The sequence below is a fragment of the Typopeltis vanoorti genome, chromosome 23 (genome assembly GCF_054136105.1).
Source record: "Typopeltis vanoorti isolate ZY-2024b chromosome 23, IOZ_Tvanoo_1.0, whole genome shotgun sequence".
Classification (NCBI taxonomy): domain Eukaryota; kingdom Metazoa; phylum Arthropoda; class Arachnida; order Uropygi; family Thelyphonidae; genus Typopeltis; species Typopeltis vanoorti.
In genome coordinates this window covers 74,659,678-74,948,035 of record NC_143571.1, presented here as the reverse complement: position 1 = coordinate 74,948,035, position 288,358 = coordinate 74,659,678, and the positions used below count along the sequence as shown (strand labels likewise).

The window sequence follows — 288,358 nt, the reverse complement described above, 5'->3', positions numbered from 1 at the left end:
TAGCTGAACTTAACAGGTCTGAAACCTCTGTTTTGGAAGTATGATGTGATTTCATCTATTGCAATTGTTTCGGTTATCCCCCCCCCCCTTCTGAGCATAACTTTAAGGTTCTTCTCGCTGTTGAGTGCAAATATGTAGCAGGGTCGGTTGCTGTTGTAATTTGTTAGTTTTTTTGTAATCGGTGGAAGTTTTGGGTTGGATGCGAATTCCTTCTTCTGTGATGGTGGCTTTCGTAAATGTTATTTCTAATGTTCGGAGTGAAATGACAACAGATGTCCAGTGATTTTTATTTCTTAGGATGATGGGAGTATTCTTTCTTTTGAGTTTGTATCATTATCAGTCAGTCTTCATTTCCAATGGTTTTGGTGTGTCTCTGGTAATGGAGATTTTCCTTTTTGTTATTATTTTTTTAATTTTTGACTATTTGGAATTCCTCCTGTGCGTCAGAAGTGTCCGATATAAGGTGGGCATTGGTTTGGAATTTTGCACAATCCTCAGGATTTGGTGATTGGTTTGAGCCCTGTTGTATGTTGTTTAATGCTATCACGTTCTCGTGGTTTCGGCTTCCAGACTGTCTTTTGTGACGCTTGTGGGAGGAAATGTCTCGTACAGTTTTATTTTTCCTGGCCAGTTATTATTAAGTACTTCCCCTAATCTGATGAACTCCCGATATACGTCTTCGAATTTCTTTTCATCTATTAGTTTTTCCATGTCTATATGTCTTTCAGTGTTGTTATTTGTTGAGATTAGAAAAGTTTTTCTTACCTGCGTTTGTCGTAGCTGCACTTATAATACGATTCACAATTTAATCGTGCAAAAACGATCGCTATAAACTATCACACAATTACGATAATAACCGCTTCACTACTTCATAAAATCAGTCACACTGTAATCACAATTATCATCAATAATGACTTTAATATGTGCCACACGAACTCAAAAATCAATATATCATGATTCGTTATTGCTACAAAGGCCTCCGTAGAACGTAGAACGTTGCTGACTTGATGGGTGAAGCATAAATGCTTTTCATATTCCCCTTTGTTTGAGGGGGAGTTCTTTGAGTGGAGAGTTATTGAGCGTTAAGCTCGCCCTGAAAGGGTAGTGAGATTAGTTGTGTTCAGCTGAGCATAGAATTGACTTGGCTCTTTTGTATTTGTAGAATTCTGTTTCATTGTAGTCTGAAGCTTGCTTGATCAGCGGGTTTGGATGATTGTCTTGGTGAAGAACTTTTTCTGCTAGGTCATGGAGGAGGGATGCGATGTCGGGAATGTTGACTTCTCTGTGAATCTGGGCGTTTCTGATAAACCATGGGGCATCTAGAATCATTCTCAGGCACTTATTCTGTATCCTCTACGGTTTTTGAATATTTGTATTCGAGGTGTGGCTCCACGCAGGAAATGCATAGGTGATGACTGCACATATTACAGTCTTGTATATGAGCAATTTGTTCCAGGTATCCAGTTTACTTCTTCTGTTGATCATGGGATAGATCTGAGCGATTGTTTTAGATGTCTTCAAGCTTATGTGTTTTATATGATTGATGAATTTGAGTTTTTGTGAAGCATGACACCAAGGTATTTGGTGTCATGCTTCACTCTGCCATGGGATCTTGACACCTAGCAGGTGTATGTCTTCCTTGATCTGAAACTTCTTTTAGTGAACAGGATGGCTGAACTCTTCAGTGGGTTTGCTTGGATCCTCCAGTCCATCAGCCATTTCTCCAATGTATGAATATTTTGGAGTCTTGTGATAGCTAGTTTAGAACTGAGAGATCTGGATAATAAAGCAGTATCAACCGCATATAATGCTGTGATTGTTGAACTTGTATTTTGAGGAATATCAGCTATGTAGACAGAAAACAGCAGGGGAGCTAGAAGAGAACCCTGAGGTACACCCGCCAGGATCTTGCGTCTGGTTGATACGGTTTCATTTATTTTTACTTGCATGAATCTGTCTTTAAGGTAACTATCTATGATTTTTATTAAATTAGTTGGCATGCTAAATTTGATGAGTTTGTAGAGACCCTGATGCCACACCTTATCAAAAGCCTTCGCAGCGTATATAAAGACCTCAGCAGTGTGGAGGTTCCAGTTAAAACCTGTGGTGATAAATTCAACCAGTCGGTGTATCTGATGTGTGGTGCTATGTTTTTTTCTGCATCTGAACTGCTCATTAGGGATAATACCTAGGTTATCTGTTGATTGAAGTCTTGTAAGGATGACTTTTTCCGCAACCTTACCCAGGCTGGACAGTAGACTGATAAGTCTGTAGCTTTCGGGGAGTTGAGGGTTTCTCCCATCTTTTTGATTAGTGTGATGTCAGCCGTTTTCCATGTTAAGGGAAAATATTTGAATCCGAGGAAATCATCGATTATATTGACTAGATGCACAATGGCTTTTCTGGGGAGTAGTTTGATTGTTCTGTTTGTGATTCCGTTTGGACCTGGAGCCTTGTTATTCAAATGGGATATGATATTCATAAGTTCTGCTGGAGTGGTGGGTGTGATGGGTTCTGCGTTCTTCCCTTGTTGTGTTATGATCTGCTTGACTCTGCGGTGAATCTTGTAGATTAGATTGATGTCTAGATTCTCGTAAGAGGGGTTACATTGAGTTTCCAAATTGTCCCAGAGCTTCTGCTTTTTCCTGGTCAGTGTGAGCTACTTCTTTCTTGGTCTGAATTTGGGGTATGTTTTGCCTTTTAGTGTGGAGGGTTCTCGGGAATTTCCAGATGGAGTTATCCTCTGGATTCAGATTGTTCAGTTTGGTTTCCCATTTTTGATTTCGATGTTTTTGTAGAGCTTCCCGGACTTTTCTGGTTAAGTTATGCAGAGTTAATTTATCTTGTGGGGCTTTTGTGTTATGGTACCTCTTTCTGGCTCTGTTTTTCAGTCTGATCAGGTCCATAATTTCCCTCAGAGATCCAACCACTGGAGTGATACGCTGTGGTTTGTGTAACTGAAGTTAGTGCTGTTTTAATTTGGTTATTTAGATTGTTGACGGCTATATCTATCTGCTCCTTGTTATGGGATAATGGGTGCTTTGCCAATGTGTTCTGAGAGAGTTTTGGAGAGCTTTTCCCAAGATATAAAGGAGTGAGGAGGAGAGAATTGTTGTTGTGTGCCGAGCTTGAGCAGAATGGGGTTGTGATCTGATGATAATTCGTTTAGCGTTTCCAGTTGGTATCGGTATCTGATGTTTCTGAGAACTGCGATGTCCAGTAAGTCTGAGCTTCCATTTGGACTGTGATGAGTGGACTCTGTGGGTCCGATTATAACAACAGAATTTTGCTTTGAGTAATAGTTTACGGTGCAGCCTTTGTCATTGATTGTGGAGCTATACTAAGCTGTATGCTTGGCGTTAAAATCTCCAGCCATGATGGTGGAGTCTTTGGAGCCGAGAATGGAGTCCAAGTCCGATACCAGTAATGGATTGCTGGGTGGGTTGTATACAGCATACATTTAATACTGCCAGCATTGTGTGTATGGACTTCAATGCTTGTTATCTCTAGGTTGTTGGTTTGCGGCTTGATTAGGACATTGTGGCTTATGTGGTTTTTAATGAATATGGCTGTGCCACCTCCACTGGTAGTGAGTCTATCCGTTTTGTACATTGCATAGTTCCGTAATTTAGGGCTATTGGAGTGTATCTGTGAGTGAACGCTTGTAGTTCAAGAATTGTGTTGCTCAGTCAATTTGCATTCCATGCAGTTATGGTGAAGGAGCTAGGCTTACATTTACTATTGTTCATGATTTAGGGTGGATGGAATGAAATGTCAGAATGGAATGGGCACCTTGAAGGAATTTCTTTGTGGAGGATGTTGTAAGATTTGTTTTGCTAAATTCCTGAAGAATGATAGCTAGTGAGGAAGTTAGAACTGATGTAAGATAGGAGCTTGTAAATTCATTGGAGAAAGTATTCTTGGATCGTGCAGCCTCAGCATAGGTTTTGGTCCTGGTTTCAGGTTGATTTCCTTTCTGAGTTGTCAATGTAGAGATTATTTGAGCTGGATGGTGATCTGCACAGTTGCCCGGAGTGTCACTGCTGGGTGATGGATGAGCAGTTTTGGGAGATCCACGGTTCTTTGGGTGTGCTATGCATCCTTTATAGTTAGCGGGGTGAGGACCTCCGCAGTTTGCGCACTTAGTTGGCATAGATCTTGACTTGGCGCAAATGATGATCTGGTGGCCTTTGCCACATTTTAAGCACCTGAAGTTGGCCCGGCATAGCTTTTAGGCATGACCAAACCGCTGACATCTGTGGCACTGTCCTGTTCCTGCTGTCACCATCTTTCTTAGAGGTTCCATAGTTATTCTAAGGTCGCAGACAGCAGTCAGTTCATATATTGTCTTCTGGGTATTATAAATCTCCACAAGTATTAAAGGCATTGGTCTTTTGTCAGACCTGAGCATCCTGGTCACTTTGATTGGGGTCAGGATCTGGTTGCTTAGATCTTCTGAGATTTCTTCTGGGGTGATTCCTTCTGTGACACCACGTATTACCACCTTTAGGGTATTTTCGCTTGGTAAGGCGAATGTACTACGGTAAAGAAGATTTTGGTTGTCCAATAGCCTTGTCATCTGCCTGTAGTCAGTGACGGTAGCTGGCTGGATTTTAACTCCCTCATCTGAGTTTTTTTCCCAGGAGTATGTGATGTTTTGCTCCCTGAGGAAATGACAGAAATCCATTTCTTCTGGTCCCATAGAATAACTGGGGGGGGGCCTTCTCCGAGTTTTTCGGAGCGTCATGTGTGGGTGAGTCATTTTCCATAAGATCGTCTGCTGTTCTTCTCCGTTTGTTTGAATGCTCTTCTTGTGAGTTGTTATGACAGGGGGTTTTAGATGGGATAGTTATGAATTCCCCTTGGGATTCTTCATCCTCTCCTTCTGGATCATTTGTTTGGGCGTACGGGTTTAAATAACCCGGCCAGTCAGACTCAAACTTTGCCATGATAAGCTTTAACACTTCTAATGCCTCCTCCTTGTTTAGAGGAACTGAATCGTAGGCTCACTGCCCTACTTTGTTGAAGAGTTTTTTCGCAACTCTTAAATAACTCCAGGAGACTCCGAATCGTATGGGAAGCATCAAGGAACAGATTAAGAGTTGCGAAAAATCTCTTCAACAAAGTATGGCAGCGAGCCTACGACTCAGTTGCTTTTAATAATTAAATCAACAATGGCGATTCCAACGGCGGTTAGGCCTAGCGAATCGCCCTCGTTGAAAATACAGTCCACTTACCTGTGTTGCTGTTCTAATATACAGGGCGTTTCAAAAAGAATGACCCGATTTCAAATGATTATATTTAATAATGAAAATGTGGTACAGTGACAAAATAAATTACCAAGTATGAAGTAAGGCCTAAAGTTTCTCTCACCAGAATTACAAATGGTACAAGTCGCATTCGTTTGTGGTTGCAGAGATATACAATTTTCAAATCGGGACATTCTTTTTGAAACACCTTGTATAATCCACAATTTAAAAACTTCAACCGCGTCTCTGCTAGTTAATCTAGCAGTTACATTGCAAAACCAGAGTTTCACATATTTTATTAACACGGAACTCACAAGTATTAAAAGCAGAAATCTTAACAACTCATACAATAAATACATAACCAGAAGGTCATGTACAAAGGCCTCCTTATAGTCCTTACAAGGACTGGCTTAAAGGGGCGAAGCAAGAATGCTTTTCATCTTCCCCGTTATCTGTAGAGGACAGTGTAGGGAGAAGGTGTTATTGAGCTATTAAAGCTCTGATCATGGCAGGAGAGTAACAGCAATAGCCGAGCCTCAGTTAGAACTTCATTGGCAACAGCATTGCCATCTATTACCCTCCAAGGGTATTGGGTTTGTGAAAAAAGCTTTTTCTACAAAGGCCTCCAATTTGTGTAGTGTATTATAAAGTTATATTAATAATACTAAATAGGTGTGTTTCCAAAACTCATTAGAAAATTAAATAATTTATTTTTTACATAAACTTTTGAAGAAGTTTTATTTATTATATTAATTTGCTTTCACATTCTATATGCATAATCCTTTTTTAATGGAATTCAAAGCAACTCCTGACAAAGGGGGCTCAATGCTATGATGAAAGGGCAGAGGTTGGTGAGCGAAGCGAACAGGAATAAAATAAAATAAAGTTGAATTACGAGGCCAACGTATCTTCCGTTCTATAGCCAGCTGTTTTGCGGGATGAAAAACCCTGCCTAGTCGTAAGGAAATCACACAGAATACTCGCAAAAAAAAAAAAAAAAAAAAAAAAAAGACAGATAATCGCGATAAATAAAGTAAGAAATTCTTTTCTAAAATTTCATGTTTGACGTTTTTGTGGTCACATATGGAAGCAACGTTTCTGTATTTGCGAAATGTCGCTCACTTTCATGAATAATGAGGCATAAAGAACGTATAAACAAAGTTATTAAGCTTACCCAACAATTAAGGAGAGGAGAATGGACGGTTATTTGACTTAATGATTTCGTAAACCTTTGCAAGGCAGTACTGACGTGATGACGTCATATCATTAGCAAATTTTATTTTTTATGATTATTATTACTTCTTAAATTCATTTCTCTTTTATAACCGACCTTCTTTTGACAAGATCTCTTTTACCCACTATTTAGCGTCGATTACCCTCACATTGCTCAATTTCCTAGTAAAACTTCCCATTTGCCTGAGTTCGCTCATAGTTCTTGGAATGTTTCATAGCTCGGAACATTAATTAACGCCTATCAGATATTTTTAAAACAGGTTTTTGTATAATTATTGTTACTACAAAAACTCCTTCAGTTAAACACGAACTGTTATCTCTTTAATTATGCTATAACTAGGCTTGTGTAATATTACACTATTGGTTGTTAAATGTACTGATTTTTTTTAAATTTAATTTTTACTTAATCTTCTTCAACTAGATTCTCAGTAAAAAAAAAAGGTTAACGATAAAAAGTTACGATATATGTTGCACATTCTTTTTAATGTACACAATACTGTATTTCATATTTTATGTAACTTTAAGGTAAAATGTATATAAATTACATACAACCGGGCTTATGAACTTTAGTATAATTAAAAGCTGATATTCTATTTGGTGTATCTTTTGGAACCTATCAAATTTGTTATATAATTAATTATTTTTCTTTTAATTAAGAATAATTCAAAAACATTTTTTAAATGAACTTATTTTAATTTTAATTTAATTACTTATAAATTTTAGATAACTGTTTTATCTTAATAAAATATTTTGTGTTTAATTTTTTTATTTAATCATCAACTAGATTTTGCCTTGAAGAAAAAAAAAACTGGTAATGGTAAAAAGCTATGATATCTGTTACACTGCTTTTATATAGCATATTACTGTTTTTCATATTTAAGATTAGGTAAATTCCATATATTTTATGGAAAAGACTGGTGCTGTGAAATTAAGCCTAATTAAAAGACGATACTCCACTTGTTTCTTTCAGAATATATTAAATTCGGAATTTAGTAAATTGATTATGTTTTAATTAATAATTGTATTTGATGAAACCATTTTAATTTTTGACTTAGATTTTTAAGCAATTTTTGTTATAATTAACTAAAACAAAGGCAAATGCACACCGTAACGAAGCAAATATACCATCTCATTTTCTTTTAGATTACGAAGATATGTCAGCTACTGCCCTCTAGTAGACAAATACAAATGATTTGGAGAATTCAAATATTTGAGAATATATGAAATTGAACGTTATGAATTATGGCAGCAAGTATCCTCAATTTTTATACCAATCTAAAATGTTTCTTTATCTGAATAACACATGGAAATTAGCGCCAAAACTTTTTGCCACACTTTAATATCAATTTCTTTTTATAACATATATTAGTTTTGTTATAATATCATAGTAGAATATTGTAGTAGTCATGCAAATATTGTGAGAAGTAGATCAAACTGAAATGATTAACAATTAAAAAGAAAAACGATCTATTCATAAAAATAAATCAAGGTAACGTTATATATTTATTTATTAGGTATATGTTGTACACTTTCTTCCCTTCGCAATAAATAAATAATAAATAAATAAATCCTAGTGGACATAGACGAATTATTTTCCATACCGTTGCTTTTATCGAAAATATTTTATATAATTAAGCTTCCCAATGTAGCTGTTCTCTTATTCAAGGCGATAGGTTGGCATTTATCTATGAACGGAAAATAAATTGGATACTCGAGCTATTTGAGCTATAATTATGCACAGTTAAACGACCCTTTCCCCACTGCACTCATTACTATGACAGTGATTGAGCGCCAAATGACATTTCTACGCAAATTAAAGATTAATTAAGAGATAGTTTGCCGCAACCTCTTTACAAGAAAGTTGCTAATTGCATCCATTTTGCTTTCTTTATGTAATGAAGTCCGTTTTATAACTCCTCATTCTAAAGTAACAGATGATTTTATGCAAGGAAATAAGATATTTATTACATGCTTGAATCTGTCACGAAAATATAGCGTCAGTTTGAATTTGATTCTGAAGCGATTTGGAAGGATGTTTTTGTTGTTGACATTTTTATCGAAGAATTAATTTCTTTGTATTTATGGTATTGAATGCTGATTGATGAGCCTCCGTAGCTCAGTCAGTATAGAAGAAGCCCTTTGGTCGGAAAAACCTGGGTTCGATTCACGTAAGCGACATGAGGAACCTCTATCTGGATTCTTTCGATTAAAGGTGATTTAACCGGTCTCATATGGAAGGGGAGGGTTTTCTCCCGGTCACTTGGGTTTTTCATCCCTCAACACTGGCAAACCTGTCCCGTGAACACACACGACTGCAGTCATAAAAAATATACGGGCAAGGAAGGAAACGGGAAACCACCTTGCTGATGATCATCTCCCTAGTATGGTAGCATATAGTCACGGTGGACAAACTGCGGCTCGCGAGCCGCATGTGGCTCTTCTTGAGTTTTATTGCGGCTCAACTAACAAATAAAAATATTTATAATTTTTCTTAATTTTCTAGCAGACATGGTGCAATCACCTAATAAAGTTTTTCTGAATGATGATAATAATTAAAAAAAGTCGAGGCAAAGCCAAAAAAAAGGGAAAAACATCGATGTTTTTCTCTAAAAATCATCGATGTTTGTTTGCCATCCCTAATAAGCTGTATTTTGTCGCACGATTGGTCAATGTTTTTGAGTGGCCTGATGAAATTTGCTGTTCATATGCTGTTCAGCAATGTAGTTATATTTATATTTACCTTGTCAGAAAATTTAAAAAGATACATTACCGAAATTCGTACTTCTTATACTAATAAAAAGGTAATAATTTAAATTCCAAATGATTTAAATATTAATATTTTATTTTTAAAATTTTATTATAGAATATTTTGCAGCATGACTCTTGAAAATAAACAGAAGCGGAAGTATATGGACGAACATAGAAATTTTATGGAAGAATGGGAAGAAGACTATGCTTTTATTGAGAAAAATGGTAAATCTTTTTGTTTCGTTTGTAGTTCAACAGTGAGCAATTTCAAAGTAGGGAATTTAAAACGTCATTATGAAAAATCGCATCGCGAGTTTTCGTTTCAATATCCAGAAAAATTTGAAATACGAATTAAAAAGCTTAAATCGCTGAAATCTTCAGTTAATAACCAAATTAACTTCATGGCAAAATCTACTGAAGAATCTAAAACTGTAATAGAGGCTAGTTTTAAAATATCATGGAACATCGCACGTGCAAAACGACCTTATACGAAAGGGGAATTTATTAAGCAAAACATTCTTGAGTCACTGGACCCTAATAATTCAAAACTTTTAAAGGTAATTGACAACATTCCTACCTCACGACATACAATTGAACGTCGAATTTCAGAAATAAACGTGGATTTATTATCAAAATTAGAAAACGACATAAAAGGTCGTGTAGCATTTAGTTTGGCGCTTGACGAATCAACTGACATTACAGACCAACCACGATTAGTAACTTTTATTCGTTTCGTTCTTGAGGACGGAGTGACGCGAGAAAAATTATTAGATTTAATAGCATTAAAAGATAGTACTCGTGGCGTTGACATTAAGGAAGCTTTTGATGTTGGCCTTAAAAATGTTCCAAAAAGTAAATTAGTAAGTGAGGCTACTGATGGAGCAGCAGCAATGGTTGGTAAGAATGTAGGATTAATTGGACTTTTAAAAAAAGATGAAAGCATTCCCGATTTCATTCCAATTTATTGTGTTTTGCATCGAGAGCATCTTGTTGCAAAACACTTTAATTTTGAACATGTGTTCACACCGCTCATAAAAATCGTAAATTTCATTCGGACCAATGCAAAAAAACCACCGTCAGTTTCGAGATTTTATTGATGAACTTGATTTGAATGAACAAATAAATGATTTATCGTTGTACTGCATAGTGAGATGGTTATCTACGTACGATGTATTGAACAAATTTGTAGCTTTATTTGAACCTATTATCGAATTCTTAGATATAAAAAAGCAATCATATCCGCAATTAAAAAACAATGAATGGATCCAGGAATTAATGTTTTTTATCGATATAATGGAACATTTACAAAATTTCAATGTGTTGACGCAAGGCAAGGACAAGAATATTTCAGAATTGAGTCAGAGCATTTTTAGTTTTTTAAAAAAATTACAACTTTTTCAAAAAAATATAAATGAAAAGACATTCAATTACTTTCCACCTTTGAAAAAAGCGACTTCAGGATGTGATATTCTTCCTACAACCATCAGTAACTATCGAGCAAAATTAAACAACCTGTTGGACGATTTTGAAGAACGATTTGTAGACTTACAAGAATTAAAACCATCTATCGCATTTCTATTAAATCCATTTGAAGTTGATGTAATTAAGAACGGTTTCCCACTTTTAAAAAGCTTACTTCCTGGAACGGTATCAGGAGAAATGGAGTTAATAGAAATGCAAGAAAACAATGGTTTTAAAATGTTACATAAATCAGTAAATTCATTCAATGAACTTTGGAAATGTGTACCTACCTTAATTACAGCCATTTAAAAAATGGCATATCGTTTATTGTCAATTTTTGGATAGACGTATGATGTTGAATCACTGTACTCAACGATGAAATTTGTAAAATTCAAGTATCGTTCTCAATTAACAAACCAACATTTGAAAGAATTAATAAGAAGTTCAATTACTAATTACAAACCAAATTATCAAAAATCAGTGGCTAACTTAGAATTCCATAAACCTTCTACCAGTAAAGAGTAAATAAAAAAATGAAATACATCTAAAAAAATATGTAATAATAAATATAATGTTTCAAAAACTTTTTTTTTCCTTATTCCTTATAAATGATATTGTATTTATCATTTATAAGTACGTATATGACTGACATAGACCTTTGGGATGTGGCTCTTAACAATTTCTGGTAGGTAACTAGGGCTCTTGCTGCAAAAACTCTTGCCACCCGTCACATATAGCTACCCCCATCAGCCGTATGGCTGAGGGAATAGGATAGGGATGTTGATTAAAATTCCCAACTAGTAAAAGGTTAATTTTGAATTTTGTCATGTGACTTCATAACTGACTTTGCGAATTCAATATTCAATTTTGTGAGTTCGATAAACCAAAAACCTTAGTTGATTTAGCTGTAATTAAAAACACCTCAAAACAATTCTATGGTTGGAAAGATTCAAGTTTTAATCTCATCTAGGACCTGAGAAAGAGTTATTACAGTTTTTCAAATGACGAATAGCTAGACAATCTTGGAGATGGCAAGGGCTTCTAACTAGAAAAACTAGCCTGAAGAATGTACATAGTTGTCAGACAAAATATACTTTCCTAAACAACTACAGCCATTTGCACATTGTGAGGAACGTGCAAGGAAGATTATCTAAACTTATTAGGCTAAATAGTTGTAACTTAAAAATGATAATGACAAGAAATATTCCAGAAGAAACAATTAAAGTTCCAGAAAATAACACAACAACACATAGTGTAGGCAATTGGTTAGAGAAGAAAGAAATCTGCTAATGTATTTCTTGATGGATTGGCAGTTGTATTCTTCGGAGAGGATATGAGGAAAGGATGTTCCAAAGAAAAGAGATGAATGGAATGAAGGAAGATGATTCGATTAGTCCTAAGCTAAATTGTATTATATGGATATTGAGAACAGCCATCCGCATTCGCACATGATTAGAGAAAAGCAGAAGTATGGTAGTTCAACAGAATGGGTGCCAATGGAATAAATAAGAAGATATAATGCAGCGTCTATGGGAAAGCGATTGGAGAGAGAGAGAGAGAGAAGAGGAAGTCATCTATTAAGCAGATACTCCTATTTAGGATGCAATCACTAATTTTAAAGGAGGATTTGGATGTACTGTCCCAAATTAAAAAATATTCTAAGCTTGGGGGGATTTGAGATTTATAAAGTGTTTAGAAATTGAGTAGAAGAGAAGTAAGGTTTTAAACAGGCTGAAGAGATTATGGATGTCAGGATAGAGTAGGTATGAAAGTCAGACCATGAAGAGAAAACGTATACTGATTGACAATCGGAATATTTTCAAAATTGAGGGAGAATGATGTATAATGCTTCTTCTTCTGAGAAATAAGTGCATCTTGTAGCAATGAAACTCACTAGATTATTACCCCCCCCATTTATCTAAGAGGAGATCGATGCATTGGTTATAGAAGTTGGAATCATTGAAGTCGGAATCATTTGAGCACCACAAAATTGTGTGGGTGAAGTATACTGTCATCAGAAAAACTATGATTAGGATTTGATGTTGGCGAGAGAAGTTCATTAATGTATAGCAGGAACAGCGTGGATAAAAACACTGAACCCTAGGGTGCGCTATCATTGATGAGAAGAAACATCCACCGTGACACTCAACGAACTACCACAAAGGAACCTGGCAATCTAGTCGCAGACTATACGAGAGTACCTTAGTAAGGCCTCGATTCCGGATACGATAAAATGCCTGTATCAAGAGCAACACTTTTTCCAAACTTTTCCATGGTTTGTATCCAAAGGTGATTTTAAGGATAGCTAGAAAATCTAGTGTGGAGCGAGAGAATATTGGTAATCTCTGATTGATTAGCGTCTCTCCAAGTAGAGAAGATGTTTTAATGTCCAACATCTTCTCTACTTGGAGAGACGCTCCAGAATTAATACCATTTTCCATTGCCTTTAAATACCATTTTGCATTAAAGGCAATGCAAAATGATATTAATTCTGGAGTTCCAGCTGTACCAGATTTTAGTATAACTGGAAGGAGATGCTAACAATTACTCAGGTGACTTATTAGTCTCATGACTGCTGAGTACGAGTATTTTCCTGATGTCCTTTTAGTGAAAGGTCAGGGGAAGTATGATGTTGAAGTTTGTGGTATATTAGGAGATTTACGTTGGTATTCTAAAGAAGACTTGAAGGAAAAGACTGATGTCAAGAGGTCTGAATAATTTTTAGGTGATGTTACATTAGACATGAGGATGTGAGAGAGGTAGAAACGTGGAGGGACAGAAGTTGCGCTAAACAATATTGGCGAGGGACCAGATTGTTCACTGTCATTTCATCAGGAGGAAAGGTTTTTCCCTTTCTTTCTTTCTTATTTGGTTCCTCAGAAGTCTACTTTGAATTTGTTGATATTTCTTTTGACGATTGGTATGGCTGTGGTGTGATCTCAGTGAAACGTTTGAGCTATTGACTTGGGCCATTAAGCTCAAGTACGCTGAAATCTGAGTCCAAGATTTGGTCCTTCGACAGGGAGTGAGAAATAAAAGTTCTCATTCTAGCGTGAATCATTTCAGTTATGTGGTCAGAGCAAGTGCTTGTGTCAGGCCACGGAATCAATAATCAGACCACGGAATAGAGAAAGAAATCCCGAAGGTCATTCCAAATAGCACCATTGTAGTGCCACAGGATAAGAGGCTGAGATTGGTTGGAAGAAGAATGATCTTTAAAAAAAAAAAGAAATACAGAAGTTATGGAGTATTTCAGGGTTTTTTTTTGGGGGGGGGCTTCTCCCCAGGGGGGAAAGTCCCCAAAAAAAAAGTAAAAGGAAAAAACACTAGAAAATTTTCTAAAAATCTTTTCCTAATTAAAATTCATTTTTTAATTTATGTCGTGTCGTGTCTTCTATTTCTATACTACTTATGAATTAGCAGTCACATAAGTGGGAATGCCTTATAGCTCTCGGGAATCACGGCCGCTGTGAACACAAAGCGAACGAAATATTGCTCGGGCAGACCAAGCGCTACTTCGTTTGCCAGAGCCGGGCCAGAGGAGATCACAGGTATCATGTATTGGCGATCACTGCAGATGCTCAGTCATAGGTCGTATGCAATATGCAGTGTGTAATCTCAAACCCCCAAAGATTAAATCCTGAGTGCGCCACTTGATGTTTGTTAGTATTGAGTACTTGATCCTTAAATAATAATTGCATAGTGAATATTTGCATAATATTATTAAAGTTGAATTCACAAAATCCTCAAATGTTTAACACAATTACAATATCTCAATTTTTTGTGAATTTTTGTTGTTTTATTTATTTGTTTATTATTGTTTTATTTCAAACCAATCTGGAGTATACTTTTACGTAACACTTCGCAATCCGAACGAATACCGTAATATTTATTAATAATACAGCGTCCACCACGTCTTCAAAGAGAATTTATTAATAATACTGATTTCTTTGTAAATCATGCCGTATATAATTTCAAAGTATTTCAGTAAAAAGGTTATGGCCTCGTTTTGCAAAATATGTTCAGATTTGTGTCTTATAGAAAGAGTTAAAAGAAAATTTCGTCATCAAGTGTATATTAAAAAAAAAAAAAAAAAAGTGGCAGTCAAGCTTGACGAGATCGGTAAAAAATAAGACTTTCACAGTTATATGTGACCTACAAGCGACTTGCCTTTTGCGCCTTTATTTATTCAGCCATTTAAATGTCATTTGTTGGGAAAGATGACAAAAATGATATTACTGTAAACATTAAGAAAACTATACTTAATATTCCTTACTTGATATGTTCCAGTTTATTAAGGATTAATAAAATAATAATTATTAAACGAATAACATGCATACCAATTTATGTTATTTTAAGAACAGCAAAGAATTAATCTATTTGCAATCCACGCATAAAGTGTGCATGGTATATAACTAAGCTATTTACAAATAAGTTCCTCTTGCAAATTAGCTTGTTTAACTTTCATGAGTTGTTTCTTAAAGAAATGCTAACGACAAATTAATTTTTGCTCAGGCAGTTTTATTATTATAGGTCAAAGTAATGAACCATACGGAGACTCGCGAAAAACATATGTTAACCGCAAACCTTCTGTTGCTAGGCTAATTTTCGCCATAACGACAGCCGAGAAATTCAAAGATCTGTTTGTTAAATAAATTTGGTGTCATATTACCTTGCCTAATATTGTTTAATTTAGTACACCAAATTGCACTATTGCATATATTATTATTTTGCATATATATTGCATGCTATTGCCGCATATTTACAAATATGCTGCAGTGCAATTGTGAAATTTTGTAAAGCCCAGAATATGAGCCAACCACAATTTACAAGTTCTACATTCTTAATTTATTCTAAGCGTAATTTGACTGTATCAAGTCAGAACTTTTATAAGTTGCATTGCTAAGAACGTAATTCAGAACATATGCTATCCAATTCATTAACTCTCGAAAAAAAAATTGTACCTGTTTTTAACTAAATTCAGTTGTTTTATACAAAAACATTGACTGTTAATTTTCATAAAAATAAAGTTTCTATTTTAAGATTAATTTCTTTCTTATTCCGATATGTCTGTTAGAAATCTGGTTATATAGTAAATCATGATTATGTATTCTAATAAGATTACGCAGTCTAATATGTTTATAGTCTAATTACATAAAAAGTAACCTTTAAGTGGTCTAACTATTTTCTACACTTTAGATTCTTTAATTGGGAAAATATTAAAGAAACCAAACGATCATAAATATCTCACGCTTACAATAATAGATGGCGCTATATACGAAACCTGCAGTTTGCGCTTCACAGAGTAACATTTATTCCTATCTCAATATTTTAATATTACAAGAATGGTGAACAGATAATTTCATAAAAGTTGTGCAGTTGTGAAATACCGTTATCATATTTGTTCTCATGATTTTGTAACGGTGAGTATTTGCACATAATAATGTTTGTGCATGTACATAAAAAATAAAATATTTACATATATTTATCAATATTAAATTATAAAGTGTACACAATTTTTAAAATCATTTTTTAGGAGAATTTCAAATTAAATCTGAAGACAAACTAGAAACTCATAAAACAATTAAAATTATATTAAGATAATTCTTGAAATAATTTAAAATAATATAATTGAAATAAATAAATATTAGGAATAATATTAAAAATAATAACGTTATTTAAAATACCGCTATTATTTAAAATATTTTCTTTCAAATAATAAAGTATTTGAAGATGCTATTAATTGTGTACTAATATTTTTAAATACTATTACAAGTTGTTGAACTTGATTTTTTTTTTTTTTTTTTTTAATTTTGGAAATTAAAATTTAGAAAGAACCGAGGACTGGATGGGTGGATACAAGTATTTCTGAGCTACTGTTTTAATGTTTCCAACTTCCTTCGTCATTATTATTATTATTATTATTATTATTATTATTATTATTATTATTATTATTATTATTATTATTATTATTATTATTATTATTATTAACTTTTGGTCATCTAAGAAATTTTTAGTCAACTTTGATTCAAAAAATCTCAAATTTCAAAAATTTCAAGAAATTCAAAAAACTAATTTTCTTAAGGAGCTTTTAGGAGGGACACCAGAAAAAATAACTGTAATCGGAATATAATTGTAATATCGCTTGGTTTCACTTCAGTAGTACCGTAGTTCATCAGGAACGCCCAGATCCACCGGGACATAAATATCCCCTACATCTCTCCACTGCTACGCTCCCTAGCAGAAAAATTCTTTATGAAGACATCTACGCATCCAAACCAACTAATACAGCAAGCCGGAAACTATGACGGTAATGACCACTGGAAACATAAAAGACCGAAAGCCATCCTCACACTGAACGACGAATAACCACTTCTGCCCACTCAGGACGAGCTAAAATAGCTCACAAATCTCTCCCATCACTGCTCCCGAAACAGACAACAGGGAATATGAAAAGAGTGAAGCTTCACCCTCTGCACCATATATGTCCTGCGTACTTCACTTCAGTAGTAAGGCTAGTTGGATAACTTCGCATCGTGATTTGAAAATGCTTAAAATGATAAGGATGGTGATCCACGATCTGGATGCCAGACAACATTAAACTGCGATTTGGAGCGTTTGGTCAAAACAACAAACGCTTAAGTGATAAAATAATAACAGAGGAGCTCTCATGAAAAGCACGTGTATACCAAATAGCAATAGAGAGAGAGAATGAAGATTGTGTGATCAAAACTATATATCAGATGGCACTATTGCAGTAGCACAAAGCTCTTCCGTCACTTGTAAAGTAGAATTTGCCGAGCTTATTTGACGCTAAGTCTAGCTTGCTGTGTTAATTTGATCGGCGAATAAAATCACTCCCCAGATTCACTGTCCTGGTCTGGTTTTTTCCTTTTTTTAAAATTCAGAAAACCAGCTCAATGATATCCAACTTCACACGGCCACCGTTTTAAACATGAATTTCATTCCCTTCCAAAAGCTATCAAATTTGCTGCACAGGTATGGGATGTAACAATCGTATGAAACAATTGTAATCATTGGTTGTAATCATTCTTGTGAACTGCTCAATTAACAATTGTGAATTCATCTAGTGAAGTCACAATATCAGCAAGGTATATATATACAGAACTTGTATATATTTTTCCAGACCACATTGCTGGCTTCATTCCAAAGATATAACAAGTTGTTTGATTAATACCATTAACATTGAGAGAGAGAGAGAGAGAGAGAGAGAGAGAGAGAGAGAGAGAGAGAGAGAGAGAGAGATTCGCAGTTTATAGGCAGGAAGACCATGTAGCTATTGAATCCTGAAATCTTAAAATTTTCAGTAAATATAACTTAGACTTCTAAACCATCTAACTTTCTTAAAAAGATGCAGAAAGTTAGATGGTTTAGAAGTGTAGTATTTAACACGTTGTAAGATTAACTGAGTTCATTCCTATTTTATTTATTTATTTCTTATTAATATTATTAAAAATAATATCTGTGAAGTAAGTTTTGAAGTAAATGCAGACATTTAGTAGCCACGACCAGTAACAATCAGGAACTAAATACAGACCTTTTGGTTGCTATGGAAACGTTACACCACATTACATCCGTCTCTGTCAACAAGACAACTGTAGACCTTTAAAGATTTTGACTTTGTGAAGTCATATTATTCTAGAAAATGTCACATGTTCCAAATTCCTTTCCTAAAATTGATGCATTCAAGGAAAACAGTTTCCATGACGACTTCGGCGTTGTCAGGTTTTAAAAAAAGAAAATACCAGACAGGAAAGAAAAAAAAATTCTTCAAGCCAAAATTTTTACCTGTTGAATTGCAACAAGAGAAATAAAAGCACAGCACCTTGAGATATAAGAAATGAAAATCGAAATTATAAATATTATTTAATAGAATAAAGATTCGGAGCTTTTCGGAGTAGTGCAGTGGCTGGGCCCCTCCGCCCTATTCCCAGTCATTCTCTCTCCAAAAGAGTCTCGACAGTGCAGTCGGTAGTGATGACTCCCTTGGGCTGGAAATACCTGGATTCGACTCGTGTATCGAATCCGAGAAGCTTTTAAATTTAAGAGGAGTTGGCCAATCTTTTGTGAGATAGAAAATTCCCTAAAAGTGCAAAGTAGACAAACTGGATAGACAGTACACCCACTTACCCACCCACCCACCTACACCCACACCCACACATGCAATATACATTGTATATACTTGCCTCATAGTTTAAGCAAACAACCAAACGAATCTCCATAAAAAGAAGTCCTAGTTATAACGATCCTTATGCTAGATACGACTAAGTCTTGACTTCATCAAGTCGCTAGATGGATCATTGGAATCTTAGAAAGAAAAACAAAATACAAACAAATAAACATCCTCTCTGGAGGAATGTGATTTCGTCTTTTTTTTTTTTTCTTTTGTAAGAATTCATCTGCGACTGTTGATCTTTATAGTAATGAATAAACTTAGTATTAGTTAATAATCATTTAAATACATTAAAAGCTAAACACTTGAGTTAAACGTTTAAGGTTAAGGGTATTAAATGGACATATATACTGTCCTTCTCTTAATGTCCTTCGTAAATTAATTCAAAGTGATGATTATGAATATTATAATAATTGCCATTTTATTATACTCTGTCATAATCGTTACATATTTTTTACAGATATTAAGAAGAATAATTGGTTATGAAAGGAATGAAGACTTGATAGTACATCAATTCAACTGAACCGAATACCGTTGTAACGAACGTAAACCGTTAGGAGGAATGGAGGACCGTGTTCATGATTTCCTGCATAGTATTCAGTGTAGCTGAAGAGTATGTTATCTATCAATAGCATATTGATCGCGGGAGAGGTGTTTGGAGGATGGGTTGGAGGTGCTATGCAAAATTTTTAGGTTGAGTTCAATACAACTGGATTCTACTGATGGGATGGGAACTCGAGTGTGGCAGATATCTGACCGTGAGGCGGTGGAGGAAATGGTACATTGTTTGTTTATGTTAGAGTTCTTCCTTAAGGGAAATTCCGTCTAAAAGTCCAGTCCCTTGGTCCTGCTCATTCGTTATGTTACTCTTAAAAAATAAGTAGATAAATATCGGCTTAAAAAAATGATATATCTACAAAGAGGAAATATTGAGAGTATGGAACCCAAGGGTTAACAGAACACTTCACGATATACTGAGCAAATTTCATCTGCTAGATATAATGGTATCCTTAATCACCTCCGCGACGCATATATGACATGCGTCGCGGAGACTTCTCAAGACCACTGGTGAACCATATTGTTCAAGGGCATGTCTCCTGAGAAAGATTAAGTGTCGGAAGACTGAAACGGCCTTTGGTTTAACAAGATCTATTATACTCTAGTCACATCAAAGATATAAGAAAACTTCCTACACTTTTTTACTCAGGGTTGAGTTATCCAGTCTAAGACAGTGGTAGAAGTTTTTACTCAGGCAAACTAAACTTGGGTGTCTTCCTTCTTGTCCCAAAATAAGCAAACCGATACGAGAATAACACATGCGATTGTTATACATTACACAACTGACACATTATGCTCAAGTACTAATTTAAACAATAAATAAATACAATTATTCCTTTACAATTTCGCTCTAGAAGCCTACAGAACATTATTGCAATGGATGAACCAAGAGTTATACATCTAGATGCTCTGTTCTCCAGCCGAAATACTTTTCTATGTCTCGTTTGAAATTTCTAATAATGAAGAATTCTAAATACAAGCAATATCCAAATTTGTTTTTGTTTTTATTCTAACTCCACCTTTCTGTGTTTAAACAGACGGGTTTAGTAATTTTCATTCTGTTTTCTAAAGTCAAATTCTTAGTCCCGCTTTAATATTTAATCCTCTTTACATTCGGTAATACTTTGCTTTTTGCAAAGTATAACGGTATTTATCAAAATCACAGCAGGTGATTGTAATTCCAAAGTTATTAGATATAATAACATTTACAAGTACATATGTTAATATTTTACATTATATATATTAATATTTAAAATTACGTTTTAACATTCAAAACTTCCAAAGTAAACAAAGAAAATTATGACGAAATCACATCTCCACATGACATCATGATACAAAGCAAAACTACTTTTAAAATTGCCGATTCAAAACACATTATTCTTCTGCGTTGATGTTTTGCCCAGTACTGAGATGACGAATGTTGAAATATAAATGTTGAAATATAGTCGGAAAGACTATACAGTTCATGTTTTCAATGATAATATCAACGAAAAATAAAAACAGAATTGCGAAACAAAATAAACTAACATGGAAGGATATCATATTTTAAAAGCAGACGACAGATCACAGATTGCGTGCCTTTTTGGAGTGCCATCTGTGTTAAATTTTATGTAAAATTTAACACAAAAATGTTTGGGCCGTACTACGCCGAAAAATACACACCTTTTTGACATTAAGATTAACGAAAAATAACATTCTTTTTTAATTTAAGGATGTTAATTTTTCAGTGTAGTACGAGCCCAATATTTATAGTAATACCAAGTCGAAAAGGCTTATTACCCACTTTGACAGAAGAATGAAGATATAAGCTTAATGAGATAAATGTAAGATTTTGAATTCTAGAATTCAGAGGTTTCAGAATTTCGAAAGGCCAATCAACCTTACGCTGATAGTGGACAATTAGTTTAAACGACGGATAAAGATTTGAAATTTAGTAGAGGACAAAGAGTTCTTGCAATATTCAAAAGGACATGGACAAGAAGAGAGGTTGTTTACATCTAGATTAATACGCATTAATCAGATGACAAGGATTGAATACAGTTTTGTAGAAGATTCAAAGAGAATGACAAAGGTAATTTTCGGAGTGCCGAATTCAAGGTTGTTACTGCCATAAGCTATAACTTTAAAGAGCTGCAGACCCTTATAATGATGCGAGGCCGTAAGGTGTAGATTACTTAGCTTATGCGTAAATCCGATTATGTATCGAATGTGGAATGTCAGTTACATGGATCAACCAAGGAGTATATTCTTCAGATATGATAACCAGGAGGAGAAGGAATAAAAGGATTGAGATATGGAAGGAGACAAGAAGGGAACAAAATCAAGAAGCCATCCATGAAAAGTAGTACAAGGTGTGTGGCGAATTAGAAGGGTGTTTTTTTTTTTTTTTTTTGTATGGCGAGTGAAGTGGGCGGTGAATGGAATACATTGCTTGATGAGATGGTGAATGCAAAGCTAGTGAGGATTCCAGAAGATATGTGTAATGTTTTCTACCAGTATACTTCTAATTGTGCAATATCGTTTTATCGCTCAATTTCTCAATAAGTAAAGAGATAAATAAATAAATAAACAAATAGACTTTTAATGATGTTGTGCATATCAATTATTTTAATTTGGAACTATATAATAATAATAAAAAAAAAACATTCGCTTTGATAAAGTCAGTACAACCGATAAGAGGTTAAAAACATAATTGACCTAAATTCTGTATACTTTTTTTTATCTTAACAGTCTATTAAGTTCTATAAAAATAAATTGTTTAGATATTTTCTTCCTTTATTCTACAAAATATATAAAATTAGAATCATTTTCCTAGTACGTAAAATCCTCTCCGACGTTTTTGATTGGTTGAAGAGATGGGAACAAGTATGTCAAGAAAAAAAAAAAAGGAGGCCCGTTTTTTGAACAGTTTACTCTAATGGTTTTCTATATTGACATGAAATATCTAATTCTGATTTTCTTTTTTAATCTAGTGTGCTAACCGGGCCTTGACCTGCCTCGATTTTTGGGTCGTACTTGTAGTATTGAGAACGGTAGGTAGAGATAAAATAGAAAACTAAAGCACAAACTATGGCCGAAGCCACTAAGGCTGTAAGGGGAAGTGTCTATACCATGGCTGTTAACTGCGTGTGCTCTATTGTCCGGTTTGAGGAATGAGAACTCCTCTCATCTCCAAATGAGACCTGCTAATTCGTCTTCAACTGAAAAATCCTTTATGAAAATTTTTCGCATTTCAGACTGGATTCGAAACCAGGTATATGGTATAGTTCGCCCACCGTTTGTAGGTCCCTGCTTCGCGTCTTTCCAAGAGTAGTCGATTCATTCTGAAGGGGAGAAAGAAATGAAGGACGTCCGAATTGGTCGCCAACACGCGAAATCACGTGCTTTATAGGTAAAATTTTCCAACTGTTATTACAAGCAACATAGTTAACTACAATAATCATAACAGAGAAGTTAATTTTCCGACCGGTAATAATAAACAACTCATCCCACAATACGGACTGATTACCCTATTATCGGAATGGATTCTCCTTTTTCTGAGATGCGCAGAAGTGTCGAAGGCTCTCTAATCAGTGGGCGAACTATAGTGTAAGCTCAACAGATGAAATTTAGCTGTGATCTAAAATAGGCAAGAGAAAGAGATATTTGCTTATTTATATTTATTTCCACCTTTGGACAATAAAAAAAAGCATTCGAGAAGTTACGTATTTTAGTAAAAACGAGTAAATCAATGGACGAATAATTGATTGAAATCTGTGATCAATGCGACCTGTAGATCACATAAAAAAGATCAATGTGATCTTTTTTTTTTTTTTTGTGAATCCTATCCACAAAAGGTTGTAAACCTAGAGCAGCACAGTATTAACACCGTAGGTGAGATAAGGATTAATTAATCAGGAAACCCTACACTAAGAGAGACGAAACATGGAAGACTTCCAAGTCACTTTAAACCTTGATTAAGCGGATGATGGTCACACACAAAGAAAGTGAAATTACACAGACGATTTTGACTGAAATCAATGAATAAGGATATCTTCAGAGATGTGGGAAAGAGGAGGAAAACTATTCAAAGTGTTCTAGCTTATTATTATTATTATTATTGTATTTGATGCGTCAAATTTGGCGAGTGATGTCCTGTTGAGGATTTTGATCATAGTGGATAACTGAACCTCGAATAAAGGATCAGTATTCAATAATATTGATCCCCTCACTTGTGTTCAGCAGGCCTAACTTGAACTTTAGTGATTCTTGCAGTAATCACCGACTCAACAGTACCATACGTGGGATTTTACGTAATCAATCTTGAGAAGATTTATGGTGAAGCATTTGCTTTGATAATTGCAAAGGATAACAAGAGGAAAGACTTCAAACTAATCAATTTAAATAATTCCTAAGAAATACCGTAAAATAGAAATGCATAAAAATAATCACTCTTCTTGAAGCAAAAGTTGGAAGGATTGAAGAGTGATAGCCACAGTGAAAAAAAAAAAAGAAGGTTCTCGACTTTTTACAAATATGAAATAATTGTATCATTATTACCTCTTAAAGTCTGCTAACTTCATTAGAAATTAGCTTTTTATTTGCTCTATAATAATAATTATTATTTTAGATTAAAAGCTGCCTTAAATTTAAAATATTCATGAAACCGCGAGCACATTAGCTATGCCCATTACTCACATTTTTATACGTAATAGTATTTGCCATCTTTTTTTAGCTTTAGCCTCTTAACGTATGCATATTTTTGTAATGCTCACTGACTTCATTCATCAAACTACAGCTTGCCAAAATACTACTTCATTTTTTAACCTTTTGAAGGTTAATAGGAACAGCTAGACAGAATGTTTAAGTCGGAATGTATAATCAACGTAACTAGATATTCTTGGAATGGAGTCATATAAAGAAAATTCGGGAACCATCCTTTCTTTCATCTATAAAACTGTGATGATTTAAACGATTCTTTGAGAGAAAAGAATTAGATTTTCTTTAATTTCTCCAAATTAGTAATTGGGAGAGTTATGTACAGAAGATAAGTAGTTTGTGTTAACACCAATAACAAACGGATCACTCAAAGTAAAAATATTCTACAATCCCTCCTATAAGGAAGTTCTTGCGTGTGAGGAGGGGCTGGAAGGGATTGAGAACAAGTCGTTAAGATTTAGCGACCCATAGCGGTAATGTGATTAATGACGTCACAGAGTATGCGAGGAGTGTCACGTAGTACAACATGCACCTGTGCGAATGTGCCCGAAGAACTCTGCCAAGAGAAAAGTGGAAAAAAAGTCAATCGCTACTTTGTTAATGCAACCCTACGAATTCTCGAAACTTTGGCTGTCCCATGGTAGATAATTATAGGTCTAGACAAGGAGTCGTTTTTTATTGGCTTACGTGCATGGCCACGTGTGATCCTGTTTGTGGTTTGTTAACCCTTCATTACCTGCAGACGCGAAATGGAAGGGTGCGATTGTAATCAAATCTTGGCACAAGAGGACAAGTTCCAGGAAAGCACGCTTGGTTTTCTTAGCTTTACCATTCTTCTGACAGCTGTTCTGTTACTAAGGGGATTATGATTCAGTATATTTCAACGAAAGTGTGACGTCACTGTAGTTATTTGACGCATTGATTGATGGTATACGAATGTGAAATCTATATTTCGTAACATAGACGCATTTTACCACCATAGTGAAAAGCGGTGCAGATATATCTTTCAACTGACATTTACCCTCACCCTCTGTCTTCAACTTGATAAGACAAGGGGATAAAAAAAAAGTCATTTGATACTCCGGAAAATATTCCCACTTGTGCTAGTTGCTCTGCTCTTTTGTGTTAATTGTAATTCTCCTTCCCATACTAGAGGGCGCTCAAGAAGTGAAGAGAGACACATGCGTGTTACTATTGGAAGTATTCACAACCGAATGTGAAATCAAAATTCATTCAGGTCAAAGAAATTTGCTGTTTTTTCCTTTCATTTTTAATCAAAGTGAAACCATGATCCTGGTTTATTTAAATTTCAGAAGAGTTCATTTTCATTTCTAAACTATATCTTAGAAACGAAAATTAATTATTTTATACTTGGTCGATTGGTAGAACCTCTGCTACTAATCGCTCACGCAAAAAGTTAAGCAAGTTTGAGCGCGGTTAGTAGTTGGAAAGGGTGAATCGTTCGATGCTGTTGGCACACTCTCCCTCGATGAGTCTTTGGCCTCCCTGGAGGTAGTACATAATAATAATAATAATATTCGTCATTTATCGCTGGTATTACAAAGCAAATTACTATGCCACCTGGTGCTAAATTAGTTTCGTATTGGAAATTAAATAGATTGTGCATATCAAAGTGTCATTATTGATGGTTCGCTTGATCTCTCCTGAAACTTAGGAAATCAACGCAAAATGATTTACTGAAAATTTTTATTTAAACAGCGAAAAATAAGCGTACTTTTTTGAAATATAACACAAAATAAAAATCTGGAATAAATGTAGAAAGTGAATGAAATGCTAAGTTCGATGTTTTTAACACGAATAAAAGAACAAATGTTAAAAACAACCTTAATGAATCTTTCAAAATGGCCACCACAAAATGTCGAATTCACTTCCTGAATTTTCTTTTCGATTTTCCGGTAACGGATGGTCCGACACCTCCTTTAGACCGGACAAAATTACGAGAGTGTACTTGAAATTCCCGCAACCACCCGACTAGTTCAGTGGACCGCCATAGATGGCACTGGTTGTGCGCTCGCTTGCTTTATTATTTACGTCTACACCTCATGGTGATCTCTTGATTTTGAGTGATTCTTATCTTATTTTGCTTAATTTAACTCTAGTTAGGGCTCTAAGCAATAATTTATATATATATATATATATATATATATATATAAATTAAATACTTTATTCGCATAGTCGAAATATAGCCAAAACAACCTATTAATAATAACAACAATTTTAATGGCTCAATTCAGATTTTACCAAAAAATCTAAGAATCGTCTGTCAGGTAATTCGTAAAATATGGACTGTTATACCTTTCATAGCAAATCATATGTGTTAAAATCGTAGATACATATTTTTTTTTTAATGGTTAGATATTTTCTTTGAAAAAACTGCAATTGTAATAATTGAGGCAATCTTGATTTGTTTAAGGCATAACTAACCACTTTCGATTGCCAGATCTTAATATTTTGAATTTTTTTCTGTTTATGTTCTTGACACTGGTTATTGCAAAATATGCCATCATCAGAAACATCCAGGAAGACAAAAAAAAAAAAAAATCATTGAGAGAGACCACACATCACCGCACCAGCATATCTTCTCTTCATTTAATTCACATGCCGGCATGGTTGGCCGAGTGGTTAGAATATCCGCTCTCCAGCTAAAAGTCTGCGGGTTCGAATCCCGCCATGGGCATGGATGTCTGTGATTGTCCTACTAACGGTTCTACCATATGCACTGCTGTAACTTGTGTCCTGGCGCAATATGACCTTTGATGTCTTTGTGCCATAAAAATCAATAACTAAACTAAATATCTAATTCACGCTAGATGCACTCACCATTCCAACAAGCAAGATGCTCCACTCAGTCATTCACCTCTCTATGAGGGAAAAAGCTGGCTATCACGAGGGTGAAGAAAGATACCCAGGCAATGAAAGCAAGCAATAAGCAATGACCAACTTTCATTGATGCCTCTTGCCTCTTTCCACCATCTATATAACGAACGATTTTGTCAATTAGTACCCGACAAAATACTTTTTGGAGTTCTTAGGACTTTTATCATATCATCCCTCCTGATCTTGTTTACCATTATATGAAGTCCAAATATTTTCAATCTATCTTCATACTCTACATTCGATAATCCCAATATCATATTTATAACTCTTCTTTTCATAATCTCCACAGCCTTTTCATTTCCTGGGAGCTCAGGAGGCGCTGAGCTACTAAGCGCAGATTTAGTCATTTTGCCTTTTGCCTCTTTGTTCTTACATACATGACATTGTTCGTATCTTCGGAATATTATTTTAAATTCTTGTTATGTGACCTTTGAGTTTTTACTTCTTATCCATTAACTCCGATTTCTAGTCTCATCAAGTTCTTTCAGCGCAATCTCACCAATATAACATTTCAATGACAATCTCAGACATCAGGATGCATTTTTCTACTTACTAACATTGAATTCAACCATCATAAAGAAAGGCAAAAAAAGTAAATGTCGTTTGAAAGATCTCTCAGAGAATTAAAGAAATTCATTTGAGAAATTACAGAGTGAGAAAAAAAAGTCAATTAAAAGATGTGGAAGAGAAGATACACCAATTATATAAACAATGTATCAGAAGAAGCACAGAAAGCGTTAGACCACATTGTAAAATTGTGTGAAGTGACAAAGAAATGTGCTCTGAAAGAAGAAGCAAGAAAATACAATAACGGATATAAATGGCACGCTGCTTACTGAACAGAATAAGACTGTTGAAAGAAAGTCCCCTGAAGAAAATAATATAACCGAAATAATAAAAATGCAATAATAGAGGTGACTCCTATAGCTAAGTATTTAAATATTATAAGAAGAACCAATATCTAAAAATAAAGGAAAGGAAAGATGTGGCTGATGGTAAATTACAAGTGATCTTTAATATGTACTTGAGGGTGAAGAAAGATATCCAGACAATGGAAAGAAGCAATGATATATTAAAGATCAGGGGCGACTCATGCATAGGCACTGCGGAACTGCAGCACCCCTAATTTTTCTCGATACATAAATATATTCATTAATTTATTTATATTTGCTTGTAATATTTAATTTTATCATCAACAATCCTATAATCCTAATTCTCTTATTTTGTATAAAAAATAAAATAAAAATCCATCTTGTAGCACTTAGGAGGGGGAAGGACGCTAGCAGCACTGTGTTTACCACAGTACCATATTGCTACGCGAGCAAGCATATGCACGTCATAGTGAGATGCGAGCTATTAGCGTAATGTGGCACTGTCCGTCGCGCAGTTCCATTGTTGTTTATATGCAGTTTGCGCCAGTAGAAGAGTGTTCGTAGTGCTTATCGTGTTTAATCCGTCTCTTTAAATATTTGGACATTACAATTAAAGGATTTAATTGTAATCTACAAAAATTGTAAATCCATTCCTTTAATTACAATTAAACGAATGGATTTTATTTTTAAGTAATTTTGAATTATACTAAACTATATAATTTTATGGATAATAAATAATATTTTTTCAGGTTTAACTTTGTTTTAAATTTTGACCATAATTCTGATATTTTATCCAAACATCTATACACTGTACTTATAGTGGGTATGTATATTCCGAAAGTTGCAGCACCCCCACAATTTCAGGCCATAAGCCGCCACTGTTAAAGATCAATCATCTCTTTATAGCCAAATAAAAATGAAACTTGAAAACTTTCGATATTTAACCAGACAATGTGAGAATATAACCTTCTGGGAGTTGCCTTATACTTGCACTTCTTAAAAGATACGAGCTCCGTTCCAGAAGCCTGTAAATTCACTTTTTAATTGTAAATTCACAATTTTAAATATATATATATATATATATATATATAATTTATTTATTGTCTTGTTTTTGTTTTTGTAAAATTTTGCTAGGATTAAAGTGAAATAGAAATAATTAAGGCATCAGTAAATTTGGTTTTAAAACAACTGGAAATACTGTGCATCATCACATTTTTGCTTAAAGGAATATCACTGGACAAAGTAAAGAATTTAAACCGTCATACATAAATTTTTCCATTGCTTTTGACAGTATTGATAGAGACACATTATAGATAATCATTAGAAGCCATGGAATTCATGGAATCTCGCAACTGCTGGGAGATCCAGATGATGCAGATGATATCGTTTTATATATAACATAGTTTTAATGTCATCAAAACATGTATACAAGCAGAATCAGAAACATTGTATAAGACATTTGAAGAATTTGAACTTTATAAATGGACTTTATAATAAATATATATAAATACTACTTTATAAATAGGAAAACAAATAAACAAACCGATTGCTATTAAATTGAACAATACAAATGACAGAAAGAAAAGAATATAAAGATCGAAACAGAGATTGATTAAAGCAAATATTCTTAACAGAATCTTAAAATATTCATGGATATTATCCAACTATCATAAAAAATCGATTTGAAAAGTTGTCTTTAACTAGGCTGACCATATTTCCTTGAGATAAAAACGGGACATTGGGATGACAAAAACGAGACGGGAGTTATGTATATTCTGTATGAATGAAAAAGTAAGACGATAAAAAATTTTTATTACATAAACATATTGAGCTTACCATTATTCTTCAGTGAGAGAACCCATACAAAAACTGCATTTCACAACGATCGTACCATGGATATTTCTCCGATGAAGTGATCTTGGAAGACAAAGAATAAACTCGACAATATTACAAAATTCTTGAACGTCTAGGCGTTTTTTGCTCATTTTAGAAAAAACCTGCACCCATCTATCAGATACAGGAATGTTTTCTTTATTCCATGTATCCAACTGCTGCTTCACAATTATAGATATTATGAGGGTCCACCGATCTAATAAATAATTTCTTTTGTTTCTGTGCGTGTGATGAGTTCCTCCTTCAGGCTGTCCTGTATTTCTTTCCATTCAGGTGTCTTCCTTAGTAGCACCCACTTGACTTCTCAGTGTTTCCTAAACTGCACTTCCACTTGTTGACATATTCTAGCTGATTTCATAGACATTCTCAACTACCTCAAAACAAAAAAAAAAATAGCCTCATTAATTTCAGCTGAAATCTATTAACATATTCAATTGTCTATTGACATCGGTAGTTAAAAACACTTCACTTTTTCTAAACTCTAAATTGTTTACAGGATTTTCAATTTCATGCTACTTCTGTAGCTGAAATATTCTTTTTCAATTAAGTTAATATATGTTTGGAACGTAGACACTTGAGCTCTTGCAAATCTCTTGACAACCACAATTTCAAACAGGGATCCTCAAACAATTTTCGCAACATAACAGGACATTTTTCTTGAGAAAGAAAATAAGAACGAAGCCCACCAAGCATGCTTAAAATTTTGTCAATGGATGGATCCAAGGACAAAAATCTTGTATTCCATGCTCTGACAATTTAGCGTAATTGTCTCCTGCAAAGTCACAAATATTTTTCAGTTCTTCAACTCTGATTGTGTGTATTGAAGTATTTGTATAATTTCACTGCAAAATGTTCAATATCAATTGGTAAACAGTGGACAGCACACTGGAGACAATTGTGTATAATGTGTGTCCCACGACCATTACTGATAATCTGACACTTCAGTCCATTTTTTTTTTGCCAAGTCTTTTTGCAACCACCAAAATCGGTGATCGTCTTTTCTGCACACAAACCAACAATTTTGTTTTCTAAGGCAAATTTATCACTTCCTGCCTTCAACATAGTACTGTAGGTCGAATGTTTCACCAGGTAAGGAAAAAAGTCTATAATTTTGTCTTGAACACCACAATTTGGCAAAAACTACCGCACGACGATTGGAAAAAGTTTGATGTCTTTTTTTTTTTTATTGTTTGATACATCTAAACTGACTGTAATGCTTTTTGTATGGTGATAAAGCGTTGGTAATTATTACTTCTGATTTGCTAAGTGCTGAAGAAAATTTTGGTTCATAAATTTTATTTATCAATGTCGACAAGCAATCATTTGCGCAAAAACTTTGGCCGTGACGCACAGTATGATAAGTAACAAGAGCTTCACTTGCTGCAATTTTATTGCTTTCACTACTACCATCACGTGTCACCATAAGGGACCTGATGTTTTTAAGAGTAGCCAGATTCTTTTTTAGCATCCTTATGTTTCTGGCTACGTAGATGTTGGTTGATGTCGCTTCTACTTCCATGAGCAACGGAAAAACTGGACATTGCAATGTTGGCATACCACTTTTGTTCCACCACTACACAGCTTGTCCAGTTTAAATTGGAATTCTTCCTGGAGATCGTCGTTAAAGCTTTAAAAATATGAAATTTAAACCACTGGCATTGAATAACAAAACCACCGGTTAGCACACAGGCAAAACAAAAACAAACGTTACAGCGGAACAGACGCCGAGACGCACGCAAGTGAACATGTATTTTTTTTTATTTTTTTTGAATAAATCACTGCAGATATCGATATTTAGTATCGAACAATGCAACTCCATAGTAATACAAATTACTGGTATCCATGATATTGATATACGATTATAGATTATGAATAATAATTTATGATTGACCAATATTAAAGTATATTTATAGTTTTTATTAAAAACGGGACAAAATTGACATTTTTATTAAAACGACGGGACGGCCAGGAAATATGAAAAGAAAACAGTACTGTCCCGTTCAAAATGGTCAGCCTATCTTTAACCCTAATTTAATTTTTTTTTTAATTTTTTTTAAAGACCTTTTTTGACTATAAGGTGTCTAATCCCATTTCGTATTAAATCAAATGGCAATTATGGTTAGATAAACTTGGCTTATATAAATCTGGCATATGCAGAAGGGAAGAATAATTCTACCTTTATACTCTGATATGTCTATCAGTGCATGTTCTCTGGCTGTTTTGTCTATTTAGCGAGAAAAATAACTCGGTGTCGGCTGAAAGGGCCTAGAAAATTTGGGCTTTTCCGACATCAAAGTTAAAAGGAAGTGTAGAGAAATAGTCCTAAAGGTAGATATCTCATGGGCATCTAAGGATTGAACGGTCAAGTTGAAGTCAATTAATGGCAATTTTCCTCTGTCTTTACTTAAGCCAAGTGAGAGTGTGTTTAATGATTCCTCTAGTTTATAGCAATGAGAGGGCCTTTAGACGATCATGCTTATTTTTGAATCGATGTAGAAATCTTCATGATAGCAAATAGCGATTGAAAACCTTTCGAATTATTTTCTGAAATCAGTGCTAGAAGAAAACATTGATCTGGTGAAATCAAGATCTCTGGAAAGTCGAGCAATTCAGATATAACTTATCAAATATCGGACATAATTCTAAGGCTAGAATATTATTTTTGCAACATATCCTAGTTCATAATATCAGGAACTAGATGTGTTCTTTCATCGACAAATTTCGTGTTCCGGTCAAATGGATAAAAACACCCAGATGTCCGAAAAAGGGCCAATGCACTCGGTTTAGTTCCCTTGTCATTCGATCGTGTGTTTACTGTTTCAGAACGTTTTCTGTGACCTTCGAACAAGGATGTGGTGATGTCTGGAAAAATTGCTCAGTTCTCTGTTACTAACTGACTCCAACAGTTGCAAAGTTCCCACGTGACCTCCGCAATCCCTATTGTGTCAATCAACTGACAAAGTGGGTTAGCTGCATGTATTATAGAAAAGTTCACGTTCGCCCTCGTTCAAAATTTTATATTTGTTTATTTTTTTGTTGAATTGAGATAACAGGATTTTTTCACCCCAAAATACCGGGATAGTCCTAATCGATTGAATAAGTTTTTCAGTGATGTTATACTAACGTACGAATTTAGATTTTCTGAATACATATGCAAAAAAAAAAAAAATAAATAAATAAATAATAATAATCAATGATTCAAAAGATATCGGTCATGTTGCCGCAAGTGCATCAAAGGTCACGACATATATATATATATATATATATATATATATATATATGTTAGGATAACCAAGTTATTTTATAAACTTGGTTATTTTAACTCCTAATCCCAATATTTTGTCCTCTTTCAGTACACCACCACAACTTTCATGAACCCATAACTTGCAAGTAATGCATTGAATCATATTTTCTAAACGTGCTTGTCGACAAAGGAAGCAGAACCACTCTTCTTCATTTACAGATATATTAATTGCTGGAGAGGTACTTGTTGATGGAGCGTTAAAATGAACTTTATCAGAACCCCGATGTTTTGAAAGTCTTTTGGAGCTTTCTTTAGATGTTGCAACTTCTTGCTCATAGAATCAATCTTTGCTAGTTTCTTTTGGTTCAGAGCTTCAACTAATTTTTTATGAGGGCTACTAGTGAACACGGTTGCTGGTTGAGCTGCTCGTCGGTTCTTACTAGTATTTGTTGGAATCGGTGATATTTCGGCAATAGGAACTTTTAAAGAAGAACTAGGTTGAACATTCTCTTTTGATTCATCCATCTCAGTAATTTCTACAGTGCCGGATTCAATTGCAATCTGAGGATCTGAGAAAAATGTACATGGAATGTCCTAAATCGTATCAGTACGATTTTAGAAACGCTATACTACGATTTAGAAAACTATGCATTTTGTTTAAAAAACTAACATAACCTTAACAAGAGTTAAATGGTTGTTATAAAACAAATATTGAAAAAATAATATAACACGTCTAGTATCAAAAAAACTCTAGTAACGTCCCACGAAATGTTATTATTAGATCAATATCATCTATATAAATAAAGTCAAAATTTACATTGAACTTACCTGATTTTTTTCGAACTTAATAACTCATGAAAATCACAATGTAACCTCTCAACTTTTTTCTTACAATACAGACTAGTCATTTAGTTTATGTGGCAGCCGCTAGATACCACTTATATTAATTGGTTTATGAAAAATACCTAAAGTACGATTTAGGCAACCGGTACGCATTAGGCGACTCTCCCCCTATAACAGACAACTGCCATTAATCATGTTAGTAATCCTAACAAGTATTATATCCAATCGTTCGTATCTTTGTTCTACAGTCATTTTTTTTTGTAGGATTAAAAACTAAATGTATTTCCCAGTGGAAACTCTACTTATCTCAGCTCATTCAACTAACTTGGGAATTGGTTCCAAAATCATCTAAAAAATATAATAGAAAAAGTTTCCCTAGTTTGTGACAATCAAAGTTACAAATCTTTTTTCTGCCCATATAGTGTCATAACAGTTACATGGCTAAAAAAAAAAACCTTCAATTTTCTTGACCAAAAAGCTCTAGAAAGACTTTTAATGGGATTATATTGATCAAGTGCATATAATAAACAACTATGTTATACCAACTAGTTTCACCAACTAAGGCTGTTGGCATCTTCAGGGTACATAACTGATGTAAGGCACTAAAAAGTAAAAAAACTGTTACAAAATATAATCAACCGAAACTGAAGATGCCAACAGCCTTAGTTGGCGAAACTAGTTGGTATAACATAGTTGTTTATTATATGCACTTGATCAATATAATCCCATTAAAAGTCTTTCCAGTTACATGGCTATTCGGGCACCTTCAAATATTATCATTATATTGAATTTTAATATAATGATACCCCGTTTACACGCCAAAAGAACAAGAGCTGATCTTCATAGTTAAGGTTTTACAATGTTGACGATACTCGCCAACTATATCATCCAACAGCACAAAGTAATTAATTATTCCATTTATCTGCATATAAACAACTAGGAAAAAATTCTTCATTTATTGACAATAGTTTAAGGACATCAATATTACTTTAGTTCCAAAAAACCAGTAACACAGGACAAGTCATCGATTAACTTCTGATAGCGCTCTCCTGAATCGATATTATCAGAGAATGCTGTTCATAGAATTCAAATGGTTGTATTTTTTGTTATTTTGTTCAGGAGAGCGCCATCAGAAGCTAATCAATGACTCGATCCATTTCATCCACCATCATAAAAATATTTAGTTTTTTTTATTTCCTTGGAAACCTGTCAGGACACTTTGTTCTAAGTTTCCAATTTTCCTTTTTAACATATAACTCGTAAAAACTTATAAAATTGTTCCCGAAGTACTTTTAGGATCATAATCTTTAATTCGCCCTACTTTACTTAAAGGAACATGTGATCAATAAGAGTTGAGACATATTTTTTGTCATCACGCCAGGTATTGCCCTAAGAAACTGCCCGCGATCCATGTAGTATAATTTATGTAGGTTAGTGGGATGTGATTCAAGCCAGACAGGGCACTAGACAGTTCCACTAGAACAAAGGATATTGTTTTAATCAATTTTTTCACTAAGCTTTTTGAGAATGCAGAACAGATATATTCTTACAATCCTTTTAGTTTTTGTTTTTTACTGGTATAAGTAGGACACGGTGTCCAAGCTACTAATATTCGTATAAATATCGGTCAGCGGTGGTGGTAATCTTAGGCTACGGTTGCATCACATTATTCAATATATATATATATATATTCTCGGCCTAACAATGAAAAAACGATTTTATAATTTCAAAATGATTTTTATTTTTCAACATAATCTCCCTTTCCAGCGATGCTCCAACGCCATTATCCCGTCCCTGTAGTAGTTCTCAGTAAGATCTGCAAAATATCCCTCTACAGCTGCAATCACCCCTTGATTCGAAGAAAAACGCTGATCAGCGAGGATGAGTTTTAGTTTTGGGAAGAAAACAGAAGTCAAAGGGAGCCAAATCTGGAGAATAGGTTGGATGATCCAACAATTCATAGTGCATATCCCTTAATTTTCCCATTGCCAAAACACCTTTGTGAGCAGGTGCATTGTCCTGGTGAAAGATGATTTTTATCTCCTGCAAACAGGGTCTTTTCTCACGAATTTTTTCGTCTAGTCTGGTTAAAAGATGGGAATAATATTCCCCGGTTACTGTATTACCGTTTTCAAGATACCAAAACACCGATGCCATGACCTTTCCTGCTGATAGAACCGACTTTGTCTTCTTTGGCTCTGAAAAACTGGCTTCTGTCCACTGTTTTAACTGATGTTTGGATCCTGGTGTGTAATGGTGAATCCAAGTCGCATCTATAGTAATAAATCGACGCAAAAAATCAGTTTTATTCTTGCTAAAACGCTTCAAGCTCTGTTCAGAGATTTTCGTGCAAGTGCGTTTTTGATCTTCTGTGAGCAAATGCGGCACCCATCTTGCGCAAAGCTTTTTCATTTGCAATTCTTCATGCAAAATATATCCTACACGTTCTTTTGAAATGTCTATAACCTCAGCAATTTCACGCACTTTGACTTGCCAGTCATCCAATACCATATCGTGCACTTGATCAATGATTTCTGGCGTTGTTACACTTCTTGGACGTCCTTCACGTGGATCATCTTCAAGGGTACGGCCACATTTAAATATATATATATATATATATATATATATATATATATATATAATTTCATTATGAAATCATTAAAATAATGATTTTATAAAGATAAATTACCAAAAATAATTCTATTTTTTTACAAGAAAATGTCTAGGCGTATGCACGCCCTCTGTTATCCATTGATGTAGATCTAATTATAAACATGCTTTTAGCGACACATGCACGCACGCGCGCGCGCACACACACACACACACACACACAGTGCGGTACCACTTTAACAAGATTACAAAGATGAAGCAAGCAATATTTATAGGCAACAAAACCTTCAGTTGTTACTATATTAGCCAAAAGAAACTGGTGAGATTCTTCCTTGCGAGTTTGTTATTATCTATCTCTTGTTTATATAAAACAGCCAAAACGGTTAAGGTTCTGGTCCAGCAGTGTGCTCTTGTCCTACATCGAATGTATCTTGACTTTCTCTTTGGCGGGAATGGTATAATCAGTAAAAGTGAAAGCATAGCGATGCCTAACGGGAGATAATGGCTTGACCCAAATTCTCAACATCTTTGCATCCAAGTTAGTAATTCCACTCAGGAGCTTACATCATCTCATTCAGAAAGTTAAGTAGATAGGACAGATATAATTTTTTTTAGTAAGTAATAAAGTAATATGAGTCTAATAATAACATTGTTAATTAAAATCTCATTCAGTATATATAGATGAATTTTAATTACTTCTGTAATATATACTTTTAGCGTATTTCATCAGATAATTGAAATAAAAAAATTCCTAATAGACTTTTTATGTTAAAAATAAATATTGTTGATTTCACTTAAAATTTAACCAACATTCAAAGAATAAAAATCAATCATTATTATTACCAATAAATCAGTTAATAAGATTCTTGTTAGGATTATATTTATGTTAATTCTTGGATTTAAGCACTGCAATTTGAATGAGTTACTTTGAATGAAGCAAGATAAATCTCTTATAAATAAACATTAATTTAAAAATGCCAAAGAGGTGCATAGATATTGAACGTGTTTATTATATATAGAAACAAACTCGTAAGATGGAATAGATATTTAAAATTTAAAAAAAAAAAAAACATAATAGTGTCAAAAATAGTACATGATTTAACTGGAATCAATAAGGAATTGAACTTTTTTTTTTTTTTTTTTTTTTCATCTAAGTGAAAATCGGCAAAAATTTGGCACCATAAAAATTACGGAAGCCTTCGCAAAATTGAATGCATATATTTGATTGTATTTGATTCGTAGGTAACTTATCAAATCTCGCTAGTAAAATTTTTCTGAAATTTGCAATTATTAGGAAAATTTATTAAGTGATTCAATTTTTGTTCCAATTGGACCATTTAGAGTGGCGCAAGGGGAAAAAAATGTCGAAATTACATACAAAAAAAAAGTGCTCTAGGTTCATTCGTGATAATAATTGGTGTTAAGAGACAAGAATTCTATTATGAAATAGACCTAGAATGAATGTTATTATGAAATGGACCTAAAATAAATGTTATTATGAAACGGACCTAGAATGAATGCTATTCATGAAATGGATCTGGAAAATGCTCTCATGAAATCGACCCATAATTCATGATTATCTATGACCATTTCCTTATTTCTTGTTAAATGTTGTGAACTTTTTTGTCCCTGAAGTATTTTTGCTCTTTCAGGTTGTTTTATTGTTTACAATATAGAAAATGAACTCTTAATACCGTTCTCTAGACCAGTGGTTCTTAACCTTTTAGTAGTCACAGCCCCCTAGTTTGTAGTAACATAATAATAATTAAACTTTTTTTAAATAGTGGTTTTACTTACTGATTATAATAACAAAAAAATCAGTTCACAAAAAAAAGTAAAAGTTCATTTCAGAAAACAGAAATGAACTTTTACTTAAATGCATTTTAATGAGACCTCTGTGGTTGATCACTCTCTACTACTTTCTCTATTCTTGCTTCAGTTGTATTACTCAAAATGCTATTCGCATGCAGGAATCTATTTGGAGTCGATTTCGTTGCTTCGTTTTAATATTTACCATTGTGGAAAATCCCTTTTCACACAAATATGTAGAAACAAAAGGTATCAAATTCTGAATGGCAATAGTAAACAGGTGCGGATATTCCGTGCGGATATGTATCCAAAATTCGATCAAACTTTTCTTCTTGAAAACGGAGATTAGACTTAAATCCTTTATCAATTCCAGTAGTGTGTCATCTTCCGTTGGTGATAAATTTATATTTTCACAGTTATTATATGGATCGACTCGCAGTGTTGCCAGCAGCAAAAGACTTGTGGCGCCTCCACACCAGAAACTACTGCATTAAACTACATAATTCGGATTACTAATACAAAACAATACAAGTTTGAAACAAAGTAAAATAAAGAACAAAAAAATAATTATTTTAAGAGGTTTCAAAAATTTAAACACTAGAAAGTTTCTATAACCCCCCCCCTCCGGGTTAAGGATCACTGCCTTAGACGACATTGAGAACAAAGTGAGGAATGGCAGTGTAGGATCTTTCGTTACTGACATAAAAAACTTGTTTTGTTCGGAGTAATCGAACTAATCCATATGTACTTTGTTACATGCATACGTAATTTATGTCTATATTGTAGACATTTTTAGAAATCTAGACTCGGAAAGAAATTAAAATTTTCTAAGGCAGAAAACGAGGGTAAAATTTCTCCTGAAATCCGCGTGTAAAAGCATTTTTCCAAGCACGTTTCGAAGCCTAGATATCTTTCCCAGGCACGTCTTGTGAAAGCAATCACCCACTGAGACGTAAACACTAACAACAAAGCTTTATAGAGTAACAAGTATTCATTTTAATTAAAGTTAAGTTGTCTGTCACCGATTTCCATCGCCAACAAATTCGAACCTCCTACTAGGAGGTTCTGACATGACGGATTTAATAAAAAGGTCGTAAATCCTGAGTTCTATTACACCCTTTTATTCACTGCGAGTTAAGGAGGATTACGAGCTAGAAGTAACATGCAAATTGTGAGAGATTGCTTTTTAGCGGGCAACGATCGCTCGCTAAAGGTCTTTTCGGATAACAATTTAATGTCGACGAGTTCTACTTTAGCATAGGCTATTAACAGCTAACTGATGCCTTTTAAAAATAACTAATTAATTTGTTTTAAGCTAAACTGAAGAACAAAATTTCATCTATGCTTACTACATAATACGTCTATACAGATTTCGGTGCTGGAAAGATCCATCTCCAATATCTCAAAGTTATGTTGAGTTGGGTTATTTGGAGTTCGTGGTCTTATAGTTTTAGTTGCTTGCGCAAATAAGACTATGAGACTAGTGTAGTGAATCTGATAGCTGATTCCCTCTGTTATGAGATCAAAAAATCGAGTTGCGAGAGGAAAAAAAAACAATCACCTTTCTGTGAGACCATGTGACTCATCATCAATTGAGAAGATCTTGTAAAGGTTCTCGCCCTACACGTAATTAGACTCCATTTCTTACAGACCAAAGGACATCTTATTAATTCAGAGATCTGATTGAAGAAAAGAAAGTGCACCTGTAGATTAACAAAAACGCACATTACGTTTTGTAATTTTCTGCGTAAAATGGAGTGAGTGCTTCATTTGCTTTTCAACCAGTCATTTGAAGATATTTTATCATTCATTTTTTTTAATTTCCGAATTGCTTATTAACTGGAGTTGGTCATAAACAATAAATAAATAAAACATTTTAGAATCTGTCATTTCTTGCTATGATTACAGGTCTCAAACCTGCGAAGTAAATGAACATACTGTATGTAATGCTTGTGACTTCATTCACAAGGGTCGAAGATTTTACAGAAGACGAGCATCCGGGTGATCTCACACGTGTTCAGTCAAATTGAAATCAGAGTAGTGAGTTGTCCAAGAGGAACGAGTAAGGTTTATAGAAAGTTCCCCAAGTCACTTTAGCAGTATTAATGCGTTTTGAACTTCAATATTATTGCTGGTTCATCATACACAGGAGAAAAAAAATTAATATTAACCAAGTGCGTTAAATGGTAACAGTATTCTTATCACTGTTTGTTTTATTGTTATTTTGACTTCCGTTTAAATTAGCTGCAGCTATAAAAACCATCGGTTTTATATCTGAAGCTTTTATTATTTTTTCTTTTCGACCATGATTACATCGAGAAAAAACCCTTGTATTCCTTGAATCCAGATGGGATTTCGAGTAACAACTGGTGCAACTACTCGAAAGTCTTGACTGCCCTGCACTTTTGTTTTGGATTTCTGAGAAATAGTTTCCATCTTGGAGAACCGTTCTAAAAATATACAAGTTTCAAAATGATTACAAAACACAGCTTCGGGTTCTCCCAAAAATTGTATAAATTTTTCGGTTTAAGAATCAATATTTTCTCTCTGTTGTGAACAGTCTATTTGGTTCTCTTACCTAACGAGGAGTAAAGATCCCTTCTTTATCTTTCAGAACATCTTCGAGTAGCTGGAGGAACAAGACTCCATAGGATGCCAAAGTGTTCCACAGGGAAGCTGACTGATGTAGACTGGACTCAGTGTATCCCTATTGTGAACGCGTTCCGCCCAACTCGTAAGTAAATCAGATTGTGATCGGTTATTGAGGATAACAAAGTGGTAAAGCTGTCTTCATTTCACAAGAATGATTTGCCAAACAATCTGCGTTCTCGTAGCATGGCTTATTATTATACAATTACTAGACAGATAACCTGGGAGCATGAAGAAACATATCTAGTGGGCCTTCGATTAAGTCCGACTATAAAGCAGTTAGTGCTTTTTTTTCCGACATCTCCACTCTGTCAGTCCAGTGTTGACACCTAGTTGGATGGATCTATTGAGTCATTCTGCTGTTGCTATATTTTAACCTAACATCAGTGTGGAATTCGTTAGGTCAGATGATATTTTGCCCTTTTTAAATGTTCAATGTTGAATTTCTGAGCCAAACTGTACCTATATCTACTATATCAGTAGCCCACCTATGAGAGAATCTTACGTATTGTGTATTCCAATATGTGGTTTTGTATACCCACTGCTGTATTGCTCTGCGATTTGAACGATCTCTTAAATTGCACGATTTTTGCAATCCTCTGTCGGCCATTCACATTAACCAAATGTTTCCTGCCACACGTACGAGTACAAAACGAAGTCGTTGACAGATTGTTAGGCCATTGTACGTACCGTTCAGAACTATCATGATCGAAAGCACCTCCCAGACCCTCATACACGCGCAAATGACATCTTCGTATCTTTATATAGTCTAGAATAGACACGATAATGATTATGATGGGACCGTCGAAAAACGAAAATTAGCGTTGTATAATTTAAGATCAAATCCTTCCATGAAAGAATCTCCATAGCGCAATGGATAATCACCATCCCCTTTGTTTGGAAGACCTGGGTTCGAATCCCTTCTAGAATGCCCAGAACCTTTATAATGCCTTTTCAAAGAAAGCTGAGTTAAATGGTCTCATACGAAGGTGGCATGGTTCTTTCTCCCGGAAAATGGCATTTTTTATCTTGCAAGATAGACCAACTCAACATTTAACAGACATAATACACTATCCTCATAGTCTTAATAAAGCAGTTAAGATAAATCCAAACAACAACAAGAACAATAAAAATCTCTACAAAACAATGAAATTATTTTCTTCGTTTTCTCAGAAACTCCTAGAATTTATCCTTACCAGAAGCACATTCCACTTCTATAAATGAACGTCTGAAAACTGTGTACATCACCTTAAAGGTAAAAGAGGACAATTTAAAGAGAATTCACCCGATAGGAATGTTCCCTCCAGAGGCGAGGCGATAGAACTGGTTATTACTTCAAGATACATATCAAGTGGTCAGTGCCTTTAGGTTGCATAATAAACTAGTGTAATAGTTATGCTAAACTGCAAAACCAATTTTAAAAAGTAGTTTAATGAAAGATTGACGAGACATTAACAAATAATTATCCATTTTCAAGGCATTAGGACTGGTACAGACAGTAAACAAAATAATCAACTTTATTTTATGGAGATGTAGAACTCCATTTTCGTTTGTTGAATAATTGTTTATAACCCAGTGCTGCGTCCACAATGTACAGCATGTTGCAATGCCCTGAACTAACGATCGCTGATTTCATAACAGTTTGCTCTCTTGACCCTTCATCAACCTGAACCAGTAAGAAGACATTACACCCTTCGTTGGTGGAATGCGTTATCAACGAAGAATGACGTGAATCGATATTTTGTTGTCACTGGAATGTATTTAGAATTCACAGCACGCGATGGATGATGAAGAGTGGGTCATGGTCAGCATGATAGTGAAAAACATCTTTACACTGTAGGGACACTGGTTAAGAAATGAGCGTTATATATATGTCGCTTACTTTATGTCTTATACGATTGGCAATATATACGGAATGATAGGGTTTACTGTTCGTACAACCAGCAAAATAATTGGAGCCATGTATACTTGGTCTCATTATTAGCCCTAATCTGTACTTCATACCGAAGTCAGCTGTTATGAAATTATATTTAAATGGTGTAACAGTCTTAAGAATCTGATTCGTAGCTAGAGCAGGGATGATATCTGTAGCTTTCTAAGAAATATTTGAAAGTTTCAGAATAGTACATTTTGAACTGTATAAATTTGCTGGAAAAAATTTCATCAAAGATTATTAAAATTTTTAAATAAAATATATACAAATGGACAAATACCGATAGAATAGAATACAAGTATAGTAATACTTACATTTAAAAAAGGAGATAAAACAAAACCTGCTAACTACAGAGGTATTAATTTATTCAATACATGCTACAAAATATACAATAGAATACTTAATGGAAAACTAAAAATATACAGCGAAAAAATATTATTAGAATGTCAAAATGGATTTAGAAAAGGACGCTCTACAATTGATGCAACTTTTTGTTTAAAACTATTTACAGAAAAAAAAGGAAAAAAAAATATAATTTAATTTAGAAACTCATCTTTTGTTTATAGATTACGAAAAAGCATTTGACAAAGTCAAAAGATATATACTGTTTGATATTATTACAAAGAATAAATATGCCTAATATTTTACTACATGCAATATTGAATATATATAAAGATAATGAAATAAAAATAAATGAAAAGTTATCTGAGAAACAATCTATAAACCAAAGAGTAAGACATGGATGTCCTCTGTCTCCAACACTTTTCAATATTTACATTAATGAAATATTAATAAAGTGGAACACCTTAAACAATCAAGGTACAGAAATTTTCCGGAATAACAAAATAAATACGCTTTTATTTGCAGATGATCAGGTAATAATATCAGATTAAGAAGACAATATACAAAGAGCAATAAATAATTTAAACGTTATAGTAGAATTACGTTATAGTAGAAACGTTAATTTATGGAATGAAAATTTCCATAGATAAAACTAAAAATGACATTTTGTGGACAAACTCCAGTTAGAAGCAAAATAGTTATTAATGATAAAATAATAGAACAGATAAATACTTTCAGTTATCTTGGATGTGAAATATCATATGAAGGAGAAAAAGACAAAATTAAAGACTTCAAAATTTTTACAGATTATAGGCCCGATAAATAGAACACTCAACCCAAATATAGTACAAAAAGAAACACGCTTGAAAATATACAATACTTTACCATTGCCGACATTTTATGGCAGCGAAATTTGCACAATAAACAAACAAGATAAAGAATGAAAACAAGTGAAATGAGATTTATGAGAAGAACTGCAAAATATACATTATTAGATAAAAAAAAGGAACGAAGACATTTTAAAAGAACTAAACACAAAATCAATAGAAGAAAAACTAAACAATTATAAACAAAAATGGATTGAACATGTAAACCGAATGACTAAATTTAACACCCGTGAACCACAGTAGTAGGTTTTTTATTACGTAAATATTTCGTCCTAGGTATCTCAGAACATCAGTACAGTAAGGCAATATTAGGAATGACAAAGGAAAGGGCTCGTACGTACAAAGGAATCCAAATTGCGTGCAGTGGCGCGCTGCGGCCTGAACATAAATTAAATTAAATCGAACTAAATTACTTAAATTAAATTAAAATTAATTACAGTTAAGTTATTATTGTACACAATTTTGTATGACAATTTCCCATACTTTAGGGATGGCAAGAACATCATTGCGGTTTAGATTTGGTCTGTGGAGTAGGGCTTCGGCACTTTCTTTATATAAACGTTCATATTTATATGAAGATCTGTGTAATGATAAAATAATAGAAGTTTCGTCTTTTTCCAATGGATCTTGTGGTCTACTCCACAGACCAAATCTAAACCGCAATGATGTTCTTCAATATTTTCAATATATTCAATATATATATTGAATATATTGAACTTGTGTTAAATTTAGTCATGAATTCTCCACAGGTTTCTCTATATAATCATGTAAACCGAATGGTCAACACCCGACATCCTAAACAAATATAAGCCAATTGGAAAGAGAAAACAGGGTAGACCTAAAAAAAAAAAGGATATTGGATGGATAATGAGACCGGAACCGACCAATATGGTCTATATCCGTAATTAACGTATGATGATGATGATGATGATGATGATTATGATACATTTTGAACATTGTGGTAATGGGTAGTTCACAGTTAGGTAAGCAGAAACTCTGGTTCTAATGAATAAAAGGTTTTCCATGATCTTTCAGACCTGATACGCACTGATGGCACACCAAGTTATGAAAAATCATCTATAATCTAAAATACAATAAAAACAAAAGTTTTTCTTGCGGGTTCCTCAATAGGTAAATCGGACTATTATTTGATCTATCCACAAATAAATTTTTGAAATAAACCGCTGAAACTACGATCACCATGTGTATAGAAAAATAAAGACTGTAGGACTAGATTTGAACAATAAATTTTTACCCTCTTATTTTCTTTTCATCCTCAGTGGATTATAATATGCATGAATTACACAAATTTTGTTTATTTCTTGAACACGAGATGGAGCAATAAGCAAGTGTGAATATAATCGTCAGTTACTATTCGATGTAGTAATATTAATATTATTAAATAATGGTATATAGTAATTGTAAAATAGATTCGAAATGATCCAGGTTTATGACAGAAAAAAAAGGTGATTTTTAGAGAATTTCAAGGGAATTAACAATCAAAAGTAGACTAAAAAATCGTTTTGGGTGTGGGTGTGTGGGTGTGATTTTTTTTGGTTTTTCCTCAGAAATATATGGCGCAGTATGACCTTTGCTGTTATTGTGCTAATAAACTATAAAACAACCTCAGAAATATAAAACCAGTTTCCAACACATTTGTTCTTGTTGTTATGATATGCCAGCTCACTTGAGTGAGTGAATGGCATTTTTTGCTCTCCAACCATTAAGTCAGCTTAGAACTTTATTAACGATATGGATGTTCATGTGATCTTTCATCCAGTGTGAGACCACAACCATCCTGATTTTTTTATGTAAACCTTTAGTACCGTAATATGCGAGTGTACTAAGGACTTTTCCCTATTCTTTTATTATTTATCTTCATTGTCCAGAAACCATGCTCTAGAGGCTCAAACATGGAACTTTTTTCAAGCGATGCTAAGCCTCAAAATTAGCGGTCTCATAACGTGCATGAAATTAATCTCCCCACAAACATCTATGCCCATTGCAGGATCGAACCCACAACTTATTGGTAAGACAACGGATACGCTAACCACTTTTTTACTGGAGCCTGAAATAACTTAAGTTTCGTATTGGACTCTAGAGCCAGGTTGCTCAACCATACAAGTTACAAATATAAAAATAGAATAAATAGTTAATAAATTATTAAATACTTAATAATAAATAAACTTTTTAGAATTGTACAATTCTAAAAACCACAAATTTTTTCTCTGTCGTTGTCAGCAAATTTTACATACAGATTCAGGTTCAAAATTGAAAAGAAAAATCAAGAGAAAGAGAGGTCATGTGCAGGTCACACGTTCCCGGCCTTATGTAAAATACCGCATAATTTCATCATCAATATAGGTCATTTTTGTACGAACATTTACTATTCTAAGAATTTAAGTAGGAAAAGGTTTACGTCAGCTAACCTAACTTTTACATACAATCCCCCATCGATATTCCGGTCACGTGTACACACTAACAATGTTTTTTCCTCCGCTGTTGCTAGGTGGTGATACTAAGTGGGCTGATCAACAAGGAAAGTAATAAGCACCTTCTCCAACTGACTCATGAGGTAGATTATAGCTACACACGTTCACAATAGCTGAAGGGATAAAAGAGGGAAAAGAAAAAAAAAAAAAGCACATGTGCCTGGCAGAGCCACTACAGCAACATCGAACAGGTGGCCCATCATGACGGGAACCGCTGTCAAAACAGACGACCGAAAGGTCACGGAAGAGAAGTCGTTAATTTTAAAGCATGCATGCATATCGGCGTATTTCCCTTTTTAGTAGCGGAGCGAACTAATCTATTGGTTTGACTGTCGGCAACTCAAACGTATAATAAAGTCGTCCCAAAGTAAATGGACTTCAAATAAGTCATAAAATCATGTTGTCTGTTTATTTATACGTCGACAATTTTCACGTGTTAGTATAAAGTAACTATTAATATGTTATTAGTTTAATTATTTTATAAATTGATTAATAACTTGCGATTCTTGATAGAGAGATTTTGTGGTATGTATTAAATGACACTGCATATCGAACATTTTAAAACATATTCTCGTTTTAAATTGAAACTAGCAGTAATCTCGAAGACTTTAAAAATGAAAAGATACAGTGAGATTAAATATTGCATTTTTATTGTAAGATTTTGCATCTCAAAAATTTTTTATATTAGTAATATAAATAAATTAATAATGAATAAATTTATAAAAAAATATAAATATAAATAAGTTTGTAATAAATATAAATATATATAATCAGTAATAATAGTAATAATAATAATATCAATGAGATTAGTATTTCCTACCTTTTTTCTCTGCACATATGTAATATTAATATAGCTGCCTGTAAATGAAGCATACAATCAGATTAGATTCATGAGTCACATAGGTATATCAGACTGTGTTAATTTATTCATGATTAATATTCTGGCATTTATTGTTTATATTATTATTGAAGGGTTAAGTTGTTAATTGAGTTAAGAGGGGAGTAGAGTCAGATTTTATCTTCATACTGTTTCATTGCTTGATATTCAGCATTCTCGATCTGTTATGCTAATATCGACAATGGGTGATTTGTCTTGGAACATCTTGGAACGAATGCTCCCAATTACTCTTCGCGCTAAAGAACAGTGATGGGCAATAGAAACTGTTCAGAAGTAGGAAGATGCATTTTTTAAAGGCTAAAAATACCAATGAAGAGGCTCTTTATTCAGCCGGTGATGTTGCATACCTTAATTCTAAATACAAAAAAAAAAAATGATTGGATTGGATGATATCAATGTACCATATAACTTTGGCCTTAAAGAGGGAAAAAAATCGGAGAGCAGTACTGGGAGGTATTACAGAATCGGTATCTACTGATCAGATCATCTTTACAAAGTCAAGAACTGAATCCCATAAAAGTCAGCATGTTTAGATCTGATACGCGTCTCATGCAGCTACTGCTCATGGAGATCAGTAAGCAATTGAGGGAAATTTAAAACTGTTTTCGACCTTGTGGTTAAACCTGAACCCCTTCTTAGGAAAGCATCGTCAGGGCAATGTCACCGCTGCTAAAAATTTCTCCATGCTCCAGAGCTTCTGCAAAACAGAGTTCCGTTGTTTTAAATGCAACAATCATCCGACTTCTACCTGAAAACAAAACCAAGAACGATACCTGCCAGATGTGCCAACCCCATTCCTACGAACTATAAGGATTGCAAGCAACATCCAACTAACCAGAAGGATAGCGCTGAAAGTGCTCTGAGCTGATTCAGTTAAAGACAACGCTTTAACTGAAATCGCAAACTCCGCAGTAGCAACCAAAGCTACAGTAGAGAACGAATCATATGCAGAATGTCGTTTTAAATGAAATGCTGATAGATTCAGCAATGCTACCTCTCTCAGGAATCTCCAAATATATTTGTGAAGCATACCGAATTTAACATCTCCCTGCTCAATAATAACCAAAGCTATCACAACTGCTAACTCCATGCAGATCGCATACTAGAATGCAGGGGGTGGGGCTCTCAACAGAATCCACGAACTGTAAGAATTTCCCAACCACTTATTTATCGACATACTCCTGATCACTGACTCTCATCCCTCTGACAACCCAAAGTTCAGGAATTACGCCTTATTTACGATAGATTTGATGGCAGAAGATGAGTAATGTTATGTATATTAAGCGAGACATGAATGAACTTTTGTGCCCTCCTACCAGAAACATAGTGATTACTGGAATGCAGACATTCTTAAAATCTATTCGGTTTATAATTGACCAAATAAAAGCGACCTGTAACATCGTATCTTGCTCTGTCACTGCATCACTAGCGACGAGTAACTGAGCAAGATACGATGTTACAGGTCGCTTTTATTTGGTCAATTATAAACCGAATAGATTTTAAGAATGTCTGCATTTGGTAATATAGATTTCCACTCCAGTAATCACTAGTAGCCAGCGATTTGAATGCTAATCATTCAGCCTGGATTAACAAATGTACGAGCAGTAACGTTAGAATGCTAAACGATTTTTCTGTCATTAGGAACACTGTGATCACAGGTCCACATGAATCTACGAAACTGTGGAAAATGACTGAATACCCAGAAGTCCTCGATCTACTAACATTCCGAAATATTGTGCATCGGTATCATTTGCAGGTGGTAGACGACCTTAGTGCAAACCACAACCCTGTATTATTCAATTTGGTCTCAGTCCGTGGAGACACTCTGATTGTTCATCTGCTATCAACTAGGGAAGCGCTCTACTGCCCTCCTCAATATCATTGGTCCCTTAACCGTCGACAGACTCGAAGATGGGAATAAGGGAAAAATGAAGTGGAAGTAATGAACTTGTGAAAAACAAATAATGTTAACTCTGGCGTCAGTTATTTCTACAACTGGGCCAACTAACTCCAATCAATTTGCAGAGGAAATAACATGAAAACAACAAAGGTAGATGTTGCTACCACAGAAACGCTTTCTGCTTCCTCCAGGATCATCTGACACTTAACAAGGTCACAAACTTAGTTAATTATACTCTCAAAGATTACCATAGCCAACAAATAGAAAGACCCTCTCAATCTTTGTAACTAGAAGATTTATTATAATTGCTATGGAAACGGTTCAGATTTCTGCACATGGACCGACGTCGCCTCTTACCAATTCATGGTGAGCGCCCCGCTCACCACTCAAGCCATTATACAGTGCATCAAGAGAGAAGCGCTGAACACATTGTCGTTGAACTGGAAACAACACACCGGTGCCACGTTTCTTGATGTAGCTCAAGGGTTTCATCAAACGGTCTTCTTTACAAGCTTATCGCAGCTGACTTCCCAATAAATCCAATTCAGATATTTTAGCTCTTGATGATCATGGAATGCGAATTCCAAATAGTTGGGAACATATCTTGATATAGTCTTAGTTTCGCGATCCACGTGAATTCTGTATGCTGTAAAGCAAGCAAGAAAGGCTATTGGCCAACCATATCCCCAACTCCATCGTCGCAGTTGTATGGGCCAAGAAAATAAACTATTTCTTTACAAATCTCTAATCAGACCAATCCTAACTTAAGGTCCTACAGCTCAGCGTTACACGGTATTCTCCAAAATAATAATAATAATAAAAAACTTGAGATCCTGAAGAACAAATGTCTGACCATGTAGTTCGAATGCCTGTGGTTGATCCGAACAATTCATCACGACCAAGATTGCAGACATCTGCACGTTTTTGCGTGTAGTTGTCCAGTTCTGTAAACGCTTCTATTCGCACTACTTCTAACTTCGTTAGGCAGCAGACTACCGTGAACATCACTTGTTGAAATACAAGAGTCCTCGGGCAGTACAATCAGATCAATGCCAATCTCAGTGCTGTATCCTCCCAATAAGCGTCAGGCGGTGCGCAACAAACATGCTTACATAATCCTGTCTTGTCAACTGATAAAGGGATTAAAAGCCACGCGCTTAGTTCCACCTCGCCATCGAAGTCATTAGCCTATTGACTATAAACTAGAAACTAGCGATGGACTTAAATATGAATTGTAATAGTGAATGAGCAAGTGTGTAACGTAATATATAAAATTGTTTATTTAAATAATAACAAACTGCCTGAGAAAATACTACATATTCTACACATGTAGGATATCGTCAATATCGTATACGTGCTTGCTGTTCATTGAGAAACACAAGACAGTTACGAACGAAAAATTAACGAATGGCATTATAATATCGTAGTTAACCTTAAACTTTGATGTAATAAATATTAAATAGCTCAGAAGCCAAGTATTATACAAATAGGAAGTTAGCTCAAATCCAGTTTAACATTAGTATAGTCTTTTCCCTTGCACGTGAAGCTCCCTAATGTGGTCTTCACGATGTTGTGAGTCTGAAATTAATTAAATATATGAAACTTATCACACCGCTGCCCCTCTGAAAATGGCCTAAAGGATCGCCTTCATAGACCGCGGGTGGGTAACCTCATATCATTTCATAATCTGGATTCAAAGTAATTATTTTGGTTTACGTTATTTAACTATGTTGTTGTGACGAATGACATTTTGAAAAGCTCCATCACGTTATATTATAACTTTGTTCATGTTGCTGTTCATTGTTCGAGTTGTGCATGTGTGTGCTTATGAATATGGTTATATCCTGGAAATAAGTAATGTTTTATTATTAATAATAATAATTCCTATAATGAAACACGATCTTGTTGTGGTTATCGTTGTCGAGGACTTGTGTGCTCGAAGGATGCTAAGGACAATGCTGAAGGTAGCGTAGCTACTAGCACGCAAGCAAGACTAAATGTGGCTCAATCCCATCACAAGATAGAGAAAATAGTGAACACACCAAACCAATCATCCGTACGGGTTTGGTCATCGCTATGATCATCAAAAGACCGCTTTGCTCTTCAAACAATAAAAATGAAAAACAAAAAGTGGACTTTGCTAGAAAATAAAATGGATGTCCACACTCATTAAGAATCGAATCCTGTATCGAGAGGCATACCAAAAAGTAAATACATGTAATTTGGAAACAGAAATTCTCTGATACCACAATAACAGAACAACAGCTAATAGACCAACAGAGATTTATTCTACGAAACAAAGTGTTCAGTTATGTTAGATTTGAAGAAATACAAACGCAGATTGCCACTGAAGTTCACCAAGAACTTGAAACATCTAAAAAGCCAACAGAAGAACCAACTGATGTATATGTTGTGAATACAGATAATCCAAAAAGCTTACCAACAAGAACTCTTAAAATGTTAGATAACCAGAAGTGAGAAGTACGAAATGTGGAGTCAAAGAAAGACAGTGATTACGGACATTGAAAAAAAGCCAAGACAATAGTTATTCAAAATATTAAACATCACGAACTTGGCAATACAAATATTTCCTCCACAAACAGTTGAGGACACAAATCAGCTGATGATTGTTTACATCTGCTCAACACAAGCTTCAAGTAAATGTAAAAAAAAAAAAAATACAAATATTTTTAAACAAGGAAGTCTTAAGAAGGAAAAACTCAAGAGCTGACGAGTAAAGTGATGCAACCTTGGAACAAAATCAAATGCCGAAGAATTAAAAGAATTTTTAAAACAGCAAGAACAAAAAATCACTCACCTTGAAAGTAGAACAAGTCAATGCAAAAAAATGTTCAGTTCAAGAATTCTTTAAATTTTACGAAATACTGATGGGACGGTCTTAGACAATAATGAACGCCAGACTCCTGAAAAAAAAAAAACTTGTGGGATAATCTAAAAGAACATAATAAACATGGCGACTAGACAAAATATATTCAAAAACTGGTTGAAAAAAATTCATCAGATGGAAGAGGTCATCACAACAACAACAACAATAGAAATAAAGTGCTCCAGGAAAAGATGACTTGCATGACTTTTGACTCAAATATACCTCATCAGCACTCACGCTCTACTAGATCAACAGTTTAGCAACTTATTGCAAGCAGGCTCGATTGAACAGTGGATGACCACCAAAAGGACATTTTTGATTTTGAAAGACAAAGAAAAAGAGATGTTCGAAGTAATTATCACCTGGTAACTGGCCTGCCAGCAACATTTAAGTTATTCACTCTTCACGTTCGATTAGTCAGCATTGATTGAATGCAGCATTACAAGATTGATTGTGGTATTGATTGATTACAAGAAGACATATGACTCCTTGTTGGGTACTTAGACAAGAAAAAGTCTAGAATTTTTGGAGTAAGTAAAAACACGATATTATTAGTAGCATTTATGACTACAGAAAACTTCAATTGAGTCAATGGAGACAATCTAGGTGAAAGGTATTTTGAGATAAATGTATCATAATCATTTATTTTCACCTCTGTTGTTCATCCTATAACTGATTCCACAAACATTAATTCTGAAGAAAACGAGCTGTAGATATGAAACATTAAAGTGTCCAAAATATTATCCTTTTATTATATTGCTCAATAATGCTTGTACAGTTCGAATCTACACTGAAGACATATGAATGGAATTTGAGTGATAAACGTGTAACACTATCTACAGTTCCAGGGGAAAAGATCAGATAGCAAAGGAATCAAATTTGCTGAAAAAAAGTTAGATAAAAGCTTGTCCCAAGACGTATCTTTCAAGTATCTTAGTAACATGCGGATTATATTCCTCATAGAAATCAAAACAGAAAAGAGGAGCTGTATATTTAGAAAAAGTTTAAAAAATGTTTTAAAGCGAAAGCTCAATGCAGAAACTGTAACAGCAATCAATACTTAGCCAACCATAATCAGATACACACCAGGAACAATCGACTAGATAGAAGTCAATTTAGATGCACCTGATTGTAAAACACGGAAATTAATTGCAATAAACCATGTACCGTATACATGCAGTGATGTAAATCGATGGTACTTATCCAGAAAAATTGGAGAACGTGGCATTTTACATGTCAAGCAAAGACTGGAAGCAGAAAAGAGAACTTTGAATGATTACAGTTTGAATGATTACAAAAGATGCGACGTGAAGCTCAGAAAATAGATCAGTGAATATGGCCATCAGAAAAAAGATCCGAAAGTTGGAAAAATAAATCACTTCGTGGTCAATATTTGAATGAAGTTGAAGGGAAAGTTGTCAGTCGCTTGACTTCAACAAAGCACCATCAAGAAAGAGAAGAGATACGGGATAAGTTCTTGCAGCAAGATTGTTGCTCCAAGAACTAATTAGAGTCTAATTAAACTCTAAAGAAAAACATGGTGGGATTGCAAACTGTATACATTGGAACCTTTAGGTAAATACAGTGCCGGATTACTAAACAGGCAGAGTAGGCACCGACCTAAGGGCACCAAGCCATTTAGGGGCCCCGCGACAATAAAGTTCATTCTCTATTTGGGTTCCTCGTTGAGTTCCCATCGAAGACAGACGCCGAAATTAAAAAAGCTGCCCAAAGATTTAGAGAGAATTATCCTGAGGACATCGAGTTGGAGTTTGCAGATGAAATGGCTCATTTCAAGTATTTCATATCACAGTTAGAAGATTTCAAAACGGATTAAACAGTGCCAGCATCGCGATCGTACAAACTCTTTTTTGAATATATGGTACAATCAATATGTTAAGAATTTATAGGTGTTTCATGATCATGAACGCTATTGGTGAACGAACATTTTCGAAGTTAAAACTGCTGAAAAATAGTCATCGATCTTCAATGACACAGTCTTGTAAAAGGTAGACTTCCAAGATATCTTGAAAGATTTCACCACAAAAAAATTGAAGAAAGTGAATGTTTAACGTTTTGTTTGTTTATTAAAATTAAAAATCCCTTACTTTTTGTTTAATAATATTGTGTAATATTGTTTATTAATATTTAATAATTATTGTTCAATAACATTAATAATTGTTAATGTTTGTTTTGTGTAATAAAACTGATTTTTTAAAACTGTTGGTTGGTAAAATTAAAAACGTATTAGGAGATAATTTGCGAGCCCCCCACCCCCATCCCCCCGAGATTTCGACTGCCTAGGGGCTTCCACAGGGTTTAATTTAAGTAAATATGGTTCTGTAACAAATATGAATGTGTTCCCAATGGGATTTTGCAATTTCGGAACCTCCCCTCCCCTCTGTAAACATACAGTGATAATGCAAATGAAAATGAAAATGCGAAGATCTTTTGAGACTAAAATTCAAACAGAACAGAAAATAACAAGACGTGCATAAAAAAAATTGATCACGTAGAAAGAGAGAGATCTGTTGATTGAAATGCAACGAATTTCACGCCATCTCAACTCCAGAAATGAATACTCTTAGTGATATTTCGTCTCTTCTTGATTCCCTGGCCTTTGGATAAGTGGATAAGATCCAATATGGATATTTTGTTATCCATGCGTTTTTCGTACTTTTTGACCATTAAATCTATTAATTGAATGAATAAATAATGGTAAGAAAGCTATGTTAATCAATTTTTACGAAAGAAATCCATAAAAATCGAATAACCAGTCATCAGAAATTTACTACAGATTTTAAAGTACAAATTAGGCTTAACCTTTTGGAAATATTGTTATAGAAAAAGAAGTGATAAATTTTTCGGTGGTTAATGCTAAAAGTTACAATATAATTTAAACATTGTCTGTAATTACTTAGTGATAATTAATCAAATGAAATAACATATTTGCTGAAATTTAATACGGAATATGTTAGTTTAATTTTCACGTATAAAGGAATCTGAAGCAACGTTTTAACTTTTATTTTTAATACGAATTGTGAAGAAAAGTAATAAACCTTGTTCTTGGTCATTATTCTATGGCTTTATTTTAAATCGATTACCGATGACTCATCAATGATTGAGTTATTTAGACTATAAAAAAGTTGGAAAACTGGATAGCACACACTTTCTCGTTTTTATTTAATTAATAAAAGTGATTTATAATTTTTCTTTAATTTTCATTAGTCTACAAGTCTGTTGCTCGCTAGTGTTCATTAATACCGGCTGATTGAACGTTGAACGATTTGTTTAATTTTTTTTTTCAATTCCTAAATTATCTGCTTACATTCTTATTTGAGTAGAAAAACTTATATATAGGTTGAGTGGTTGATTCATTTAATATTGTTCTTATTGTTTTGTCCACAGCATTTTCTTTAGTAATAAAAGTAGGAAAATATTTCATAGGCTGCTACATATCTCATAGATGAGGCTGTATTTTTTCTGGAAGCTTTTTTTTTAAAAAAATAATAAAATAATTACAAAAAACAAATCTGAAACTCAAAGTAACAAAAAATAATAAATTTTTATGGCGATAGATCTTCTGCTGTATTCTAACCAAATTATTATTATTATTATTATTATTATTATTATTATTATTATTATTAAGAGAGACCATCAGGGAGTCAGAGATCTCATCGAGGGAGGCCACATACTACACACACCAGATATCATACTTATTCTTGAATTGCACTCACAACATCTAATGGCAATCCATTCCAATCACGCACGACCCTCTGAGAGAAAAATCTACCTCACACCCTTCTTGGCTGCCTTCATTCTCAGCTTCCAAGAATGCCCTCTCGTCCTTTCCCCACCCTCCATAAATTGAAAAATTCCATCAATTGAAATCCTGTATGATCCTTTCAGAAGTTTGTAAGTCTCAATCATATCACCCCTCTTTCTCCTGTTTGCTAGTGTCTGCAGTCTACAAATTCTCAGTCTGTCTTTATAATCAGTATTCCACAATCCTGATATCATTTTTAACACTCTCCTTTGTACTCTCTCCAATATATCAGAATTACAACGGAAACCAAGAGACTAGACCTGCGCACAATAGTCCAAGTGAAGTCTTATCAAGGCCTTGTAAAGAGGCAAAATGACATCCTTATCTTTACATGCGAGTTCGTTTCAGCATTGCAATTATCTTTTGAGTCGTATTTGCAATCTTTGCCACATGACCCCTGAACTTCAACTTCCTATCTATTAATACGCCAAGATTCCTAGCCTCATCAGTTTCTTCTAGCCTAATCCCACCAATATAATAAGACATTGGATATCTAATCACGCCGAAGTGAATGAATTTACATTTACTAACATTGAACTGACATCCATTTTCCCATGCCCACAATTTAAGCCTATTCAAATCATTCTACAAGTACTGCATATCAGTAGAATTCCTGATTACCCTACCTATCGTTGCAGAGAAAAGAAGAAAAATAGCAGAAAAATTAAACTTCTCTGAAGCTTCATTTTTCTTCTTTCCTCTCCTATTTGAATAGCTTCTTCTGACAAACGTTTACCATCTTTATTTCTTTGTTGTTGCTTTACTTAGAGTCTTCTTTGCTGCTTCTATGACTACATATTTTGTTTCTTCCCATAGTTCTTCTAATTCTCTTCCTGTCTTCCCCAAACGTTTTAATTTCTTTCCGACTCCTACTTTAAATGATTCATTTATAGGATTTAAATAAAATCTCTTACTGTCATTTTGTTTCTTCTTATCCGTTATTTCCAATTTAACTTCAGCTATCAATAATTCATGATCTTTCCAGAGATCTGCTGCATCCTCTGCAGCAGGAAGTGTTTTTGCTGCTTGGCTAGCACTCCTCTACCTTCTTCTGGCAACAATATAATCCATGTGATTCCTGTATTCTCCATTAGGTGAAGTTCATGTGTATAATCTTCTATGTTGTTGAAAGCAAATGTTTGCAATAAAGCAACCGTTCTCAACACAAAACTCCAACATCCTTTCTCCTGCTTCATTCCTCAGTCCTAATCCAAATTTTCCACTGATGCCTCGTTCTTCTTTTTCACTCACGTTTGCATGTAATATCAAGAGAAAATCCGTTTTATCAATGTCGCAAGCTGATGAAAAATTCTTCTACCTCATCTTCACTTGAATCTGTAATGGGTGCATACACCTGTATGAGTATAACTAAAATGTATTTTCTGTATTCTCTTGTAGCTATGAATGCTACTCCATTTCTTAGACGTCTTTCATGTCCAGAGTCAGGGGCGCGCCGGCCATATGGGCAGTGTGTGCAACGCACACATTGCCCATATGGCCAGGATAGTAAAGGCGCCAAAGAGGAGGAAATACTTTAAAAAAAACGTTTTTTAATGTAATTTTTTATTAGAGGGGGGATAGGGGCGCCAACTAAAGTTTTGCACACAGGCGCTGAACACTACTGGCGCTCCTCTGTCCAGAGTAATGCATCATGAAATCATCGGTATCGAAGTGACCCATTCCTGTCCATCTCAGTTCACTGATTAATAACATCTTAACTCAAGTTCTTCTCATTTATTTCTTTACCAGGTCTTGATACATGCTTCTTACATTCCATGTTCCTATTTTATGTAGATCAGTAAAGCGGAGGCGTCGTCTTCTGAGATTCTTCATCTTCTTCTTCAACGTTTTGGTTCTGTCCACTACTGGACCAAGATCTCCCCCCTTATGATTTTCCATACCACTCGGTTTTCTGCTTCTCCCATCCATCTCACTCCTGCAATTTGTTCCACTTCATCCCTTCACCTTCTTCTCGGTCTCCCTCTTGGTCTTGCTCCATCCATTGGTCTCCACTCTGTTGTTTTTCTAGTCCATCTCCCGTCACTGCATCTGGCAATATGACCAGCCCATCTCCACTTAGCCTATTTAATGTATTTTACAATATCCATGACACCTGTTTGAGATCTTATCCAGGTATTTGTCTTCCTATCTCTTAATGTTATTTTTACCATACCTCTCTCCATGCGATGTTGTGCTGTTCTCAGTTTTTGTTTTTTGTTTAGGGCTTCTATTAAAGCCCATGTTTCTCCTCCGTATGTTAGGACAGGAAGTATGCACTGGTCGAAAGCTTTCCTTTTTAGACTCATAGGGATGTCACTTCTGAATATGTCTCTCATTTCGCCATAAGCCATCCATCCAAGGTGAATTTCTTCGTTCAATCTCTTTTCTTTGGCAATCCTCAAAGGATAACAATTGGCCCAAATATACATATGAACTAACTTCTGAGATTAACTCTATCTAATTAACTCATTACACGCTGATAATAAAATTAAGTTATTTTAGATGCCTTTTGCGAGCAGTCGTCATTTCCGTTTTTTGCTATAAAATTTTCTCGAGTCTAAAACATGTACTACTAAGATTTATCTTTTGAAATTTTATAATGCAATCAGGATTCGATGTCTTTATTTTGATATGACATAAAAAGCCTAGAAATAATAATACATGGTATTTAATTTCTACTTTATAATGTAATCTTAGCATAATGTAATCTTTATAATGTAATCTTCTCTTGCCTTTCTTATAAATCACTTATAAATTATTTTAATTAAGTGTTGAATTTACCACCATTTGGTCATTTTCTGTTGGTATATGAGAGAAATGCTTAGATGTAGATATCATGAACTTCAATTTTACACGGTTTTCAAAATAAAATTTATTTATTTCTAAAATTAAGGGGATAAAAATCCTTTGTTATTTTCCAGCCAGTATGCGAAACTTTAAGATCGAAAACTACGATCTAAGAGTTTCATGGCTTTTCATCTTAATTTATTTCTATGAAATAATAATGCAATTTATTTTTTAATTCAATTTTGAAAATTATATTTTAATTAATTATATATTTTTTTTAAAAAAATTTAAAACATGTCTTACACTTTTTAATATTCCATATCATATTATTACAATTACCTTATTTCAATAAGCATTTCTTATCAGGTGAATGGTTGAAAGACTGAAAAAGTCCTTTTTAGGACTTCCAGGGTAATTAATGGCAATGCTGTAGCCAACGAAGTTTTAACTGAGGCTCGGCTATTGCCGTTACCCAGCCATGACTAGAGCTTTTTAGCTCAATAACACCCCATCCACACAGATTTTCTTCATTCAGATGACGGGATAAAGAGTCAAGGACTCAGTCCATCGCCCAGTTCTTTTAAGAACATTTCTTATCAGCATTCTATTGAATCAGAATTCTATTGAAATTTCAGATCTCAAAAAAAAAAGTGGTACGCGGTAGCAAGTTTTGAATTAGACAGAAACAGTTTTGGATTTGCGATGTGATTTTAATGAGTGAGAAGTGAAAATTGGATGAACTTAAATGTGATTGCAACAAAGAAAATCCACAAGTGGGATTACGCGAAGGAAATATATATATATTTCTCAGGTAAGCATATTTTAATATTTTTAACCATAAACAGTTTAAGTCCTGACGACTTTGTCCAATCTCTGGATAAGAAGCTGGCGCTCGACCTCCTCAGAAAACTGTTGAAGAAATTTCAGGTAGAGTGGCCAGGGTTTCTAAACCTATATTCAACGACAGAGGACTCCACAGAAGGGGACAACTCAACACCAGGGGAAGAAGGGAAGATTAACCTGATAATCTCTGCTCCCACACCAAAAGACCATACAGAAACCCATGCTCAAAAAAAAAGCGTAAAACAGCGGAGACTCAGGTAAACGAGGGGATAAAAGAAGACGCGCCAACGCTGATTTTCCCGCACCCAACAACGAAAAAGTCCCGCCAATTGTACTATGGGGAAAAGAAAGATGGACGGCCCTCAGTCCCATTATGCAAAACCAACAAATTACCTATTCATGAGCAAAAAACGTACACGACGGAGTTAAAATTCAGCCTGCCACAGTGGCCGACTACAGACACCTCACAAAAACCATGGACAGGCATTAAATATCACACTTACTCGCTGAAGTCAGAAAAAACCTAAATGTTATACTCAGAGGAGTAACAGTAAACATCTGCACAGATGAAATAACCGAAGATCTCGGCCTCCACGATCTCCCACCTGCTAAGGTCAGCAGAATGCTGCGGGGCGACAAGAGCCCAATGCCCCTAGTGCTCGTAGAGATACCTAACACACATAAGAATATATACAACATAACAACGTTCTGTGGTCTGAAAATCACAACTGAACCATTAAGGAAAAGCGCCTCGTCAGGCCAGTGCCACAGATATCAGAAATACGGACACGCACAGAAACTCTGCAGAGCAGACTACAAATGCCTCAAATGTGGACAAAATCCATCCCACAACAACCTGCTCAAAACCAAGGACCTCACCAGCCAAATGCGCAAACTGCAGCCCACCCCCCCCACACACACGGCAAACTATAGAGGCTACAGTCATTACCCTAAGAACAAAACAGACAACAAAATGAAACAGATCTCTTCTCAACCCTGCCCACAGGCACCAGAGACGACGGTTCCCCAATTGCCTGACATCCAACAAAAGACAACAAAACACCAGCTTTCACAAATAGAAAACATCAATAGTCTGGAAAGTCACCAACGAAGCAAGACATACGCCGAAATAGTCCACTCATCCAAAGATATCCAACAGGACCAACCTCATCCAAACATGACAACAGTCATTACAGACTCATTGGCAAACATGCTTCAAGACTTCAGTAAGTCAAACCTTTCACCAAACTCCACAAAAAGATTCCTACAAGAAACTCAGGCCATCCTATCAATGCTTATTAATGAACAAAACTAGATTTAGTCCCAGACTCACTCCAGATCGTCGCTTGGAACGCCAATGGCCTACAAAACAAGACACTGAAGCTTCAAGAATTCTCTCACAGACACAATCCTGACATCATCCTAATCAACGAAACTCATCTAAGACCTGCCGACAAACCAAAACTGAGAGGTTACACACTGTATAGAAATGACCGACTGGACTACAGAGGTGGCGGTACAGCCATATTCATCAAAAACTATATGAGACACAATGGAATACCCAACCCTCCAACCTAGAGCTCACCGGCGTAGAAGTCCACACAAACTCATCTGGAAGACTTAAAATCTATGCCGCCTACAACTCCTCCACAAAGACCCTGCTATTTTCCGACTTGGATGCTGTCCTTGGCGTAAATGAATCTATCATCGTCGCTGGGGACTTAAACTCCAAACATCCCTCATAGAACAGCAGAACCACAAACAAAAATGGCCGTATCTTCTTCAGCTACCCAGAACTAAACAACGCCGTCGTAATAGGACCCACCGAACCACCCCACCACAGCCCAACTGGCACAGTCGACATTCTTGACATCGCTATCCTACACAACATCAAATACCAGTACAGCCTTCAAGCACTGAACGGATTTTCATCAGATCACAACCCAATCCTACTTTACTTAGGGAACAAAGACCAGCCACCTCCCCCCCCCCAATCCTCCATAGTTTGGGAGAAGCTTAGGAAAGTGCTACCAGAACATATCGGTCCAGTTCCCCACATAAAAGCCAATGAAGAAATAGACACGGCAATAAAGAACCTCACCAATCAAATCAATAAAGCCATAACAACAGCCACAGTAATTATGATTACTCACAAACAAAATCGTCTCCCGGAAGAAATCATGGACTTAATAAAAGAAAAAAACAGACAAAGGAGAAGATACCAAAACACACGTACACCCCAGGACAAAATAGTTCTCAACAGACTAAACAAATCTGTCCTAGAAGCTCTCCAGAACTACAGGAATCAACAATGGGAAAACAAGCTCACCTCCATCTCCACAACAGATCATTTCATATGGAAATTCCTAAACAACCACAGTAACAAGCGCAAATCCCGCCCTCTCTCCAAACAGAACGACACCTAGTGTACACAGATGCTGACAAAGCTGAAGCCATAGCAAAAAACCTAGAAAAGCAATGCATACAAGAACCTTAACATCAGCCATGTATACAAGATCCATCTTAAAGTCAGACTCGCACTAAATCGTCCTGATGAAAATGCAAGCCCTATTAAGCCTACCTCACCTACCGAAATAATCGGCATCATCAACCACCTCAAGAACAAAAATCCCCAGGTCCCGATGGCGTCACCAACAAAGTCATCAAGGCACTACCACGCAAAGCCATAGTACATCTGGCAAACATCATAAATTCCATCCTCAAATGGCAGCACTTCTCCCAGTCGTGGAAAACAGCCGACATCATCCCAATTCACAAGCCAGGCAAAGACCCACATCTTCCAGAAAATTACCGTCCGATCAGCCTACTATCCAACCTAGGGAAAATAGCAGAGAAAATCATCCTCATCAGACTCCAAGATCATGTCAACCAACTAAATATCATTCCACAAGAACAATTTGGCTTCCGTCAAAATCACAGCACCACCCAACAGATCCATAGATTGGTAGAATACGTCAACATGGGATTTAATTGGAATCAGCACACCAGAGCTGTCTTCCTAAACATCTCAAAGGCCTTCAATAAGATCTGGCACCAAGGTCTTCTCTAAAAACTTATCATCGCAAACCTTCCACTAAACATGATACACCTAATTAAGCCGTACCTCACAGACAAGAAGATGCAAGTGAAAATAAATGATGCAGTCTCAACCCAGCGAAAAGATCCTTGAGGAACTCCTGGCCGGAGTTCCTCAAGGATCACTGCTGGCCCCGATCCTGTTCAACATCTACATAGAAGACATTCCTCAAAATCCTCTCACATCCACCGCTCTTTATGCAGATGATACGGCTATACTAGCCAGTTCCCGCCAACCACATCTCGTAACCAAAAAACTACAAGACTCCATCCCGAATCTAGAAAAATGGTTTGCAGACTGGCGACTACAATTAAACCCCAGAAAAGCACAACGATACTCTTCAAAGAAGACGAGCATCCACCAAAGGAGACATCACCCTGTTCAACTGAAAAATTCCCTGGAAAATTGAAATCAAATACCTCGGAACACTCCTCAACAAACGATTATGCTTCAACAGTCACATCAAGAGCGCATGCACCAAAGTTTCCAAAGTCATCGCCCAACTGTACCCCTTGATCAACAGACATAGCAAACTAAACATAAGAAATAAAATTCTACTCTACAAGACAGTGATCTGTCCCACAATTATATACGCCTTTCCAGCCTGGAGCCATAATTCCAAGATAAATATCCTCAAGCTACAAAGACTACAGAATAAGTGCATACGGATGATCCTGGACGCGCCGCGGTTCGTCAGGTACACCCAGATCCACCAGGACATAAATATCCCCTACATCGCTCCACTATTACGTTCTCTAGCAGAAAAATTCTTTATGAAGATATCTGCGCATCCAAACCAACTAGTGCAGCAAGCCGGAAACTATGATGGTAATGACCACTGGAAATACAAAAGCCATCCTAATACCCAACGACGACATATAACCACTTCTGCCTCAGGGCGAGTTAAATAGCTCACAAACCTCTCCCATCACTGCTCCCCAAACAGATAACAGGGAATATAAAAAGCGTGAAGCTTCACCTTCTGCGCCATATACAGGGTGATTATAAAATAACGTCAAGTGTTGAAAAAAAATAGTACCAAAAGTCGCCAACAGGGCAAATGTTGGCGCTGTTTACCGAGTAAAATGCATTAATTTGCATTATCGCGTTTCTTGTGAGCGATCTTGTAATAAAAGGAAAGCCTGTGAGATTTCTTATCATTCGTAGACGAACTGCTTTTCGATGCCTCTTACCTTACGTGAGCGTGCTTTGTTAGTCAAACTCTATTATCAGTGGAACAATAATGCCAGTGCTTGTCTTCGTGATTTTCGTCATATGAAAAATTTACGAAAAGTACCGATTAGCGTAACAAACTTACGAAAACTGATTCGGCGATTTGAAACTACTGGAACTCTAGCAGTGCAGGTAGGCAGGGGACGCAAACCAATCAATCACCAAACAAGTTGAACCAGTTGCAACCTCTATTGTGGAACAGGAGATGACGAATGTGCAGGGAACCACCAGTGCAATATCCCGGCAAACGGATATCGCATTCACAACGGTGTGGAAAATCCTACATCAGATGTTGAAGTTTTACCCCTATAAAATCAGTCATGTTCATGAATTGCGCCCTGGTGATGCAACCACACGAATCGACTTATCTTTTAGATTCTTATCGCGCATGGAAGTGGATGATGCATGGCTGTGGCAGATTTTATGGAGTGACTAAGCGCACTTTTATTTGAACGGCGATATTAACACACGCAACTGTCGTATTTGGGCTGCAACTAATCCGCACATCTGTCTGCAGATGTGCGGATTAGTTATCCTATCCACTTGCCCAAAAGCACAGTGTGGTGCGGATTTACGGCATCTTTTATCATCGGTCCATACTTTTACGAGGAAAATCGCCATGGACCAGTGACCTGTTCCGTCAATGCTAATAGGTATGCCAATATGCTACAGAACTTTGTTGTTCCACTACTGCAGCAAAGATGATGTCTCGATTCGTCCATCTTCATGCAGGATGGTGCACACCCACATCGGACTTCAGGTACAGCGTGTTTTGCGACAACATTTCTCTGACAGAAGAATCATTAGTCGTGCATTTCCCACGCCATGGCCACCGAGATCGCCTGATCTCAATCCTTGTGACTTTTGGTTGTGGGGATTTCTTAAAAGCATTGTGTATCAAGGACATGTACCCGATATTCCAACTTTGAAAGATCGAATAACGTTACACGTGAGACAAATCAATTTCGATATGTTGCGAGCCACTGTGTAAAATGTCGTGCACGTATGCAGTTCCTGGAACATCAGAATGGTGGTCATATTGAACCTCATTTGTAATTAACAATAAACGTCATGAAATTGATGTGTGCTGTCTCTCATTTGCCATTTAGTCATTCATTAGCCACACCTACTAAAATTAATTTGGCAGCGCCAAAATTCCCCCTGGTGGCGACTTTTTGGTACTATTTTTTTTCGTTAAATCGAATCCCCACATCCACTGTACGTCTACCGAATATTGGTGTGTTTCGTCCAATACATTACTCGCTAGAGGGCTCTGAACACTTGACGTTATTTTATAATCACCCTGTATGTCCTGCGTCCTGCACTTTCCATGAAATCCATGAAAATAAAAGTAAAAAAATATATTTTCAGGGTTTTCATGCAGCTGAAACATCGTTTGAAATAATATTTATTATCGCTAGTTTAAATATAATATTTCAATGCATTGTTCAGGATTAGATATCTATTTATATTTATTTTGATATTGATTAATAATAACTTGAAATGATAAAAAAAAAATATTTGGAATGTAATCTTAAAAACAGCAGTCTTCTACTGCATTCTTATGTAACAACTATATCACGTTCTTGTCAGTTATAAATCATTTTAATATGTTTGCAAGGAACATACCTCATTGGGTTAGCATTGACAGGCAAGTTACTTCCTGGAATATCAAAACATGGTTGTGAAAATATCAGTCATATTTCGAAAACATCTATTAGAAGTTAGCTCACTCACGGTTTTTTTCTCATTTTGACATAATCTGACCTTCCCTTCACGTCCTTGAGATTGAACTGTTGGTAGTGATACAACCCAGTGCTCTGAAGGAAGTAAATAACTTCTGCAAAGCGAAATAAAATGCCAGCGAAGCATTTCTCAGTGCTAATTGAGAAACAACGGAAGTTTCAGTGGTGGAAGAAAAATGATATTTTTGTCATGTTTACACGTTCTTAGATCTCATGACGAAGTCTTATGAAAGTTTGCATTGCAATCTTTGACTATTACAAGGATATCACTGCATCATTGTATTTATGTAAAAGAAGCATTATACAGTATATTATAAAGCTTATTATTGTGAACAGAATGGTTCGACTATGTATTTAGATTTTTACCTGCAGTTATTAGTTGACTCAGTGTAGAATACAGCCATTAAAGTACCCTATCTTCTACTTTATTGATTTATTATTTGTATTTATTTATTTTTGAACTAAGGGCACTTGTAGACTCAATTAACAAATCAGTGTACCAATCCGATCAAATGGGCTTGGGAAAAATTAGGAAATACGTTTATTACTTGCATTAAAGTTAATTATTTGCTATACAATTTAAAATGAAAGGATATAATAATGGTTAAAAGATTTTGGCATATAATAAAAGATTAAGCAATATTAATAAGTTTTCAAACGCACACCTTTATTTTTTCATTTTAATTGAACTTTAAATAATGCTATAAAATAAAAAAAATAAAATAAATAAAATAAAATAAAATAAAATATGGAAAAAAAAATGACCCTTGGAGGGTAAAATGACCCTCCTGCCATGATCAGAGACTATTTCTGTATATATTACCTTATCCATACATTTTCTTTACAAATAACGGGGAATATGAAAAGCATTTTTGCTTCACCCATCTAGCCAAAAAAAAAAAGTATATTATATTACATTATAGCACAATAAAGTACGAATTTTATAGTACAACATAGCACAATAAAATATGTATTTTATATTATAGCGCAATAAAATATGGATTTTATAGTACAATTTTATCAAATCATATTTATTAATATGAATTTTATAGCAGTTACTCTGAAATTTATTTTGTACGTTGTGTGAAAATGCTATTTATTTATTTATTTATTTATTTTACTATTCCATAATTTACGCTGTGGTTTTCCGCTTCTTAAAATATCTTGTGATAATCACATCGGCTCATCAAATATTAATATAAAATGCTTTCTATTATACTGTATAACATTGGTGTGCTGTTTATTTTATTTAGTGTTTTTTTTTTTTTTTTTTTTTTGCCACTAGTGTAGAAAGAAAATAAAACTGAATATCTAGGCACTACCTTACTATAACTACCTTTACTTAAACAAAGCGACTGGGTATACAGTTTGAATTAATGACGAATGTTTTATTGAAATAAGATTATTTAGATCATTTCCCGATGATGTATATTTGGAGTTCTGAAGCATTCGAAATAATATACAGCAGGAAAGGGGAAATTTAACCGGCTATAAGCAAATAAGAAATTTTTAATACCTATAAAGGTAAATTTCTAAGCCTATTTGGAGATATTTTTATTATCACTGACTTAAAATCGAACGATTTTAAGCAAACAAAAGGTCTGTAAAGCGCATGTCTGAATTAGATTTCATTTTTCTCTGCAGATTTATTTGCATCTAAATTCTTACCTAAACAGAAATATGCAGCATAAACGAAAATAAATAATGTGGTTTAAATATTCAGTTAATTAAAAAGATTTTCTTATGAAAGAGAAAAACATAAAAAAAATATAAAAAGACGTAAAACTTATTTTTTTCTATTTATTATCAATGTATTAAATTCTTTCTAATAAATAACGGAGAATTTAAATAATATTTCTTTTTTTTTTATTCAAAAATTATAATTTTAATAAGACAGCTTTTTATTTTTTAAAATAAAACAAATAAATAATCTTATAAAAGCATTGTAAAATTGAGGAATAGAAAAAATTCCTTTTTAGGACTTCCGGGGTAACGAATGGCAATGTTGTAGCCAATGAAGTTTTAACTGAAGCTCGCTATTGCCGTTACCCAGCCATTACTAGAGCTTTTAGCTCAATAATACCCCATCCACACAGATAGTGTTCATTCAGATGACGGGATAAAGAGTCAAGGACTCAGTCCATCTTGAATATTCAATATTCAATTATTGGAGGCTTGATGGTTTATTGTACACAAGGAGATTATTTGACTGCATTACATTTGAGTAATCGCGAACTCAAGATACAATGGAAGATGAAGCCATATAAACAAGTAGGATTCACTCTTCCATTAATCACGCAGGGGGGAAAGCAACAAATCACCCATTCCAGCAGAACACAGTTGATATTGTTCAAGAAGAAAAAAGAGAACTGTGAAGACTAGGGAGGCGAATCGAGTATGAGAGAAGTACAGCAGAGAAGTACGGGAGCACACATAATAAGGTGTGCTCCCTTGCTGTTTAAAATTCATATTTTTATTCCCAATTCCATAAGTGGGAATAAAAATATGATTTTGAAAGTGACTTAAGTTATGGGCTTTTCTTTATAAAAGATAATGCCTTTCATTTCGAGACCTTCTGTGGCAATGTATACGCAAGCAGAATCTATTATAAAATATGACTTTCACTACCTTTAAGCTGAAGTATTTTACGTGTTATGTGGATTTTAAACAATTTTTATAGTTTTCGTCTTTATATTGCCGATTTTTATACAAAACTTGTTACAGCTGTTATCCAATTCAGTTAAAAAGTTCCTGCAGATTGTACTGGATCTATTTAAGAGTATAATATCATCTGTATAAAGTAAAGCAAGGAGCTCAATTGAATATTTCCGATTGAGATATAAGGTTCATGCCATTTGTTTTTCATTATTTAATCGACATAGGTGAGAATAACAGTGGTGATAATGTGCACCGTTGTCTCATGCCTGATTTAGCATCTAAATGAAAAACCCCTTTACCTCAATATGAGACCGATTAACCCACCTTCAACTGAAATACCGTGAAAAAGGTTCTTAGCATTCTAAACGGGATGCAAACGTAGATCTTACCATCCAAAGGACTTTTGGTCAAAACTGCCTGAGCTACGGAGGCGCTTTTATTGATGATTTTACAAAAGAGAAATGAACACATTTCAAAATACACCATTAATAGTTTATTCACATATTTTAACAGCAAACATAAATCGACCGGCCATTAACAATTAAGTAAAGAGACTCGCTTAGTATACTTGGCCTTGCACTAGCGAAGCATTAACCAACTTCAGAAAACACAGAAGAAATGATCTAGCATTGGCTAAGGATATTCTCAATGAATGGTAACTAAAATATACTATTAGCACTCAAAACGGATAATATATAGAATGCCAGGATAATTTTCATCTACTAATAAAATTCGTAACAAAATTAATGAATAGAATGTCTTTCGTATGTGAATTCCATACACGAAAGGATTATAACCTTTCCATACCCGATTCACATAATAACGAACAGAGTATGAATGAGCTAAGTATTATGTAAGCCAGAAACTCTATTCCAGACACCAAAAATGGAACTTTCAAACCCAAGAATTCAAACTCATTGAATTATTTGTTGCCTATTTATTTTGGCTAATGTTTCTCCAGTTGGTAGCAAATATGTCTTTCTTGAAGAGTACAAACCAACGATAAAGGATGCCCTGTTAGGAGTGTCTAATCTTAAGTACGACTGGCACTTAAGTATCCACTAAGACAATGCATCAACAGCAAATTGCTATTTGTCTTGAGCGACTACTAGAACCCAAGTTTGCCTTAATAAGTAAGTACTGATAATTCAGTATGTGTAACAGTGAAAAAATTATGCTGATCATAGCTCATTAATGACAATGATAGATATTTGTTTTTAAATATTTACTTATTATCTCATAGGGAGTAGCCAAGGCCATTTTTATTCCTGTCTAACTTTTGGAGATTGAGGAGACAATTCAATCTTCACCGGTAGCCAATCAGAGATAACGGGCCCAAGATTATCACTAATTATAAGCGGCATCCGATGAAGACACGACTGATGTGAGTCATCATATCGTGGCCCCTAACACAATATGTTTCTTGAGTTTACGAGACGAAAAATCCGAGTTTCCAGGGTAAAAAAACCCTCCTTGCCTGCACTACAAATCGACTAACTCTCCCGGTCGAAGAAAGGCATAGAAAAAGTTCCTCTTGTCGGCGACTACAATGGAACCTAGGTCTTTCTTCGGCCAAGCACAGAGGATGCAGACATCACTTCCACAAAACAATATAAACAAAATAACTCCATGATATAAAACTTTAAGTGCTGATTCATGCTTCCGTTTTGTTACAATAAGTAGAATTTACTCATGTAAATTACTACTACTAAAAATAATAGTAACAATAGTTTTTAATTATTTATTCTTCAAATTTCATACCTTATACATACTACTTATATATTTGCATACAAATTCATATGTTATATGCATAATGCTATATAAAAACCATTATCTTAATCATTATGCATACTATCGTATATGTTTTTTATACATATAATTTGAAAGAGACATTATTATTATTCAGCCAATTTACGTTTGTACAATTAACACACTGCAGTCTGTTCGAAGAGTTCAGTATCCAGAGCTAAGTGAATAATAGCAACGTTAATAATATAATAATGGTTATGAAGATTAGTTGATTAAGGCGTATCGATGCACACTAATCCTACAGACTTCGAAGACAGGGTTAGCTTTTATGAAGTGAGTGGGATTAGCATACACTATTTATGTCGTTTGCTTTTCATGGAGGTCATGTAGGCGTTGGATACTGTAGCTCTGTGATTTGTGAGGTGTATGTAGGTGTGATTTGCTGTACCGACTGTATTGATATCGTTTCCAGTTCGTGTTAGGGGGGTCTGTAATTGTCTGTGTGTTTTGAATGTTGTAACAGGTATGAGATGTAATTTCAATGATAAGCCGTCTGTTGGCGAAACAGCTAGTTGTAAAGAGTTGTGGTGGGTGGTGCTATGCAATAGTGTCTTTGTTATTATAATAGGTGTTGATGAATAAATCTTTAGTAACATTACGTAGTGTTTCAGTTAATGACGAGGATTTTGTGTATCACCATAAGGGATTTGGGTATTCGGTGGTTTGTATGAGGTGTCCAAAGCACTGTTGAAACAATTTTTGCGATGTAATTTTTCTAATTTCGTTAGATGCTGTTTGATGTGTTTGCATAGACTGTTATATTGTATCTAAGGAGTAATTGGCAAATATCGTGATATATGTTTTTTTTCTCACGCTGGATGGAATCATATTTTTTACTTGGAAGAGTTTTGCCGCAATGATGCGGGGTTTAGTATATAGGTACGAGGTAAGGGCGGGAAAGTTCTGATAAACACCTAGAACAGAAATGATATTAAAGCAACAACTAATAGAACCACAAGAAAGAACATATCTTCAAACTCATTAACCCCAATGTTTCACCCAATTGTAATGATTTGTTCTTTTTCATGGTTCTATCTCAATTCCTTCATTATCACAACTTTTCAGCACACTCTTGTAAAACCCTTAAACTCCCATGAAACATGGGGGTTAAAGGGTTTTAGGATATGTTATTTCTTTCTTTCTTGGGGTTATATCAGTTGTTTTAATATCATTTTTGTTTTAGGTGTTTAGCAGAACTTCTCAATTCCCACTCGCATATGTTTTGTCCATTTAAGGTGGCAGTCTATAAAGACCAAGATATTTAATATGTTACGGGTGTGATTTCGGGGAAGTGACAGGTGTTGTTGTTAATGCAGTGATATGTACGACAGTGTAGCGCGAGTGTTACAGGGCGCATGATTCTTGGATTCTGTATAATTAGCATCAGCGTTTTGGTGTGGTTCATTATAATTGAATTTTGGTGAATAGATAGATATAAATAATAATAATAATAATCTAATTTTATATTAATTATAATTTCGAACTCATGATTCATGGAATGAGAACGATTAGGATGTCAAAGTATTCCCCTTAAATTTTAAATGACTAAAAAGGTTATTTCAATATTTTATCATAACGGAAAATTCAAACGATATAATTTCGATCACAACCTAGTCTAAAAACTCCCCTGTTTCCTAATAAATAATCCAGCTTGTCTCAGTTTTATTTGTTCGTTTTTAATTCAAAGTTTCAATAAATCAAATCACGAAAATACCCTTATGAGTAAGCTAGCGATGTTGAACAAAAGTAGACTGCACTTTATTGTTGTTTTATTTCTACATCTCGGATTAAATCAAGTTCTTATACTCTCTTTCATTTGTTCTCACCTGCAACCATGAGAAATACGTACGCTAAGAGAATTTCTAAAATTATCCATCAGAGAAGTTGTAGTCTACTTTGAAGGTCGTGTACAAGTGAGAAAATGCCAAGTGAACCTAATTACATTCTATTTAGCTTTTTACCTCGTCACAGTCATGTTTTGCAGGTGGCACTAATGCAACCGATACACGTATTGCTCGAATCGGCATGAAATGGTGTCCTTGACAACGACACTGAATGCAGTGTAATTCCTGCTGACACTTTTTTGTGGTATTAATAAACATCTCCGTTATTATTCTACATGCAAACTGTTTACGTTACATAACAGATATTTGATACGTCGGGTTTTTGCTTGTTTTTCCTATGAGTATGCAAAACAGTGAAGGAATGTATGTACGACAGAGTTTTCGGTCGTTGCATCAGAAAGATTTATTTCTTAATTGAAATATAGCTTGTGGACTTTGAAGGTACAATCTAGCTGCTAACTTTTTTAAACAAGAAAAGACTGTACTATTTATTTGTGTTTATTATCTTATTTATTATTATATTATTTTTTTAACAGATAATAAACACATGTTTATTTTCTGTTAAAAAAACAAAAAATAAACAGAATATATGCATTATTCAATATAACATTATATTTGAGAAAGCCAGTATATCGTTAAGCTAATTTTTCTGTATATTTTTTATCTCTTTTCATAATCTCCCATTAACGCATTAGATCCAGTGACCACTGACCATAGAGTCATGAGATTCGGAATTGATAAATCGGAGTTTTTGTAGAACAAATCTACTAACCAAGAGTCTGTTAAATATTTCTAACAGAATCTCAGTCAGTGGTGAAAAAAACCATTTCAACTATCTGATCTCCATATTGACGATTCCTTCTATCATAGGACCATTTCTTGAAGCTGACCTGAGGAAGGCAGTTCGTCTCATAGGTGATCCATCTCCTACTGATTCGCTTCAATCTCCATCTCAAAGAGGTAGTGTTTCAGCTCTGTATCTATTCTACAGGTACTTCAATGGTCATTGTTCCAGTGAATTAGCAACCATTATTCCTCCACTTGCTGTTGCACCTGTTAATACCAGGGCACAGCTGCCCAAGATCCGTTTATTGTGTAACTGCAAGCAAACAGAACCTATTTTTATTCCATCTAACTCCATCTAATTCCATCTTGCTATACTTTGTTGCATCCGTATTAGTATCACTCTCCAAATTGTAGTAAGTGCTCGGACTTCTGTGAATGTTTATCAAGTTTGGTGTTCTGTAGTATAATTACGCAAACCGTGAGAGTTTCTTCTGTAGAAGATTTAATGTATATAACTTAAATTGGCTTCGCTTTTCCAAGTCCGGTGATCAGAGTGAAAGAGTTGCTTGGGATTGTTTTATAATTATGGCCAAAGAAACTACGTCTTGTAGAAAGGTCTACATTGGATTCTAACAGCTTTTTTTTTTTCAATCAAAGGTCATCGTGTCAATACCGACTGATATACGGAGGCTTTCAGTTGGGAGACCACCGAGGTAAGTAACGACTTAATATACACTTCCTACCTACCTACAGAATATATAATCCTTACCATCTTCCCAACATTCTGAAAACTTTCCTACCCAGTTCTTTTTTTTTTTTTTAAATATATTTTGGACGCCAACCTTCTAATTTAGACTATAACCTAGGCTGGAAAAGAGCCATTCTACAGCATGTCCTTCTTCCAACCACTCTGATTGGAAGAATGACATGCTGTAGAACTGATCTATGGCAAGGAAGAGTAGAAGTCTGAATGCTGTTTCCTCTCCTGTGTCTACTGAATAAATATTAATTATGCTCGCCGGAATGAACATGATTACAGTTTATTCTCAATTCAGTTCAAAATTCGAGGACTATCCAAGCCTTGTTTTTCAAGAAGTGTGTTAAGGCAGTCCAAACAAAAAAATCAACATATCAAAATTGTCTTGAAAACAAACTTCACGCTTGACACTCAGCCAGTGCAGCTTTTAGCATTTTCCAAAAAGCTATCAGCAAACTGCAATTCGACCTTAGAGGATCAATATCTAAAACACCTATCCAGAGGCGTAGCTAGGCCGGCACTTCGAACATTTTTGAACTTTTGCGGTTAATTCTAAAATACAGCCTCCAGAACTCATTTCTAATTATTGTAATACTACTGCGAATTTTCCTCATAATTGCTGTAAGTGTTGCTAGTTGTGAGAGGAGTTTTTCTAAATAAAATAGATTAAGAACTACCTACATTATTATGAAACAGACTTCGCCAATGTCATCGACGATTTTGCTAACAGAAAAGCAAGTAAAATGACATTTTAGAATGTTGAAATTAAAGTTTTACTTCAAAAATAAACATAGTGTTTTAATTTATGTCCCTATACGTCGTTTTGACTTTTTGTAGTATTTTTAGTGTGTATTAAGAGGGGCGGCAAAAGCTCTAGCTACACCACTGCACCTATCTCATTCACAAACAAATGGTAGTTCCTCACCAAGGTGATGAACACAACATGCTGTCACATCGTAATATTACACCAATACTTTTGATACCATATTCATGATGGCAACTCCTTCAGCTGGGCTTCAGAATTAAAATCTATCCCTTTTCAATCTATAATATTCATCCATAATTTACCAGGATTGCAGCTTAAATATTATAGATTCCATCCCTTTCTGCATAGAATCAAGACTATATTATTCCATCCACAAGAGGAAAAAAAATTCAGCCATCATCTTATCGTACTATCATAACTTTCTCGAAAATAACGGGAAAAAGTCATCATGAGTCAACCTCTTCATCACCAAGAGACTTACCAATTAATTGGTGATCAACAATATGGATTTAACCACTTTCAATTCACAGTGGATGTCCTGGCCAAAGTGCTCCATTTTTAGACATGAAAAGGTTTCGAGAAGCTGGTGGGGATGTCTTTGACATTTCCAGGTATTTGGTCAGATATATAGGTCTAATTATTGTTACTATCTTATTGTTTGCCATATATATTTACAGATGGATCGCCAGTTTTCTTTTCGGTTATATCATTTCTGAAAGATTTCTCTCTTCAGAATTTCCTACCAATGCCAAAGTGCAGCAGAACAATGGATTCCCCTCCCCTGCAAACCTTTCCTTCTATAATAAAGAACCTTCTTTCATTGATTTTATAGTTCGGAATGGAGTGTGATCTGATGAAGATGAAGTGTGCAGATCAAATGATGAAGAAGAAGAGGAATATTCACTCTATTCCTCTTTATCATTTGACAAATCTTGTAGTGAATTCGCCATCCGAAGCTTCAAGGTTTTCCATAAGCAATGTTTTAAACATGGATCCCTTTCATATTCCAGTGATTGAATATAATCTAGTGAAGTTCACTGCTTCCAGTCCTATCTTCGTTTTTCGTAAGAAAGTCTCGCTTCACTTCTTATATTTGTTATATAACAATGTTATATTTGTTAATAAGCAAATAACAGAAAAAGCAATAAAAATTAACAAGCTTTCACTGACTTAGAGAATACTTTTGACAGAATCAGATTGCAGAATGTTCTGAAAGTACTAGCGTCAAGAAAGATGAGATACCGCGGAAATAATCAAAGATATATACACAACAAATAATATATAAAAAGATATTATAATACATAGCAAAATCTCTATAAGGAAAGGGATCAGTTTAATGCATGTTTAGTTAACATAAACATGAACGAAATAACAGAATTTAAGAAACAGAAATTAAATGGAATAAAAATCAAAAAATAAATTTTAAATTTGATTCGGTATGCAAATTTACTAGCAGAAAAATAAATATAATCGATCTCTCAAAGCAATTATTTAAATTCCATCAGATGTACACAGCTTTAATATGAAATCAACAGAGCAATCAAAAACAACGGCAATTGCAAAAGAACCAATAAGATGCAGATTTGGAAGAAATGGGAAAATATTGGGACAAGTAATGAAATTTAAATAGCTAGGAATAATTGCAAAGAAAATATGACACAGGATAAATACAAGACCAGTCCGTGAAGGCAAATAAAATATCAGGATGTTTAAATCAACTATATGAAATAATAAAGATATAACAACGATAACAAAACTAAAAACCTACAAATCAGTCATCTGAACACTGTCTGTGTATCTGTTGCGAATAAAAATAAATTAGTTCTTCTATCTATACATACACAGAATTCTTTCACTCACTCACTTTGTGTGTGTGTGTGTGTGTGTGTGTGTGTGTGTGTGTGTGTGTTCAAATCTACAAAAACGAATTCTAACATTATACGAAGTTATTATTATACCTCTTATGTGCTTCTTATAATTTTAATTATGTATTATGTTCGTATTATGCCTCTAATGTTTTTATAGTTTTTTTTAATTATAATTGAGTATTATGTTCTTATAATTCCTTTCAAAGAGATCGATATAGCAAGAGTAGTTTTTAATTATGCCACACATTTTAAATGCTCATTTAAAAGGCACAATTTATGTTTACTTGAAGGCGAATCTACATCAATCAACTTTAGGAAGCCCTAATTGAATGTAGGTGTGTTTCCCAATGTTTCCCAGCTGATCAATACTTAATGCAATGCATGGATATTGTGAACACTGCAGCTGTGTAGTCTCTGAAAGGGAAACCTTTTCAGTCACTGACATTTAGCAATCCTCTTGCAACACACAATGAACCAGTAGTTTCCGTGCCAAATGATAATCACCCGGAATATCTTAGAGAGAGAGAGAGAGAGAGAGAGAGAGAGCACAGATACACAATAGTAATAGTAGCAGTAATGGAGGTTAAAGACCTTCTTCGAAAATGTTACGTTAATCAGCTGTTGTGAAAGAATTTTTACAGTTAGGATTTTGTAAACATGAAAAATAATTAAAAGTTGCCTTTTTAAAAATAAGATTTCTATAAAATATTTTGAAATTATAATGGATTTTTGCTTAGAAATTTCTATAAATACTTAGAATAAATCGAATATAAGATTTAGTACCTAGTTAGAGCTAAAAATGTTTTGTGAGCTTTTAATACACGACAATACATTAGTATTCTGAGACTACTTTTAACACAACCCTCTTTCGGTCTAGTAGGATTGTTTTGATGTACTGATGAAGCAATTAAAGCCACGAATCCAGCGTATTATGTCTGTAAATTGTGAGGCCCCTTCTGACTGTTTTGGTACGAAACACCTGCGTTTCCAGAAGGATAAATCCTTCCACCTCCGCGTGAGACTGGCTCATTCATCTTCATATGAAAAGCCCTTATAAAGATTTTTGCGTCCTAGGCAAGATTCAAACCCAGGTCTGTCCAACTAGAGGCCATCGTCTATACTGATTGACACAAGTTCACTTAGGGCAAAAGCGAAAAGTTGCCAGTTCATGTGTTGTCTATTACAAGTGTTGAAATTTTTTAACCTAGGATGAGTTACTGTGTACACATCGCATACAAAATACTGACAGCGATATTTCCAAGATGGCCATGGAAACTTACAAATTTGTTAAATCGCAATCTCTGCTATAGTGAACTACACTGTTTCTGAACATAATTATAATAATATGAACATAATATGTTTACGTCATCATGTCAACAATCACCATGAGCCTTTAATATGTCCAGAGCATTTCCATAATGAACCATCCAATGTATAAAAAAATAAAATAAAAATAAATAAAGAGCCCAACAGTTTAATTACATAATATGATTTGCAAAATCTTTTCCCTCTATCCAAATCCATATTTTCCCATATAATAACTGAATTTCCTTCTAAGTGGAAGTGAATATTCCTCACATAAGGAATTCTGTGTTCAGAAAAAGAGGAATATTCCTCACTTTTTCTGAACACAGAATTTTGAGGAAACTGGTAGGGAGAAGGCATGATTTACGTTCGGTTTGCTCAAAACAACACATAAGATATTCAAAAACAAGACATAAGATATTTAAAGCTAAATGAATTTAAAAATTCATTTAGCTTTAAAAATTAATTTCAACTTAAAAATTGATTTATAAACTTAAATTGAGTATCAATATGATTATACAGCAAATATAAAATGTAATAACATTTTTTTCATACTGGATAGATATTTTTCGAAAATATCTTCAGACTACATTTCGGTAACATGGTTCAAGGTTTTTCGAGTAAGAGCTAAAAATAGACGTACATGCGTATATATTTCTGAACAGGAACAGCTATCTTAGATTAGGTAATTGAGTACTTCGGACAAATATTTCAATTTCAAATAACCGGTTATTCTGTATAAATGTTATTACAAACTAAATCATTTATGAAAAACATTGCTGCGATGGTTTCCTCACTTACCGTGAAAATTAAAAATAATCGGTTTAACAGCGCACATCACGTCGACTTAATACACTGGTTTTACAAAAGCAGCTTCGACCGTCATTCTAGTCAACAACCAAAACTGACGTATTATCACGAAATCCAATGTATGCTACGGAAGCACTTTCATACTACTACTACTAGCAATACCACAGGCTTGCAGTGTTGCTAGAATCAGTGTTATTATTCCTGTTATTATTAATATTACTATTATATATGAGCCTTCGTAGCTCAGTCGGTATAGACGAAGTCCTTTGGTCGGAAAGCCCTGGATTCGATTCTCGTTCATGAGGAATCTGGTCTCTTTCGACTAAAGGTGAATTAGCCGGTCTCATACGGTGGTAGAGGGTTTTTCCTCCCGGAAACTCGGGTTTTTCATCCCTTAAAACAGACAAACCGACAAGCAGAACACGCAATTTACAGATAAGAATACTTGAAGTCATGGGGCAAACGCCTTATCCTCTTGAGAAGTCCAAGGGTACTTGGAAGGTCGTGGGCTCTTAAGTGCCTGTTAAAGCTACTTATGAAAGATTGAATCCACTTAACTAGTAACTAGTACTGAATTCTTGAACCGAATGTAACATGTAATAATTGTAAATTATTACTATAAACGATCGTTATGATTATATATTAACTGTAAATAATATACATAAATTATATTCTATACCAATTGCATCATTTATGCAAATAATAGTTAATTAAAATTTGTTCTGAACTATACGTAAGAAAATCTTTACTTGAATTTTACAATATTTGCAGGTAAATTTATTTGGAAGATAATAAACTGTTAAAAGTATTAAAAATGATTTCTATACATATTTATACACCTAAAATGCCATAATTAACGTTGCTCAATTACATAATCATTAGGCATAAATTTTAATTAATTTATCCTCTATTCATACCATCAAATGCTTCTTTAAAAGTACACTAATACGATGGTTTCAATTCTCTTCTTCAATATATTTTTCGTATGCCCTCTAACAGAGTTTGGTTCGGTACTGTGAATCCGAATAACTTATCAACACTTCAATTTAAATCTTCTCTCAGTTTTCCGTTAGACAAATTCATGAGATTGCAACGACCAGTCAAATGCTCAAATTATCATGACGCAATTACTTTACATCCTTAGTCTCCTATGAATATCTTTCGATTTTCTTGACATGCATTACAACTTTGGGGAATAAAGTTGGGAACCATAATCCAATATTGGCGTAAGTAAAGACTTGTACGATGGCATCATAACTTCATTATGACAGTCAATATTGGAACCATAATCCAATATTTGCCAGAGCACAGACTTGTATAATGGTATCATAACTTCATTTTTCCTACAAGTGAATCCCCTTTAATGATATCGAGAATTTACTGACTTTTAATTAGCTGACTTTCAAATATGATTCCTGAACTTAAATTTCCCATCAACCAAAATACACAAATCTTTAGCGTCATCAAAGTTTTCTAAAGTCTGTCATTTCAACTTATATCTATATAATATTATCTTTTCCTTGAATCGGTTATACTTGCATTTGTTCGTGTTACATTTCAAACTCCATTTTCCCATCCACGTTTCTAATGTTTCAAGATCATCCTGTAAAGAAATTAAATAATCCTTAACCATTGACTACTCTGCCCAACTTTAAACCACCATAAAGAGAAATTTTATTTTTAATATTTGAACCAAGATCTTTTATGAATATATTAAACCACAAGAGTCCTAACACCTAACCCTACTACTAACAACTTGGTTCTTTGAAAACTGTTCTTCAACCACTAATTTCCCACCCATCTCACTAGTTGATCATCAATACCAATCTGGAGCATTTTGATCAGTAGGGTCTTATGTGGGGTTCTATAAAAAGCTTTGATAACATCTAAATAAATTCTACCGTAACCTATCTTGACCTGTTTCTCCTTGTGACTCCATAACAAAAAGAGTATGGTCGTAGCCAATTTGCTCTTAACGCAACCATAATGTGCCATGCTCAAACCTGATTAAATTTTCCATTACTTTGTCAATAACACTAAAAAAAAAAAAAAAAAAAAAAAAAAAAAAAAGATTAACTGGGGTATAGTTCTCGACTTTTTGTAATAACCTACCCTTATGAAATGACACATTTACAAACTTCTAATCAGATAATCTCAGTGGTTTATTAAAGATAATTAAAAGAAGAATAAATCATTAACACACAGAGGCGTCTGTTTAATTACCAAGATAAAGATATCATACTTCTAACCTTACCAATTCTCACGTGATTTAAGATATTACTAATTTTCTCTCTTGACTATAGTTCACATTTCCTATCTTCCTCATCCATCCTAGGACGGGTTGAGTTCCCTCCCCCTAATGAATGGGCTTACGACGAATTAATGCAGCCGGTCGTCACTCCTCTGCTGCATCCCCTAAGGGCAGTATTCATAACTGTAATCCGTGTATGTTCACGGGTCTGGTTTGCCTGGTTGCAGGAGGAAACTGGGAAGATAAAAAACTTTCCGTCCAAGCCGAAGACCTGCTAACTTGGCTATGTCTGAGAAAGATCCTAAGCTCCTCATGTCAGCAATGGAATCGAATCCAGGACACTCCTTTCCCAGGCATATGGTTGCGAAGCGCATAGCCACTAGGCTAGCCGCGCTGACAGTGTTCACATTTAATATCACAAAAACTGTCTGTTAACTCCAATTCTTCTGCAACCACAACCAGATTACTCAAAACTATTCCAGAGGAACTGGATATCCATAATTTGCCATTGTCCTTATCTCCTTTGTTTTTATTAAAAAATGCTTTCACAGCTCATCTAAAAAAGCATTTCTAACGAGCTTTAATTCAAATTTTGCTTTACAATCTTTCTTTAACAATTTAGTTAATTCTAGTGGTTGCTTATATCTGTCATACTTAATTAGATTCAATTTTATATCTTTGACCGGTGTTCCTAGTGGTGCAATACATCACTTATCTTGCATTTAGTAACGTGGCTGAACTAAGGGATTGAAATCCTGCGTTTAGCCAAAATGAGACTTCCGTCTTCAGTTTTGAACAAACCAAAGGCACAGCAGACCTCCAATAAACAAAGTGCATTTCATACCAGCAGATAAAAATCATGCATCCCCTAAAGATATGGAAACATCAATGTCCGCAGTGAAACCTGAATACAATTAGTTTGTGCTTGGTCGACAGAAAATTGATTGTTACTATTAAACTGCATGTTTCTTGAAGCTCTTTTGTTAACTTCTCGTGTCATAAATATGCAATAAAACGATTTCTACAACACAGCTATTATTTGCAACACAATTCTTTGCAGCCTTTATTTAGTAGGAAGTTTAAAAAAGGGAAAGTCGTCAAGCTGTCGCCAGCCAGGAATTTGTTAGCGTCATTGTTTATATACACTCTAGAGAAGAGATGGCCAATTATTGTTACTGATGAGCTCAATTTTTATCACTGCAGCTTCCGTGGTCTGCCATTTATAAATCCGATCCATTATATAAAATCAGAGAGGAAGTAATTTGAAGAAATATTCTTGTTCTGCGTTTGCTTTTTTTATCTATTTATTACATAAAACTACTATTCGTTACACGATAAGACCATTGTAATTATGAACATAAATATTCCAGCATAGTTTCCGAAGAGCTACAACTCTTCACCCCTGCTCTCCAGAATAAGATATTTTGTAGAGATATTACTTTTTCTCTTCAATATTTGAATATTTCGACGATTAAGGATCCGAACAGGGCTCCATTGTTGTCCACTCACGGAGCTATTTTCATGATGTTCCGGCATCTGACGCCAACAATCATACCTCACTCAAAGTCACTCAAGTTATATTATTGGCACATTATCTTGTTGAAAGAACATATGCATCTCCATGAATGGGTGCCTGCCTTATTCATACTGATAAACATATAAATAGAATTAATAACTGAACAGAACAGTTATAATTGTGCTGTTGTTATAAAACTCATCAAAATTAGATCGATTCAATACTAAACTAAAATGATCTTCCTAGTTATATTAGCTGCAACACGATACTGTTATCTTCTCCTCCTCCTCCGAAAGAAATATGTCAATTAAATAAAATCTTTTTTTTTTTTTCAGAGGCGTGAGTGAAACCATTGACACAATTAAACACGGAGTGATTTAATCCTGGTCTTCTTTTGAACACGGCTGTTGTCGAAGACATTTCCTTGCATATTTTATTCAGTAGGAAGTTAAAAAAGGAAGTCGTCAAGGTCCGACTGGGTTACCGTGTTAGATAAAAGCAACAGGATGTGTGGGATGATTAATGTGTTTACTTCCAGTGAGGGGCAAAACTCACCAAAGTCAACTTAGAACTTCGATGGCAATGAAAGATTTATTTTCACAATGTACCCTTTTTTATACCCTTGATACGAGTAATACGGGCATCAAAATGAGACTGTAGAATGCGAAGAATATTTTGAAGTAACATAACAAAAAGACTTCAAAATTTGAACATCTCCATTTTACTTTTACTCTTTTTACTTTTCATTTTGGAACGATTCAAAATATTTAAGGAACAAATTCCGTGATCATAAGGTTCATCATCATAACGCTAAATATGGATATAGATCACCATATCAATATAATATCGTCTTTTGAGGTCTACTCGGCTTTCTCTTTCCAGTTGGTTTATATTTTATTAATTGTTTAGGATATCGGGTGTTGGATATCGGTGTTATTATCAGGTTATTATTATTATTATTATTATTATTATTATTATTATTATTATTATTATTATTATTATTATTATTATTATTATTATTATTATTATATTCTACAATAAGCTTCTACATCCCAGACATGCTAAATAAACTACCTTTTGAATACAGGAACTTTACAAACTACAATGGCCTGAAAAGAGCCTTAAGGACATACTATGAACAAGAAATACGCACCCCACACACCTTACAAACGTAATTAAACACAATATATTAGTTCAGGCTTTTCCAGTTCAGCGACGCTTCGTGACATTCCAAATTATTGCGCGCGTGTGTGGGGGTGTGTATGAGAGTGCGTCCCTGCGTGTGCGTGTGAATGAATTTCTCATCCTACGGCTGTAGTGGATATCAAACCACAATACAAAGGGGAAAACAATCCATTTATAACAGTACTGTAGTTACAGCGCTTAAATATATTAATGCAAAAATTGTTAATATACTCGTGTATATATATTATACAAAAAAAAAGAGAGGAAAATTTGAATCAATTTTATTGTTTAAAAAAAAACCAGAACAATACGTGTTGTAAACATAATATATAATCATAATTTTAACAATAATTTTATAAAAATCTAATGGGAAAATGAACCATAATCTGCAGCATTTAGTCTGTACTTTTGTAAAATAACATGTTGGAATGTCACTTAAGACGATTATTATATATATGTAAATATGTTTGAGATCAATAGAAAAATTATTATTATTATTATTATTATTATTTCCATTCTATAATAACGCAAGCATAGCCCAAACAAATATGCAACATGATATAAATCTGACCACAGACTGGCTCACGAAAAACTGCATACACCTAAACTCAGAAAAGACAAAATTAATGATATTCAGAAATCCACTGACTCGACCAGTTGATAACAAATATATAACCATCCAACATCCAGTTTCCAATATAAAAAAAAAAACACACAGAACAGCAAAACCACTACAATCACTCAGGTTGAAACAATAACGATACCTTGGAATTTACCTCGATGCAGATATGAACTGGAATAGCCACATAAACCATCTACACAACAAACTCCAAACAATAAGCGGCAAACTCTACAGGTTAAAAGCCATAGTTCCCACACGCCTAATATACAAAGCACTATGCCAAAATATACTAAGATACGCTATAACAACGTATGCTTTCTGTGCACCCTACAAATTAAATAGATTAATGTCGCTACAGTACAAAATGACAAAACTGATCTTTTGGGAACAAAGAGAAAATCACGACCTTATAAACATTGCAATGGCAGAACACAAAATACTGACAGCAATACATTTATGTCACTATGCAGCTTTGCTAAAACATTATTTCGATGCCAACTACAGGACAGTCAGAAATACATACCGTATAACAAGACCTCAGACAACTAATTATATCACATATAAATACAATAATCACTACGGAAAGGCCTCGCGAAACTTCTACATCCCAGACATGATAAACAAATTACCTTTTGAATACAGAAACCTCACAAACTACAATAGCCTGAAAAGAGCTCTAAGGACATACTATGAACAAGAAACACGCACCCAAAATACCATACAAACGCAATGAAACACAATATATTCGTTCAGACTTCCAGTGCAGCGACACATCAAGACATTCCAAGTTGTCGTGTGTGTGTGTGTGTGTGTGTGTGTGTGTGTGATTTTTAAACTGTTAACTGTTGTACAATATTAAAATCCGATTTTCTAGCTTAGAAGAACACTGTCATTATCACTTTTATTGACTGCGGTGGAGAGACGCTTTGATATGAAATATCAAATGGTTTCTGCACCGCAAATATCAAAATGACCGATAATTTATTATCCTTCGTTAGCATACGATTCCAAGTTCAAGCCTTGTTTTCCTTAATAAATTAAAAAATATTAATATGACATTCATTTTTAGGTTATAAATAAGTTATTAGTAGATAAAAATGCATTTCTTTTTGCTTCATTTTTTTTTAAATATAATTTATAAAATTAGTTTGCCAAAACATATTCTATAAATTTATCCTCGAAATGTTTGTGCAATTCGTATTGCGAACACTTTTGGGGATACCTCTTGCAAATCACGCGTTGAGACACGTTGATTTAACATATTTTTTACTAATTTTAAGTGTCTGTGAAAATAGCTTTTTTTTTTGTCGACCTACGATGTTCTCATTTACTAAGAACGCCATCCAGTTCTTTGAGAGAGAGAGAGAAAGATTAATGATCGAAAGATTAAGATAAAGGACTTTGTATCCTTGAAACCTTATAAATCATTCTACTCATAAAGTTCCTCGGGGCTAATATCTGCATAATTAAGCAGAGACTACATGCTGCACTTACGTAATCCAGAATGCAGTTGAATAATTACTGAGTTATTTATATGACAATAAAAAACAACTGTAATCAGTATATACACTCTTAAATACTATGAAATGTCTGAAACGCCAAAATAACTGATCTTTAATCAATTTATATTTAAAGACACAATTGCACTGAATAAAACATGAAATCATAAGATTTTCCCTTAATAAAATTTAATTCATGAAAAGTGCTTTTTTGTCGTAACAGGGAAAACAAACATCCCCATATTTTGTATATAACTACCATATATGCATGAGGGAAGTTGTTCTTCTTCAGCTCCCCTTTCTTCAAAAAAAGAATGCCTAGTATATGCCTAAGTTACGGTTTTTATATTCTAGTGTCTTGTGACGTCCCATTTTCTAGTATGCTATTAATCTAAGACCTTCAACATGCACCTCACGTTAGTATCGGTTACTAAGGCCGCACACTGATAACAGTTGCTATATATTCTCTACCGAAAAAAGAATGCGAGGCTCTTCCAGAAATTTTCTGGTAATGTTATGTAAGACTATTAACGTGCTTTTATGACAGCCTACGGACTCATTAATAACACCTGGCGATATTGGTGTATGCGTTATGTGCAGTGTGACAACGACATTTTAGTGCTGTTCTGCGATCAGTGCATACTTGAAGAACTTGACTCATATTATATAAGATTAACGACATCAATTATTGTAAATATTCAGACCTAATATCAGCAGAAAAAATATATTTATGTCAGGAATTATATAGTTGAGTACATTCTTTTTTTTTTTGCCCTTTGCTTTGCAATGTAAATACAGGAAATAGATAATTCATTCCATAAGTAGGAATTTTTAATGTAATTTGAATTTTAAATGAATGATATCACGTGAAATGTGAAATTTCCATATACTGGAGAAATTCCGATAGTTTTTGATGTCGTTTGCTACGCATAAATATGTTCGTCTGCTATTGGTAAGTTGATATTATGAAGATTTTCATAACATTTAATAGCAAAATATTTACAATTATTTATTATTTATAAATATTATTTGATTATTATTTAATCATAAAATATTACATGAAATTATTTTATATTATTATATAAAATGTTTTACTATTGCATAAAATTATGCTTTTTATTATAAAGAGGAGTTATTATTGCTTACTGCAGTTATAGCTTCGAAGTAGGTGGGATTAACTTGCCTCACTCATCTACAAGTAATCCTTATAAAGAAATGCAGGAATTTGTTTGTATAATCACTCTTTCTCAAACTTTGAAAAAAAAATTATACAAAAAATTCTGTATAATCTTCATTGTTAATAATAGAAGAACATGTGCTGTAAATACATACTATAAACGCAAAAAAAGTATTATTAAAATTTTTAATTGAAATCTAATGTAGAAAATGCAGCACTTAGTGCTGAACTCTGTAAAATTATAAGGTGCAATGTCACACAAGATTATTGTATATAAATATTTTAGCAATCAATAAAATTATCAAATTATCAATAAAAAAATTATCAAATGAGGATAATTGTTTATTATTATAACGGTTGATAAAATAGTAGTTCGTTGCCCCGGGACAAAATTAAAATGCAAACAATACTTTGTGCTTCCTTAATAATATTATTATTATTGGAATTTATTTTATTTATTTATTTTGTTTTTGTGTTCAATTTAGAAACTTTCCTTTAGTGGAATTCATATAAGTAATGCCACTAAAAGGAATAGCGGTTAATTTAAAGTATTTTATACAAAGCGTCGAATTTTTTGAAAAAAAAAATATTAATTATATTTTTAGAGTAAGATTTTGAAAACAGCAAAAGATACTTCCCTGTATAAGCGACACCTTTGAGACTGCTATCTTTTGAGTGAAAATAAAAAAAAATAAAAAATAAAGCGATACCAAACGAAGAAAGCTTAAAAAAAGCAATGTCATTAACGGGTGTCGAAATATTGTATGTAAATATTTAAATTTCGTAGAAGACAACAGTCTGTTGGACTAGGTTTACATCTAGAATTTTCACATCTGAAATAAATAATACATAAATGAGGAAAAAAGAAAGAAAAATAAATACTTTTCTTGGTAGTATCGAAAGCCAAAGTAATCTCAAGAGGTGAAAAATTCGGGTTCAAACGTAGCCCCCACGGTCTTCCTAAAAGTACTGAAACATTACAGCGTATCGTGTTACTTCTCCTCCGAGAGAAATCGATTAGTTTGTTCCGGAATGGACTAAATGACCAATCTTCGAATGTTATCAGAATTAAGTAGCAGTCGAATGCACCTGCGTTTTCACCAGAGCACTCTTTTGAGTTCAAAATAGCGAGTCCGATCAGTCTCTCCGATAGCAACTCAGCGAACAGAATGTATGTGTTGTGTTAGCTCGATTCAATAACACGGAACTCTGTACTATGTTATCGCAAAGCGGGTTTTTAAGAGCAGTGAAATGCTGCGAGTTTTAAAGCAATTTCGCATTTGTTTGTTTGCTACAGGAAACTTGCTTTGATTAGGCGTGTATTTCTACCGATTTGCCAAAAAACGAATTAACTTATGTTCCATTTTAAAACAGATAAGAACATTCACAAAATCAAGACTTAATTTTAATGTAACATTTGAATATTTTTATTGGAAATAAACTGTGCTATAAGTCGAAAAAAGATCAAGGAAGTTGTATAGGATATCTTTTCGACTTTTACTTCTTTTTAACTTCGAAAATGAATCGTGACATGAATTTTAAAACTCACACATGCATTTGAATTTTAAAGCATTTTGGGCCTTCAAATATTCTAGATGGTTGTACAATCTTTATTGATATAGAAGATCGGATTTATAGTAAAAAGAAAACTGACCCGGAAGGGGAATCATGTTTTAAATCTGAAACCGAGGGAAAGGCGAGTATATTGAAAGAAAATTAGCAATAAAATGCGCCCGCGGGCACACACACACAGGGGGAGAGAAAGAGAGAGAAACATTATTGGGCTGGTAAAAATTTTATGTCAAAAGTGAACATTATAGAAACTACTTAACAATTATTATGCTATCAAAAATAACACACAATCCAATGTTTACGTCGTAAAATGTCTACTATTTTTAAAAATAGGAGTTGCAACGATAACAGATCATATCACAGTAAAACGTGAACATGATTGTCTGCTGTTCTGATTCTCGTACCCAAAAATGATTTACTCACAAATTATGAGAATAATGCGATACAAATTAGAGATTGAAATTTGTTATACAATTACAAATTACCTGTCTGGTTTGGGCACTCGAGTGGTTAGCGTAGCCGCTCTACAACCAAAATGTCGGGGGCTCGAATTCCATCGTGGGGTTCGCGGGCAATTCATCGCGAGGAAATTCATTGAGGGAACTATTGCATTGATACCAATATATAAAAAGTTAATGCAGTGCAAGATAAATTTTACAAAATATATTTTTTAAATCTATTTATGTATTTTATAAATTAGATTTTCATAATATTTTTATTTTCATATAATGAAAGTATTATACAGTATTTATTGATAAGTGAGTTTCCAAATTTCAGTTTCATTGTCATTTTTATTCAATTTAACCTTGTGCGGAAATCCTGCTGAAATTCCATGACCAAACATGGAAACCACTCAAGCCACTTCAGGCCTCCAATATGCAGTGCTGTGGTCTCACATTAGACGACGAAATTCATCTCTTACCTAAAAACAATTACAAACATCCAAGCCCATTGCGAGTTTCGAATCCACAGCTTATTGGTGGGAGAGGATACGCTATCTAGTCGGTTGTTAACGACGTGATATTTGCTGTTTATTTTTTGAACAGTCCACAAGGGAAGTGATTAATTACGTATTTTCACTTTTACGTGTATATATATATATATATATATATATATATTTTTTTTTTTTTTTTTTTTGTTTTTTAAGAATAAATTTTATTTGACTTTAAACCGAGATAAAATATTAAATTTTAATGATAATGATACAACTAGTTTCGGCCTTTTACAGCCTTCTTCAGGTATCCACTAAAGGTAGAACACAGTAATAAAAATTGAAGTTACAAAAAACTGAGATAGATTTACAGGCAAAAAATGCAATACATAATTGACACAAAAACGTTGTATTTTTCAAGTTGTTCTATCTAACGCGCTATTGTTTGTTGCATGCGAGCTTTCAGGTTCTCGTGAACGCCAGTATTGAACAACTGCAGTATGGCTATCAGTGATGTTGTAACTCAAATTGCTGTTCAAATGTTCAGAATTAAGGAGGATTTCTCTGGACTCCACGATTGTCCTTTCAAACTCATCACTACAGCAAAAATTGTTTTTGGATTTATCCCAGCAAACTGAGTGACTCTGTAGATCGTCATGATTGTTATTAGAGAAAAGAACATGACTGGATAGCGCAGATGTATGTGATCTTTTATAGGAGATGTCTCTCTTATGCTCCTCAATACTTAAAAAATACAACGTTTTTGTGTCAATCATGTATTGCATTTTTTTGCCTGTAATTCTCAGTTTTTTGTAACTTCAATTTTTTATTGCTGTGTTCTACCTTTAGTGGATACCTGAAGAAGGCTGTAAAAGGCTGAAACTAGTTGTATCATTATCATTAAAATGTAATATTTTATCTCGGTTTAAAGTCATTTAAAATTTATTCTTTAACACGTTTAATGGCTAATCACGCGTTATCGCGTGGACGTCGCTAACTAAATGAAAAAATAAAAAAAATTTGGCCACCACACGAAATTCCAATTTTCTGCTTGGCAATGAACGTGTTAAAATGTATCATTACAAACAAATAGAAGATCAAGAATACACATATATATATATATTTTTTTTTTCATAATTCATTTTTACTCCGTTGGAAATATTATTAAAAAGCTTTAATGACTGATACCGAGAGATAAAAAGATTACATGATATATTTGAAAAGATACTACTAGTTTACTAGTTTCGTTGAATTGATCAACATCTTCAGGTATCACAATCAAAGAAGTATATAAAGAACAGAGACTTAAAATCGCATTAACAGAACAAGTACCAAAAGACAGTAGCGTGTTTGAAAACAAAATGCGAGCTTGAGTTCCAAATAAATATAGACTACGCGCTGTCGCGAATGCGCCAATATTGAACAGAGGCAACGTGTGCATCTTTTCAACGTGTGCATTTAGGCAGTTGTTGAAATGGAAGAATCTAGAGAAATTTCTCTAGATTCGACAATCTTTCTCTGGAGTTCATCATAGCACACATTGATGTTAGAAGTTTGAGTCCAATTCACAATGTGTTGGCGGCCTTCGTCTGAGTTAACTGCAACGAGAACGTGGCTAGAGAGAGCGCTGGCTCTAGTACTGTTATAGGAGATATCTCTACGGTGTTCTTCCAAACGTAGATAGATGGATTTAGCAGTCTGGCCATAGTATGGCTTTCCACAATCACATAAAATCTTGTACACCCCTGGAAACTGAGTAGAAAGATGTTTCTCTTTAGGTTTACTAAGTATTGAACGACGTTTTGGGATTATATTATATTATATTCTGATGTAAGGCAAAAAGCCTTCAACTCTCTGCCTTACATCAGCTCTCTTTCACCAAAACTGACAAAAATTCCCAAGAAGTTTAACTTCAGAACTTGCTTCACTACGCTCCCAAAACTTCGTTCAATGCTTAGTAAACCTAAAGAGAAACATCTTGCAACTCAGTTTCCTGGAGTGCACAAAATTTTATGTGATTGTGGAAAGACATACTAGGGCCAGACTGCTAAATCCATCCTTCTACGTTTGGAAGAACACCGTAGAGATATCTCCTATAACAGGACTAGAGCCAGCGCTCTCCCTAGCCACGTTCTTTTTTCAGTGTTCACTCAGACGAAGGCTGCCAATCCATTGTTAACTGGACTCAAACTTCTAACATCCATGTGTGATATGATGAGCTCGAGAGAAAGATTGTCGAATCTAGAGAAATTTCTCTAGATTCTTCCCATGTCAACAACAGCCTAAGTTTTAATTTCTCTGAAGCATACGTTGCCTCTGTTCAGTATTGGCGCACTGGCGACAGCGCGTAGTCTACGTTTATTTAAAACACAAGCTCGCATTTTGTTTTCAAACACGCTACTGTCTTTTTGCTATATATATATATATATATATATATATATATATACAAAATACATATATATATATTTTTTTTTTTTTAATAAATATTTAATGACTTAAGCCGAGATAAAATATGAAGTTTTAATGAAAATGATACAAACTAGTTTCAACCTTTTACAGCCTTCTTCAGGTATTCGCTGAAGGTAGAACACAGTAATAAAAATTGAAGTTACAAAAAACTCAGAATTACAGGCAATAAATGCAATACATAATTGACACAAAAACGTTGTATTTTTCAAGTTGTTCTATCTAACGCGCTATTGTTTGTTGCATGCGAGCTTGCAAATTCTCGTGAACGCCAGTATTGAACAAACTGCAACATGGCTGTCAGGGATGTTGTAACTCAAATTGCTGTTCAAATGTTCAGGATTTAGGAGGATTTCTATGGACTCCACGATTTTCCTTTCAAACTCATCACTGCAGCGAGAAATGTTTACGGATTTATCCCAGCAAACTGAGTGACTCTGTAGATCGTCATGAGGATTGTTTGAGAAAAGAACATGACTGGATATGGAAGATGCATGTGATCTTTTATAGATGTCTCTCTTATGCTCCTCTATACGAAGTTCAACAGATTTGTTAGTCTGTCCAAAATAAGGAATATTACAATCGCACCACAACTTGTAAATACCTGGATATTTCAGGTTGTGATGAATAGGCTTCGGATAGCTTATAAGAGAACGGAATTTAGGAAGTGTAGTGAGAAACGTTCTGATGTTGTATTTTAATAATATTTTTTAAATAATTTATTTAAGAATTTTTTATTTAATAATTTTTTAAAAATATTTTAAATATTTTGAGATATTTTTAAAATATTTTTAAAAAATATTTTGTATTATAAAATTATGTATATATATATATATATATATATATATATATATATATTAGGATAACCAAGCAATTTTATATGCTTGGTTATTTTAGCTCCTAATCCCAAGTATATGCAAACAATTAAGTTTGCGCCTGAAACAAAGTTCAAGTCTAAAGATGGTACAACACCAGGGCAACTCATTGTAAAGGTGGTTAAAGCTTTGATCACTATTCTTAGTATTTTCCCATAATGTAAAGCACATCTCACTAGAAGATGTATACTGCAATGCATTATGGGTGGGGTCACTACCCAGACCGGTTTCGACCTTTTTTGAGGTCTCCTCAGTGAGTAGCTAGACCCTAAATACCAAGGTTTTAGTAATACAAAGCCTTATCAACTTTACCTATATAAGTTGCAACAAGGTGTATTAAGTTTTAATAAAAATCTCTGGAGGAGATATTGATGGGAATAAATTTTTAACTTGTTAAAAATTTATTCCCATAATATATATATATATATATATATATATATATATATTTATTTATTTATTTATTTTTTTTAATTTTTTTTTTTTCAGTCAAGAAAACTAAATATAAAATTTAAAATTTCTTAGTATTATAAAATACTGGTATTGGAGGAAAATATAAAGACTAGTATTGAAGCCGTAGATGGCAATTTAGCTTATGCTGATTCACATAATTTACGTAATTTTATTATCTTTTTCTTTAATATATTTACTAAAAAGTGAACCTATGATCATAAACTAGCTCTGTGAACCACAGCAGCGTACAACATGTCTTTCGTGTGCAAGATGACTCCAAGAAAATTGGAGTCATTTTTAAAATATACGTGTATTCAATAACTGAAACACGTCACCTTCTGAATTAGTTCAGATTAAAAAAAAATCACACCTGGACGGATGTCTAAATTCGCAGAATAGAAAAATAGTGATCGGTTAGAAGAATAGATATTCTTCAATATTGTGCCCTTTCTCCTTAACTATTCTTAAATATTTTATTTTCCTTAGTAATTATTCTAATAATTAATAGTCAATAGGAATAATAGGAATATGTAAATAGCTAACTATAAATATTAGTTGGATATAACTATTCTCCCTAAATATTCCTAAATATGATGCTATTTCTCCCCAACCATCCTATCCCAGTTCTGAAACAATTAATATTCCATCTACAGAACCTGTGGTAAGAGAGAATATTAATAACTTTATATGGAATAAAATTTTCAGAAAGCTAAATAAAATAGAAATATTAAATAATATATAAAATATTTCTTAAATTTTAAATTATTATTATTATTATTACATCACACCTGGTGGTCCAAAGACTCATCGAGGGAAGGCATTTACTCTACAACTTCTTGTCTCGCTACTCCACCAATATAATTAGTAAAAATTCATCATCACCTTCCTCATCTAAGATGAACGCCATCTACCACTACAGAAAATCATAAACTGTATCCGTTCTTCAGCCTTTCGGGTGGAGAGCGGATACGCTAACCACTCGGCCAACCAATCCGGCTTTTAAGAAATAAATTAACGAAATAAAATATTTCTGTAATTTTTTAAATTACATTTTAAAATAAATATATATATTTTAAATATTTCTTATGACGAAAATATTTCTTTTTTTTTTTTTTCACATATATCCGCGAGGAATTTTCGTGCGATTAATTTTCCCACGATGACTTTCCTTGCGATGAATTTTCTCCGAGATGAATTGTCCGAACACGCAGCCGTGGCATATATGTTCGTGGTTGCCTTTTTGACTAGTAGATGAATTTCATTGTCCGGTGTGAGGCTGCCTACCCGTCTATATGGAGACCCAAAGTGGCTTGAAAAAGTAAAAACCTTGCTCTACAGTTTGTCCTGTAGAGCAAGGTTTTCGGAATATGTAAAAAATAAACACACACACACACACACACACACACACACACACACACATGCATATATAAAGATATCTTGAAATGATAGAAGTTCACAGGGATTCGCATGTATTTGTTGTCAAGTAAAACTCCAATGTCAGTGTTTTAGTTAGTTGTGTTATTTGAAGAAGATAACGTCAATTTATAAGTAAATCGAAGTCCATGTGTACGTTTGTACATATGGACTCGTATGTATCTGCTAATCTGAAGAATTTCCATAATCTATCTTAACAATAACAACGATATTTTAAACCATCGATTCTCCAATTTGATACGAATTGACGACTATTTAATCTGATCTAAAAATATTTGTCCGTGGATTCAAACAAAACGAAAAGAAGATTAAGTTAATCCGTTTTGTCAGTCGATGTTTGGATTGAATCATGTCAAGGTACTAAAGAAAAGGGAAATATATACGGCATTCGAATTTCTTTTCTATACTTAACTACAAACAGATTGATTTATATGAAGAGGGTTGGTTTTCTTAACCAGTTTAACTGGTCGGATAGAAGATGAAGTTGTAATCTGCGAGCTTGCATAGTTTGAGATTGTAAGTCGAAGGATAAAGGAGAGAGAAATGCGAGAGAGAAACAGTTTGTATTTCTGAATGAGCGAATAGAAGTTGGAGATTGTTGAAGAAAGAAATGATCATGTTTTTTGCAGAAGAGATGCTTCTCAAGAAGTCAAAGATGTCTGAATATGCCTGGCGAAAGAGCAAGTAATTTGGATTGACAAATGTGAATCAATTAAAATGAGGTAAGACGTTTTTATTTGTGGGAGTGAATAGCACAATTTGTGTGTGTGTGTGTGTGTGTGTGTGTGTGTGTGTGTGTGTGTGTGTGTGTGTGTGGAGAGAGAGAGATTTTTAGCAACAACACACAGATCTTTAACATTCTGATTAAGCACTGTTTCTATTATATTTTTCACAAATAAATTTCGAGATGTGAAGAATCGGTCATAAAATTATAATTTTTGCAATTTAAATAACTCTTAGTGACTTATTTATCAGTCTTTATAGGTCCCTAGTTCTGAATGGAATACGAGTCAAAAATTTTATTATTATTTACGGTGGAGCAGTGACCAATTTTTCCTATTTGATTTTGTAAGAAAAGTCAAAAAATATTAGAAAAAACAATTCATCGTAGACAGTAAAAATTAAGAATAAGAATAAAGTAAAAATCAAGTAATATTCTAAGCTGAATACCAGGACAAGAAATGCCAACTAATCATTGGTCATGCGCATAAACTTATTCTTTGGTATGCTGACTAGTGAAATATGTAGATCATTATTGGTTATAAGTGTGAAGATGGTCTTACACCGGGCGGCGAAATTCACTCCCACCAAAAGACAATCATAAACATTTCTACAGCGGAATTCGAACCCCATATAGCCTGTTGAATTTTCAGCCGAAGTCGAAGATCTCTCACAGAAAATATTTTTAAAGAAAGAATCGCGATGTGCGTGAAAACATTCAGAATTGAATCTAGATCATCGAATAAATTATGCAGCAAGTTCAATGCGTAGAAACGCTAGTACAATACACAATGTTTATTTTAGACACATCTGAAACACACAATGGAAGACTTGTCACGACAATAAAAATAGCGGCTTGTCGTTTACCTTAATGACATTCACCTTCAAGGTCAAATAACATGTTTAAATAACCAACACACTTTTAGGTAAACACAGCTCTGGTCATGCAGGTTTGCTCAAAGAATATTTCAGCATTCACATCGAGTGTAAATTAAAAGAATTTCTGAATATTATCGAAAGATAGACGTTCGTGCATTACACGGATGAGGAGAATATGACCATTTAACTAATTAAAAGAAAGTGAGCCTTCGTAGTTCGGTTTCGACGATTCTCCTTGGTTGAGAGGACCTGGGTTCGAATCAAGTCTAAGATGCGAACTTTTATTGGACTTTTCAGCTGAAGGTGAGTTAGCGAGTATAGTACGGAGGGGGAAGGTTTTTGATCCCTGAAAACAGGAAACCGGCCAGAAGAATATACGCAATTGACAGCCCTGATACTTATCTAGATAGGATTGACTGTGCTATGAGGACATTAATCAGGTTACAAGGAAGTCAAGTTACTTGTCCGTGATAGGCCATTGTGCCTAACACGAGATGGGGAAATGGAAAAAGAGAAAGTGATAAAAATCTAAATATTTATTAGCGAAGATTTTTTTTAACTGTGGATCGGTGACCTCGATGCAGTTTGTTTACGTGTTAATACGGATTAGTTTCTCTTTTTATTCATACACACTGTCCTTTGTATTTCTTTTCCCTTGTATTTCCCTCCCCTCAGTACAGTTCAAGGGAATGAGGCTCACCATTTCTCAGGATAAAGGAGAGACAAAAAAAAAAAAAAGAAAAAGAAAAGAAAACAGAAAGATGGAACTTTTATTTCTAAAACAAAGCACTTCTGCCTTTTGATGTTTCAAACATGAGAAATGTCAAAGATTCAAAGACAGTTTCATCATCATTCAATGCTTCAAATACTTGATGTCAAACTTGAAGACTTATTTTAAGTTTTAAAAATAATGCATTTCAGATATTTTTATGAACAGAAAATTCCGATATCGGAGATTAAGTTGATTTCGTCGGCTTTAGTTTCGATGTCAAAATGGCTTCTAAAATCCGATTGCATTACATATGAGCCAACTTTCTAAAACTCCGAAATATTATAAGAAAACGTGATAATTCAATAACCTATCTTGCTACTGGGTCACTACTTGGCGTTCCACACGCTGCCAAGAGCTATGCTGCACCTCGCTTTGATGTTTGAGTGATTGTGAGAACTAAACTTAATAGAAAGGCTGTGACAATGACACCGCTAAAGAAATGCGAAAGATCAGCTACGAACAGGACTTTCATTTCTGAGGATGAATTTAGTCACTGCTGTAAATTTTTAACTCATTTAAAAATCCATATCGCAGTAAATATTCTCAAAATATGATCGGGCGTGTGAAGCAAATGTGTTGCTTTGTTCTGTGTAGCTCATGTATATTGCATAAACAATGACGTTTGCTAATTGAGGGGATGTGACATTTTGCTTCAATGGTCATATCCGGTCTATTTAGCATGCTCTTTAGAATACATTTCCGACATTTGGAACAAATCAGTGTTCTTTAAAATAAGTCAACCATTAAACAACAAATCAAATAAATGAATAATAATATAAAGAAAATTAAATCAATTAATTAAACAAACAATTGCATAAACAGGTGCTATTTGAATAAATGATTGCATAAACAAGCAAACAGTTAACACACAGGATTACGTAAGCAAGTAAACAGTTAAATAATGAAATAAACACTTGCATAAACAGGAAAACTAAATAAGCAAACAATTAGTAAACAAGTACATCAACAAAAGAAACCTATTTGAAGAATAATGTAAAAAGGGAGAAGTACATAGACAATATACGCACTCAAAAAGTACGTAAACAAAGCAAACAAATATGTAAACAAGTAGGTAAGTGCATAATGAAGTTATTAGATCCTTCAGCGCATTACGTGGAATTACAGTTAATTATAATTTTCGGAAAAAGAAAACCTCTACATAATGATTTTTTTTTTCAAGAAAGACCATACAGAAGGTGGGCATGGAAAAGTTCAAATGGAAGGTTTAGTGGTATTGACTTTGTCCTCAGAAACACAAAAACATTTAAGGAGTGTTCTATTTATCTGCACTTTTAACATTAGAGCTGACCATCGTATGGCATAAAGTCAGTTCAGATAACTTCAAAAAGAAAAGGAAAAATGTGTCAAGGATCAAAACAAAACACAGTTGTATACAAACTGATCATTAAAATATTCCAATGCGGATTAAACAACAGATTTATAAATCTTAATATAGAGGACTGCTGATCTGTCTTGTTTCCCAGAACCGTTTGCGATGTTCACTCGAAATAGCTGCCACCACAGAACCAAAACAACGCAACATTTCTAAAGCAACACGACAGCTTATGAAGAAACGAAAATAAATGAATCAACTGGAAGATGAATAAAACTGAATACACCGAACTGTGCAAAACAACCAGCAAATGCATCATGGAAGAAATAAAGAAACTTCAGTTGTAAACTCATCCAACCAACGACTGAAAGACAACTGCAGCCTTAAAAAAGCCAAACAGCAATAAACTACTTCTTGTAGTCAAATTGCAATATGGAATCATAATCAAAAATTCGCATGCTATAGATAAAATAATTAAAGAATTTTTACTCAGTGTTATATGAAGAAAACAAAACAAATGAAAACTGTGAAAAACGGAAGTGCTACAAATTCTAATAGAAGTTACGTGGCGCACCCAAAGCATACAAAATGGAAAATCTGCAAAAGGATGGAATTATTACTGAACTTCTAAAAACTGCTTGGAATAATGATCTATGAAATCTTGGCCACAGTTTTGACTTTATGTCTGAATAAAAATGATATACCAAAAGCATGAAAAAAAGCTCCCTCTATTTTGATTCGTTAAAAGGAAAAGTAGAAGGCTTGGAGAGCTATCAACCCATCAGTCTACTATCAATGATACACAGAGTGTTTACAAAAGTCTTGGCTTTTGTAAACTTTGCACAGCCAAAAGAATAAACCAGGCTTTCGGGGTAGCTTGGGCACAATGGAACCATATTCAAATTAGTACAACATATTACTGAACAGTAGAACGAATATTATCTTCTATTATGCTCGTTTTATTGAGCATGACAAAGCCTTTAACTGAGTAAAATATCTGTACAACAATTAAGGCATTACAAAATGAACAAGTAGAGGAGCCATATGTAAGTTTCATCAAATCATCATACCTCAATGCAACAATAACAATTGATTTTAATGGTGTAGAATACAGCGAGGCATAAAAAAGGTGGCGTATTTAGAAAAAATGTTCAAACTTATTGACCATGAAAAAATAGTCTGAAGATAAAGGAAGATATTTAATCCCTTTACGCTTCAAAGATAACAATGATCTTTAATTCAAGTTCGTATGAAGTAGAGACTTGTATCTTTGAACTACAAATTGCTAGAAAAACAGCAGGCTAATAGATAAACCTAACGAAGACTCCACTTGTGGGTTAATAGATAGGTACAAACAGAAATAAAAAAATCGATGATACATGCTTACACCTAGGACAAGGGAGATCAAATTACCATGGCTTGTCTGTAAAACATGAACATTAAATTTAAATGAAACAACAACTAAGAATTACCCAGTTTAGTATGGAAAAGTGTGTGCTGGTTATCACAAGACTGGTTCACAAATGTACTTAATTGTGATCCAGATAAAATTAATTAAATATATTTTTATATATTTAATTACTTTTTTATTATATTATTGTTGTCGTCATTGATGTAGTGTCTGTGTCGTTTCTTAAAAGAGATAGATTGCGAGAGATGTTTCGATGGGACGTCAGGTTCAATATCGTAGAGGTAACCGAGAGGTAAGTTTGGCAATATGACTTCATTCACATACTACAGTGAGTGGTCAGCTCATTAAAGATACATTAAAGGTGCGTATTACGTTGCTAAGTTGGAACAATGTCCCATATGCACCACTTTTGAGTATCAATAAACGTGAGGGTTTGTCAGAAAAAGCATAGCATGCATCAGATTACTCTTCCATCTCCACTGCAATTGTCATAATCAAGCATATGATGGATTTATAGCTTGGTTTTTTTTTTGTTTCAAGCCCTTATCCTTCAGTCCGTATGAAATAACTGGAACCGAGATTTCTAACTCCACACAACCTTTTCCATTCCTCTAGCATCCAATGCTGATGTTCCTTAGCCGGAGTTGGTTATTTTTGTTAGACACGCATGGCTTTTCTTATTCTGGACGGTGACTAAAGGATCGTGAGTTCAGATGCACTCTCTCCCGTCCATGATTTTGGATACTGCAATCATTTGAGCAATTATAAGACATTATGATCCTATTCGTCTTTCATTTTTTGGCATTCATTGATAAAATGTTTCCGTCCAAGTGTTTAACTTGCTTTTTTATGTTAATTCTATAATTAGATGTAGAAAAATTATGAATGATGTCATTGAGTCAGTGGGTACTTTTATGTTCAATAAGTGTTAAATTTAAGTTACTTAAGTGCCGTTGAATTATACGAGGGTTATGATGAAGCAGGAGGATTATTACGTCCTTGGGTGGGGTTAACACACGCAATTTCGCTACGACTAAATTGTAATCAGAGCATTTATGCAAATCCTATGGGATTGTAATCTTTTGCTGTCTTTCACTATGTAAGTATGCTCCACTGTAGGTCTAGTATGATTAATCTAGCGCACACTAGATGTAATCATACTAAAAAGGTAATTAACCATTCTTAACCTAATAATTTCGCGTGCAGAATCCCTGTGCAGAATCTGAAAGTTGATAAGAACAGAGAGAGAGAGAGAGAGAGAGAGAGATCTCAAGGCAGCTGATGAAAATGCCTGCAGATTATCCACAGTAATATACCTTGTACATGTGTTGAGAACAAACTATCGTAATGTAGTCCTTAAATCAACCTGAAGCAAGGAAATAAATACGGTTTCCTATAGCCCTACAAGCAATCATGTTCATTCTTATCTTTCATCGAGTATTCGTTATTACAATGATGAAGGTACCGGCCGTATTGCGACTTCTTACGTAAACATAAGAAGTCGCGATCTCTCTTTCTCTTAGTCGATATCGATATATATAAGTCAAAGATGTGTTAATCAAAAGACTGTGAAAATGTAATTTTCTCCTGTATGTTCATTCCCCCGCATAATAGATTTGAAATAAGATTTCCAAGAAGCAATCTTTACAGGGGTTCATGCACTCATTTGAAATAATTTAAATAACTGAAATATTAGTAATAGCATTTAAAATAGTGTAGCCCTTAAATCAACGAAGAGGTTAACAATTAGAATTGTTAAAGTAACTGGCACTCAATGCGGAATTACACTGTAACACTTCTCCTGTTCATTGATCATATGGCAGGAGCAACCTGGTACCGAGGGTAGCAACAAACTCTTTCCCAGCATCAGTTCATACGGCATGTTACTAAAAATACCTCGCGTTGCGACGGAAGTGACATCATCGAAAAAATACAAACCGCAAGAGGGCGTTGCGATAGTGCAGAGAGCGACTTCCTAGCAGAGGAACCAAGAGGTGCGTAGCTGAACACGTGGATAGGAGAAATAGGAAATAAAAAGACGACATTCATTCGATGTTAGGCTGAACGTAAGTACGGAAGAGAACTCACGAGAAGCGATAATAATGTCAGTGTGAATTTCGCAACAGACACAGGTGGCGTTAGTAACAATGTGAACTCGGCAGGAGGAGAAACATCTATCAGAGAGTCAAGAAGGTCTCCACACACAGTCGCCGGTTCCCCCTCTACTAATTGTAAGCGTGCACTCATCACCCATTATTCTTATTTCGCAATAGGAACCTACCGTACTCACAGTCTTAAGATAAACGTCTGCATCCGGGTGGTTGCGTGCCAGCTTCTACCCTTTTAATCCCACTGGAACAGTCGATGTCGAAGCCTCTGGCTGACAGTAGTGGTTGCAGCAACATCACCATCCTAATGCTGCGTCTACAGCCACGATTTTATAGATACACTGGAGATCGTCCTTGGGATTTTTTCCATTGTACAACAGGCTCTCTTGGTACACAGAGAAATGAAAGGTTTATCAGGCGGATGCTGTAAGAACTGACATTGCCAAGAATTTGTTAAATTTTGGAGGAAATAATTGAAAAGTGAAAGAAGCCATGGCACCAAGCAATGTCCGTAAGTGCCCCTTTCTCATATTATGCAATTTGTATAAAAGTTTTGTGTGTTTGCGTGACAAGAAGTGGAATTTATAATTAGGTTTATGTATTAGCATCTTTGATAATGCACAAAATATTATACGATATCTAAGAAAATACAAATAGAAATAAGTAAAAGAAAGGGAGATTGAAACTCTTTGAAAGCTGTACGCATGCGCGGAAGAATAACATCCGATGTTCGGGTCCTATCATCTGGCTGGTCTCTCTCTTCTAGTATCGATCGTTTGATAAACATTACTAATCTACTGCAGTACGTATGATAGTAGCAAGCAAGAAAAACTTCATCACTAAATACGCTGCTGATATCTCGGTTAATAATCATTATCTGCCTAATATCTAAAACTTTAACTATTAAACTAAGTGCTATTTCCTTGACTTTCACTTTAGAGGGTTTTAGTACTTGCATATAACTGATGTGATTCATTTAAAATATTTTTTGTTATAATATTAGCTTACTGATTGATTTCATATTGCAAATAGAGATAACGCGATTCTAAATTGGCCATTTGCATTCAATAAAGAAAAGCTTATTAGTATTCAAAGCCGATATAGAAATTCAATGTATATATTAATCAAAATAAATAATAAGACATTCGTTCAATTGAATAAATAGATAAATAAATTGTATTATCTTTCGGCTGATAAATGCGATCTTGTTAACTCTGAAGCATTCCCACCTGTAATTGGCCGATGTGAAGTTATTACAGCAGAGTGTGATTTACAGGGGCAGTGACCAGCTCAATATTCCAGTTATGTTAAAATTTATGCATATAATAATAATAATAAAGTAAATAAGATTGATGTTGTTTCAGAAAAACGAAAGCGACTCTGAACTTGATATTTATTAAGCAGTTTTAATTTTGCGATAATCATCATATTCCGATGCTGGTACTGATATTTGGTTACGAGTTTTGATACGACTAACAAATCAAAAACTTTATGAAATCATTTGAGCAATCTCTCTTGTAAGACGGGTTTGGTGATTTTAGGGAAATGAGAAACTCGAAGTGGAGAAGACAAATAACAATATGGTAATTAATATTTAAAAAAAAACATAGAATTACTTGTCGTCATCATATTCCCAAAGTCATTCATAAATGGGTCATTTATATTTGATTACTTGTTGATCTTTGAGTTAAATTTCAAATTTAATTGTTTCTCCATTGCATTTAATCTAATTTATTCTACTTAATTATTGAAAGTAATTAGTAATACATATAATATACATTCTGTGATAATATAGTTTATATTCTAAGTGACGGAGTGATTCGAATTTAGAGAAACAGATTCTGGCTGTTTGCCAATATTCACCTGCAATTACATAACACTAATGTTGGCATGCATTAACCTGCTATACGCCGAGAACCGAAAACTTAATATTCGTAAGAATATAAAAACATAAAAATTAACGGCAAATTTAATATCACTAAGTATCAAAACTAAAATATTTAAGATATAACATCTTAAAGATTTATCACCCAGCTGATCGTTAAGACTTAGACCAATGCAACTGAGAAAATATTTTCAATAAAGGGAAATATTTTACAATAATATTATTAGGCTCAAAACTAGTTCAACTATTTTGGTATATATAAATATTAAAAGTCCAAAAATTTAGTCATTCTAAAGAAAATTTCTGTGAAGAATCTATATTGCACGTAGATAACGAATTTTAGTACTCCTTTGATTCTTTACTATTCAGAGTTCAGGGCGTAAATCTCATTTCATCTACGGAAGATTCTTTACCTATTGTACACTTAATAGTTTAAACGGATAGATTATGAATCCGATTGCAACCAAACCACTTCTGGCCAAGAAGTTTAGTAAGATAAAGACATGTATGCAAAAATAACCAAAGGTCATAAGAACATACGGTAGCAAGTAATAACGAATAGCATTTCTGTCTAGATGGGCGAAGCACAATTGCTTTTCATATTCCCCTTTGTCTTGTAATGAAAGAACTTTGGATGGAGTGTTTGTGAGCTATATGCTCGCCCATTGATGGCAGTGAAATTAGCTGTGTTCAGCTGAACTTAAGATAGACTTTGGTCTTTTATATTTGTAACTTTCCGCTTCATTATATTCCGAAGCTTCCTTGATTAACGGGTTTGGATGGTTGCTTGTCTTGGTAAAGAATTTCTCAGCTAGGTCTAGGAGAAGGGAAGAAATATAAGGGATATTAACTTCTCTATGGATCTGGAGTTTCTAATAAACCAAGGGGAATCCAGAATCATCCTCAGGTACTTATTCTCTAATCTCTGAAGTTTCAGAATGTTTGTATTAGCGGTGTGGCTCCATTCGGAGGACGCATAAGTGATGACCGGTTGAATTACCATCTTGTAAATTGTTAATTTTGTTTGCGTGTCCAGTTTATTTTGTTTGTTGATCATAGGGTAGAGCTGTGCTAAGACTTTGGATGTCTTCGAGGTAATGTAACTTATATGTTTGCTGAATAGGAGTTTACTATCAAGAATCATTCCAAGATATTTAACTTCAGTCTGCCGTGGAATTTTTACTCCCAATAAATAAATGTCCTCCATGCTATGGATTTTCTTTCTAGTAAACTATGGCTGAGCTTTTCTGGGGGTTAACTTGGATCCTCCAGTCTGCCATCCACTTTTATAAAGTGCGTATGCTGGTTTGAAGTCTTCTAATTGCCAGTTTTGGGTTCAGAGATCTTTCCATCAATGCAGTATCATCTGCATATAATGCAGTGAATGTTGTTCTCGGGTTCAGAGAGATGTCCGCTACGTAGATTGAGAACAGGAGAGAGGCCAGAAGATATCCCTGAGGTACGCCTGATCGAAACCGTTTCGCCGACCCTGACCTGCATATATCTGTCTTTCAGGTAAGAGTGGATTATTTTTATTAACTTGATTGGCAAGTTAAATTTTATCAGTTTGTAGAGAAGGCCTTGATGCCATACTTTTTCAAACGCCTTCTCTGCGTCGATGAAGATGGCAGCTGTATTGAGTTTCCAGTTATAGCCTTTAGTAATGATTTCTACCAGCCGGTGTACTTGTTGAGCTGTACTGTGGGCCTTACGGAAGCCAAACTGTTCGTTAGGCAAAATTCCTAACTTATCTCTTTCTGCTTGGAATCTTCAGAGAATAACTTTCTCTGTCACCTTGGGAACTTATGGGTCTGGTCTGTAGCTTTCGGGAAGGTGAGCATTTTTTCCTGGCTTCTTCAGTGGCATGATGGTGGCTGTTTTCCATGTAGTAGGAAAATGCTGGAATCTAAAAATGGCATTTGTAATGTTGACGAGATGGACTATGGCCTTTCTTGGGAGTAGTTTTACTATTTATTCTGTTAGTTATGCCATCTGGTCTTGGAACTTTTTTACTGTTTAGATGGGTGATGATAATTATCATTTCTGCCGGATTTGTAGGAGTGATATGTTCAGAGTTAACAGGGTTCTGTCGTAAGGTTGTCCTAATATGACGGTTGGTTCATTTATTTAGATTTGTATAAGATGGACTGCACTGAGATTCAAGGTTATCTACTAGTGCTTCAGCTTTCTCTTCACCTTTGTGAACTGTCCCTTTCTTGGTTTGTATATGGGGTATGAGTTGCTTTTTGGTGCGGATCGCTCTTAAGAATTTCCAGACAGAATGATCGTCAGTATTGATATTAGCCAATTTGGTTTCCCATTGATGGTTTCTGTGTTTTTGAAGAGCTTCACGGACTAGTTTGTTTAGGTTGTTCAATACTGTTTTGTCTTGTGGGACTCTGGTATTGTGGTATCTCTTTCTGGCTCTATTTTTTGCTCTGATTAGCTCCATGATTTCTTCTGGGATACGGTTGGTTAGGTGGAAGACAGTGGATTGCCTGACTGATTCTATTGCTTTCTGAATTTGTAGAGTTAGGTTATTTACTGCTGTGTCTATCTCTTCCTTTTAACTGATGTTGGGCACCGGACCAATATGATCGGGAAGAACCTTGGATAACTTGTCCCATGGTATGAATATGTGCGGAGGAGAGAATTGATCTGATGAACCTAGATTAAGCACTATGGGACTGTGGTCAGAAGATAATTCGTTAACTGATTCCAATTTGAATTGGTATCTTATATTTTTAAAGATGACGATGTCTAGTACATCCGAGCCACCTGAGGGGCTGAAGTGGGTGGGCTCGGTAGGACCGGCCACAACAGCAGAGTTGAGCTTTGCAAAGTTCAATAGTGTGTGGCCGCCTTTGATGTTAATTGAAGAGCTGTACCAAGCTGTGTGTTTTGCGTTGAGGTCTCCTGCTATTATTATGAAGTCATTTGGACCAAGTATGGAGTCCAGATCTGTTGTCAGCAGAGGAATGCTCGGAGGATTATAAGCAGCATAGATCTTGAGACTGACAGCATTGCAGGTATGTACCTCCACACCGGTCACCTCCAGGTTTACTCTTTTGGGCTTGGCTATTGTATTATGATTCAAGTAACTCTTAATATATATGGCTGTGCCTCCACCTCTTGTGCCAATTCTGTCGTTTCTGTACAAAGTGTATCCATGAATTTTTGGGTTATTAGCTGGTCTTAGGTGTGTTTCATCAATCAAGATGATATCAGCACTGAGAGGAGTCACAAATTCTTGAAGTTCCAATACCTTGTTCTTCAATCCATTTACATTCCATGCCATTATCTTAAGTGCTTTTGGTTTGAATTTTTTACTCATGACAGATGGTTGTTATAATGGTATGAGTGCCTTGCAGGAATTTCTTTATGGAAGATGGTGAGGGGCATTTTTGCTGAATTCCTGCAGCATGGTGGCAAGCGAGGCTGTTAAAACTGATGTTATGTTGGAGCTTTCTAGCTCGAGAGATGTAGGAGGCTTAGTTCTTGCAGCCTCAGCATATGTTTTGGTCATGAGTGTTCCTTCCTGTTCGGTTGAATGTGAGGTGTTTCGGACCGTGGGACGACCTGCTTGGTTGCTTAAAGCGTTGTTATGTGGAGGAGCAAGATTGACGTTTGCTGATCCTCGATTTTTTTGATTGGAAAGGCATCCCTTGTAGTTGGCGGGGTGAGGTCCTCTGCAGTTTGCACAGCAAGCTGGAGTAGAGCATTGCTTGGTGCATGTGATGGTCTGGTGTCCCTCGCCACACTTCAAGTAACTGAAGGCTGCCTTACATAATTTTTGGGCATGCCCAAACCTTTGGCATCTATGACACTGTCCTGCAGATGCTCTTTTCCTAAGCGGCTCAGTTGATATTTTGAGTCCGCATACTACTGTCAGTTCACAGCTCTGCTTTTGTGTATGGCTGATTTTCACCAGCACCAAAGGCATTGGTCTTTTATCCGACCTGAGCATCTTGCTGACTTTAACCGGGGACAGGCCCTGTCTTGTGAGGTCAGTGATCACTTCTTCAGGAGTGATACCTTCGGTTACCCCATGAAGAACCACCTTCAGGTTCTTTTCGCTAAGTAAAGTGAACGTGTGGTACGGAAGATAGGTATTGTCAATAAATCTGGTCATTTTTCTATAATCCATGACTGTAGCGGGTTGAATTTTAACTCCCTCATCAGAATTTTTGGCCCATGAGAATGTGATGTTTTGTTCCCTGAGGGCTGATGAGACAGGAATCCGTTTATCCTTATCCCTTAAGTTAACTGGTGGTACATTTTCTTTAGGTACATTGGGTGTTTCCATCCCTGGTGTTTCGGGTTCTTCGGTGTTGGTGGAGATTTTCCTCTTCTTGACTGTCTGGAATTCTGTATTTGTTTCCAAGGTCGGATAGATGTTGCCTTGGGATGTATCTTCTTCTAAATTTGGGGAGTGTACAAAGTTCGATTACGTCTGAGTAGTGTGTTCGTCACTTAAAACATCCATTTTGTCTTCTGTGACTGCTGAGGGGGGGGTATCAAAAAGCTTAACTCTCCCCGGCCAGTTGTCATTCATCAGCTTTCCCAATCTGAGGAATTCCTTTACACCTCCTCAAACGTGGCCTCGTTCAGAGGTTTTTCCATGACAACAATAGGTGGAAAATGTATATAAAGGCACAGATAGAGAAACAATTGAGATTGCTCAGGTGTCCCGAGCAAGTTACAGATAATCCTGTAGACTTTTGAGGGCCCACTAGCAAATCCCGTAGACACAGGTGTCTACCAGCAACAAAATATTATAGATAACTGCCCTAAAATAGGGAAAAGGAGTGTCAAGAATCTACTTGGTTACAGATTGAGATCCTACTTCTCAATAATACCATAAATCCACCATTGGTCCTCATAGCTGGTGGGGCCTGTCGGCCATTAGACCTCTTGCATGTTTCATGCAGAGGGAGAGACAGTAGGAATCAAACTGTATCAGCACCAGTGCAATGTGATATTCCTGTAAAACCTTAAATGCAATCTAATCAGGATCAATCTAAAATGCTTCCAGTATCAACAAAATGTAAATATAAACGTAGCACACTCGAATCCAAAAAGTCGAATCCGACAGCAAGTAATCCTTATAAGGACTGGCTTAAAAGGGCGAAGCAAGAATGCTTTTCATCTTCCCCCTTATCTATAGAGGACAGTGTAGGTATAAGGTGTTATTGAGCTATTAAAGCTCTGACATGGCAGGAGGGTAACAGCAATAGCCGAGCCTCAGTTAGAACTTCATTGGCTACAGCACTGCCATCCATTACCCTCCAAGGGAATTGGATTGAATGAATCAATCACCGACTATGTAAGTAAAGGTGAAATCTCAAAAAATCGGACGATCTCTAGGCCCCTCCATAGTGGGCGAAAGACTGTCCATATCTCAGCGTTGGTTCCACTCAATGACGGGCTCCCCAGTCACCGAGCAGAACCGCTCAAAGTCAGAAGAAAATCATTCACCGACAAAGCCCTCAGCGGGCTGTGCCGGAGAACACTTTCCCCGGAGTCTCAAATTGCTCCCTTAAGGCAAAAACCTTAAGAGAGCAAACTCAAAAACTCTCGAATCTCAGCGCCCAAGGGGGTAACAGCAACAGCCGAACCTCAGTTAAACTTTATTGGTTCAGCATTGCCATCCGTTACCCTATATGGGTATCTCATATAAAATCAATCACCGCATCTCACGGTCGATTGATTCTATTTTCTCGATTTGACAGCAAGTAATGCTTGGTCGTAAAATAATTGTACTTTAATTATATAGAAATAGTAAAAGTGTATATTAAGGTTTTTATAATTTTAGAAAACATTTTAAGCTATTTTAAAAATATACATATAAAATTTTATTATTACATAAATTCCATTACTATTGTATTTAAACGACTGTTCAGAATTTTCTCTTTAAAAATACGAAAATGGTCACCAGAAATGGAAATAGGAGTATATCTATGAAGATATTCACTTTACTTTCTTGTCATATGACGCCATGTATACATCATAACATAAACTTAAAATGACTGTTTCAATACTGAAATGTACCGACCGAGATGATATTTAAATAATTTCAAATCTCTTTGGCCAAGAGGAACTGCAACAAAAAGCACAATAACTTCGTTGATTGTGTTTGTTTTGTTTTTCTTTTCGTATGATGCAATACTTGAAGAATTGCGTTCAATACCATAATTCATATATGAAGAAGAACATTACTAAAAGAAGTGTAGAGCTGATCTGTTAGCGGATATTCTGCTTAAAAACAGAAAGGAATTATAGAAAAATAAGAGACTATTCATTGGTAATACCAAATTAAGTGATGCAAATAAAAATATGTCCCGTGAGTTTGGAGTTGAACTCTGAGTATTGAATAGATTCTACCTGTTAACTTAGAGCGAAATAAGGATATTACTGATGCTGATGCTAATTCTAATGAACAGTATTCATGGAAATATTTGAAGAAAATCCAAACAACAGATGAAGTTTATATCAAAAATAGCCAAGTGAAATGGTGAGATATGGGACATCAATAATCATCCTAATTGTTTTCTTCTCTACTGGGGCTTGTTAGAGAGATTTTAAGGACAAATATGAGAACAGCATTCAATGATTGTGCGTATTTGAAGAGTTATTAGCTGTTCAGAGGCACTGGGCGAAAGAAGAAACGTAATTCCTTGGATGCTAAGGCATAAGTAAGCTAAAATTACTAAATAATGTAAAATTTTCAGAAAATAACGTACGTACGCAATAGTTGAGGGTGTAAATCTCACCTACGAAAGATTTTGCACCGATCGTACACTTAATAGTTAAAATCTTAAACGGATAGATTAAGAATCCGAGAACGTCCTGACGGAAACCAGACCACTTCTGGCTAAGAATTTTAGTAAGAGAAAGACATGTAGGCAAACAGAACCAAAAGGGTTGTAAGCATTAATTGAGCAATTAATTGTAAGCCTTATAAGGACTGGCTTAAAGGGGCGAAGAAAGAATGCTTTTCATCTCCCCCGTTATCTGTAGAGGACAGTGTAGGGATATAGGGATAAGGTGTTATTGAGCTATGATCATGGCAAGAGGGTAACAGCAATAGCCTAGCCTCAGTTAGAACTTCATTGGCTACAGCATTACCATCAATTACCCTCCAAGGGTATTAATGGTCGATTCAGCTTTCTTATCCTTATAAGGACTGACTTAAAGGGGCGAAGCAAGATTGCTTTTCATATTCCCCGTTGTCTGTAGAGGACAGTGTAAGGATAAGATGTTATTGAGCTATAAAGCTCTGATCATGGCAAGAGGGTAACAGCAATAGCCGAGCCTCAGTTAGAACTTCATTGGCTACAGCAATGCCATCCATTGCCCTCCCTGGGTACCAATTTTAGTCGCCTCGTACGACATGCATTAGCTACATCGGTGATACGTAAGTAAAGCCAATCTCTAAAAATTTGGACGATCCCTAGACCACTCAATAGCCGAAAGACCGTCCATCTCAGCGTTGGCTCCACTCAGTGATGGCCTTCCACCCACACACCACCACCGAGCAGAACCGCTCATATTTATTCCAAAGAAAAGCATTCACCGACAAAGCCCCTCAGCGGGCCGTGCCGGAGAACACCTTCCCCGGAGACTCAAATTGCTCCCTTAAGGCAAAAACCTTAAGAGAGCGAACTCAAACTCTCGAATCTCAGCGTCCAATTAGTCGCCTCTTACGACATGCTTGGATTTTGCATTGGTGCTATTCTTATCCCGTTAATCCCGGCAACCACACGGGGAGTCGATTCAGCTCTTATAAGGACTGGCTGAAAGGGGCAAAGCAAGAATGCTTGTCATCTTCCCCGTTATCTGTAGAGGACAGTATATGGATAAAGTGTTATTGAGCTATTAAAGCTCTGATCATGTAGGGATAAGAATCCTGCTTGTATCCTGCATCCCACTTCCTTCTCAGCCTCACCATCCTCTTTCATTGTTGAACCTAAGTATCTAAAGTCATTGACCTTCCTGATGACATTTCCTTCCAGCTCCGTCTCCTGGCTGCCATCCACTTTGCAACATATATACTCAGTCTTACTTCTGCTCAGTCTCAAACCTCTCTCTTCCAGTACTTTCCTCCAACTGTCCAGTTTGGCTGCCACTTCTTCTCTTGATTCTGCACACAGCACGATGTCATGTGCATACAACATAGTCCAAGGCGCGTCTTCTCTCACTTCCTCCGTCACCACATCCATCACAATATTAAACAGGAACGGATTTAATGCTGACCCTTGATGCAAGCCAACTGTCACTGGAAAACTTTCTTTCTCACCTAGGCAGGTTTGAACTCTTGTCTTCACATTTCTGTACATCTCCTGCACCAAACTGATATATTTCTCCGGTACCTTCTTCTCCCTCAGACACCTCCAGACTTCTTGCCTCGGCACTCTATCATACGCTTTCTCCAGATCAATAAATACCAGATGTAGCTCCCGTTGCTTCTCTCGAAACTTTTCCGTTATCTGTCGTACCCCAAAGATAGCAGTGAATACAATTTATGTATTCACTGCAATACATAATTTTCCCTTTTTGATGACGTCATACCATATTAGCATACTGTTGGCCAGTGAAGGTCTACTTTTAAATACAATTTTATTCCTAAATACAATTTGAAGTTATTATGGAAGCCATTCAGAAAACTATCGTTAAAAATAGAATCGGTACAGTACTTAAAAGATGTAAAATAGGTAGAACAAATCACTTGCGCGAAGTATTGATAAGAATTACATAACATGAACAAGTAGAAAGGAAAATTGAAAGCTAATAGCTTATGTTGAGTCTCCTTATCAATTAACGATAAGATATGAAAAAAAAAAAACCTACTTCATATTGTGAATCAAACAAGATAAAGGAATGGACTGTTCAAGGTTCTTGAATTAAAAAAAAATAAAATAAAATAAATAAATGTCCCATTTTAAACTCATCCGAATAGTTGTACCCCTCCTACAAAGAATTAGCTGTGACTCATAACTATTTGAAAACCCGCCTTTTATTATGTTCAATTCGCTATAAGTAAGGATTTAATACATCAACTGACACATGCTGTATAGGAAACAAGGTTCTTTTATGAATTTCCTTACTACGAGGAAGCGAAAACTTTCTCAATGAAAAGGTTTGCGTGATTTCTAAGGATATATGTCACGCGTTTTTTCTCTTTAACAAAGTTTGAAAGGTTGGTTCAAGGCCATCTGTTGTATTTGCCGCATCGAAGGCACGCGTGCCAAACGTTCTTACGGGGAAAAAAAAGAACATAATTGTGGCAGGATATTAGCAGTAACTCGTTTTCTGTATACTTTATAAATGAGTACCTAAATAATGAATCCAGATAGCGAGTATCACTGATTGCAAGCTCAGTAAAAAGGGATGGATCCCATATTTGACAAGACTATATTCGCTCATTAGTTTAATTATTGAAACCGATATATGCCGTACTTTCTGGTACGAGCAACTAAACCTTCTCGAGGTGTTTTTAACCTTAAGTTAAGCCAGCTGATATCAGACAAAGGAGCCCATTTTTGTAAGGAAACTCCAGTTTTTTTTTTACTCCCTAATAGCTAATAAACAGGATAGAAAAATCATGCAACTGACAAACAAGTACACTGACAGTTACGTGAAGAATCGAAATTGGCAGAATCATTCAAATACAGTTGAGCTATAATCCTTGTGTTGCAGAAGAAAGATCAAAAAGACACTCACTGAACAAATAGCAATTAAGTTCATAATGTGTTAGACCACATAAGGGCTTCTGAGAAGCGATAATAGACATGAGTAATCATTATAGCATTATCAGTTTCATCCTGCTCCATATTTATCTTTGAAAACAAAAGATTTTCCTAAATAATAATCACACTCTTTGCTCATTTCAGAGGTGTAGGATAAATCATAAAGGGTGTTCCCTTCTTAATTGAAAAAAATCTGTCGCTATTGATTTAAAAAAAGCAAAAAAAAAAAAAAGTTTTTCCATGAATGCCATCGATACTAGTTGTAGTCTTGGATTAATGCCAAGATAACGAAGGCCATAAAGTATAACTTTGTGATGTCATCTAGCGCCAGTTTGTCTGTCAGTCTACTATGCTTTTCTTTCAAGACAAGGCGAGAATTTCTAGAAAAACAATAAAAAAAATCCTTTACCTTCGTCGAGGTTTGGCTAACTCAGCCTCATTACCGGATCCTGAGTGCACAGAACTGGCCAAATAGGCTTAAAAATGTGCTTTGAATCATTGATTGGTTTGAAAACTCAATGGCGCAAGGTATGCATAAAAAACTAAAGTCTAATTGATACGTTTTACCATGCTCATCTGCCCGCTATTTAAAATATCTAATGTTTTATTCCTAAATAAAATGTTGAAATTTTGACTAATGGACTTAACTAGACTCATCAGCACATGACTTTGGAATTTTATAATATTTTTTTTCCAAAGCGGATTTATATATTTATCGGATAGTTATAAAGAAGTTTAGGAGTTAGGTTTTAGTCATCACAGTTGATAAATTTTGGGCTTTCCAGAATTTTTTTAAACACGTAAAGTATCTTAAATTAACAGCATGAAGTTTACTTCACTTTCTATATTTATGTTTTCTTTCGGTCGCTTTTCTAACTAAATTAAAGTAAAGATAAATAATAAATGCATCGTGTCAACTTAGATAATAATATTACCGATAAAACAAGTTTTTCTAATGTTTACCTTCTGTTATGTAATTCAAAAGAAATACGTGTTTACTTTCCAAGACTGTAAACCTCCAACAACCAAGTGCATTGCTCTCTTGGAGCGCTGAAAATAAATTGACAAATGTAATTAGCGTATTGAAAATTATTGTAACATCTGATAGTTACAATTTTTCCAAAGAGGGATGGAACACACCGGGAGGAAAATTACAAATTTTCTCAGATCGTTTTGAGCTAAGAAACTTTTAATCTAATTGTAAAATATTTTGACAGTTAATTCAATCTTTGAGAAAAAAAAAAGATCAGAAGAAATGATTTTACGAGTTATTTTCATACCAAAAATAATGAATTATAAACGAATAAGTAATGCGAATAAACTTTCGAAATTGTCTTTGTTTAAGATGCAATAAGGCCCAGAAAAAAATATTCTTGCTCAGTGAATGGTCTGGAAAAGATTATAGATGTGAGATAAACGTAAGCTGTCAAGCATAAAGGTGCAAGGAAACATAGCTAGAATTATTGTACACATGCCAAGTACAGGTATATTATTAGTCTCATCATGTATATTAAGCAGAGTCATATTTCCTCAGCACTTATAGTGATGTTTTATTTAAATTTGTTTCATGTGAAGAAAGTAATAAGTATGAAACGACTGAGAAAAGTCCACAGTTTTACAATTGTTTGTAGAGATGTTAACTGTTATCGACTTTAGTATTTTCGTGGCATAATCATGAATATCAATAACAACACTCATTTACGAGTCTCTCTCGCTTCATTTATTTATTTTCGCCACTGAAATACAGGAATTTCAAATGTAAAACCAATCGACCCACTCAGGCGTATCTTAAACTAACTTTATGGTAGCGGATGGCCGCATATCTTTTAACTATACGATTAATGATGGAGCTCCATAAGTCTTTGGTCTTTCGCTCGCCCTCTTCCTTCTATATATAAACGATTTACTAGCTGATAGCCAATCCAATACAAAATTTGGCTGATGAGAGCACATTGCGCGACTTCTCTTTTTCATTTGACAAACCTTACAACGTACAAATCACCACAACCTACAAAACCTTAACTTCTGTTACCTTAAAATCCTCAAAACATTCGCTAATTAGGTTTAGATACCTTTGTCAACTTTAATCTAGCAAAACACAGCTCTACTTTATTTCCCATAAAAAAAGAATCTTTTTTTTTTCAAGTTTATCTTTGATGACACTCAAATCTCTATTCATGATGAGATTTACCTTTTGGGATAACTTTAACCTCAAATTTCTCTTCTCACAAACATATTACAAATATTACCTCTTCTGCATCCAAAAACTTAGGCTTTTTCTCCTTAATTCAAATTATGGGGAAAAAGCCCTTTTCCCCTTAAATCCATTAATTCGAAGCGTTACTTTAAATCCAGACAGTTTCCGACTCTATGCAAATCACAAACTCCTCCGACTATTGAATACTGCTCTCGCATCTGCGGTAGTGGCCCTAAAGAGCTCCCTAAAAACACTGGAATCTATAGAGAAAAGTGCAGTTATTGACCAAGTTTCTCCATTCTCCGAAACGGAGAGGCCTAAACAGTATGAATAATATTTAAAGTTCAAATATCAGGAATCACAGTCTAAAATAACCTATTTGTATATCTGCAGAATTTTTCGGATGCGAATCTACTAAGTAGAACTCCTAGGAATTTGCGGTCGGATTCCAATGCATGCAAGGTTTTTTTAAATGCAATCATACAATTTAGAAGAAACTTTTGGTCGCTATAAATATCATGATGTTTAATAATATATTTCATAAATCCATTTTGGAATTGTACAGAATGACTAAATTTTATAATTTAAATTTTAAGTTAAATTTAAAATCTAAATTTAAATTCAAAACAATTTCTCAAAGTAGCTTAGTGTGGACTTCTCCTTGTCTTTCTCTGATGAAAGACCAATAGACCAGATATGTTACGCGAACGAAGAGAGAGAGAGAGAGAGAGAGAGAGAGAGAGAGAGCTCGGAGTTTGGCAGACGAGTGACTTCGAGAGAGACAAGATAGCGGAAGCTAGATGGGACAGTAAGTGTATCTTGGACGTTGACTTTCTGTATAGTCATGTGGGACACAAAGTGCCTCGGGTATAGAAAAAGTGGTGTTGATAACAGTACAGAAAGTTATCTGGTAAGAAACAACTGGTCGATGGCATAGGCAGAAAAGAAACAACAAGATCGATACCACAGCACATTACTAAAAATCAGTTGGGGTGTTCTGAATTAAATGCGGTGGAAAAACCACTGTTAACTACAACGTTTTTTTCAGTCAAGGTTCTTCTTAGCTACCGGCTAGACTAATTACAATTGGTCAAATAGAAATACTCTACAACCAGGAAGGTTTGCAGTGCAGTTTGGTTATGAACGAAGGTTGTACTGTAAGATAGAAAATCTGAATGCACTAAGTGTTAAACACTGTTACGAGTGTGACAAACATAATAATAGGAGACGGCTATTGATGATATCTAGCTGCCCAACAAAAAAAAATCATGGAGCTATGGCCAAGAAGGAAGGACGATCAGTACTAAGCATGTCGAATGGTGTGATGATTCTAATTCCAGTTATTTAATGGGAACAAAAGGAGAAGGTTATGGCGATCCAAACAAGAAGCCATGTCATACTTGTCAGTCGCAAAGCTGAAAAGCGATGAATAGAAGAATGGTATATAGGGTGATATACAGAGGGAAAGAGTGATTAAATTATGCGTGAAGCGTGGTTTCTTTGTACTCCTAGATCCCTTGATATCAACAAAGCAAGGGCAGATGATGTGGCCTAACTTAGCATCGCGGATGACCAATTATACTCATTGATGTTGACCAGTTACTTGCATCCAATGGACACTTCCAACAGGATATCGCTCAAAAGGGCGAGTAGTCATACACGAACAGTTAGATAAAGATAAGGGGGAATTTACTTTGCAAATCTGATTAACTAGGACTATAGTTTACCTTACATCGCTATTTTTGTTTTTAATCTCTTGGTCTTGTTCTTCGAGATTCTACTTGTTAAATTGCCCAGAGCATTCTAGTGTTGGAAGCAGTTGGTTACAGCAGATAGAAATAGAGATTCGTGCACTCAACTGAGATAGAATTTATGATCGAAGAAACTTCCTATATAGAATAACTGATCAGCCTAAAAGCATGTACGTAGCTTGACTTTGATTTTGACCTGCAGCAGTTAACTTCCGTTGTTTATATGAGAAAGTCAGTCAAAGAACGTGACTGTGCATAAGTGTGAAGTGACACACCATTTTCCAAACCTCTGAAAGCATCGACACTCACTCGTATGCGGATTAGGACATCGTGACTAATGTGGTGTCATAAAAATCGATTTTACAATATGAAAATAAACTGAAATAATCGTATTTTGTTTTGTCAGTAAATGTGATATTTATTAACATCATTATTACATCCGCAGTGTTTATGAGTTCGCCAGGGCCAAGGGTTGGATAATTAAAAAACCTGCTCTTGAAACCAAACATAAAATTTTCAAGCCTCCAAGGGAGAGATAGTCTTACACTGAGTGGTGATAAAATTCACCAAATTCCGTGCTCATGGTAAGACTAGAACCCACCTCCTAGCCTACCGATTGGAGAACAGATACCCCACTTATTTCAATTGAAATATTCTGCTATTCAAATGCTTATTTTATTGTCATTTACTCTCTTTTCTGACTCTATGGTAACTTTTCTAAATAGCTTATGTTGTAATAATAGTCTCAAGAATGTCTCCGGTGAGACATTGACATCTGAAGACAGTAGAAATTATTTATGCAAAAATGTACCACTTACATTTATCACGCAATGCATACGCTCGCAATTGATCCTTTTTGTTTCATTCATAATAAGCAAAATGCAAAAATTAGAAAGATGCACATAACAGTAAAGATAAAAGTGGAAATATAAAACAGACGTATATAGAATTTTGGAATCTGAATAGGTTCACTCTCATTTAGTAATTGATGTGTAGTGGGAACAAGAACTATTTTTCTCTATCATGTATCTATTATTTACAAAAAAATCATAATATATATATATATATGAAATACAAGAAATTTCTTACTTTTCCTTATTTTTTCTAACCAACGTGCAAAACGCTGGAAATAGGAAGAATAATTCCTATCCAGATCATCTGCCTGCCATAAAGCCTTCTTTGGATGACAGGCTCTCTCTCTCTCTCTCTCTGCACCCTCATCAACCAGTATCCCTTAATATAATGGTGATTCAAAATATGATGGGCTTAATGGGTGTTTGAGCATTTTACAAAGTCGATATATAGGACAACAAACTTGTATGATGACACGATTCATATTCATAATAACACTGGAGCTGCTTAACTGATTACAAGCATAAGGATGAAGTGACTCTTACCAGTCCGAAAACGTGGGTGAACCACAACAGTTTATACAAAGCAAGTGAAAGTATGTAGTGAAGTTCTACCAGAGAATTTTGGCAAATTCTGAGACTGAGACTCAAAGCTAAGAATTTTCTTGCTCGAAGACATTCAGTTTATCAGTACAAAAATGAGATTGCATAGACACCAGGGATGCACTATGGAACCTTTGCAGGAATATTCGCTAGCTAGAGAACCTTCCAGAAGCAATTCAGGGTCATAAAATTGGCAAGTTTTATATGTAAATATAACAGGTAAAGAAATGATCCGACAGTGATAGAAAAGGTGATTCACTATAGCATTTGTTTTAAATCATTTGCTTTCACAATACTTGTTGGATTGGTTGGCCGAGTAGTTGACGTGCCTGCTGTCCATCAAGCAGACTGTGGGTTAGAATTCTGCCATAGGAATAGATATTTATTCTAGGAATTAATCTAAGAATAGAATAGATTGCCTTTAAGTTGGTGGTGTATTTCACCGCCTGGTGTGAGATCACTGCCTCGCTTATTGGAGGCCTGAAGTGGTAAAAAGTTCCATGTTTGGTTTTTAGAGCATGGTTTCTGGACTATGTAAAAATAAATAAAATAATACAAAGAAATGATAAAGAAAACTTACCCTACCCATGCACTACAAGTTTACAACCTTTCATTGGTTGGAGACATAAAAAACAGGAAAAAAAAACTTGTAGCCATTTTTAAATGTATACGTACTGTATTCATAATTTTGTTCTGCTTAATTTATTTCTCTAAAGGAACCCGATTGAATCCAGAATTGAAATAACTATGCAGTTTTATGAAAACTGAAATGGCCCAATTTCAGTAAAATCTGAACTTATCTAACCAGAGCCACGAATGGGCGCCAACAACCAAAAGAGCTTAATTGGTGTTTGAGCATTTTACAAAGGCGATATATAGGACAATAAATTGTATGATAACACGATTCATATTCATAATAACATTAGAGCTGCTTAACTGATTACAAACATGCAATTTTGTTTTCTCTTATTATTACACTAAAATAGTCTGACTGAAACCAAAATAGAGATGATCCAAGAAATTTTAGTGTTGATTCTACATACAAATTTTTAAATTCTGTCCATTAAGAGCATTATTAGTATCGTTTGCAATAAAATAGTCCCAAATTGAGCTGAGTAGAGACAATTTAGCATACATACTAAATACCACGTTTCAGGTAATTTCATCCAGTTAGAGTGAAGATACTGCTTTGAATAATTTTGAACACGTTTGCACCCCCCACCCCCGTAAATGGTGTAATTGATTGAAACAAAAATTAAGTTCGATCGACAAATTTTTGTATTGATTCCAAACGCTCTGTCGATATCAACGTTTAGTTGGAAAGGAATCGAATCGAGTCTATGACGCAAAGAGTCTTAACTACTTTTTTAAGGTGAGTTAGCAGGTTCTCATAAGGAAATGGCAGGATTTTTCCTCCAGTTAAATAGACAAATGTGCCTGAAGAACACTCAATGGAGAGTTTTATTTTAGTATTCAAAGGGTCTTGTTATTCAGAATTACGGCGGTGTAACTAAACCGCTGCAAGCAACTAAAATTATGACGCGAGTGTATTATGCTTGTAAAAACAAATCTAATATGATGCTTACGCATTTTGCGAAACGCAAAATGTTCCAAATAACGAGATGAAAGAAATTTTTGTAGCTCACATATAAGAAAATCAACTACAGGAATGCACAAGACGTTTGAAAGAATAGCGTAAAGGTGCAGAACTAACATTAACATAAATTAGTCTAAACAATTGTTTAGAACAACAAAGATTCCGGTTGAAAATATATTCTAGAAATTTGGTTGTAATTAATAGCTTGAAGATTAATTTCTTCAAGTCTCATTCTGAGTGTCTTCCTGAGAATGCTGGCGCAAAGAGAAATGTAAGAGATTTTACCAGGATATAAAAGAGATGAAAAGATGTTAGCAAGGGATTCAAAAACGTCAACAGGATGATAGATTACTGTCCTTATTTAAAAGGAGAAACCACGAGTGTGTCACTTCATTTAAAAACAAACGGACAAGTTGTTTTTCAAAACAGTGGGAGACAGAATAATATCTACTTAAAAACATTCTTTCATTTTTCTTCTGTTTTCAATTCATTGTATTTATCATTTCATAACATAAAATAAATAAATTAAAAAAATAAAGAAACGCATATTTTTTGAGTTTCAAAAATCAGGAAAATGAAATAATATGTTTGAAATCAACATAGCAAATTTACGCATCGAATGTACAGATTTCGATTTATAAGCCTGTATATTTCAAAGAAATATTTCATAAAAAAATATATAAAACATTTTAAACGTATCAACAAAGATAATATTGGCTAAATTATTATTTTTATTAATTAATATTTTGTATATTATTTTATTATTCCAAAATCATAAAACATCGTGAATAAAATAAGTTTTAAAAAACCTTGCATTTGATTCCGACAAAGAAAATAAATAGAAAGATGCAATTAGGATCTTTGTTTTTATATATTTCGGATTAATAAAAACTACAGATTGCAGTCAAAACAGAATTACTTTTGTTAATTTTCGAACAGTAACTTGAACAAGAGAAATAGAACAAACCTAACAGCTTTGAGTATGGATTGAACTTGACATCTTTAGAGTCACCCTTTTTTTTAACTTATTTCACAATCACTAAACTTGGTTTACACACTTTTAATGCACACATAGAAGCATACTTTTTAATGTAGTCATAGTCATTTTTCTTTATTTACACACCTAGATATGAATTTTATTTTTTAAAGAGATTGATGTATCCTTCTACCTGTAATGAGACATTTCAGAGCTAATCTTATTGCTTGTAAATGCGCCACTTAGAAATATCGCCACACTACTCTGTGCAAAAGCTCTCTATTGCTAGGTCAGGGCCGTTCGATAGCACCCATATCTCGACCTCATTCTAGGCTGATGGTGACGTCACAGCATCAGTGATGGATTTATCCAAGGTGTGTACCAGTTTTAACCAGCTGGAAGACGTGCGGGACAGCCCTTGTTTGCTCTGTGTCGCTGAGAAAGTAGCAACTTTTGAGTGGTGAAAAAAAAAACGTTTGACGAAGAAAACTTGCAGGCGGAAAGATATGGAGTCAAGAGTAGGAAGGTAGATGCCCCTTCTCTAATTATTTAGTCTGGAACCAGTCTTGTCTATAAATAGTGGTTTCTGTAGTTTTCGCTTGAGTAAGTAGGACACTTTAGCAATATGCATATATCTCATACATTTCTGTCACATATAAAGAGCAACACATACACAGATTTGTACAGAGATTCGACCTCGCTGGTTTCTTCCATATATTAGAGTGTTTTTAAACATGTGTTCTCAAGTAAAAATTCGCATGAAGGCATTCAAATAAATTAAATTTAATAATAGCTAAATTCTGGTGAAAAGCGAGCTATTGAAGCAGTTTATCTCACTCTGTGTGTGTGTCTCCGTAAATTTCTTGCAAAAGTTGAAAAACTCATGTGTCATTCTATTAATACATTTCTGTCATATTTATATCCCTAAATATTTATAGATATTTATATCTTAATATTTATATCCCTAAAACTAGGAAGACTAGGTTTACAAGAATAAATTATAACATTTTAACGTGTGGCTACTTTAACGGAAGACAGAGAGGGCTTTTTAAATTTTTTTCCCGGGTATACGTGTTCTTTCCTAGCAACTTTAATAGTTCTTTTCTGATAAAACACAAAAAATAAAAATAAAAATTAGAAAATTCATCTATTAGTACAATTAATATATCCCCAATCGATCTCAATAGAATTATAAACTGTCTCAGGTAGTGTGCCACGTAGATACTAAAATTGTAATATTCATAAAGTCTGTGAAGCTTGCTAAACTAATATTTAGTTTATGTAACTTCATATACGTTGGACTGCCTGACTTTTTCTCTTCGATACCATTAAAGCAAGAATCCATGGCTTTGGAAATCATAACTTCTAACAAAAAGCAGTTAGCTTTATACCATATATATAGAGAGAGAGAGAGAAAGTTTTTTACCTTGGGTGTAATATACGTTAAAGATACCAAGAAATTTTATACTTGGTTTTAATCCATTTCCCAAGTAAGCAAAACAAAGTTTTGCGCGTGAAATATACTCACGTCTGATCTACTTGTATATAGAGGGACTTCATATCACTTGCCTTAGTATGTGTTCCGTAATGCAAAGCACGCCCCCTTTCAGATGTGCATAATGTAATGCATAATGGGAAGGGACACTACCCAGACCGGTTTCGACCTATATTGAGTGTTTAAGTACAGGTCATTCCCAAAACTTCGTGCGGTCCCCCAGATCACCTAACAATGAGCAATCCGAAGGACCAAAAACTCAGTGTTGTTCCCCTCCTGACACCGAGAAGAACTCTCAGCGTTGGCTCTACCCATTGGCAGGCTCACTCCACCGCCGAGCAGAGCCGCTGATATTTCATCTTTCATCTGGGAGGTAACAGCAAAAGCCGTGCGCCTCGGTTAACTTCATGGGCTACAGCATTGCCATTCATTACCCCCCCCCCAGGACCTCGGTAACAGCAACAGCAGAGCCTCAGTTAAACTTCATGGGCTACGCTATTCATCATCCAAGCTTCCAACCGGTTTTAATCTTTATTGAGGTGCTGTTTAAGTAAAGATTAAAAATTAATCTTTAAATTTCTAAAAATTAGGCGTTCCCCTAGACCACTCCCTACGAGTGACCGAAGAACCATCCAACTCAGCGTTGTTCCACTCAGTGACAGGCTCACCCCGTCACCGAGAACTTCTCAGCGTTGACTTTACCCAGTGGCAGGCTCACCCCACCACCAGACAGAGCCATAGTCTCAGCAGTGGCCCCACTCAGAGACAGGCAAAAACCTGTCCCAAGCAGAGCCTCTCATACCTCAAGGAAAGGGCCACTTCTGGGTCAGTGGGAGCCAGACCCGGGAGAGATATCAAGGTTGAAGTAATGCAGAAATCATATATATCTCATATACAAGTAGACAAAAGGTGCTTGACCTTCTTAATAAATATCTCTGGATGAGAGAAAGATTTAGAAAGTTTTTTAATTTTCTACTTGGTTTTAATCCTACTATTATATATATAATACACTATTATATATATATATATATATAATAGTGTATGTAAATTGCGTGTGTTCTCTTGGTTAGTTTGCCTGTTTCGTGGAAGGAAAAACCTGGACTTTTTTTTCGTGAGGAAAATCATTTTCCGCTTCTATATAGACTGCCTAACTCACCTTCAGTTGAAAGGTCCCGATAAAGTTCCTAAATAGAATTTAAACCCAAATCTTTCCAACCAAAGAGCATCATCGATCACGACTGAACTACAGAGGCTCTGGACTTTCTCTTAAATAACTAAAAGAGAGGAATTTGCTCCATACTGCTGAAAAACAGCTCTTTCCTCATTAACTGATTCTACAAACGAAAAGTTAAAAATTATTAAAATTAATACTTCCAAATTACATGGCGCGCACGATCCAAGATCGTGTGCAGCATGGTGAGTAATCTTTATGCTCCATTGGCAATATCACTCCCCCCCCCACACACACACCTCATGGCTTTTAATCATTCGGCTTTAATTTTAAACACAATCGGTCATGTGCGATTTATTACAGTATTCGTTTGTGTATTGTACATGCATCTGGTTTTATGTAGTAGCCAAATGTTTTGGCATCATATTTTTAGTTTTCTTCTTTTACGATGACAGCCTTGTCAGTTGATATGTATGGGCCTGTATCATACAAGTAAAATAGTTTCGTTTCTTTATTTGATTAAGACGGATGTGACGTTAGACTTCTGTGTTTCCATGACAATGGTAGATTTTGGCTTGCATCTGCGGGTAGCTTGCGTTGAAAAACAAACCGTCTTCAAGAGCGAAATTGGAGTGTCCTTCGTGCTTCAAAGTAAAGATGCCTTCTTCTATTTCAAACCGTTTTGAGTTAGAGTTCAAGTTATTTCACTAATATGCGAACCATACTTTTTGTAAAGAAATACTCAATATCACGGTATACGAACTAATAGTTTGATTTAGAGAATTTCTTTTAAACTAGAGAGAGAGAGAGAGAGAGAGCTGCAAACTGCAAAAACATATCAGAAAGGAAACAAGAAATAATTAAGAAACAGGTAGTCAGATAGCAAGATTGATTATTTAGATTATGGAAAACAATTCTCAAATCATGGGGATGGTGATTGTATTTACCTGTGCATGAGACCAACTAACTCCCTTTTAGGTGAAAAGTCCTATTAAAGGGCTTTGTCACTACCAATTGCTCTCCGGAAATGCTACAAAGAGAGTGGGAGAGGGAAGCGAATGGATGATTCAGCCGAAAATGGAATAAGAGTAGTCACAGAAACAGCACTACGCCATTTTCATTTTAAAATGAGATCTGTACGGAGCAGAAATAGAAAAAGAGAAAACAATGAAGAAAAAAGGAGAGGGGGGAAAGAAGAAAGAGTGCATTGTGAGAAGAGAATTTAACATTTCACTTTTCGGCAGGCTTTCATCGTTACAACATTGCATTCAGTTGATGAACCCCCGCCAAACGTTGGCTGTGTCACCTTCAAAAAAACTCCAATTGTTTACCACCTGTTAAAGGGCTCATTGCCAGTTGAGGAAAATGTGAAGACCATTTATTTTTATTTTCGTTATGTATTCTAGTACTGCAAATCATTTTTGTTTCTAAGAATATTACCAGGATACAATTCAGCTAGAAAAGAGCTTTAGGGGATCGTATTAAATTGCTAGTATAGCAGAAGCAAAAACTGCTTGATTCACTGATTCTTAGTTACCGACAAAGGAGTCACTTGGAAGTACCATTTCCATATTTGTTACTTTTCTTTTTTCTTTTTGTTATTCCTTAAGTCAACTGAAATACGTTATTAGCATAGAGACAAAACTCGATCTGTGAGTGTTGTCTGAATTGGCTAATAGGATCATGTTTTCGAGTTGTTTGCATTTCCTCACAGTCCTCATACTTTTTTTACCTAGAACAGGACACAAAGAAAGAAGAAGTTATATGGAAAACATATCCTTACACAACAATGAACTCATGACACTGTCTTGTTTCTAAGCTAGGAAATCTCTTGCGTGTCGAGGCCAGTAAACACGGTCTATCCCTGCTTGTTGGAATAAAGCCAAGTGAATAAGTGACGGGTGCAAACCGTCCCTGTTACATCAGGCAGTGTCATCGCTGGATTTACTTGTCTAATGTCATGCAACATGCATAATATCAAAACTATGATTGCGGTTACGCCTAAGCGAAAAATTGAACAACATCATTCAGCGAATTACCATGATGAAATATTGTAGTGGCTGTTTTGCTTCCTAGTCGTTTATTTCATCTTAAGAGGGAAGAGATAGTCCGCTGTGAGCCGGTTAGCACTAAATAGCATTCAGTGCAACGAATAAATAGTGTGGCATTATTAAGACAAAACTTAATAACTTAAATAAAAAATCAATTTAAATATTGTTAAGTCCTCTCATGGGAGTAACAAATATACCTTAGAACAAAGCAGCGAATTGCACTTGAAATTCTCTGATATAGCGAGAATGGTTATCATTTCTTTTCGTGGTTATCATTAGGATCGTGAAAGATATACATTTATCATATTCACAGGAATGAGATATGCCAAACTACTCTCCCTCCCCTCCCCAGACGTTGTCTTTAAACTTCTTTTCCAAATGATAACCACGAAAAGAGCTCGCTCTTGTGAGAATATCCAGCAGTATCCCTACATTTGACTTTTTCACTAAATATGGACAACGTACGTTATTGATCCTAGCTACCAGTATATTTATGATTTCATTCATAAAGAGATTTTCACAAATATTTCAGGTCTATTTTGCACGAGACTATTATATTATTAATAGTCTAGATATATTCTCATTAAAAATACCTTTTTAAACAAACTTTATTAAAAAGAACTCCGATATGATGACTTTCGAAGTAAAACAATTAGGCTAAAATTTACCTGAATCATTTTTTAATAAATAATCTATGAATTTTTTTATGAGTTTTCAATTATAAAACACTCCATAATAGGACAAAACTTAATAACTTAAATAAAAAATCAACGAATTATTGTTAAGTCTTCTCATGGGATAGAAATGATATATGATATTTTTGCATTTTTCTCTCTATTTCTGTTAGTAATTTTAATTCTGTTTAAGCAGAACTTCTGAAATACTGTAATTGCTTAGCAATTGGATAAATATCAACGACCTTATTTAATCATGCATGTCGAAATGCGACCTTGCAAATAGGATGAGAAAGTGTTTTGATGTAGGACACACGACACTGTCGAAATAACTGATGTGTTTTTGTGCCAAGTGCTTATTCAGTCTTTCGAAGAACCATGTATCGTGAAAACATGAGTTTTCGGTGTCATGAAAACATACGAAAGAAAAAAAAATTCAGACGGCTACCATGTGTTACGAAATGTTTAATTTAAATGCCGATATCAAAACACATTATAGCAGCGTGGTCTGTTGTAACGTTCTCAAAGCCTTCTCAAAGTTCTGGAGGTTTTCTTTCATACTATAAAAAAGAAAGCATAATATGGCCTTTATAAAGTCAGTACTTGAATGTAATCTATTTCACATATTTCTGCTTCAATGAGACGAGCTTAAATTTGGAAAGTGGACTAGCAACATATGAAGAAAAAACCAAACGAATTCTACTCTTTAGCAAGCAACGAAACACTCAGAAATAACCTTGTACCTTGGAACCATACGAATCAGAAATAGCCTCAGCCGAAAACATCCATCTGTAACAAGAGAAGTGAATACAATAGCTAAGAAAGAGTAGCGTGATTAATTATTTAAAAGTCCTTGCAAACGTGTCATGCTAAAGTTTTTCTCTTTAAAGACCAAATACAATTACGTGAGATTCTATGAACTAACATTACTATTCCAAGCTATTAAAATTTATATTACTCTTTAATAATTCATAATTCTAGACAAAAAAATGATCCGAAGATAAACACTCCTGATAATACATAATAAAAGAGATTTTATGTTAGGTAATTTGCATTTGTTTCACATAAGAACTTTCCTTATTGTGAAGTAATTAATGTTACTTTAAAGTCGACTGTTTAAACGTATTTAATTAATTCAACAAGATTCCAAGATAACATTACATAACTAATTTCCTTAGCAGACGATATGTGGTCGCCATGGCAACATAACCTGAAAATGTTTTAAGCAAAAATAGATTGCGTAAAAAACAGTATAGCATATAATTTTTCATTTTCTTGTAATTCAGGTTTAATACTTAAATTATTTAATTAATAACTAAATCAATAATTGCCCAATTTATATCAAAATTAAAAATTGCCTCCACAAATTTAATAACGATTCTCAGTAGAAAATTCATCAAAATCAATCCAGATAGATGGCGCTGTTATATGCCCAGAAACGGATAGCCAGACTGACGACAGGTGTGTGTGTTTCTCTTGCAAAAAAAGCAACTAACAAAAATGATCGCAGCTGTATATGTTATATTATTCAAGATGGTGATGTTTAGAATCGTTTATAGATGTGAAGCTTGTTTGTACAAATTCACCCAACTGATCCATTAGCAAAATTAGTTTATGTGTGAGTAGCATAAATCTACGACTGTTTATGCTGCTCAGGATATGAACTGCATAAATATGATACTTGATATTTCTGTCTTCTATCTAGTTTGTTCTGTTGAAAAAAGGGACACTAAAAAATTATAAATTTAAATAGTGCTACTTGTGTCTTTAAGTAGGGTTAATATCATAAAAATTAGGTTTTAGTGTTGTTACACTTTCTCTACTTTTTTCTAGTGACCCATATCTATGCAGGTTTTACTCAGTTCGCTTCTGTTTTCCCTGTGCCTTTTTCCAGACGTGAGTAACCGCATACAACGAGATATTTTTCTACCTCAACGCAACTGCAGCAGTATATCGATTATGGTTTATAAAAGAGGTAAGAACTCAGGATAACAATTGCAATAGAAATATGCCATTTGGAACATGCGATTTCTGTTCAACGATATTTAATTTAATTCTTTGAGAAAGAAATGTTCTAAAGGTTTTCTTGAAAACACTATTCTCGGAAAATATGAATAAGACATATTTCCCCAACTTTATAGTATATGTCGATCTAGCTTTGATGGTATATGCTTTGTTAAAAGACATATGCTCTTCTGTTTAGTGTATTGGTGACTTCTGTTTTCCAATTTTCTGTTTTTATTTTATTTGGTTTTGCTTGGAAGATGTTTTTCAGTTACAATAATCTGAATGTTTATAAGACAGTAGTAGTCCTTTGTTATCACGACCCACGAACTAAACAGGCCACTGGTGGTCTGTTTAGTTCGTGGGTCAACCAAAAGCCTTCTACTACAGATGAATATTAAAATGATACCGTATCCAGTTTGCTTGAACCTTTATCGCAATCTGAGAGCAAGTCAGTCTTGTTCGTCTGAAATATAATAACTGGGAAGGTAATCCATATGACTTCAGCTGACCTTTCCCTGTCCTTTTTATTTATTGAAACTATTTGAAGAAACGATTGGAAAGGGTAGAGAGAGAGAGAGAGAGAGAGAGAGAGTCATTCCCTTTAAAACGAAAAATGATATTAGCTGTTTCAAGGACAAAGAGATGGCACTGAAGACTCTCGTTCTACTCGATAATTGTGCTAATTGATCTGTAGAAAACTATTTACCTCGCTAAAGAGTCTGTGCGATTCTATTCATAGTCTAATTTGTTTCACATAAGAACTTTCCTTATTGTGAAGTAATTAATGTTACTTTAAAGTCGACTGTTTAAACTTATTTAATTAATTCAACAAGATTCCAAGATAACATTACATAACTAATTTCCTTAGCAGACGATATGTGGTCGCCATGACAACATAACCTGAAAATGTTATGTTGTCAAATATATATAACCGACTATAGAGAAATTATACATACATATACTTTTTGAAATGATTTCTTATATCATGATAAGCCTATTCCAATTTCTTCAAAGTACAAATATCTTATTTAAGTCATGCATCCAAAATATAAATGATAATATTTTGCGCAACCGGTATCTAGAAAAGATATCGCTTGCCAGTCAGAAGACAAAAACTGGTCTGACTTTTGATTTAGCGTAATTGTAGATGAAGTGAGAAGATTATATTTGATTGATAATAAGGGAATTGGTTACATATAAATTACTAAACCTTACAAATGATGAGACTGCTACCGATATCATGGATAGTGTCGACTTTTATTGCTCTGGCAGATATATAATATTTGATTCGATGATTATTCAACCAAAATCTTTTTTTTAAAAGTTTTAATAATTATGACTATTTATTAAAACTTTTGATCTAAATTAGCTGAATATATCGATTCAGATGATCTACTAGTGGTGATATCACTCTTTGTGCCGAAAGAAAATGGTTGTTATTTTTTATCTCTTATTTAGAAATAAAATAAAGTATTTGAAAGGTACTTGTTCAGAAAGTGATATATGGTTTTATCGCCCAGTGTGAGCCCATCGTCCTACCTGTCGGATGCCTGAAGTAGCTTAGCTTGACAACTTTTCCTGTGCGGGAGAAATTTTTCAAGTCTATACATCGGGAAAATCGGATTAACTATGTGGCACTAATCACACTTATCAGAACGAATATTTAAACACAATAGAAGTTGAAATAGTCTCAAAAATGCTTTCAAACTCATATTTTTGTGAATTTAGTACACTATATTTTCACTCAGCATTCGAATAAAACTTAAAATATGTGCATTATCACAGGATTCCAAGAAGTTCTATTTTGTGGTTTGCAGATTATATTACTCCTCTCTGGGAGGAAGAATTTTATTAAAATTTGGTACTAGGAAGCTTTACAAAACTTTGTCAAGCTGTTTCAATTTTGTCTTAATTGAACCAATTCAGGTAAATTTAGCGAAAGGCTTCGAAATGAAAGTAACAACTATAATACGGCTTTATGGAACTGGATGGAAATACGTATTTTGAATTTCTTCTAAATACGGTTATCGTTCATCTCAATTTTGGTTTCAATTGGGCCATTTTAGTTGACCAAATTAGGCTCAACAAAATTATGCCGTAGTACATAAGTCAAACAGCTCTGTGGTCAATTGCTCTCATAATGATGTCACCACACAAGAATGCTATTGCAAAACTCACTTTTTTTTATTATTGTCTCGTATAATATAATTTTAGTGCATATAATGCACTAAAATAATAAGTAATTTTGAGTAATTTCTATTCTTGTATGTTACTATATCTAATTCAAAATTACGAAAGATTAGTTTAGTAAAATAATATTGAATGGTTCTTTAATAATAAAGATAGCGACAGATAAATAGCAAAGCACAAAAGATGCATTAAACAACTAACATGGTGAAAAAATGGTTCTACTGCCTCCCCCACGTACAAAGATAGAATTTGATGTATATGCAGATGATAACTGGATCAGAAGATTAATTATAGAAACAAATATTTAAAACATAGTTTCCTCAGACTGTCTTCCAACTGCAATATTCGGAGAATTTCAAATATGGCAGTGACGTCATCTCATCCGCAGTGACTTAAAAAACTGCAGACGTAACCTTTGGTGTTAGGTGCCAAAGAGGCTTCCGCGAATGTGGGAATCCGTACAACGGACGAAGCAGCTAGAAAGATGAATAAGCAAATTCGAGATAACATTTCATAACGATATCAATGAAGAAAGAAATATTTGACCCTTTTTTAAGAAAGTACGTAAACCTACTATGATTTTTCCTAGATAATGGAGTAGAAATCTTAATAATTAACATATCAAGATCCGAACAGTGCATTTATTTTCATTATTTTTATAGGTCAGCCATAAACGCATCATAAAAGTCGTGTTTTCACTTTTATTTAAAAGGTGTCTGTGATAATAACGTGCAATGTCATAAAGCATTCTACGCATAATGAGTACTAAAACAACAGCATTTGTTTACCCCCTCCCCCTTTTTTTCCAAAGTAAAAGAGGAGGGAAATGAAAAATGTGTCAGCGGAAGTGTTGCAATTACTCGTGTAGAATAAAATAAAATAAAAAAAATTTAACATATCGGTTGGCATGGGGAAGTTAAAACTTCAAGCGAACACGTCACGTCTGTTATTTATAACCCTCCCGTAATTCTGTTGCTTGTGTGAAGGATCTATTTTTGGAAAGATCCGTTTTTGACTGTTTCCCCCATTTATCTTATATAATTTACGGTTCACAAAAATATATTTAATTCTGTTTATAAAATGTTTATATATTGATGAGAATTATCTGTGAATTGCAGTTCAATCTTTAAATAAAACAAAGATATTCGCATATTACATCACACCTCTAGTTGAGTCAATCGTTTTCTAGATAGCATTTGATATCACTGGCAGGGAAGGGTAGTTGGGAGGGGATTGTACTGAACACGATAAAGGCATTCAAAACACATACTAAGCTTATTTATAAAGACCTTCGAGTAATGAGTAAGAAAATAAGATCGCTTCACAAACAATAAATAGTATTCGGTATCTGGTATCTAAATTTAGCAAGGATGTGTGATTAATTGAAAATCAATAAAAAAAGAATTTTGAAGACATCCAGGGAGGGTATCGGAAACAGCAAAAATCAAAAATATCACCTAGTGACGCAACTGGTCTGACTTAATGAAGCCCGCTAACTAGTAACTAGCTAGACATCACGTCTCAATGTCATCCTTCAGAATATTGTTCAGGGCTGATTGAACATCAGAATAATTATTTTTCTGATGTTCAATGATAGAACCCAGAGTCACATTAACAGCTGCCTGTCCTTGATAGAGTCAAGGTGAAGGGTGCTGTTTATGATGTATTTTTAAAACGTGTCTGATAAAAATTCCCTTTTTTTTTTGTTTTGTTTTGTCCCATCATTCGCGAAAATACAGACATCCTATATGTATAAAGTCTAGTCAACTATGGCAAGGTTGTTCTACTTTAACAACGCATTAAGGCGCTGATATGAAATATATTTCCTACGTGGAAGTAGAATAACGAATAATTTATAATCAGTCCAAACGATGTTGATAACACTAAACGGATTTCTTAAATAGGATAAAGCTTTAAGTTATTTAAGAGCAGGGTGAGAGGATAAGTGGGTGCATAAATTCAGCTAGCGAGATATTGTGTACCAACACAATAACTGCGCATATCACAAGGATGTGAAATAGCATAAAAATTAATCAATAAAAAGAACGTGAGGCACTTATCTCCCCACAATAATTCGTATGACTTATTGTGGGGAGATAGATAAATAGAGAGAGAGAGAGAGAGAAAAAAAATAGTTTAAGATGAGTCGTATTACCAAGATAAGCGTTATCAGTACACTTTATCCCCTGACATCAAGACAGATACAAACCCATTACTGCACTCAACAGTTTTCTTGAATATATTTCTATACTCTGCAAGGTATATGTATTTCTATATTTGGCAATTCTATCAACAAGATGTTTTCAAGTTATCCCGGAATCCTTTTCTATTTCTTTCTCAAAACAGTGGTTAGCTTATCTAGTTATGATGGCTGTCCCAGTGTAACTGCGATTCGCCTGCCTCCCTGATATTTAGATGAGACGGAGGCGAGAGATTTGAGCACATCAAAGCAGTTTTATTGAAGCATTAATGTACAATAATTAAGCTAAACTGCTCTTACTCTCTGTAAAGAATTCGATTATCGTGATCACATTGGATGATATACTATCGAGTTTGTAATATGTCTCCGGTGATCAGAGTTACCTCCACTGTGAGCACAATGCGGCCTTTCCGGAAGTATGCGGTAGTGCGGTTGATCGAAACGGAGTTCAATCTCTCTCTCTCTTTCTCTCTTCGTCACTACTTCAAGGTCTATTTCGTAAAACCAGCCAACCATTCCAGGAGAGTACACGCAATTCACAGGCATAATAAATTGGCTTCAGAGCTTCAGTTGCTTAGGCGGTAATTCCAAACAACAAGGACAGCAAAAGCGGGTAAAGAAAGGCTTTTTGGTGAAATTTGATATTCCTCTGTTAGTGATTTATAATATAAGACAGAAATAAATTAGGAATTGACTAGAAATGGCAATCGAGTGGCTATTAAAAGTAGTTTAAGCGTGGAGATAAACCGAACTACACGCATAAAACTCGTGAAACTGTTGCTTTCGTGCAGCTATACCTACAATACTACACAAAAATATGAAGAGCCGTGTAATAGGAACGAAAACGTTTGATTTACTAATTACTGTGCAATTTAAAACGAAAGCATGGCTCACACTGACATAATACTGAATTATGACGCACCTTGTCTCCAGATTGCAATATACCCTGTCTACTCCTTTAGAAATGTGTGTGTGTGCGCGTAATACTATATATTGCATAGTTGAATATATATATATTTCATAACTCAACCACACTGCGCGATCAAAGTGTAATCGATCCTTCATTTCAAATACTATAAGTCATGTTAGTTTCTCATCGTTCAAAAACCATGAGAAAGATTCCTCTCTTTGGCTTCATTCTGCACCCAGCGTGAAGCTAAAGAGACGAAACCTAAAATAATAATAAGCAGAAGAAAAATAAAATAAGTAAAGCAGCAAAATAATGTATAATCAGGGAGAGCTAAATGTGCAACTAATGGTGATGTTATCAGAGAAATTATAAAACTGGATGCTCTCCTATTCAGGAATTGTGAGATAACTTGTAGATAGACAGTAAGTAGAATCAAAATGTCACGGCCAAACAAGATATCAGGCAGACACTTATAACTCAATGCTATGCCGGCGTATAAAGAGAAGACAAATTTTGTGAAAATCAGTTATTGGAAACAGACAAAGATTTTTAATTCAAATGAAAGATCTAAATATAATAGGAAATGCACTCGTATTTAAAATCAGAAAAAAATAATCGATTAGATTTAAGAAATATAGTTTCTCTGAAGAGACTGTAAAGAAGCGTAGACTCAATCGCTTCAAGAAGCTGTTACCATGCAATGCAGTGTAAATACACTCAGGGAACGTGTCAATAAACAGTCATTGAAAATTATAGTGGGGGGGAAGAATAAAGGAGAAATAATATAATATAAAAGTAAAATGTAGAAGTGTATGTCTCATAAATAAGTTAGTCAATTCCTCTACATACAGATTTAATTATGAAAATTATTTGACATAATCTACCTCCTCCCATGACTCAATTAAATGAGAGAATTTCTTTGAATCCCCCCCCCCTGCTTTGGTTGTATACTGCACACAACAAATCTGAGAACACACAAGTGAGAGCTTCGAGACCTGAGTTACCTCAGCGGTAATCCAACAAACTTTATCCTTCCTCAATAACGAAATGGCATTATTTCAAAATACTAGTAGTGGAGAAATCCAATGCTCAATTTACACTTTGCCTTCGTGTCTTGGCGGTAGGAGAGACAACTGGCCATTAAACTCGGTCGGTTGCGTAACATACTGTCAAACCCATCAAGGATAGGAGAGAAAAGAGCTCAGCTAGTCGAGTGAAAGAAGTTAAAGGGTATATGAAAAGCTTGCTCAGGATACAAAAATCACTGTGATGCCACTGACTCAGATTTTATTTCGGTGCAAATCACTGTTGCAAAGAACTTTATTTCGTGAATTTTTATATTAGTGATTTCCACAGTCAATGCATCGTGAATCAAACATATTACTACAGAAAACTGTTATCTTCGCATTTCGAAATCTCAGGTGTTAATTTTATTTCGGTTTCCTAACCGTCTGTATTTTAACACGATCATTGGTGTGAACCGGTTTGCGATTGTAGTCCCCCCCCGACTGCTAATCCGCGATCCATTAACCCCTGTAGTTAGGTGACATTGAACAGTCACGCAGCCTAGGCCACAAAGGATATATCCATGCCGTTACTCTATATTAAGAAGCTGACAGTTTAGAAGTCATTCATTATTGTTACTCTATACCAAAATGGCCTTTAACGGGCTATCTAAATTTATAAAGCATAAACGGAATACAACTCCAACTCAAATTTACTATTCACATACACATTTTCAGCTTAAATACTGTTTTCAAAATTCTTATAATCAAGAAAATGGTTAAAACGCATTGTTTAAAGATGGAGAAAGAATACGTAATGTTGATGACAAGAAAATTTCATTTTTTGCTGCTGGAACTTTCTTAAGATAATCATTAATGAACAATGTATTCAAATTTAATACGATCTCTCTTAAGAAGAGTCATTAGTTATTTCATAATTTTATTCCAAGAAGTTTATAAAAACTGTTAACTCAGTTTTGGCAGCCATCCAAATAACATTTGCCCAGTGTTTAATGCTAGGCTAATATTTCTTTCTTTTTTTTTCTCATAAAAAAAGGAGAAACCGCTAGACCACAATACAGGATCAGTAAATTATATTACGTATAAAAGCTGGTTAGAAGAATCGAAGTATTGATGAATGAAGCCGTTTTTTTTACTTAATTTTCAATTGAGGTCACATGCGATCTTGGAATTATCTGTGATGAAGTAAAAAAAAAGTTGGATTTTATGATAGGTTATCGTCATTTTAGATTGTTAAGTAAATCTTGTTCTCTGCTGATGGCAAACAAGTATCATATACCATTCATTCATTTAAGGATCAAAAGAGACCTACCTAATTCATAGAAATATCGACGTATTGTCCCATGAAATTCTTTAAGGGCAAAGTTTGTCAGAGAATCTTTTGCATTGGGGAAAACCAAAGTATGGAAGATAACATGCTTCACTGGAATAAAAATAACAATTGATGATCGCTCATTCATGGTAAGTTTTGTCGCTTCGTGTTTGATCTTAAAGATATTCTCCATGGGGAGAAAAACAGCCTCTTTGATTTACATACCGCGTTTGTTTTTAAATTAAAGGACATCTAAGGAATAATTACAAATGCAGAGATGTGTGGTACTAAACCCGCCTGCCATATTTTATGCGTGTTTAAACACTGTTGCACCCAGAATTTGTCTAGTGGCGGATTTACTAATGTATGGAATGTGTTTAAATCTCCCTGTAGGGGAGAGGGAGGATACAAATCAATGTTTCTTTTATTGTGAAAATGCTTTATATCAGCGCTTCCCAAAAGGTACTCCTCTCCATTCCTAGAAGTAGTTATTTAAATTATGCTACAGTATTTGTTTTATTGTTGATATTACAGTGTAATTCTTAATTTCTTTCTTTCTTTCTTTCTTTGATCATACCATGCACCCTTTATGGTTAAAGGCATCATCAAAGGGCTGCGATGCAATATGACGTCCCTCGAGTATGTTCGCGTATTTTTTGCATATCTGGAAGCATTATATTACAACTGGCATTTTTTCTAATTTTTTTTTTCACATTTTAAAGCTACTTAACTAATTTTTTCGACAATTTCAACTATCTACATTTTAAAATTAGACTTTTAATTTGGCAAATGAATTTTAGAAAAGTTAATATTAAACAAATACTGCGGGAATTTTTAAAGCCCGTATATATATCAAGTATACTGCACTAGCACACCATATATCGAAAGGAAGCTCTTATGGGTTTCTATATTTTTAAACAAAGTTTTACGAAATCTGCTTTATAATGTTTTTATTGTATAATATTATATTATATTATTGAAGGCGAAATTTTTCAGATTCGTTAAAATATTGGATTTTGAGATATTGATGTGACGGATTAAACAGAAACAGGTCAACAAAAAGGGATCGTACAATATACAAGAGTTGCTAAAAGTACTCTACCAACGGACGACGTAAACGAAACAAGTGGCCCACAAAAAAACGTTGAGAAGTTGGAAATAGGTAACACTTCGCCTCACGATCCTGGGTTGTATCGTTTCTGAAAATATCATTTTATTTCTGACTCATGCAACCGTGTTTACGTTCCTTCTAGAGCCTCCATATCTCATGGGGTAATTAATATGTTAGACAGAATCGGGTTCGATTCCCGTATAGTAGGAATCTCGGGTCCCAGAAACTCCGTTTTTTCGTTCTGAAAAACAGTCAAACCAGCCTGACATTAAAGAGCGTCATTGCTTGAGATGCTTCGGCCGTAATTCACAAGATCCCATACCCATTGACAAAAATGCCTAAAGATTTCTATCAGTCAAGTAATACTATTTAAAGCAAGGATATTAAATATCGATTCTTTTTTTCAGCCAAATGAATTGAAACTATTAAGTTCCAAAAGTGGTAGAGAGTTTATGAGAGTAAAGCTGTCGAATGAGTGAAATCTTAATCAAGCCCAGTAACAGATGAAAAATATTCAGGTTTATGGGCCAAGTCCATCTTTTAAGTATCGTAATACTTAGGTTACTCCGGTGTCGAAGGGTGTACTCTCATAAGCTGTCAAGTTTGGAATTATAGCTTTTTTTTCAATATATTTGAGTGAAAGAATGAATATATAAATATCCCAAATAACATTTCTTCCATGGCCAAAACGTGATGATGGAATGTACCATCTTCCCTAACCCCAAAGTTTCGATTGTTCTTCGCTAGGACATTGGTAGCAATGGTGTCATTTGTGCACCTTGGAGATGACCAGGTAATTCACCGTGCAGCAGTCTTCAATGACTCCAAGATGCCGCGCATTATGTGCTATGTGCTATACAAGATACGCAGTAGCTCGTTCAAACTTTCCGGTTTTAAAATGAGGGGACATTCTGAATGGAGTTCATCGATTATTCAGACCTTGACGAAATACTGACTCCCGTCCAGCTATCTTTCTATATGTCAAAGTTCCATTCTCACATGCTTCTCTCAGATAGAGTCAGCACTCGTTTCACGAACTGTCTCACAATCTAGATTTTTATTCATGAGCGTCGTTCTATTTTCCTAAATATAGCTTTCCAGCATTCGTTCGATGTTTGTCTGCTTCATTGACTCGCCTCTCTTCATGCAACACTAATTCTGTTGTGAGTAGGTGTATACATTGGCACAAATAAAGTATACCCTCACTCACGGAATAGAAACGTATACCCTGTTCTGATTAATCATGACCGTGTTAAGAGCATTTTCTGTTCAACTCTCATGCATGCAAAGTAAGGATGTATCTACCAACGAATCGCAAACACGGGATGTACTGTCATCTCCTAATCAGAGTATGAAGTCTCTTGGATAAAGATACGGTTCGAATTCCGTCTGGAAAGGTTTTTCCTTCGACATCCGAAAAACTTTATCTTATAACAAGCAAATCGCATTCTCACTTCTAACAGACGTAATATCCTAGTTTCAAAACTTTAGCGCTGTTTAGCTGTAATCACAACAACCGAAAGTCACGTGCATAAAAGCTAAATAAATGTCCTGTGTACAGAATTACTAAAGCCTATCAAAGATAAGACGAGTGACGGCGATAAGAGTCGCTTCGTCTCCTAAGCTCATCGTACTAGATGAAGAGGATATGAAAGGAAGATTATACCAAGAGACAAACCGTGTTTCAGAATAAAAGAGAACGCTTTAAAAAAGAAGGAAGAGAGAGAGAGAGAGAGGCGAAAGAGCTAGGAGAAAAATCCCATTACGTGTATGTGTGTGTGTGTGCGTGTGTGTGTCCTACCTACGAAGATGTTCCATCTTTCGTGGGTTGGTATGTGCACTGTGACTTGACTCAGGATTAGATACTCCAGAAACCATGCTCTGGGGACAAAAAATTGAATTTTTCAAACCACTTCAGGTCTCCAACAAGCAGAGTAGTGGTCTCGAATCAGACGATGACATTCATTTAATTAATGCTTGAAGAGCGGATACTCCAACCACTCGGCCAGCTAGACTGACAGTTGAGGATATTGTTATGCAAAGGTATGCATCATGTTCATCATCAGTTTCTAACAGGCACTTAAGCCTCTACGCTCTTTCAAGTAATCTCGGTTATCATAATCGTGATTCAAGGATAACATGGCCTGGTTAATCCGAGTTTCCGGAAGAAAAACTCTCTACCTCCGTATGAGACTGACTAACTTACCTCCAGTTGGAAAGCCGTGATAAAGGTTCTTCGTCCGCCAGACAAGATTGTAACCCAGGGGTTTTCCAACCAAAGAGCCTCGTCAATACCGATCAATACCGACTGAGCTAGGGAGGCTCTTGAAAAAAAAGATATACAGAAGAGCGAAATTAGAATAAAATATAGAGTGACAGAAGTCAAAAGCAATTTATCGAACTACAGACTGAAAGTTTATAATTCACTTATACGTAAAAAGGAGATTTACATTTAGAACATTGGAATCAGTGTCGCTAAATGACTTTTGCAGCAGACTGCTGTTGATATGCGGGATAACATATCTAATACATACCCGAGCTAGCAGGCGACGTTTTACATGGGGTAATTCAACCGCATATTTGAATATTCGAAATCGATGTCTGAAGTTCAACAAACATCGAATCGTCTCGACTTTTTTTTTTGTTCATCCATAGATCTGTGAATGTCTTGTTGGAGATATAAGTATAATAATCAGTTGATGCGTATTATCGGAAGTTAAAAAGGAAAGCGCGCAGAGAAATTTCCTAGGGGAGAGGGATATCATAACTATGAATCAATGCATTGCCTCAACAGCACAGTCTCAAGAGTTAACCAATCTCATACGGTGGTGATATGGTTTTTTAATTAGCAAAACTAGATAACTGGCAGGCAGAAACAGTCTGACATGCAGTAACTTACATAATAGACCGGCCTTATACCTTTAATTGAAACTTCGACCGTAATTCTACTGAAACCAAAACAATGAAATGTGTTAGTTCAATTATGCAATGAGAACCACCACATAAGGGTATGATATGCGACGAATGCCTTTTGTATTAGAACCATCCAAGAGATCGTTTTTATTCTATTATTACTATAGAAATTACAAAGGTAAATGCTATGTGACTTTAGGCAAAATGATTTGGATTATTATGGAGTTTATCATCATCTTTCTAATAATAATGAATCTTGCACAACACACGAAAGGAATTTGGCTCCATCTTATCTTATTCTGCGATCTTCGAAATGAACTTCCCTTTTAGTTGAGTCACTCTTGGCAACCTTTTTAAGTATTCTTAAAATTACAAGAGAAACATCCTACTCACTTCTTTACGGATACCTTTTTCCTTCCACCGTTTCCTTTTCATGCCTTCCTGTTGTCAAGGAACTTTTCTGACTATCCTTATGACGACACTCTATACTGGAGAAAAGAAAGCCTATATAATAGAAATTATGGCAACATTTGTTTCATTTTTTTATTCGAAACGCATAAATCAATAATAGTGAATGTTTATGCGTTGTGAACCGAATATTTTGTTGTAAAATTATTTCATCCTAGTAGAATATCTTCACACTTTAAAAAAAAAAAAAAAAAAAAAATTCAGTAGCTACTAAAGCTATCCCAGTAAAGAAAATTCGCCGGCATATTTAAATTTCTATACATTTAGAAAACATGACAATTATACATTTTAGAATAAGAGATTCATTTCACCTAATATCTAGGCTATTAAACAATTAAAAATGTTATTTTTGTTACAATTTCAGTACAGTGAACAGACGAAATTTTTCTTGTCTGAAATAATAGTAGCGCGAACAGTCACAAGATGTCATTCATGTTTACTGGTAAATTGCAACAGGTTCGACTAAAATAATAATTTTATCTTCGAACAATTATAAAATTATATAGAATATATAAATAACGTATAATAAAATTATTATATGTTACATTATAAACAACGTAATATGTAATACTTAACATAATTAATTAATATTTACAGAGCCTAGAAATCAATGAATTTCAACTCTTTCCAATGTTATTATTCTCTATATTCGATACTATTTCATTAATTCATAAATTTTAGACGACCAATTAAATGGTATTATCGCAGTTTATTATTATTATTATTATTATTATTATTATTATTAATAAAAAATAATAATAATAAAATTATTATTAAAACCTCCATGGAGCCAAAGCCTCATCGTGGGAGGTCCACTGTTATACACACAAATTATCATACCGAGCCTTAAATATATTCACTGTCTCTGCGCTCACCACACTCTCGGGCAACGCATTCCAATCACTCTCTATGCAAAAAACCTGCTCTTCACTCCCTTGCTCACACCCTTCTTATACAGCTTCCAGGGATGACCTCTTGTTCTCTTGCTATCTTCACCCATTCTGTGCAAAATCTCCCCGACATTAATCTGGTAATAACCTCTTAACAGCTTATATGTCTCGATCATATCCCCTCTCCTCCTTCTATCAACTAATTTCTGCAAATTGCATTTTGTCAACCTGTCTTCATACTCTATATTCCAGGGACCAGAAACCACCTTATTCAATCGTCTCTGAACTTTTTCCAACGCATTTTCATCTTTTTGAAAACCAGGTGACCAGATCTGTGCACAGTAATCCATATGTGGCCTGATCAAAGCCTTATACAAAGGAACCATAACATCCTTACTTCTACTAGTCAGTGCCCTCCGCATCATTCCCATTATCCGCTGTGTGGTCTTCACAATTTTAGTAACACGTCCCCGAAATTTTAGGTCCTTGTCTACAATCACTCCCAGATCTCGCATCTTCTCTACCTCTTCCAACATATTTCCACCTATTGTGTACATTACATCTCATCTCTGCTTCCCAAATTTCAGAACCTTACACTTTGAAACAGTGAATTGATATCCCCACTCATTTACCCATTCAGCAAGTATATTCAAATCCTCTTGCAAAATTACAGCATCCGCTCTACTCCTGATAGCTCTCCCCAACTTTGCATTATCTGCAAACAACTGCATATCACTATTCAGACCTTTCCAAATATCATTTACATACAAATTAAACAGCAATGGACCCAAAACAGCCCTTGAGGTACACCACTAGTGACTTTCCTCTTCTGGGATATCACTCCTCCATAGACAACTCGCTGATACCTAACACACAGCCAATCTCAAATCCAGCGAACTAATCTGCTGTTCAACCCCATCCGTTCCAATTTAATTACCAGCTTGTCATGTGGCAATTTATCAAATTTATACAAAACAATCGCTATGGAAAAGGCTTTAATAATAAAAATAAAAGGCAATTCTTTAGCCATAAGTAATATTAGAAGTTCAAGGGTGAAACGACTGAAAAGTACTAAAATTCTTCATATATATACATATATATATATTGCTTGGGATTCTCAAAATGAATACATAGCGAGCATCTTATTGATGTTTTTCTTTTACTCATGTAATATTTATTTATATACCACAATATGTCCTGTATTAACAAAATTTATAATAAGATGAGTTAACAAATTTGGTTGAAGGAGAGAGAATTTTTTTTCACTAAACTCCGAAATTTATTTTTACTCTGGCAAATATTCCTGTTGGTTATTCGCTCGGTGTGGGACCACCTCCTGCTTATTGGAGGCCTGAAGTGGCATGAAAAAATTGATATTTATGTATAGAGCATGGTTTTCCGGATTGCTAAACTTTAAACCTACCCACGATAATTAATTAATTTTTTTATATTTATATTTATATTTTATTTATTCATTCATTTTAATTTTAAATTTATTTATTTATTACTTTTTAATTTTTTGATTTGTGTTTTTTAATGTAAATCCCTATTCATGAAAGATTAGTAGTAGGATTCATATTAATATTTTTAAAAATAAATGCAGACTTTCTTTGTATTCATTGAGGATTGTTTAAATTTAGTATTCATCTTCGGGAATGTTTCCATCATTTTATATTTTGATTATTCAATAAAGAACTTCTGTAGTTCAATGGGTTTCGCCGAAGTCCTTTCAATGGAAAGACCTGGATTTGAATTCCATCTAAGACCGTAGAACCTTCATCACAGCTTGTAAATTGAAGTTGAGCTCGTCACCTTCAATTTACAATTGATGTAATAATTGCTGAGTTATTCATCCAACAAATAGGCACAGTGATTAGAAGAATCCTATCTTATCCTTCTAGGAGGGGTTGAGTCCTCTCCTAATGAGGGGTTTATGGCGTATTAATGCAGCCGGTTCGCCACTGCTCTGCTGCATCCCCTAAGTATTACAGTCATGAATATCGCCCTTAGGCAAATCGACGGGGCCGGTTTGCGGAATGATAAACCCCAGATAAACTGGGTGGGGGGGACCCTGCTGTCCACGCCCAAGACCAGTTAACTTTGCTATGGCTGAGGAAAATCCTTAAGCCCCTCACGTCGTCGACGGGAATCGAACCTAGGACACTCTTTCCCCTGGTTGCGAAGCGCAAAGCCTCTAGGCTAACCGTGCGGACATTAGAAGAATACACACAAAAATGTATATTTAGGCATAAGACTAACCACCTAAAAAGCCGATGTGGTTGAGTACTTACAGCCTAAGCCTGTTGATTACGTAAGATTATTATTATTATGGTAATAAAAATGCAGTCATAATAATGGAACTGCTATCGTGGCAATTCAGAAAGCAAATAACTTTTGCTGAAGGAATCATTACGACTATCTTCTTACGATATCCGGTCTCAGAGAACTTAGAGCCCGTGCCGCTATCTATATTTCATCATATGGTAGGTAACTTTCCCTGAATGTGTCGTTACTGTGTGATGTCATAGCGCTGCATCAAGTCTATTATTATTATAGCAAATATACAAGCATTACCGCAATATCGATTTTTTAAATAAAAAACAGATTTTCCATATAACATTGAAATTATTGAGATTATGCTTATATTCCATGACAAAAATTATTCATTAATTTCTGATGTGTTTTTCTGTTTTAATTAAATTCGGAGGGGAAAAAATCAGATTTACATAATAATAAATATTTAAATAATAATAATATTTAAATAATAATAATATTTAAATAATAAAAAATAATAGAAGTCTCTAATGCTAATACAAATATCCAATATTCCAACCCTAAAACAGTCCGCGTGAACTTCATTTTCTGAAGTGAACTACAAGTCTCAGAACATACAAGTCTTCCTACAACAATTGGTTTTTCACCTAGTGGTGAAATTTCTAATTACTACTATTTTGCTACTCTCAATCTAGCATGAAATGAAAGTAGCATGCTACTTTCAATCGTATGCTATTCATGAGTACGACAGAATTAATTAACAGTTAAAATTAGAATTAAAGCTAGAATTAATAGTTACAATTTTGAAAACGTCGATAAATAAAGTTTTATGAGAATCTTACGGAAAAATGATATTTTGCATCAGCTTTCGCAATTTTATGCATTTTCTTTTTGTACTCTGTGCTCTAAAGAACTGTAGCTGTTAAGATAGGTAATTGTATCTTCTTTCACTACGCGTTATTCTCGCTTCCCATGCAGGGTCCGCGTGTTACTTAGATGCGACTTCTTGTTAGTACCACTCCCAACCGACCTGTCGCCTGGTCTGCCGCTGAGGGGGGGGGTGTTTTTTGCTGTAGAAGCGTATGTTCAAGGAGCCGGTTTGCCTGCTTGCGAGATGAAAAACGCCAAATGCCTGAGGAAGATCCTCAAGTTCCTCACGTCGTCGACGGGAATCGAACCAAGGACACCGCTTTGCGCTTCGTCACCCCAGGCATATGGTGGCGAAGCGCAAAGCCACAAGGCTAACTGCGCGGACAAGATATGCATAATTGTAGTTTAATTGTATTTCATCTTTAGGCATTGCTTGCCTCTTAACTAATGTAAATTCAATAAAGATTGCGCACCGTTAAAAAAAAAACTTAAAAATGAATATTTCAATAATTTAAATATATATATAAAAAAAACTCCGCAGAAATATTGCTCAATCAGCCACACTTATGAAGATGTTTATTTGTTTAGTTTGCTCTTTAACTTAATATTTTTTTTTATCAATTTTAAGTGGTTCAAAGAAGTGGGCAGCAAATACTGTATTGAAACGATGAATGCAAGGAACTTCTGGTAAATAAATTTGCGAACAAACAAACTCTGTCGTATCAAATGTTTAGCGTCATGTAGGTGAATGGTAACCTCTTAGTTCCGTTGTGCTGATAGGAGAAACTACGTCAAACATCTTATTTACACTTCTTTGGACTCTGGGCACCTTCAATTAGAAGATAGCTGAACTGAGTAGTTGAAGTAATTGCAAAGAAAGACAAAGGTCTTTATCTATGAAGTGGTATCTCAGATGCTTCACTGGCCACAATATTTCAATGATAACTGGGTTACGCTTCTCTTCACAGTTTCACAGCGGCCACAAATCGGGTCTTTAGAGTACATAATTTTAATGCAGAAGGTGGTGAAAGAAAAACATTGCACTATTTTACATTCTGATAACGAAAAGACCGAATATTCCATGTTAGCTTATCATTGGAACGGCAATAGTTAAGCTACTGGCTTATAACGCGCCAGTAGCTTAGCTGAATTCCTCGCATTCCTAATCAAGTCCGTTGATTTCTTCAGGTGAGAATCTTTTATTTTTTCAGGTGAGAGTTTATTTTTATTTATTCTGGTGCCAATTTAATGAATTAATGCGTAAAGAAATTGAGGCTCTTCGATATAGTTAATACTAGAAATAATTTTAGGCATAATAATTGTTAGGTATAATATATACCATTTATACCATTTATTTATACCATTTATTTCGCAAAAAATACAGTCATAAGTGGATTATAATATTATGATATGAAATAATTAAAGGTGTCTTCTAAGTTTTATAATTTCTAAAAATATCTTAAAAGTAATTAAATATTCTCAGCTGAATTTTAAGTAAAATATAAATTACTCCATTATTTCTAAAAATAATATAAAATTACTCTAGTAAATAGCATAAAAAACATGTATTATCACATTCGCACAAAACCAGTCTCTCTCTATATATGTAGCTGTGTAACTGAATGTATATATTATATCGAAATAGATGCAGTGGGCTTGTATTTATTATGTGTAGTATAATGCATATTATTTAACGTTTTCTATACGCATGTGTTTCGGAAATTTTGTATGTTATCTCCGTTGTGGTAGGGCTTTTATATCAACGAGACAAGCCGTCTGATAGATAGACCACTACCTGATCGCTATCTCTTAGGGTCTCACTAACGTGAGATAGTTCAGGGTCGGCAAATGAATCATGTCGCGATCGCATCAATTTTGATGCGATCTTATCCCGTCAAACTTCGTATTCTAAAAATGTGGCACAACACACACAAATATCAAATGAATTTTCTGTAGATTTTTGTATAAGTTACTGAAATGGTCTAGGGGGGGGATATAAATCAAGACTATATTCAAAACGATTAGGAATGATGTATTACTTGTCTTCTAGAATATGGAATTAATTTTAAAAAACCTTCATGAAGCATTCGAATTATAATACAAAAATTACTTGTTAACTTCTAGAAGGATGCAGTCACTGCGTGAGTAAATGGTGTCTGCGTTCTTCTGCATGCAGGCTGCGAGTTCAAATCCCGTGTGGCATAAAGGTTTGCAAATGCCTTTGGGACAGACGAACTCCATCCTTCTCAAAGGGATTTACACAAGCACAGAGGCTCCCGGTAGAAAAAAAGAAATGCAATCTAGATATCTAGAGCCTTTTTTCGGGGATTTCAGATATCCAACAAACAAACAAAATAATGTAATTACTTTTAGTTATCATTAATGGCAGTGGAAGTCTGTTGTCAATTCTAAACATGTAACATAAAACACCGAGAGGTCAGGTATTGAGAGGACAACAATAGTTGCTGGACTGATAAACAGAGGATTCAGATAAAATATCATGGGATATCACATGAACTTAAAAGTGCCCGAGTTGTCTCCTAGCAAACTCAAGTGGCCACTATTATAGTACAAAAAAGGCAAGCTTAACATCTTGCACAAATGGATCTTGCAAGAGTGGTAGGGAATACTGTACAGAAGTGATGAGACCTCTAAAGACGTATCTTATGGATGCATGTGGACATGGCAAGTACCGAAAGTTAAGTGAGCTAGAGGTAGTGTAGGATGTGGTGATCTTTCTTTTCATTGGGTTTGGCCGAGATTTCTGTTATACTAGACTGAACTGAACACGAGCCCTTTCATGGAATTTAGACAAATCTGGTTTACTTGCACTGAATAGAATCGAGAGAGAGAATAGAATTCTTTGCATGATAATGTTCTTTTTCACGATGCCAATTTATAACGGAGTGGTGTGAAGGCCATCATTCAAAGATCCGATCTCAGTCACACATAACAAACCTGAGATACTTTGAAGGATATTTAGGTACATGTCTATTATTTTATCGTATTGATTATTTCTAGATAGCTAACAAGAATGAGTTTCGGAAACATTTCTAGATCCTTCATTTGCAAATAAGACATTGTCCAATTTTAGTCCCTGCACGGTATGAATGTACTATAGGTAATAGTAACCTTGCATGAGAGAAAACGCATTAAAAAAGTAAATAACATTAAAACGAAAATGGAGAAGCTCGGCTACCGTTTACAACCATCCTTAGGTTTGTGTGCATCAACAGTTCGACTAAAATCATATCAATCGCAGTAGCTCACAAGATAGATAAAAGTTTTTTTTTGTCACTCAAATTGTTTACTTATTATTAATGTTTTCGAAGTTTGTTAGGTGGGAGATGAATTTTATCACTTGGTCTCTGGAGTAGAGTTTCCAGAACAGATAAAAATTAATAAAACACACAAAAAATATTTAAAATTAATGAAGAATAATAAATAAATATTCTTTAACCGAGTACGGTACCAATCTACTATAGATTGATTTACAGCCTTTGGGTGGCAGTCACATAAAAAATAAGTGTCGAGGATAAAGGACTGAAACAAAAAGATCGAATATTACTTCATCTGAGTATTGGGTCAATTTGACGCTTTCTTGTATTCGGCTATTGTTCAACATCAGAATTACTAGGCACTCTTTATGTACTGGTAGTAATGGTGTTAGGTTTAGGCTTACGAAGGGCTAGTGCACTATGTTACTTTTTGTTGTTGCTGTTATATCATTCCTACACATGATAGGAGTGATATAACAGCAACATTAACAGATTACTTTTGACTTTTGCACGCACACACAACATTAATATATTTTTTGAAGAGCTGAAGGTTGTAGGTTTTGAAGAAAACCTCATGGAGGAAGGCAGTTCACAGAACCAAGGTAGATTGAAATAAAAGATGAATGAGCATAGCAGATGCTGTGAGTCAGCAATCCAACTGTAAAAGGATGTTGAACAGCATCCATTTGAAGGATTTGATGGAAAATTCTCCGATACAGATAGGGATAAGTCACCTTCAGTTGAAAAGTCAAAGTCCTTGTGAATGTTTGTTTGTTCCGAGTCCGAGATCTGTGTCCAACCCCGGTCTTTCGAACCAAATGACATCTGCAATCAATTGTGTTAAGGAAATTCTTTCGAATATATTTTGATATAATATTATTACAGAATTATTCTAAAGTAAAATACATTTATTCATTTTATTTTCCTTTAATAATGTAAATAATAATACATTTGTTTAATATTTATTGTATATTATCTTAAATAACTAAGTAATCGGATTTCTTACGGTTCTATCAATTTGTTGTGTAATTCTTATTTTTTTTGCAGTTGAAGGACAATTTTATAGTTTGTAAATTAAATCATTGTGGATGAATTAAACATTCCGCTGTGTATACAAGATAATACAAGTATACAGCGTAAAGCGGGCGTGCTGGTAGTGTTTGCTTTCTCGATACGAGAATACAAGATCTCTTTCTCTTGACATGATTATCCACTTAAGTTGTTATCAGCATGAGAAAAGCAAACTTCGCTCTCTCAGGAAGAGCCTGACGCATATGCACGAATGTTTTGAACATTATTTAATAAGTAAAATCGTAACTTACTACTTTTAAGTAACACGTTGGACGACAGCTTCATCTCTTGCGTTTTTTTGTTCTTCTAGTTTGATTTGCAAACTGGTTCCATTGAGTGAGTTATCACGGGAATAAGCATTAGTATTTTGAACATAATAAATTTTTAATTCTGAGTTACCACATTGCAGTATTCATAAGAAAAGTGAACAATCTATATCTTACGAATTAGAAGAAGCCAAAGATTCGACGCTAAAAAAGAGCTCACAGTTCTGAGGAGAATGGTGCAAAGTGCATTCGATTACACGTGACTGGTCAAGTGGGTACATGCACCTTTAAGAAAGACGTCAAGAGTATATTTTTCCGTGCGTTATCTCTAGTTTCAACCTCCTTGTACTTATCTACGTCTAACGTTTTACTGTGAGCAAATTTCTTTAGGGTTTGACGTGCTAACTGATCTTGCAATACCTTCCTTAAAATCATGAGGATTTCCATAGACTCGACGAATGCAAATAAAAGGTATTTCATTCTTGTATCTGTAATAAATTTAGCGTTGGCTGTTCGTTATTTATCAATCTAAAGGGATCATAGTCGGATATTTCTGTGGTTTAATAACTGCCCCTGTAATCATTAAATTTTCTCTTTTATATAACAGCTATGATCATGTACGGCATTGCCGTTTTTGCCATAATATTTGGTGACTTGTGTTGGTTGTATGTAAGGCTAATCTCGATTTGTGTTTTCTTTTCTTTTCGATATTCTTTACATATTACGACAGGTGGATCTCTTCGGAATTCCACCTAGACTACATAGCCTACAGGAATGTAAATAAATGACATGAGGTGAGACAATAAAGCAGTTTCAAGTATATGATATTATTTGCGTTGATAAAAAGACATTTGTAGTTATGAATTTTCACATTTTTTATCGACTGAGAACAAGATTTTTTTTATATCAGAAGAATAAAATCTAAAACATATTTACATGCAGGAATTATTGATAATGATACTTACTTTAGGAAGGAAGGAAGAAAGAAAAACTGAATTATATTCGGAATATTTTATACACTTTTTTTGAGAATATAAAAAGAAGTTATTATTTGGAAAAGAAATTCTGGTTCGAGAATAAATCGATTTCTCTAAATGGGAGATTTTGTATGTTTATTGATTAATTCAGAATTAACAAAGTTCGTTTCAGTGAGTAAAATATGCAATAATATTATGTTATAGAGATCGTCGGTTAAAAAAAAAAAAAAGAAAACAAAAATATCTTAATACACGTAAGTGTATACCAGTAACTCCACTGCAACATTGAATGCATCAATTTTAAGAAGAAAACCGCAATGATTACTGCTAGGTAACAAGTTTCATTTCATATCCGATGAGTAATCACAATTGTTATTTTTTTACAAATAAAATGATATAAATATTTATAAGGTATTCGTTTTTATTCCGTACCAATTTTGTCTAGCCTTATCTAACCTTATCCTAGGTTTCATGGCGGCCAAAGTATCTTCGTTTCTTATATACCTAATTTAAGTTATAACAGAGCGGTTAGTTCTGTCTCCGTAGTGTAATATACCTATCAATGAGAGTTCTCTGCTTATTTCCTGGCATCTAAGAAAGGGTTCGAAATTCGAACTGAGGTCTTTTAGACCAAAGAATATATTACAATATTCTTTGTTCTATAGACTTCACTACAATCATTATCTTCATCAATCAATGTTTTCAATCGTTATCCTCATCAATCAATGTTTATCAATCGTTATTCTCATCAATAAATATTTAATCATTATCAATAATTATCCTGTTCAGTTCTTATTATTTATCATCAGTTGTTAAAATTATTATTGTCGATCCCTCTCATAATTATTGATAATAATTATTATTATCAATAGCAAACTTTATTCTTATCATTATTATTATTGTTTTCAAATTTATCTTTATCAATATCAGTTCTTATCCTCATCACCATTATCGCTCTCAATCCCTATTCTTATCATACTTATCAAAGATTATCGGTATAAATCATTATCAATATCAATCCTTATTTCCACTATCATTATCTACCCTTATTCTGTCATCGTTATTATTCATCATTATTAATATCACTCCTCATTCTCATATATTAATATCATCAGTTGACATAATCAATCATTATCGTTATCAATCCTCATTATCAATCATTCATTACAATCCTTAGTTCATTCAGGAAGTGCCTGCTTTGTTTCTGTCAGAGGCATGAAGGGTTTGATTACACGCTACACTTTCCGATAAAAAATTTCAAACTGACTCATATGTAAACGAAAGATTGTATTAAAACTTCTTAAGAACCATATTGTTAACTTAAATAATTTCACGTCGCCTAATTGAAGCCTTTGGCTCTTCATATAATTAGTAACTTCTTAAGAACATTTCGACAGCTAATAAAGAAACAAATTCGCATATTTAAATTTTAATTTAGAAAAACTTGTGTTATCAGCCCTTTATTAAATGTTATATGGCGTAAATCATGTTGTTAGCGTATGTGAGTATCTAGAATAACAGCGTGGTATTTGAATCCAAGATGACGTACTGTTACGTAAGTTACTAGGTGTACTTCCTAGCCGGAAGTCCAGTGCAGGCTATTATAATCTCCCGAAATGTTCAACGTCTGTAGATCTGTGTGTTCACGGGGGAGTGAGCACACGTTTCCCCTCACTTTTAGTGGAAAATACCTGATAAAGGTTTCTCACATCATAGACGGCAATGGAACCAAGGTGTTTTTGACGAAAGAGTTTCGTCTATACAGACGAAGCTACGGAGGATCCAAGTAAATCATATCGATATTAAAATATTTGCAACTTTACAGTGAGAGATTAAAACTCAAGTTACAAGTTTGAATTAAGTTAAGAATTATGTTAGAAGTTAGAATTGAGTTAAGAATTATGTTAGAAGTTAGAATATTTACAAGTCACGTTTAAAACTTAAGGCACAAATAGTTACAATATTACTAGTTATGAGTTAAGTTATAATATTTATAAATCATATTTGCAAGGACAATCTAATCAATCCCCCAACAGGATACTCAACAAATCACAGTTTCATGTACTTTACAAAAAAGCTGATATAAACTTCAGGAATAATGCTAACTTCGTTTCAAAAAGAATGCACTCAAGATGCATCTCGCTCTAAAGGGATGGAAAAATAATAACTTCGAATTACGATATTCTTTTCATGGAAAGCTTTCAAACTACGTGCATGAATTATAGAATGATCGCCGTTTTTTTTTTTTTTTGTTTTGTTTTAGGTGCATTTATGCCTATTACACAGATTTGCTCATTCTCTCCGTCCGTACCATATAATAACTCTCCTCTGGTTGTAAGGATGTTAATAAAATTTAGAATGTGGGATCAGAACAAAACTCTATCGAGTATTTAGACTTGGATAATGCAAACTGAAGATTATGCTCCACTTTGTAAAATAAATACAATTTGTAGCAATGACGTAAATGATCAGAATGTCAGATATGCTACGAAACTTAACTTGATAGTTGTGATCTGTGTAAGTAGTTTTGCAGAAATTCTTTAAACTTTTAGAATCCAAAAGCGAAATGAAAAGTGGAGGTGTAATCTCATAAGCTGTGATGATTTAACCTTGTAAGAACACGACGAAAAATAAAAACTATGCAAAATTACTTTTCTCGTAATTCAAAAGTAATTTTGAGGATTTAGAGTAGAATTTTTAGGATTTGGATTTTCAGAAATCCAAATCAAGTGTCAGAAGTTTAGAGCAGATATCCACTGACTGTTATTAACTGATTATTGTAAAAGTATAAAACTTACGCATGACATTTGCTTATTGGAAATCTGAAGTGGCTACATGTTTGGTCTATACGGACGTTTCCTGGTTATCTAAGGTGGAATTCACATTAAAGAAAAACCGCCCGCAGTTAACAGTGTTGAAATTTTATTTTTAAAGAGTCTACCTCTGATTTTTTATCAGATCGATTCCATTTTTCATTAGAACATTAGCTAAGTAAGCTGGCTTTTTCTTAAACCTAATTTATGCTCAGAAAGAACAGTTAATGTTATTCCCATCAAAATCTTCTTCCATATCTATAATATTTATAATATTTCAAGTTTACAGATTTATTAGGAATGCTTTAAGCAAGCTAACCTTTCTGTCTTTGAACACAATCCTGATATCAGAAAAGTAAAAGTCCAATATCCAGTAAAAACCTTAGTAAAATGGGCCACCTACACTAATTAAGATATTTGCTAGCCACAAGATGACAGCCATAATAGTGATAATAATACTGAAACATTAGTCTGTCGCATGATAAGCATGTGATGGAATGTTTAATACTACAGAAACATAGAAAAATCCTCCCCCCCCAAGTACAGCAGTTATGTTTTTTATACAGCACATAAATTTTGTTTTATTTATTTATACTTTTTGAACTTGAGTCCCAAGATATCGTTAACTTTCTTGATACTGTAAGATCGACAAATATTATTGGCTTTCTTCAAGCAATGTCGTTCTTAAATCTGTTCAGGGATTTCATAGTCCAATTTTCAATTTATGTGGTAATATCTGTAGATTGATAGCCAACAGTTTATAATCATGGCTGATTATTTTGTACTGTAGTATTTTCTGAAACAGTTCTTTATGATTACATTAAATACTGAAATAAAACGATAGTTTCGGAATAAAGTTTTGATTTATAGTTTGTTTTCATCGATGCAAAAATGGGGTTTAAATTATAGTAAAAATTTTTCTACTAGTGAATCCATGACATAAGTAAAGGCTAGTCACAGTACACAACAAACATAATATTGAGAATCAAAGAAAAAAGAGTCTGAAAATGGAACAGAGATACCATTATTCTTCTTAGAGATAACCAGGAATAGCATGCAGATTGAACAAGGAACAGCCATTATGACAAGAAATATTGGAAGAATTACACGATGATGTCAGTACATCTTTAAGGAGGAAAAATATGGTTTACCAATACTTGATGCCGCCAACTGGTGAGGAATTTTACCGTATACGGCCAATATTAAAAACAAAAATACCAAAGTTATGTTTCGACTGTATAGATTTTTATTTTCATTTGTGTACTGTCTAAATGTGATCCTTCGGGGGTTACTTCTGTTTCCGAAGTCCACCATTAAGATGGTAATATTCATGAAAAGTCATAGAGAAACAGATTACTTCACAAAAAAACTCAGAACTGCCCTAAATCTTCCGAGATTGTTTCTGTATCCGTGACCTAAATGTTAGGTTAGATCAATTAAAAGTGGATCGACTCATTTTAATTTAACAAACTTTTTCTTTTCCCCATTTTTTTGCTACCCTCTTTGGTCTAAATTTCTTTATCCCGTACTCTTTTTCACGTTCTCAATTCCACTCATCATTCTTAACATTAAAAAAAATTATTCTCACCTGACTTTCCTAATATGAAGCTATTTTCAACTTACCAGGTAATGCTACCCACTTTCTAATCATCCTCGACTACTTCCTAAAATCTTAAGACCTCAAAAGTAGTCTTTAGTTTTAAGATTTAAAATACATGCACTCATTCTGAAAATGCTCATATAAGTATTCAAACCTTTATTATGCATTCAATGCACATTCACAATAAGCAATGGTTTTCCAACAAGTGCTAAGTCTCTGTGTAAGAAGTAAAGCGCATTATAACTGGCGTTCATCGAAATCACGAGGGTTTTTTCTATCCTCCAAAGCTCATAAAAGTTTCACACAAATTATTAAAAACGCAAATATTCCAAAAAAATCCTGTAATGACTTTCACTCCAGAAAGTGTAGGTGAAGTTATTTTAGCCTCAATATTTGGAGGATAGAATAACGACCGGTCTTCACTCTTAACTGTCAATGATCGTGGGTGGGGATACGGTGGACAATAGCCGACATTTCGTGATCCTAATAGGTATATTTTTATTGTCTAAAATAATGTGAGTTCTACAGCGGATTAATAGAAATGTTCAAGAGAAACACGATGCCTTTGTCAGAGATCTAATAAATAAAAACCATCTGCAAAATGGTCTAAGAAAAGTTCATCTTGTTTCTTGCTAAAACTATTGATTTTCCACTCTTTTGCATCCAGAAGTTCTTAACATCATATAGTTCTTGATAATTCCAGATATAGTCCTTTCTTATCAAATCCCACTGGAAATTTAGATAAATCACAATCTCTTGTGTTAACCAACATATTATTGCGTTGAATGTTTCCTTGATTTTTTATCGGCAATTTACCAGAAGAATCTGGATAGATAGGAATATCAAAAACATTTTCCGATCGTGATGATATTTATCCAATTATTTTCAAAGCCAGTTTCTGTATTTTTCCTATTTATCCGGATCAAACACCCCTCCCCTAATCCCGTATGAGGCCAGCTAATTCACTTTCATCTGGAAAGCCCTTATAAAGATTTTTGCCTCCTAAACAGTATTCGAACCCAAGTAATATTTTCAGTTAAAGGCATCATTGATATCGAATGAGCTACAGATGATGGTAAACTGGACAGAAAACTCACTCAACACACTAAATACAATTTCCCCATAGCCTTAATCTGAGGCAAAAACGTTGAAATAAAATCCTCAAAAAAATAAAATAACCGAGCAAATGATTTCTCTTTTCTGATATATGAATCCATCGCTAATGTAATTGTAAAATGGCCATATTCAGGATGAACCTAAATGATGTATCATAAATCTCGATTAACTTGTTTTTCTCATAATATTTAGGAGGTTTGTTTATTCGTTAAAACTGTCATATATCAGAATTTACTTCTCAATCAACCTATACACCACGTAAATTATAAGATGTAATTTTTTGCTCAACTTTTAAGTTGATTTTTCCTGCATTTATGTTTCGAAATTCCCTTCAAACAACAACATTCATTTTTACTGTTTTTGTTTTTCAGCGAAAATGACCAAAGATCCGGAGGAGAAAATATGGTGCCTGAAACCGTCCAGTTCCCTACATCAGACATTGGCAGACCTACCTGAAAACGAACCCCTTGAACAACCCGCAGAAAGAGAAGATGAGCCTGCTGCTTATCAAGAAGACATTCCGTGGAATCCTGAAGAGTTTCTTAACATTCCCGAACCTCCTGATGGAGGATGGGGGTGGGTGATTGTGGCAGCATCATTTCTTTGCAACATGGTTGTGGATGGTATTGCTTACAGTTTTGGAATTTTCTTTATGGAGTTTGTACGGTATTATCAAGCTCCCAAGGGTAAAACTGCATGGGTTGGATCCCTCTTATCTGGCTGTTATCTCAGTGCTGGTAAGTATTTGTATCATAAAATATATTCACGCACGACTTTAACAGAATGAAAAAATACATTTTAATTAAAGATATTTTATATTTTTTCGACCTACTTAAAGATGTAAAGCTCTCACCTATTCTACAACTGGTCGGATGTCATATCTTACTTATACCTTGTTGCAGTTGTTGTTAGGAATTGTACTGTGTTCATCATTATCAAACCACAGTTTTATTAGTCCACAGATGGACGAATGTTTCTACATATTTCTGTAATTTAAGTGATGTTGTGCATGCCTACTCCAAAAATCGCCATTATATTTTTCTCATCATCCCACGTTATTACTTATGTACTTGATCGTTGTTGTCCAGTTCTTTGTGTTCATTCCATTGTTGTTATCTTTGTTCATCTGTTATTACACATTCTTATCAGATATTCGCCCAGTGTTGATCTCTTTTTATTATTCGTGAAATCGATTACCCTTGTCTGTGTCCTTATCGTGTTATTTACGAAATGTCTCTTTCCATGTTTCGCTGCGTTCGTTTTCGGTCTTCTCTATTATCTTTTAGCAAGACTCCTGTGTGTGTGTGTGGGGGGGGTTATGTTCCATCGAGTCGTTTTCGACTCCTGGTGATTCTATGAACATACGCTCCAGTCAGATCTGTCCCTGGCGATATCTTTCAGAATTTCCAGGCGCATTCCAGTTGCTTCTTTAACTCCATCCACCCATCTAATTCTTGGTTTTCCTCTTCTCCTGCTTCCAACTTTAACAAGCATCGTCATCTTTTCCAGACTGTCATTTGCTCGCATAATATGTCCAAAGTATGACAATTTTTGCTTCATGATCATAGCTTTGAGGTAGCAATCTGCTTTATTCTGTCTGTTACTGACTTATTGGTTTGCTTTGCAGTCCATGGTATTCTTAGAGAGTCTCCAAAGCCATAATTAAAATGCATAATTCTTCCTTCTTTCACATCCATACAGTACCAGAGGGAATACCATTGCTTTCACGATTCTGATGTTTGTTGCGAGGCTATCTTTATCTTTAAAGATATCTATCTTTAAAGATCTTGCTTAAATTTGTCATTGCTTTCTTTCCGAGTAATAATCTTCTTCTAACTTCTTCAGTATGATACCCATCTTTATCAATTCGGGATCCTAGGAGCACAAAATTGTTAACCGCTTCCCTTTTCTCCGCATCTTCAAAATCATTACGTTCACTTGTTGCCATAACTTTTGTCTTTTATAAGTTAAGTTTAAGGCCATATTTAGCACTTTATTCTTTAACTTTCATAATAAGTTCCTCCAAATCTTCTTTGCATTTTTATAGCAAGATGGTATCATTTGCATACCTCAAATTATTAATATTTCTTCCGCCAATTTTAATTCTAACTGAAGACTCCTCCAGCCCTGCCAGTCTTAAAATGTATTCACGGCACAAGTTAAACAGGTACGGAGATAAAATACATCCTTGTAGCACCCCTTTACCTATTGTGAAATACTCAATTTCTCCAAGATCTGTTCGGACAGTAGCTTCTTGTTCACCAGAAAGATAATGAAATGCTCTGGTACTCCCATTGTTCTTGGCATATTCCACAGTTTCACATGATCTTGATCTACAGAGTCAAAAGCCTTACCATAGTCAAGGAAACAAAGGTAGACATTATTTTGCTATTCTTGTGCTCTTTCTATTATCCATCTCACATTGGCGATCTGATCTCTTGTTCCTGCCTGTTCAGCTGGCATTTCTCTCTTCGTGAATGGTTCCAGTCTATTCTGAATGATCTTAAATAAGACTTTACTTGCATGAGAAATTAGTGCTATTGTTCTGTAATTTTCGCACTTGCTTACATCGCCTTTCTTCAATAAAGTTATATAAACTAATTTTTTCCATTCCCTAGGTCATGTAGTTGTGATCCAAATTCGCTGACATAGAGCTGTTAAATTTTTAACTGCCTCTTCTCCCAGGGCGTTGAGAAGCTCAATAGGTATCACATCCCCTCCTAGTGCTTTCTTACTGGATAGCTGTTGCAGTGCCCACCTCACTTCATCTCCAGTGGTACTGACTCCTATGTATAATCCTGCTCTTCAAATTTCTCAGTAATTTTGGAGTCCTTTCTGTAAACAGCTTCTGTATACTCTTTCAATCTTTCTTTGATGTCTGCAGCTTCTGTAAGATATCGTTTGTGTTTAATTTTCAATATTATTTTTCAATATATTATTTCAATATTATTATTTCAATAAAATTTACATTTACAAATTTACATTTGTAAATGTAAATTTTCAAATTTCAAAATAAAAGCAATTGACTGCTTACTTTTACACCCTGTTCATTATTGGTTGAAATTTGCTATCGTAATGCCTTATCTATGATCTATCCCAATGGCTTTAACAGGCCTTTAAGGCCCACAACCTTCCAAGCATGCTTGGATTTCGTAACCGAAATACGGGGATAGAATGGTCACTCCTATGCCTCAAGGTATTCTTGGCTGTATCCCTGTGTGTTCAAGGGTCCGGTTTGCCTGCTTGCGGGATGAAAAACACCAGCCATAGCTGAAGGATCTTCCTCAGCTATGGCTGAGGAAGATCCTTCAGCTCCTCACGTCTCCGACGGGAATCGAACCTAGGACACTCCTTCCCCAGGCATATGGTTGCGAAGCGCAAAGCCATTAGGCTAACCACGCGGACGCCTTATCTATGATGTACTGGTTTATTCATTCCGTACCTGGCATCTATGTTTATTGTTCGATTATGTAAAAGAGTTCGTGTTTTATCAAATCTCAATAACAAATTGAAACATGGAATCGATATAACAACAACAAAAGTGGTTTCAATCTGCATTGAAATAAATCCAACAGAAAATTTATTTCGGTAGGCCTCTGTGCACTGGAACTGAAGTGAAACTTTACAGCATTGTTTACCCTAAGATATGGGATGAAAGAACCAGAGAAAGAAGAAGAAAATGTTTTTGTTTGCTGATTTGACATGCAGAAAGCAAAATTCAGAAGAAGAATACTGTCTGTTAGTACGTGAGAATACATGATAGCCAAATAGCTTGACATACTATGTCAATGTGCACAAAAGTTAATGTACTCAAAAAATCATTTTGACAATAGGCCAGCGATTTTCAACCGGTGTGCCGTGAGAGGGCTTCAGGTGTACCGCGAGATTTATGAAAACAAATTAATTGAAAGAAATAATGTCGTAATTTGTGCATTTATTTATTAGTGTCTGGTCTTCCCTCTTCTTGTGTGTGTAAATCAATTAAAAGTATGCCTATTTTTTGACAGATCATCAAAAAATTAAAAGAATGTATTTTTAGTGTGCCGCAGAATTTTAATAATTAGTCTAGGTGTGCCATATTATGGAAAAGGTTGAAAATCACTGCAATAGGCTAAGGGTTTGAGTGGATTCAGGGAAGACCGTGCTAACAATAGTTTTCCTCCGTTAGAAGGAATGGGAGCAGTTTCATTTTCATTAGCAGATCCTTCGTGATAACAGAAACCAATCATATTAAAAACTAGCAAGATATATAGCCTCACTGACTGTGAAAAATAAAGGAGTCCACTTTAGTTCTTTTATAGTGATCTGCATGCAGATGTATATCAGAATGAACTTGAAAAACCTTAGCCAAATTAACAAGCTGATAGGAGCGCCGGATGAGATTCAGAAAACTATTTTCTTGCACAAACCGACCTAATACTTTTCCGATGCCTCTAAATCTACCAACCTAAAGAGGGTATTTACTATCGATCTCATTAGGACATGCTTATTCTAATAGGCGATAACACATTTTCACAGATTTCTTTTCCATCGGAGGATTCCAGCCATTCTCTAAGGTATATTAACACAAATATGGTAAGAACTTCCATAAAATATATGGATTTTAAATAATTAAATCTTGTTAATATTTTTGTTCTTATTTCTGTCTATTTTTATATTAACATTTAAACATAAACGCATTATAGAAGAATGTGTATCATCTAAGTGTATTAATTTCTTTTCTTTTTTAAGGTCCTCTAGTCAGTGCCCTAACGAACAGATTCGGATGTCGTCCCGTAACAATTTTGGGCAGTATTTTGGCAACGGCAGCTTTTCTGCTTAGCACTACAGCACCGAATGTAGATATCCTCATGCTTACCTATGGTATTATGGGAGGTAAGGTTAAAAAATTACAATTATATTCATGAATAAGTTATCATAGTCAAAAATTTTAAATTTATTTTATCCACGGATTGTCGACATAGAATACTGAGATGTGTTTTGTTCACGTAAAGTATTTGGATTCGTTTAGGAATTAAAATTATAGAGCTAAAAGAAATTGTGGTTCACCTTTTAATATTTGTTAAATATCAAGAGATTGAATAATATATTTTGTGTTGTACAAGCGTTTGTTACCTGAGAACTCGAGAGTTAGTCGCTTAAAAGATAAATCAACTGATAGGTAAGGTGGTTATTTGATGCAGAGTGATGAAAATCATCTATCTATCCATATGTTCACTGGGCATCCACAAGTATGGTCACTCCGATGCTCGGTGATGTGCCACACCAGGCCTCGCCATGTAGTTCTGTTGTATGCTTTTCTGAAGGCTTCAAATCTCTGAAGATCAGTCACACACCGTCCATTCATCTCACTGACGGTCTATCCCTTCCTCTTTTTCCAGGAACGTTACCTTCTATTACTGTTCTGAGAAATCCTCCTTCCACCCTTTTAATGTGTCCAAATATTTTAACTTTCTTCTGTCAATATCCTTAAAGAGCTTTAAAGTTCTACTGATGTTTTCTAACACCCATTCATTTGTACTCCTTTTAGTATATGATATCTTCAACACCCCTCTGTAACACCACATCTCAAAAGCAGCTCTCCTTTTCTTATCTGACTTCTTTAGGTTCTAAATCTCACATCCATAAGTCGCTGTTGGAAAAACAACTGCATCCAAAATCCTCAACTTTGTTCCCATGGAGAGAGAGCCATCTTTCCAGATTTTAGACAAGTTTCTGACTGTTGTTTTAGTCATTTATAATCTTCTATCATGTACCACCTGAACTTTACAAACACTCATACCATACCGGAATTAAAACTTACACCCTCCTGTTGGTTGAAAGACACTTTCAAGTGACCACCGTGTAGTTGACAAATTACAGTTAGTTTGGTTTTGTTATTCTCTAACTTTGCAAACTTCCATTAAGAGGAATACATATTGATGATTATTTTCACAAATATTATTTGTTGCATGCTGGCTGGCCGAGTAGGTCTCTCCTTTCCAACAAACCAACACATTCTGATAAGTTCTAATTCCACATTCTAGATTAGAATTTTCTGTAGCATAAAACTCGATGAATCCCTTGGTGGATAATGAATTTCTTTGCCCGGTGTGAGACCATATGCTTGGTCTCTATAGCAGAATTTTTGTATTATTTAATTCCAGACCACACCTACGGAACTAATGTGCGATACCTCACAACCATTCCTACACATAAATATATATGTTTACATATGTATATGTGTGTATATAGTCCCAATATTTTGTTATCAAAGATTTCTTATAACTATGACAAGACGATCCATTGAACAATGACATAGACAAACATGCATGATGCTATATTAACATATAAATGCAAAAGAATAAGACAAATGTGTGAAACTATACTTGAAATTATGTAGCACTAACTGGGGCACACAAGCTTACCATTTTCTTCATGTTTTTGTTAGTGATGTGTCAGTCAAAATCTGTGATCCAGTTGATAATAGTGGTCCGAGTAATATTGCGAATTCAAGTGCTGGTTTGTTATGTTAGAATTACGATCGAAGCAGCTAAGACTATGAAGCCAGTGTACTATGCGTATGTTGTTATATTTCTTCTAGCTGTTTTTCGGAATGAAAAATCCCAGTTCCTAACAAGAAAAAGTCCTTCCACTTCAGATAAAAAAAATTAAAAAAGTTTTCGTGTAGTAGATAGATAGACAGGATTCGAACGCAGGTCATTCTAGCCGAAGGGTATCGTCAATACCCTTCGAATGTCGACAGTGGTAGTTTTATCCATTTGATCTCCTGAAATAAGCTATAGAATCTTTGGTTGGACAAGCAGGACATGGCTACAGACTTCCAATTCATTATACTTTTTGAATTGCATGCAGACAGAAAAAAGTCAATCATTAAAATAGGTTGATCGATTTCATTTATCCTGTGATGTACATTTGACATTTCAACATGCTTTTCTTGCTTTTATTATCTCTAAAGATTTCTCAGTCAGTACTGTAAATTCTATAATAAAAATCAGTATCGTGATAGCATCCAAAAACGAAATTTGTGATCTCTCTCTCGATGACCTGCACTTTTATCAATAATTATCATTGATGTACAAAAGTTCCTTAAGATCTTCCAAGTAATAATGCCACAAAATGTACCCAAGTTATGTGCCATTCGAGGACAGCATCTGAAAACAGGTCATGAGCATGTTAGCAACATGCAAAGGGGCGGAAAATTTGCCAGATCAATCGACTATAGATCTGATTCTTCCAACGGCAAAATACAGAACTTAGACATTATGTGAGCAAAAACTGTTTGTGCACAATGGCATTTCTTTTATAAAATTTAAATGGCTCCATCAACTAGATAATCTTAAAGAATGTTAATTCTATGAGGCTTTGTGGTTACATCACTTGGATCTACAAGGGTTTTGGGAAATTGTTGTCTTCGCAAAATTAATAAAAACACAAATTGCATCCCTAAACGTAGGAAGTTAGCTTTGGTTACATTTGGTTCTGTATGGTTGAATAACATATGATATCTACCTCATTACCTCTATCGACTAGGATATAACAAGGAAGCTTCTGCACAGAAAACAGATATTGATCTCTTTCGATCAGAGTGCTGTGAGACAGAACGAGAGAAAGACTACCAAATAAAACCCAATTTTGTGCTGTTTTTGATGATACATGAGATAGAAAGAGATTGGTTTTTATAACATATAGACTCATGATCTTTTACCGTGTCGCAGATAATAATACTCTCCAGGTATGGTTGAAACTTAATATTCCACTGTCTTAGTTTCCTCCACAATGGTAACACATTTCATCCTATTGAACATCGGAATGAAAAATCCCATTCTTTCTAATTATTTCTAAACTAACCGATTTCATCTCTATAGTAAACATAGAAAACATCTTCATCTGCACGTGTAACTATCAAGAAACTAAATAATGGAGATTTGTAGTTAATTAATACAAACACTAGTAATGCAATCTAGTTATATGTGATACCAACGCATAAAATTTTACTATCGTATATACTAGTTTAATATACTAGTTGCTATATAATTTAATTTCTAAATAAATTCACAGAGTTATTCGAGCTAATTTTAATCCGACTTCGGATTAAAATTAGCCTTCGGTAGTATACAAAGCGATATTAATTAGTCAACGTTTGATAGGATTCTAATTATTAGCTAATATAAAGTATTATTGGAATAAAATGCATATCTTCAATGTTAGTTTGTTCTTCAAAGTATAGTGTTTTACAATATTTTACATTTTACAATATTCGTTTGCCAATTTATATCCTAAATGTCTTTTAAGCTGGAGTAATTAAATTATAGTAAATTCTCTGTCATTTTGATTCGCCTCCTTTCACGGTTTATTCTGGTGTGGATGTACACTTCTAAGCAACAGCCTTCAAAGTGGTGGCCCTTTTATGAAGAACTACAAAAAACAAACATTTTTGGTATATTGAAGTATTGATTTTTTTTCCTGTTCTTGATGTACTGGAAACAGGTGGATATGAAATAAGAAAACAGATATATCTTTTCTTATTTCATACCCATTTCTTATATCAATGTATATTTTAAAACAAGTACCATGTTTTAATCGTAATAAAAATTAATGTTTAAATATAAATGAACATTGATCAAATACATTATTAATATGAAATTGTTTGAAAGCACTAATTCCTTTTTATTTTCTTTATTTTTTACTAGGTCTGGGATTTGGGTTAATCTATTTGCCGGCTATTGTGAGTGTGAGCTATTATTTTTCCACCAAAAGGGCCCTGGCTACAGGGATAGCAGTATGTGGTTCCGGAATGGGAGCATTTGTGTTTGCACCCGTGTGTCAGAGCCTGCTCGATCTTTACGACTGGAGGGGTGCTTTAATGATTTTAGCTGGGCTTTCTCTGAACTGTATGGTTTTCGGAGCGTTAATGAGACCTCTAGAAGCGTCACAACCACCAGAAACGAAACCTCTGCTTCAACGCATGGCAGAAGAAAAGGAACTCTTGAGATTGGATTCCCTGAGTAATAGTCAGTTCCTTCTAATACAGAACGCAGATGGAACACTCGAAAAGAAACCGAAATTCGTCTTGAATACCGAACCCGGAGTTCACTCAACACTCCATCTAGATCAGTTGTTAGGTAAATCGCCTGCAGATACTCCTGTCATTACACTTTCTCCCATTGAGGAAGTGAGAAAGTCTCCAGTCAATTCAAAGGAGGAAGACGATGATGATGATATAAATCCAGTTAATATGGACCCACCGGACGTTCCCCAAGAGCCATCCACTCAACCGCCTCCACCACTGATTATTCCAAACGGACATCCTCCACAATGTATTCCTTCGTCAGCGATTCAGGCTATTGCAAAACGCAAAGGACTCATCCCTGTCAATGGAGCTTTAAAAATGTGTTTAAGCAACATCACTGTAAATAATCCTAGTCGCAAGAATAGCATCAACAGCGTGACGATGTCTTCGATGACCCTGTCCGCTAGTGGAATACTCTATTCAAACAGCCGTAACAATAATTATTTGGTGGAAGAAGTATGGAAACAACTCCAGGATGGACAATTACCTCTTGACGGAAACAAGCGAGAAATGAAAAAAATGATCAGCAAAAAAGACTACGCACGCCCACTTTATCGCAAAGACATATTTTATAGTGGTAGCATCATAAATCTTCCAGAATACAAACAATCCCAAAACGATGTTAGGTCGTATGTTGCTAGTGTTATCTCCATTCCTAGAGATAATATTCCAACCAGTGTTCCGCCTAACTTAGAAAGCAAGCCAATGCGGGAATATTGTCCACCATGTATGCAGGTACCGAAAAGTATGCTAGATACATTGTCAGAAATGTTAGACTTTTCTTTATTGAGAGATCCCAGTTTTCTGTTAATTTGTATATCTAATATATTTGGCATGATGGGATTTTATATTCCATTCGTATATATTACTGACAGTTCGATGATGAAAGGTATTCCGGCTGATAAAGCTGCTTTTTTAATATCTATTATTGGCATCACTAACACCATCGGAAGGTTATTGTTCGGTTGGATTTCCGACAGACCTGGAGTCAGCTCATTGATGGTGAACAATATATGTTTAACGTTGAGTGGTTTGTGTACTTTTTTTATTCCCCTCTGTAATTCATACGCTATGATTGTAGCTGACTGCACCTTATTTGGACTATTTATATGTAAGTATACCGCTTTAATGATCTGTTATTTTAAATACAATTTTTCTGAATAAATTGTTTATTTAGACTGATTTTAGGTATGATGTGCGATTGATTTATAGATCATGTAGTGAAACTAAGAGCTAAAATGAATTTAAAAAAAATAAAAAACATAACTTAATTAGAGAGAAAGGTAAGTTAAGCTGAACTAAATGTAATTAATAATTTCGTTCATATTTCTGGGATCTCAAACCATCCCAAGAGCAGTTAGTTCGCTACGAATAGACATTCATATTGAAGTCGGCATGATAATTGCTGCACTCATTTCATTCAGTTGGTTTGTCTGATGAACTTCACTGGAGCCAGAAGAGGCTTCGAATACTTTTTAGGATAAGTTAGAGAACTATTGTAAAGAGAAATACATCGGGTTTATTTGGCCGTAATAATATGACAATGAACACCGACTAGTTCATTATTATTACACGACATCTCCAGGGAGTCCAACGCTCATCGAGGGAGGGCACCTGCTCTACAACTCAGTCTCCACCACTCAATCCACTAACTGACCGGAATTACACCAACGCCATCTACCGCCGACCACCACCACTAGTATTTCCACAAACAATCACAAACATCCACGCCCACAGCGGGATTCGAACCGGCAGCCTTTTGGCTGGAGAGCAGATACACTAACCACTTGGCCAGCCAGGCCGGCAAGGCCAGTTTAGTCACAGATCCTTGTGGCTTCTTCTGAATTAGCATTGAAATTTGCTTTTACGGTATTTAATATAAATTTATACTAAAATAACAGTATATTCTGCCAAAAATAAGAAGCTTATTCTCTAAGTGATTTCGAACATTTATCAACATGAAACCGATTCTGGACGATTGGCGAAGTACAGATTATTTTACGATTTTACAACTTGTACCTAATTCTGTATTGTATTGTCGTCTAGTTATTACATCGTCCGATCCTAAGACCTTTCAAATGTGCTTTTATATATAATTATTTTAAATATCTTCAGCAGGAAAGGACAAGAAATTATTCTTCCGTTTTTTTTTGGGGGGGGGGGATGATTTATGAGACGGAAGAAGCTAAACCATGGGTTTTTAATTGCCTTTGTGCCTGAAAATACTGAAAGATGAATGGCAACTAAAGACGAAATGGAGCAATCTGAACAATGGTAAGGGAAGTGACGTGAGATTCTTAGCAAACTCTAAAAATCTGTTTAGGGATCGATCAGATTTAACGCTAAACTACTGTGAAAGCAGTACAGTATTCTGTTTTTAATTATTCTGTCACAAATGTGAAACTCCAGAAGAATATTAGTATTGAATGGTTCACAACCTGGAAGATGAAATCATTATTCCTACGGCTCGGATAATCTGTATTAAGCGAACAAAGAGATTTTGCAATTACAGGAGTAACGACCTAGGAAAGAGGATGAAAAATTGGTTCGGTATGCTTGAAACTGGACAGTGAACGGATGTTGATCAGCAGCTGCTCTTGTGTGTTTATGAGAGTTTAGGAGAAGTGCAAAATGGTGTTGGCCAGTTCAGCGAACACCTCCCATAAAATACGTGTTTAAGTAACACAATGCAAAAAGTCTGTCTATGGATAACCGAAAATTACCCTCCTTTTGAATCGCCAGGAACAGGATTTCCTCCACTTATTTTTCACAAACAAGGTAAAATAAGTAGACATCTTATAAACGCAAGAGTCAGAACTTGTAAGGATTTTGTATCGAAGTAGAATAGCAGAAGAGACTTGTTTTATTATATATTTGTATCGAAATATATAATAAAACAAGTGTCTTCTGCTTAAAATTCACGAATAGGAAATGACGTCAAATTTCATCGTCAGTAAATCAAAACTTTCATTGTAAATTTGATTCCAAGCAAAGATCGTCATGTAAAGTGGAAAGCTGAAAATATGGAAATTGGAAACGAAGAAAGGAAATCCAATAAGAAACTTTTATGATATTACAAATTTTGAAAAGTTTCCATTCCAATAAAATCTCTATACCCACATATATCGATCAGTGAAAGCTTCCCCTAAATACCTCTGAAGAAATACGATTTGTCACTAGAAATCTTTTCCCTAAAATGGATAAAAGATTATTTTCTAAAACTGAAGTAAAAAAATATAAAAAAATCCCAAATTAACAATATTATTCTATATTGCTAAACCAATTACTTAATTGAGAAAATAAAGAAAAAAGTAAAGAAAATTAAAAAAAAATAGGCTACGTCATATAAAAAGTGTCACTTGATTAATGTGATGATTCGGTTTTGATGAAATGATCGTTAGCTCCACCTACTGAGGAAGTTAATATTGCTTCATGAAATCTATTACTGACATATTTAGAATTTTTGAAAATTTATTTTATTGCTTGCTATCAACGTGTAATAGCAATTTTTGGTGCAAGTTGTCCCAGTAAATAAACCACCATTCTCACTGTTAGCTTGTTACGCATACTACAGTTTTTGTTTTGTTTTTTGTTCTTCGTTCTATTTAATTCGCAGGTTTTTTTATTTCATTTTATTTCTATTTTTTCCCTATTATTTTATTTTATTTCTGTTTTTTCCCCAATTATTTCATTTTATTTCTGTTTTTTCCCTATTATTTTATTTTGCTATGAATATCCACGTTATTCTTAATTTCATACTGTTTTGGTCCCATTTTTAAGTTCAATACAAAATAATAACTATTATTATTATATGACACCTCCAGGGAGTCCAAAGACTCATCGAGGGAGTCTTTGGACTCCCTGGATGAGTCTTTGGACCCACTCCACAACTCAGTCCATCACTATGAACCGCAACTACTAATAAAATAAGTTTAAAAAAATTCTTAAAATAACTAATTTGAAGGCAATTATGGCAATAACAATTATTGCAATCATGTTTATCCTTCAAGAATATCCAAGCATGTTTTAGTCAGCATTCTTTCTACATAAAATTTAAATTAGCAAATAAAAGTTATTATGTCGCCTTTCGGGTTGGACACACAAGCAAAGCATCGTCTCCACTAAGCTCTCCTGTTACACATTAGTTCCGATTATTTACGATTAAATTTAAGTATTAAAAATAAACAATTTAAAGGTAGTTATCAGGTGAAATAATTTTCATATGTGCAAAATTTGTGCACATATGCTTTTAGAGTTCCGTTCACTGTATGCATTGCTTTTCATCATTTGAATAAAGAGAATGTTCGGCCTATCATTGAACAGGCCAGAAATTTCGACTGATGTTGATGATTATTAACTGATTCATAGCTATATGACTTTAATGATTATTTCTGTTTTTCAGCTGCCTATATATGTCTTACGTCTATAATCCTAGTAGAACTTCTAGGATTAGAAAAACTGACAAATGCATATGGATTACTAAGTCTCTTTAGAGGCGCATCTTCAATCGTGGGACCACCTCTTGCAGGTAACCAATAATATGATATTCGGCATATCTGAATATAGTTATAATAATAAACATTTTGAAACTATGTTGTCAGTTAAAATTAAGAATTGGAAAGACATTGATTAAAGAGTTTATTAATTGTAAAAGAAAACAAGAACAATTTGTAATTAACTAGGGCTGAAGGAAATAGAGACATTCGTTTATATGTTGTTTGTTTACCAACAGTTCTCACTTACGCATACCGCATACAAATTCCATTGCTAAAGAAGTATTCTTTTGTCATGCATTTGTTATGAATCTTTCGCAATACCTGAAATGAGCACTGTCATTCTTTATACAAAGAGATATACTTCGTCATGAAGGAGGACTCTGATCATAATCGAACATAGACATAGAGGAATGGTGGTAGATATTAATTATTAAATGTTCATATTACATGCTGTAATCCCATAGTCCAAATAAATGAGTTAACAAAAAAAACGAGTGGTAATATTACACAATTTATGAAATGACTGATCGGACTTGTTCTCTCTTATCAATGCGCAGATAGCAAATATGCAAATATTGTATACGGTTATATACAAGAAAATATTAAACTGTGAATATTTTATGTCTTCCACATACGAAAGGTTGCAAAACTATAGGGTGGCAATGCCAAACAAATGAACTCTTAAATTTCGCTTTTACATGATAAAAAAGTTGTAGAACTCTATGCTAAATATAAAGACTTATATACAATTTATATATCGGTCACTGAATTAAAAACGTTTATTTAACGCCATGCTAGACCTCCTTTAGCCCGAATCACACACACATCTGGCTTGGCATAGATTCCACGAGGTGTTAGACTGCATCTACGTGTACAACATACCACACGTTCACCAGACGGTCTTTTAACTGGCTCAGATCTGACAGAAGATGACTTTGCTCCCAACTCTGTTTTTCTAACATGTCCCATGCATTTTAAATGGAGTTAGATACGGGCTTTGTAGTGTCCACGGAAGATGGTGGAAGTCGCTGTCATGCTCGCTGAATCACTGTGGAACAATTCTTGCACGATGAACAGTAGCATTGTCGTCCATGCTACTGTTCATCGTGCAAGAATGAAGAACAGTAGCATTGTCGTCCATGAAACAACCATCACCTACTAGATAAAAGTCAATATTGTATGATGAACTTGATGGACAACAATGTTCAGATATTTTTTGGAGAACACGCGACCTATGCCCCACACATGACACCTGCTTCAGAGCCTTAAGTTGTATGTATTATAAGGCAAGCTATGTACCATGACTCGTTAAACCAGGTGATATTTTTCCAGTTTTCCAGTGTGTGTTTCGGACACCACTGAAGACGAACTATCTGATTCTTCGCAGAAATCAGTAGTTTCATATAAGCATGCGACTAACAATACCAATCCTCTTCAATTCCCAGCGATTAGTTCGGTAAGATATTGGTCGGGAACAACCATTGTTAAATACTTCGGTCAACTGTTGCACACAGGAGAGTTTGTTCTTCCGTACAAGGTTTCTCAGACGACAGCGATCTTGTTCCTGACAGACTGTCTTAGACCACAGTTACGCCTCTTAGACAAGCAATGTGGATTATTTTCCCACTGATTAAACACCCGGGATATCTTATCATTTAAGAAACCAGTCAGTTCTGCTGTTTTCAAAATCATGGCTCCAGCCAGACAGGCACTCATAATAAGCTTTCATCGAACTCCGAAAGATCCTTTGTTTTCCCATTGTGATCAACTCTATTGACATTACTGACCAATTGACATTACAACTAAATAGTTGACTAGAACACTTGATAACGCACTTGACCAACTCTTTTACATATAGGCTGCGTAAGTGCAGTTTACGCCAATCTGCATAAAGATTTCTAATTCAGTGGTATGGGTAGATATTGTGCGGTATTAAAAACCTAATAGTAAACGTTGACAAGATTTTATGATAAACTCGTGCAAGAGAATCAAAACTAACACAGTCAACCATAATAGCAAACGTTTGGCCACATCTATTCAAGTATTTCTGAGGAATTCTCTTTTATAAAATGGTCAAAAATATTTCCGATCTGCATCTGTCTAAGGTAAAGCAGGTTTTGTGAAAGTCAAATCGTTTGGGGTTCAGATATTCCAAGCTTTAAGTATTCCATGATGGGCAACAATATTCAGATGCAAATCTGAACATTGTTCAGAATGAATTTTTCTTGGGCAGATTTACATTCTTGGCCTTTCCTAGAAAAAAACACATCGCATCACCTCCAGGTCTCCTCAACCATAAATGAAAATAAAAAACCTGGTGTCATTTTCCATCAGGACTACTTCTCATCTATACAACTACTAACACTTAATTAATCTGGAATTAGCCCAGTCTTTGAATACTGGTCTCATATATGAGGTTGGTGAGTAATGTTTGATGCTACGCAGAAGAGTGCAATCCAGTTAATGGATGACTCCTCTCATAGGTATATACCGTAATTTCATAGACTTTCTTTTATTTCTGCTTTACATATAGATGTTATTAAACAATTAAATCGGTATTTCCCCAAAGAACTGGACACGATCATTTCTCCATTTTCTTTGTATGTAAAAATACAAAGAATTGCTGGTTAACATTCACACAAGATTCAATAGCTCAGCTTTATACACATTATCAATTTTATCATCCTCTTTCATTCCATTTACCTCTGTTCTTCGGAACAGCCTTACTCAAGCTTAACCTCCCCAAGAATTACACTATCCATGTATAAATGAAGTATATCAACAGGTTCCTTCTTTTTCCCTTAACCATTGACCTGCAAATAAAAGATTTAGTCCGTGTTGTCACGCCATTTGGTACTTATTTATGATTGATACCCCATTAACAGTTTGTTTTTAATGGGCTCTCACTACATGTGAAAGTTTTAAAAGGTTTGATGAATGCTTTGTCGAGTGTAGGAATCAATCCCCCTTCAAAATGACATTTTCATCCTGAACAAGGATTTCTTACTCTCGATAAAATATTGTCGACTCTAAAAGAGAACTTCAGAACTTTGAAGGAGAAAAGTAGAACTTACACAAGTCAAAAGTCTTGTGATCTAGTTAATTTACGTTTTTGATAAAAAATATAAAACAAAAACTGACCAGACACGAGACGTGCCCAATTGTTTGTTGAACGTGGCCTGGAAACTTCCATATGACGTCACTTCTACCTACTTCCCCCATGAAAACCAGGCAGAAGTGACGTCAACATCTTTCACTCACGATGTTATTCCGTTACTAAGAGAGTTTTCAAATTTAGCTATAATTACTGGCTAAATTTAACTGGAAGGTCCAGATCTGAATCTTCTATTACGTAAACATCATAAGAGTTTTTCGAATGGCGATGAGCCAGCCTGTCTTGTACAGTCTTCACAGGTTTTATTTTTCCCTCCCGAAAACTCACATTCGATCATTCAAAACAGACATGATATTATGAGTATTAAAAACAGGTAATTTGTGTGTATTTTCTGGTCAAAAAAATAGACGCAATTAACAGACATCATGCCTTAACCTCATAGCCTTAATTGCCTCATCAGGAAATCAAAGCAATTCCAGAAGAGGCAACTGCAATTCCAATTTAGCAACAATTCTAGTTTAGCAACTGCATGTTCGAACACATTTCATCAGCCATTGCAATGCCGCATATAAATACCGTACTGTATATGGAAAAATCTAATAAAGTAGACAGCAAGCTAATTATCATATGAGTGAGTTTTGTCTTGTTTAGTTCCGAATGCATGAAAGAACAAGAATTATTTTTAATATAATAATTCCTTTTGCATTATTCCTATATTTAGCCATTTGTACTCATCAAGAAACGCATAAATTTGAAATCTCAAGCTTTAATAATAGCTACTGAAAATCAAATAAGGAACAACTTCGTTGTGTTAACTTTTAGATACAAAATACCCATTTTATTCTAAGTAACTTCAACATTTACAATAGTTATGAAAATTATTATACTTGGCAAATTGGTATTCTGTGGTACATATATAAGCAATTATATCCTTGCTTATTTCCGTGTTTTTATCCTTATTTGGATCGCATAATAGGAAACAGATCCGAATAAGAACAGAAACGCATTCAGTACATAACTCTTCATCTCCCTTATACTTGATAGAAACTCGTCTAGGGCATCAAATTTGTATTAAATAAACGCGAAGAAACATTTCGCTTACTCCTTATATCACCTGTATACACGCAATGCATTTCAACTATTATACCTTTGCAGCTACAAATAATGTGCTTTCAAATTGATATTAATTTTCTCTTTCAACACGCTCTCTTTTTCAACTTTCGACAATTTTGCATAGTTACTTTGCAACATAAACGCTTTTGATGTCCACGTACTTCCAGGCGGTTTGCGGAAGTCTGTCACAATAGACCAAATGTGAAAATGTGACGGAGTTTCATCTTCACAGGTCTCTTTAATTTCATTATCTAACGTAGTATTGTCTTCTCGAATTTTCTTTCTCTTTGAGAAAGATAATAGAAGTCAGAAGAATTGATGGAACCAAGTCCGGACTGTGTAACAGATGTCCCAAGACAAAAATCAAGCAGCAAATCTTCGAAGTCGTTCCTAATATATGAATTGTCGTGTTCGAGCTAAAAGCATTGCATGTTAAGATTAATTTTTCGAATCAGATGAAACTTTTACAGTTCTTTCCGCCTAAAGACTTTTATAAACATCGACACCATAAAGGGAATCAAACCTACAATCTGTTGATTTGAAAGTGGAGATGCCATTCACTGGGCCAACCAGCACGGATAGTTTGTTGCTTTTATATTTGAAATGATTCATTCAACTTTCTCCCCAACCCTGGAATAATGTTTTACATTATTCCAGGGTTGGGGAGAAAGTTGAATGAATAGATCAACCTTTTGAGTTGATCTAGTATTCCATGAAGAGCTCAAGGAGGCCGAAGATAGAATACTAGATCAACTCAAAAGTTTCTCTGTTACCCGAGATCAGAAATTAACATGCCCTCACTCAAGCGAAATGGCAATTTTGTCTTTTGTGAAACACAACCATTATCTTTGGTAAAAACCATTGAGTTAGCCAAATAAGCTGACGTTTGTGATCTTTCATTGTGCTTCCTACCCGGTTCAGAGTGGCATATACAAGGTTTGTATGGAGTAGATGTACAGACTACATCGAACAGTCTTGACATGTACACACTCGTCCCCATAAACCACTTTCGATGATAATAAATATCATTGGTATACACTCTCTGTCCAAAAAGAAACCGAAACATTTTGAAAATAGAAGAACTTAGTGGCCCCACCTGTTGTATCTTTTTCTTCGAAAGCGGCAACCTTATTAGTGTTGTGTCAACTGTTTATGACATTTCTTTCATTAGAAGCCGAGTTATTAGTGCCAAGAGCGACAGTGTTTTGACGAAAGGTCGGTCGTCACGATATGGATGCCATACACGACGAATTCTCGCTTCAATCAATCGCTTGCTTCAAAACGTCGAGATAAAACTCACCATTGACCGTTTGGGCAGGCGGAACGAATTCTTTGTGGATATTGCCCTTGGAATAGTAGAACAAATCAGAATTGTCTTTACTTTTGACTTCTCCAAGTGACTTTTTTTTCGGATGCCCCTCTTCTGGTGGGGCATCCGAAACAAAGCTCTCTGGCACTTTGTTTCAGGCTCATACTCAAAACACAACGTTTTGTCATCAGTAACGAATCGTTTAAAAGAAGTTTGAGTCCTTACGAGCGGTTTTAATGAGGTCCTTGCAGTGTTCAATTCGATATATTTTTGGTCGTCGGTCAACTTGTGGAGAAGAAATCTCGAATTCAATTTACGAAGGCCCAAACTCTCGGTCAAAATGTTATGCGCAGTTGATTTTAGAATCCCCAATTCATCTTCAATGAATCTCACGGACTCTTTCAGGTTTTGTTTGATGAAATAACGCACTTTTTGGATGTTAACTTCGCTCAGTCCAGTTTTTGGACGGCCCGGATTTTCGTCGTCCTCAAGCGTCTCACGATCACTTTGAAATCGCTTAAACCACTCATTAACTTGAGTACGGGATAAGCATTCATCACCGTATGCTTTTAGAAGCATTTGATGCGTTTCAGTAAAACTTAACCAAGTTTACCACAAAATTCAATCGCAGCTCTCTGTTTGAAACTCATTTTCCGACCGTTCGTCAAAACACAATATCACTCTTGGCACTATAACTCGGCTTCTAATGAAATAAATGTCATATACAGTTGACACAACACTAATGAAGGTTGCCGCTTTCGACAACAAAAAGATAAAACCTTCTATTTTCGAAAAGTTCGGTTTCTTTTTGGACAGAGGGTGTAAAATTTTCTGCAGTCAGAAATTCGATCATGCGAATTTAATACATGATTGAATGGATGCAATTTAGCTCTGACATCATCTTCTTTTACGTTATTTTCACTATCATTCGGAGATGGTAAGCGACAGAACTGTAAAATTTCCCATCACTATGTAAGTTTGCTTTGTAAAAAACAATAAAAGGCATTAACTTTTGGCACATACGTTCCTCATACTTCCATTTAATTCCATTTTTATAATTTTCATATTTTTATAACTTAAAATGAGACCATTTTCTTTAAACCAATAAATCATGCATACTTTTATTTTCAGGATCTATATACGACCTCACTGGGAGTTACGATCTTCCATTTTTCATTTCTGGAGCACTTTTGGTGATATCGGCTATAATGACCTTTTTGGTACCATGCACAACACGTTGTAGGAAATGCAACCAGTCTTCAGAATCTTCCAAAACAGACCCTCCTACAGGAACTGTAAGCAGTGATCTTCCAGAAACCTTTTCTGTGGACCAAGTTGAAACTGTTGTGTAGGTGATAAGGGAAAAAAAAACTCTCTACTCAGGGTGCGATTTCTGATTTCCTCTAAATGAAAGGAAAATGGAAAAATGAGCAGGTAACCAATTGCAGTTTATAATTGTTGGACATGTAGTACACTTGACAACCCGGTGTCATACGATGTCTTTGTTCGTGTGAAGTAGGGGTGAAATGAGTTGAATAATTACTACGATGATAAACCAAATCCATTGCGTTTACAATTAAATAAATACGGCTGCTAAAACCAATAAGTCACTTTTTGGGAACAAGATTTTGCAACGTGAATTCTGAACTTTATAATCTTCTTTCATTACATGAACAGCAATACTTTAACTGAATGAAAAGTCTTCCTACACCGAAGATATACATTTTGAAAAACCAGTGATTGAATGCATGACAGGGTAGTTATGTTATTTTTTATTTTATTTTTTGGTTATGTTCTGTGAACTGTGACATTTTTTCACTGGAGACAAACAAGCACTATTACAAGACTTTTGCAAGTTGTGCCGTCGAGTTAGTTGTCATCATGCAATTTTATGCATTCATGTTATTACTTTTTTTACAATGAAAATTACTTATGATTGTGCATTAGAATTGCTCACATCTTTCAGCTATGGAAAAGCTGTTTCTAATTCTAGTTTTTGTTGTCTGTGATATATTGCACCTTGTTTAATCACTAGTTCATAATTTAGTTTCGTTGTAATGTAATTCGTCATCATTTACTTTATTCTCATTCTGCTTTTGTCATTTTTGTTTCCTGTTTATTATGTGCAGTTTTGGAATTCATATGTGCAAATGGTGATTGAATGAACATAGTCAATTCGACACGTGAGGACGGTGTACTATATATTTACAGATGGTTGTTGCCAGTATTTGAAGAATGTATATACATTATATAAATATATGAATATATATGTTTTTTATCTCCTTAAATGTAATCCGCTAAGATAGCCGATTGGAAACAGTTCAATGAAATATCATACATATGTTATTGTTAGAATTTTATTATATCATCTTCTAGTAAAAGTGCAATGTTAGATCTTAGATAGATTTAAAATGGAAGCATTTCTGGATCGAGTCACTGGATTTTAAAGCTTCCTTTGTTCAATTATAGTTCAGATATGAAGATTATTTTGTAAAGAGTAAATAGTAATTGTTCTGAAGGAAAATTAATTAGAAGTAGGTAAACATGGCTGATATCAACACCAGCAAATTTACTTCTGTTTTAGGTTATTGGCACAAAAATCTCAATTTAATTAATTTACTAATTTTTCGTACACAGTAATTTTGAAACTAATTTACATTATTTCAAATCAAGCACAAGTCAGTCAAGAAAACGGCAGCATAATTGCGCCCTCTAAGTTTGCAAATATCGCAACACACTTTCTTTAACAAAATCAACTACGTAACAGAAAATGACATAACGCCACTATAAGGAATTTTCACTAGACACTATTTATTTTTTAGCGTTATCAGGAAAAAAATCGATAAAGAAAATTATTAATCATTCAAAACAATTCACTCGGTATTGTACCTTTGAAGTAAGTAACTTAAACGTGGCAGAACGAAATCTGAACTTCACATTAGTTCACAATAGAATGGGAATTAGGTTAGCTAAATTGGAGATTAAAAAGCAATAATTTTAGAATCCTGTGAATACTGTAAAATATATATATACTGACCAAAACCTATATTTAAGATATATACGATTCTTCAAAAGCTATGTCATTCTTAAAAAAATAAACCCTAGGTTTTGATTAGCATTTTGTATTGTTTCTAAGGAAATGGGAAAATGCATTGTCAAGAATGTTATGAAGACAGAACATCGTATTTATAATGACTACCGCTTGTGAAAGGAATGCCTAAATTTTATGGGTTCTCATTTTCTGACTGATTGTTATTCTTATTTATTTTTGCTTTAGGGGACAATTCATTTCCGAAATTCTTTTCAAAATATCGAAAAATAAGAAAACTAATTAAACTAATCAGTGCAATTTAACAAGATTTTGATGAAGCAAGATTGATATAGCCGAAATAATTAAGATTTTGTTTAATTATGAATATATAACGACGGGATATTTTATGATAAAAAAAACATCCAAATATTCAGTACTGGACCATTTGTTGCATTATTATGCACTTCACTTTACATTTAAAAAAGAAGAAAAAAATTACTTATTATGCAGCTATCGATTTTTTTTCATCAAAATATCACATGCTTCTTACGTTTGGGCATTCTAATGGTTTATTGATAACATTGCATCAGTATTTGGTCACAATAGCATGTACTTTTTCGGTAATTATTAACAAATTTATTTCGAACGTTGGATACCCATTTATGAATCCAACAGTAATTGTAAATGTTATTTGAAAATAAGAAAGAAAAACATTATTTAATTACTTCAATGCGAAGAAAGGTTACACTAGATTATATGTAAGTGCCAAATTTAATTGGGTTAAACTACAAATGATATACAGAAACTTATTTCAATAAGTAGGTTCAAAATGTAATTGGAAAATATGCGATATGTTTTCTTATTAATTACAATGCATAAATAATAAAATAATAATAGCGAAAGACAGCGTCAAATGTTTTTTTTTTAATCATTTGACGTCAAATGTTTTTTTTAATCATCCCACATTATGCACTTAGCTATTACATTTGGCTTTTTGTTTGTTAAAAAGCCTGACGTTATAAAGTTTTCATTCTCCTCCGGTATTCATGTTATTAGTGTTCAAAAGTATAGATGGTTAGTTTAGTCTATATTCTTGAACACTAATAATACTTCCCTCCTGTCATCAATACAATGAATTGCTTCTCGCATTGTTTGGGGGAGATGATGCATTCCTCAGATTATCATTCAATCCGTAAATGGAGTATATGTATGTGTGTATAAAATTCTGATGAGTAGCTAGTCCCAGAGAACAATGTAATACGTTGCACATGAGATCTTGGATATCACACAAGATGCTGAATTGGTGCTGATCAACGTTGTTGCTACTCAACAACATGACATTGAACATACAGTATATTGAGAAAGTTAACAATTATAAGAAGTGGGAACATTAAACTGATTTTAATTAGCGGTTTATATGCAAACACATACTGAGATGCGTGTGTTTTAACTTGCTCAAGCTTTCACCAGAAAGGATGCACATTAACTTGGTGAACTACTTCTGATAGCGAATTTACAGTTGGGAGAATATTTGAAATGAAATATTTGAATTTTTAAAAAAAGTTCATGGAATCAAGTAATGTCAAGAACAAGACTTTTCAAGACTACAAATTTCAAAGAAAGCTATAGAGTTGTATGAAGATATCTGGAGTTCTTGTTCAACACTCTGTAAGGTGTAGGAAAATTTGGGATAAACACTATGGTTATTTTGGTAGAAAGATTCAAGAGAACGAGGAGCCATTTCACAGTTTTGGTATAAAAAGGTGTCGTCTACTTTTTTACCTACCTTATTCTCCAGATTTGACGTTGTTCAACTTTCGATCCTTTCTAAATTTCAACGCCGAAAGAATCAAGGCTTAATAATACTGAGGACATTGAAAAGAAAGCATTCAATAGAGACGTTGAAAACAGTTAAAAAAAAGAGAGTTATAAATGTAATGTTCTGCACAGTGCAAATTGTTAGCTCAAGTGTTTAAGTTCCTAAACCATGATTATTTTGAAGATGAAAAATCAATTAAAATTCTTAGATGTTTGTTATCTTATTCCTTTATAATCTAATCTCGTAATGCAGAAAGTTGTTGAAAATATGGGACATTAAACAAAATCGCTGTTAGAAGAGAGGAGGTTTCAGAGTAATTTCTGTTGTTTGAGTCACCTTTATTTGTAATAATATGTTGTATTTATCGTATGCACATAGCAAATAACGATATTTTTATGAAACGCGTACTCTTGGCAATGGTTGGAAGATTACATAATTCTTGACTAACCTCCTCGAACGTATAAACAGATCCATATTTACACCTAGGAAGAACTTATTGGGATGAAGAGTCTATTAATAAATATTTAGCAAGATGCTAAAAAATAACCATTTAAAAATATCCAGAATGATTGCAGTACTTTAAAGTAGAACATAGTTCGAAGGATTATTTAATTGGTAAATATGTTAAGCGTGGCATGATAGCTCTGCATAAAATATATAAAAAAAGATAACACATTGACTATTCCAGTACAGAAACTGAACAACATACTCTTAAAACCAAAAATTGAACATCTAAGTTTAATTACATAAATGGAATCTTGGGGAATACTGAGGGAGAAAAATAGATGGAATAAGTTTTCATGAGTATCAACACAAAAAGAGAGAAATATCAGCAATAAATGATGAAACAAAATTAATGGTGTGTTTTATGATCGAATAGCATAAATATTTGATTTCAATCATCAGTAATGTTATGGTCTTTAACAGAACGAAAGGTAAAATAATAAACTGATAGGAAAGAGCTCCCTGTAACTCCAATTGAGATTGTACTTGTTTCTTAACAGCTACATTTTGCATATTTATATGAATTCTAATTTCTACCGGTAACGAAGTTCAGGAGACCGTGTATCCAATGTGTGAAAGTCGAAACTGAAAAATGAAATGTAAGTTGTTTAACAGGATAAATGATGTGTGAAAGAGATGACATCACTTCCGGTCAATTTCATATGTATTCGTATCTCTCTGATAAGTGCATTACAAACTTCTTGTACTTCCAGTTTAACTGTTTTCCAAAAAATAAAAAAAATATAAATAAAATAAAATAAAATGGAATTTTATAGCTGATGTTAATTGTTAAGAAGTCTCTTCTTCTAAATGCCCATTTTAAACAATGTCAAACCTACGAGATCAGAAATGATTCTTGGTGTGATCATAGAAGACTGCCAAAAAGTCCTTTTTGACAGAATAACATATCCGCTCCAAGCAGATTATTCACATATTTCATGTCTTCATAAAATTGACTATTCGAGTTAAAATTTCAAGAAGCCTCTTATCTCTAAAATGCTCTTTGAATGCGCTGATGTAAACAAACTCATTACTTCAAGTTGAAAGAGATAATTAATTCACGTCACACAGTCAAATAAGTCTAACCTTATTTGGGTTTTCGAATATATTACGTCAGAAAGGATTTACTGCAGACTTAGTTCAAAATTTAATTTTAGTTTTAAGTATGATTATTAATGAGATCGTCGTTATGTGTGCTTTCTGCTAACTTTGTAATCACAATGATGTTTATATTCTGAAGTTAAAAGCAAGCTACGCTAGTCCAGTTAACGAGTTTCTAAAATGTTATTTAATAAAATTCGTATAAGTCCAGGGATAGTTTAGAATTCGCAGAGATATCTGGAATCATTACTCCGTGTGTATTTATTAATTATTAGACTTATAGAGTTAGCATCTAGAACTTCACGATATTATAGGATATTAACAGGGATATTAGCTGCGGTCGAGTGTTTTTCCCATCGCTTCTTTATACTATAAAAGCTTTTCGTTAGTACAGTAGCGCTGAAATTGTAAAGTAAAATATTTAGGCGGGCACAAGACCATGTGAAATAATATTTAAAACAGCCCAGATGATAAAGAATCAATCTCCTATTTCTCTAAACAATTCAAGCTTTCTCAAAAATAATAGAAACTAATGTGTTAATATTAGGAAATAAGCACCTTTATCGCTAGACTTAACATTATCGGTTGTAGTAAGTTAATTACAAGTTAGCGCGAAAGTTAAGAGTTGGATTTCCAGAGACTCTCATAAGCTGAGGTGCAGTAAAGTTTTCAAACCATAACAAATTACAAAAGATTTCTTCGGTCCCAAAAATCCAAGTGAAGGAGAAAAGTTCCAAGAAATAATATGAAAGAGATCTATAAGTTGAGCCAGTAGGATCCGAGAATATTTTTATGTTAGTCCCACCTATAAGGAACCTACAACATGGAATGTTTGAGTACGTTGGGTGGGATGATGGTTAGATAAACAGTAAATTCTTCTTTAGAGCTCAAACATCGTATTTTTCAAAATCGCTTCAAGTTCACAGTAATCATAATGGTGGCTGACACCAGGAGATAAAACTCACCTAGAACCTAATATATAATGAACCATCTAAAGTATTTAGTCTGTGATCTGGCTATTTAGTCCATTGTTTGCGCAACAGGATAAATCGCCAGATCAAAAACCTAAATCCTAAAATAGCAGGTTTTATTCTAAGCTATTACTACTAAGCAAGGAAGGACAAGGGATTCCCAGTACATTTATACTACATTAAGATATCATGTAAGTAAATCCAGATAAACCCACATAGCAAGTCCTCCACTTTTTTTCCTAAAAAAAGCCTACTTTTTTATTCAAGCATTAGATTTACCTCGTATATTCACACATTACCGTGAAAAGAGTAGGTGGAGCTTAAATGTCAGATATGACAATTATGCTTGTTAATTATACCCTGTGCATGGAATTTCGCTTCATTAACAAACATTCCACTCTGAAATAAATGATGACTGACTGAAGTCTGGTGTAACATTGTCGAAGAATTCATGTTGACACAAATTAACCCTCTGGATTTGTGTACTGAATTCTACGATGTTTTCCAGGTACTTCGAACATCGTAAAGAAATATCTTTCTTAATAGTTTAAAAACTATTCTACTGTAGTCTACGGATGCCTTTTTTGACTTCATCAGGAGTACCGAACTTCCTTGCCATGTTGCCTCTGACTGGAATATCTGATGGTACACTTAAACATTTAGGAGTACGATACTTTCTTACTATTTGGACCCTGCTACTTGGCATCCCCAATAACAGTTGGGTAATGAGCAAACAATACATAATAATTTTTAAGTCATCTCTTGGTCAAGAGGCGAATTGTCATACACTTCTAATTATATCTACTTAAATGAGCTGGGAATCACTGGTAATTTATATATATATATATATCAATATATATCAACTCTAATGGGTAATAATAATTATGAAATTAATTCTTAATTACTATTACTTGATTAAATACATAATCGAAAAATATTTTTTATTTTGCTTATTAATTAATATTAAAACTTTAGTAGATTTTATTCCTTGTTAGTCTTTTAAAATTTCAAATTTTTAAAATCAACACAGATATATACTTTAAATTTTAATTATTGCATACATGTACTAGAACTACTCAGGACTATATCCTGGAAATTACGTCATAATAACATCCTTGCTGTTCGGAAACAGAATACGGAACCATGTGCTGTAAAAAAAAAGTCATGCCGAAGAATCTATCAGCACCCTTCAATGTGTGACTATGTTTGAAAACAATTTTTATAGAATTATGCTAATTCAGTATTTTAGTTTGTAGCAATTCCACCCTCAAAAAATTGAATGCTAAATGCACATCGCATCCTTTGCTATCCTCTGTTTTGTCATGACCCTTTCTTGATAGCCACTTTTATAATATGTTTTGATATGTAGCATACAACCCGATTTCTCTGGCTTTAACAATTTTATAAAAACCTGCCAATTTCATCATTCTCTATAACTTGGCTATCGAGACCACTCAACGACTTGCAATTCCCCCACTAACTAACAATTCCGTGCACTCTTTCCGGTCAATTATGTGCCGACATAATTTATAAATCTATCTTCGACAGATTCGAGAATATACTCAAGCCAAACTTATATCGGATTTTGTAACTATTGGAAAAAGAAAGTTAATACCTTTCTGTAGGTATCATTATAAACTTTGAAACAGGGAGGCTATTACTCGAGTTTCCATTTATTCAACGGTAGTGTTTTGATTTATAAAACCGATTAAAAAGTAAGTTAAGAAATCCTTGGTTTTTAACAGAAAAAAACTTTTGGATCTTACTTGTCACTGGTGTGAGCATATATACAATTTGATTTTTTTTCTGCATGCTGAACAACGTAAATAGAACAAGAATTGAGTTGTAACCTATTCGTCTCCCCTTTTATAACTCCAGTAGTTACTGGTGAGAATAACTTCCTGCTATAATGCTACGAGAGCAGTATTCATGTCCTCGGTTACTTAAAAATAATTAACACACTATAAAATATGTGTTATGTCAATACTGTTAGTCTAATTTAGAATGTTAAAATATTTTAATTTCATCTTCCTATACGATTTTGGTATGTTCCTTAAAACTATTATACTGTTCCACACACACATCCTTATTAGAGCTATAAATTATGAGGCCAATGAAGAAATGTGGTTTTTTAAAACTATAAGAGGATTTTTAACTTTAAAAAAAAGCCAAAAAAAATAATAACCAATTTAATCTTTCTTTCTCTTCAGTGCTGTAAGAAGCCTAGTGGCAGTATGGACAGTGTCTCTGCTTCGCTACCAATACGCTGTTATGTATTCGAATCCTATTTAACGTAGAAGGTCGTAAAAGTCATTAGATATGTACTTTCTCACATCAGGCGATGGAAATAGTATATCATCTAATAAACTAAAAATAATAATAATAAACAACATGGTTATCTTTAATGCAGGGATCCCGGTTTGTATGATCATTATTGCGACACCTACCAGCGTGCATCAAAATCAGAACAATTTATCGGAAAAAAAAATCCCTTGTGTGGGATTTTTTTTTATATGGAAATATAAGAATTTATATGGATAACAAAATATGGAAATTTTAATCCCCAAAATGTTCCTTGACATTCATTTCCTAAGAAAATAATTTTCTTCACTTGCAGTTTCACAGATTCATCATAAAAATAAATTGCTTTTTCTGTTAGATTAAAAAACAAAATAATATTTAGATTATTCTTAAATTAACTAGTTTGCTATCTTTCTAACCTTTTCGCCTACAGATTTGCAGTTTTCATACGAATATCAAATGGAATTATTTCTTGGAATTGCAAACAGCGCCACCCAAAATGTCATTAAGATTGACCTAGAATATAATTAAACATTAATTTGTGTTTACTGGCATTTGGAACTGAATTTCTCAACTTATTAGCAAACAAACGACAAAGTGCTACTGTTTTTTTAAGATGATCAGTTACCAAAAATTTCTAATGCAAGTGCCCTGCATATATATTAAATAACTATTTAATTATAATTTTAAAATATAAATCCTATTATGATCTGTTATGAACTTTTTATCGTTTCGATTTTTATCTGCTTAAAACCAGTACTCGAGATATCAATGATATAATTTACATTTTTACTCACCACATAATTGGTTTTAATTATGAACGCCTGCGTTATAATTTCACAACCGTCGTATCAACGAATACTCGACATATAATAAATTTTAGATTGCTTTTAACTGAAATGCATTGACAATTAGAATTAGAATACATAATTAGTATGCGTTAACGTAGATTTACTGGAACGGTATGCGAGTTTTTATGTGAACTAAAGAAATGCAAACACTTAAAGATGTTAGTCTTTGGACAAGTGTAGTTAAAACTACTTGTATACGCACAAATACTTTGGACAAACATTGGCTAGAAAGAAATTTTCCTGTTGTCAGTTCTTTAGTAAATTCTTTGATAAATATTTTCAGTTTCCCATTCTTTATAACAGTCTCTAAATAAATCACCGGATTAGACCACTTGCATTCAATGTAGCATTGGAAGAGTAAAAAGAGGTCTCTATCTTTATAACAAATTGATCAATCTACTTTGCTTTCTATTATTTAAATAAAATATATTTAAAAGATAAAATTGGTAAAGAAGAGGAGCCGAACCCAAATTGAGGTATTTCTTTGAAGAGTATTAACCTAGTCATTTTCTTTCCCATTCACTGAACTGTGACTTGTGCACAAAGTGTTGTAAAATATGGTGATATAATAACAGGATATATTGTGGTTAACATGATATTTTGTTGTTACGGATTCCTGTTAAGAATAAACAATAAATCTGTATAAAATATTGAATTATAGTGTCTTATCTTTTATTTCTAAACACATATTTAGTATTCAACATAGTAGACAATGTAAAAAAAAACGAATAGAAATTCTCCGCAGGGTACAAAACAGGAACTAGCATTCATGGTATCGACCATGCATGTCTTTAATTAATTCATTAATATCATTCATTAATAGCAATGAAAAAGACAAAATTATAACAAAAAGATGCTTGAAATTAGTTACAAAAATGCGCAAAATATTTAAAAAATGTATATTATCTTATTATTTAATTCCCAAAAATGAGTATAGAAGATGAAATCAGTTTTGTAACACCTCCTGGACCTGGTTTTCCCTTTCAGTCGTTTTCGACCGTAAGTGACTTTGTAGGCATTGCTCACAAAAAGTATTCCTAGTGAGATTTTTACAGGGTAGTTGCTTTCCACAACTCCCCCCAATTTTATCAAGACTCGGGAGTGGCATATGGCTGGGATGTATTCATGGGTGTAACCCATGTGTGTATTCATGTATTCATGGGTGTAACCCACGGGGACGGTTTGCCTGTTCTGAGGGACGAAAAACCCGAGTCTTTGGGTGAAAAAACCCTCTACCTCCGTATGAGACCGACTAACTCACCTTTAGTCGAAAGAGACCAGATAAAGATTCCTTACATCACTGACGGAAATCGAACCCAGGTCTTTCCACAAAGGGCTTCGTCTATACTGACTGAGCTACGGAGGTTCTGTAACACCTCGAGACAGAATAATTAAAATGATACAAAACTCTATGTTAACTTATTTTTTTGCAAAAATGTAACACTGTGTCTCAGATTACTTAATTTCTTTTAGTTAATATTCAAAGCGAATTTCATTCTAGTGAAAAGCAGTTATATAGTTTTAGAGGGGGGGGGGTATTTAAGACAAACGAAGAGAACAACCAGTTCATAACAACTGCACAGAACTTCTATAGGATACGTCACAATTTTTTTTCGACTTATTTCGACTTATTAAACGACTTATTTCGTTTTCCATTAAAAAGACTGATAATCGGATTATAAGCATACGCCAGTATCAATACACGACTAGTACGTATTGTTAAAAAGTAGTACTCTCTGACTTTTTTCACTTAGCAGAAGCTTCGGATAGTTAGTGGAGAAACCACAACATCGAAACGACATGTGTGGTAGGCAGATGCAGTCGGAACATGGAAACAAACTAATTGGGAACGAAAACTGTCTATCAGGAAATATACACACAGAATTTAATACTGAGAAAAGGCAAACTGTCTTTTCCTAGAATTAAATTGTAATTGTAACCATGTAACGCTAGCGACTCAAAAATAAACAAACTAGTAAGCACTCCAAGCCTACTTATACAAACAGCAGGATTATTAGAATACAATGTAAATTTCCCACGTTTCTTCAATACTAAACTATCACGACTAGCAACATTGCTTAGACAATGCCACTAATGCGCTCAACAAAAAATAAATCTAATGTACATCAGGTAAGTAAACTCTTTGTCGAATAAAATGATATGGCTACAATTTTCTTTAGAAATGCTGTAGATTTAGGTCAGAAGAGTATTTGTGTGGAACTACAGAGCAGGTAATTATGACAAAAACCTAGTAAACAGCTTTGGGTGGTACCATGACATCAGTAACTGTAAAGAAAAGAATTAAGTAAAGCAAAAAAAAAAAAGATTATTGAGAGTTTGAAAGAAGTAATAATAGATTACATTCTGGTATTTAATAGGATAAACTAGGTAGGAGTTAAACTGAGAGTAAAAGTGAGACAGGGAAATGGTTCACCATGATACTGCCTACTTAACTTTTCAAACGTGTTTGAAAGAATACCGCCTTGAAGACTACTATTTTATAAATAAGGGTCGATTCTCATCTGGTGTAGAGATGGGAGACTGATCAACAGGTATGTGGTGGACTCGAATCAAGGAGAAGGTCGGTGATGTTACTGGGCTCTGCTGTTTAATTTGCACACCGGGCAATATCCAGTTGCTTGTGGGCGTTACTAAGCTTGAGAGGATAACAGTAAATGATATAAATAGATTAGTGCTATGGTGATATACTGAAAAGCGTAAACTTATTCTTTTGAATTGAGGAGAGAGAGAGAGATGGAGAAAGTATATTATTAGAGTGTGATGGGATTATACTACAAGAACCTGATGACGTATGGATCCGGGAGTAAGATTGGTGGGGAATTATCTTCGGAGAGTATATTGCTCTCTGAGGATTAAAATGAAGCAGGAAATAAAGATGACTCGGATTTTGAAAAACATATTGAGCGACTCCGTCAGTACATTCGCAAGGAACCCGCATTTGCCCTTCGTTTGGAAAGACCTACGTCCGAATTCCATTAGGACTCCAGGAACAATTTATAAAATCATTTCATCTGAAATGAAAACGACTTACCGGGTTCATATGGAGGCTTTTCCTCGGCAACCCGGATTTTCCATTCGTCAAACATGTAAACTAACCGTACCATTAACAAACATTATATAATGATTTAACTACCTTAGTTGCTTCCGTTGTATTTCCACCCATCACCAATAATAGAACACAAACAATAAATAGACATCATACATCGGCCACGTAGGTTGAAAGAAGACTTTCCCGTGGTATTTCTAATAATTACCAATACTACTCTCTTTTAAAGCTTCCATGTGACCACACGTGCAATACCATGCTCATATTTGATCGTCTGAGTTAGAGTAAAAGATACCGAGAATCGAATCGATCCGCGAACCCTATGCACACTCTGCTAGGGAATGCGGTTGGCTCATATTCTCTTTGCATGCATGCATGATAATACCACCGCCCATAGAGTTCAAGTGGAGGAGCATCGTGAACCTGAAGAGACATCCAAGACTGGCCAGCGCGATCACTAGATTTTAATCCAGTTAAACACGTATGGGACGCCCTTCGGCGTCGTGTTGTACGCCGTCAGCCATTCTTCTATAATTTCTCGCAAATTGCAGAAGCTGCACCACATTTTCTAAGTGCTTTGTAATTTTGTCGAGCAGTGTATTTGTTTATAACTAATGCTCCATCTTGTTTAAGGAAGACCTAATGATAGTCATGATGAAACAGTTTCTGGAACTGTTGCCGCGCTGCTCAAATTTCTTTTTCTGTTGAATTAAATTATTGAAATTATCAAATCTTTTGAGTCATTATGAGATACAATAATTGATATACACAATAAACAAACAATTGGTATTTTTTGTTTCCCCTCCCTATAAAGTGTCACGCTTTTAATCGTAAACGAATTGCACAACTAGAAAATAAGTAACGACAAAAATGCTTATTTCTGAAAGAAAGAAAGAAAGAAAGAAAGCTTTCACTTTGAATTTCGTTTTCTGTTTGTCTTCCTGTCTTTTTCTATTGCGTTATCGTGATATGAAGTTAACGAGAAAATAGATGCGAGGAACACAGAGGAGTAATGTGCTACTGCAACCCTTTAATTTTATTAGTTGCTTCTCGTGGTAATTAACTCTAATGCGGAACTTCAGAAACAGAAAACTGCTTTACATCATTAATTTTGGCGGAATACCTTCTAGAAATCATGTATGTGAAGACCTGCATCACTGCAACATAAAGTGACTGTTCAAGTCGTCCGTGCAAGATGAACGCTATTAATTATACAATTTTTCTGTATATAATTAAACTGCATACATCACATTCACATCTAAGAAAGCCCAGAATATAATACAAAAATGTAAGCAGGTTCGTCAAAACTCTTGGCTCCATCTACTGTGCAAGCAACAATCTTTTATTTAGTTATAACTCTACTTATGAATACAAAAATGTAAATCATCAGTTATTGGTCAGAAGCTAGCTATTACACATTTTCCTCATCGTTTCTAAATAAAAATACGTTAAAGAAATAAAAAAATACATAAGCAGTGACTGTGAATTAGCGGTTATTAACGAACAGAGGATGACCTATTAATAAAATTAAAATTTTCAAAAGTTTCAAGCTATACTTTCAGATCATGTGGAAAACAGCAAAGAGAATTTTATTTATAGCAGTCATATCTTATTCACGTTTTTAAAAATTTCTTTGTTGTAGTGTGAATTGCTAATGTTGTTATCACTCTTAATTTTAGAGGTGCCTACTGTGCAAAACTTATACGAATAAAAACAAAGAAATGAAGAAGTGTTCTTTCTTATGTTATTGTAACAAACTAATTTGGTTCTCTGTGTAGGAAAAAAAGAAAGACACTAAATAAGCATGAAGAATGAGGACATGCTTGATAACCTTACATATAAATGGGGAAAATATGAAAAATAAAAACAAAAAGAAAAAATTTGTGGATACGAAATATGAAAAGCCAAAATTTTCAGTTGAAACAAAAAAAGAGTTAGTACGAAAATTTATAAATGAAGTGCTAAAAAATCAAACGGAATTGAAAAAACAAATGGTTAGGAAACACGCCAAAGAATATGATAGAGTGAATTTTTGACAAACAATTAATTGAAATGTCAACCAAATGGCCAACACCCGATCTCCTAAACAAGTATTCAAATGGAAACCAACTAGAAAGAAAAGGTCGAGTAGACCTCAAAAGAGGATATTAGATGGATAATGAGACTTGAACAAACCAATATCGTCTATATTAATTAGCATTATGATGATGATGGTAATTAATTGACTATAATAAAGTTGATTCTTAATGCAATTCTTATCTCAACAACGATAAAGTCATTTCGTCTTTAAGTTTATAGTAATTCAGGAATATAGCGGAAGGTCTGAGAACATGAACATCTTCCATATATATATATATATATATATATATATATATATATATATATATATATATATATATATATATATATATATATATATATATATATATATATATATATATATATATTTTAGAGCCTAGGATGAAGTTGCCAAAGATGCATAAACCTCCTCTCGTAATAGTGTTGTAGTGTGCATAATAAGCAGGCTATAATGCACGTGTGATATGGAAATCCATTATTAGGGAAGAGCTTTTGAGTGAAGTACTGATCGCCAACGGCTAACGAAAGTGGCTGATCGTTAACGTGTTACAAGAAGGCGTCATCCTTGGGAAATGAGGAGATAAATCCGTTATATTCAAATGAGTGTACTAAGCATAATACATCCATATTGATCTGTATTAGTGAGATAAACAAAGCAGGGGATTAACACCAAGGCTTGAAAAGCTTCAGAATGTAGCTTTATGAATACCTTCAATAAATCATAATTATTTCCAATACACGCTGGAATATTTCCATTCCTGTCTCTTCCTGTTTCACTTAACAATCTTTCAAACTATTTAAATTAAGGGGATATTTAATCCCACATTATTTCAAAGCCGAATAAGAAACTCAAAGATAGAAATCTAAGAGTTTCATGCCGAATATAGCAAATTATAAAAGTTCGGCGAGTCCAAGCGTGAGCAAACACGTGGGTGGTACAATACCGGGAAACTCGTTGTAAAGATGGATAAAGCTAGGATCGCTATTCTTACTATTTGCCCTAATGTAAAACTCATCCCCTAAGAGATGTATGTTGTTTTACATTAAGGAAGATAGGTCACTACCCAGACCGGTTTCAACCTTTGTACCCCTTTTTGACAACTCGTACTGTAAAGTATTAAAGCTATTACCACTATAATATTGGTATTATTTGATCTACCTGCTCACTGATGAGACCTCAATAAAGGTTGAACCGGTCTGGGTATTTAAATAATGTAAAACAACATACATCTCCTAGGGGATGAGTTTTACATTAGGGCAAATACTAAGAATAGCGATCCTAGCTTTATCCACCTTTACAACGAGTTGCCCGGTATTGTACCACCCAGGTGTTTGCTCATGCTTGGACTCGCCGAACTTTTATAATTTGATATATTCGGCATGAAACTGTTTGATTTCTATCTTAGAGTTTTCTTATTCGGCTTTGAAATAATGTGGGATTAAATAACCCCTTAATTTAAATAATGTTAAAATCGCCGAAGTGAAGCCTTTTGGCCCTTTATTTCATTAATCTTTCAAACGGTTTTCTCGAAACATCTAGGGCAGAAGTGTCAAACACAAATTGGACTGCGGGCCATTTGCTATAAAAGTGTATCTCAAGTGGGCCGCAAAAAATTTTCGACTAAAAAAACCTGCACTAATTAGAATCGAAGGGAAATGAAAAAATGAGTATAAATAAATTGGAAAATTAACAACAAAAAATGTATTTATTCTAAGCATTATAAGACATAAAATAATATTATAATAATTATGACAACTCAAAAACAAAAAATAATATAAAGAATATTTTATTATATTAATATTTACAATAGATAGTATTTAATCCAAATTAAAACGAAATTAAATTTTATTTAAATAAATCAAATATTTATATATTTATACATTCTAAAAAAAAGTATAAACTCTCATTAATAACCATCGCAAAAATTTACAGAGCGTCCTCTTAGTTTGAAATTTTTTGTGTTTGCGTTGAAATGAAATACTTCTATATTCTTCTTTTTTTTTGACTGGGGGGAGAGCCTATACTTTAAATTTTTAAAGGAATTTTTAAATGTTACTGAAAATATTTTGGAGAAAAATTATATTTTCGGGCAAAAAAAAAAAAAATAAAAATAAAAAAAAATATATATATATATATACTTGCATAATATAATTATAATAATTTAATTTCAGTATTTTATTTTTTTCGCGACACTTGACAACGTTTATTATTAACCAGCCTTTCAAAATTTGGACTCAAAGATTGTGAGCATACAACCTTCATTATGGCAGAAAGTTTGACGTTGGTTAATCTTGATCTGTGGGCTATTTTGTTACCTTTAATACATGAGAATAATTGTTCACATAAATAGGTGCTTCCAAAATAACTTAGAATATTTGCTGCAAACTTTTTTATTCCCGGATATTTTTGACCAAAATAACTGTATATTTTTGGTACACCAACTTCTTGATATTTCTCTTTCAGAATGGAATCATTCTGCAAATCAATAAGTTCCATTTTAATACAAATAGGAGCATTTTCGAAATTAAAGGAAAAAGGATCCGTAAAAAGCTAAAAAACTTCTTCTTGCTCCTTGAAATCTTTATCGCATATCAAATTCTTCTTTCATCTTTTCTAGTTTGGGACAATATTGAGAAAAGGTAAAACTTTGATTCTTATTGTTCAACTGTTCACACATAGGAAAGTAATTTAGAATATTCTATTTTAAATGATTTTGAAAAAAAACTAACTTACACCTAAAACTTGCCAGTGCATCATACATATGTGTTATTAACTGATCTTTCCCCTGAAGTTTGACATTTAAATCCTTCAAATGTCCTGTAATATCAACTAAGAATGCCTGATCTTGTGCCCATGTCTGATCATTAAGAAATGCAACATCATGATTTTTCATTTCTAAGAACAATTTTATTTCCTCTAAAAGTAAAAAAAAAAGCTTTTTAGAACCTTTGACAAGATAACCAACGAATGTCTGTGTAATAAGGTAGCCCTTCAAATTCACTCTCCAAGTCTTTTAGAAATTGTGCAAACTGGCGGTGATTGAGGCCTCTGGATCGGATGAAGTTCACGGTATTTGTCACAGGCTTAAGTACGCTGCTGATTTCCAACATTTTGGAGCACAGGACCTGCTGATGAATAATGCAGTGAAAAGATTGCAGTTTTGGAATGTCTGGATACATTTCCTTTAACTTTGCTGCAAGTCTTGACACAAAACCTTTACCTGTCATTGCTGGAGCACCATCGGTTGTCAATGCTACGAGCCTGTTCAGAGGAAGTTGATATTTTTCAAAAATGCTCCACACAGCGTCAAAAATGTCTTCCCCTGTAGTGGTTCCATGGATGGGAATCATTTCCAAGAACTCTTCAGTAATATTCATATTGTCGTCGCAAGCCCGAAGAAACAAAGCAACTTGAGCCACGTCGTGAATATCGAAACTTTCGTCAAGTGCAATTGAAAAGCACTGTACATTTGCGGATATTTCTTGCAACTGGTCACCCAGATTATCTGCCATTTCGGTTATTCTTTCGATCGCAGTATTTTTGGACAAAGAAATATCGCGAAATACTTGCACATTTTTGGGACATACGTTTTCTGCTGCTTTTATCATACATTCCTTAACCAAGGAACCGTCACTAAAAGGTTTGGAATGTTTCGCCAATAAATAACTGATTTCATAACTGGCTCTCACTGCTGATTCATTATCTTTCATAATTTTTGAAAATACTTGTTGTTGACTTTGAAGTGAATTCTTCATACTTCTTAATTCTTCTTCTCTCAGTTTACCCTCAAAGCGTGAATATTATTCTTTATGAATTTTATCGTAGTGCCTTTTTATATTATATTCTTTAGCGACACTAATTGTTTCGTTACAAATAATGCACACAATTTTGTCCTTTGTTTCAGTGCAGATCCCATTTTTCTTGAAATTTTCTCCTCTCATCAGCAATTTTTCTTTTTCTTGTTGGCTTGGAAAGCGACATTGCCTCGGTGAATAAATATAGTATTAATATTATTAACAATTTCTATAAAAATGTTTGAATAAAACCGCACAAAACTGTAGACCAGTGCACGATACTAATGCAAATAAAAATAAAAAATAATAATAAAAGGGATTCTCTCTCTGATAGATTGTGTTGAATCGTGTTCGGCACACTGACTTCAAAAGATCACTGATACTGTATTAGGCAATTATAAAATCATAGCTGAATTCCCATGAGTGCGTATGCTGCGCGTCACGTGAATAGCTGGTAGCCAATAGAATTCAACTTTTTCAGTACGCTACCAGCAGTGTGCTGTAAATTAACAATGAAAGCATAAATATAGTTTACGACTGATTAGGATCGGATCTAACATTGAAATTGCGACATAAATTTTTATTATTGCAATTATATTATAGCAGGTCGTTGCATCCATATTGTAACTGTATGTCGTATGAAAACGAATAAATCGATACCGTGTTTACTCGAATATAACTAGCACTTTTTCCCCAAAAATTAAAGCTAAAAAATCATGGTTGAGATATATGTGGGAATTTTTAGAAACTAAAGTTTTCAGAAAAAACCTGAAAATGGGGATGACTTACCAAGAATATCCTCTTCGTTAAATCTACTTCCGGCCTCCAGAGCAGTTTCCTTGCGTGCATTCATCTATCCAAATAACGTCATCTTCTTTCTCATTATTCCAAGTAAAAATTACAAGTTATTTACAAGATTTTAGATACGTAATGAACACTCTTCACGAAAGTTTGAGAAGTGAAAGCAGAACGTGAAATAGGCAGCAATGGTAGTCCAATAGAGATAGAGCAGCTATGAAGATGTGGATATGATTGGTGCGGTATTAACAAAAGATCGCGTTACCAAAACACAAAGTCAAGCCGACATTTTTGAGCTGAAACGCTAATTCTCTTCAGCCAAATTCCATAATATCTGAAACTGTCTTAACAACATTCACTCTATATGTCTTAGTTTTAACACGTTCATGAATTTTATTAAAGCTTTGTGTTTGAGTTAGTGGGGAACTCACACACATCTAACTAAAAACAATAGATTTTAGTTAGATACTGCGTTTGCCGGTGAAACATATGGTTTTGCTTAAGTCTAAATAGCATTGTTAATGAGGGAGGTGACATGTGATTCATTAGTTAGCCGTTTTTATAACAGTTGTCTCCAATTGCAGTTGGGGAAGGCATGTTGTTTACCGCGGGAAGCGAGTTATTGTTCTGACGTTAAAGTGGTTAAACTTTATTTTCGTGTGCGATGTACAGTACATGCAAAACTTTTTAATTTCTTTTTTCATAAAGTAAAATCAGGGTACAGGGGTGTGAGTCATATGCGAGGGTGGGTTATATTCGAATAAATACGGTATTTCTGTTTTATTATAAAAAGCAATAATCCTTTTTTCAAAATCGTTCCTTGAGGCGTCAGGGCCGCACGAAATTGCTTTGGAACCGCACGCATTTTGACACCCCTGATCTAGGGCATCCGGGGCCGTACTTACACTTTTCCCAAAACGGGAGGGGCCCGAAGCGATAGAGTGGGCCCCTCTTTCATTGTTTGGGGTCCTTAAATTGGCCCTAATATTGCCCATCTTAATATTCAGTTTTCATGCCATCTTTATCATCTCTGATTCCTAAGCTTTTTCAATATTTTGTCTCGAACATTTTGTCACTTTGCTGATATTCATCTGAGGGTTTTGCATGGCTTTATTTTAGCTAAGTTTATGTACTACTTCGCTTTTTTACATTTTTCTTTCTGTTCTCTCATAACGTATACTGACTCACTGCTGAACCTTCGATGCGCTTTCTTCTTTTCTGTGAGTGCCTCTTTTACTTTCTGAGTCCATCACGGAGTTCTGATTTTTCTCTCCTCAACAGACAACTTCACCATATCAATGGCTGAATGAATCAGTCAATGTTTCCTTTAGTCAACACTCTACACCGTGGATTTATTATACCAGATGATTATAAAATAACGTCAAGTGTTCAGAGCCCTCTAGCGAGTAATGTATTGGACGAAACACACCAATATTCGGTAGACGTACGCAGTAGAACATGGGGATTCGATTTAACAAAAACAAATAGTACCAAAAGTCGCCAACAGGGGGAATTTTGGCGCTACCAAATTAATTTTAGTAGGTGTGACTAATGAATGACTAAATGGCAAATGAGAGACAGCACACATCAATTTCATGACGTTTATTGTTAATTACAAATGAGGTTCAATATGACCACCATTCTGATGTTCCAGGAACTGCATACGTGCACGACATTTTCCACAGTGGCTCGCAGCATATCGAAATTGATTTCTCTCACGTGTAACGTTATTCGATCTTTCAAAGTTGGAATATCGGCCACATGTCCTTGATACACAATGCTTTTAAGAAATCCCCACAGCCAAAAGTCACAATGGTTGAGATCAGGCGATCTCGGTGGCCATGGAGTGGGGAATGCACGACTAATAATTCTTCTGTCAGAGAAATGTTGTCGCAAAACACCTGTACCTGAAGTCCGATGTGGGGTGGTGCACCATCCTGCATGAAGGTGGTTGAATCGAGACATCATCTTTGTTGCAGTTGTGAAACAACAAAGTTCTGTAGCATATTAGTATACCTGTTAGCATTGACGGAACAGGTCACTGGTCCGTTTGGGCGATTTTCCTCGTAAAAGTATGGACCGATGATAAAAGATGCCGTAATTCCCCACCACACCGTGACTTTGGGCTAGTGGATAGGCATCTGCAGGTACACGTGCGGATTAGTTGCAGCCCAAATGCGACAGCTGCGTGTGTTAATATCGCCGTTCAAATAAAAGTGCACTTTGTCACTCCATAAAATCTGCCACGGCAGTGCATCATCCACTTCCACGTGCGCTAAGAATCTCGAAGATAAGTCGATTCGTGTGGTCGCATCACCAGGGCGCAATTCTTGAACATGACTTATTTTGTAGGGGTAAAACTTCAACATCTGATGTAGGATTTTCCACACCGTTGTGTATGCGATATCCGTTTGCCGGGATATTGCTCGTGCACTGCTGGTACCCTGAACATTCGTCATCTCCTGTTCCACAATAGCAGTTGCAACTTGTTCAACTTGTTGGTGATTGATTGGTTTGTGTCCCCTGCCTACCTGCACTTTTAGAGTTCTAGTAGTTTCAAATCGCCGAATCAGTTTTCGTAAGTTTGTTACGCTAATCGGTCCTTTTCATAAATTTTTCATACGCCGAAAATCACGAAGACAAGCACTGGCGTTATTGTTCCGCTGATAATAGAGTTTGACTAACAAAGCACGCTCACGTAAGGTAAGAGGCATGGAAAAGCAGTTCATCTACGAATGATAAGAAATCTCACAGGCTTTCCTTTTATTGCATGATCGCTCACAAGAAACGCGATAATGCAAATTAATGCATTTTACTCGGTAAACAGCGCCAAAATTTCCCCTGTTGGCGTCTTTTGGAACTATTTGTTTTTCGTTAAATCGAATCCCCATGTTCCACTGTGTACGTCTACCGAATATTGGTGTGTTTCGTCCAATACATTACTCGCTAGAGGGCTCTGAACACTTGACGTTATTTTATAATCACCCGGTGTTTTATTTTCATGCATGTGACGGACTTTTGAATGTTTTTTTAAAAAGATCTAGAGTCGTGTATACTTAAGTCTAATGGACTGAGGAAATAGTAATAATTCTGCGATCTCGTATATCTTATTGCCATCTCATCTAAACGGATAAAATTGTGATTTTTAAGAAATGCTGATGAAGAAATTTCCCAGAATTTGTGTTTCAGGACTTCTGCAACAGAGAAGTGAACGAAGAGATGAAATATGTGTTACGGTGATTTTCTTGAATGAGAAAAATGTTGACTGTCTGCTGCTCAAGTTTCCAGCTCTCAACAGTGAGAGAATTCATAAATAAAAATTAAAACGAGGGGCAAGAAACTAAGGCGATGAAAAGTGAACATCATTCCCTGTATTCTTAGAAGGGTTCAGCGCCTTAATTAGTGATTTTAGGCAATTTAATGGAGCCGGTTTTGCCATTTCTTTGATGCATCCCTCTACGGATAAATATTTTATTTCTGTAGATATGTGTTCACGAGACTAGTCAGACATGTATGCTGGATGAAAAAACCGAGTTTCAGAGAGGAAAAAAAAAACTCACGGCCTCCCTATGAACCGGCTAACCCACCTTCAGTTCAAAAGTTCTGATAAGGGTTCTTCGTGTCCTCGACGACATTCAAATCCACGTCATTCCAACCAAAGGGCTTTTGTCTGTACCAACTGCGCTACTGGGGCTGTGAAATGCCCTTTACTTGAACGCATGAGTATTTTCTGCAGGTCTGTTTTTCCCCCCTTTTGGAAAGGAAAACCTTAAGTTTACAGTAGGAAAAACCATACCACCATCGTAGAGCAAAAAGTTTAAAAGAGACACAGATATCTGTGTATCTTAAGGACGTATCGAAAAGGTGTACTAGGGAATGAGAGTCAGTAATAATTAGTCTAACTGACTCCTCTGAAACACGCCGTCCGCAGTGCAGTGTGAGCTTGTTGCTGCCAACCCTTATCTGGGATTTGTGAAAACTAAGCAGTCATGGAAAGAAGCAACATCGGAAGTGAAAGAGGAAACATGGATTTTAAGATGATGGGCCTCCTTTAGCGACTGTCAAAACCGATCCTCGTCAATTCTCTGCGCCATAGTCATCATTAAATACTGCACGCAGGAAGTTCTGTTTGTAAGTATAAGCATTCTCCGATGACGACGATCTAATTCCTGACAAACTGTCACAGGACCATAGATTAATAATTACTGACTAGCAGCATTCTTAAATAGTCGCCCAGAACACGTAGTGAGCAAGTATTTTGCATATAGACTACGTAAGTGGTGACGTTTACGTACATCTTCTTCTTCATGTAGCTTCCTCAGTGAGAGGGCGCAGTTCTCTCTGTTGGTGGCTTTCCATTTTGTTTAGGAAGGATCACATGACATAGCCATGTGATCCTGTCCATGATCTTATATCTTCAAGCCATGTCCTTCGTTTTTTTGCCTCTTGATCCTTTTCCCATAATTTTTCCTTCTAAAACTGTTAGTATCCTCTGTCCTGCTGAACCTCTCAGTACATGTCCTGCCAATCTCATCTTTCTCTGGATCAATTCCTGTAATAAAGATCTCTGCGTTCTCATTCTCTTTAGGACATCTGTATTTGTCATATGTTCTGCCCATGGGATTTTCAGAGCTCTCCTATAGCACCACATTTCAAAGGCCATTATCTGTTGCCTTACTCTCTTCTTGAATATCCAGGTCTCACTTCCATATGTGAAAATTGGCCACACTAATGTTCTTATCATTCTTTTCTTTGTCTCGATACTCACAGAAATTCTGAGCAGATCTTTATTTTTCCAGAATGCATCTTTAGCTATGGCTGTTCTTATTTTTATTTCTTTATCTTGCTTTATCTTGTACATCTGCATAAAACTTTCTAATTCAGTAGCAGGCATGAGTAAGAAAGAATAAGAGAGGCTGAGTGTAAAAATGTAGCATAAAATAGAGACTAGCTGGAGAGAAATATGATATAGAACACCAACTTGGTTTTGACGATTTTCGGAAAAAGACTGTTGATAGAAACGATGCAGAACTGGTGGTGAAAAATTAAGACCCATAGCTTTACTAATGGATAAGTTTTGAACTTTTAGACTTTCGAGAATGAGATTTGAAATTCTCTATGATATATTCACGTATTAAAAGTTCCAATAACACACAGATGGCGACTATACTTAAAAAGTTTTATATTGAGAAACTGGTTGATGCACTTTTGTACAACCAAGAATTGGATATGATTCAGAGAATGACATTTCTAAATCTTCAACAAGATTGGTGAATATTTAAATGGAATGGAATGGAGTGAGGTTAAGAATAAGGGATAAGTATTTAAATTAGAAGATAACGCAATAATCGAGAAGAGGAAGAGCAGAAATAAAAATCATCCTCGTTGGCAATGTTATGACAACAAATCATAATAGAGTGATAACAGTTGAGAAATATAATTTATGGAGGAAGAACTCTATCAGATTTTGATCTCAACTGTACATAGTTAAGGTAACATCTAGAGTAAGTATTTCACTTTTGTTCCTGATAGAACAATAGTAAAATATGTACCTACTATACGTATAGTGAAATACAAAGTTCCTAATAAAAACTCTCGAACGTTTGGTGAGCCCAACCCTTTTTTCACCTATCCATATCGTCCCGGCAGCAAGTGAATATTCACAGTAAATGTTAGGTATTAAACATTTCTGCTTGCGTTTGTGTGTGTGTGTGTGTGTGTGTGTGTGTGTGTGTGTGTGTGTGTGTGTGTGTGTGTTAAAATTCTTTAACTGATTTTCATTCGTCAAGAAAAGTAGGCAGAGCCCAAAGATTGAGCTCAACACACACACACACACACAAATTTGTCATGCGTGTTTCATCCCTCTCTTACAAGAAGGAAAAGAAAAAATAATGGAATGTAAATATTTTTCTTCAGTATGTTTGGAGTTTTATAATTTGTTTTTTGTCTGATTTACAGTTTTTGTATTTATCGTATTCGTTTTCCAAGCAAACAATAATTCTCGGGAATGGCTGATTAAAGAGAGTTAAATATTTTTCAAAGTAGCCTATTGTCATCGATGTAATTGAACCATAAAATACCGACTCGTCCCTCTATTTATGAGTTTATGGTAAAGACTGCTTGTTTCAGGCAGCTTGAAATAGATCGGGGGTAATAAACGCAAAATATAGTCGCCTGGTTAAATTTCAAAATCAATGTAAGTACTAGTGTGTGTTTTTTATTTTTTATTTTATTTTTTTTTTCCTTGCTAACAACAACAGTATTAAGTAGTAACAGTCAGTCAACAATAAATATTAACTTTCATTTTATTACTTATTCCGTAATATTTTCCAAAAATTAGAAATATTGTAATTTGAGAATGAAACTCGAACAGAACTCGGAATTATCCTGGATGAGAATCTTAAAATAAGATGGTGGGTACAAAAGAGTGAAATGAACCTGCAGCGCCAGTAAAGGTTGCTTGGAGGACTTCTAAATACTGTACTGTTAGGCGATGCTTTTCTATCTGTTTCGTTGCACCAGAGGCAGGTGCAACGAAACAGAAGGGAAAATTCTGGGAAGAGATTGAACAAATGATAAGGCAGGTACCCAATAATGCGATAACTGCCACAGAGAACTTAAATAGATATGAGCTAGGGAGAATGGAATCGGAAATAAAAAGAGACGAAGACTATTCGAATTTGTAGAGAAAAAAAGAAATCTATTTCGATCGAAACTCTATATAAGAACTTAGGTAATGTTCTTATATAGAATTCGAAACCAAAAGTGAAAATAGTGAATCAGCGCCAAACATATATCTCGGCAGGAAGTAGAAGAATAGAGGAAATGCCGTCATATGGTGATGCGGAAGCCCAATTAAAGTACAGAACTGCTCTCATGAGATATTAAAACTTTTCTGAAATAATATGAAATATAGCTGCAATCAGCCTATTTTTAACCCACTATGATTCTTACAACACTTATAATGACATCGTAAGTTTACTTGACACTACTGCAATAACTGTAGAGTCAGAGACGTAATTAATTAAACATCTCAATAAATTACATTTCGTTTGGTTAGGATTACGGACGAAATAACTAAAGCCATTAATTCATGTATTAGGCTTGTCATTTATGAGTGTTCTTTGTTCCGTTTCCTGTTGGATGAAATGAAAACCGAAAGTTTTCCGAGAAAGGAAATCCCCTACCACCTCCATACGATATCTGCTAACTCTCACGTTCCATTGGAAAGACTAAAAGTACATAATGTTGTTGGAAGAAGAACGTTTAGTGGTGGTTCATGATAATAGGGAGGGAGGAGCTTAAAAATAAATTATTTAAAAAAAATTAAGAAAATCGGGGTGGAAAGAATTGAGTTCGAATGCCGTCTAAGATGCAAAGTTCATTTATCTGGGTTTTTCAACTGAAGATCATTTAGGCGCACTCATAAAAAAGTGGCAGAGGGTTCTTCATCCTGCAAATCAGGAAAAATGCACTCAATTTATAGCAGACAGGATTAAGCAGTAAGCGTTTCTATGAAGCTAATTAATTGGCTGTAACAGGCTATTTAATTTTACACAAAACACTTTTAGATAGAAACTGAAACATAGGAAGACAACTTCTCGTACTTTTCTAATAGGGTTCAAGAACACACGGATCTTTATAGGAATAACATCCAGTATTCTCTATTAGTGTATTTTTGGTTTCTTAATTTATTTTTTTTTACAAATAAGGATGCAACTATTTTATTAACAACTTTGAGTAATACCAAGAAATTAAAAATTTCGGCTGTCAGATCCCTATCCGATTGTGAGTTTGAAGATTACTTATGAACAAGCAGACGGCCATCTTAAATAATATAATTCTGACAAGGAAAACAAAAATGGATTATAAGATGTGGAAATGGTGGTGGCTTCCCAAGCGCTAGATCGCCAAAAGAAAGATCGTTCCATTCTAGCCGCAACTAGAGGAACTTTTTCTCGGCCCTTTTCTCGTGTTCCCGAGTTACAAGCAAGTGGTGTTTTTCTCTCTCTCTCACTTGGAAATTTCAGTTTTAACACCACAACTCAAGAAAATTAAATGTAGAACCATACTATTAAAGACAATATATACAATGTTAGTATATGTTAACAGTATACTGTCAGCATATAACAGTATATATACATATACCAGTATATATATATACTGTTATATGATGTATTGTTCTCTCTCTGAATACCTATGAAAATCACTGATAGCATTAGGCTAGCTATCAATGACAGCTAGTAGTGGAAATTGACTTCCATTCATTCTTCAAAACGTCAGTCAAGGTTAAAAGGTCTCTCCTACTCCTAAATCGTAAATTATTGTTCACGAGAAAAGTTCAGAAATAAAAGACGTTAGCGGATTTATTTATTTAATGTTATATTTATTTATAAGACAAATCTTGACAGTAACCAGAACAAATGACCTTCCGATAGGATAAGATAAGTAAAGATATAAATAAGGAGTATATTTCTCTGCATGTTTACCGCCTTCTGAAAATCAGTCCCATAGCAGCCATTAATATAAAGTCTATCCAAGAAAAGATTTAAAAAAATCGTAAATCGTATTGTTCACGAGAAAAGTTACTTAATAAAATGGTGTCTCTGCTGAATGACTATTTAAATGTTTTCTGATAAGCTCAATAAAGTAAAATAAATTAATGATATTAAAATAAATAATTGTTATATATTAAGCTCTTTATTAAGTTTGCTACCTTTATTTTAGTTAGTTTATTTATCTTCATTATTAGTTGGTTTAATTCATTATCTTAATTATTTATATTTAATTTAGTTTATCTTATTATTATCTTTATATTAAGGTCATTATTCTTTTTTTAATTAAAAATCTGTTCTTTCAACATATTGATTTTTAAGAAGTACTCTACAATCTCTTTTAAGAATTTTTATAAAACTTTTTTTCTTTTTTGAAAGGAGGTTGTTCGAAATCATCGAAGCAACCAAAGTTCTGAGGATTGTTAATTACGTATTGAGTTTCAGGAGTGGAAAAACTCTGAAAAAACAGCTGTATGATAAACCTACTTCCAGCTGAGACGTTCTTAGAAAGGTTCTGAGTTCGAACCTCGTCCGAACCGCTTTGCAACCTAAATACAGCATTGTCGTTACAAACTGAGCTGCAGGGCTTCCTGGTTTTGTGGAGGGGGGGGGGGTTGAGGGCGCTTTTCTTCATGTATGATAGCTTGTGATGAAGGGAAGAAATACAAAATCGAAAGATAGTATTCCGCAATTTATGGAGGATTTTATATTTCGCCCTCATGCTTATAACGGTTATCCAGATATTTCATTTAAACGTATACCTCATAGCCTCCCAAGACAATTAGAGAATGCAGACACTCTAGCAGAAGAGACCCATTCTCTAAGACTTTTCCTCTGGGGGATTGATACAGCTCATTCATGTGATGTGCAAAAATGAATGTTTGTCTCTCTCTCTATTTGGTTAATATGCAAATTTACACTATTAGATCGATCGCAACCAACACATTTTACACGCGTTCCTCATTCAACTTGGAAAATCACGAATTGGTTCGAAAACAATATACTTTTAACATTTTCTTATAAATTTGAAAAGTTCTCGAAAAAAAAAACAATAATACAATTTTCGTAGGATTCATTTACATGAATTACACTTGAATTACTCGAAGATGACCGTCTTAATAAAAGATTATGTTAAGCATTCAAAACCAAAAAATTCAATAAAAGGAAAAAACTGAAGATCTGGGATGATACAATCAAAGAAATAATCAAAAAGAAAAAAGAAGCCTATCATAAATGGTTAAACAGTAAAAGATTAGAACATGAAACAGAATATAAAAGAATAAGAGCCATAGCTAAAAGAGAAGTCAGAAAAAGACATAGAGAATCATGGAACAAATTTTTTTCTAATTTCGAACATGATTTATATAAAATAAGACCCAATGTATATAAGATTTTGAAACACTTAAATGCAGATACCAAAGAAAACATAAAATTAAACACCGAATTAAAATGAGAAGAATTTCTAAATTACTATACAGAATTGTGGACAGACAAATTTTTTAAAAAAGACAACTGGCAAACAATTAATGAAAAGGAAATAACTAAAGAAGAATTAGAAATCAGCCTGAAAGAAACAAGAAATGGAAAATCACCCGGAGAAGATAAGCCAGGTTCAGAACTATATAAATACTCAGGAACAAGATTCAAAGAAAGATTCTTATTATTTTTGAATAAAATTTATTCAACTGATATCCCCCCAATAGAATGGAAAAAAAACAATTGTGATTCCTATCTTTAAAAAAGGTAATAGAGATGACACTAAAAACTGTAGAGGTATCAGTATACTAAATTCCTGTTACAAAATATATAGTAGAATCTTAAATAGCAAACTAATGAAATATTTCGAAAACTTTATTTTAGAAGTACAGAATGGATTTAGAAAAGGACGATCATGTATAGACCCGGCCTTTTGCCTAAAATTAATAATAGAGAAAAGAAGAGAATACAGTTTAGAAACACATATTGCATTTATTGACTTTGAAAAAGCATTTGACAAAGTTAAAAGAAACATATTACTTAACATATTAAAAGAACGACAAATACCAAATAATATCCTAAAAGCTATCACAAGTATATAAGAAAATAATCAAATGCAAATAAGATTAAATCACGAGCTATCATACATGAGAGAGATAAACCAAGGGGTCCGACAGGGATGTCCCCGCTCAGCAGCTCTTTTTAATATCTACTTAAATGAAATAATAATAAAATGGAATAAAAATTTACATCAAGGAATTTAACTTTCTCCTACAGTGAACTTAAACACTCTCCTTTTTGCCGACGACCAAATAATAATTATAAATTCTGAAGATAACTTACAGAAAGCTATTTTAGATCTAGATGAGATAGCCAAAGATTATGATATGATAATATCAACAGAAAAATCAAAAACTATGGCCGTTAAAGGACAAGATCCAGCAAGAACTAAAATAGTAATAGATAACAAGATCTTAGAACAGATGAATTCATTTAACTACCTAGGATGTATGATCACATATGAAAATGAAAAAGATATAAACGTAAAAATTGCAAAATATTTAAAAATAACAGGTGTAATTAACTCTATATTTAAACCAAACCTAGTTCAAAAACAAACCAGAGACTAAAAATACACAATACGCTAGCCCTACCAGTCTTAATGTATGAAAGGGAAATCTGGACAATAAAACTAAAAGACATATAAAGATTAATAACAGCAGAAATTAAGTTTATGAGAAAAATTGCAAAGTATACCCTATTTGATTACAAAAGGAACAAAGAAATTATGAAAGAATTAAACCAGGAATCAGTAATAGAAAAAATTAAAAAATATAAATACAAACGGATGAAACATATTGAGAGAATGAAAACTGAAATATTACCAAAACAAGCTTTAAAGTACAAGCCATTAGGAAAAAGAAAACCAGGACGTCCTCTTAAACGATTCAACGATGACTTCTGAGGCCGGAACAGGCCATGCTAGGCCTAAATCATTGATACGCATGATGATGATGATGATGATTAAAAAATCCAAGAGAATGATAAATATGGCCTCCATCACTTAAAATGGTAATGCTGTGATTAATAGCAATTTTTCACGCACATGAAAAACATAATTCGCTTGGGAATGGGAAACGCTTTCAGCGACATCCGAGGTGCAAAAATAATAAAGAATAATGAGGTTAACATTAGTATATTGGTGTTAAGAACAACGATTAATTCTTCCAGGAAAGAAAAACTCCTAGGAAGTTATTTGTCCTGGACAATGTCTTTTCGCAATAGAATAAAAAAAGATGGAATTATTAAAAGTATTGAATTGAATTATGAATTATTATTAAGAGATGCTGATTAAAATACTAATTACGTTATGTACAATAAATTAATATAGTATATTGTTGCTTAAACATACACAAATTGTAATTTTTTGAAATTATATTTTTAATCAAATATTTCAGTAACAATCTATTGACAGTAGCGAGTTAAGTTTAGTTCATCGTCATCTGCTGTTAGTCAGCTGTCATGATGTCATCATCTTGGAAAAAAAAAAAAGTCACACCACTAAAGAGATAAGAAAATAACACTCTGTGAAGCAATACAGGAAATGTTTATGTAATCACAAATCATTTTATACAATCACTGATGACAGGAAAGTCAGCATTTGAAATTTAAAGGGAAAAAAATAACGATGTGTTATGTGTAGGTAAGTGTACTTTTAATTGCCTTCTATTTGCTAAAATTGTATCACTAAAAGAGTTTTTATGAATCATCTATTAAATACAAACGAACTTTTACAGTGAAGTGGTATAAAACATCTCTCAGCAACGCGCAATAGACTCCAATACAGTCTATTATGCCCGTTTCTGAATCAGATCAGAAACATACCAATCCCCCCCCCCCATCCTCCAATAAAAACTGTGCTCTGTTCTTGGAATCTCTTGCCACTCTTATTCGGCTTATACTTAACATTTTCCTCGCACCTGTTAACATATTATTCGCTGACTCACACCTCCATCATCACACCTGCACAAAGCGGTATTCTCGAACGTGCATGAGCACAATTAAAATATTTGAAACAAATATACAGGACAAAGCTGTGCATAATACCATTAATATTCCAATCTGTCCACCATATATAAAGTTTTAGTGGACACAGCCTTCTTATAAAACTAAAGCGATATCCGAGAACTTGGAATCCCTCATTTGCAAATACTACTTTAAAATCCAACAACAGGTCACCTGTATATTCATGATATTGGCACTGACTTAGAATAGAAAGAGTTTAATTTTTTTCTATCTGATAAACTTACATAATTTATTAACTAAATACTTTCGTCCTATAGCTTACCTGTCACAGCACTAATTCTAAACAATCTAACTCAATCAGATGCCCACGAATATTTTTAAATTATTTTGTCTCGAAACTTTCGTCAGTATAACTAACACTGATACTCACTAATATAATCGTTTCTGATCATTTGCCATCCTAAATGTAGTATTTTACTTGTCGGATATACATTACAGCAGGTTATTGGTCACACAGATTTATCACAAATAAATTCTTCAACACTAGAAAAAGATGAAGCAGGTCCTCCTGCTGAAGCCTTCTTTCTCGATCACCTTTCCGATCAGGAAGACCGTTTTTGAGTGCTTTAGGGATGGTAAAGTTTGTGGAAATAGAGTATATTCTTTTGTCTATTAGATCTTATTAGAATTGACAAAAAATCTTTTGTCCACAATACATGAACCAAAACCATCTCTCCAAGTTCATTTTACGACATTGAATGTTGTTATTAGACAATAATGAGTTTGTGAAATGCTCATTTTATTGATCATTTTGGATTATTTCCGTGTCTGTGTGACATGCTGTGTAACAATTCTTATTAGATCATAAAATTCGTCATTGATAAACCTAATATGAGGCTAAGTGTTAATCGACTCATCTTCCCTTCCAAGTGCTTCTTTCAAACCTGATTATTATTTCGATAGAGAGGTTTATCCTATCTGCATAGTTTATTAAAGTAGTTGCGTGTGTTCTTCTGGCCGGTTTGCCAGTTTTGGGGGATGAAAAATCCCCCAAAACTGGCAAACCACCGTATGAGACCGGTTAGTCATCATCATTATCATTAATTTCCTGATATAACTTAAGCCCATACTACTGTTATTCTTTAAATTAATCTCTCGCTCTCTCGCTCATCAGCACTCCAATATTGCTATATCTTACATTTCTGTATTCTAGGGCTTCTGATCAATCTACCTAGATTTTGATCTTCCACTGGGTCATTTTCTTTCCATCCTGGCATCAAGCATTGGCTTCGACCAGAAATGCCAAATTTAGGCATTTCTGGTCGAACGTCATCTACTCCATAGAAAGACAAAGAAAGCTAGATTGACGCAGTCAAAAGCCCTAGAATACAGAAATGTAAGCTATAGCAATAGTGGAGTGCTGATGAGTTTGAGACTAATTTGAAGAATAGCAGTATTCAGGCTATCAGAATTCAGGTTTCTGATAGCTTTTATTACCTCAAATGTTGAAACGTATTGAAATCTATTTTCAGATTGCGTTCCAATCTAATATTTTTACCACTGTTCTTTCATTTCTAGTTTAATTTAGCAATCTTTCGTGTAAATTACTCTAAACATCCAGAATATATCTGTCTCTTCAGTTTTTATCACCTTTATCGCCTCTGGCTCCTTTCACAGTAATCTTTCCTCCATTTCTAAGCTTCTTCAATAAACTCCAGAATATTTAGTTACCTTCGTGATATTCTTACAAAAGTCTCCCATGACTTTTCGCTACTTTTACACATAGCTCGTTTTCGAAGCGGTGATCTCTCTCTCTCTCTCTCTCTCTCTCTCTCTCTCTCTCTCGCTCTCTCTACTCATTGAGTATAGAGTACTATGAGCTCAATGAGTACTACGTACTCATTGAGCCTAAATCGCGCTGAAGTAAGAGGTAGTGGTCTGCGTCTTGTTGCATGAGAAGTCTGTTTTTCATACATACTTTTGTGATACTTGGCAAGAAACATATATACGTACAATATTGTGTAAGAATTACTACTAATGGTGTTAAATTATTTAGCCTTTTGTTCATAAGTTCCTCTGTTATGATGAATTTTCTAGAAAGTGTTATGGCTTAGTGGACAGAGGAGAAGAAAATTATTGTATTTCTTTAGTTAAATCAGGTGTTGAATAGTCATTTCCATAAAATATTAAAAGTTTTCTTTTTATAACTCGATATAAACATTTTCGCTGTAGTTCTATACTTTTTGGGACTGGATTTTATCTACAAGCAGCTAACTATCCATCTCGGTGCTTAACAGTGAAGTCATAAACCCCGATGATTTTAGTGCCCTTAATTACGAACGATTAAGTAGTAGGAGGGCAGGATAAGCAATGAAACCACCCTTATCAAGTAGGTTACCCATCGTAATTTGTGAAAGTTTGAGCATTATTAAAAAAAAAAAAGCAGAATTTTTTTCCAGAAAAAAAGTTTCAGAAAAATGTTTGCCTATCCTATCCTTCTCATCCGTCTAGGACGGGTCGAGTCCCCTCCTAATGAGCGGTTACTGGTGTATTAATGCAGCCGGTTCGCCACTCACCCGCCGTATCCCCTAACGGTGATATTCATGACTGTGTCCGGATGTGTTCAAGGGACCGGTTTGTGGGATGAAAAACTCTGCTGTCCACGCCCAAGACCGGCTAACTTGGTAATGGTTGAGGAAGATCCTCACGTCGTCGACGGGAATCGAACCTAGCAGACTCCTTCCCCGTGGATATGGTTGCAAAGCGCATAGCCACTAGGCTAACTGCTCGGATAAATGGTTACCTTATTCAAAAAATCGTATACCTTAAGTCACAAGACAAACCATATTCGTATAATTCGGTGGTTTGTCTGATGAGCCTCTAACTCTCTATAAAACCGGTTAACTCACCTCTCAACTTCAGCTGAAAAGTTCGTATAAAATTCCATTTTTTTCTTGTAAAAGAAAAAATAAAAAAATTTATTTTTCTTGCAACGTTTAGACTACAAAGTTATATAAACATCTGACTTATTCAAGAACATAACGTGTTTACTTTTTAACCGTATATTCTTAAGGCGCACTATGCTATCCGTACTTGTGTTTTTTAACTGAAATTATAGCATAAGTTATTTCCCATTAATTGTTCTTGGTGGATCTATTTCTAGATTTAGTTCTTATTCTATTAATAGCCGAAGAGATACTTAGCTATGACGTGATATAAACATAATGCTTCCATGGATGTTCAGAGAATTAAAAAAAAGCGTGGTATCCATTTACCCATAACCTTTTAGCTCGGTCTCATTTAATCATTACGAAGAAACTCTAGATCGGCAGATAGCGGGTGGTCTGTAAGTATAAAAAATACTAATTATGCCTCTCCCGAAGAATGCTTAGTGCTTGATAATTTTATTTGGGAACTCATTTCTTTAAAAACAATGCAGTAATAGAAATGAACACGAGACTTTTTTGCTGTATGTTGGTATAATTTGTCTTTTTTTTCCCTGCATTTTTCCCTGTATCCGGGACCACTATCCCCTTCCCTTATCACGGCACTGTGCTAGACGTAACTCGCTAACGCTGTGATACCCTAAAAGTTAAGTTAAAATATTCTGTGTATTCATGAACCTACTAAAATATTCATTTTGCATAAACCAGCAAAGCCAGCTTCACCACACATTGTTTTAAGCCCAAATCACTGGGAATTGTAGTGTAAGATTTTTTTATCATTTATTTCGATACCCGTTGCATTTATTTTTTTTTATTCTATACATATTTTACTATATAAAGGTCAGCGGTATGTCTAATGCCTCGGGGTGCCAAACCTAAGTACTAGAATAACACAATAACGGATGGAGAAAGAGGTATCATATTTGGATGGATCGATAGGAGGGCCTGTTGGTTATACATTTACTGGAAGAGCAATTGAGGGAAGAGAAAAAGGCACAAGCAATTAGGAAAATAAGAAAGTATGGTTATATTTAAAGAAGTTTAGCTAGAAATAGAAAAGAGGACTAAATCAAATAGCTTTGTAGTGTCAGATCTGAGATATTTAAATAGGTTGAATCACGTTCCCTGTAACGTGGTCATATAATAATATAATCAGAAAACTTTGACGCATTTAAGCGTCAAACATCCAATAATATTTCACTATTAGGAGTAGCAGTATATTTTCCTACTGTATACGCATACACCTATAAAACTACCATGTGGCATTCTCAAAAGAAAATGCTTTCGCAATGAATAAAATCATCAAAGTTAATTAGCATAAATTTTCGCCAAATATGTATTAACAAATGAATGCTTATATATTACTGCATACGCTGACTCATGTTTATGACATGGTCGATAGCCTAACATCGAGCGAACCTTGCCGTGACAGCTACGTAGCTTTCGGAAGGCACTGAAACAACCCACTAAGACCGCCTAGCAACAGTTCATGGAAAAAAGCATTCATTGGTGATTCCGTTCTGAACGTAGCAAGTAGGTCATGGTGCATACCGAGAAGTGCTCTAAGTAAACTATGAAATAGTTTTTGTTTATTTCGATTCATTTTAATACCTATTTTATTGGAGAAAGCACTGCGTATACGAAACAGGAGAAAAAACAAAGAAACATAAAGAAATTTGTTAATAATTCCTGGAATAAATAAACAAAACAACTATAGAAATATACTGTGTCCTATGTAAGGAAGCAGCTGAACAAAATACAGTTGTGCAAGAAGACGACATTCAAAAAATAATTCAATTTGAAAAGTCCTTACCAGGAGCAAGGACAATAAGCATTAATGACATGTTTCGACACATGACTGAAATTTCCGAGAAGTTTTTTTCCTGCATATTATTATCTTGCAACGCCACGTTTTCAGTTAGGTCAATATTAATAAAAATAAATTAAATGAAAATGAACGAATAATACTCTGTTAATTATTTTGAAGAGAGATATTCTTAATAATCTAAGAAAAATGCATTTATTCTAGTTTGTAAAATAAAGTGACTACAAAAGAGAATGATTTTGTAAATTGTTCTTACTGTTTATTTATAAAAATTACAAAGTACTGGTTTGTTGTAATTAAAGTGTGATCAATATTCTTAGATCATTCTCTCTCTCTCTCTCTCTAGGAAAAGATATTATGTCGCATCACAAAGAACCTAAAGACTTTTCTTAGAAACTTTAGAAAAATTCTATTTTTTTAGAAATATTTTACATTTTCAAGATTATAAATGCAGAACCATAACATTTTTAAATCATAAAATAATTTTTAAAAATTCGCAAAATTGTTGAATATGAAAAGAATGCAATCTTACAATTGTAAATATTGTACTGAATATTATTTTTATATACTGTATTTAAAAAAATTAATTCACAAGAATTTTAAATCGTATCAGCAACAAAGTGCGGAGGAAATTCATACTCTTCCCAAAACAGAGTAATGGTACAAGAATGACCGCTTTAAGTTTTATCTGTAGTTTTATAGGTTGTGAACGAGAATTAAAAAGCCAGTAAACCAATATATTTCTTAAATAATCACAGTCTTAAGCAATATCTTTGAACTGACCATATTGACATTTTTATCAACCGAGCAGAAGAAAGAGCAAAACCTCTCCACACCAGCGCCGCGTGTGGGCAACTTCCTAAAATACAAATTGTGAACGGTGTGAAATGTGTTTCTTTTAAATGGTGTATAATTTTCAAATGTTTAACTTCCCCAAGTTTAAAACACTATAAGTATATAGTATACGCTCAAATAATAAATGATCATGTAAGGGATAATATACTGGCTTCACAGCCTTAGATGATACGACCGTAATTCAACAAACCCCAATAAGCCAAACTTCTTCAAACTACTTCAGGCATCCAATAAGCAGGCCGGTTGTCCACACCTGGAGATTAAATTCATCTACCACAGCATACTCATCTCTGTATGCCACTTGCTATTAATCTCTTTAAATAATAATTTCATAATATTGTTATAACAATAAACAAAACATTTTGCCATGCACGAAAATGCATCCCCCTGTTATAGTTACAACACCACCATGCACGTTGTAAGAGTGCAGTTTCGTTGTGTTGAGTAGCACTGGTTGTTTTCACAGTTGTGTGTGGAGTAGTGTGTGTATATATATGTGTGTGGGGGGGAGGGTATGTATAAGAAGAAAATGCTTTGTAAGCTACGATTAGAATGGGATTAAAACCGATTTCCTAAAGGGATGCTCAACTACGATGCGATTAAAGATTAACCAAGAAACTAAACGAGCTCAGTGGTAGCATTTTGCGTAAGCACTTCTAGGCAATCTTTCATCACTTCTTTTGAGTCATTCCTTATAATAAGAACTGTCGTTGCTGAAGCTCTACGAGAATTACTACCAAAACTACTAGACTTCGAGGATAGCTAAAAATAAGGCGGAAAGATAACATCGGAAATGGAACAGCATATGTGGCCGTAATATCTCAGCCTCTTAGAAAAGAAAAAATAAAGTGGAAATTCTGGACGGTTTATGCACTTGGATTTTGATATGAAAGATAATGAAAAATTTACTACAATTACTCCAACACTGGAAAATTATTTAAATTCAAATAATACTGAGTCCAAAATACCGTCGTCTAACTTTCTAATCGCAGTCAAGTTAACAGATTTATAAATACTGAGAAAAAAAATTAGATAATGGATATTTTATAATAAAATGCAATATTCCTCAACATTTTTGTGGGAAATGATGTACGCATGCAACTTTAACAACATAAAATGTAGCATTTCAAAAATTATTTCTTAATTTTTGTTCCTCATAAAAATAAATCACTCAAATAATTTTCATTCACGAGCGATTATTTTTATGTTATCGGATTAAGAGTGTTATCATGAATGGAATCATCATTAAGGCTCTCCAGACTAGGACTTGAGGGCGATGTAATAATTATAAGGAATTTTTCAATTGAAAGTTAGTTAGCTGGTATCATAAGAGCGAGTATCATATCAAAATACCTCGTCTTCAGAGAAAACTCAATTTTGCAGGAACTGAACAGCATCAGGGACTTTTTGGCCTTCACGCTTTTCATACTTTTAGGCATCCCCGCCGAATTTTGAAATATAAGCCCAGTGTTCTGATCATTATTCTTTTGACATGACCATATATATCATTATTGGCCTTCCTCGTTTGACTCGCATCCGATGTACATGCTTGTCCAAAAGGTATTGCAATGAAGTAGGCATTAGGATTCTGTGCAAGGTAATCAAATTTTTTTTCTCGTCATTATCCTCAGACCATGTTGCAATATAACCGCAGTATAAGATGATGCATTGTTGCGTAAGCTGCCACAATGTAGGAAGCATTGCATTTATCCAGGCATTGCAATCAAGAGTCTGAACCCATGCCCCAGTAAACAACTTCACACCATTGCATTCCTTTCGCCACCAAATTTCACAGAGACGATTATGCAAGGCATTTAACATAGCCACACTTCACGAGATCGGAAAATGGTGTGTCACAATTCGTTGTCAAGTGCAATTCCAATGCCCTATGGACAAGTCACAATGTTCAACAGTATTGTCTGTGATGTCGATTGTCATACTTCATATTTAACTTATGTGCAGCAGTCCTCAAGCACACTCCACTCTAGACCAGTATTTCCCAACGTTTTATGGATCATGCCCGACCTCAACGCCCCAAAGATTTTGATGTCCCCCCTCGCCGACAATGGTGAGTGTTTTGAGTATATCAGTGATAAGGTGACGAATGCAACATCATTTTCTAATTTCCCCCAAAAATATTCAAATTGCCCACGTTGAGAAACACTGCTCTAGCCCCTTTATATATTATCCTATTACTAATCTGAATCATTTTAGATCTTTGACTTCCTCCTGGTTGATCTTTCAATTTCATAATAACATGATTTTCTTGCCTCCCTTCTGATCATCTTTTGTTCTATGTATTAATTTTCTGAGTCATCCTCTGCGTTTCTTGGCTGAGGTGACAACCTATCTTTTCTATCAGCTGATAATGCAGGCTGCAGTTGATTTTGGGCGATCAATTCATTCATGAATATCACGAATGGATATTCATGATATGGCACTAATATGCAACCTCAGATAGCACCTCTGTCGAAGTCTGTAAGTTCGTTTCCTAGGTATTATTGAGAATATATAGATGTACAATTACAAGAAGCCAGTTACACCATAAAGCACTAAGCATAATAGAATGTGTGTGCTTATTTCATGGATTTTATTACCGCTTATTACCAGGTCAGTTCCAGTTGAGGGCAATTCTGGTCTCAGGAGAAATTAAAAATCCAATCAGAGACCAGTTCCCTCAATAGACTAAAGATTAGATAGACCGAAAAGAGACTTGTTAGAATTTGCTTCAAACAACAACTGCCTTTAATTTCTGAGAAATAAAATACTGATGAACCATTTTGTTCAATAGGAGAGAAATAACAAGAAGATAAAGGAAGCGGAGTGGTTGGGTAAGCATGAAGCTTGACAAAGATAGAGATGGCGTCATTTCTGATTGCTGCTTTTGGGCTCAAAATTAGACGTAATCTCGAATGAAAATGATCATGAAATTGTCTATAGAAGAGATAAAATCAAGTCCCAAATATAACAAAAACAAAAGTTGGTGAGGTGGGGATCTTGGGTTTCTAAAGGATAAATATGTAAATAAGTAGTGTCTAGAATGCAACAGAAAATCCAGCATTTTGATTGGAAATGTAATATTATTATTATTATTTTGAGGCCTATCTGCAGTCCCGATTTGCCTATGGAAATCCACGCTAAACATCACAATGCCTGTCATACCTCGACATGGACGCAGCTAAAATCAGGCCATGCGCTACTACCCATACCAGCAACACATGTCCTTTTCTTACGACTCCCCCTTTCTCTATTCCCAACATTGTTCTACGGCTTCTAATGATAACATCTGTATAATCGGTATTTTATACTCCTAATGTCATCTTGATCAATGCTTTATGCAATGGCTCAACGCAACTTTGAGATTGTCTTGGACCCAGTCATGACAACCTCTCTATTATCATTTTTCCAAGCAGGGAAATTTCTACTAATTTCAAAGTTTATCTATTATGAAGTATGAAACTAGATGGGGAAAAATTATTGGAGAGAAATGACGGTAGAGTATTCCTTAATGGAAAGAAAATAACCCTGTCAACATATATTTTGGACAGACTGAAGTCGACGGACTTTTTTTTGTTCCCATTGGAAAACAGCATATGGAGGTCAACCGTTAAGGATATGGTTGTAAGATATTCGTATACTGCAACATTTCCAAAATGTTAAAATTTGCATACAGGGAAAGTGTAAAAGAAAGAAAGTGGATGAAAAGATGAGATCATTGAAACGTTGCAGTTTTAATATTTTTGAAAAATGATGTGTTTCGCAGTTTAGTAATTACGAAGCATTGCAACTGGAATAAGTTATGTATTAACGTATTAATTATGTATATTATGAATTCATTTATGTAAAAATGTAAGTTAATTACTGCAAAAATATTGAGGATTCGTTCATTCAGAAGTAACAGTAATTACTAAACATATAACTAGATCTGAGTTAATTTAATAGAAGTTCTTGATCCTCATGTTGTTTCATCTCCAGTTCATCCCATAATTGCATACATATTCGTAAGAGTTCAATCACATCTTGATGATGAAAGGAAGAAAGAATTACTCTAAATTTTCTGCAATATAGGTTATTAATATAGGCTGCCTATCCTTGATTCTAAAACACGAAGGACTGTTTACAACAGAATCTAAAATCTGCTTTCTCAATATTAATACAAGAGAGAAATTTATTACTAAACAAGTTACAAATCGAAACGTTTAATGTAGGCTAATGGAATCGTTAATTTTATCGGGGATAATGTACAAATACCTTCAGACCAATAAACAACACATGAGGATCATGCTTATTGGTCTGTTGTTGGTAACAATTTCACACTCCTTTTCTCACCTATCGATAACAAATTTATAGGTTAAGATTATCTTCCTCGTAGTTTAGACAACTAAATTTTGCTTTCCCTTGCTCGAGTTATCAAGTGTTTGCCTATTTTAGCCTCTGTATCGCAAGTAGCCTCTTGATATCTCGTAACTAGGCCACGATCTTTATGCAGTAAATAAGAATTACGACTTCCTTGAACTACTCTGCAATAGAGTATAGGCAGTATGTGTTCAGAGTGAAATGTTTTTAATTGGGTAATGACTAAAGGAGAAATCCAGTAAACAACTTTGTCACCATGGAGATTTAAAATACACAAAGTTCATGTTTTTATTGTATTCATAATGAAAAGTACAAACAAATTATAAAAAAGTCTCCAGATAGACGTTTTTTAAATCACTAAATCTAATGTTTTAAAATCACTCATTTGTAAAATCACTTAAAGTATTAGATCATTTTTTTTCATTCACAAATGGTAAAATTTGGAAAACAAAAATTTCCTATAAACAAAGTTTTACTGAAGTCATTTCTGATTATTAGTACGTGTCTGAACTTTTTTGTAAAGTATACAGTATATCACATTATCAATCATTCACAAAATCACAAATCGTTAAGTACACAATAAAAGAAAGCTTTCTCGAATAAGAAATTATAACGGTTTGTTATAAAATAAATAATGGATTCGAAGTAACAAGTAAATTCGAGTTTACTCGCTGCTTTTAAATTGCCAAAACCGGAAACATTCTGATTTGCTAGTGGTTAAATAATATTTAGATTGTTTTCTAAATATTAAACTGCTAAAAGTTTGAAAAAAAAATCAAACTTTTAGCAGTCCAATTTGTTTAGAAAGTGTTATGTTAAACAATCTTCTCCTTACTTAATCACCCACCAATTCAACTCAATACGCGTTTGTAGTGGAATAATCAATTTTGCATAACAAGACCAACTGTTATTTTTATTAAAGCATGGTATGAACAAATACTGGTGAAAATATTAATCGTAGACTTATTTTCAAAAAATAATGAACAGAAAAGATATAATCTGGACTACATACACGATTATGGTAAGCGTTACGACAGATGGAGCCACTGTAATGACTGGTTTTTGAAACTGCCTGATCAGAAAAGCAAAAGCAGAGTCTCAGAACCGACCATTGATTCGGTTAAGCAACAATTTTCATAATTTCAGAAAACAAAGAGTAAGAAAATAACTGTGGGCTTCTATACCTTAATTAATACTTGAGTTAGAATTTTAATTATATGCTTAATAGTGCAATGGACCGTTTGGTTAGCATTCAAAGGGTAAGGTGATCAAAATCATATAAAATACAAGTACAAGTAATTTTATAAAATCATTAAGCGTTAAAGAGTATCCAGCCATGACTCCTCAGAAGCATGTTGGTGATTTAATTTCATACTGTACCGACCAATTGGTGAAATTTACTGGGACTGCAGAATTTTCGTTAATTATAACTGACCTGCCATCTTACTAGTTCTATGAACTAATAATCCTTTTATTAGTTCATAGGGCTAGTTATGTGCGCCAGAGTTACAATTCAGGCCACTTCCTTTGGCCTGATTGTACCTCTGACGAGATGGAGCACGGAGTTTACAGATGCAGAATAGTGCCCCAAGGGATAGTTTCACCATTCTGTTATTAATTACGATTGCAAATTCAACAGCGAGGTTAGTATTAAGTTGAAATGGTTAATTTGGACTGTAATTCAGCAGTTAGATAGACCATGATACTTGTGACACAACGGACAGTAGTACCGTCCTGGAAACTAATGTTTGATTTCCTTGATTAGCAACCATAGCTAAGTAAAGTCTTGCGTTCGTTTTATCTTCTGGTTCAATAAAGAGACGAATAAATATTCCAGTTTAATCTACCTAGTGTTCCTATACCATCAGTCTGCTGAAGATTGGATTTATTGCTTCCTGTGTCCAACAATTCCAGTTTTTTAACTTGTGTAAAAATGGTGACTTATCGAAATGGGTGACCTTCCTCCAGTCCCAAATGGCCGAGTAGATAGCGTCTCTACTATCTCCAAAAAGTAGGCTATAGGTTTCAATCCTATTGGTGACATGGATGTTTAAGAATGTCTTCTGGTGGCAGGTGATTTTCAACTCAGGCTGTGTGGCCATGCTCTTCCTTATTTCAGGGCTGAAGAACATCGAAAAGTTCTGTTTGCTCCCTGGGGCAGTACTTTTAATTTCTAATCCTTGGCTCACACACGATGCTAATGTACTATCGGTTTTAAACTTTGTATAGTGGGTAGGACTGACATTAAAAAATCTGATAATAACGGCTTTGTTGTTAATAGAGACATAGGCTTTAGAATTCACTGCTTTATCGGCGGAGTTCTGGAATTTTGTTTATCAGGAACATTTATTTATTAATTCAGTCATTCATTTTAATAAGTATTTTATAATCATTTGCAGTTTGTGAAAAGGCTGAATTAATGGCCGCCTTGAAGACGTAATGCTGCGATTTGTTACATCTGAATTAGTCACGATTTACATGGATGGCCATTGCTAACAAAGTGACCAATTAATGTACTTCCAGTGGTCAGTTTATTAGAGGATACTGTCTGATGAGCAACGTGAATGTATTTACTAGGTTGGCAAGGATGTTCAGGTAAGCTCCACCGACTAATTTTACCTTGTCCTCATGATATCACAAAGTCTACAGAGTAACAGGAAAGCATGCCATACTATCACTTCAATACCACCGTACTGCATTGTTGTGGACAAGCATAAATGGGATGCATGATTTCCGTGTTATTATCACCATCATCTTTGTTCTTCAGTTCCCTTGAAATCACAAAACTCAATCTTTGCAGTCCTTGATTCTCTACAGCGTTGTTAAATGGCTAATTGCAGCAAGGCTATTGGACTTTATAATTCTGTCGATCCTTCATAAGCCTCTGGCATCGATCAGTTGTTTCTGGCTACATGTCCGCTGTTGGCTTTAGTGTTTTCTATTTATCACACCGTTCTTAGTAAACCCGAGATACTATTGCACTTAGTAGCAAGTCACCGGTTTCCAACGTACTTTTACCAGCTCTCTAGCTTCACTCAGACCATCATCACCTTTACCCATCAACACATATAAATTCAGAAACTGTCTTCTGAAGATAAGGTATTAGACTATTTATGGCTGGCTTACCATCCATCGCAAGTCCCTAGTCACTAATGCATTTCATTATGCAGGAGTTGTCTCTACTATAACGATCATTTCAAAACTTACGAGGGTGGACTGAAAAGTGCTCAGTCTCGAATAGATGGCAACACTATCGGCAAAGATTTTTTTTCTAAGTTGATACATCTGTCATAAGCAGCCATGTGAAATTGCAAGTCATTCTATCAAGTAGTTTGTTTTATACAGCTGTCTGAAGCAAACGTGTTGTCTGTATTCCTTGAAATGGATAAAATTGAGTATCGTGCGGTTATAAAATTCTTTATAAAAGAAGGTTTAACGCCAAACGAAATTCATTCGAAGTTCGTAAACGTTTATGGGCACTCTTCTCCTTCGTTTTCGACAATTAAGAAAGGGGCTGCCGAGTTTAAACGTGCCGTACCAGCCTTGAGGATGATCCACGTGAAGGACGTCCAAAAAGTGTAACAACACCAGAAATCGTTGATCAAATGCACGATATGGTATTGGATGACCGGCGACTCAGTGCGTGAAATTGCTGAGAGTATAGGTATTTCAAAAGAACGTGTAGGATATATTTTGCATGGAGAATTGCAAATGAAAAAGCTTTGCGCATGATGGGTGCCGCGCTTGCTCACAGCAGATCAAAAACGCACTCGCATGAAAATCTTTGAACAGTGCTTGGAGCGTTTTAAGAAGAATGAAACTGATTTTGTGCGTCGATTTATTACTATGAATGAGACTTGGATTCACCATAGCACAATAGAATCCAAACAGAATTCAAAACAGTGTTCAGCTCCAAAGAAGAAGACAAAGTCGGTTCCATGAGCAGGAAAGGTCATGGCATCGGTGTTTTGGGATGCTAAAGACATTTTGTTTATTAATTATCTTGAAAAGGGTAAAACAGTAACCGGGGAATATTATTCCGATCTTTTAACCAGACTAGATGAAAATATTCGTGAGAAAAGACCCGGTTTGCAGAAGAAAAAAATCATCTTTCATCAGAACAATGCACCTGCTTTGGCAATGGGAAAATTAAGGGATCTACACTATGAATTGTTGGAACATCCAACCTATTCTCCAGATTTGGATTCCTCTGACTTCTAACTCTTTCCAGAACTAAAACTCTTCCTCGCTGGTCAGTGTTTTTCTTCGAATCAAAAGGTGATTGCAGCTGTAGAGGGATATTTTGCAGATCTTACTGAGAACCACTACAGGGACGAGATAATGGCGCTGGAGCATCGCTGGAATAAATGTATTAGTCTTAAGGGAGATTATGTTGAAAAATAAAAAGAATTTTGAAATTATAAATTCGTTTTTCATTAGTAGGCCGAGATTTCAGACCACCCTTGTATGTACACAGCGCATACGTGGCCAGTAGGATGATGTAAATAATAATTTTCACCTTCATGTCAGTTGAATAAGAACGTAGTGTGCTCGTTTTTTTGTTTCTCATGTTCTTGTTCCACTAAATATGACTTCAACATGGAGGATGAATTTTACGCTGAATGATATATGATATCCTTTCAAGATACCAAGCAATTTTATAAACTTGGTTTTAATCTCCTTTCCCAAGCAAGCAAACAGACAAGTAAGTCAAGTTTGCTCCTGAACATAGTTCAGGTCTGAGGCAACTCGTTGTAAAGGTGGAGTAAGCTCTGATCACTTTCCCATAGTATCTCCTCCAATGCAAAGTACATCCCCTTACGGAGATGTATGATGCTATGCATTAAAGGAAAGGGCCACAGACCGGTTTTGACCTTTATTGAGGTCTCGCCAGTGGGATCCAAACCCATAGATGCCAAGGTTGAAGTAATGCAGAGCTTATAAATTTTACCTAAACAAGTTGCCACAAGATGCTTTGACCTTATTGAATAAAAATCTCAGGATGAGATAAAGATGTAGAGAAAGATATAGTATACCCAAGGTAAAAAAACGTTCGATAATCCACTTTATGTAAAATACTTGACTACCATTGACCAAATTTCTGATGAAGGAATCCGACTTATCAAACACATCAACAAAAGAATGTTGTTTTATTTTTGACAGCATATATCACAACACAAAATTATAAGTAAATAATAATTTATTAACTTATTGCTGATATTTCGTTGGTGTTATAACCAGCATCTTCAGAGCCAAAAACACAGTTTGTCGCAATGCGCGAGACTACAACATGGTGTAATCAACGGACTAGTTTAACAAAATTATCAGAGAAATATCATCAATAAGTCAACAAAATATTATTTACTTATAATTTTTTGTGTTCTGATATATACCGTCAAAAATAAAACAAAAGAAAACAAATTTGGAGATGTACTGACAGGCTGTGGTACCACAATCACAACTGTTATGTCAAGCAAAATTATATATCGCTAACATTTACAAAATGTGCGTTTCGTTTCAAAATTTCACTGATTATATACGAGATCTCGTATATAATCAGTGAAATATATATACGAGATCTCGTATATATATTTCAATGAAGTATATATACGAGATCTCGTATATGTACTGAATATCAAAAACTAAATCGCCAGGAGAAAAAATGGCTCAACTCCATCATATCCTGAATTATCAAGATACTCCTTCAAGGACGCTTTAAAGAGGGGGGGGGGGGGAGGTCTACTAGAATACCACCAGATACTTGTTTGAATAATATTTTTAGCTTTTTAGAATGGTCCTATACTTTTCACCCTAAACTTGTTTCCAAAATTTCGAGAACTGTCTCATCTGGGATACAATTTTGGGATTACATCATTAAGATTTTCACATTCGCTATGTCTGCGCATATATCAATAAATTATTTTCAAAACACCAGCTATTTCTTCTTTTTATTTTTTTTTCCTGTTTTTGTCCAATAGTGTTTTAGGTTACAAACAAGATTTCAAAAGTTGATTCATGTACTTCATGCGGTAGACATTGAAATACTCTATATTACGTAACATATCCACTGTATTTAACTGCGTAAATAAAAATATGACAAGATTAGAAGAGTGAAATCAGAAAAAGAAGTTGAAAAATCGACCAGTTTTGCCTTGATCCATCAGAAACGATCTCATCTTAAATTTAAGGCCTCGGGCAGAGAAAGTTTGGCGTTCGCAATTGAAGTCTGTACACTGCCATTAAGGTCACCAACGCCTTATCGTTCAACGATATAACATCACCATTTTTTGAGTAGCATAACGTGTAAACCTCTAAAAAAAGTTCCTTCAAGTTAAACTGAATCTTACTACAAAGAATTAAAAATGCAATCTTCGTGTGTCGACAGCGACCTCAGCCTCAGAAATCGCGTAATGCAACATTCATCTTAATTATCTCCTCACATTAAGGAAATTGAACTAGATTAAAAGATATAAGCGCCTTTTTCAGCCCTGCTTTCTGAAGCATTCTGTATTAAATCTTCGTTTTAATCACAAAGTCTTTACAACCTTTAAATTAAAAAAAAAGCAATCAAGTTCAAATCCCAAAATTAAATAAAATCTTTCTTTTTTCCATAGAAACAAAGTGCTATGTAATATACAAGAAACATAAGTGCGTGAGAAAAAATGATTCACATTCTGTTAAAGTTTTTTGTCTATTAATTTTGTTGTAACCTTAGACTGAATATTATCAAATGTGCATTCCTGAAATTTACGTAAGGAATGCAGTTCACATTATCTCAAGGAAATTGTTTTACTAGTTTAAGACATATCTTACTAAATTTATCAAGAAACCACTTCCCTGTTTTCTATTGAGCGTCTGGTTCATACATCATACTTCCTTATTATTTTCAATTTATTTTGTTCTTAGAAATTAGTAGCTTTAGCAGCTTTTGAAAGAAGGAGTTACTGTTCGTAATGCAACTGCTTAATTATTGTCTTCTGTTAATTCGAACTTAATTACCTTTGTTGTAAGTACGTTATCATTAAACAAGCGCATTCTCTCATAAAGAGCAGTAAATTAAATTGTAACTTTAATGATAATCGCTCTAGGCAGGTGCATTCTCCATACAAAAATTAATATACATTACTAGAAAGATATACTTTAAACGATTGCATTAAAATTCATTTTTTCTTATCGGATAAAAGAAGTCAGACTAAAATATAGGTTGCATTTACAATAATTAATATAATTAGAGTTCTGGAATAAGTTAGGTTCGATAGGTGTGTTGCATGTGTCTTTGCTAGGCATAATTAAAAAGTCAAATGTGCGACTTCTTTCTGAAGAAGAATGTGAAAGAAAAAATGTTCAACTAAATATGGAAAAAAAAATGAATCCACTTTAGTTTGAATTGAGCATTGAACTAACTGATTTCAATATTTAATTTAACTGAAATGAAATCAGTTTAATAATCAATTCAACTGAACTGAGATTAGTTCAACATCGAAGTGAACTGATTTCAGTTCGGTATTGAACTAAAATTAGTCCAATACGGACTAATTTTAGTTCAACCTCGGGACTGGGAAACACAATAACAAAATAAGAAATCATAATAAATGAGAAACCAGTAATTGGATTAGGAGTTTGCTGTGGATACCAAGCATCATGATTCAGCATAAGGTTAGAAGGCCATTTGCGGTTGTTATATATGGAAGCCAGTCCAAGAGCTGATCATACATGTGAAACGAAACCGAAATTTATCATAGTAATAAAACTGTATTCCTTATTTCTAAAACCGACTTTTTTGGATATTTTTATTCTGTCTTGAAAAAAACATTTCCTAGTATTCCTAAAGATATTCGAATTTGGATCGTTCCTCTGTGAACAAAGACAAATGATTTGAAGATAATGAATTCTTTTAAAAAGCTGGATATAAATGTAGAACATTCGAAGGAGATGTGAAATAGAGGGAAATACCAAACAAACTGCAAATTAACCTGCTTATATTAAGTCCTGAAACTGTGACATCGGACTTAATAATGTTATCACTAAAGTAAATTCCATTAGAAATATCAAATTCTTCCTTGTAGTCATTGCTTTAAACTCTATGTCTGTTGGCTTCATAGTGAACTGTTATCGAGATAGTATCCTAGCAGACAGTGAAATGGGAAAGATTATCATCATAAAAGACCCCATTGCTGTTCATCTCTCCTTTCTTTTTTTTCTTTGATAACATAGCAGTCTCCAGTTATCGAAATAGAGATGTGCGATACTGTCCCGTTATTCGTTCAATTATTTTGTCATTGATCATTATAATTCTTTCACCATCATAAAATTTTGTAAATTACAAAACAGTCTGTGACTTACAAAAACTCACTCAGGATCACAGCTATATATCTGTATCGATCCTTCTCGCTGATTTCTCGATATTAATTATGTTGATATGATAATGATTATAGATTCCTAAAAAGGGTTATGAAATGTGCGATTGAATTCTATTAGTGGTATTTCTTACCATTTTCAAGAAATCTTTCCATTTGCAGAAATGGAAAGATTTCTTGCTTCTTACGTAGAGATAAAACATAATACTTGAAATGATTTTGCAGTTTTTAGCTCTGAAGATAAAACTATAACAGCTTGTAAGTCTGAGTGTAAACGCCATATCATCTAAAATTAAAGATCTTAAAGAATATTAGTATTCAAATATGAAGAAATTATATTTATTCATATTTTAATGAATGATGATGTAACTGAAATTAAAATTAAAATTGTCGTTGAAATTGATATTTTTGCAATTTTTGATTTAATCTTGAATAATTCGGTAGACATCGCATATCAGAAGCGATCATAAATAAAGTGGAAGAAAATCTTGCAAAAAAAGTTCACGATACAAAGTTACTTCTAAATAATAATAATAATAATAATAATAATAATAATAATAATAATAATAATAATAATAATAATAATAATAATAATAATAATAATAATAATAAAAGTATTACCAGTCAAATTGCTATTTGAATGATATCCTGTTTTGACTATGTGTCAATTGTGTGAATAGAGTAATAATAATAAGAATAAGTTTAAAAGTAAATTAAATTTCATTTACATATCTTCATTAGTTTCCGTTTACTTGGTATCGAAAAAAAATTATTGAATATTCTACACGTTTTCCGCATTAGCGCTAATGCAATAAGTCAGAGGGCGTTAGTGTCAGCATAGTGAAACATGTGTCTCTGGAGCGCATGCTGGTAACCAGAAGGGCACAAGCGCCCTTGACGTTTAGGTGTTTTGACAAGTAGCTTCGATGTTTTTGTCAGTGACTTATAGTTCAACGTGTGAAGCAGCATCATTTTATGTTTATTAGCATTCAGTCGACGCTATACTTGATTCATTCCAGCAGAAGAGTTACAGTAAGTCTATATATTTAAGTAGCGATTTAGACAGCGATACGTACCATTACTCAATTTAATTCAATGAATAGTATTTTTTATCCTTTTATGCTGTTAATAATTATTGTATCAAGTGGATAAAGTAGTATTTTACCAATTAGTTAGCTTTATGAAATATGTACTATGCGATTTTATTAATTTAGTATGTTTTTACAATTTGTAATAGTTCCTTAACGAAGTAATGTATATTAGATCTGAAATCCACCTTAGTTTCCAACGTTTTAGATGACTGCACAGCCGAACTTAACAAAATCTTTGAAATAGAAACATTATTTTAATCACCATGCGAGAAATCAGCATGTTTCGTTTTTTTATCTTCTGTTTAGCTTTAAAAGTGCATAAGCACTTCATAATGATTTTTGGTACTCAACATCGTTATGCAGTTTGTCATTACATAGACTGGCTTTTTCTAAACTTGGGATTTGAGTACAAAATGTTGCCTAGAATGCCGTGCTTGTCAGACTGTAACAAGTACGGTATTGCCTCGAATACCTTGCTTGTTACAGTGTGATATTAAATTTAGTAAAACGATTGAGATTAGGACATTTCTGAGAGATATTTCGTTTGAAAAAATAAAGAACGATCTGAGTGGCATAATATTTTACAGTAACTTATCCAAAGATGATTTTTAAAGTATACTTTTTAATAGTTTCATTTAAACTCGAGTCCAATTTCTGCCAGTATTCATAGTTAGATTTGAATATAGTTTCTAATTAGATTCTAATTGTATGTTTACATTTATAGCATCAACCGAGATTTAGCTTTGATCAGTAAGAATAAGTGAAAAAAGGCGTTTGGAATAAAATTATTTTCTACACGCTGTCGTAACGGAAGGTGTATTATGGCAAACCGAAAAATCAATGTCATGTTATTCTATTGATGTCTGCAAACACAAAGAACTGCCGTCAAAATTAGAGCTGCGAAGTTGGTTATTCACCGCTAGCTGGTAAACACGTGGTCTCCACCGAGGCCAACGTGTTGCTAACAGCTGGTTTCCACTTTAAAGCCGTTGTTTGCGTCGCAAGGGAGATTTCCCGACGCTTGCCAACACCGTACAGCAAACACTAGACACCACGGACAGCGAATGATACCAACACCGCGTTTTTATTAAGCGCCGTCCTTAGACTTGAGCAATCCTTTAATAATATAATGCGCATGGCTTCGACGGTGCCAAAATAATAAAAACAGCCATTCTGCCGGCTTACGATTCTCAATAATTGCCTACTCCAAGTAAACAAGTCGCTACTAACAATACGTATGCGCACCATGTCGAATTATATTGATACACACGCACTAAATCGTTTAAAAATGGTTTTAAATGTTTGGTATTGTTAGAAGGGGAAAGTACAATAGAGCTGAGAAATTATATACAACTTTGCTTGCGACTGCGTTCTACATAATATAGTCCCCAGTTCGTTAAATTAGCCTGTCTCATGCTTTGATTTATTCCCTGTTTATACCTGTGGGGTGGTACGCTCTCTGTTGTAAAGTGCCTTAGTGTTTTTCTTCTTCAGTGGAATGCTCTAAATAGACATTGCTATAAAAAGATTCGTCTGGTTAGGAGTTTTTGATGTTTTCGATTGTGCAATCGCTGATAAGCAAAAGGTAATGAGGATTTTTTAAACTTCTTTTAAACTTCAAACTAAAATTGCGTTTCGATCGCATTCCTACGTTCGACACTTTCATCGGAAAATTTTACCATCGAATGTCAAGAGGAGCAATGACGTTGTGAATCACATCAGGCCAACATAAATAGTAAATATGCCAAAAATTGAACTTGTCTTTAAGAAGCCATCTGTCAGATGTGGCTGACAGTGACAGTACTTGGCGTAGTGCCGGATTAAAGCGACTACAGACGTGGTCTAAAAATGAAACTTGGTCTTTACTAATGTACTTCCAAGCACCCTCCCCGTCCCTTTTCCTGTTAATTCGGACTAGGATATACAGAATTTGGATCGATATGAAACTATTATGCAGGCAGCAGAAGTTTGAGAGATTGTTTTCGGCAATGGGTCTCCCATGTGATCCTAAACCCTCAGTTTCAAATCCGAAATTCCACAAGAATAAGCAGGATTTGGAAAAAAATTTTTTCAAAAATTAACTTATAGTCGCATTATTGAAATTTATGTTTGTGCCATAATAACGAAAGTTTAAAATTTTTAATTGAAGTTTTAAACATTTTAAAAATGATAATTTGAAGATAAAATTTGCAAAACTATGTAAAAGTACATCAGAAAATCGTTAATTAATGCACCATTTAGTTCCAGTTGTCTGTGTGCGTGCGTGCGTGCGTGTGTGTTTGTGTGTGTGTGTGTGTGTGTGTGAGAGAGAGAGAGAGAGGTTGATTACTGAATGATGACTTAAATGGTACCGATGTACTGTATTGATCATTTATATCCTTCAGAGATGATATTTACAAAAAAAAAAAAAAAAAAAGACAGGAAATGGGTGGTTCATCGTAGGGTGAAATTTTATTTCTAGAATCCTAATCCTGCACATCATTGGAAAACGTTTTTTATAACTCAGCTAGGTGGACCACACAATCGTTCGCATGACAGGACACACAACACGCATACCGCGATAGAGTCGCTTGTAATGGGTGTCGATCTATTGCGATGTCAGAATGAAATATGCCAGTCACTCACGAAAATAATAATAATAATAATCTTATTGCAAATGATTTCATTAAGATAACCAGCCTTCGGGTTTATATTCTTAAAATACCCAAGGAACAGCATATCCAGAGGATCGCTGTCCAAAATATCAGTTTTATGAGCAAGAAACTCAAAAAAAAATTATTTGAAGCAAAAAATTATGTAATTTGTATTATTTCTCTCAGAAATGATAATATTAAGTTCAATCTATAAATTATTTTTAAATAGTTTAAAGTATTTTTGAAAATTTTTAAACCAATAGCATATGCTCTTTTTAATTCCTGTATATCATAGTACTACAATTATTATGAAAGAGTCTCAATAATAGCCCTAACCGCTATGTTGGTGCATGAACGAATTTTTTTTTAATTTAGTAAATTCACTTTTTTGTAATATCAGTAATGAAAATTCAAATTCGAATTCGAAATCTTACAAATCGGTAGCAGTAATGTCGCATTTTGGTGAAATGATCTTTCCGCAGAGAAGTGTACACCCTCTTTAAGGGATATGAGATCCCTTATATACCCATTCCCATGGACCTTTCCCCTTGCACGTGATATATATTGATTATTTGCTCAAATGACATATGCAGCAGCAGTATAATGATAAAACGCATGATTGTTCCGTTTGCATTTCAGGTTCCATGAAAAACGCCAGTTACTATGGTGATACTCTCGACGCAAAAATCGTTTTTAGTCATGGGTTAATGTCCCTGTGTTAATGGCGACAAATTAATTTTCATTCCTTTCTAATTATAAACACGTAAAGTGTACATTTCCTTCTAAATGTCTGTCACTAGAAAGAAAAGACGAAGGTGAAATGCCTAATGTGTGCAAACTGTTTCTCCGTCCCTGTTTTAAATCAGCCCAAAGCGCCCGTATTCTAACGGACTGAATACGACCTTTTTTATTACCGCCCATAATGCAGGTTGCGCGCGCGCTACTTCTGTGATGCCTCTGTTGCGCCCTAGCAACAACGCTCGATGAAGTCACGCCGTAGTAGGTGTGGCTAAAGTTAAATCATTCAGTGTCGAGCACACAGCTGTAAATCGCAGTCAGAGGCCGTGCTATTTCAAAAGACGTTCGCAACATCAATCATAATAGACGATGAACTGTATCATATTAGATTCGCTAAGTTTTTTTTTTTTTTCAATATAAAAGAAACTGCTATCGATGTATAATATAGTGACAGCGAAACATAAGACAGGCTTGTTTAGTTTATAATTAACGAAACACGATGGTATTGGCGATTTTTTTTGCATGAGTTCCATCCCCTCTTCCCCCCATATTCCATTTGCAGAAAGGAATTTTGGAATGTATTCTTGGACTGTCCCGGTATCCTTCAATGAGAACCTTGGTTGTGTTGATCATTTGAAGACCTTGAGTTTGTTTTTCTATAGCTTCTTCTGCTTATGATCTCAAATTTGAGAAAAGCAACTTTTATTTTAGCAGTAATCAGTACAATACAGTAAAGCAAATGTATTTTGCCTATATGATGTGTGTAAAATCCTGTTACCTAGGTGCCTGCGTGGAACAGCAATTCTATGCATACTCGATATATTATTATTAGTCTCAAAGCTGATAGACCAGTGCAGAATAAACAGATAGAATTTTAAATATGCGGTTTCTGTCCTCTGGGCATTCCCAAATCAGCCTTAATATAGAGCAAGAAGCGACAATATAGAAAAGAGGATAGGTACGTCAAAGTCATTGGTTGATCAGGCTAGGAGGAGAACTTCAACAAGAGTGCTAAGAGTCGCTGTACGTCTGGCGTTAAAGCATTCGTTCAACAATTTTACAAATACACAGAAAGTGAAGTCAGGGTATCCGATGGAAATCTCGTGACTCAGTCTTTTTTTGGGGGAAGGTACCTACAAGTCATGGAGGTCATCGAATATCAAATGTAGATCATCGTGTGAAGAATCACATTGAAAAATTTAGATTTTGGAATATCATTGCAACACAGTTATACAATCCGTGAAGTTCAATCGACCGAATAAACCACTGCTTTATGAATGTGTTTTGACAATTAATGAAAATTTGGTTGTGAAAGCTCCACAGTTCTAGCATTAGGATGGATGATTTGGTTATAATGAATGTAATAACGATTGGCCCAAACTAGGCAAATAACACGTTAGCAGCTGGTAAGGAATAGCACAGTTCATATTTGTTATGTTTACTGGAATGACATCGCATTTAATCATGTCGCTAAAGATATTTTTCTGTCTCTTTCTTGTCTTCCCCTTCCTCCGCCTTCTAGAGTGAATATCTCATCCGAGATTGTTAATAGGACATGAGGGGCCAAATCTTTCCTAGTCGAGTACAATTGCAAACGTAGTTGTGACAAAAGACCTGAGTATGAATCCCATCTAGAATGCGATGAACCTTTATGAAAGCTCTTTGAATTAAAAAGTGAGTTAGCCAGTTTCATAGGGAGGGCGCGTGGTTTTTATTAACAAATAGACATTTTTGGAACTAATGGCGAGTGGACAGTGCTTTCGTTCTCCAACCTTTCGGTCGTGGGTTGTTCGAATCCTACAACAGGCGCTGATGTTTGTGAATGCCTTTAGGTGGCAAATTAATGATGTAACACTACTACCCTACTTGCTGGAGGCCCGAATTGGCTAGCATAAGTTCTATGTTTAGTCTCTATAACATGGTTTCTGGATTATCTAACCCTGAGCTTACCCATTACTACTGTGGGACAGGCTTACAACCTTTTGTAGGCGGTATTCACATAAAAATATAGCCAAAGCTGTTTTGTTCAGAATTCAGCCATTACTAATACGAAAGTCTGGCGTTAAAACCGTGCGACAGGGAAGACATTTTACGGAGATTTTTTCATGCCTCACCCGAAATGGAAAAGCAGTTTCTAAGGTTCAGAATTTATATTGTGACAGTGTTCTATATGTCAGAAGAGATGTCGTGGACGGAAAAGTATTATCTTTTTTGGAAGTTGAAGGGACTATGGATGCAATATATTTCGGGCCAGGAAAGGATAGACCTATAAATCAGTCCAAGCGAAATTCAAGCGAGACTGTAAGCATCTAGTACTCCGTAAATAGAATTGAAGCGTGCCAGCGTACGATCTTTCCTGGATATGAGACGTGCTTTTACTGACTACCAGTAATATTCATAGCTTTTCCAATAATTAAATCAAATATCACACCGACTCGGAGATCTCAAACTTGCGAACTAACTGAGCTGCTTCAAAGTTTTTTTTTTATTATTATTTTCTGCTATTAATATCACTTTACTTAAACATAATTTCGCTTCTCGATATGCGACATACTCCGCTTAAATTTTCAAAGGATTAATTTTGGATGCAACCCAAAATACATCTATCTAACAGGATGCTGCTCATATTAATCCGATTTTTTAATCCTTAGATCTAATTTCGATGGGCAGAATAAAGACTTTATAGGCTCGATTCTTGTCACTGACAAGAACGTTTTTGAAGTACGAAACATTTTTTCTGCCAGTTCGAATTAGTCATTAGCGCAGGCAAGAAGGTTTTTTCATACCTTAGGTTTTTAACCTCGCGACTCAGAAATGACCGTACAGTCGATACTACACTGTTAATATATTAGTAGGATTAGGAACTCGAGTTGACAACAGTTGTCTCTGCTGCCCATCTTGTCACCTTCAGTCTATTCACGACAGACACAGATAACACTAAACTGATGAAGTAAACTTATAGCTAACCTGTTACAAAAAAAAGTTAGGGATAAAGAATGCTGCCTGTCTCTTCTGAGGTAAGAGAAACATTTAGAAAATTAATTTTATTTCATTTTACGGTTTTTTTTTTTTTTTTTTTTGAAAATCTAAAACTGAGATCGCTAACTGAACGTATGCACGTTGAGAGAGCTATTGAAGCGGATATTTTTACACGTATACTGATCTATTTATGCGAAACTGTAAGCATCTGGAATTTACGTAAATGGAATTAAAGCGTATCAGAATAGCAGAGGATCATCTTCTACACACGCCTACTTATGTAGGACAGTGATAAAAATCAGTAGCGGTACATTGCATGGATTAGTTTTTTATATATACATTAATGATTTTCTCTAGAATTTACAGAATAGTGGTATTTCTAAAATGCTAGGAAGAAAAATTACTTACATAAACGAGATGCCGTATAGTATTATTAATTTCAGAGAAAAGCATCAAACAGTTCTGAAAATAATAACGGTCTTATATTAATGACTGGTTATTAAACATTAATGAAAGAAAATCATCTTGAATGAAAGATATACAATAAATTATCTGGTGATTATATACAGATATATTATCATTACAAAGAGAAGAAATGAGAGTTCCTTTCCAGAGAAGTTCGTGAATACCTTAGGCCGATACGCGAGTACAAAGGAAATAACATTACAACAACTGCAGTAACAATTATTCGTAATTGTTACTGCAGTTGAACCAGCAACCACCTCTGAATCAAGTGCATCTGAATTCATGCTAAGTGATACATTCGAAAAAATAATGCAATGCAAGACATAGTTTCAAGTTGTTGCTACTTTTGTAGTCCGAGTAGTGTACGTTACTCGTCCCTCACATTTGAGTAGCAGGATCGAATCTCGATACACATGATTTATTGCAATTACTACACATGCCAGCTACTGAATTAGAAACCTTTATGCAGATGTACGTAACGTCACTTACGTAGCGTATATGCAAAATATTGTTCACGTGTGTCACCACGTGTTCTAGGCAACTATTTAAGAATGCTACTGGTCAGTAATCGTCAATAATGTTGATCACAATGGGGAAAAAAACAAATGATCTTTTCGATGAAAGACTTATTGCAGATCCTGTCTGGCTGAAGCCACAATTTTGAAAACAGAAATGCTGACTTGTTTCTCAAGAGGTGAGTGTTTAATCAGTGTAAAAATAACCCGCTTTGCTTGTATGAGAGGTCTAACTGTGGTCCTAAGATAGTCTGTCATGAACGGTATTGACCGAAGCATTTATTGAAGGCTGTTCCTGATCCATATCTCATCGAACCAGGCACAGGGAATTGAAGATCCGTGTTGGCAGTTGCATGCCTATACGGAAACCACTGTATTAAATAAAAGGTTCTAATTGAGGCTATTATATGTACAATACCGTATTCGGCCTCACTCATTAGTGTTGATTGGAAGAAAAGAGCAAGACTGAGTAGCTGTAGTGGACATAAATAATATTAAAGGTAACTAAACATTTTAATTAGATAAGGCTACGAGAAAATGAGGTACCTTTTCATAGGAATATTTGAAAACATAAAACGCTTAAGGCGTCTCGATAAAGAGGAACAGAGAGGTAGATTGATGCTACCAGATGCAATTTCATTTATTCCAAGATTCTCTCTCTTTGTTCTCTGAGTGAGAAAGAGAGGTTTCGGGATAGATATTTGGAAGTGAATTGCAAAGTTCATTCTTCTCAACTTCATTAGTCCTCTAATAAAATATGCTATATTTCTTTTGATTATGATCTCGTTTTAAGATACGCATCCTTTCTAAATAGAAAAAAACTGAATTCGGAAATTTACCATTCATTTTTTTTAAAAAAAGAGACTATATATGGACACAATATGTTTTATTCCAATCACTGACTAAAGGAAAATTTGATGGGCATTTTTCAGCCTTATTCCTGGTTTGTTAATCTCTAACACAGACTGTTTCTCCATGAAACTAGACTTTTTACAAACAACTAAAACAATCGTCCATGGAAAGCACACTATTTCAGCACCATAAGATGACAGCATTTTCTACTATACTCTTCCCTGATGTCTATGGAACTGATAGCTTTTTTTGCGCAACGATAGCTATTGGTGACTGCTACAGGTGGAGACCAGCTGCCCGCCGATTTTCCAAAAGTTAGCTATAGCTCCCGCTAAGAATGAAAGACGTTAGAAGATTTATTTTTATTTCATATCACAGAAATAAAATTAATAATTCTTGCCGTTCCGAGTAATAATAACATTTCTTATTGAGTTATTAATTGTCGTGTTACTAATTCGATAGTATTACATGGTGAGAGTAAAAAGTAGCTACTAGCCAACATCCATGCTCAGCTTACATTACCTTCTCTGTGGGTATAAGTGCGCCTTTGTAGCCATAAGACATACGAAAGAACGAAGCAATATAAATCTAAAGTACGAGAAGGCAAGACATTACGTCAATAGTAAGGATCCCTAAAGTTATTTTTCCTAAGTATCTTTCATAGCGCTTTTGTAACACTTAACAGTATCGTTCACTAGCGATATTCCTGTGAGATTATGTTCACTGAATAACTGCGAAAAAGAACAACACGGTTTTCTCTTTGATATTACTAAACATCTTGAATAATATTTCTGTAAATAATATTAAAGCATTATGAAGATTTAATAATAATTGGAATCCTCATTCATTAGATATTTAATTTAAAAATAGGAAATTAAATTTATAACCACTTTTCGGTTGATTCCCAAATGTAGTACATGTTTTCTACGTTTAGTCTGCGTGGAATCTGCATTCGTATTTTTGTATAAAAGCTCAAAGAGCATAATATGTATTGCTGTATCAAACATGAATCCTTTGGAAGCCTTTCCATCCTACCAATCGGCTTAACCAAAAATGTTACGCAGTTCTTCCATTTGTGAAATTAAAAAGCTTTTGAATGGTTTCAAAGATATGTTTATATAATTTCAGGATACGAACGATTTCTAGGGATAATTTAAGAGAAACAAAGCTAGGACAGCTGAACACTTTCGACAATGACTTTGCTATCTGCTTTCTGGGAATACTAATAATGACCATTGACCCCTCACTGTAACTCATCATTTTAGTTCCACGTACGAAAGATTTAGACCTTTAAAATGCATAATTTAAAAGAATTGTCATTTTTAAGGACTTCTCCCTAATCACAATTTTGCAAACTCCTTGCGTAACGTGTAATATTTTTGATTATTACTATAGTGCTAATTCCATTATTTCCAGGAATGATTTCGACTGAATATTTTGTAATCCTTTGATAAAACTCTCATCACCATTCACCATGAGAAAGAATTTAACTGCTTTATATCATCACCAATGTGCCTGTTCAGTGAAATAATTGGAGAGATTAGATACCGCTAATACACGTTTTTCCAATTTTTAATGTTGATTCAGCAATCAGAGAGAGGAAGCCAGTTGGTAATATGCTATAATCAAACAGACTGAATAATGGGAGGTTTCTAATAATGCACCTACCGAGTAAGTCTTACGATGGTTTATTATTATTATTATTATTTGACACCGCCAGGGAGTCCAAAGACTCATCAATGGAGGGCATCTGCTCTACAATTCTGTCTCCACCACTCAATCCACCAACTGACCGCAACTACACCAATGCCATCTACCGTCGACCACCATCACCACAAACAATCACAAACATCCATGCCCACGGCGGGATTCGAACCTGCAGCCTTTTGGCTGGAGAGCGGATACGCTGACCACTCGGCAAGCCTGGCTGGCAAAAAATTTATGTCATAAATAAAAAAATCAGAGAATATCTTATTTTGTTAGAAGAGAAAAGGATATTCTTATTGTATTTACAATTTAATAGAATGCATCTACGTTTATTAACAGAATTCATTAAATATAATTTTAAATGCGTTTTACATTCTGAAATTTCCTATCAATAGAAGCAGTTAGGAAATATCAAGGAAGTCAATGTTGTAATGACGGCGAATTCATATCCTGAAACCGGATTCAGGCATAAAATGAGGATAAGATGAAATCGTATTTTTCCTTATGGCAACATATTTTATTAGTTTTTATGTTTTCATTTAATGTCCTACAAACCTTGTAGTTCCATTTGTTCATTAATCCGTCTAACAATTTGCTTAAAACTTTCAATAAATGCGTGTGTGTGTGTGATTGAGTCATGGTACAATTATTAAATGGGATGCGGGTTAAGTTTTATAGTTTAAGAATTTCGATATTTCTTTCAAAACACTCATCAATTAAACTGCCCACCTCTCCTATCCATACACATTTGTATATATAAAGATATAAAACAGTAAACTATAATAACCCTCGAGTTGTGTGCTTTTTTCACTTTGTTTTTATGAGATTATATTTTGAATCAACCTTGCTCCTGAATCAGAGGCCAAGGCCTGCCGTAATTTTACGAAAGTTTCCACTTATGTATGAAGATGATGAAAGAACACTGACAGCAACTTTCTTCAATGTATTATCTTCTTGGGTAACATTAGTTTTATGGATAACATCAAGGTCAAGTAGTAAATAACATGATCCATGGTTGATACATTACCATCTTCGTCCTCTTTAAAGTATTATTCTTTCTTTTTTTATCTTATTTTATATTTCTTCAAGTCTGTTCTACATACTGTGTTTATGATTTGTCGTTGCGAAATCAAATATTTATTAAAGACTATTCTGAGTTTAGGAATTTTGTATTTTAAACTCGTTCCCCTTGAAAGCTTATATATTTAGTTTATTGGTTTTTCAGAAATGCGGATTTTACAAATATAAACAGATTTCTGAAGACATTTTTGAGATTTCATTTTATTCGTTGATTTCTAATGAATAAAAATGTATGTTTTTGACAGCATGTACATATACTCGTTTATCAGTTTTGCATATCGTTAAGAACGTAACCCAATTTCGTTTTATTTAATTTCCTGGTCTAAAATATAACGTTGTTCTATTTGATTAGTCTCTCTACTGCATTAATTATCTTTATGAATATACAAATGAAGTAGTTGACTCATTTCATGGTCTAAAGGGAGAAAAAGAAACTATAACTTCTTGAAAGCATTTAAATATATTTGTATTACTATAATTCTCAACTAGATAAATAAGTTTGGACTTTAAAAAAAAAATCACAATTGGATTTATTTGTCATACGTACTTATGTGTGTACTTCTTATTAAGAGTTTTCTTAGTTCTTAAATGCCTTAATTACTAGTAAAGTATATCATTAAATGTCGCAGCTTCCGTAAATGTGGATTAATAAAATAGTTTCAAATGGGATAGATAAGAGTCCATCATTGCATGGAATGCATTTTGTTAGAACATCAATTAAAGGTTAGAAATGCACATAAAGGCACGGATATGAATCACACCACTTGCTTTCACTGAGGCTGTGTGGTATTTGGAATGTTGAGTGACCGGACTGCTGGGAGGAAACCTCGGAAGTGGTGAATGCATTACGGAAATTGCTGAGAATGCTTTCTTGTCTGTGATATCATTAGATCCTAAAACTTGTTATTAGGATAAATTATTTTTATCCTATGTAAAATGTTTCCTGAATAAAAATATTTCTCGTGTAAGAGGTTATATTATTGGAGCATTCTTCTAATATTTTGCCGACGTGTTTTTAAATTTTTAGGCTGAATATGTACATTTATAAGAAGTGTGGCAAAATTATATAAAACACGTGTGTCAATAATATATATGTGTAAATACAGAGTGCCTGCTTAGCACAATCATTAGTAACAACACCCCTGGTTGACAAAAAAGATCTGAGTTCTAATATATCTGAAAATATATCCAAAAGATCTGAATTTTAATATATTAATAATATATTAAAATTCAAAACTGATCAGGTATAAAAAAGTCTCGTTTTTATATAAAATTTACGTGATTCTCAACATTTAATATTGATAAAATATGCTATAGTATTTAAATATGCCATGACACTTTAAAAATGATAAGATTCCCAAGTATGCACCCCGTCTTGCAGTAAATTTGATATTTCAGCAGTAATTACTTGTATTGTCAACCAAACGTTGTTGGAATTTAGTGATACATGATGGAGCATGTATTAAAAATGGCGAGTGTCAAACATTATGGTCACAAGATCTTATAATTAATTTGGGATAGAATATTATAAGCTAGTGTAACATAACAGTATTATTATACCCAATGCGAGAAATTGAAACTGTCTATAAAGAGAATCAATGATTTCGGACATTAATAAACAAAATATATCGTTAATACTTTGCGTACGTGGATTAAGTGTTAATGTTGTATAGTTAGATATACAAGTCACGTCTGATATTTGGTGATTAATATTACTGTCATTAAATAATTCTTTATGGACAGCACAGGTGTCTTAGGAAGTTGGAGAGAATAATATCTAAAAACTACAAGGAATTATTCTGTAAGACTGCTGGATAGGAGGTAGATGAGTCATGACTTAATGACAGCTTGGATGAAAGAAAACCTGTTCTAGGCAATTTAAGAAACTGTTTTAACCTCAGGCAAAATGGGAGAATAACCCGAGCTGATCGAATGGAGAAGACAGCATGGCGCCAATTGTAATGCGTTTGGGTAGAAGGAAAGTGATATCTGATTCTCGGAGAAAGAAAAAAAAGAAAGCAAAAAAAAAAAAAAAATATATATATATAGCTTTGTATTAACTTCTTCTTCCTTTCCAGGCTTATAGGCCAAGTGGCCTGTTCCGGACTCAATTTCATCTTTTTAAAGGTCTTCCTCTGCATCGAGTACCTTTTGGGTGGTAATTTAGAATTTGTTTAGGTATTCTGCTTCTATTCATTCTTAGTATGTGTTCTTTCCATTTTTCTCTATAGCAAATCACTGCTATAGAGAAATCAGCTTTGTACTAACATTTTATGGAAATGTAAATTAGAATGGGAACGAGCGATACAAGGCAGAGAGAACTATGGAAAATGAGATATATTAAACCAGCCAGTCAGGGACTAGCAAAATTACTCTGTTCTCAACTTTTTTTTTCTCCAAAATTGAATTTTCCTGTTTATAGCATAAATTTTATGTTCTGTTCCTCACTTCGGTTTTTAGATTCTGTAAATATCTAATCTATTTTTCTCTGTCAAAATAATCTACAGCAGGTAGATTGGTCTAATTCTCGAATAAAAAAAAAAACTCATAAAGATACGGTTCTTCTTTTTTTTCTTTTTTTTTTTTTTGAAATATTTTGAAAATGACAAAGATATTGCGGCACAGTGTTTGTATTTAGCTTACTGTTCTTGATTAAAAAATTCAACAGAGAAAGAGATGGCATACTTTTTTGCGTTGATCAAGTAATCAGTTTAAGGTTTTGAAATGGCTTAAGGTACAGCCTGTAACTCAAGACACTATTTGCAGCTTTTACATCTATATTCTCCCATTCTAAACGTAAGTCTCGACCTACCTAATTATCTTTCTTCCTTTTTTTGCAATCTACTTTCACTTTTGCTAGCTAACGTCAAATATACTATTTTTCATTCTCGCTTACTTAGCATAAGAAACGTGTTAAGCCATCTGGTACCAAAATTAGAATGCTAACTACAGTTTATTATTCTTTTACTGAGGAGACAAAATAACTATTCTGTGGAGTCAAAAGTTCGGCCCAAAAATAACGTGGAGTAGTCACGTGATCGAATTGAGAGATTATGCAAACTTTGGATAATGATATAGACAGCACAGCAACAGGCCTCAGACCTCCACAGAGACATTTTTAATATTGTATTATATACATATTTATATATTTTGCTTGATAAGTTGAACAGAACTTAAGATGAAGTCACAGAATTAGCCTCCGTCTCTTTAGTGCATAATTCATTGCATAGCATTTGCAAAACAAAAACGTGCATAAAATTTGTAAAAATTGCAACACATTCAGTGTTAAGTCAACTTCAGTTAGGAACTAACAAAGATCAATCGTTTTCTCTCTAGAATTATAAGAAATGACCCGAGAGTTTCTTACAATGTTTTACAATTATTTTCAATTGCATTTCTTCAACGGCACTTGGTATTATGTCACAAAGAGCAAAAATTATAATATCATTTGGATATCAAATGTATCATATCTCCTGAAAGATTTCTGAAACGATGACAAATAGTTTTATGAACCAGTCTTGCCTAAAGCAGTAAGTAGCTTGTGTTGCCTAGAGGAAGTGGTCTGACGAAATCGTCATCACCTATTTCTTACCGCCATCTCTTTCACCCATGTAGGCATTTAAAAAAAAGAAAAGAAATTGAGTCACGTGGCATTTTCTGTTTCCTTGTGAGATAAGTGAGAAGGAAATTTTCCTTATGATAAATAGGAATAACTTTTTTTCTTTCTGTTTCTTCAGAACACTAATTACGTTTAGCCTTTCAGAGAATTCAAACAAGTTACATGTCAGTCGGAGTGGTGATAAATTGTCTGAAGAGATCTAAGTAGTGGAAACAAGGTATTTGTTTATTGTATGTAACGCAGTTAATAATCGTTGAGAAACTCAGAAGCTTTGGTAATAAGATATCAGTAAATTGGATGTAGAAAGAATAAGTAAAATGGAGAGGTATAAGCGTAACGATTTTTTTAAAAGTATTCTACTTTAGCGAGATACTACAACGAACACCAGAAATTATTTCTGGTGTTTGTTTCAGAAAATGAATTAGCCAGTCATCATGATTTTATTGTTCTTGTTTATTTCTTATCAGCTTCATTTCTACTCAACTACAGTAACAATAATAAGTACACACGCAAAATAATAATAATAATAATAATAATAATAATAATAATAATTCATCTGCGTGGTTACATTTAATAATAGAGTTATGGGACTGTTCAAAACTGTATTCTCTTTCTACATTATCTGAAAGGAATACAAAGTTAAAAAAAAAAACGCGAAAGGGAAAGGAATAGAGTGATAATATCTTATCTTTAATTTATGAAATGGCCTTTATAAACAAAACGTACAACGTTTACTTAAGTAGTTCAGATAAACCTCACAAACACACCAATATGGAAATACAGATACATGCAGTTGATAAGCTCGTAGTAAAATAGTATTAAATCAAGAACACTAATATTTAGAGCAAGATTATGGAACATTTTTATTCTCGTACCACAATATTCAAAGGAATACTTCATTATATTTTTCATACTTGTATTTGAAATTAAATTCATAATGATAATAACGCTATACAACACAACACAACAGCTTGACATAATATCCAACTTGATTTATTTGTTTCTTTGAGATTGCAATTTGAGATTATTATAATATTCATGCTTCCAATTTCTCTCTATATTTTTTTAAATTTAGATTTAATTGTTTTTAAAATCTGAAATAAAAGATATTCTTCTACCAATTTGAACTCTCTTGCATGTCACTGACGGTATGCATATCACAGATCAAGAAAGCTTTTAGAGTTTTCCTTGTTCATATTTCGATACTAGAGTGTTTTGTATGCACTATTTACTGACATTTCAGATACTTACTTTTAGAAAATGTCCTTCACAGGAACTTAATTTGAATTTTAAAGTCTAAAGTGAATGAAAGAATGTGCAGGACTGAAACAATGAATCAACTATGAAATAATTGTTTGTTACTTTGATAATTTGTCATTAGGTTCCCTACTGAGTTCGTAATCAGCGTGTGCATCAAGCTCTGATGTTGCTCAGCAACGATTGTTACGGATTTTACAACCACCGTTTTCTTGCCGTCTCCTGTTCGTTCGGTAATGACGTCATTGTGTTGACCTTGAACTGGATGTAATGTTATTTGCAGCTCACGCCACTCCGGTTTTCATATACTCGCGTGTTTGAAGCTATGGTAGCGGAAAAGCCAAACAGAAGAATCAAACGTTTCCACATAGCGATGACCTTCGATAAGGTCTGGGTCACTCCTTTTGTTATATAAGGGCAAACCTTCAAAACCTCTCCTACTTGCTCAGAAGATCAAAAATTAAGATCAGGGAATTCTTTCGGATCAATTCCAATAAATTCGATCAGCTGATAAATATCCTGCGAAATAGAAATCGCGAATGGTTGATAAAAATACCAAAAAAAAAAAAAATATATATATATATATATATATATATATATCAAATGAATCAAAAACTGGGGGAAATCCTTATCATACTCACGATTCTAATGGATTACAACCCTTCGCGAATGAGAATCACATAACAAAAGTAACTTGGCCTTCTTATAACCTGATTTTATTTGGATCAGGTATAAAATTAGTCAGAAAAAAATGGCTAATTCTGTAGATTCAGAATTATCCGTTTTTCTAATTAATTCTATTTCCATGGTCTGCCATATCGGTCAGCTGTGTGTGTGTGTGTGTGTGTGTGTGTGTGTGTGTGTGTGTGTGTGTGTGTGTGTGTGTGTGTGTGTGTGTGTGTGTGTGTGTGTGTGTGTGTGTGTGTGTGTGTGTGTGTGTGCGTGCGCGCGTGCGTGCGTGTTATGGCTGATTTGTTTGTTTTTAGGAGAGAAGAACATCAACCTTTTAAAAATAAACTCTGAAATCTCCGTATGAGAATGGTTAACTCACCTCCACTTGAAAAGCTCTTAAACGATCTCAATTTCAATAATTAAATTATGATAATTTAATAAATAACCTGTGATTGTAAAATATGTTTTACGTAATCAACGAGTACATGTTTTACGTGAACGGGAAGTATTTTAAAAATACAGAAAAAAGTAAATGAAATGGAGAAAATTCAACACAATGAATTCATCAACGAAAAGTAGAAGTGGAGGAAACAGTAATTAGAAGCTTCCGAGTAGATCATCATTATTTAAATGGTCAATAATTACATCATTAATTTGTGTGAAAAATCACTACACATCAGTTAATCTAAAGTTAGCCATTAATAACTTTAATGAATTTTTAGCGAATCAACAAAGCCTAATCTTATTTAAAGTTACAAATATTATATGAACAGTTTAAACTATTAATGATTATCAATACACAGTATACCATCTGGTGGCTGCATATGAGTATGACGTTTCCTGTAAACTCTATATTATTTCCACAAAGAGTTATATTTCCCATAGCGTGGCGTTTTTCATCGCATTCTAGACAACCTAAAGCAACAATATGTTTAAAAAAATGCTAAATATTTACTGTATCACAGGCTCATGGTCACATCTGGTGTTAAAATTTCCTTTTTTTAAATTTTATATAAGCTCTGTTTCTGTGAGTGTCGTTGCAGAACATTTGGAAGCTAGTGTATTTCTTCTGTTCCAGAAAATAAACATTATTCTTTGGCTATCTGCAATAATCACTGTCTCACTGTCTTGAGCAACGATTTCTTGGAGCAAACGGCTTTCATTACATCCATTTACAAGTCTGCTAACAGATTCGACGTATCGCCTCTGATTTATTAGCAGCCACGAGTCCCCTCCTTGGCACACACACTCTCTCTTTTTCCTCTTGTGACGTTAGTGTCCGGATTACGTAAGTCCTCATTCATCTTGGATTCACTAGTCTGTTTACAATAACGAATATCGGTCGTTGTTTGCTGTGGCTTTAGTCGAAGTAGTCTTGTACTTGTACGATTATATTGCATTACACTCACTTCTTGACCCCGATCGATTATTTATTTTTCAATGATGGAAATATCTTAAGAAATAACTTACAATGATAGACTAACATATGTATTATAATAATAATAAAATTAAATAGCAGTGAAAGAGATGAACGTGCGACACACACACGCAGAGAGAGAAGGTGTTTAAATAAATGCCACCACGCTTGCAGTAGGAGAAATAGCAAACTAAATTATATCTAAAATGGTCTAATAATACTATATTTTAATAATAATAATAATAATAATAATAATAATAATAATAATAATAATAATAGGAACATAGAGAAAGAAAAAGTATAACTTAATGATATTTCCGTAATAGCCAAAATTGCGTTAAAACGGATTGAGTTACAGTTTTGACATTCATCGCATCATCGTAGAGTAAGTGAAAAAGCAATATACGCACGATCATGTTGGCCATGCTACTTACTATGCGTTCTTTTCCAAGAATTATTTTAAATCATGCCATGCAGAAGGTCAGTTCAAGGGCATATGCTGAATCATCAACGAATAAATTTCCCAGGTATTCATAACCACGAATGCCTATTCGTAATTAGCATTCTTAAAATGTCTATCAGGCAACCTACTAGGAAGAAACCACGCCATGCAATCATTATAGTTAGTCAGTCACGTGTTGCATATTATCGAAATTGACAGCGAATGTTTTTAGTTATGTAAAGTAACGCATTTGGTTTTGGAAGAACGTCTGACTGTATTCGTTTAATTCATGCATTTTCATTTGATTTTAAGCTGAAAATATTTATTTTAAAATTCCGACAAGCTGTAATCCTTTCTTTGAGTCGGAGGAAATTCAGCTTGTCATTTTCAATATGAGAAGCTCTTTAATTAAGGTATGTTTGTTAAGAATCTGGTTCTGGTGAAGAAATTATATAACTATTTTAAGCAAAAAGGTAACTTTTATTCATTTAATGATTCATGTGTGTTTATCACCAGACATGTTTCTAAAAGTATAAAACATTCTGTTGTTAGTTAGCAACAGTGCTATTAATAAAGCCAAATAGCTGAAATAAATATTCTTATTTCATCTCTAGTTCGACTAATCGAAGAAAGCTGAAATTAGACTTTCAAATCTGAGTTTATAATGGAGTCTTCAGAACAGAAAAGAAAACTGACAGAAAATAATAATAAACCTCCTCAAAATATTGAAAATTCTTTGCTTGTTCCTCCTGATGGCGGATGGGGATGGCTCATTGTGTTTGCTTCTTTTATGTGTAACGTCATCGTCGATGGCGTCATATTTTCGTTCGGAATATTCCTTATGGAGCTAGCAACTGCCTTCCACGAAAGCAAAGCAAAAACAGCTTGGGTAGGTTCACTGCTAGCGGGATTTTATTTAATCGCAGGTAAGTCATGTTTTATGGTATTGTTTAAGAATTTTTAGTCTTGTCATGACGAATGTTTTTTCCCATTTTCTTTAAAGTAAAAAGTTACGTATGATGTGGAAAGTATTAACATGTTTAATTGTTGTAATATTTAGCAATGGCTAAAAGTATATGACATAAATATCCCATAGTTTTCGTAAGTGCGCCTGTAATTGCTAATTCACATAATAATAACAATAATACATGTATAAATGTACTTCTTTTTTATACGCTAATAATTTTTCCGCAAGATGGCGCAAATTTCAAAAATGTGTAAATTCGGTTCAAGGAGATACTGTAATATACTACTACTGCAATATCAAACTTATCGCGAAGGAAGATAAATAATTTTAAATGCCAAACATTGTAAGTGTTGACCTGAAGAAGTTGATGTTTATTTAGAAAATTTCTATAACAGTTCCGCCAAGAAACTCACATTATCAGAAATGGTATTTTTTTATCTCCGAATTTTGCTGGACAAACAACTTTCCTTTTACTAGAGCTATAAATAGAAATTCGAGATTTTATTTGGATTTTGACCGTACGTTCAAACATGTGGCATTCGTGTTTCCTCCCCTTCTTCAACCCCGTTCCTTCTACCAATCCCCTCAACGGTTCTTTGATTTTCCCTTCAACTACAAAATCATAAATAACGATACTGTCATGTTAGCTATCGGGAAAAAACTTATTTACCTCTGGAAACTAGAGCTAGTTGAGCGATTCTTAAATACACATGTTTATAGGTCAAGGACTTGGCCCACTGATTTTACATTCGGTTGATAACACACTGCCAAATAGAATCAAAACACATGAACAGTCGCTATGTCACGTAGATCCTTAAGTAGTCATAGATGGTACCCACTGTCCCTGTAAAGAGGCCTATCTTGTAAAGCTCTGCTGCTATTCGGGCCACGTCAATTAACACCTCATAAATTATACGAGCGCAAAACATAGGTTGCAGTAAACACTCAGTTTAAATTACATTAAGTTAAAGTACATGCTTAATTTAAAATGAAACATGATCTGTAATAGTAATTCTATTTACAGGCGTTACTATGAATTGGATGCTTGTTAATAATCGCTGTGTAACAGAAATGGGGATATATTATTTCAATAAAATGGACAAGGACATTTTTTAAATTCTTATTTATCCAAAGAAGGTTCCATTATCAAAAGTGAAACGTAATAAATTATTAAAATAAAGATTTATTAATTTTGTTGCAAATGTTATTTTTACATTCAAGATTTATTGTAACAAATATTAATATTTATTAATAATTATTTGACTATTATTTTTTAATAAAACGAATAATAAATATTCATTATTTTTAACTTGCTTAATTATTAAAATAATAGTTGAAACTTACTTGTCGAATATAAATTGCTGACAGAGGACTCGAAACAGAAACATAAAACTGCAATAAAATAAAATAAACTGCAATCACTTCTTGTTTATATATAAACAAGATTATTTACTATTTACTTTACTATTTTCTATTCGAATACTATTTCGAATATATTATTCGAATTACTATTTACTTTTTTTAACAAAATGAGGTGACAGTATTGTGATTTTAATTTTAGGTCCAGTTGTAAGTGCCCTCGCAAATACTTATGGATGCCGTCCAGTAACTATTTTTGGCAGTATTTTGGCATCAATAGGTTTTGTGCTCTCTACGTTTGCTACTGATGTTGTTTATCTGTGCCTCACCTTCGGAGTGCTTGGAGGTTAGTATGAAAATGAGAAGATGACAGTTTATGTATATAGAGAGAGATGGATGTTAAACGATATGTTGTACTAATGCATCTACTGATGTATTTTTCAATAACTCCTGTTGCTGTAAGTCAGTATAATTTAATATTTATACACTTTAGTTTAGTGAAGATCGTAGATGTGTATTTTTGCTGAGAAGAATCGATAACAAGTATCGACCTTTGGTTTTAGACGCCACGTAACTATGTCTTGAAGATAGTGCACGCACATTTCCATGTACATTACGAGCTAATCAATATTTCTAAGGTTGAGTATATGTTAGTGGTTGTATTCCATTTTCGCCGAAGTCTACTTATAGACGTCAAAAAAAGACCTCATTATCTGAACATTATTTCATTTACAGGAGACGTTATTATTCATGCATGATGTAAAAACTCATTCATAATATGAAAATTAAAAAACACTTATCCTACCATAGTACTTATATAAAAAGTACTTCACTACATTAATAATGTTCTGAGGAATGTCTTTCGTTGCGATATGAAATAAATATTTTAATATAATTTTTGCTAAACAAATGTTTAATGTAGCCTACTCTCAGAAAGTAACTATTCGATTTCTAATAAAAACGCAATTTTTATTTAATAGAAAATGTTGTTAAAAATGTTTTTCCCAATATTTTCTTTGGTTCTGGAGCTCAGATGTGTTTCTGTCACAATTTTTTTCTGTATAGGTCGTATGTGATTCTGTCTGTACTGATTAATTGATGTCTAGTTAACTCCAAAGTAGCTAAAGCCAACAAATTAGTTTTCGTTTTGTGCATATATTTGATTAAAATATTAAATATATTTTTCATATTTTAATAAAAATATTTCATATTTTTCGAATATAACTTAGTATTTTAGTGTCGAATACCAAGTTAGTATTTTAGTTTAATTGTTTCTTATCTAAAACACTTGCCTTTTTATTTCAGGAATTGGTTTCGGCTTTATCTATTTACCTGCCATTGTGACTGTTGGTTTTTACTTCGAGCAACGAAGGGCATTTGCTACTGGAATAGCAGTGTGTGGTTCGGGAGTTGGGGCATTCATTGTAGCCCCGCTTGTGAAATTTCTTATAGCAGTATACAGCTGGCGGGGAGCCATCTTAATCTTGGCTGGGATCATTCTGAACTGTGCGGTATTTGGATCTTTATTTCGACCTCTGGAACCTCAGGAAGTGAAACCGTTACTTTTAAGAATAAAAGAAGCTAGAGATGCGATGCGAAAGTGGGACTCGGAAGAATCAGTGGACGACGCCCTTCTTAGAGAGACAAGCAGCAGGAGCTTTCCCACGATTATCACCAGTAACGATGACCACAATGGGCAAACCGTGAACCACGTAGAGTCAGAGTATAAGGACCACGAAAGCTTATCGAACAAAGGCAGTGACAAACTTACATCGAGTGATTACAACACCGACTGTACGAGTTCTCCAACTGGAAGCAATAACAGTCCACCTCCTCCCTATAGTGAAGTCGTACAAGACGGACTATTCTCTCTATTGAAAAATCACAACAATAACAACAACATCATGAAAAGATTCCGTTTGACATCCAAGTTTTGCAAAACTTCTAAGAATGAAGACATCAAAAAGAAAAACAACAAAAACTGGAAACAACACTACTTTTCCAAACCCTTCTACAGACAGGACATTCTCTTCAGCGCAAGTTTAATCCGTCTTCCTGAGTTTCGTTCTCAACCGGATATGGATCACTATCATATGAGTATCACCAGGATGCCTGAGCTCAAACCATGTCCTGATGAAGAGCGTACTTGTGGTTGTTCCTCGGATATGACCGACACTTTCAGACAATTGCTAGACTTCTCTTTATTGCGTAGCCCCACATTTTTGATGCTATCTTTCTCCGGATTTTTGACTCTCGCAGGATTATTTGTGCCCTTTATGTACTTAGTGGACAGAGCTGTGCTGACTGGAATACCTGAGGATCAGGCAACCTTACTTCTTTCTGTTATCGGCATAACCAATACAATCGGCCGGGTATTCTGTGGCTGGATATCGGACAAACCTCAAGTGAACGCATTATTTATCAATAACTGTTCTCTCGTTTTTGGTGGACTAGCGACGTTCTTCAGTCCTTTTTTCAACTCGTTTGGTTTGTTGATGACTTACGCAGCTTTATTCGGCTTCTCGATAGGTAAGAATATAATAAAATATATGCTTTTCAGATTTATCGATATTTATCGATATTTTACAATCTTCTAGGTATTGTAAAACATAAAATATGTTTTACAATACCTAGAAGATTAATAAATAAAATTATTTGAATATGTTTTCATCTGAAATATACTGAATAAATTATGAACCTTTAGTTTATATTATATATAAAGATAAATTATATCTTTACAAAAAATAATGTCAATGTGTGCGTGGCAAAATTCAAAAAAAAAAAAAGATCCGAGCTGCATCCCAGATGTTTGTAAATATCCTTAGGTGGTAGATAAATGTCATCTTCTTGTGTTCCATCATTATTTACACCTGAAGGAGGATTTTCGGATTATCCCACCCCTTAATTCACGTAAGGTACTAATGTGCAGAGGTTCATAAGATTTTGTGAATGAATTTACATGAAAAAATGACTTCGCGTGTTCAACAGCGAAGTCTCTTTTTTAAAACCTTTTAAATAATAATGATTTTTAAATCTAAGTTGACAGTTAAAGTTACCCACTTTACTTGTCAACTTAGATTTTCATTAATAGTCTCAGCATTTTGTCACGCCATAGAATACAACTGTCTTCCACATTTTCAATTAGTGTTACTTCTAATTTGACATACGTTTAATCATTTCTGATTACGCTCTTGGGCTAACAGATTTTTTGTTATATGATAGTTAAAAGTTCTATTAAATCTTACTTTCTTCCCCTGTATTAAACTCCATTTTTATATAATTGCAAGAACGTTTTTGTTTTTATTTCAAAGGTCTATATTCAGTATGAATTTTTATCCAAAATTTATCAAGTGATAAAATTGTTCAAGTTTCAAATTGATCAGATACTAACCAATAGATAAAAAATACCCAATATGGTAATCAAAGTATCAAACGGGTGGTATTCTTTGCAATACACATATGAGATACTGGGTGCGAATTCTATATCTGACCTTTTTAAAAAAAAAAAACGGCTTCCACTCCTAGAAATGAAACTTCCAAATAACTGTACTGTTAGAGAGTGAAAGTTCTATATCGATTTTTTTCCAAATATAATGTCACTTGCATCAGAAAAGCATCGAGTGGGTTGTTTATAAGTTCAAATATCGTTCGTTGTGCAAGTATCGCTTGTAATATACGGGATTTTTAGGCATCTTAATATTTGGCCATTCAATGTTTCAGATATTAAGCATAATCCGCTATAAATGCAAAGTAATACGAACTTATAAAGTACAAAATATATTTTGTTATGAACGTATCCTTAAATTCGTTTCTAACATTCCGCATTGACAGACATATGTAGGGTCCTTAGAAAGATAGGATGCTTCCGATGATGAGACATTACTACCCTGATGCAGCTGGCTTGATACATGACAATACATTTCAGCATTCGTTTCACTGAGCTGGTGCGTGACTGAAGGAAATGAAATAAGCTTCCTTCTTTAACTGCATCAACTTAACGGTCATATACCTACTGTAAATTTGTAAAATGTCTTTCGAGGCGTGGTTCGATCAAAAACTGGTACACAGCCAGAAGCGATTTTGTTGAAAGATAGGATAAGACTGTCGGCATAAATATTTCGGTTATCTTTTCGAATCCATGCCATTCTCATACGCCATTCCAGTGTAACTTATCATTTTGTTACCACTGGAGCGCTGGCACTTCACATATCTTAAATATAATTCCAGGGAAATGAAAAATTGTGGCTTGTATTTTATTATATAATCTGTTGTAACATAAAATAATACTTGTAGCACTAACATTTAGAATATGTCCGGAGTGATTCAGAAATACAACTATGTGTGCTCTGTTGTATTACGTTAAGGAGTAATAAAAATAGACATTTTACTCAAAGCATATACGTAAATGCACACATTCCACAATATCTTTGGTTACGTGTACTGCAGTCTGTTGGGTCTGCTTACTTCCTGCATGCCATCATATAAATTGATCAACCACTCTTTTATTTCCTCGTAAAAGTTTTTTTGCATGTTAACCTATTGACATGAAATAATAGTTAATCACTGTCAGAGTCGAGCACATTAAGCAATAAACATCACGTAGTACTGCAGTGAGGTCATATCCAGCGACAAAGACGTACTCACAAAGCGTAAATGGGATTTTATGAAATTCAACTTTTGTTATATTTTATTATTCACTAGGTTTTGATAATTTCATACTGTGTGTGTGTGTGTGTGCGTGTGCGTGTGTGTGTGTGTGAAAATATAAAAGGGAGCAGATGGGTTTTAACTATTTCAAGCGAGAGAAAAATGAGTAAACGAATGAAATGAAGGGTTCGTTAATTCCGCGTAAAGGTATCATTAAGTCCGTGTTAATTTAAACAGACAATGACAGTCATATTGTAATTGTCCACAAATAAAAACCAATGTGCACACAGTTTTCGTTCTCATGCTGATTTACATATCCTAATCTTCTTATTATTATTATTATCATTATTATTATTATCTGAGACCTTCAGGGAGTCAAGAACTCATCGAGGGAGGCTATAAATCACGAATTTTTCTATCTTAATTTATATAAGGTGAAATATAAAAAACGGTGTATAGTAGCAAACAATTCTCAGTTGGAATTAAACCTACTTGCAGAATGGATGACGTTGAATCTTATGACAAAAGTTTGCAATCAAGGAGTCGTAGCTGGCTGAAGAGTAAAGTCAGCTGATACTTCTGTTCAAAGTTTCTTGTAAATAAAATTTCTGAGATGATTAGAATATTTTTACGAGAACGAAATGGAAACAGCGATTAAGCACTATACTGCAGTTTACTTTTTATGACAGTCTCACACAAAGAAACGTTTAGCAACCTATACCACATTAATGCAGTGAGTGAGTTGAGAATCGAATTGCGCAACCGATAGAGGCTGTAAGATTCAAACCTACAGCCTGTTTGTTGCACAGAGAAAATCGCTCCATTCGGTGATTATTTTAAGAGACAAGAAATCAAGTAATAAGATCCAATGAAAACAGAAGTAGCAGTGCTTCATCTTCATGATATCCTGTTGTAAAATATTTAGTCAGTAGATCGTGGCATTTAGATTTCCTTTTAGTCTAGTCAATATTAAATTATTGATGTATTAATCAGCAAGTGCTGGTTGAAAATTTTAAAGATCCACACGCACACATACACGTGTGCCACCACACAGATATTTACTTCATTCATAAGTAATAATATCGTTACCGTATATTTATCACAAAATATTGGTACACCATTTTTCTACTACCCTAAAAAGTAATTTAATTCGCTTTACTTGACATCTGTCAAGAAATAAGGCTCTTCTTCTTACTTCCGACTGCCTCGTTTATTTAGCGTGGAATAATCTAGGATGCTATTCCATCTTCAGATCGCATGTCCTTATGCAATGTTTCCCATATCATAAAAGTGGCACATTCTTTATCTTGATGAATCCTACGATTTGCAAATTCTTAGACAGATAGTATTTGTTGCATTCACTTGGTAGATAAATATAATAAATAAATAAATAAACAGTTTAAAATTTTACATTACTTGATATTTATAAAAATGATTCGGAAATTACCAATTTAATGAATGGAAATTAATACGGTGTTTTGTAATATTAATATGATGCTTTACATGCAATTGATGCGGTTAGAAATCCCTGTAGCTTGTTGAAAATGAAAACCATTTTTTTTGTTGTCAAATAGAGAAGAAAAACGGGGTTGCCAAGAAGGAAGTTCTGCGATTTCCGTATGCGATCTACCAAACTTTAATTTGAAGTTTAAATTAAGGTAAATTAAATGAAAGGCCCTTATAAATATTTCTCACATCTTAGAATGAAACTTAGATATTTCCAACCAAATAACATATCGTTCTTCTCACTCACTACAGAACTGCATGGAAGTTAATGACGAAGTGTTGCAAGTATGCTTTGAGATACAGATATAATATAGAAATCATATAACTATATTATCCAGTTGCAATGCAAATGTAAAATGGATCGAAAGCTAACTCTCATATTCTATTTATCATATACTAGTTAGAATAATGTTTCTATTCGAATTGTGTACGTGAGGCTCTCCTTTGAGAGAGGCAGTTTTGTTCTCGTAAACAGGAAATGTAATTATACTTGCATATGAACTCAATATTTCCGCAGCTTGAAGTGGTAGGTATCGGAATGAACCTCTAATCATAAAACTCGAAGTCTGAAAGCAGAAAAGAAAATTAATCTTTCAGAAGGAAATAGCATGAATCATGATTTATTGCATCTGCGATTGGTCTTGGGAATGCGAAACATTTTGTCAGCCTAAAAGTTATTTTAGTTAAGTAAATTTTACTTTATTTAAAAATAGCACTCTATATTCATACAATCAATGCAGGTGTTAATAACATCGCTGGGTAAATAAGACCAGAGTTTCAATCCCATCTAGAACACGAGATACATTTAATATAAGCTATTCAACTGAAGGTGAATCAAGCTATCTCATGCAGTGGTGGAAAAGCTTTTGCTACTTGAAACTTGATCTTTAAGCTCAGTAAAGAACACAAGCTAGCTATAGAATACACATAATGGTAGACACGGCTAACATATGGAGATAGGACGGACTGACCTATCATTACCAAATGATAAAATTCAAAAATGATAATTCAAAAATTAAGTTTGTATTAACTAAGTTATTTACTTGATATAAAAGATCTTTTAGTCTAACTGGAAGATTGAATAAGATTCAGGAAATCACAATTATATTTATGAACAGCATGTATTGCATTTTATTGAAATAAATGATTTCAATGAAACGCAATACACGTTTCTGTTCCCTCTTCGGATAAAATAGCTGAATAGAGAAAAGAGCTTGAAGTGCGTTATTTCATCAAATCAGCATTAAAAAAATAATAAAGCCTATGATTTATTAGGCAACACAAACCTTCACTGCATTAGCAGTCTCATGTTTGTATTAATATACACATTTCGACATAAATATACACATTTGTCGATTAATAATCTGTCAGTAATATTGCAAAATGGAAGAGATAAAAGGAGATCCGTTTCATTATTTAAATGATGCATGTCTATTTATCTGTTCAGTTAAGCTACGACCAAAGCAACTAAAGCTAATAAAGCCAGTGTATTATATTTGTTAATTGCCTAGCCGGTTTATCTGTTTTGGGGAAACGGAAATAGGAGGGAACTCTGCTGCTACCGTATGAGACCGGTATAAGCATATAACAATTAGTAGACGATACTGTATATTTGTTTATATCAATCCCACCCATGAAAGTTTGTAAATCTATAGCACATTGCTAATGATGAACTAATAATTAGATAATCCTGGAATCATATCCTAGATGTGAGATTAAAATAATAATCTGTTACAAAAAGGCATTTGCTACAGTGGTATTCCAACCAATTGCTCCTTTTAATTCTACAGTGGATATGGTGTCTACGAACTGGGTCAGCAGTGATCTATGATTACGTCTCTACGTTTCCCACAGAAAAGCAACTGCGTCCACAAAAGGAACAAATTCATCTTAGTAAACAAATTATTAAATCATTCTTGTCCTTTTTAATGAATGTTATTTTAACGACCCACCACTATAACTTTAAATGCATCTCTAGGCTACGGCTTCATACTTTCAAAACTGCATTATATTTTTGTCTGAGACAGACACACTTCAAACTGAATGAATTTCTCATTTTGTCTTGATTCAAATTAAGGCTGACTGAAAATATCAACAGATCGCTTCTTGCTTCTTGTGGGGTACAACTCCACCCCCTGATTTATTAACCCACATGTAAGAATAAATGTCAAATATGCCAACTATATGTAGGCCTGTTTACCGTTTTCTTGTCCTTAATTATTACTGGTTGCTTGCTAGAGTGAAGTAAATAATTCTTATCTGTATCGCTTTCCATCATATATCGTAAAATGACATTCACATGGCAAGAGGTGCTACACATTTTAAGTAGCCTCGCTTTTTCACTGCCTTGGCATACTTTCCATTGTTCGTAGTTTGCTGTTTACCCATTTTGGTAACTTTAACCCAGATGCCACCACGGTTGCGACGGGTATTAAGTAATATTTTCGGTGTTTTTATTTCAACTTTTAACAAGTGTATGCACATATTTTTCTTATATTAGTTTCTTACACGCTCAAGCATATACGCAGTGGTTAGTGGCAGGTGTACAACGTGCTAAAATATTCCTCCCCGAGAGTTCTAAAGAATGTGTGGAGAAAGTCGGACGAAAAACGTTTGGAAATAATGGCCTACGTTTTACCACTGATACAAATCTATCCGTTTCTTTCTGATCTCGTAAACAGAACCTACTGTTGCCATAGAAACATTTCACACCTGCTTAACAACTACATGATACTATTTTATTATATACAAATATTGCTTGTACTTGTATTTTCTGAAAAACAAATTTAAGACTTTTCTTCGTGACATAATTCATTTAATGTTGTCCGACTACGTTTCCTTTCGTTATTATACAGAAAATGTGTACATACAACAAGGCCTGTTTGGGTAAGCTTAAAGGATAATATTTGTTCGGTATGCTTGCTCGAAAATATTTCTGTGACATCAGTATTTCGCGCTACTCCTTAACAAGCTTTCAGAGACTCCCAGAGTTTAAAAATGGGCCCAATACACTTTTTTTGTAGAAGTACCTTGATGTTCTGCTGTTTTGAATCCCCATTTTCACAGTGTGGTGATTATGCAAATTTTGTCTTTCTCTAATATACCTTTTGAAGCATTTTCTCATTTTAATTTTACGTGTTGCCTACGAAACGTTTTAAGCAGTGTGGCATAAATTCTTTTATAAAGATGAGCACGCCAGATTTCAACTATTGTGCAACAGGTGAGTAGGGTTTCTCTCCGAGAAACTCATGTTTTAACCCTATACCACAGCATTTTAAAACTTCACCACAGAATGCACTGTTTCAGACATAATGTACGTCTGTTAGGGTTTAAGGCCATGAGATGGCAGCACGTGCCTGCCGTAATTTCTCTTTTCGGGACGTCATTCATTGATATTCTCAAGCTCACTATCAGCGATGGCTAAAGGGTTCAGGGCGTTAGGAGACTTGCTTTATTTTATTTATGTCTATTTATATAAATTACATAATTATCTTCCAAAGAGTCTTTCCGAGTGTTTCTCTGTTGGGTAAGGTAAATGTAAGGTAAAATTTCTTGCGTCAGGTTGCTGGCCTAGCAATAGTCAGTTCCTAGTAAAAGGCCTCGGGACTTGCGTTTCTCCAAATTGTAGTTCATAAAAGAAAATATGTGGTTGCTATTTCCTCCAACTAAAGACGGGCAATACTCGGTTGCAAGTTACTCTTGAAATTACAACAGGTCGTATCACGAGAAACAAGGTTGAGTTGATCGAGAAGGGTTATATGTTTGCGCTTCAGAACCCTTACGACCCTCCTTTAAAAAAGCTTATCAACAGTATTTCATGCTGGAGCAAACATTAAGCTCCAACTCTTTGAAATTAGAGATAATTATGATCATGAACTATAAAATTATGTACATGCAAAATCATTTACTTTAGAATACGCATGCGCGCGCGCACGCACGCACACACGCACACACACACGTGTGTATGCACACACATACACACACATATACATATTTCGCTATGTCTTAAAAATTGAAACTTTCCATTTTTGCAATATTCGTGACATTTTAAGAAAATTGCTTTAATATCCCATTAAAATATTTCAAAAGATATCAACGAGAATCTTTGAATAGCATTCGTTACATATGATACTGGTACAAAAAATGCAATTTTTGCATTTTTACAATAAAATAATTAAATATTAACATAACATAATATTCAATTAAATATTAAAAGCAATGCACCTTGATAAAGAAGTATTTTGTTTACTGTAATATAATTATAACTTACGTTCTAACAAGCACTTTAAAATCCATTAAATTTAATGCAGGTACCACTACAAATACGTTAGCAGACGATTTGACATAAAAGACAAAGCGTCCTCTAGCGTTTTTTATAGTAATATGCTATAGCAAAAATCAATGTTGATAAACTTAGCAGTTAAAATTCTTTAGCATGGGTCGTGTACACTTGTAAGATAATATGACGGAGAATGTAAAACTTTAAGTAAAATATCAACTAGCTAATTAATCAAATTTCACATATTTCTAAATTTAAAGAAATTTCTCAAATTTCTAAATGTAAAGAAAATTCTTTTTGTATGCACAAATCTTGTGAACGTTAATTACAAAATGAAGTTCTACAAAGTTAATAAAGTTAATATGCTACCTCAAGTGAGTATTTTTTTTGTTTTAGTGTTTTCTTCGAAATACTTATTAATAACTATTTCATGACATTTCAAATTGCGTTTTGGCAAATTTCCTGCGTCTAGATTAGTGTTCTTCAAGCTTTTATAACGGCAACCAGAATTTTTTATGACTCCCAGTTAAAAAAATCCTTAACCCATTCATGGTACTAATAGCTATGGATTGGCTAAGTACTTTTTAAATTAATTTTTGTATTTTGTATTTTTGTTCACTGACTCATTTTCCAGTAGGCCAAATCATTTTCCATGAGTTAGCCTACTGTTCAGAGTGGATAAGCTAACCACTTGGACAACAAGGATGGCCAAACAAATCAGAAACAGATAGTTGGCTATGACCAATACACAAATAAACTATAGTTCAGTTTTCTTAAACATAAGAGTGGATAAGCTTCCTAGTGGATAATTTTTCACAATTCAGTAATGAAACCCAATCGTTCAATTTGATAGTGTGATTCTATTTGAAGACTTAGAGAATATTTGTTGAATCTAAAATGACTGCACAGAAATATAATTCAATTGAATGTGATGAAATTCTTTAATTAAGAGTAATTTTTTTCGAAGCAAACCATTTTTAGAAATAACCCTAGTATGGAAATGCAATTCCATGAAAATAACTAAAAGAATAGCAATTTTTACTTCTCCAAATACATATCTATGGCTACACTTATAGTAAAACATAATGTATAACTCTTATACATAATATTATATATTGAAATAATTAACTTTTTGTTTCATCCATTAAATGCCATTTTCCATAAAACGTATGTTCCAAAGTACGTTACTATCACGAAGTAATGGTAATATTCTTAATCTTTATTTTTATAGCGTGTTTTGCAGCTCTTCGTTCAATCATTTGTGTGGAACTCTTGGGCCTTGAAAAATTAACCAATGCTTTTGGCCTTCTCTTGCTATTTCAGGGCATAGCTTCAATAATTGGCTCTCCCATAGCTGGTAAGTAATTCTGATGTTTGTAAGTTTAAAATACATGTTTATAAGTTACTGACGATCTCTGTAAACGAAATGGAAAGTTTTGGGAAAAAAAACCTCAAGGCCATTGGCCATTATGTAGAACACCAAGATAAGGGAATGTTCCACTTATGTTACCATTTATTTTGATAGATGACCTCTTTTCTGCCAATGTCCTCACATAATTCACATTCTCGAGTTGAGACACCGGATTCTCGTGACCTTATGCGTAACTATCTACTGAAAAAAGAATTCATCGAAGCATATCACTCAGTAATACCAATCACGTGAATCGCAGAATGAGCGATGATTAGAACCTACAAACAAAACGATAGTGTTACTTAGATTGCATACACCGAAAAGCAGTATTCACACAAACAATTATATCTTCTTCTTCTTCCCTGATCATATCTCCCCATATACATGCACATACATTGAAGATTTTAAGCAAGATTTTAAGAGACGATGATGCTCCTAAGGAGTACACGAAGTACAAGTTTTACTCCATAGGTTCTTGAATAAGTGTTCAATTTTATCACAGGAATTACTGTTTAGAATATCCCACCACCCGCATATCGAGCTCTTTACAAGAAAGCTTTTTTAGGTCGCTTACGTTTGTCAGCAACAGTCTAACTTTACGTTCCTTTCACCTATATAAATATACAGAGCCTGAAACTGATTTAGAACACTATGCATTTGAACTTGTGTTTTTTTTTATTTAATACTGTTGTATTGCACTAGAAATCAAGAAGAGAAAATGAAAATTTATTTTCTGAAAAAGTGGCTATTTTAAAAAAAATTAAAACTTTTTCCCCATGATTAACTTTACCTCACATTCACATACCGAATGCCATGATTGATATCGCGAAGTGTTACATTGCCCAAATTCAATGTTACCCTTATATGGAAAAAAATAGTGGAAAGCTATTTTTATACTTGATCACGTGTGTCATCACCACGTGTTCTAGGCAACTATTTAAGAATGCTACTGGTCAGTAATCATCGATAGAGTTGATCACAATGGGAAAACAAAGGAGCTTTCGAAGTTTGATGTAAGCTGTTGCCGACGAATATCTCAACGAACTATACGCAGGGAATTGAAGAGTATCGGTATTGGCAGTCCGCAAAGAAGGTCCAACACGGTATTAAATAGACAAATTTAATTCATTGCCAGTACGTGTACATAATTAACAAGCATAATACACTGTCTTCATATTCGTAGAAGTTTCGGCTGTAATTCAAAATAATCACCAACCTTCAAGAATTCTTATGACGTTGCGAGCGAAAATGAAAGATATTGTGCAACCTCATTGACATTCCTGCACTACTAGAAGACCTTCTGTCATTTGTAGTTATATTCAATGCTATATGTTTGGATCCAAGTATACAAATAATTTTAGAAACATAAATGCATACTGATCGTCTTGAATTTCACTTCTACTATTTGAATATGGTAAATCAAAAGCACTTCATTCAATCACATTTCAATAATCTAATTATTATTTATTCTCTAATCTTTTAACCTGCAAGTATCAGTTATGTATTTTAATAAATATCCACGCTGGTTGAATATAAATGTTTTTAAATTTTTTGAAGATCTAAATATGAAGTAAGTGTCTTTCCCTATTTCGTCATCTACTGATGAAGTAAAGAGGAAATTTACTGTAAGCTTTTGTGATGATATTAATCCTGTTCAGAACGTTGCACAGCGAAATGTGCAGAACCAGGATTTTTTTCACTGTTGTAAATTCTTTCGTTTTATTCTAGTACTTTTCATGCATCAACATTCTAATGCAAATGTCTATTTTTAAACGTACTCAGTCGTGTAATTTTCAGATATAATTTCTTCAGTATTCTTTGATATTACATTACTTTAAACCAACGATTGAATTGTTAGTCCAAATTCATATTTCCAACTACGCAATTAATTCATGTGTTTGCAGTTCAAGCTTATAATAAGAACGATTCAGTTTTTAATATTAAGAAGATTTTCATTCATATACTATTTATCTCAATACGAATCTGTTTAGGAGATATACTGCCCATTTCAGGGAAAAAAACTATTTTTTTTTCACGCAACAAAAGAAATTCCAAAGCTCTTTAAAAACCCAAAAACAAATATTTTCCTAACTGGAAAAAAACAAGAGTTTACACCTTGGTTTCTGTAATCAACATTACAAAGATTCTGAATTGTTCTTTATCTGAAAATATAAACTTACTAGTTGTGGGGGTGTTGGAGGTGGGCGGTAGATGGCGTTGATTCGTAGTAGAGGTAAGGTGTAGAGACAGTTGAAGATGTCCTCCCGCGATGAGTCTTCGGACTCCTTGGAAGTATCAGGAATAATAATAATAATAATAATAATAATAATAATAATAATAATAATAATAATAATAATAATAATAATAACAGAACTCAATGCCACACCTGTGAGATTTTCAACCAAAGCTAGAAAATTTAATACATGTACATATGGTTACAAGCACTTATTTACCAAAAGTTGATCGTAGTCACGACAAGAAGTGAGAAAAATAAAATAAGAAATTGAAAATGCTCAGTTCGTTTATGTAAAGTATGGACATAATATAAGGCTTAAAGATAAAAGATCAGGAAACGCTGATAATCGTACTAAATGAATTACAGGATGATTTTTTTATTAGAAAAGTTTTTATGGTAGTATGGTACTTTAGTACTGAAATCAATATCATATACTTACAGAACTATACACATTCGAGTTATGCATTTGACGAAATGGGATTATTATTATTATTATTATTATTATTATTATTATTATTATTATTATTATTATTATTATTATTATTATTATTATTATGGGCAACTCCAAGGAGGCCTTGGACTCATCGAGGGAGGCCATAAACATCATATCAAGAACAACTATTCGGCATTCGCACACTATATATCATACTTTGCTTTGAACTCATTCACAGTCATGGCACCCACAACAAACTCTGGCAGCTTATTCCACTCATTCACCACTCTCCAAGTAAAAAAACCTAGTTCTAACACCCTTGCTAACTACACTCTTGCTCAGTTTCCATGGATGCCCCTAGTTTTCCCATCACCAGACCTGTTCTGAAAAATTTCTTCTGAATTAATCTTGTAAAAACCCTTTAGTAATTTGAATGTCTCAATCATATCATCCCTTTTCCACCTATCAACTAATTTCTATAACCCACAGATCTTCAACCTATTCTCGTAAGGTTCATTCCATAGACCAGCTATCATCTTGGTCACTCGCCTCTGGATCCTCTCTACCTCCTCCTCATCAAGAAGAAACCCAGGGGGCCCAGATCTGGGCACAGTAGTCAAGATGGGGTCTTATCAAGGCTCGATAAAGAGGAACAATAATTGCTTATATCTGCTCGTCAAAGTATTCTTCAGTAACCAAGTGATCTGATGAGCTGATTTAGCCACCTTGGCTATGTACCCCCTAAACTTCAACTCCCTATCCACCAACACCCAAATCTCTGGTTTCGTCAACCTCCTGGAGTACAGTTCCACCAATGTGATATACTACTGCTAATTTTTTCACCCTAAAATGCATAACTTTACACTTTGCTACATTAAACTGACATCCATTCTCAGTAGCCCAGATTGCCAATTTATCCAAATCATCCTGCAAAATTTTGACATCGTGTGCATTCACTATTGCTCTACTCAACTTTGCATCATCAGCAAATAAATGAACAGTTCCTCTCAGATCCTTTCCTATATCATTAATGAACAAATTAAATAGCAGTGGTCCAAGAACAGAACCCTGCGGCACACCACTAGTAACAGACCTTCTTTTGGACTCCACTCCTGAATAAACTACTCTCTGATATCTTTTCATCAACCACCTTCCTATCCATCTTACCAACCCTATATATCCATCCCCATGTGCTGCAGTTTACTGATTAGAATTCCATGTGGTATCCTGTCAAAGGCCTTAGCAAAGTCCAGTAGAATCACTGTAAATCCATTACCCTTATCCAATTCAGCCGTTACTGTATTAAAAAACGTTAGCAAGTTACTGAGGCATGATCTACCTTCACAAAACCATGCTGTCCCCATACAGTATCCCATTTTCATCTATCCAATCCTGTATTTTTCTCTTGACTATTTTCTCCAAGATCTTGACAACGATTCCTGATATGCTGAACGGTCGGTAATTTACAAACAGCAGTCTTGGAACCTCCTTTATGCAATGGAACTATCTTCCCCTCTTTCCACCCCCTCAGGACTAACCCAGAGCTGAGACTTGAAGTAAACAATATGGTCAAGGGAACTGACAATTCCTTTGTCGCTTCACGTAAGACTCGAGCTGGTATACCATCCAATTCCACAGATGTATTTACATTAAGGTTATGTAATATACTATTCACCTCCATTTCATTCACTTCAATTCCTGTATCAACCATTCGTTCTCTCATTCCTGCAATATCACAGCCTGGATGATATACTCTTGCAAAGTGTTCGCTTAGTAATTCTACTATTTCAGCTGATTCAGTTACCTCCCTGCCATCGGCATTCCTTAGAATCATTTTCCCGTATACAATTTTTCTTTTACTTGCAGCATATCGAAAGAACTGTTTGGAATTCACTTTAGCTTGCATTGCTAATTTACTTTCATAATCTGCTTTAGCTTTTCTTACCACACTAGTTACCCTTCTGGCCTGTGCTTTGTACGGTTCGTGCGCCTGCAAGTCACCTTTCTCCTTAAATTTCATCCACAATTGTTTCTTTTTTTTTTGCAGCTCAAGCTTAATGGTGTTATTCATCCATTTAACTCCCACTTCATTTACTCTCCAGACTCTAGGTATGTAGTCAGCTATTACCTCCCTCAAACGCTTCTTAACCACTTCCCATGCATTATCAACATCCAGCTCTTGCAGTTTAACATGCCATGGCACTGATCCAAGCAATCTCCTAAGCTCGTCATACTTACCAGCCCGGTAATTCCACAATGCACCCTGTCTTAATTGAAAATTCCACACATTTAGCCACTTCCCAGGTCAAGACCTTATGATCACTCTCAACAAGTGGTGGCAATATGGTCGTATTCAATACAATTTCTCAGATGCAATTACTAGGTCAAGCACTCTCGAACCCCTAGTATATTCCATTACATGCTGTCTCAGGTAGTTATCATTTAGTAACTGCATAAAAGTCATTTCCTTCCTCCCATTTGCCTCTCCTCCCTCCAATCAATGTTACTATAGTTGAAATCCCCCATAATAATTACCTGTCCTCCACTCATTGAGTCTATTTGCCTATGCATATTGTCTCCATCATCTATTCCATTGCCAGGTCTATAGCAGCATCCAACTGTAAATTTTGTTCTGCTGACCTCAACTCACACCAGATAGCCTTAAATGTGCTATTTTCACTATACTGAAATTGAACTTCTGTTCAATTTGGCTGAAGTTCATCAGCTATCATCAATAACACTCCACTCCCCCATTCTTTTCTCTCTGTCTTTCCTGAATACACTATACCCCTCACATTCTATCCCACTAACTATATCATCTTCTGTTAGCCATGTCTCACTAATGCCAATAATCAGTGGCCAGGAAGAACTAACCAAGGCCAAAAATTCCTCCTTCTTATTCCGAATACTCCTGGCATTAGTGTACATAAAGTGCATAGCCCTACCCCTATTTTGACGCCTTATACTTACTATCCCATTTTGGTTTGTTATCCTTCGTCCTAACTCAGGCATATTATACACATTCTTACATTCAACTGCCTCACTGATGTCTGCATGTCCACTTAACAGCATCCCCCACCCTCCCTAAAAGCTCTAGTTTCCCTGATTCTGCACATCCACTTTCACTTCATTCAGCAACAATTTTTCCAGTCTCCGAACACCAAATCCATTCAGATGCAAACCATCCTTCTTGTATAAGTCCTTTCGCCCATCAAACTCACTCCACACATCGACAAACATCACACCACTCCTCCTGCATAACCTACGCATAGAGTTATTCGCAATTATAGCCCTCCTTCTTCCGCAGACTAACTATCCTTAAGATAGTTAGTCTGCGGAAACAGACTAACTATCTTAACTCTCTCACTCTTTGCTTTTGATACCACTAGTAATTCTTTCAAGTCCTCTCTCATAGCAACTTTTTCACCTTTTAAATCATTTTCCGGCCACTACTATCATTTCTTTCATAAGATGAAAGAAATGATAGTAGTGGCCGGGAAATGATTTAAATGCCTCACTTACATTATTAATTTTCGTTCCCTAAAAGCACGATTTTGTCAAACTCTCATCTATTACACCTTTTACTACTGAATCACCATGCAATATAACACTCGCTCCTTAATTTTTCTTTCACTCCCGATCATGTTCTCATTTATCTTATCACGCACTTGCTTCTTTTTGTTAGCTAATCCACTTGGTAGACATTTTTGTAATCACTCCAGCTGCCGCTTCGCCCTATGTATCACTCCGCGCAACCGAACTATCTCCCTCATTGCAGCTAACTCTTCGTTTGTTTTTATCAGTCAAACCATTCTCTCGCTCTGTACTTTTACTTTCACCATCAACTGTATCAATTTTAAATTTACTCTCTATGCTATCTGGTTACATCACAAAATTTCTATCGCATCCTGACTTTCATCCATCACGTAAATATCGTGACCTGAGACACCCTTTATATCCTCACTTTCGACACACTTTCCCACTACTATCGCTCTCAAACCAAACTCCAGCCGCTCTCGGCAAAACATACATTCCACAGACCTTACACTGGACGAATTTCCTTTGGTTAAATTCTTCAAGCAAATACGGGGATTTGGACGCCATTTCTTTTCTGTTATCCGTAACATTTTTCAGCATGATTAAACCTTCACTGAGTGGCTGTCGAAATACAGAAAATTATCAAAATAAAGGCGCTATAGTTCCACTTCAGGAGTGCACAAAAAACGTAGAACGCGATTCTGTTCTTATTATATTAACTATTGCTGCAGCTGAATTTACTGAGTCAAAAACAGTAGTTAGTTGGAATAACTAATGTTTGTTGCAGTGGTGTACTGATATTGGATTGAAACTTCTACTTCTGAAAGTTCTTAGTTTTATTTTTAATCATCCAAACACTTAAAGCAATAGTTTTATTTGCATCAATTAAGTTGTTACTTCATTCTACTTCTGGGAGGGGAAGTTGAGGTTGAAGGATATAAACGTCGAGGAGTCAGCTGTACTGTTGTACACTAACAATAAATAAGCTATGGTGTCAACAATAATAAAAAAAAAAAGTTTGGAAATTATACGATTATTCACAGTACAGAACACATCTTTTCTCCAACAAATAAGCATACATCTAATGCTCAGATGCGAGAACAAGTGACTTTATTGTCATTTAATAACTATTACATCTCTTGCTCTGAGTGTTGAACTTCTAATTTCACGGAGAACCGCACCCCATCTGAGATATCCACTCAAGGAACTGCACTCTTAAAACTAATTAATACTGATAATTATATATATTCATAATTATTTTAATATTTGTCTATTTAAATCTTAAAAGTGTAGAAGGTAATCAGTGTACAACTTATGAAAATTTTATAAATTTCGTAAATACTCCTTTTCGTGGTTTTTATGTTTCTCATGCACTGCAATACCATAGAAACTGATGACAATGGGGAACATCCTATGCTCTCAATCACTTCCGTAACTTTTTGAGTTTCAATCCACAAAGATTGTTTGCAGCCTGATTGGTCGAGTGGACAGGTCATGTGCTCTTCAACCAATAAACAACGAGTTCGGATTACATCCTAAACGTAAATATTTGTGAAAATGACTTTAGGCGGGAGATGGATTGCACCTCCCAGCGTGAGATTATCTGCTTACTGGAGTCCTAGAAGTGGCATGTTTGATCTCTACGGAACGTGGGTTTGGGGAATTCACATAAAAAATACATGGTATAAACTAATAGGTATTTACTGTCACTTTTAATAATTTTATTTCTTAAAATTTAAGATTGCAATTCATCAAAATGAGGAAAAATGAATATAGAAAAGAAGAACTAAAAGTGCGTTAGAACTTAGGCCGTATTATGCCTATTTAAATAGTTGCCTACTTCAACTCGAGCATGAATAATACATTTGATAATTGGTAAAGTTAAGCAGTACAAAATTGTTAACTTCAGTTATTAGGATAATCAGCAGTTTAATCGGTGGTTTAAATATTCCTATAAAGCAGTTGATATTACAAATAAAATGCATAAATAAAATGTAGTTCAATTTTATTGGCGGTCCGCACTGGTATATTACTTTGGATGATTATATTATTTATGTAGTAGCTTTCGTTTACAAAAATATAACTTAAGTATATCTCATTTTTGTAAGAATATTATAATTTGCGAGGACCTAAATATTTCATTAGATTTAAAACATATAGGAGATTGAACTTATATGATATTAATTGAATATTTCATTCTCTTAGGCTTGTTTTACGACAGCACTGGAAGTTATGACGCATCGTTTTATATTGCTGGAAGTCTGATTGCAATATCCGGAATCATGTGTTTCTCCCTTCCTTTCATAGCCCGCTGGGAGAGGTCGAAGAATATCCCTGTCGATCACTTGGATGGATCAGATGACGTATGTCAAGAGAAGTCCGGGCATACTGTTGTGTGAAAAATTACTCGAATTCGTTGCACAATTTCCAATGAATAGATTGGATGGAGGAAAGAACTTCGCACACTTTCAACTACGTTAGCGGAAGCATAAACCTAGTCGCTCATCAAGAATTCATCATCGGCCATTTACCTCCCCCCCCCCAAGTTTTGGATGTTAAGAATGTAGTAACTCTAGTTTGCAGCGTAGTTTGCTTTCCAGAAAAGTGTCCAATAGCGTTTCATTCCATGTTTAGTTTCTACATTCCCGAAATAAGAGCTAAAGTGTGATGAAATAGTTTCTTCATGAGGTGATAAATTCTCTCTTATTGAAATACTTTTTATAGTTTCTGAAGAATGCAGGAATATCCGCGCGAAATAAAGGACTGTGTGTTGGATACTCCACAGATTGAAAACGAGAATTCTGTGGAACACTGTTTGCTGGTAGTCAAGGTTAGATATTTAGAGAAGGAAATTATGAGATTGCCTTCTAAAAGTTGCTGCCCTTTAGTTTAAATTAAAGTGTGTATATCTTGATGAGAATGAAGATCAGTATTTGGAGTAGGAGAAGCCTTCAAGAATGAATTGCATTTATTAAGAAGACTCACTTGTTTAGTTTCCGCAGAGACATTTTATTCGAATGTTGGAAGTCATAAACATGCGTGTTTGTGTGTATGTGAGTGAAAAAAGCAAGAGAGAGAGAGAGAGAGAGAGAGACAGAAAGAGAGACAGCAACAACAGCAGGCCAAGATAGTGTGCATATGTGCTGATGTAGCTGTGATAAATTGTATTTACCCAAAATAGTTTACCATTTTTGCAGGAAACTTGGGAAATGTATCCAGAACTAATTTTGCATCATTGCCATTACATACCAAACAAATATGGTTGAAAGAAAAATGTATGATGCTGAAGATAATTCGGTTATCCAGGACGACTGTTTCTTGCTAACTATTGCACATCCAAGTCAAAAGCGTCCATTACGTGCCTTAGGATTGTGAACGAAGATCTGTATGCCAATGATCGCTATTGCCAGTAACGAAGGTACCATAATTCCAAGCCACTCAAAAAAGAATGCCTTCTATTACGTGCCTAAAGGACTTAGATATGTGGATATAGTCAAGTCATTCATTTCCAAATCAAAACTATATCGACATTTAAGTTCTTGTCGATATGTATGCGTTGTACCTGCTGCAATCCAGTATGTAATTTTTTTTTCACACCAGACAGATTGCCATTTGATATGTAAGTTCTCTCAAAAATATGATTATATGAATGTTAAATAGAATATACCAAAGTGTACAAATAAGGAAGGTGGGGAATAGTTTCTCATATTTGAATATTAAAGTATTATCATGTACTCAGAATTAGTATCCGATACCGAATGTCTCTCAAAGACTGGTTTTATTTAGATTACCAAACAACATGACGTAAAAAATCCCAAATCTGTTTCATTTAAATTTTATTAAGGGATTTAAATGATGGTTACCGAAATGTTTGAGTTTAAAGTATTGGGTTTTCATTTTATTCACCTAGTTCATCTGATTCATGAATAACATTCACGAGAGCACATATTTGTAATTGGCTTTAAACGCAACTTACATCATGAATATTTTGCCTCTAGAAAATAAATCAGCTTTATGCTTCAAGGTCAGTCATTATTTCATGTAAATAATATAACCATTATAATTTGATGTATTATTGAATATGTACAGTAAGAAATGGATTGATTGTAAACACTTTCGGATTCGTCCAGAAGAGTTGTTCGGATTACAATAACGGACTGAATGTGCGATACTGTAATTGTACCATACATGACATCAAATAATTATTGGATACAGAGAAAGACATCTTCAAGATGAACCAGTGTCAGTTCGAATGTACAAATCAATTACATATTTGAAACAACTTTTGTTTGTCTAAACCTTAGGACTGTTTATTCCAGCTTTCTTCATCAGCTATACTGAGAAGAATAGCTCAAGCGCTCATTACCATTCCGAATAATTTTCATATCCTATGTGGCTTTCATTTTTGGGATACTAAAGTAATAATGCTTGTTGCTTAGATACAAAGAGGAGTTAGTTGTTTTCTCATGTAGTATTATATCGTGTAAAACATAACCAGCATAAATCTATAGTTGGTGAATGTCGTCAAAGAGATGGGGAATTGAAGTTGCTCGAACACCACTCCTGTTCATCAGATCTGTCTTCCAATGATTTCTTTATTTTTCTAGTTCCAAAATTGAAGGAACACATCTGGGCACAAATTTCTTAACAATGATGTGATGCTTATATGACCATTTTTTTTGTCAACTAAGATCCAAAATCCATTAAGAAGTGCATTTCAAGGGGATAAAAATTGATAAAATAGTTACGTCTAGTCTTTCAATTTTTTTTTCATCAACCCTCGTAACCAATTAAAAATATCAACTCAATTTATATTCGTTATTTTATTACTTTCTGTGCAGATTTTTAATTATTTTAATTATCGAAAACAAAGGAAGAAATAACAGATGAATAAGTGATATTATTAAAATTCTTTTAATCACACTGATTGATGGCTAAACAAAAAAGTGTGTATGATGAGAGTGGTGGTTTTGTTTTTTCGGTCAAGGTCACATGTCATTGTATTGATATAAGTGTTTAAGATCAATCTGCATTTAAACTAGTGTATTGTTACTATTACGAAAGGAGCAGTAAATTTGATTCCACTGGCTTGAAGATTAATCGAAATGAATTTTCTAATGTGGATAAGTTTTCTTCGATATTTTGTGGATAAAAAATGAATTACGGGAGAAAAAAGCTCTCGCCTCGACTTGAAACCTGCTAATTTACCTTCTGCAAAAATCCTTTCGCATCTTAGAAGAGATTACAACCCATGTATTTTCAAATGGTATCGTGGAATGGTTATCGACCGTATAGTAGATAATCTGGAAATCCTTCTCTAGAGGCCAAACATGGTATTTATTCAAGCCACTTTAGACCTTCAGTATCAGGGTCGTGGTTTCATATCGGATAAAGAAAAGATGGACTCGAAGCAGAGCAACTTGAAACAGTGGTGAGCATCTTACCAGAGAACTTATGTACGTACAATCGCCTATTTTGTATGGACGATGTGAATTGTCAAGCGCAACGTTAACGCAAACAAAATATGTTGTTGCCAGGAAAACACGAAGGCATAAACACTTCTAGTCGTTTAAGTCATGTAAACAAATGAAACTATGGAAAGGCAAGATGCCAAAATAATCTCCATAAGTGGAAACCTTAGAGCTCCAAAGGCGTTTCATGTATTTTTTTTTAAATTTTATTTTAAGAGTATTATTCTCACCTTCTATTAACGCCGGTCCACAAGTATGTTATTAACATTTAATTTTGCTTTTTATATAAATGTAATTCTCTTAATAACTGGACGATTAATTATATCTCTATAGTGCTATCTGCAGTCGAATGTGCGCAGTCCCCAGAGGACCTGGCAATTTTGCGAGGCAAAACCTTTCTACCTCTGTGAGAGTTCCGCTGCAGAGGTCCTTAGAGTTTTATTAACTCATTTTCTAGGTGCATATATATCGCAAATAACTTTGTTAAATACATTCGCAATAAATAAAAGAGAGACAACAGATCAGTAATTTGCAAAATAGTTGAATAGAACTATATAAATTTCAAATATATGCGAATAAAAAAGAGGTTATCAACACTGTTTTTTTTTTTAAAAAGCACTATAAATTCAAATCGGTATATTATCTTATTCACAGCAGACTTTTACAAACATTCATGCCTTACAGGGATGGATGATTATAACTTTCAAAGCCTTTTGAATGTAACTATATTCATCCCCAAACCAATACTCAGCGGAGAAGCACATGCTAGCCTTAATCACGAATACCTTGTAACAAGATTGTGGTGAAGTATATTTTAACTCCGAGGTAGAACAAAATGTAAAATGCACAATAGAATCATCTAAATCTCTACATAATCCATTTGTGAAGTACATTTGAGTTACTGTTTCTAAACTCGAATAGCCTAAAAAAACGACGGTTGAATATTGATATAATTTCCTTATTAGACGCTTTCATAGAACTACTTTCAAATCATAAATCATAGAAACGTTTTAAATAAATTGATTCGAATGATTTTTAACAGTACACACTTTTTGACACAGACGTGACCTAATCAAATTCTCCAAGTGTGTTAAGTTTTTTGGAGTGAATCAGTAGGACTTCTGGAGATATATCCTAAATTCCAATCTAAAACCATCAGGAAATATGCTTGGAGAAACCCTACGAATAGAATAACCAAATATTAAACTTTACTTTTGAGTAATGCAAATTTAATGCGAAAAATACGATAGTTACACATGATAAAGAGTGCATTGGTACTTGATAAAAATCGCTTACAAATAAAGTAAGTTCATGGTACACTCATTTACTGAAATGATGACTGACTCGGCATTGTTTTCTGAGACTTACGATGTCTATTAATGTTTCATATAGCACTAAATTTCTTTCATTTGTGATTATTAACAACTTGAGGTTTATATAAGTTTCGAAGACTCTAATTAAGGCATAATTCTGCAGCTGTTTAAAAGGGTTTTTTTCTATTTATTATTACCCAATAATTTTAGTATCAGTTGTTTTAATTCATTTGTTTTAATTTTACTATCTACGCGTGTGCACTGTTGGATAATATTAAGTGTTGATTTTGTTCTTACATTTTATATATTTTTACATTTGAATTTGCTGCCTTAGTGAAGAGAAAGAGTGCCAAAATCTGTTATTGGATAGGATTTTATTGGATCTGAGAGATTCAAGGCAGATATTATTCTGGGTGTATATTTGTTAGTTTTTTTTTTGTTTGTTTGTTTCTTTTTATTGTCTCGTTTGTTTCATGAATAAAATAATAATTTTGAGAGGAAAATGTGTGCCACAATTTTACTTAAATACTGGACTTTCAGGTACTGTGTACAGTGCAGTTTCTGTAATCTCAGTTGTTGATTAGATACTGCATGATTAAAGTTATATAAAATATTAATTGTTTTGTGGGGCTCCTGCTTATTAAAAAGAAAACAACACAACACGTTCCCTAAGTTGAAAGAACTAATCTGTAAAAAAGGTTTCACTACCATTGATGACGTTTCTGCTGAAGTGATCCAACTTATCAAACGTATCAACATGGAAAGGTCGATGACAGGAATACAAGATTTACACATGTTTTATATCTCCACTCACGAAAGGTTGTAAGTCGTATTTTACATTACTTTCATGAGCGGGCTAAATATTTTTATCTATTTTATTAATTTTTATTATTTCTTGCATTTATATTCATTTTTACCTAATCCAGAAACCCTGCTGTACAGACCAAACATGGAACTTTATTAAGCCACTTCACGACTCAACTGGGCGATAAAATTCATCTACCACCTAAAGATTTACAAACACCCATGTATACAACACGGTTCGAACTTGCAGCCTGTCAGTTGGAGATCAGTGATAGGAAAAATGGAAATTATAATGAAAACTGAAAATATCAAATAAATGGTTTAATCACGGTGTTAGAGTGTGTAGAACCTTCTAAATGACCCTAATATATAAATATTCATAAATGAAATATTTCCTGCACTATACCACTGTAAATATAAGACAAATCAGATGTTATAGTTGATCATTTAAAATATTTAGTTCAATGAACTTTTTTTTATAAGTGAAATTTCTCGAATGGACGTGTACTTTACTTGTGGATTGAGATATCATTATTACACAGTTCACCGATTATATATAGGTTGATCCATTCAACGAAACTAGTAAACTAGTAGTATCTTTTTAAAAAAACCATGTCATCTCTTTATCTCTCTGTATCAGTCATTTAAAATAATTTATATATATAAAGTATAAAGTACATAAGGTATAAAGAAAATGTTATTGACAAAAATAATGTCATTTTTTTCTTTTCAAAAAACGAAAATATTTATTTTGCATATATTAATTCATTTTATGAATTTTTCTTTCTGCTTTTAATAACACTGCCTACATCCCGCCTATCTCAGTAGTCTAGTAGCATTTACTTATACACTGGTTGAAAAGAAGTCAACAGACAGCATAGTGTGAAGAATAAACAGCCACGCGCCTACCTCAATAAGATGTAGGATCTCCTTTCTCTCGATGACTGTAGGAATCCCACGAGACATACTTTCCACAAGTCTACGATAGCGATCAATGGGAATTTTGGACCATTCTACCTGTAAGCAAGTAACGAGGTCCTAGACTGCTGTGGGACTGCGTCCTTTGACTTCAACCAACGTCCAGTTCGTCCCACAGATATTCAATATGGATGAGATCATGGCTCTGTAGAAGCCAGTCAAGTGTGGCGACGTTCATATCCATAAAACACGCAGCTGACTCCCTGTGCTTCCATCACTGATTGTTGACTCGGGATGGCCCAATTTGTCAACAATCAATTGACAAATTGGGCCATCTGCTCAACAATTTTCTGATCTGTTCAACAATTTGCTGAACAGATAGGTGTGCAACATTGCGTCCTATCATAACTCCTCTTTTAAACGCCGTCTGTTCCCCTTCTCGCAGCCATTTCATCCGGACACAGTTGCACTGACTTGAGAGCATCATATTCCTCCAATTTATACCGACTACAAACACGTTGTAACATGTGTTTGTAAAACGACTACAAACACATTGTGCCATGTAACGTCACTCGTTACATGGAATGATGCACCTTACCCATGGGTGTTCGTTAACTTTTTTCCAGTCAGTGTACCAGTGATTACAAACAGCTGTTCAGAAAACATCAATAGGGTTTATGCAATTTTAAATCTTTTGTCTAATCCAGACAGTGTAATCTCTCTTACAGTATTACTTTATATAATATCAATCTAAAAGGTGATAATTATGTAAACCTAAGAAGTCATTTAATGACGTTCATTACATTTTTGTTAATATATATGATGTTCGTAGCCTCTACTTGTGAGTGGACCTCACTGAACGCCATTTTCAGGAGAAATGAAAAATAACAGAAAAACGTGAAGACTAAGATGGAACTGCTATAAACAGTTCATGCCTAACTAATATCTAAATATCAGTGTAATAGTTTTGGTTTTTTTTTTTTAAATAAAGCAAAAATGATCAATATCAAAATTAACAATGTTAGGCATTGCAAATCTAGACGCAAATGATGACCCAACAACCACTTGACAATTTCCAGTAGGAAGGAAAGAAATGGCGCTTTCCATTCCTCAAAAGATCAGGTGACAGTATTAGTACCAACACTTTTCCTTCTTCGAAATGACTATTTGTAACTTCGATTTTCCAAGTCACAATGCACAGACACAACTTTAATCCATGGGAGAGTTGTTCCAGTTTGAGTATTTTGAAACCATTTAACAGCTTCTCTCCCCCCCTTTCGCGCCTGATTGTTGTAACCGTCACAAGACTCATTGCTGCCATTCGAGACTGTTTCAGATTACTGGTATCGGTCGGTATATTGTTTGAATTCAACCCACTAAAAAAAAAGGTGTAAAACCTACCTCTGTGATATTTATTAATCTAGACGCAAATGATGACCCAACAACCACTTGACAATTTCCAGTAGGAAGGAAAGAAATGGCGCTTTCCATTCCTCAAAAGATCAGGTGACAGTATTAGTACCAACACTTTTCCTTCTTCGAAATGACTATTTGTAACTTCGATTTTCCAAGTCACAATGCACAGACACAACTTTAATCCATGGGAGAGTTGTTCCAGTTTGAGTATTTTGAAACCATTTAACAGCTTCTCTCCCCCCCTTTCGCGCCTGATTGTTGTAACCGTCACAAGACTCATTGCTGCCATTCGAGACTGTTTCAGATTACTGGTATCGGTCGGTATATTGTTTGAATTCAACCCACTAAAAAAAAAGGTGTAAAACCTACCTCTGTGATATTTATTAACAAGTTCACTTTCTCAATGAATATAAAAATTCAGCAAACTGGTATCCATCATGTTCCCCATTTTTGTTAAATTCAACTCGCAGTAATAACAGCAACAACTCTTCAACATCTTTTAGCAGTTAAATTGCTGACTTATCTAATCCGCTACTGCCATTCATCTTTCATACCCTCTTCCTCGGAAAAGCCATCGTCGTAAAGTTTCCTCCAAAGTCGACAAACTTCAGCTCTTCAAGACAAATATCAAAAATTACTTTTCTCTTGATCCTTGCCCATTACACGGCATTGATTTCTTTTTTTTTGGGGGGGGGGGGTCTCAAAGTGGCCAACGGACCAACTCTTCCTCCGCATGAGAACAGTTAGTTAGGTAGTTTGAAAGTGGACAGTAGACTAGCAGATTAAAAATAAGAGCAGTGTTGTTGACCAAGAGCTGAATCGCGTTTTTACAGTTTTTAAAGAAAATATGTGAAAATAATGGTAGCTAATTCATATATCTCCATTTAGCTACCTTCATTATAATGGAGATTTAGCTATCCCCATTACATCTCCATTTCATAATCCATTTAGCTACCTCTATTCATAATAGAGGTAGCTAAATGGTACCCTCTTCCTCGGAAAAGCCATCGTCGTAAAGTTTACCCCAAAGTCGACAACCTTCAGCTCTTCAAGACAAATATCGTCGTAAAGTACGAGCAGTGTTGTTGACCAGGAGCTGAATCGCGTTTTTACAGCTTTTAAAGAAAATATGTGAAAATAATGGTAGCTAATTCAGCAGAACAAGAACATTGTCCATGGAATGTTCATTGATAAGTCAATATCTCTAGTTAAGTCGAAACACGCTAGACAATATCTCAGCACCACCAATACCGCTACTCACTGGATCTAAGTATCTCAAAACATTAATACTTCATTGCCACTACTCCTTGTAGACTGCATGCAGTTCCTAAGCAACAGATCGAGAGATAAGTGCTATTTGAGATATATAGGCCGGTGATTCCAATAATAAACACTGTTGGGTAATAAAATGTATTGCTTAGATGCACCAAAAGTTTCATACTTTTATATATCATTCATTTCCACATTAATAAATTGGATGGATTGAACTAATAACCATAGAATTCGTCACATAATTCACAGTCATTATGTACTGAATTTTGTAGTGAATTTCATGGATGAAATATCTAATGATGATAATTTGTTTCAAATTACTTCGTAAGTTTCAATAATAAAATTACAACTCTGATAGCTTAAAAAATAAGCATACACAACACGATATAATTTCAACGAGCACTTTATTTCTCATATTAGCTGTTTCATTCCTTAAATGTAACCATGGAATGGACAAATAATGAATGACAGCATAATCTCGTTTATTTATTCCACGTGCTACACAGACGATAACTTTTGTTCAGTTTTACTTCCGGATATCTTTTTAAACTCCAGCTATGAAAAAGCCGTGAATAATCTCTGACAATATGAGAAAAGCCATCTAGCTGTGGGAAAACTCTGCGCAAATATTTGATTTTACACTTTTTGAGGAAAAAACTGGAGCAATCACGAAGGAAAAACCTCACGATTACGTCTTAAAACATACTAATTCAAAACTTAGCAGGAAATACCTGGATATGTGACAGCAAAGCAGTTTGAATTATTAGATAAATTAGCAGGAAAGCATATAATCAAGCTTTCGCGTGTGTTCTCACAATTTTTTTCTATTATCTTGATTTACCGAAAAGCATGTAAATCATGTGAGAATATGATTTTGCATGATGATTTACTTTCTATAATCATGTATTTTGGGAGAAAAAAACAGAGTTACCGGCTGGAAAGCTCTGCTAGTAGCATCGTGACACCGGCTAACTGAGTCAGTCGGGCCTGATTGTCTGCGGGTGAAAAAAAGGGGGTTTTCCGGCGAAAAAACCCTGCTACTGGCATCTATCACTAGCTAACTCAGCCTCTCATTTCAGGTTGTCTTCTGGAGAAATCCTCGGAGTTTCTGGGAGGAAAAAAAACTGATAGTAGCGCTTAACACCGATTAACTCAGGCTCTAAGACCAGGTTATCTGTCTGTGGGAGAAAAAAAAACGGAGTTTCCTAGTGAAAAACCCTGCTCAGTCGCATCTGACAACGGCTAACTCAGCTTCGTTGGGAAAGTCCTTTAAAATTTCATCTTCGCCTTCGACGAGAGTATAATCTAGATCTCACCAATCAAACGAGGCTTCACGCCACCAAGGCATCTGCAGAAAAGCAGAAACAGAAATAAAATAAGCATTTGCCAGCTATTTTGTAGACAGTATAGGCCTGCTACGTGATTCGTCTTCAACCTGTATTTATCTTAATATAAAAAAAATTAGTACTCAAATACTTAAAAATTTAAATAATGAAGTGAATATAAATTTCAACGATTTCAACTTCAAACATATAAAATTAAGATGATAGCACCTAATAACTACGTGGATATTTATATAGAGTGCTAGCTTACAGGACCTTCTTAGGACCGGGTTGAATCCAGAAAGGATATCACTTTCTTTATTTTTTTTTCTATTATCATATACCAATTTACTTTCAGCTAGGAAGTGGCGAATTAATAATCCCCTTGTCCCACAGCATGTCATTCGTATAGAGATGAGGGGGTTTAGATCTGCTGTTATATTTTATTGAGATAAATCCAATTAATGTTCAAGCGCTCTAGCGTGCGCGCACGCACGCACGCACACACACACACACACACACACACACACACACACACACACACACACACACACACACACACACACACGCACGCACGCACGCACGCAGTTGTTCAGGAAAAAAATATCATTTGTTTCCTGAACATTCATAAATTATATCCTTATAATGATGATATCTACTTATTTGGCTGTTGACTTTCATATCAATGTCTTATTATTACGTGACACCTCAAAGGAGTCCAGACTCATTGAGGGACGGCATCTACTCTAAAACTCTGCCTCCATCAACTACAACAAAGCGCAACTACCATCATCATCTACACCAACGCCATCTACCGGCCATCACCACTAGTATTTTCACAGACAATCACAAACACCTATGCCCACGGCAGGATTCGAACCAGCAGCCTTTTGGCTAGAAAGCGGTTGCGCTGACCACTCAGCCAACCTGGCCGGCAAGAGTATATTGTAAGAGTTGGTAAAACAGCTCAAAAGATTGCTTCCATGTTGAAAAATCTCTCTCTCTCTCTCTCTCTCTCGGTACTTAATCAGGTTTCAGCTTGCAGGATACTTTAAAGGAATAATGCAACCTACCTCCACCAACCGAACGCTGATCATTTTCTACAACAGTGAAGTGCATAACTGAAATTTAACATCGTGACTCACTACACATACAACAATAAAACAAATAGTTACACAACGTTGAAATCCGTTTATATATTCTTATACACTGGTGTCCAAAACTTAAGGACAAACACCATCTCCGAAGATTACAATCCCAAATTCTGACGAATCAGATTGTGGAAATTTGTTAGAAAGGGATGCACATTCAAATTTTCGAATCTCCCAGGAAGAGGTCACGTGGTAGCACTCAGCAGAATAAAAGGCAAAAGGCTGCTGTGCTAAGAAAATTGTATTTGAAGCTCTTTCCGTGAAGAAATAAAGTTGCAAACTTGGATGTCTTGTAATGTCTAAAAAACATCATCCAGATAATTTCACGATGGGGAAGAATTATTGGAAAGCTTGATGAAGGCCGCAGAATTAATGATATTGCCAGAGAGATTGGAATCTCACATAGTGTTCTATCCAGACTCACTGAAGCGTTTCTAACCAATGGAATATGTTCCAGACGTTTGCTAAGAGGTCGTCCTTGCTCTATCACGGAGCATGAAGACAGATTTTGGTTATAACAGCAAAACAAAAAGTAATCGTCGAGCCACGGCAGGTCAGCTTGCATGTCCACTCTATTCAAGCACAGGTACGCGGATATCTTGACAAACTGTGGCAAGAAGTCTGCGACAAGTAGGCCTACCGAAGGCCTGTAGTCTGCATCCCTTTATCTTTAGTTGTTTTAGTCTTTCCTCCGATTCTAGACATTTGTGAAAGTGGCACTGCTTACTCTCGCGAGAATGTTCTTGAAAGAGATAGATACGGAGGTGCCGGGTCATGGTATGGGGAAGAATTATGCTTAATTGATTCACTGAGCTACAAGAGCTGGGAAAAAGGGGACTATGGATGACAATGCCACACCACATCATACACGAGTAGTGGAGAAACTTCTGGAGACCGAGGATATTAATCGAGTCGAGTGGCCAGCACGTCTCCCCAGATCTCAACCCCCATAGAACACGTTTGGGACCCAATAGGGAGACACTACTGCTCGACGTTCCCCTGCAAAAAATAAACAAGGCCTTATCTTTGCTGTGAAGGAGGAGTGGACCCGTTTGCCTCAAGAACTCCTGAATCTCTTGGTGCGTCGTTGTGAGAGCTGCATTGCAGTTTGGGGTAGGCATATTCCATACTGAAATATCTATCATCTATCTGCATAGTTTTCTGTAAGCACTATACATTAATTCCTTAACTACGTCCTTAGGAATTGTGTAACGTTTTGCCAAAAACGTATTGCAATTTAATTTGTACGAAACATAACATATTTTATGTAATATATTTTATTAGTAATTTATGTCCACAGTTGGCTTCGGTCATGAAATTGTTTTTTCATATACAAGTAAAAATGTAATTCATCATTAGCTTTTGAATACCGTAGGTTAATAAAATCCATGTGCTTCAACTGTTTTACGATAAATTATAGTCAAAACTGCAATCACATGCCTATAGCCGTGCTACTAATAACGTCTTCATCAAATGAGTGATGCAGCTACCTTAATGTATCAGTATGGAGATTTATTGTATAAGTATTGGTATTGTTGCATAACTATTGGTTTAATATACTTTGTAGCTATCGGTAACCGAACAAGAACGTCATAATCAGAAATTCATCAATGGCCCTTCAAGACCAAGATGACTTCATGTAAACTTTATTAATATCATAATTTGGACGCTAATTCTGTCTACACAGTCTGTTATGTTTGTGCTATGCTTATCAAAGCGTTAGTTGTTGGTCTTATGGCATGTTTATCTGTTTTGCTGGATGAAAAGCCTACCCATCCATGGAAGACTGACTAGCTGAGTTGATAAGCCCCTTCTTTTCTTCCAAGACAGATCTGGATCCCAGGTCTTTCCAATCAAAGGATATCATCAACACCAAATGGTCTTGGGAGGCTTAGTAGTATTCCTTTTCTAAAGAATTTCCTTTCAAAAGCTGACATCGAATTCTCCACTCTTGCCGTAAATATCCAGGTTTCTAGTAAATATTCTTTATTCTTTCTGTGGGGAGAGAGAGAGAGAGAGAGAGAGAGAGAGAGTATCTCATTTGGTTGGCTAGTAATCATTACTTTTAAATATTTAAATTCTTTCACTTTTTTACTTCAAGGTATTCGGTCTTCACTCTTTTATTAGTTAACTGATTCTGCTTGGTATTCATCATTATTTTTATTCATGTTAGCTTATATCTTGCGTTAATTTTCCTAATCCCAAATATGTTTCTTCTGTTCTTTATTCTTCTGTTTTCTTCTGTTCTATTACATATGTTAATATCATCTGCATATGCTATAATCTGCATTTATTTGTTTATCAGAGTTTCTTTATTATATATTGGCAACGATCAGTTAATATATTTCAAAGCTACGTATATATTAATAAGTATCAGAGCTAGACTATCAACTTGTTTTAATCCTTGAGTTATTAGAAAGGGATCTCATAAATCATTTTATATTTATCAGATTCTTGTGATTCTGAATTTTCCATTGTTGATCTTGTAAGTCTTACCAGCCTATCTGGTACACAATATCATACTTTTTCTCTGCTGATGCTGTCATATAATTGGAAATCAATACAAATCTGATGAATATCAAATTCCCAACATTTCTCTGGTGATTGTTTCACTATATGTATCTGATCAAATGTAGATTTGCCTTTCCTGAAACCTCTGGTAGACCAAAATGATCTTCTCCATAAATGGGTTTTATCTATTTTTCAGGATACAGGTAAGTGCTTTGCATGTTGTACATAACACAGAAATACCTCAATTATTTCCACAAACTGTGTTCTTATTCTTCTTATATAGGGTAGATCAGACGCTTTCTTCATTCTTTGGGCACGTGCTCTTTGTTCCGTATGGTTAAAATAATTTCATATATTTTGTCTTCTTTCCTCCTTCTTTCAGTAACTCTGCAGGGATTTCATCTATTCCTAGGGATTTGTTGTTCCTGAATGAATGTGTTATATTGTTAAGCTTTTGATGGTAGCCTTACAGAATCATAGTAGTAGCGAGAATAAAATTGTGAGTTGAAATGTAATGTTCTTGTTAAGTTATTAATGGAAGTATTCTCTCCGTCTGTTTTTTTTTACTTTTTTTTGGATGTTAACATATCCATCTCTACATTTGTCTAGCCCAGTCATATATCCTCCCTTAATTTTCTTAATTATGTTATAAACTTGCCTAATATCGCCCTTACTTTTCATTCTTGTTCTATTGTTCACATCAAATTTCGTTAAGAAATTATCTTTTCTTCCTTCAATAAAGTTTATCTGCTTCTACTCTCAGTTCTTTATATTTTCCTTCTTTAATCCTAGTTGGTCTTGCAGTAAATTCTTTGTAAGTTTTATTTCTTTTTATTACTGCTTGCGCACATTCTTTATCACGCTAACCTCTTTTCTTTTGCTTATTTTCGTATCCCATATTTTTTTATTTTTCCCATATTTCGTATTCTATATTTTGGTTCTATATTTATTCTATATTTTCATTCTATATCTATATTTTGGACCTCTATTTTTTCGTTATTGTGTTCTGGAAAATGGTTTTAACTTCAGTTTCTTTAAGGCTTCTGCAAGTTAAACTTTAGTGCTCTTTCATTTCTTTCTTTTTCTTCGTTAAGATTCTGCACCTATATTTAATTTTGACCAGATAATGATCTGAATCACAACCAGCTCCTCTAATTGATCTTATATTTATAATACTTGATGCCGATCTTTTATCTATAATCACATGATCAGTCTGATTAAATGTTGTTCACTCTGGAGGTATCTATGCCCTTTTATGAATGTATTTATCAAGAAAGCATGTAGAGGATATAACCATACATATTTTTAATTACAGCAAAATTTATCAGTTTTTCTCCATAATCATTAGAGTATTCAATTGTTCCTTTATAAATATCTTCCTGTCCAACCTTGGTATTGAAATCCCCAATAATTATTCTTATGTCATTAAACAGTGCTGAATCACACAACTCTCCATATCATCATTTTCTTCCGTTAGGCACGAGCATTTATAATCGATAAAAATAGTTCTGATTCTTATTGTACATAATTGTTCATTCACAGATCTAAAATCTAAAATATTCTCTTTAATGTTGGTATATATTATAACCGCTGATTCAAATTCGTATTTCCCTGATTATTTCCCATTGGATGTTGCCCACGTTTAATTACTCTGCCACTTATGAGCTGTAATGATTCTTTTCCTATAGCCAAACGCAGGAAGAGTATTTTCTATGTATAGCAAATTTGCAATTTCATAGGATTAACATTTGTTCCGAAGAGAAATACCACCTAAAGAGAACGATTTTTGAACAAAGACGAATTGTTTGCTTTCCAGAAATTAAATGAATTTGCTAAATGTGAAGTAAATGTCTGATAAATCTTAACTGCATGTTATAAATTTCAGAAAATCTCTGTATGATAATCAGAAATGTTGAAGTTACAAATATGATATTAGCTTATTGACTTCAACTGATCCATTAGAACAGCGGATATTAAAATCGAAAAACAAATATGATTCAGTTCTGTAGACGTATTGATCAGGAAACAAAGCGTAAAACACCTCAGAATGAGCTGTGTCTTCAGAAGAGATTATCCATGTGGAAAGACAGAAGTACTAGCAAACGATGCATCGTTTCTTCCTTCTCTTCCTCTCCATCCCACTCCAGCTTCAGAATCCAGACGGTTAATCAACTTCAACTACATTTTTCATGAATAACGCAACGTATCCTGCAACAACTAAACGCTAATAATTTGTTAAAATAGAGCTGCACAAGTAAGTTGACATGATGATCACACACCATTTCTTGAAGCGTCACAGCTAACTTTTGACGGATGCTAACGTATGACCAACTGTGTCAAAAGTTAGTGTCTGGCCTATGAAACTTCGAACCATTTTTGACTTATGCATTGTTACAACCAAAACCAATATAAAATAGTTCGGTTGAAAGCAAACTTCAAAGCACTCCACTTATTTTATCCAGGACGTGCAGTGAGAATTAATACTATCAATCGTTTTCGAATTTTGCTAGTACCAAAAAACCAATATTGAACGATATGGGAAGATTCTTGTATATATCCTAAATATCTAATTTCATTAAATCATATCCACAATAGAGTTATTGCTATATGAATTTCAAATTTCTTGGACTCTTTGTGCATCTGCAAAAGGTATAGCCGAAATACCATATGGAAACTGTTTATATCAATAAACTTTCAGACGATGCGAAAATTATTGTCTCATATGATCATCTAAAAGGCGAAGAAGATGAGGGATAACTTTCCCCACAACGAGACCCCTTTTGCAACTGTTGTCCTTCATAGAGAAAATGTGAAGATATCCTCATAAAGTAAATATAGCTCTTTAAACATCACAAAACCCCTGAACTTATATCATAAATTTAGGACCTACACTCGAAACTAAGATGTACAGAGCAGAGTTTAACAGGTGTAGGAATATATACTACATAATTAACGGAATCAAAATACAATACCAGGAGCAATAATAACATCAACTAATATAATAAGCCTTTTCTAAAACATAATGTCGCCAAGTATTTTATTTCTAAGTGCAAAAGGATGTGCTTCTGTCTTACGCAATAAGATAGCTTTGACCAAATATAAGGGGTTAGCATAGCCATCCATTATTGATTTTCGTACAAACTGAAGCTGACTGCAGACCTACCGTGCCATGTTTTGCGTGCTTGAATAAGCACACGAAACCACAATACAATACGATACGATACCTTGCATGATTTCAATACAGTACTTATATACAATAGTAGGATGACATGAGAACAGAAATCTTGAACTTCATATGAGGCTATCTTTACGACATTTACCAAGAACACATACCATCGTAGATAGAGACCAAAGCCTTTTGCACTCAGAACCAAGAAGTGGACAGGCGGCAATGTTTTGACAGCGTACCTCACTAATAAGCAAAACTTAAAGCAATGGCAAACAATAATAAACTCATTAATATATTTTCGTCATCAACATCTACAGAAGAGATCGTACACCTGGAAGTCAGCGAACAAAGTAGGTGACAGGCCTCCTCCACGAAGGCCAGTTGGATAGATACTGCATCTCCAAACATACCGTTTCATTGATTAGACGCATCTCTCATAACTAAACATCTGCCTAAACATCTCGAGTCATTGCTTCATTAAACTACAACTTTCATTATCCTCTGAAGCATGCAAATCACGAAGCACCTATTGATTTTCGACAATACCCTCCTCCAAAAGGCATACTATGTACTTAACATTTAACTTTAATATCTGCCATTTCAAAGGAGAAAACAAAACATATCAAAACATGGTGACCAATCTGAAATCGCAACTAAAATCCTTTATATTATTATTATTATCATTATTATTATTATTACATCACACCTCCATGGAGTCCAAAGACTCATCGAGGGAGGACATCTACTCTACAACTCTTCGTCTCATTACTCCACCAACCTTCATCATCAAACACCAACGCCATCTACCGCCAACTATCACCACTAGTATTTTCACAGACAATCACAATATAAATCTATAGTCACAGAAAAAATCAATGGAGAATAATTTGCACGAGACAACTTGAACGACAGCTGCAGCACCTCACAGAAGAAAGTCCTGCATATCAAAGACACCTCTAGAATTATCCGACTTCTTAGATCAAAGCACGCTCATACTGTATAAACTTCTCAAATATCCCCACAAAGTATTTTTACTCTCCGAAAAAAAATACTAGGATGCAATTTGCTTCACCTTAGAAATATTAAATTACTAATACAATCCCACAGGAACTTCTCATGAGGTCATCCAAGAAAGGAAGAAAAAAATCTCTGCAACAGATGAGTGCAGTCTAAAAAAACCAACTGCTCTTGGAGACCTGAAAACTGCATGCAAGTCTTTATCAAAAAACAAATCCCGTGGATCAGAGGTTTGGTTTTATAAATTTTCTCGGGTCAACATGGACTACTTATCCTTAAAATGCTGCAAGAAGCTTGCTCCAACGAGTTTCCATAATCCATCACGACCCGAGTAACGCGTCTGCTACTAAAGAAGAGAGACCACACAGACCTAAACTGGCTTCCGACTGATTAACACAGACTGCAAAACAATATCCAGAGATTGCAAACTGACTCAAGAACATACTACATGAAATTATTTTCCAATAACAAACTTACTCTGTTCCAGAAAGATCACTATATGATAACTTACATCTATTCCGAGACCTGATCCACATCGCAAAGAGGCAAAATGAAAACTTAGCACTCATCATCCTTGATCAGGAAAAGCCTTTGAAAGAGTAGAGCAGGAATACATTTTCCAAATACTGACGGGATATAGTTCTGTCATTTCTGAAATAGGGATCTCTGAAAAACGGAACAGCACCATTCTCTGAAAACGAACGAGCCATTTGTATTTTAATGACGTTACTATCACTTACAGGCATTGACGACGAAATATAAGTAATCCCCGCAGCATACACTATATGCACAGGCGGCTTCTGCTGCAAAACTGAACTATATAATAAACTATTGCTTCTGGTGTAAACAGAAGTCCGGAAAGGACTCTCCAATTGAATATATCTGGTCAAATGAAGGACAAAACTACTTAAGCATCCAACTTGGCAACGCATAAATCTATAATACGCTTAACTGAACACAAGTGCACAATCGTTTCAAACATTGGTTGGAAAAATACGATAATGCTGTACACATCTAACTTCTTTACTCAGGGAAAGAGTTCTTATCATCAAGCAAATGACAAGAAATGTGTTATGGCACACTCAAAGTATACTGGGGTATTATACAATTCCTATGCAATTCGATCCTCAAATCATCAAGGAAATTCTGCATGTCAGTTATTATCAAATATTATTAATATAAACATTGAATAATAATGAACTAGAACTTATCTTTGAGGTGGATCAGAGATCTTAAATTTTAAAGATCTTAAAATCAGGCTTTAAACCTTGCAGACTCGCATTCCCCATACCACTCTTTGATATCTCAGTTAATCATCATCTTATCCTACTTTATAATTCAATTCCACACCCTCCAAATTATGCAATATCCTTCTATGTTTTAGTGTCAAAAGTCTTAGCAAAGCTCAAAAATATCATGATACATCCATCCTCTTGTCTAATCCAATCGTATCACCATTATGAAATATGAACAAGTGTTCATCCCATTTCATAATAATTTGTTATGTTAAAGACTGAATATTTTATAATAATATCTACATTTTGCAATGAACAGTATAAATTTACTGAGGGAAGATTCTCTGTCAATCATTTCAGCATTCAAGATCACTTTTTCAAAATATTCACTACTCCTCTCCCAGAGATACTGATAGGTCTATAGTCAGACATATCAGTCTTTGCACCAACCTTGTGCAAAGGAATTATCATATATTCTTTTAACTCCTGAGGAATTATCTGTGCTGAGACTCAGAATATGCACCCAGGTCAAAAGCACAGCTCAGCTGAACACTCTTTTAACATCCTTGTTGATATCACATCAACCTCTGTTGTCGATGAAGTATCTTTTCTTGAATTCATTCATCCTACCTACACTCACCACCTCCAAAGGCAAGCCATTCCAATCATGTACCG

At 34.5% G+C, this 288,358-nt stretch overlaps 3 protein-coding genes and 1 long non-coding RNA gene across 5 annotated transcripts; 3 read left to right on the top strand and 1 right to left on the bottom strand.

The window, feature by feature from the left end:
* The first annotated feature begins 9,358 nt into the window (after window positions 1-9,358).
* LOC150093993 (general transcription factor II-I repeat domain-containing protein 2-like) lies at window positions 9,359-21,351 on the top strand. Its single transcript, XM_090412931.1, has 2 exons — window positions 9,359-10,057; window positions 21,286-21,351. The coding sequence occupies exons 1-2, from the start codon at window positions 9,359-9,361 to the stop codon at window positions 21,349-21,351; spliced, it is 765 nt and encodes a 254-aa protein (XP_090269057.1).
* Window positions 21,352-47,451: 26,100 nt separating this feature from the next.
* Window positions 47,452-149,479, bottom strand: LOC150093992 (uncharacterized). Its single transcript, XR_016550291.1, has 3 exons — window positions 149,404-149,479; window positions 140,695-140,789; window positions 47,452-47,471 (listed from the first exon to the last, which is right to left on the bottom strand). It is a non-coding gene; the product is annotated as an uncharacterized LOC150093992 (long non-coding RNA).
* Window positions 102,050-177,934, top strand: LOC150093991 (monocarboxylate transporter 12-B-like). 2 transcript variants are annotated; one of them, XM_090412582.1, is made up of 6 exons: window positions 102,050-102,144; window positions 156,296-156,661; window positions 160,656-160,799; window positions 164,618-166,108; window positions 169,400-169,525; window positions 176,162-177,934. In XM_090412582.1, exons 1-6 carry the CDS (start codon window positions 102,126-102,128, stop codon window positions 176,380-176,382), a joined length of 2,367 nt encoding a protein of 788 aa, XP_090268708.1. In that variant the 5' UTR covers window positions 102,050-102,125; the 3' UTR covers window positions 176,383-177,934. The 2 variants fall into 2 exon arrangements, with proteins under 2 accessions (XP_090268708.1, XP_090268710.1); XM_090412584.1 differs by lacking the exon at window positions 102,050-102,144 and adding an exon at window positions 128,551-128,608.
* A 49,218-nt stretch (window positions 177,935-227,152) lies between these two features.
* LOC150093990 (monocarboxylate transporter 12-B-like) lies at window positions 227,153-273,485 on the top strand. The gene is made up of 6 exons (XM_090412824.1): window positions 227,153-227,274; window positions 246,324-246,635; window positions 248,238-248,381; window positions 249,341-250,564; window positions 259,699-259,824; window positions 268,290-273,485. Exons 2-6 carry the CDS (start codon window positions 246,374-246,376, stop codon window positions 268,481-268,483), a joined length of 1,950 nt encoding a protein of 649 aa, XP_090268950.1. The 5' UTR covers window positions 227,153-227,274; window positions 246,324-246,373; the 3' UTR covers window positions 268,484-273,485.
* The last annotated feature ends 14,873 nt before the right edge of the window (window positions 273,486-288,358 follow it).

Excerpts from the sequence above, each read along its gene's own strand:
- LOC150093993 (XM_090412931.1), top strand. The coding sequence starts at position 9,359 with ATGACTCTTGAAAATAAACAGAAGCGGAAGTATATGGACGAACATAGA. Across the intron at positions 10,058-21,285 it reads ACATTAAGGAAGCTTTTGAT|AATTCAGAGGTTTCAGAATT; the intron begins GTTGGCCTTAAA and ends TTTGAATTCTAG.
- LOC150093991 (XM_090412582.1), top strand. Across the intron at positions 166,109-169,399 it reads CTTATTTGGACTATTTATAT|CTGCCTATATATGTCTTACG; the intron begins GTAAGTATACCG and ends TCTGTTTTTCAG. Across the intron at positions 169,526-176,161 it reads CGTGGGACCACCTCTTGCAG|GATCTATATACGACCTCACT; the intron begins GTAACCAATAAT and ends TTTTATTTTCAG.
- LOC150093990 (XM_090412824.1), top strand. The coding sequence starts at position 246,374 with ATGGAGTCTTCAGAACAGAAAAGAAAACTGACAGAAAATAATAATAAA. Across the intron at positions 248,382-249,340 it reads CACCTTCGGAGTGCTTGGAG|GAATTGGTTTCGGCTTTATC; the intron begins GTTAGTATGAAA and ends TTTTTATTTCAG. Across the intron at positions 250,565-259,698 it reads TTTATTCGGCTTCTCGATAG|CGTGTTTTGCAGCTCTTCGT; the intron begins GTAAGAATATAA and ends TTATTTTTATAG.